At 38.8% G+C, this 288,358-nt stretch overlaps 9 protein-coding genes across 18 annotated transcripts in view; 3 read left to right on the top strand and 6 right to left on the bottom strand.

Annotated features, from left to right (window-relative positions):
• Positions 1-2,129, top strand: part of myt1b (myelin transcription factor 1b) — a 46,769-nt gene extending 44,640 nt beyond the window's left edge. For all 4 annotated transcript variants that reach the window (XM_067591347.1, XM_067591345.1, XM_067591346.1 and 1 more), the window contains one exon: positions 1-2,129. This exon is cut by the window's left edge. The gene's annotated coding sequence lies outside the window, so the exon portion shown is untranslated.
• A 4,202-nt stretch (positions 2,130-6,331) lies between these two features.
• LOC137184045 (protein-L-isoaspartate O-methyltransferase domain-containing protein 2) lies at positions 6,332-17,127 on the top strand. The gene is made up of 7 exons (XM_067591343.1): positions 6,332-6,476; positions 8,781-8,941; positions 9,135-9,285; positions 12,541-12,643; positions 12,727-12,898; positions 13,182-13,305; positions 14,276-17,127. Exons 2-7 carry the CDS (start codon positions 8,786-8,788, stop codon positions 14,833-14,835), a joined length of 1,266 nt encoding a protein of 421 aa, XP_067447444.1. The 5' UTR covers positions 6,332-6,476; positions 8,781-8,785; the 3' UTR covers positions 14,836-17,127.
• A 1,549-nt stretch (positions 17,128-18,676) lies between these two features.
• On the bottom strand, positions 18,677-33,931 carry kif3b (kinesin family member 3B). 4 transcript variants are annotated; one of them, XM_067591337.1, is made up of 9 exons: positions 33,787-33,931; positions 31,439-32,949; positions 31,163-31,264; positions 28,021-28,143; positions 27,486-27,604; positions 26,452-26,568; positions 23,282-23,387; positions 22,651-22,862; positions 18,677-22,423 (listed from the first exon to the last, which is right to left on the bottom strand). In XM_067591337.1, the coding sequence occupies exons 2-9, from the start codon at positions 32,840-32,842 to the stop codon at positions 22,318-22,320; spliced, it is 2,289 nt and encodes a 762-aa protein (XP_067447438.1). In that variant the 5' UTR covers positions 32,843-32,949; positions 33,787-33,931; the 3' UTR covers positions 18,677-22,317. The 4 variants fall into 4 exon arrangements, with proteins under 4 accessions (XP_067447438.1, XP_067447437.1, XP_067447440.1 ...); XM_067591336.1 differs by having other exon boundaries at positions 31,439-32,946; XM_067591339.1 differs by lacking the exon at positions 33,787-33,931 and adding an exon at positions 33,647-33,747 and having other exon boundaries at positions 31,439-32,946.
• Positions 33,932-34,172: 241 nt separating this feature from the next.
• On the bottom strand, positions 34,173-43,583 carry pofut1 (protein O-fucosyltransferase 1). 2 transcript variants are annotated; one of them, XM_067591341.1, is made up of 7 exons: positions 43,388-43,583; positions 42,788-42,909; positions 40,081-40,263; positions 39,229-39,341; positions 38,825-39,017; positions 37,139-37,381; positions 34,173-35,321 (listed from the first exon to the last, which is right to left on the bottom strand). In XM_067591341.1, exons 1-7 carry the CDS (start codon positions 43,524-43,526, stop codon positions 35,127-35,129), a joined length of 1,188 nt encoding a protein of 395 aa, XP_067447442.1. In that variant the 5' UTR covers positions 43,527-43,583; the 3' UTR covers positions 34,173-35,126. The 2 variants fall into 2 exon arrangements, with proteins under 2 accessions (XP_067447442.1, XP_067447443.1); XM_067591342.1 differs by having other exon boundaries at positions 43,351-43,479.
• A 13,265-nt stretch (positions 43,584-56,848) lies between these two features.
• Positions 56,849-109,580, top strand: plagl2 (pleiomorphic adenoma gene-like 2). 2 transcript variants are annotated; one of them, XM_067591334.1, is made up of 4 exons: positions 56,849-57,074; positions 101,105-101,276; positions 101,373-101,876; positions 102,891-109,580. In XM_067591334.1, the coding sequence occupies exons 3-4, from the start codon at positions 101,533-101,535 to the stop codon at positions 104,377-104,379; spliced, it is 1,833 nt and encodes a 610-aa protein (XP_067447435.1). In that variant the 5' UTR covers positions 56,849-57,074; positions 101,105-101,276; positions 101,373-101,532; the 3' UTR covers positions 104,380-109,580. The 2 variants fall into 2 exon arrangements, with proteins under 2 accessions (XP_067447435.1, XP_067447436.1); XM_067591335.1 differs by having other exon boundaries at positions 101,105-101,284.
• Positions 109,581-113,740: 4,160 nt separating this feature from the next.
• Positions 113,741-149,318, bottom strand: tm9sf4 (transmembrane 9 superfamily protein member 4). Its single transcript, XM_067591333.1, has 18 exons — positions 149,253-149,318; positions 142,057-142,167; positions 140,829-140,928; positions 140,491-140,647; positions 140,097-140,241; positions 138,066-138,189; positions 137,867-137,988; positions 136,769-136,880; positions 133,573-133,643; positions 132,811-132,943; positions 129,302-129,383; positions 129,105-129,180; positions 128,836-128,919; positions 123,448-123,623; positions 123,254-123,317; positions 120,787-120,906; positions 119,675-119,764; positions 113,741-117,481 (listed from the first exon to the last, which is right to left on the bottom strand). Exons 1-18 carry the CDS (start codon positions 149,268-149,270, stop codon positions 117,332-117,334), a joined length of 1,935 nt encoding a protein of 644 aa, XP_067447434.1. The 5' UTR covers positions 149,271-149,318; the 3' UTR covers positions 113,741-117,331.
• Positions 149,319-149,664: 346 nt separating this feature from the next.
• On the bottom strand, positions 149,665-177,871 carry hck (HCK proto-oncogene, Src family tyrosine kinase). The gene is made up of 13 exons (XM_067591332.1): positions 177,676-177,871; positions 166,774-166,913; positions 163,832-163,865; positions 163,269-163,362; positions 161,729-161,824; positions 161,294-161,397; positions 159,014-159,163; positions 158,483-158,635; positions 158,207-158,389; positions 156,966-157,042; positions 154,111-154,264; positions 153,650-153,781; positions 149,665-152,303 (listed from the first exon to the last, which is right to left on the bottom strand). The coding sequence occupies exons 2-13, from the start codon at positions 166,903-166,905 to the stop codon at positions 152,101-152,103; spliced, it is 1,512 nt and encodes a 503-aa protein (XP_067447433.1). The 5' UTR covers positions 166,906-166,913; positions 177,676-177,871; the 3' UTR covers positions 149,665-152,100.
• Positions 177,872-183,224: 5,353 nt separating this feature from the next.
• On the bottom strand, positions 183,225-202,195 carry rbbp8l (retinoblastoma binding protein 8-like). Its single transcript, XM_067593596.1, is given in 13 exon segments — positions 183,225-185,190; positions 186,807-186,986; positions 187,427-187,445; positions 190,763-190,827; positions 190,928-191,024; positions 191,139-191,881; positions 195,456-195,640; positions 196,050-196,125; positions 196,324-196,436; positions 197,776-197,871; positions 199,715-199,757; positions 199,897-199,990; positions 202,145-202,195. Coding segments are annotated over 13 exon segments (1,821 nt in total). The 3' UTR covers positions 183,225-185,131.
• Positions 202,196-286,320: 84,125 nt separating this feature from the next.
• The window catches only part of gata5 (GATA binding protein 5), an 11,429-nt gene continuing 9,391 nt past the window's right edge, over positions 286,321-288,358 (bottom strand). For both annotated transcript variants that reach the window (XM_067591329.1, XM_067591330.1), the window contains exon 7: positions 286,321-288,358. This exon is cut by the window's right edge and continues 356 nt beyond it. The gene's annotated coding sequence lies outside the window, so the exon portion shown is untranslated.

Here is a 288,358-nt window from a genome sequence, read left to right as displayed (position 1 = left end):
TGTAAGAACCCAATAGATCACGGGCAATAGCAAGTATTCCCCCCATCTGGAGGGCGCATTACAAAGCATTTTGTTGCTGTTTGTTGCTGTTCACATAGAAACAACCTATAGATTATGTCAGATAGATATTTCTCTTTGAGTCAGGGGATTCAGCCCGTGCTGTCAAAGCTCGGAAATGTACAAAAAGGAAGCAATGCTTTCTTTTCCAAAAACAAAAACCAAAAGAGATTGACAGGAAGCAGAGTTTGGTTCTCAGGTGACTGGAGTGAGCTGCTAAAGCAGAACAGAGCAATGCCATAGGTCAGCCAGTCAGCTGAGGCTAGAGGCGATAGCAGCGGCTGGATCAAGGACTTGTGTGAAACGAGATGAGTGTGTGGGAGTGGGAAATTGATTTGCCAGGCTTCACAATCTCCCCTTTGTTTTAGGAGGAGGCGTTTGTTGCATAAACATGTGTCCATCACTCAAAAGAATGTCAAAGCTTTTTATGACTTTTAAACCCCCCTCCCCATCCACCCCCCTCTCTCTCATGTCTTGTTTAACCTTTCCTCGGGAAAGATAGTTCTGATGCATTTGGTTAACAAAGTAGGATATTCTTCCTCTCTTGAAATGCACGAGAATACTACCCAAGAGTGTTAAGACTCCTAAGTGTGAATATTCTCCTAACTTATTTATATGGCATGACCAATTTTAAACTGCTTGATGACATTGTCTAGTGAGGTATGTAAATGAATAACACTGAGACCATGAAAGCATAACATTTTCAAAAAATGTCAGCTGTGAAAGCAAATTCAGCCTACAGTTGGTTCTGTGCCCACGTACTATATGTTTTCTTATTTACATAAAAGTACTGAGTGATGGAGTAAGGAGTTGTATTATTCTAAATAGCAAAGTAAATTAAAAACAACAAACTGGTCAGGGTCCAGTTTTTTTCCCTAAAGCACCCTTAGTAAAAATGAATTTAACATGATGACACTTTCAGGGAAACCAGCCCAGACCAAAATCCAGCTGTGTGTTTAAGAAGGGGAGGGGGTACACCTTTGCATCCTGGTTTCATTTTAGGTACAGGTGTGTGTAAAACGTCAAGTTGAGTGGCACTTTCCATCATGCTGAGCAAAACCAAAAGCCCCCTCCCCCATTTCTTCCCTTCCTCTTCCCTGCTGTATGCTGTGTGGTCTTATCGTGTGTGCCTTTCTCACTCAACTCATTTCAAGATATGGTGTGTTTACACTCGGCAAACCTGGTTCAAATACTGCTTAAAACATTTGGTCTGGATCTAGATCTCTTAACCAATACTTTTAGGGGAAGTGGGGGTTTTACTACAGTATGTATAGGGAAAAAAATAAATGTGTCTATTACATGCAGGTAGAGGCCATTTTGTGACAGAGATGCAAAACAACAAACTTTTTGTTAGAGTAAAGAAACTGTGATCTCATTCAGTTGATTCAGGTACCAAACTGCACGGACAGTTTCTGTGAAGGAATTTGAAGAACATCACCATCATCCCTAAATAATGCATCATTGTGCAGGGCATTATTTTAAAACAAGTGGAAGTCTCTGTACATATTTGTATTAAGAAGAAACAGTGTTATTGTTGTTGTATTGAAGTCAAGTTGAAAATGGTTAAAAAAAAAAAAAAAAAGAATAGTTTGCGACAAAAAAATAAATCCACAGCCAAGGGTTGTCCTGCTAGCACATTTTTACAGAGATGAGCTATTTTTACTGGTGATTTTCTAGGCATTGATATTGATATCCTTTTAAGAAAGTACAAAACTTCCAAAATTACAAGCACTTCCACAATGATAGATTGTATGGTAATTTTTGTTACTTTTGTAGATGTGGTTGTTCCTTTGGTACTGCACCATTTTGTAAAGTGGGACAGGCCTTGGCTGTGTGTCCTCGGGGTCTCATGTATTTTTTATTGTTTTTTTTATTTTTATTTATTGCGTTTCTTTGGGAAGTAAAACACTGTAGATGGGCTGAATTTGTGACTGTGTGTTTGTGTACTTGTGTACATGTTCCCCTGTTCCTGTGTCAGTGTTATAAACCAGAGAAGTGATGTCAGTTATTGTGGGGGTATGAACCATTTTAAATGTTCTCTATGAAAAACGCAAATAAAGAATCATAGACAAGGATGACTCCGTTGTGTCAGTGTGCGGGTGTATACTTGTGTGTTGTTGGGACATAAATCTGTTTACACAGTCACACTGTGAGGACTCGCCTCCCTTTTGGGGACAAAAACCAAGTTCCCATAACATAAATCAGCAGGGGTGGAGAGTAACTAAGTACATTTATTCACATACTGTACAATCTTGAGGTACCTGTACTTTACTTGACTATTTCCATTTTATGTTACTTTAGGCTTCCACTCTGCTACATTTTAGAGGGAAATATTATACTTTCTATTCCACTACATTTATTTGACAGCTTTAGTTACTTTTCAGATGAAGATCCAACGCCATGGATAAAATAACAAACTTTTAAAATACAACAGTTGTTAAAGATGAAACCAGTGGTTTCCAACCTTTTTGGCTTTTGACATCTTACAAAAAGCAGTGTGTAGTCGGGGTCACATTTCAGATGTCTATGCGTTGTTAATAGCTCCACCAAATAGTGATTTTTCCATCTAAACTTCTCACATGGTTTCATTTCAATAAAAAACTGAAAACAGATTTTTGTATCAGAACAACTTTCCTTTCCCATTAATCATCTCACGACCCCTCAGATTTGTCTGGTGACCCTTTGGAGGGTCCTGACCCCTAGGTTGGGAACCAATGGACTAAACAAGCTAACTCTAAAAAAAGTAGTTCAAACTAGCTCCACCCCCAGCAGCTACAACAGTAACATGCTGCTTACACACTAATGCTTCAGTATTAATAATCTAATGATATATAATAATATGTCAGTCAGAGGGACCAAACCGCTACTTTTACTTTAATACTTTAACTACATCAAGCTGATAATACTTTTACTTAAGTAAGACTTTTCATGCAGGACTTTTACTTGTAATGGAGTATTTTTACATTGCTGTATTGGTACTTTTACTTAAGTAAAGGAACTGAAGAATTCTTCCACCACTGTAAATAAGTACATTTTAGGTTAGGTTTAGGCAAGTTGTGGTTATGGTCAGGGGTTGGAGTAAGTCTCCAGGAACTGTGTGTGTCCATAAGAAAGAAACTATTTTTATTTGCTTATTATTTACTAATTTTACATTGCCATAACACCAGGTCTTGTGGATAAGTAAACTGGGATGCAAGATGTTTAAGTATATCTTATGCGCATTGATATACTGGCTGAGCAGATACACACACTGCTTGACTGGTGAACAAAATGGGTGACCTCTATGCTGTTAACATGCAGTTACATGTGTGTTATGTTGAACAACACTGACATCTGGTGGATCATTTTAGTGAACCTGTTGTTTAATGTCACCAACACTGACTACTTACCATGGTTTTTACTCAGTTGCAGTGTCAGATGAAACACTGTAATACGCAGACAGACAGGAGTATTTGGATAGCCATTGAGATGTGTACATTTTGTTTTCCATTTCTAAATAGTTCCCACTTTACATGAATTTCCACATTTTGTGCCTTCATTTTGTGTTTATGATACAGTCACATACAAGATTCTTACTTTGATTTGGAGACCTATCAGAAAGTTGACAGTGAGAAACCTGTGGATAGACTTTTCAGTTGGCCGTAGAAGATATTATGGTGGCCCTGAGAGCTTAATGCACTGCAACTTTGAAAACGCATGTAAATAGACAAAACAAAAACAAATGAAGAAAATATCTTCAGACTATGAATGAGCAGCATTTAGAAAGAAAATGCTGTAAAGTCAGAAAACACAGCCAAATACAAAAATTCTGCAAGTTGTACAGAACGCAATGGAAATTAGTAACAAGACAACAGTCGACAGGACTGAACCCTTTGGTTGTGTTTTCTGTTTTTGCAGAACATTTCTGTATTTGGTTGTGTTTTCTGTATTTGGTTGTTTTCTCACTTTGCAGGATATTTACAAAATTACTGTATGTAAGTACTTTAATACTGACACAGTTTGACATTTTTGACATTTTGACTATCTTCATAAAGTGACAAAAAAATCATTTTTGGTGGCGCTTAGTGCCACACAGTGTAAATTGGGAATGATAACAGTGTTTTAGAAAATTTGCTTAAGCAATTGAGCAAAACTGTAACTGTGTTGTAACTGTATTCTGCATAGGCAGAATCTCATGCTGTCTAGGGGGATCATCTTTAAAGGTAACTAAGACATTAATGTTGTGTGACATTACTTATTTTTTCAAACACAGTACTGATTGATATTTTTGTTTGGGAATATTGACCACTGTCATCACCAAACATCTTTCCAGAGGATCTACTTTTATAGGAAGTGATGCGTTTTTAAGGTAGGTATCCTGGCTACTACAGTGAGTATATTTGTGAGTATATTTGTACAGTGGAAACAGGTTTGTTACACAGGGAAAGGTTAACAGTTTCTCACAAAAAAATCCAATAAATATGATAAATATGAATTCTCAGTGAGAGGTGTAATTATGAGAAGTGGTATCCCTGTAAAGCCTCCTACGAGACACTGAACCAGAGATAGAACTACGGATGCTGCTATCACGGTGCATGCATCTAGGATAGGCAAGGATAGATTCACATTTTTCAAGTCTATCCTAAAGCAATACTGACTGTTCATGTGTATTGAAAGAGCAATCAGTCACTGCAAATATCCCGCCTAAGTAAAGTATCTTACAGTGGAAGTTTGTACAAAAAGAGGACTAACTTTGGAAGATGTGCACTTAATTCGGTTTACTCAGACTGTTGAAGCTACATATTAGCTTCAGCTTTATAATATATCTTTGCACAGAATGTAGACCACCATTACTTACACTGGAATTGTGTTGGAGAGGGATCACTTCATAGCCAGTATGGAGAGCAGGAATGATTACAACAAGCAGTGACTCTTTTAATGTACATATGGACATGTGAGTATTGTATTAAGATGGGCTTGAAAAATGTTCTGTTTTAATTTGAGGAATGGACATCAAGAAGTACGTTTTACCCATGCAGATAGCTGGTGAATAACATGGTTCAAATATCAAGGACTGAAACTGACTTGTTACAGGCAAGTGGTGTATTTACTCCCAAGTATGTACAAAATGTTAATTTGCCTTATAACTGTGACTGTGCACATTTTACATTGTTACAAACTGAAATGTACAGTCCATTTATACACTGGGCAAATATGCCCTCCTTTTTTCTTTTCTAATTCTTATATTTATTCTAATTATAATTCCTATTCACTGCTACACTTTAAGCCTTTTTTAGCAAAGCCTCAAGAGTGTGTCACCCTGCATTTCACTGCACATACTTATAGGCTGGATTGTAGGGCCCCTGGAGTTCTTGGGGTTGCAAGATCCAAGTTCACTGAATGTCAGTTGGTTTGTTCTGATGTGATTGAGAATTTGTTTTGGAATGTGCACCACTAAAGCACAATATCATCTAACATGATGGGAGTCTTGAGGTGGGTCCTGCTTTATTACCTTATGTCCCTGTGTCAATATCAAATGTTTTTTTTTTTTGTTTTTTTTTTGCTTGTAATATCTACTTGTGACTCTCTGTCACTGGTTACATGTCTACCAGTTGTGACCAGTTCAGCAAAGGACTTGAAAAGTCTGAAAAATACAGAATTTTTTTTGTGTGTGTGTATATATATTCTTGCTCTCATGTTGATAATCTTTAAACCTTCAAGTTTATTAGTCTACATGTGTTTCTATTTCTATTTCTATTTCACAGCAGACATTTGGACTTGTTGTAGTACACAGTTGTTACTAATAACATTAACATTCTATTATCTAAGTATACCATGACAGTGTGATAGTGAGCCAGCATGTGCAATACCAGGACCCTGAAATTGAAGCAGCTAAATGAAATTCAGCCATCATTTATTTTCATTATTTACACCTGTGCTTTTCCTACTGTGACTTGTGACATGTCAAAATGTCTTCTGTGAATAAGGTCTGTAGGGATTTGACTTAGTATAGGTATAACTTTTAATTAAAGCCCATTTAAAGCTCGCTATTTAAGCTAATTAGAGCACAGACAAGCTTAGAAGTAACTGAGACAGAAATAGCTTAGTATTGGCTGAGTCACGTGGTAAAAGTAACTCAATAATGGCAATCAAACTTGGTAAAATATTCATATTTTGTGGTCAATACCACTATTCAGTTTTGAATAACATTTTAACTATCACATTTGCCCTTTCTGTTCATGTTTAAACAGAGCTCCAGTGTCTATGCAGGCCATCCTCCTCTGGCCGTTATGCGCGCATTACGTATGACGTCAGAGCGTCAGCTGGCCAAATGTTTACATCGAGCAGTGCTGTGTCTCTGACTACATCCCCCCAAACAACAAAAGGCTGAACACAAGGAAAATCGTTAAGAGAGAGAATATCAGTCGGCATTTGACCAGGTATAACGTCATCTCCATCAGTGGGAGCACAGTGAAAGCTAGCATGTGCTCCTACACCGCTAGCAGTAGTTAGCTGTTATCATTCTTGTCTCGATCTCACTTCTCTTTCAGCGAAGACAAGACTGCGGTTGTTTCTGTTTGTGTTGACCTTGCCCGTGCCTGACAGTCTGTTACAGATGTAATCATGTGTTTTTGTATTTTATACTGGGTGGTTGTTAGACCAAGAGAGCTTGAATTCTATTGTTTTGTCGAAACTGGATCACCTGATTGGCGCAAACAGCAGCCGCAAGTAGGATTTGTATGGATGTTTGCGGTGAAATGAAACCTGCTGGAGTTACAGGTCGTGGTGTGACTTTTGACTCCCGTTAAAAACCTTGTAGATAAAGGAAAGGACGTTGTAGCTAATTCATTGAATTGCAAATGAATAGCGAGGCGCAGGAAGTGTGTACCCTACTAGCCTACTAAACCAAATAGTTAGTTAAAGACTTGTATTACAGCGCCCTCCTGTGGTAATCTCTGCTAAACACCCTGAAGAAGCACATCATAAAAATATTCACAGCGACAACATCTCATAGCTGGATTCTCTTCCCTGAAAATGAGTATTCATTTAAGGCAAGGGGTGCTGTTTGTTTTATATTGGCCTGACAACATCTACTTCAGCTCAGCCAAGTGGCATCAAAGACAAGAGGTGCAGTAATATTTAAATGCACATCACCCTTTGTTCTTGCCTCATGACTATGACCAGCATTTGGCAGCCCGTGCACCCTGTGATCTCTGTCCCTCCTGTCCTTTGGCATTGCTCTCTGGTGTTGTTTTTAACACGGCCCTGAATTGCATCCACAGCATTCACACCTACCATTGCATTCTGCTGCCAAAAGCTTCATTTAGGCTTAGTCATGTCAGGCTTGTGGTGCATATAGTTGAGACACAGACATTCAACTAAAAGTTGAAAGTTTCTCTGTCCTAAGAGCAGGATTTGTGATATCACAACTAGTTTTGAAGCCAATCCTGTGTGATGTGGAAACATGAAGCCTCCAGTGCACATACACTAAGAATGGACTTCACAGTGAAGTAGGAGACATCATGTGTCCAGCAGTAAAACTTTTGAAATAAAAAATATTTGCATAGTCATAGATTCTGGATTTTTCAATGATGGAGAAGGAGTAGATGTAATTTTAAGGATTTTAACAAGATAATTTAACTTTTTTGTGGTAAAACCCAGTCAGACACAAATCATTATTCAAAATAGAGTATGTTATATAAAGGGGTATTTTTAACAATAACCACATCTTGGTGCTATTAAATTAGACGTACTCACAGGCTGTGATTGTTATCCAAGTTGTGCAGATTTTAAGTCAACACAAAATGACAGACCTGGTCTCGTCCCAAAGCACTTCTTCAAATAAGAAGTTTTTTCAGCTTTCCACTTTCTTTAATAATTAACACATTGCTCAAGAGATGACATACACAGTATGATTTTAAGACTGTTTTTAAAGTTAAGCAGTTAAAGCAGCAGTTAAATGTTGAAATGCACAGGTACAGAAGTACTAAAGTTTCTAAACAAGTGTCCCACCATCTAAAGAAACTGAAGAAATTAAATGGTAATTTAAAAAAAAGATCTAGTGAGTCTGTAATTTGTCTGTAAAGAAAAGTGAACTGTTTGATGGATAAAAGTTGACATCCAGAGTTGGTTTACTATCTTTAGCAGTGGTGATGAAGTAAATGTGATAGTTTGCCAGAGTGAGGTTTCAGAATAGAGTTCTTTGGCAGTGTATATACAAAGGGTTAATCATGTTGTCAGCGTGAAAATGTCATCAGGTTAAGTCACTTGTGAGATTTTATTATAGCATGTAATGTTGGCTGAGCAAATGGAGTAAAATGAGCTTGAGAGATGTAAGAAATGCAGTCTTCATTTAGTTCTGAACACCATGAAATACTTATAATACTGTATGTATGGTACTGGTTGTCATTTCTGTACAGTTTATTCATTATCAGTGTTTTCATTAGTGCAAAGTAACAGAAAGTACAACTGAGGCTAATGGGAATGTCATTAATTTTTAATGGATGTGCTCATAAACAGTTTGTATTGGACAAACTGAAATTTTGACCTCCTGGTGGCATTAAAAGAAAAGTCATTAAGATTCATCCTCTTGGGACCATGAATGTCTGCACAAAGTTAAATGGTAATCCATCCTGTGGTTGTAGAAAAAAAATGCAACCTGATGGTATCTAATGTTTAGAGGTTAATTAGCTTCACACAAAGTGCTTTGTCATAGTAAACCACCTGTTTCCTTTTGTCTTCAGTCAACATGGGGGGAGCTGTGAGTGCTGGTGAGGACAATGACGACTTGATTGACAACCTGAAGGAGGCTTATTACATTCGCTCAGACCTGGTGGAGCAGGCTTTTCGAGCTATCGATCGTGCTGACTATTACCTAGATGAATACCGGGATAACGCCTACAAGGTGAGCAAAATGAAAGTCTGTCAAGTCACCCAGACAGGGTCCAAAGAGATGTACAGCAGACATGATTATGTTTTGATGTGAAATAATAGCTAATGATGTTGAATATTTCTTTTGTTATTAGTCACTGCATAATCACCATGTTAAGAGTTTGATAAGCTGAAAGATGTTGGGGTATATGAAATGTTATTGTCAGGACTTGGCTTGGCGGCATGGAAACATCCATCTGTCTGCTCCGTGTATCTACTCCGAGGTGATGGAGGCTTTGGATCTCCACCCTGGTCTCTCGTTCCTTAACCTTGGCAGTGGGACTGGCTACCTCAGCACCATGGTTGGCCTCATATTGGGTAGGTGGTTCCCTGCAATAATCCAGCATGTCTTTACTTTAAAGGACAGGTTCACAATTTTTCAAGTCTGTCTTAAAACAACAGTCAGGTGCCCAAATGAACATTGAAATAGGTTATTCTTACTGTAATCACTCCTCATGTTCATACTGATTATTCTGATCCTTTCATAAAGCACTTACAGTGTAAGTGATGGGACCAAAATCCACAAGCCTCCTTCTGTGCAAAAATGTATTTAAAAGTTATCTGAAGCTAATATGAATCTTCAGTCATCCAAATTAGTCAGATCAAGTAGATATCTTTCAACGTTACAGTCTTTTTTAGTGCCAACGTACCTCTTTTTGTTCCTATACTTCCACTGCAGCTCAACAGGGAAACACTGTCCTAGGAAACACAAAGAGGGAATTAGATGCTAAAAACACTGTAAATGTGGCAGATATCAACTTGATATGACTAACTCAGACTGCATATAAGCTTCAGATAAACTTTTATATGCATTTTGCACAAAATGACTGTGTGATACACTGTGGATTTTGGCCCCCATCACCTACATTGGAAGCACATTTGAAGGGATCTTTTAATAGCCAGTATGAACAGGAGGAATTACAGCGAGGAAGACCTCTTTTAATGTCCATATGGGTACCTGACTGTTGTTTTAAGATAGACTTGAAAAATTGTGAACCTATCCCTCAACTCTGACAATTGTGATCTTGTTCTGGTATCAAAGTGTAAACATATAGCATGAAGGTTACAGGTACATGCTAGAGCTAGACTGATGAATCAGTTGGTGAGATATATTGACCAATATTAGCCTTTTGCACTATATCTGTTTCAGTGCATATGTTGACCGATAATTAACATGAAATGTCAGAACAGAAATTATATGTTTTTGGTCTTGTGAAATGGCCTGCTCAAGACATATCTTAAAAAAACTCAAACTGTTGTGAGTGTTATGCGTTAATGTAAAAAGATGAATATTGACCAATATATTGTTTTCTGAATTTTGTAACTCACAAATATTGATATTGTTGTCAGAGTCAAAAATCCAATATCTGTCAGGCATGCTTGTTAAAAGAGTTGAAAGATGATTCACATTCTTTGAAGTGTCCATCAGCAATGTACTAATCCTTGAATTGTTCCAACGAAGCAATTCTGTGGCACTGATGGCTATTGTGGTACTCAAAACTGCTCAATTAGACTATTGCTGTGAAAAACAACTTGCTCTGTCAACTTGCCTGGATACATAATGCTTTTTTTAAGAGAAAAAAGTAAGGTTGGAGTTGCATTCAAACATTTATAGTCCTAATACAGTTGATTTTCCAATGGCAATATGACTGTTGCCAATAATGAAGCTAAGCCTGCAAGCCAGTTCATGCAGTGAACTCGAATCTGCTGCTTCACTCACATGGCATCCTCCTCTCATGGCAACATAGAGCAACACACATGTCAGTGCTCTGTTCACTCCTTTGCTGCCTGCTGTCTGCTGCCACCCCTGAAAGCTAGGTGTCATCTGCTGCTACTGCTGCTGCTCATATATCATTTCAAAACCCCCACCTCCACCTCAGTGTCCACCTGTAGGCTCTGAGTCTACCTAGGGGGAAGTTAGTATCATCATTCCCCACTCCCTGCTGTGCTGAGCTTAGTGTTTCCTTGTTGGGAGTGACAGGTCAGAGCCTAGATGCTAAATATCAACACTGTACACGGTCCGCAGTCACAGAATAATCCAATAATCCGCTAGTCGCTCGACAGAAAATGAACCGTAAACTATTTTGATTATTGATTAATCCTTTTGAGCTATTTTTTAAAGAAAAAAATTCCAAATTCTCTGATTTCAGCTTCTCAAATGTGAATATTTTCTGGTTTCTTTAGTCCTCTATGATAGTAAGAAAAATATCTTTGAGTTGTGGACTGTTAGTCGAGACAAAAGAAAACATTTGTGGACGTCATCTTGGGCTTTTAGAAACAGTGATTGATATTTTTCACAATTTTCTGACATTTTATGGACCAAACGTCTAAGTGATTAATTGAGAAAATACTCTACAGATTAATCAATAATCAAAGTTATCGTTAGTTGCAGCCCTAATCAGTTACTATTATATAGCCCAATTATTATTATAATACAGTGACATTCCAAACAATTGCAATCTTCATGTGTATTTGTGTAGAAATGACAAAGGCAGAGAAAACAGCAGTAACTATATGAATAGGTAAGTAATCAAAGATTTATTCATTCAACACTCTGGTTACCATGTACTTCACAGTAAAATCAATGAGCATCAAATATTAAACAGGCTTCATAGTAACAAACTCAAGAACAACAAAACAGAATTCACAAAACAGTAATAACATTTTTAAAAAGTAAAATGTCAGTAAAGGAAAGAGAAGTGAGGCAATACAATTTTTTTTTCAGTTGACTTGGAAGGTTTTTCAAAGTCAAGGGGAAAAGACCGCACATGCCTGGTCTCAGCTGAGCTCTGGGAACCAATGGACTCTGGATAACTGACCTGAGAGAGTTACTATAGTTACTACATGGACACAAAAATTCAGAAGCATACCCAAGGGATTCACAATTTAGAGCCTGAGAGGTAATAACTAGAATTTTATATTGAATTCTAAACTCCACTGGCAGAGCAGCTGTCACTGGAGTAATGTGCTGCCTGCGTGTTGTGTTTCTTAGAAAACGGGCTGCAATATTTTGAACCATCTGCAGATAGCCACAGCTCTTTGGCTGAGGCAAGAGCTGAATGAGTGAAGACACAAAAGCATGGAATCATTTAATTATTTTTACAATTCAATTGCACAAGTTTCTTAATTATCAGTGTAGAAAACACAGGTGTTGAGTCCCAAAAAACTGTAGGTGATTTCATGACACCCTTGTGCCTGAAGAGCCAATTTAGGATAAAAACATTGTACATTTTCTAAACTTAATTAAAAAAAAGTTTCAAAGGCAGCATTTTGCTGTATTGTGAATCATTGAGAAGCAGAAATTAATAAATTTTCTTAATATTAATAATAAGTCAAATGTGACACCCATATTCTCAGTACATGGCTATTCATTACTACAACTACTCGCTTTATAAAAATTGAAATATGTGTATTAAATTCTCACTGGCCTGTAACAATACAGGTTGTGTTTCTAATATGAGAATAATCACACACAACATTTGTAGTTGGGCATAATGCCCTATGGCATCACAAACAGTTTTGTGTCCATGTAAATGTGGTTAATTGAAAACAATGGTATGCTAACTGTTCCAGGACCATTTGGGGTGAATCATGGGATAGAGTTACACACAGATGTTATCGAGTACGCCTACCAGAAGCTCGACACCTTCATCAAAACCAGCGACAGCTTTGATAAGTAGGTATCCAAATGTGTCAGTGATGTTTTCTAGTTTTCCACATGTCTACAGTGTTTTCCATTGCTCTTGTGTCTCTCTTCAGATTTGAATTCTGTGAGCCATCCTTTGTTGTGGGCAACTGCCTGGAGATTCCTCCAGAGAGCCGTCAGTATGATAGGGTGTACTGTGGGGCCGGGGTGCAGAAGGACCATGAGGATTACATGAAGAACCTGCTCAAGCTGGGGGGCATCCTTGTGATGCCTCTTGAGGAAAAGGTTGGTGTTTTGCTTGAGAAAATCTGCCACCTTCTCCTCCATCTGTATTTTTGTTTTTATTGATTGTAATGTTGATATATCATTGGCTTTGATTTTTTGTATTATGTGCACAGCACCTTGCAACTTTCAAAATAGCTTTTCTAATCTTGAATATCTTCATTTGAAACAATTCTTGTGGGATGAATGGACTTGTTGTACCACAATCATCAGGATGCACCAGTACACACACACAAAGTACAAGGACAAGAGCACTTTTAAATTCTTCCTGCTGTATTTTCCACAGTTGACCAAGATCACCCGTACAGGGCTGAACAGCTGGGAGACCAAAAAGATCATCTCTGTGTCCTTCGCTCCTCTGGTGCTGCCTAAACACAGCACAAATGGCAAACCCAAGACTGCCCCGCTGCGTGAGTCTCATTTCAACCTTTTTAAAATCAAAAATACAAAAAAAACATATGTAATCTGTGTCTAAAGCCCCATTCAGGTGGGATTAACATTACAGGGGGAGGTAGGGAATGAAATACTCACTGTGCTTGGTAATTGAACTCATCATTTCGGACATCATGGGGAAATAACAGGATATAGTCTGTAATAGACATGACATCTGTAACAGACATGGACATTGAGGCAAAGATACTGCGTGAGGTGAATGTCATGATATCATTATCTCCCATGTCAATAAACCTCCATAAATCCATTTAGAAATCATAGAGAATAGAAGCTTCAGAACTTGCCTGAGAATCATCACATTTTTAATTTTTTTTCAGTATGAAAGTATTCTAGTGATAGTTGTCTGTACATCCATGGCTACACCGGAGCTGCTAATAGCTAACTCAGCGTACGTTTAATGGCGTCTATTTGCCAAAATGTAAACAAATATCTAAAAACTGAGCTCATTAAAGAATAGCAGTATCTACCTATAGCTGACATCACAACTGCCCAGTTGATGAGCTTTCATGGGGTCTTGTTTTTGCCAGTGGTCATATTGGTTCCCAAAATAGGCCCATATGTTGGTATGTTGTTGCATGTTTCCATCTATCAGATTAGCAAAAACATTTTGACTTAATTTTCACACAAAAGTTAAATTTCACTGAGTTTAAAAAATGTAGAAGGACAAGCAACTTGAAAAAACCTCAGACATCCATTTTAAAATGCAAGGACATCACTCTGGACAGGATTTAAATCCAGTGAGTTCACTGAAATACAGTGGGTAATTGTAGCTGTAATTATTACTTGGGTGTGGGTGAAAAATTACCCACTAATGATAACATCACCCACCTCCACCTCCACAATTGTTGAGTTTTGTTGTCTTCCTCCCATGTTTTGTACTAATATTTTCCTCTCTGCTCTGTTGTGTTGTGGTTTTCAATTTTGCAGCAAAGTATGAGGTACGGACATTACAGGAACTGGCTCGTATCTGTATCCGCCACACCCTCAGGGTGACCACAGATGGAGGAGACAGCCTATCACGTGGCAGGGGTTCCTCTTTCAGTGTGGGCAGAGGTCTGGCAGTGGCTGGGCTCCATAAGTATGGCCCTCGCTTCAAACGTCGGCGCGTCCACCGGCGCCATTGCAATGCCCTTGTCCTGGCCACCCGTCAAGTGGTGGCCAGCAGCGGTATTGGCCCCACTCCCCTGGACAGCAACAACAATCAGGGAGGGAGAGCAGAGGATGAGGAGGAGGCAGGAGAGAGGGAGGTGAGGCGGCAGATGAGGGGGAGCAGGAAGGTGGGGAGAGGAGCAGGAGGGGTGGTGGAAGAAGAGGAGATGATGGAAGAAGATGATGAAGAGGAGGAGCAGGAGGAGGAGGAGGAGGAGAAGGAGACCGGGGAGCTGCTCCGACCCCAGCCGGCCGTGAATGTCCTGAGAGAGAGGATACTGGGCCTGCCACTGCCTGAGCCTCTGAAGATGTACCTGCTGTACTACAGGGAGAAATGAGCTGGCTGGATTGATAGCCAGGTCCAGAGTCAACAACCCAGCAGAGGCTGAGGCCTATGTTACAACCCCACCACCACCTGTACAAGGCAGAACAACATGCCACCCACCTTACTCCACAGCTCCACTATGGGTCTCTTTCTCTCGCTCTCTCACCTGTCCTCATCCTCTCTCTCTCCAACTTCCTCTTTTTGCTCTGCCTCCCACTGTTCTTTACGTGATTAATTTCCTGGAACTGTAAGGAGTCAGTTCAGTTTGTCCAGTTTAGGGGGGAGGGAGGGTTACACTATGCTGAGAACAGAAACAATTCACTCCAATGTTTCAGACAACCAAACAGTCACTGATGTAAATTTTATGTCTCCTTTGAGGTGAAAAGAAATATAAATTGATACATAATATATACTCAGTTTTCTCTACAGCTCTGTATAACTAACATGCAAATCTAGCTTAACAGTGTACACTTATAGTATTTAAGCTTGCAAAAGGCAATTTAATGGTGCTGAGAAAGAGCACCATCATTGTTTAGTCTACAACAGCAGACTAGACATGGCAACAGAGTTCAAACACTGTAGCAACAAGCAGAAAGAGTAGCTTCAGCAGAGCAGCGACCAGAAAGCAGCAGGCTTCCTCAGCCCTCTTACATCCACTAATTACAATTGTTCCCCAGGTTAGAGAGTATAAGTTACTGGATAAGTGTGGAAGCTGCTATGCCCACAGAAGGGTGTGTGTGTGGGTGTGTGGGTGTGTGTGTGTGTGTGTGTGTTTAATATCAGATAATGGGGATGGTGCTGTTTTAGGAAGGAAGTTGTAGTCTGCTTATTGCTCAACTTTGTGAGTGAAGCGCGCAATGATGTGAGAAGCATATTTTCTCTTTCACTGTATCATATTTAATGATACTGCAGCTACCTGTACAGCTAGTGACCAAGATGGTGTCCTGTTTTGTGATTATTTCCATTGATTTCCAAAATCAAATGGGAGCTTTGCCTCAAGTCCCCAGTACATTAGATACTTTAACTTACATGATCTGCTTTTCCAAGGAGTTGACCAAGGTTTGGTCATAATTTCAAGTGTTTTTAGGCAACTCGTTGATTTAACAAAAAAGCTGAGTTTTCCCTTTTTCTATGCACATGTGTCATTACATGAGTTGTCTCCTGACTTTGTCATATGGAGATGAAACTGACCCTGAATCCTTACATGTGTATCCAAAGGGTGGTTTCACTGTTTTTCTCTATATCCAATAGTAATCTCTTAACCAAAACAGAAAGACCATAAAAAAATCACATACTTACTAATATTCCAATTTACAGAAATAAACCAGCATGATAAAAACAATAACTATTTCTGATGATTGACAGTGTGCAGGTTTTCTCTCACCGTGCTCTCATCTTTGTTTTTGTGTTTTTTTTTTGTTGTTGTAACATTTTGATTCTTGAATTTTATGAGACTTGAAGTGTTGTGTACATATGAATTTGTTGTTTGAATGAAAAAAAAGAAAAGAAAAAAAAAACAAAGATGCTTTATCAAGTGTCTTACATCTGACATTTTTTTCTGTTGTAGTTTCCAGTTAGATGGAGCTTTATTCCTTTTTACTTCTTGCTTTTGTACCAAACTTTCTGCTCCCCTTTGTGCCAAACTTAAGTTGCATGGACGAGATTCTTTAGAGGAAACAGCAGATCAACAGCAGCTCATTTGAAGAAAAAAAAGCTGACAATTGATGTTTTATCATTACAAAAACTGCTACCACTGAAATGACACTTCTGGTTGTTAATATATTTTTTATCATGTCTTAGATTCTTCTCATTTTAAAGGTTATATTTGCAGAGATTCTCTGATGAATAGCAAAGTGATCTTTGCTCAAGGCAACATGGAAGCACCCTTCATGAGGTCATTGGAGAAATAACGGATGTGATCACAACATGAGGAGGAATTTGAATATGTGCAGGTTTGAATGGGAGGATTGTGTCCAAAAAGCAGGTCCTTATCTGGCCAGGAGACTCACTTCCCTTCTGATTTCTGCTGACTGTAACATCATGCTTCACTGTTTGGCTGTTCCACCATTTCTACTGCTGCTGGATCTACCTTTTGAGTACTGTATGTAGACCATTCCTTTATCTGACATGAGTACCATCCATGTTTGGTTGTTGTGCAGTTGTGATTCTCTGCTGAATGTATATGATCATGATGGTTTGTTTTTTTTTTGCACTTAATATCAAGTTTTGGGGAGAATGACTTGCTTGTTTTTAAAATTGAGCTGTATTATGACTGCTGTTAATAAAGTCTGTTATACAAAAGAAAGTCCAGCTGTAAATGAGGGAAGTGTTGTTTTCGATTAGCTGAATACTAATGCCTTTTGTGTTTGAAATTTCCAAAGTAATCATGACTTATAAATCCAGGAAAAGACTTTTTAACCCTTTAATCGTATCACCTCGTGATACAAGCAAATCATTTTTTTTAAACTATTATTAAAATACCAACTCTACCAGATGGTTGACATTTATCAACATAAACATCTTTTTTCAATTATCTACATAGATATGTAGCTATTAAAGTAAAATAAAATACATTTTTAAATCGCACATCTCTTTTTATGGACAAGAGCAATGTCTAACACCTGAGAATAAAACAATGTAACATTTCCTTGTGGTACTCTACAAAGCATTGCCAACTTACATTCAAACAGAAGCCTACAACTCTTATAATGCCAAAATTAGCAGTTTCATTCTGGATTCACATAATTAGGGACTGTATTTTAATGTAAAATATCTACAAAATGTTGGAAAATTCATACTGGCATAGTATATTATGAATAAACATTAGATTTATCATGTTGACATTTTATAATCATAAAAACCTGTATTTGATGGTAATATTCAGTTTTGTCACAAATTGTTGCCAATGCTTCTTTTACTATGAATGGACATTTCAACGGTTAGAAAATTATCAAAAAAAACGACAGCATGTCTTTTTTGGGGGGGGTTTAGATTATTCTTTTCATTAAGTCCTCTGAAACAAAACAAACAAAAATTACCTTCAAAAATTCCACCAAAAACAGGCAACATACCATGAGTGAATTCTCTGCCATTAAAGCCCTCGAGAACCTGGCTTCCAATATTGAGTATTCCTCATTACATTAAATATTCATGACTGTATAAGCAACTAACAAATAATCAGAAAAATCTGATTCAAACATTGCTAAATCTTGACTGGAACCTTAAAGTGTGTGACATAATCTTTTTCTAAATGAGCCCCACTCACATGCTGAGAATACAGAGGAATAAAGAACTACAAAAATCTCTTACGGTAAATAACAAAAACTGTTCTAACCAGAAAATAGTCTGTTTCCAGGTGTTTGGGAGTACTACTGCATAGGTGAAAAAAGAAGTATAAAGCCTTTTGGTTCTTCAGAGGGAGCTTTGTGAAATCTGATAAATTGCCTCAAGTGATGTCACTTGAGTCAATGTGGGTTAGGGCTAGGGCTCTTCATGCATGCTGGAGGCTAGCAGCTCCAGGCTACATAAGCTGCTACAAGCATAACACCTGAATCTGCACAGCTGAGTGAATTGGAGTCGCATTGTGGGTGATGTAGGTACCAGGTTTGGACAAGAAAGACAAATGCGTAGAATAAAAAAAAGATATCTCTGGTTCTGCTACATGGATTTTTAACCTTTTTTTTAAAAAAAAACAAAAAAAAACTGCCCATTGTGAGCCTGACAGTGTTTTAGAAGTGCAATTCTAAATCTTTTTAATGTCCTGCAAGATGTTGGCATCACAGACTGGTTATGATGGTGTTATACATCATCAAATACCCTCCTTAAATAACCCCAAAAGAGACAGGACACACTACCACTGTGTAATCAGTAAATTGTCTTTAATAATCAAAAGAAATTTAACAAGTAAAAGACATAGCCAGCCACAGACAGAGGTGCACTAGCATAATCATCATTTGGCTATGAAAACAAATCCAGCACATAAAGGTTGGTCATAAAAGTCTTAGATATGAGTTTGGATCCAGTGATGAAGCTATGGGATACAGATGCAAAGATATTCAATTAAATTAAGACATTCACAATTTGCTCTCCAAATTCCTATGACTGATGAATACTCAAACAACCAAAAGTATTACTCAAGCATGCTAAAAATCATGCGACAGGTATACAGCATTGCAATGTTAGTTACAACAATCAGGCCTTATTCTAAAGATTATGTTTGTGTTTGTGACATTAAAATGTACATTGAACATGTAAATACTCAACTGTAGCGTTAATCAATCTCATATTTCTTTCTATCTCCACCTTTCCAAAATCAATGCCATGCAACAGTTGAGCTTTCATCTTCCAAATACAGAACTTAAAGACTAGAGACTTTAAGTGTAAACAAACAAGAAAATAACCTGTATGTTGCTGAATACAAAAGAAACATGTTACATGAAATAAAATTTCAACATTAAATTACAAAGCTCAAAAAATAAAACAATAATCTATTTTTAAAGATAAACAGAATAGAAAATTATATCTACATCTGTATATAAAAATGAAAGATTATAATAAATTAATTTTTTTCAATATGGAAACCCATTTTCGTTTTTTTCTTTTGGGTTTTTTTGTTTGTTTGTTTTTTTACATCTGCAAAAGTGACTGAGGATTGCCTATCAACAAGTCTATGTTCACTGTTACATATCTAAATTCATAAGGTATGCAGGCTTGGGTCAAACAGCAAGTGAGATCCCTTTAGTTAGACTACTTTAATGGTCTCTTTTTGGGGATACAGGCGTGATTAAACAGACACCATCAACTGCACACAACAAGTATTGAAGAGGATTTCATTTGCCATTTGAGCCAGGCTTGTTGAAATGTCACAGTGGGTTGTAAAACCCCTACACAGAAGCAGCGAGTGGACAGCACACCCCTCACAGTTAGAGTATGGGGAACAGAGAGCAGCAGAGAGGAAGGCTGAACTAGGGAGGTTAAAACTGCATATTATTCATCTGTAGGCATACAAATGGAATGGTTTGTGTATTTTGATCCATTCAAGTTCATTGTGTTTCAACTGCATTTTGTGGAACCACCGCAGTACTGTCAAGAACTCAGCACTCCCCTGGGGTTTTAGTGTTCTGTTATACCAATCAGTTCATTCCAAGGTCCACACTGACCAATAAAAAGGTAGATAAGGTAAAGTAAAACAGAAGGCAGAAGGACACCGCCCTTTGCCTGCTTTCCCTTCCTGTGGCTCTCACCTACACTTACAGGCAGTTGAATGCTGTGCCCAAATGCTCTACCTCTTCGTCTAATGAGTGATCTCCATTCTGACAGGAATGCCAGGATCATGCTTTAAAACAACTCCCTGCTGCTGGAATGAATGAGTAGATGAAGTGATTAAAAAATACTGGTTGAGACGAATATGTGTGTGCACTCCAAACGAAGGAGCAGAGATTAAGGACACAGGTTAAGGCACCTTGGAACCCTGATGAATCTGAGGCACATACCAGGATAGTAACTTTGGAGTGACCCAGGGTGTGGTTAGCATTGACCTCCAGCTAGGAGATCTGGTGTCAGACTTTAAAGTCATGCAACCTAGAGTGTGTCCTGGAAAGGTGTTGAGCTTTCTCTCATCATTCCCCACCTCTGTGTCGTGTGCCCCAGGAAGAACAGCATCTACTGATTACAGCAACTTGTGGCAGAGGCCAAGTGTACTTTACTTTCTGGTCCGTACATTTACAATCATACACATTCATTTAGTTAAAAGAATAGTTGACATTTTGGGAAATATGTTTATTCGCCGAGAATTAGACGAAAAGATCAATACCACTCTCATGTCTGTACACTAAATATGAAGCTGTGGCCAGCAGATTAGCTTAGCTTAGCATAAAGACTGGAAATGAGGGGAAACAGTTAGCCTGGCTCTGTCCAAAGTAAAAAAAAAAAAAAAAAATCTGCCTACCAATTAATAAATGACATTTCTTGGCTGGGAGCAGTGACTTCCTGGAGTCTTGTTGTCCCTATGACATTGCCGGGCAACCAGTGGAAACTACTTGGATAAGCTTATCACCTCTAGCTTCATTGGAGAATCTTGATAAACTTCTACGACCTGCAAAGTGAGGATCACATGACCAATGGAGACAGCCGAGGGTGTCAGTATTTTTCTATATTTTAATTTTAGGTAGCCCTTCTAGCTTGTCTACTTGTACTGTAGAAGGTAAACAATGACGTAGCATAACATAAATGTGCAAAGAGAAAAACAACAGTAAAGCTTACAGTTACTCAGATTTTGAAAGACACATTTATGGATTCTTTCAATATGTATTTGGCCTACTTTCCAATTTCTGTATCACAGTTCTATTATCACAGATTTTTCACTCAAATTCCTTAATGTGTGGGTCTATCGTCCAGCAAAAGTCTTCTACCTGCTCTGTTCAGAATGTCTATCTGGAAAAATGTCAAATAATGAAGAGGACACAGCTCAATGTATTAAATAGGCAACAAATGTCTTTTTCAAGAATCAATTTCTACTGAAATTTAAATATTCTTAAATCAACATCAAACTGACAGCCAGTGTGATCAATTAGATAACATAACTGGCAACAAACATGGCAGCAGATAAACTCGCTAGCTGTGGTGTAGCATTGCTACTCCCATCAGTCATGTGACACTTGCCTCATGTCATAGCAGTTCGTCAAGAGTCCCCCCTAGCTTCATATCTACTGTACAGACACAAGAGTGGTATTATCTTCTCATCCAACTCTTGTCAAGAAAGCCAATAAGCATACTTCCCACAATGTTGAACTATTCCTTTAAGATACAAAACAACACACACACACACACACACACACACACACACACACACACACACACACACACACACACACACACACACACACACACACACACACTTTAAGTTCCACTCTAACATTATCAGAACCCCAACCACGGGATGAAAAACAGTGCAGTATGACATAAATCGATACCTTCAATATTCAGAAACACACTGACCAACACTTAGACACACACACACAGCCTGTAGAGTCCCCACCGTGTCACTTATACTTACAGTAGGACAGAGCACTCACAAAGATCTGGGTAAATATTAAGTGCATTGAGGATACTGCAGTCCATCAATAGGTGTTCTAAGCCCACCTTCATTTTTTTCTGTACATTAAGAACATTGTGAATACATATAAGACATCACTGGCATTTTGCCAAATGCAGGAGAACGATAACAGCAGTGTAGAGTGATGTGAGGCTTCATGTCATGCATGGCTGCTGTCCTGGTGTTGTACTAACTCACACTCAGGGATGATGAAAAGCTCATGACAACAGTTAATAGTGGTGTGGTTACAGTTAAGTTAAAACCTACAAAGCAGCATTAGTCTTAAAGTTTTCTCTGTTGTCTGCAGAATCCAAGATTCTGCCAACCTGGACAAACAAACCCCATTCTCTCAAAGTTGAGTCCCAAAGTGGAAATGTGCGCAGTAAAGGTTGGTGGAAGTTGTCACTTAGGCACCAAGCCGCGGGATTGTGGGTAAAGAGAGGATCCTGAACTGGAAGGGCTGAATGGAGAGGTCGGAGTGCTCGACTTCTTGCCTGTTCTTGGTCGACTGAATGACAGAAAGCCATGACAGATGATTAAACATCAGATGCATTGTGTGATTGACAGCTAAAGGTTGGAGCACACATGTTCAAAGATTTCTTTGATTCCTGTCAAAGTTGATCAAATACAAATATTGCAAGTACCAGTCTAACCACAGCATGTGTCACTTAAAAATGAATATAACTGAAGTCTGAAGGTGGAAGAGAGCTACAGGTGACAGTGGTTTTGACTTACCCAGACTTTGGTTTCTTGAGGCTGCTGCTGGCACTGGCTGGCGGGGTTGGTCCCAAGCTGCTGTGAAAGCCAGAGGCATCTACCTGGATCTCATCCTCATCCCTAAGAGCGTCCTCCAGAGCTGCAGCCACCTTTGGGGCAATAACTGGCTCCTGATACTCTTTAGTGGTCCGAGCCGGCAGGTCCATGTCCAGCATCAGGATGTTTTCAGCCTGGGGGAACAGGACAGGAGACAAATGAGTCAATCCAGGTACCTTGTGTACGCAATGAAAGTTAACAAATATTTTTAAATGCGAGGGCTAGCATAAAAAATAAATGTGCTTATTGCATTTGATCATTTTGCACATTAATTGGGAAAATGTTTCACATGATATGTACATTCTGAATTTTTGTGCAGCTTGTCAACTTGATTTGATTTTGAATTTGATTGTCTTTGTAACAATCACTTATGATAGATTGCATTGTTTGGTTGTCTATACAGATCAATCTGCTGTATATGTGGCATCATCAGAGAAACAGGAAGAAGATGAGGAATGCAGAGGCATTTTTGTGGTTTTTATTGTATTGACTATGCGGTTTATATAAGTGAAAACATTAATCAAGAGAAAGGTGAGGAGGACGTGCAGCTTACTTTGTATCTCATGTCAGGCTTAATCATCATGGCCATGTGGGCGTGTTGACTTAGAGGCCTCCTGTAGCCAACTGCAGACAAAGGCCTGGTCATCATCTGATGGTCACTGAAGCATACAGTCACAGAGTTAGACAGTGTGTATTGCATCATAGGGAAATGCACTGTTCTACACCTGTCCTGTTTAACTGCACTATAAAATTGAACCCAAGTCAATCCTAAAGATTGATATCTGATATATTATAATGGATCTGAATCATATCAAATGCAGATCCTTTCTTTACTGTGCTCCACTTGGTTTTGTCCATCGCAGCCTACTAGTGGATAGGATAACAGAAACCATCAGTTTTCTTTATATTCATATTACAGTGGAAACCGCTTATAGTGGTCATTTCCATCCGGGTCAAATTGATCATTATAAGCGGATGATTATTATAACCGTTTTTTTTCTTTTTCTTAATTTCTCATACAGATTACCATCTTATTGACATTTGTATATTTATTACATGAATATAAAGTAATGAAACAGGCAGCTTTGCTATTTACTGAATTTTATGAAAGTTTCAAAATACAGCACAGCTGTTTCAAATGCTTGTTGTCTCACTGCTGCATCTCGTTGGCTCATTTTTGGCAGTTTGTCATAACCTTCAAGGAGACTATGTTTTTCATTGAGAGAAAATTACTTTTTTCTTTTCTTTTATCTTTTTTTAGGGTGCGGGGGTGGGGGCCGCAGCGACAAAGTTGAACCAGTATCAACTTTTGGAGAAAAACAACCTATAACGCTGTACTAGGAAGAGGGGAGGACATTTCTCTTCATTTGATAACATTAAAAGTAAAGTTAGGCTTTGCTAATGGCTTCCCGACTCATTTTTAAAAAAGACGAGAGAGAGAGGTCGAGCGAGCTAGAGAGTGGATGAGGAGAGTGAGAGTGGAAGCGAGAAAGCCAGTGACTGAGAGGAACAAAACATTATTTTCTGATTGTTTCACGGTGGTTACAAATAAACACGTCCACAACCACACCCCACGCCTCCACACAACCCTGCAGAGGTGCAATGCATTGCCTGATAATGGTGCCATGAAACATGAATAAGAGCCTGTTTTTAATTAGGTTTTCTTTTAGGGTAAAAAGAATGCCTTGTGATTGACTATGTTAAATATTGCTCTAGTTCATGATATATATATATATATCATGTATATATTATAATTACCTAAAAAGCAGACATTAGGAATTTTATCCATAAAATTTCTTAGAGACAAAATGAAATAAAGAATAAATTTCCCAGTTTTAGTCCTGTGTCAACTTATCTTTTGTATGTCAATAAAACATTTGAGTATTTTTATATCAAAATCCCTGGCTTTTCTGTTCCTGTAATACACTTTCATATATTCGATAACTCAACTTGAACTCAGGGGTATAAACAAAAATGTGTCCAATTAAATGTGATTTTGGCCAACTAGCTAACCACACCCATCATACAAAACCAGCACTTGAGCGCTTGTGGATCGTTGTAGCTAGCAGAGTAATATAGTGGGAGATAGGGACAGGGAGAGTTGTGTGTTTGGATATCATTAGGCAAAAACTTTGTTTTCATTTCCAAAGGAATGTGGCTGAGGTCTGATTTATTCATTTCTCCCTTGTCCTCCTGATCCAACAGCAGGTGAAGGAGTGAGGTGTGTGTGTGTGGAGTCCTCTACAGCTCCATATCACACTGTATTCACAAAACCATTCCCACCTTTAAGCGGTCCAATCAAATTTAAAGAATTTGAATGAAATCTTCATGTTTCCTACACAACCTCCACACTCAGTTTCCCTACTGATTTTCCAGAAAACGTATTATATAATAATATAATACAGTATATAGTGATATAATAACTTCTTTATATCACAATATACTTTTTATCAATACCGTGACAGAGGAATTCATTCATATAAAGAAGTTGTTTTTGATAACAAAAACATAACAGTTGTACTGATTGATCTATAAACAGCAGACATTTGATCAAGAATGCTCATAAAACTTGTAAAAGTCAGACGCCTCGCGGTTTGGAAATTAAACTGCTGCTACATAATAGGACATAATGCGTGTCACTGAACAGCATGCAGATAACCAAGGCAAACCGGAGCTCGGTGCTCCAGTTGGATCTACATGGAGAGCCTAGGGTAGCAGGCTAGCCTCTCAGCTAACGTTAGCCCATTAGCCCCAGCTCTCCATGTGGATCCAACCGGAGCACTGAGCCCCGGTTTGTTATTCAGGTTAAAGTGGGAAGAAGCAGTGAGTCTGACGGGCAGCTTGAGTGAAGTGGGTGGGGCCTGTGGAGGAAGCACTGGGACCGTCAGGGAGAAACAGTCTGGCGAGGAGCTGCTATGTTTGGCTGCACAGACAGGAAACACTTTGGCTGACAAGATGTACTACTCTGTTTGGAAAAACAACAACTTCTTTTTGGTTTATAAACGCGGTTGGCAACCTGCTTATTAGGTGCATTACCGCCACCTTCTGCTCCAGAGTTTGGACCAGAGATTAAATCCTACACATTAATCCTGTCTGTCTAATAAACTCAAAGAAAACTCTACTGCTCCACCCACTTGGCAGGTTCATTAAAGTTTTAACGCTGAGCTCCTGCACTCCAGTCTTCCTAAATTCTTCCTTCATATATTGTCTTTCTTGATCACACTTCACAATCTTCTACAATCTATGCTTGCATGCACAATAGTCTCCTCAGCCAGCTGGAAAAAAATATGTACATATATCGGTATCTGCATCACCAATCGACCACAATGCGTTGGAAATATCGGCATATCGGATATCGGCAAAAAATCCAATATCGTGCATCCCTTACTCGAACAATAATACATCAAAAAACATTGATATGTTTACATCTCTAAACAGTGAATGTAATGTCCATTGGCCCCCTGTGGTTACACCCCTCTGCACACAAACGGCCCTTCAGCTGGCATGCTGGCAGGGAAGAAGTGAGCAGAAATAAGGGAGTACAAGCTCTTTCAATGGCAGAAAATAGTGCAGGTTTGAATCCAGTGCTGCCCCTAATCTTTTAGAAAGATCCATCATACAAGCTGTTCACTTTAACACAACATATGTACTCAAGGTGGAGCACTAAATCTATTTAACCAGAGGAAGAATGCATAAGTATGGTGTAAATATGGTGTAACTTACTCCTCTATACGTGTGATAGGCCTCATCTTCCAGTATTCATCCTCCTCGTCGAAGAAAGCCCTGTTGACTATTTTGTTCTTCTCCTCTGAGGGAATGAAGTTCTCAATGATCAGATGCCTGGAAGGCAAACAGACGAGCCATTACACAGAGGTGGTTGCAGCACAAGCAGAGAAATGATCAGATGAGACCAAATGAATATAAACACATAGACAGTCTTGTGTCTCTTTCTCTAATATGTGTTAATTATTACAATGAGACAAGAAGTCTCCTGGTTTGAGGCAGTCGTTTAGAAATACAACACCTAATAAATTTCACATTAATTTATAATTACACATTAATATATTTAAGAGGAATCTGTCTGAACTAAAGTTGCAACAATTAGTTAATTAATTGGTGAGTCAATTGACAGAAAATTAAACCAGCAACTGTTTTGAAAATCATTAACAGTTTTAGTCTTTTTTTAAGGAAAAATGCAATGCAAAATGCGAGGATTTGATGCTTTTCTTTGTCATATATGAAAGTAAACTAGGTATCTTTGGGTTTTTAACTGATGGTTGAATAAAACAATCTGATTACCTTGGAACAGATTATTTATATTCATTATATTCTTACATTTTATAGACCAAACTGTTAATCAATTAACAGAGAAAATAAGTGGCAGATTAATCAAAAATGAAACTGATTGTTAGGTGCAGCCCTAGTACGAACTGGTCTGACTAGATCCTAAGAAAGTAACAGTACACCTAGAAAATAATTTCTTAGTCTTATCCATTATTTAAGCATCATGTTAGCATGTAAGATCAAGTGTGTGTTCGTAATGCACACAGATACTTTCCATTGCCAATCTCTTTGCAAGAATTATTCCATAGACTGAGTGTTTAAGTCTGACAAGAAACAGTGTGACAGCAGATCCAGTTTGGAGATGATCATCATTATCCTCCTCAGCCACTGCAGACTGTGTTCGTAATAGACAAAATACAGTTGGAATCCATGTCTCTCTGGCAAGCCGGTAGTGCGATAAGCAGGCTCCATACTTGAGTTTGAGATCCCTGGTGAGCTCGTTCTGGGTCTGTTCCAGCTCCTGGCGCTCGTTGATGTGTGCCTCCTGGATGTCGTGGATTTCTGCCTTTACTGCCTGCAGCTTGGCGAACAGCTAGAGGACAGAAAAGGAGAGTGGAATCCAGGGTTACATGATTAAAAGGACTTTTAGAATATTCTGCCTTAGAATTTGGCTCAGATATACACCTGATTGGACTGGGCCAATAATGTATTCTTACCTGATTTGAAATACCTGACCTACTCACTGAACTGAGCATTTCATTACCAGACACAAAAAGCCTCACAAGTGCTGTCCCTCAGACTTTCCAAATAAAACAGTCTTGCTGTACCTATGCTTTCAGAGGATCACATGCATATTTATGCTAACAGTGTATATTCATGTACTCAGAATATGTTCATTGTGTACAGCACCCGGACTAGAAACACATGCAGAAAACAGTTTTAAGCCGGTGTGGATGGGAGACAGGAAGGACAGCCATTAAGTACACCGGCTGAGGTTGCAGCCGCTACCTTTTTCAGCTTCTTGGTTTTGATGTCGACCTCCTGCTGCAGAGAACTGTAGGTCTCCTTCAGCTCCAGAGTCTCCTCGTCCCGACACTCCATCTGTTGCTGCATCTCTCGCTCTCTCCGTTTCTGGAAACACACACAAAATCATCCATTCACAACTTTAGACCACAAAAACTAATCACTTTGCAGCTCCCACACACTATGTTATCTTCACTCTTTATTATTATTATATATTTATTTTGCCGTTTTTCAGCATCTAACTAGTCCTACACGATTTGTTGATGAACTTCATTTCAGATGAGACCAAATGTCAAATTGTACATCCCCATAAGGAGATGCTATTACTTTTATCATCTCTAGCATATTCCGTTGATTTTATATAATTTTTTAAATCATTAAAATTTATAATGGAAAGTCAATGGGAGCAATGTTTGAAAGCTCATATCTCAAAAACTAAAAGTGCTAAAGTGTTAAAATTGATTGACAGGTGGCCTATGTGGAAATATGTAACATATTTCAAGATGGGATTTATAGCGCCACCATGTGGTCAGTTATTACGTTTTTACTTATAACTCATGAACCGTGAGGCCTATCCAAACAATTTTTGCAGTGTATTCCTTGGATGGTACTAAGTCGACTGATATAGGCCACGCCCATTTGCATCTTGAAAATGTTTCCGCCATTTAGAACACATTTTTTGCTTCTTTTGGCACATTTTTCATCCAATATTCACCAAACTTGGTACATACCATATTTAGATGATCCCGAACAGAGCTTATATCTTCATTTTTTGGTATCACTTACCACTTGTCTGTAATTGTTTATCAAACTTTTAAGGCGTGGCCTGATGCATTTAACAAGCCGTAATTTTTCAATGCTGATTCGAATCGACACTAAATTTGAGAATCTTGTGCATTTAATGACAGCCCACAAGGGGGCGCTACTGTAATATTATAACATGATATTTCTACACTTCTGCTGTCTTCAGTGAAATGAAACTTGGTACACAAATTCTCCATGTCAGTGTGAAAAACATAGTGAAAGATGGTGCCAATAGCTCGACCTTGTGGCCATTAGTGAAACACCACCATACTACTTATTCAGTTAAATATCTCTTAAATTCAACATTTCATGGTGACCAAATTCAGCAAAATTATACAGACGGTGATGTTGAACAAGTGTGTGGTATTTGATATATATATATATATATATATATATATATATATATATATATATATATATATATATATATATATATATATGTAGTGGATTTTTTAGTCATCCTCATTCTCTTCGTTCTTCAAAGGACATCTACGTGTTTTTGCAAGAGAAGCGTTGCTCCGTTAAGGAATAAGGCAGTGCGTGTGTGTGTGTAAATGTGCGTGTGCAGTTGCGCGAGCGCAGAGAGCGAGCGGTAGAAACATGACGTGAACATGAGCGGAGCTAAGTTGTCATTCTGGCAGTAAATGTACAGTACAGACTGTGTGTCAGTTAATAAATGCAGCAGCTCCTCAAGAAAATACTCATCTATCGAAGGGGGTTAACCCCGAAGTTAGCAGTAACGCGTCAGCTTAACTTGACCAGGCTCACTTAAGGTGGACTGACTTTTAAGGTGGACCAGCAATTCTCATTTTAGTGTCAATCTCAGCCGCTCTTTAACAGAGAACGGAGAAGTGTGTGGCTGATGAGTCTCTGTCATATAACCCGCCCCCCCACCCCACCGCTCCAAAGTAATAAAATATAAACAACAACAAGTACCAAGATGTGAAATCGAAGATGTGTGATAATGGCTGATAATGAATAGGGATACACAATGGATGGGAAATTGCTACAAACCAACAGACAAATGCTTAGATGGTGATTCGTAGTTTTATCTACTCTTCCAGCCACTTTATCAACTGATAAAAGACTGTCTGGAGGTGACTTTCAAAAGCTCCATGATACATCTATCAACAATAATGAAATTTAAAAAAAGAAAAAGAAAAAAAAAAAAAAAAGTCTGATCACATCACATACAGTTTTTGTTCCAGACTGTTGTCATGTTGATGTGGCGCTGCACATACCACAAACTACACTACTGATCTCAGACCAGGTGTGCTGATTACAAGATGGGAGAAATCAAAGACTGAATCGAATGATCACGATGTTCAACACAAGCATGCGAGAAGTTACTGTGGGGAAAATTCTTCAGATTTTCATGTGCAGATGTGAAGCATTCTGTTCCAGACACATACTGTACTTGTATCAAACATAATTGCAGACTAATAGCACTGCTGGGATTGACATGAGGCACAGGAAAGATTCTGGCAGAGAAGAGAATATGAATTAACCTTTAATCTACAGAAATGGACCTCCTGCTCTGCTCTGTATATTTTGTCTTTGATGCATCCTACTATGTCTTAATTTCCAATTAAACTCAAACAATTACTGTCAAAATAGTTTAATAACCCATTTACTCCAATGTGCATAATTCTAGCGCTTGAGTTCCACCCAGAATATTTTGGCAGTGCACCACTTAGCTGCAGCATGCCGGTAGCATGGTCACTGATGTATGCTCGTCGGCTTAGCCAAGGTACCCTGGTTACCCATGCTTATGTAGCGTCACTGCTGTCATTATTAAAATATATGCCTTTATCTATATTGTGTCTCCTGCATCCCCCTCCCCTCTCTGTGACGGTCAGCTTTGAGTGAAGCCGTTTGAACAACTATAAACACATTTGATTTCCGACAAATCAGCATAAAACAGTTGTCAGCAGGCGTCCTGACTGCTTTTTGACTATTTTCTTCTTTTCTTTTTTTTCTGCTGTACCGAAATCATACTGAATCGTGACCCCAAAACTAAGGTATGTACTGAACTATGCTGCGCTTGTGTACCGTTACACCCCTAGTGGATTCCATGTCAACTTCAGGGTTTTTGTCTCAGAAATTCATCTGGGGCAAGCAAATTGCAGTCAAGTCTTGCAGTCTTCACTAGACACTAACAAAATCTCAAAAATTTCACGTCTTCTCACTCCACCTTGTTCTTGCTACATTGAAAACAACTATTCTGTCAGCTGTGATCGCATTTTTGCTCACTTGTGACCTCCAATTAAGAGAAAATGGTTCATTTTTCAGATGTTTGTACAGCTTTAACCTGATATTATACCTGCTCAGCTATTTCCTGCCTCTTCAGTTCCAACATCCTCTGTTGTTCATTGGTGTGATCCACAATGTTCTTCCCCCCTACTAGGAGCTTACTCTCCATCGCCTGGAAAGAAAGAAAAGAAAGGATAAAACCAATTTTAATCACATGGGGCAAAAGGCAACTGACTTTCCACCAGCTGAGCTACATGAAAATTGCAAGAATTAGACCAGGAGCACATGGCAGGCAGCAGTTGCAGATGCATGCTGCATTTACAGTAACACTGGTAAGTCTGCTTACCTTAACTTTAGCTGAAAGCATCTCTCCAGCCTCGCGCTCTCTCTTCAAGTCTTCCATTTTCCTCTCCTTCTCTTTAAGCAACCGAACTTTCTCCTCAGCCACCAAACTGTGATCCTCCATGATAGCCTTCCTCTCTCTCTCCAGCTTCTCCTGCTGCTCCCGCCAGTAATCCCCTTTGTCCTCTCCATCTTCATCATCATCCTCCGTCTCTCCTTCTTCCAGGTCCTCACTGTCGCTCCCCTCCCCGGCCCTCCTCCTCTGCCTCCTCCTTTTCTTCTTTCCTGAGCGCTTTTGCAGCTGCTCCTTCAGCCTTGCAATCTCCTCCTGAAACTCCCTGAGCAGGGCATCCTTGGGGTCCTCGTTGATGCGTGGTTTATTCTTGATGTTCTTAGCCCTGTTGGAATAGCGCAGTGTTGTTAAGGTCTCCTCCACATTGTAGGATGCCGGGCCAATGTTGGCAACCATGACAGTGCGAGCGTTGCCCCCCAAAGAGTCCTGCAGCAGACGGGTGAGTTTTGAATCTCGGTAGGGGATGTGGCTGCTCCTGCCGTCCACCAGAGCTGATATGACATTCCCCAAAGCAGAAAGCGACAGATTGATCTTTGTGGCTTCTTTAAGTCTCTCCCCCTGAGCGCCAGTTTTGGTCTGCCTTTCGCTACCGGCTAAATCTACCAGGTTCAGTTTTCCTACTCTGATATGGTTCTCTCCATCCACACCCAACTCACTGCACTCAACTGTAATGACAAAGATGGCATGAGAACGGGAGCTGTGCTCATTCATGTTGGTGGCACCCACAGAACGATTCTGGTTGCCCACATTCATGACATGTTCAATCTCCCGCACACTCTTGGTGACAAATGACGAAAGGTCTTTAACATACACACCCGTATCAGGCCTCTCCCTGAGCTCCAGACGATGTGATTGGTCCTTGGAGAGCAAGTCTCTGATCTCTTCTTGATAAATTTCTAGATATGATGCTCTCACCAGGTACTGCTGATTCTGGGAGCGTGAAATGTGAGTGAAGATGTGCTCAAAGGAGTTGGGGATCACTCCTCTCCTCTCTGGATCATTTCTTACCCCCTCCATAGTGTACGTTTTCCCTGTACCTGTCTGTCCATAGGCAAAAATGGTCCCATTGAACCCCAGAAGAACAGAATCCACCAGGGGCCTGAAGGTTTCATCATACAGATCTATTTGTTTAGAGTTTGAGTCATAGACTGAATCAAAAGTAAAGACTTTGGGGAGTTCACTGGCTGAAGTCTCCCTGGGGTTCCTGACAATTATTTGGCCTAATTTGACATCAACAGAGACCACCCTCTCAAACTTGGCTGCCCGCTCCTTTTCATTCATGGGGCGACAACGGACCACCACCTTGACTGACTCAGAGCTCTTGCTCTTGGACATGTTGTGGTGTGGCTGCCAACCCACACGGCCTGGCACTTTGTATCCTTTGTCTTTCAAGAACAGCTTCAGGAACAATTCGCCAGTAGAAATGCTCACATCAGAACCTGCTGGGCAACACACAATCAATGATTATTACCAAACTTGAAATGGCAATTGTCATGATAACACATTGCTAACCTTGATGGTTAATGCATTACACACATTTTTACATGCAAACTGATATACTCATTCACGTTCAATACAATATAGAGTTATTGCTAGACTTTAAAAATGATATAACCTATCTATCCTGTCACTGGCACCTGTATGGCAGTTCTACGTTCCCTAGTCTTGTCAACTTCTTATACGTTGAAACACTAGATAAGCTTGGTAAGACATTTCATGCTATCGCATAACACCACAACAACACGCATGAGAACTAATGAGGTTAAATTTAGTGGGTCACAATGAAAAAACTCTTCCTAATTGACCAACAGTGGGAAGCGCATTTACACAGTTCTGACGATTAGGTAACATACCGGCCGGTGCTAACTAAATTTAACGTTAGCTAAATTTAACTGGCAGCTATAAACTGCTAGATCACTAACGTTCCTCAACGTTGGACCGTCAGGTGATGAAGTGACAGTCGTTGGGAGACCTCTGACAGCAGCAGCATGTTGATAAATGATTTGTCAAACTAGCGGGTCAGCTAACCAACATTAGCTGGTGCAAAATGTAGCCCGCAACTAGACCACAAAACCGGCCTAGCAACGGCAAACACACTGGTAACCTAAGCTACAAGTCTGGTAGCAGCATTAACGTTACCTGGCTAACGCGAGTAGCGAGGGCACAAATAAATTCACCATAACGCCATACAAAAATAAAAATAACAAATGAGACTTAACATCCGTGCAATACAAACATAGTTTTACATAAGACGCACTGAAACGTCGTTTAAAATTTACCAGTGGGCTAATCCAAAACTCCCAGTCAGCCATTAGCCGCTGCTCATCCCCGCAACGGTCACTGAGTTGCCAGATTCGAGCACAACCACCCGCAAAAGACGTACGTGAGAAAATACATTAACCCAAATAAAACATGTCATTCTGAGGTAGGTATGAACAGTTTGGCATACAGTCGCAACAAAAATCTTAATATTCATTCAGTTGTGAATAACGAGGTCGCCCACATAAATACATTATGGGGAATGTTCAAAGTATCCTCGCATATCTGGCAACCGAGTCTCTACACATAGCTTAGTATATCAGCTGATTCAACTGTACTCACAGCTGAGCTTCCAGTGAGGGAGGTTAACCATACATCCATGAGGTTAACAGGCAGAGTCTGTCGGTTCTTTAAAAATTAGTGTGCATCACTTTATTGGTGAAAAGCATTATAGTAAAACATTCAACTTCAAAATCGACACATTCACTGCTTTCACACAGAGGAATACTAATGACTTGCATTTAATCAGTTCAACCAGTGCAAATAGTCTCTTTAGTATCCCCAATCATCCTTGAAGCATTTGCGTACATTCACTGAATTAACAACACCATCTGCAAAACATTCAGACCAGGGTTCCACAGTTTGTCAGTTTTTGGTCCTGATAAATTGAGAGGTGGAAAGACTGTCTCCTTTTTCCTCCCTATAATTAGTATGAGGATCGGTTACTGCGCTCTCCTTGGAATGGAGGGCAAAGAGGAAAGGAAAGAACGAGCTGGAAAGAGATCGGAAAGGAAAGGTAGGGAGAGAAAGAGAGGAGGAAAAGGGCAAAAGACAGTGATAGGGAGAACATGATCGCTGACATTGTCTTTTCCCTGGTTCACTGAGGTCACCAGAGGTCTATCCAACATGGCAGCAGCTACAGAATATGACTGTAGCTGAAGGAAATGTTTGTGCTTCTCTGACGGAAAGGAAAACTGGCTTCAGTATGGTGAACAAAATCAGGTAGCAAAAACTCTGAAGAAGCCAAATCTTGAGAGGGAACATATACTTTTTGAATGTTGATGGATTTTCTAGTAGGGAACAGACAAAAATAAAAGTGTTTCTTGGTAGCAGCAGTGTTATAACATTTGACAAACATCTCACTACTGATCTGCTACATCCTCTCCTACAAGCCCTAGCCCCATTCACACAGATTGAAACCCATGCTAAAATTGGACCTGCCTGCGCCTTAACTCCTAGTCTTGCTTCAGACATTATAAACAATCACGTCACATATGATATTCTCTGCTTTCTACATGCTCTCCTGGCATGACAGTCATCCAGCATTAGTGTCCAGAGGGTGACCATGTGACATTTGTGCTTAGAGTTCTTCTTTGTGATTTACTTTCCCGGGCTTGTCCATGCCAAAAAAGGAGGATGGAAGGCTGTGGACATCCCGCTCTCTCTTTACAAATGCGGAAAAGGATGAGACACAGTTGCCGATGAAGTGGTCAGCTCGGCCTAAGATGTACAGGTCCATTTGGGCTGAGTCAGGTTGGAGACTAACCACTTTTACCTGTAGAAGCCAGAATAAAACACAAATAAACAACCAGGGAGGAAATGCAATATTTTAACAAATAAAAAGGTGAGTATTTCTCTGTGTCTTCAATCCATGACAGACAATTGTAAGGATTACCGATGTGGAAAACTTGCTCCTGAGAAATTAAATTTCCATATCAGACATATTACATGCGCTACATGAAGGGCTGAATTCAGACTCATGAGTTAGAGCATTAAAGTGCTTCTGAAAACTATGTAAAGAACTTGCTAACTGTGACAAAACCTGTTTTACAAATTGTGCTACAAACAAGCCAGTCAAAAATGTAACTGGTCAGTTTAGGTTACATTTAAGGTCAAACATTCCAGAAACAAAAAGGACTTAAAGAGGGCATATTGTGAAAAACTCACATTTCAGCACGCATATATATTTGGGTCTCTGATGTGCCTATGAACACACAAACTATGAAATGAGACAACCTGGCCAGTTTGGTGTGGGCTGGCTTGCTCTGTATTCTTGTGATTCAACAAGCCATTCAGATTTGATGCCCCTCTTACCTCACTTGGGGCTTCATTGAAATTGTACCATCCCCCATCCATGCCTCAATCTGAGTCTTCACCCAAAAATTTCCCAAGGCCCGCCATGTTTTTTTTTTTTGCAAGTGCCGGCTGGGACCCGGTTAAACTAAGTTAAGCTAAGCTAAGGGCAAAAAATTTGCACATATCTCGGGGCTAGACAGGGGGACAGAGCTGTGGCTTGCTGGCTGGCGCTTAGTAGCTGGCCAGCTTTAAAGGAGAGAGCTGGAGAGCAGAGGTGGAGAGTCCTGTGTTGCTGCTGCTGCTGTCTCATCTTTTGGAGGAATAAACACCCAATTGTGCTCTGATCCTGAGCAGTTTACTGGCAGGAGGAATTTATTTTGTAAACTTTTGGGATTAAATGGATTTATCTTCAAACTGGCTTCTCAACCTAGCCGGAACTAAGTTAACACCAGAGTCACACACCACCACCAATAATAAATATCTGAAATGCCAGTGAGTTTATATAATTTTAAAGTTACACAGTATGTAGATATTTATGTGCATAAACGATAATGTCGTTGCGGCATTAATGCCTTTAGATGATGTTATTTTGAGTGTGGATGGAGCAGCTGCAATGTTAGCATAGCCCTGATCAATCTGAATTCCATTCAGAAGAAAAGTATTTAAAAGTTATTTGCTTGTTGTCTTGTGGACAGACCTGACAAAGCATGAATTCAGACTTTTTAGAAATCAGCATCATGATGTAGTTATTTCAGCATCCATTTGATCCATTTATTGCAATTAAATGACAGCAAAATCTAAGTTTATTTTGGGTTCATTCAGGCTGAGCTTCAATAACATCACCATGCTGGTTGGGGACTAGTTGGTGCCTGCCGTTGCTCGCTGGCTGTTAGGGGCGAATAAATACAAATGATCCTGTGGTTAAACCCGTCTAAGTAACGTGAGGCGTTTGATGTGTTTCCTGCACCGCTATGTTTTCTACGGCAGCCATGTTTCTCTGGGGTTCATGCTCAACAGTTGGCATGGTAGCTGGCACACCCTGCAGAAGAGGGGCGTGAGGTGGACAGGACAGGCACTCAAACCGGTCGTTCTGAACAGGGCTGTTTCAACAGGATGAGAAGGCTGCTGTGGTGCTTGATCCTTGTGGTATTTTGACCAAAGCATGTCAGATACATTTTATTAAGACCTCAGGGAACTGTGTTAACTTGTGAGAAAAGGGGTATAATATGGCCCCTTTAGAGCTTAAGTAACTCATTACATACCTGGGAATGCAATACAGAGGCCAAACAAACCCACCTTGCCCTTGAAGAGCTTTTCAATATCCCTATTGTGGGATTCGGAATCAGTGGCGATGTAGACAGAGCGGGCAGAGGTCTTCTTCACCCACAGCTTGACAGCCCTGCGGATCTCTGACAGGTCCGGAAGGCACATGGTCATGGTGAGAGGCAGGGCCGTCTGGCGATTGTAGCCAACACACTGAGGAGAGGCCATGAAGTGAGGGCCTGCATCACCACTCTTCAGCAATTTGCAGGCATTTTGCTGTAAGGGTAGATTAGGCAAGGCAACATTATTTCTGTAGCACCTTTCAACAACAAGGCAATTCAAAGTGCTTTACATAAAACATAAATAGCATTAAGAAAAGAAACACAATGCCATATAAAAAGCATAAAAAGACACATAAATAGGATTTAAAAGAAATAAAATGAAACTTAAGATCAAATAAAATGGCAGATTAAACAGGACAATAAAAATTATAGTGCAGCTACAGTGCAGTGTGAGATATATAAATAGTGGCAAATTACATTTAATAAAAGGCAGTGGCAAACAGAAAAATCTTACACCTTGATTTAAAGGAGCTGGGAGTTAAAGCAGACTTCAAGTTTTCTGGTAGTTTGTTCCAGATAAGTGGTGCATAAAAACTGAATGGTGCTTTACCATGTTTATTTTTGACCGGGGACACAGAAAGCAGATCTGTCCCGGATGATCTGAGAGGTCTGGACACTTCATAACGTAGCAGCAGAGAGATCAAAAATGTATTTTGACCCTAAACCATTCAGTGCCTTATAAACCAACAGTAGTATTTTAAAGTATATTCTTTGACAGACAGGAAGCCAGTGCAAAAATCTAAGAACTGAAGTGATGTGATCTACTCTCCTTGTCTTAGTGAGGACTAAAGCTGCAGTGTTCTGAATCAGCTGCAGCTGTCTGATTGTTTTTAGAGAGACCTGTTAAGACACCATTACAGTAGTAAAGTGTACTGAAGATAAACACGTGGACAAGTGTTTCTCAATTCTGCTGAGACATAAGTCCTTTAATTCTTGATATATTCTTCAGGTGATAGTAGGCTAATTTTGTAATTGTGTTAATGTGGCTATTAAAATTTAGGTCTGAGTCCATTACTACAACAAGTTTGGTTTGTTGTTTTAATGTTGGCACGAAAAGAGCAAAACCAACAATAAACTGATCCCACAAGCAAGTATTCTGTGTGTATCCAAAGCCTGATTTATCTTATTCCTTGGTGCCACAGAGCTTCATTGTTGTCCGAATATTATTAGAAAAGCATCAGTGAGTCACCGCGTTGCACTGGGTGACATGTTCCTTCATTACCATGAACATACACTCTGTAGTTTATTTTGACTCAGTCCCACACACACCGTCCTCATACCTCTTGGTAAGCAGTTAATGTATGTGCAACAACAAAAATTAGATTTTCAAAGGTCAACCTTATAAATATTAGAGGAGGGTGGGTGCTATCTGTGCAAAAGTTAAAGATTTGTCACAGATACATGTTCATAATAAAATGATTTATAGTGAACATCATAAAATAGAAATAGTAGATGATTTTGTTTGATAACATGCAGAAAGACAGGTGTGAACTTTTATTTATTAATGAAAACAGAACTTTGATACCTGTGATATATATGTGTTAAGATGTGACTCTGTATTTGAGCATATGGATGAATGAGAAAATTACAGGCTCACCCAATCAATGCCAATCCTGAGGTGAATGCCAACGTACGGCCTGGTCAGCAGGGTAGAGATGTGCTCTTCTCCTTCCTTCACCATTTTGTGTGACCACACCACATAGCGCTGCAGGCCCACATGCTCCTCTATCACTGGGAACTGGGCAGGAGCTCCAGGCATGGCTAGGACAGGATGCTCAGAGGGAGAGAACCTATTTCATTAGGGGAAGCATAATAGAAATCTTCAGAGGAGGCACCAACTTTGTCATAAAAATGAATGTAAAATTAATTATTATGTTTCAGGCTTATGAAGTACAGACATAGAACACTGCGCAAATGTCATTTAATGGTAAAAGGTATTTTTCATGTTCTACGTCTGCTATGACAATCCTAAATGTATCTGACTCTCAAACAGGTACTCACTTCTTCATCCACTGAGGCTGATAATAGGCACTAAAGGAAATACCACCAAACAAGACAGACATGTCAAATTCCACACCAGCATAGTTCCAGAATGGACCAAATGGGTTCCCATCCTGAAAGTGGACCAGAACCGTCCCTCCATGTTAGAACAATAAAACAGAAGCCTGATCACTTTGAGCTTGTGGTTCATAACACTACGTAATACAACTTTTGTTCCTAAGTAGAAAGTGTTATTTCTTAATTGCTTATGCCTAAAAAGTATAGAAAATGGCTGTTTATTCCCTTCAAACTTTGCTTTTGTGACCTGGACAATGATATTTTGAAATGTACCTATTTCCGATGGTAAAATGAGCGAATTTGCAAATATTCATTCACATTACGTCAGAAAAACAACATATGAATCAAAATTAACATGTATTCATACTAAAGTTATGCAAAAATGACCACAAAAGAAAATAGGTAAATTTCAAAATATCACTGTTTATAGTTTTGAAGGGACTAACATACTTTTTAGACATGAGCAATTAGGAAATAACACTTAATACCAAGGAACAAAAAACAAATAAAAATTTGTTATACAGTGTAATCGGTGGTCCATAGGTCACCAGAGGGCAGCCTTTCACCCTCATGCTTGTCACTTGCATTCACCATCATTTATTAACAGACTGAGCAATACATTCAGTTCTTGCTTTCAAATAAAGCTCACTATATCAAATCTGTTAGGTAGGAGAGTTGATACGTTTGTATCCGAAAGCAGTGATCAATATAAGCAGATAATTACAATCTGTTGTAGTTACGACTCACATTTATCGAATAAGGTCTAGTCAAGGTTCTCCTTCACTGTACTCTCACCTTCATGGGGCAAGATTTCTTGTCTGCACTCCGCTGTGCAGCAGTCTCAAAGCAGTAGGCTCTCCTCTGTCCTGAGAGCCAGTGTTTGGGAGCCAGCTTCTCCATGAAGTCCTCCAAACTGACCACACGGTGGTAGGCAGACAAGGCCTCCAGCTGAAAGAACTCACTATAGGGAACATGGACCTGAATAGAATAGAAAAGATTGGAATAAAATAACACTGTCCAATTCAGGTTGAAAGGAGCCAACAACTACATTTTGAACAACAATGGGGCTTTATCCTTTTCCTTATCCTATTTTCCTTATCTTTCTCCAGGACTGTGTTGCAAATAAGAAAAATACAGAATATCATCAGATATATCCTTAACCTCTTAAAACTCTGCAAGCCAGCGTTCTCAGCTGACATTAGAGTCTTTCAGAGGCTGTAGCGGGCTCAGTTTGGATATGAAGATTCTGGTATATATTAAACTAGAAGACCTTTGGTACCAACCATGTCATGATAGCTTGTCAGGAAGGGGGCTAAATAACATTCTGAAGTCAGGCTAAATTTTGACCAGAGAAAAACTGGCATGGCCATTTTCAAAGGGGTCCCTTGACCTCTCACCTCAAGATACCTGAATGAAAATGGGTTCTATGGGCACCCACGAGTCTCCCCTTTACAGACATGCCCACTTTATGCTAATCTTATGCAGTTTTGGGAAAAAACCATGCCGTTTTTTTGCATGCAGTATAAATGTGTTATTTTCACCTATTCTAAAAATGATGTATTTGAATATTTCTGCATACTGGGGTCCCTAAACAATCTTGGAATTGCATAAATTTGGTATGACTGGAAAGCTGAGACTCTTGTGGATTCAATGATTCCAATTGTATTCATGTGTGTCATTTCATTGTAGTGAGACCATTTTTTTTTTAAAAACTTGACCTCAGTGTATAAAATTATCTATTGTGACCTCTAGGATAGTCACAGCCTTGTGAAACTTTACAACCATGAACTAGAGACCTAGAGCATCCAGAGGATGTATGGCTTTGGTATATTGAAATAAGGGGGTTTCTGAGAAATTTCCAGAACAGAAGTGCTTGCCATCCAGTCACAGAAAAATGCAATTCTTACAGAAATCTCCAAATATTTAAAGTTTTTGATACCAAATCACAGCATGAATTTATCTATGGTGTTCCTTAAGGTCTTTGTGTCTTAATGTGGTATTTTGTAGGGATTTTTGCCTTTTTTTTTAAATCAATTCTCGAGTGCTCAGAAATGATTAATTTTGCAACAAATTAATGTAACAAATGATATCAACTCAAAAAATCCTGCAACAACTTAATGCATGAGAATGGCCATCATATACTTCCATCATAATGTTCTAAGCCCTTACACACTTTAAAAATTTGAATAGGCACACAACCAAAACACAACTATCTTCGGTGTCCTAGCTTTCAGATGATGCATCTATGTGGCACCCCTTAAAAATGGCACGGTAGGAGGGGGGAGTAGAAGAGGTTAATTAAGAAAATACTAAAAATACAATAATAACAATATTATATTATTATTATTTTTAAAAGTGGAAGATGACCCTTGAAGAGTTCACCCAGCCCTGTGTACAGAACCCATATAGGACTTTTCTCAGCAGATACTTTGACAGGAAAACTGCAGGTAGAACAAATAATATTAATAATGGCTGCATTCCATTTAGATTTACCAGTTCCAGGATCTTGATACTGTGCACTGAGGCTCAGTGGGACACTTGATGAAACTGCACTAATGTCCTGTAAATTACTAATTTGCATTGTACAGTATATGTTCAACATTTATTAGAGTTAATGTTTTGGTCCTATCTTTAGTCTATTCTAAGTTATTATCTTATTAATTGTTACATTATATTTTTGCACTTATTGTATATATTTTGGCTTTTTAAATGTATATCTTTCTTACCTGTATGAACACTGAACTAGGTTTTCCTCACTGTCATTATTCCTCCTGTTCATGCTGCCTATTAAAAGATCCCCTTCACATGTGCTTTCAATGTGAGTGATGGGGGCCAAAATCCACAGTGTTTCCACACAGTCATTTTGTGCAGAAATGGATTTAAAAGTTTATCTTAAGCTCATATGAAGCTTCAGCAGTCTGAGTTAGTCATATCAAGTGGATATCTGCCACATTTACAGTCTTTTTAGCATCACATTTCCTCTTTGCGTTTCCCTGTTCAGCTGCAGTAGAAGTATAGTAACAAAAAGAGGGACGTTGGCACTAAAAAGACTGTAAAGTTGAAAGATATCTACTTGATTTGACTCATTTGGACAGCTGAAGCTTCATATTAACTTCAGATAAACTTTTAAATACATTTTTGCACAAAAGGAGGTGTGTGGATTTTGCACCCCATCACTTACATTGTAAGTGCATTATGAAAGGATCTTCTAATGGTCAGTATGAAGAGGAGGAATGATTATGGCAAGAGAAACATGTTTCAATGTTCATTTAGGCTCCTCTTGTTTTAAGACAGACTTGAAAAATTGTGAACCCGTCCTTTAATGTGATTTATGACTTGGCTACTGTAACACTGTCATTTTACTTTGAATTTAATATTAGTAAAATTATATTCTATTTCTTCTTTTCTTTCTTCTTCCATCTAATTTCTAAAAAGCCCTCTTGTGTGATCACCATAAAATGCAGTCAGTGGCAGTTGCTCATATCTCACTGACTGTACTTACATTGGTGTAAGGGGGGGTATGGTGGCGATACACAATCCAGGGAGGGACTGCCAGGGTTCGGTTCAACATCTTTGCAAAGGCCAGAGATCCCAGGAAGTGGTCTGCCTGGTTTCCAAAGCGACCTGAACAATAACATTGGGCACTTTACATTTAATTAAACCTTATGCTCCTACTCATGATGAGAAAATGGGAACTTGAGTGAAAGGCGGGTATGGAAACGTAGAGTAACTTCGAGTGAGATAACGAGTGATTTACTTACACAGTGTAGCAAATAGCTGAAGTTATTACACTTAATATATACCCCAGTTTTTCCCTAAACTCAACTAGCTGCTGTTGCATCCCCTCTCGAGTGACTGTTGAAATACTCTCAAAGTTTTTGTTGACAAGATTTTCATTGATGAATATGATCATATGCAGTATGCAGAAATGACGACTTGCTATCAGAGAAGTTTTGACTCACAAACAGACAATATGTACCCTCTGTCGATATAAATTCTCAACTTCTGAACGAGTGAAGTTTTGGATTCACTAGCTCGGTTCTTTTCATACGACATAATGCACACCATTAATGCCAGTATCAGCTGGTCACAGCTCATTTACCCATGCACGGGCAGTACAACACGTAGCCATTCTCGTCCCACTTCAGCTCTTCTGCAAGCGTCCGACAAGTCTGCAGTAGAAGCGCTGAAAATAAACATGTCAGTATGAGAGCAGAAACGGCTTGTTGCTTAGCTGCCATTGTGGTTCATGTCATATCCCAGCATGCATTGGCTGTCTTCTTCTTCTTTTTCTTCTTCTTCCTGTTCAATGGCAAATTTCCACCATTCGGAGCACTGTCGCCTCCAACTGTTGAAGTACATAGCTCTTAACTCCTTGTTATCAAACCCGTGCTTTGTAGATAAGTGAAGACATGTTTTAAAATAGAATTTCCAGAGTCATTTGTAAAGTGTTTTCAAGTCCATGCGTTCAATCCCTTTATGATCCAGTTCAGTCTTAACAGCTGTCTTTGTCTCATATATTTGAGACGATGAAAAAAGACATGATCCACAGTTTCCATATGACTGCAGCCATCACAAGTTCCGGTTTGATGCTTCCTGATAAGGTTAAATGATGAGGTTAGATGAGTTTAGTTTTGGGTGTCCCAATCTTATTCTGCTGACCAGGACTCCTCCTGCCTAATGCCTTCCTTTAGTATCCCTGTCCCACAGCCTTTGCCACTGTGCCTTAATCCTGTTCCATATAAAAGCTTTTGCCTCTACCTTGCTTACTGATATTGCAACTTCTACTTGGTTTCTATCTAATCCATTTTTGGCAAGACGATCCACAACCTCATTTCCCCGGATGCCCACATGAGCTGGTACCCACAAAAACTGTACATCAATGCCTAATCTAATAATTCTATATAAAGATTGCATAATGTCTTAAAGGATATCCTGTCTGCATCTTGAAGAGGTATGCTTGAGACTAGCCAGGGCTGCACTTGAGTCTGAGCAAAGCGTTATGCAAAGGTTTGACTTCCTCTGTCTATTGTAGGGCTAACAAGATTGCCATCATTTCAACTGCATATGGTCTATGTTCACCTTGACTTTTAACTATTGGACATAAAATGCACTGCTTGTTTTATGCAGTGGCTTTCCACCTTCTTCTTTTTCTTCTTCTTCTTCTTCTTCTTCTTCTTCTTCTTCTTCTTCTTCTTCTTCTTCTTCAGGTTTATTGATCATCAGTGGTGGAAGAGGTACTCAGATCCTTTACTTAAGTAAAAGTACTCCATTACTCCATTACACGTAAAAGTCTTGCATGAAAAATCCCACTTAAGTAAAAGTACATAAGTATTAGCATCAAAATGTATTCAAAGTATTACAGTAAAAGTACTCATTCTCCAATAACTCATATATTATTATTCTGTATATGAGATCATTACATCATTAATACTGAAGCATCAGTGTGTAAGCAGCATGTTACTGTTGTAGCTGCTGGAGGTGGAGCTAGTTTCAACTACTTTATATACAATTAGCTAGTTTAATCCAGTGGTTCCCAACATTGGGGTCTGGCCCCTTCTAAGGGTCACCAGATAAATCTGAGGAGTCCTGAGATGATTAATGTGAGAGGAAAGAACAAATTCTGATACACAAATCTATTTTCAGTTTTTGGATTTCTTCTCTAATCTTTGATTTTTGCTGAAATATTGGATCATTTGAACATTTATTTATTTAGAGGGAAAAATCACTATTTGGTGGAGCTCTTAATAACTCATAGACATCTGAAATGTGACCCCAACTACGCACTGCTTTTTGTAAGACGTCAAAAGCCACAAAGGTTGGAAACCACTGGTTTTATCTTTAATAATGTGTTGTATTTTAAAAGCTTGTTATATTATCCGTTATGTCAAATCTTCAACTGAAAAGTAAGTAACGCTCTAAAATAAATGTAGGGAGTAGAAAGTACAATATTTCCCTCTGAAATGTAGTGGAATGGAAGTATAACATATCAACAAATGGAAACACTCAAGTGGGGGGGCTGTGGCTCAGGAGGTAGAGCAGGTCGTCCACTAATCGGGAGATCAGTGGCTCGATTCCCAGCTCCTCCAGCCTACATGCTGATCGGTCCTTGGGCAAGATACTTAACCTCAAATTGCTCCTGATGGCTGTGCTATGGTTAGTTTTCTCTGATGGGCAGGCAGCCCCTGTACCCATTCAGCGTATGAGTGAGTGTGATTTGTAGTGTAAAAGCGCTTTGAGTGGTCGGAAGACTAGAAAGGTGCTATACAAGTACAGTCCATTTACCATTTACCACTTAAAGTACAAGTACCTCAAAATTGTATAGTACAGTACTTGAGTAAATGTACTTAGTTACTTTCCATCACTGTTGATCATTAAAGCCAGTGTTTAAACCATCCACTTGCCGGGGTCATGTGCTTGGTGCTGTGTAAAGGTATAGGCCACGTCACTAATTCAGTTTCTTTATTAAAACATTAAATATTGTATCTCTTAACTCTAAGCACTAAAGCCCACTTAATATTGCTTATTCACCTTTTGCTCACTTTTCCTACAACCAAAGCTGTCAAGTCCCTCTTGCTGTTATGTATCCTCAACCTCCATGACAAACACAGTATTTGTCATACAGTACATAAAAACTACATATAAATAGGTCTAACTACAGAAGATCATTTCTTGAAGACATGTTCAAGCATGTCACATGTTGTATATAGGCTCTTAATAGAAACAGATTGGACTTTATTTTAAAATTGCATCTACTCCTTCTCCCTCATTAAAAATCCTGGAATCTATAAATATGCAAATATTTCATTTCAAAAGTTTAACTATCTTACTTACTTCACTGTAAAGTCCATTCTCAGTGTATGTGCACTGGAGGCTTCAAGTTTCAACATCACACTTGTGTAAGCTGTATATTGGACCAGGATTGACTTCAAAACTAGTTGAAATGTCACAAATCATGCTCGTAGGCCCACCCCTTAAAATCTGATTTTTTAAAAATTTCTTTTTATTTATTTATTTTTTCTGCATTTTGCCTTTTTTGGGTGTTGGTGTGGCAGGGCAGTGAAGCTCAAACATTCAACTGTAGGAACAAGAAGAAAACACATTTTTGAGTGGAGGGGTCTTTAATTATTTAAAATAAATAGTAATAGTAATAAATAGTGACTAAATAAGCAGTGATGAAAGTTATAGTAAGGGTATTATTTATTGTTAGTTTACAGCAGCTATAATCAATATATGGAGAATTAGGTCAAGGACGTGTAAATAGTAGGGGTGTGCCTGAATAAATGGTAAATGGTAAATGGACTGTACTTGTATTACACCTTTCTAGTATTCTGACCACTCAAAGCGCTTTTACACTACGAGTCACATTCACCCATTCACACACATTCATACACTGAATGGGTACAGGGGCTACCACAGATGGTCCCAACCTGCCCATCAGAGTCTAATCATTCACACACATTCATACATTGATGGCACAGCCATCAGGAGCAATTTGGGGTTCAGTATCTTGCCCAAGGACACTTCGACATGCGGACTGGAGGAGGGAATTGAACCACTGATCTTCTGATTAGTGGACAACCCACTCTACCTCTAGAGCCACAGCTGCCCCATACATATATACAATACAAATACGTAATTCTGCAAAGCACAAATAGTGAGGTTTTTTTATGAATATTTGTTTCATGCAAATATTTGAAAAGTTATTTGTTTTCGGGAAGAAAAAAAATCAGTGTCAAATACCAGTGCACAGGTCTATTACATTGCTATCTCAGTCTCTCCTCTGCTCCACTGTTACATCTATCAGCAGGTCTCAACAAGGGGAGTAACATCCACCTGCTACACGACGTACATTTCCTAATTTTGACATCACTCTCAGAGTTGGGGGTATTCGCCAGAGATAAAGCTGAGCTATTGACACTCGTGAAGTGCTCTCAAGGGACTCTCTATAACCTGTTGTTCCGCTTCTCCTTTGCACAAAGTTAGGTTTTAAAAAATAGGCAATAAATGAAAGAATCGCCTTTGAAGTTCCTCCCTACACTTTACACAGTGTGCTGTCTCTGTGTTATGGGTGTATAAATAGGTAGACGTCTGTCTGCAATGAGGCGATGAGAAAGGTTTTAGCTCGGTAGTCGGCGCAGTCGTCTATGATCTGGGAGACTCCAGGTTGAGTCTCCCAGATGTAAGGTAGTTTATTCATGAACACTTGTTGTAATACTTTAATTTTCTAAAATTAAAAAACGTAATAAAAACACAAACAAGATTTGTAAGCCCCTTTCCACTTTTATTCGAATACAAGTACAAATAATTTTTCTGCTTCAACAAATATAAATACAAATACAAATACTGGGCTCTCTGCACATCCCTAGTTAATAGGCAACTTTTTGTTAACTTTGTCAACTTAAGTGGTGTTAATATGTCAGTGTTGTGTTCACGGCTGCCCCTGGTCAGTTATTACAGATTTAACACTCACACTCATCAGGACTATATGAGTGTGGTTTGATCAGTGGATCAGATTAGATTTCACTTCTTTCATTCAGCCCCACATTATGTTCATGTTAACCAATCATTATAGTAAGTGATAGGTCTGTCCTGCCGATGTAATTTTCACTTGACACAGAAACTGCAGATGTAATTGCTAGGGAGTTTCACATAAATCAGAGGAATATGTTGATATAAATTGATATAAATCAACTGACAATGACTTGTACAGCTGCATCAAACTCCTACACGCTTGTTGCCACTTTTCTTTTGCTATTTGTCAAGGATGTTGCAGGGTTGGTAGCTATGTAGGAGGATGATGTCTCGATTCATGAACTCTCCTACAAAGCTCTGATCAGTTGATTGTTCCTCTCTTCAATGATCACACACAGACATATTAGAATTTCTGAGAAAATCTTAGATGTAGGCTGTGATTCAGAGGCCTGGAATCAGTGAGAAAAAACACCACAACTATCACCTTTTTCTTACTGAGCCTTGCCCACTTTAAAGCAGTGAGAGGAGCACAGACAAAACAGCACTGACAGAGATCTCTCGACTAAAATAACCCAAACTGTTCAGAAAATGTTCATGTCGGACTTCATTGCTAATAGACAGACACTAATTAAGGACTTTGGTTTTCAGGGCCTTTCAGTTTTCACTTGCTCTGCTTTGAATAACCATAACTAAAATAATTGTAATAATCCTACAATAAATTGTACAGGGATACAAACGTTGCACTTAAATTCTAAACCTTCTATAAACAACATGCTCAATTCTTTGAGCATCATGTGAGTAATTTTGTGATTTTTCATCAGGGTGGGTGAAGTGTTTCAATCCAAACTGAGACAAGGACCATTGAAAACTTGACACAACTTTTATAAAATGAGGATGTCCAACAATCCAGATCTAACATTCCCCCATGAGCAAGCACTTGGCGACATTGGCAAGGACAAACTCCCCTTTACAGGGAAGAAACCTCAAGTAGAACAGGGCTAGGTGGGCAGCCATCTGCCTTGACTGGTTGGGTTGAGAGATGAAGAGGGATGGAGTGGGGGAGGGGGGAGAGAGACACAGAGAAGCATAACAACAATAATAACAATAACAACGATAATAACAATAGACATATGACTAGTAATAATAATAGCAATAATAGCCAGACAAGGTGTCAAGGCAGGACAGCCACAGGACCATGCCACCATCCCTGTACCAGCCAAGGCCCTAGTTTGGACTCTGGGGTTTCCTGCGAGACGAGAAAGCACAAAAACTCTGGGGAAGGCAGCCAAGTTAGTAACATACATTGATGTCAAACAAAGTTCACATTGCAAAAAAAAATTGTATTCAGACCTTTCTGCTTTTCCTCAGATTCCCTGGAAATGAGATGGAGCCAATCAGTGCTTTGTCCAGTGATACGAGGAGCAGTGTTCCCAGAGCTCTGTCATTATAGGTTTTTCATTAGATGTTCACATGTGTGCTCAACATGCCCAGACCCAGTGTGCTGGGTAGGCATGGCAACATATGGCCTGGGTGCGGTCTGAATCTTTGTTACTTTTATTTAAATCTGCGGACACTCTGCCAGTCTGCCTTGTTTGGCTGAATCAACTGATAATTACTTAAATATGTCACACTTAAGAGATCATTATCTACTGTTGAGAGGCTGAGTGACACAGCTGATGAGATCTGCACACAATTTGTTGTTCATTATTACTCCAAAGACAGCATGATCAACGGCGACAGTAAATTATTATGATCTAACAGATAACATATGTGGTCAAAACACCCAGGGAAGTTAATAAGGACATTTTTCAGTTTTAATTTCTATGTATTTAAATCAGAATCCAGGAACCCCCCCCCACCCCCCCACCACCACCACACACACACACACACACACCCCGAGATGTTTTCTACTTGGGCCTTTTTCTTTGAAGGATACTTAATCCTTCCACATCCTCCAGTTCAGCCAACCCAGTCTAACGCATTCTCTCTTTGTATTCAATCACTCTCGTTTTTCTTCTCGCTGATGCTCGACAGCTGGCTGTTCTTTCCCTCTTTTCCTGTGTCGTTCACTGTGTCTGCTCCTCCCCCATCCCTTGAACACACACTGTTTTTCATTGTTAGAGATGACAGCAATGATAACAATGCAAAGAACCACAACTCACAGCCTGGGTATGAGAAAACAAGAGTGAGAGACTTCAGGTATCAGATGACATGGATCACAATAACCAAATGAAACATAAAGTTGTACACATTTCATTAAAGAGATTTAATCAACAGTTGTTAATATATAGGATAAGATTCTACATTTTGGTTTTTATGTATCTCTGACTCACTGGCCCGTGCTCTAACAATTTCATTTCCCTTTTTGAAGCTATAAGTTCCTCAGACACAGAATACTTTACTTTGAGAAGCTGCAGAGGAAGACGTTGACGTTTGCAGATCATTATAACATCTACATATGCATGTATGTCACTCGCGTGTCCCCCTTTTTCCCTCTCTCTTAACCTCTGCCTCTTTCTTATTCACTGCTGATGCAGAATAACAGGCATATAAGGCTCTGCCTGTGGCCTTTCAGAAGAGGGAAATAAGGTAGTCAACCTCAAACAGCCCGCCTCCTGTTGACCTTTCTGTGTTGTTACTGACAACCTTGCTTTCAATTCAGGCTGTGACTAGAGTCTGCCTGGTGTTACTTAGATTCAGCATGCAGAGACCTAATATATTTACAACTAAGTTAATGCTAAATCCACCTTAGGTAGAATCATAACATAAAAATAACATAAAAATACTTTGTTTGGCGCAACAAGATTTTATCTCTTAAAATAAATTTGGTTTTAGGGGTCTTGAAGAAACTAGCCAAAACTAACTAAACTCTTTTGACAAAATGCCTTTTTTACTTTTAGTTGTCCTCCCAGCTAGTCCAGGATCCCCCTTTGGCAGAGGCATACCTTAGTGACATGGATAAAAACTGAATCTAACATAAATGTAACAAGTAGGTAACAAAACTCTTTTTGGCTGTGGACATTTATTTAGATTTAGTGGTGTTAATAAAACTGTCCCAAACCATAACAAAACTGTTGAGAAAATGCATCTTTTTATTTCTAGTTTTCCTCTCATGAAGGATCCCCCCATTTAGCAACAGTGTCTTGACATGGATAGTAACTGAATCTTACATAGATGTAACAAATCTCATTTCTGCTGAAAAAATGTATTTAGATTTAGAGGTGTTTAGAAAACTAGCCAAAACTAACTAAACTCTGTTGACAAAATACCTTTTTTGTTTTTAGTTGGCCTCCTCAGCTAGCCCAGGATCCCCCTTTGGCAGCGGCATGCCTTAGTGACACAGATAACAACTGGATCTAACCTAAAAGCAACAAATAGGTGACAAAACTCATTTTTGGCTGTGAATATATATTTGGATTTATAGGTGTTAATAGAACTATCCAAAACTATGACAAAACTTTTGAGAAAATGCTTCTTTTTATTTCTAGGATCCCCCATTTGGTAACAGTGTGTTGATGTGGATAACAACTGAATGTAAAATAAAAGTAACAAACGAATTAAATAATTCTATCTCTAAAAATATTTAGAAAGAACACTAGCCTAAACTAACAAAACTCTGTTGACAAAATGTTTTAGTTTTGGTTTTCCTCTCAGCTAGGATCCCCCTTTGGCAGCAATGTGCCTTTGTGACGTGGAAGTGTAGCAGGACAGGACACTCCATGTTCCACCCATCCACCTTATCAACCTGCTGCAGACCTCTAATGCCTGCTGGCTGTGACCTGATACCCCACCTCATCACAGCAAAGTCGGTCCCAGCTGAGATAGACTTCCCCACCTCGGACTCTGTGCTACCCAGAAATTATCACACACCAGATGCTCAATGGTTACATCATAAGCACAGGACATGATCATAAGCCATGAGCCACAACACTGTGTTTGACATCATCTACACAGTTATTTGCGTGCTGTGTAACATTGTGTTTTGAGCAATATTCACATTGTTTTTGAGGGTGTGAAAGTTGTATTTAAATAAACACTCACTCATGGATGAATAATTTCCAAATATTACCAAAAATCCCATATAAAAAGAATTTGGACATTTACACCCCAAAATAAACCTTTAACTCTTAAAGGTTGGGTTCACAATTGTTTAAGTCTGTTTAAAACAAATGAGCCAAATCAAGTAGATATCTATCTATCTAATTTTTAGTGCCAACTGCAGCGCAACAGGGAAACACTGTCCGAGCAAAAACACAAAGAGGGAATTTGATGCTAAAAAGACTGTAAATGTGGCAGATATCCACTTGATATGACTAAGTCAGACTGCTGAAGCCTCATATAAGCTTCAGATCAACTTTTAAATACATTTTACACAAAAGGAATATGTGGACATACAGTGGATTTTGACCCCCTCACTTACATTGAAAGCACATAGAAAGGGACCTTTGAATAGCCAGTATGAACTGGAGGAATGATTACAGTGAGGGAAACCTCTTTCACTGTTCATGTGGGCACCTGATTGTTTTTTTAGAAAAACTGAACCTATTCTTTCCCATCCCAGGAACCAAACAGAATAAATGTAGTCTCTCCCTGTGACCCAGGCTCATTAAAACATAACCTTTTTTACAAAGCTATAATTAAAGAAATGCTGGCCCAAACAAAATCCAATATGAAAATCATATATGTCCACACCAGGCATCAGTGCCGTGTCTGTGCAACTGGAGGGGATGGCGGTGTCTCTCTCTTTGTGTCCTTTCTAAGCTGTTTATCACCCAACTCTGCTAATGTAAACCGCCCATCTGTTTTAAACAAAACGCATAAAAACACACACATAGTTATTTCCCACCACGCTACACCCTGAAAGGAGGAATTGCTGGGTGTTCTTGTGGCAAGGAAATACACTCCAGATGTCAACAAATTATCCCTTTTACTAATTGCCATTGTGTTCGCTGATGCTGATTTTGGATCTCTTTGGTTTGTGTAGATGGGGTGGAGAGTGCTTGCCAGAATTTGATGAGTGCACTTGTGTGCCTTTGTGTAGAATCTTGAGTGTGTGTGATGATGAAGCTGATGGAGTTAAAAGAAGAGGTGTGAATAGTTAAAGGAAAAAGGTAAATTGGGATGATACTAGAGGAACTATCAGAGATCTAACTACTGTTAACCGCCCTAAACAGATACACATGTTTCTGCTCAATGCCTGATGAAGGCTTTATTTAAGGGAGCCCATCACTTTCTTCTGTCCTGTCATCATAACTTCTGAAAGGCTGGCTTCCTTTACCCTTACAGTGCATCTAATCAGAAGTGATTAGGTGTGTGGTAGCCAGAGACATGCAGGGGAGTGGCTGCTTTGGAGGCTACCCATGCTGTTCTGCTTGCAGGGCGGTTTCTGCATGTTCCTAGGCGTTTGGTGCCACGGCATGATGTGGCGTTTCATAAGATAGTTAAAAATCACTCCACTGCTCAAAATAACAGACCACCACACAACTGTAATCAACCTGACTGCGGTGGCACCAACCACACTGTAATCCAAATAAACAAACAATGGCATAATGAAAGAAGTCTCCCTCTTTATGCTGGGAAGTCACTGCACCTCATCCATCTTCAACCTTCTGTCTCGCTATCATCTATTCTAGTCCAGTTTCTGTTTATTTTACAGCATCCTCAGATAAAAAGTTGCAGGGGAAAATGTGCAAAACTACAGCCCATCTCGAGTGAGTATTTCCTAGTAAAACTTAATTTTTAAATACTTAACATAGCATTAAAACCATTCTGATATCCATCTGTTGATTGTTTTTTACTCGATTAAACACTTAGTCTATAAAATATCAGATAATAGTGAAAAATGTTAATCACAATTTTCAGTGTAAGGTGACATCTTTAAATGTCTTGTTTTGTTCAACCAACAGTCCAAAACCCAAAGATTTTCAGTTTACTATAATTAACAAAAAAAAAGACAGAAAATTCTCTGATTGAAGAAGCTGAAATCAGACAATACTTGGTGGATTTTGCCTGAATAATTACTTTTATAAACAATTAATTGACTATGAAAAAAGTTGTGACGAATGTCGATTGATCATCAACTGATTTTAGCAGCTCTAATGGCATTTGTATAACTCTATCAATGACACTGCAATAATGCAATATAGGCCTCAGACAATACCTCCAGTAAACTGACAGGATTGAGAAGAGTAGAAGCTTTTTCAATACTTTTACTATTATTAATAGGCTGATATAAAACTTAATGATGTTATCTCTTCTCATATGATCATTTCCCATGAGATACAAAACAAAGTGTATCAGGCACTTCATCTCTTTCTTTTGACTTTCTCTGAACTTCTTAATTTATTTCAGGATAAATAATTATTTCTCTTTGGTTTTCTAAGATTCAAAAACGTTTAAATTGTTAATTTGTTGCTTGTGATGTCATAACCTTAATATTTGTAGTTTTCAGAGATTGTTGGCTAAAAAAGATTACGGATTAGTCAGTAATGAACTTGTAATGTGTAAATATATGCATCAAACATTAATCCTACTTCTGACTGAAAATGCAATAAAATAATTGCAGCAGTTTAATCAAATGTTTGAGGAGCCTTCCTGTTGTACAGTATGTTCATGTGTATAAAGTCTCATATTTGGATGGCATTAACTTGAATGAGTAATGATGGTTTATTTCTTAAAAAATAGCATCATGATATCATTTTAACATTTTAACCTAGGCCTATTCATTAACCTGCACTTTCCCAGTTTAAATATTTCATTCTAAACTGTTGATCAATTGTCTTAATGATTAAGACTTGATATATAACCTTAAGAATGTGCCTTTACAAATCTGATTTTGTTGAATAAGCCACTTTTAATAGTTTAAAACAACAAACAAACAAACAAACAAACAAACATGTGTAAACAAACAATTAATCTAACTAGGGACAGGGACATTCATAATTTTCTATTTTTACTATTTTCAATCGTCAGTTATTGTTATTTTTCACTCAGGCTACTTTCAAACATAAATGTTTGCTCGAAGACAATCGAAAGCACAAACACCACCCTAGTCTTTAACATGAACCAATTCTAATTTCATGTAGCTTGAATGCTTTAACACTCGAGTAACTAAAGTTTCCTAATTTGCTCTGGATCATATTTTTCTCACAATTATTTTGCATTTAAACGGGACTGCGACTTCACAATAACCCCTCAGATAAAATCAAAAGTCCGACCACTGGAGGAACAAAATAATACCTGCAGATTTTAGCTCCCAAATGATGACTGCTCTCATACTTTTATGTGTGTTTTCGCACCCAACTCTTCTATGAAATAAAGTCTCTCTATCATCTCCACAAACTATGCCCACTACATTGCAGCAACAGGTAAGCCTACTGTGGTTTTGGAGGCATTTCCCGTGAACAACGGGTATTCTCTATCCCGCTTCTCAGTATTGAACATGCCAAAAGGCTTTTGATGCTTTCATGTTCGGTCGGAAAAGTCGCAATTATGAGGGAACGAGTGATTACCAAGCTAAATATTAATGAATATGACCGGAGTTCTGTATGATATACTGCTGAATGTTTATGTTGTGGTCAAACATCAGCTTAATCATTACTTTTTAAATGTGTTTAGATGATAATTCAATTAAAACACCCATCATCCTGGCACTCTGGCCACGCCTATATCATGTTTCGAGTAATTTGAACAATATATCAATATACATAGAAATATATATCTTTTGTTTATGTTCATCAAACTGTTAACTCCAGCATCCTTTGAATGCGCAGACATGTGTTCTTGACTCAATAATTACAAAATATGACGAGCAGCCCTTGAAGGCAGCATTATTGAAGACTCTTGCTCCCCCACCCCCCATACTCACTCTCTGTACGCAAACACGTTCACCCTGCCGCCTTGGTGGGGCTGTTTGGAGCTTGTGGAGGGGCTGGGAAGAGGTGCTGGGGGGTTAGGGTGATGAGGAAACGAGTTGATGTGCCCTGGAAGTAATTCTTTCACCCCACCCCACCCCCACCCCCACCCCCACCCCCCCAAAAAACAAAACAAAACAAAATAATAAAAAAAAACGCAAGGTGGGAGACACGGGACCACCACCACCAACGGCAGCCTTAGCACGTGGGGACCCGGGGCGAGCATCCACATTCCTACCGATGGCCTTCAAATCCTACTCTTTTGACATTAAAAAATAAACAATTCGAATGCATGATTCAAGTAAAAGTTTTAAATCGTGTTATTAAGACACTTTTTGATGATTTAAGGGTTGATATTTTATATTTATTTTTTCATTTTTAAGTATTTAGTATTTTTTATATGCACAGGAAAAAACGTCAACGCAACCCAAACTAATGTAAGAGTGTGAGTAAGTGATAAATGATATATGTTGTTGATATGAAACTTTTTCTCACACTTTTCCGTTTTTTAAAAAGGCTGTAAAGTTAGGGTGAGTCACTGATTCCTGTTGTGAGGACACGTTTCTTTTGTATAATTTTAGCCAAAGTTGTCTGTTAGAGGCTATTAAAAATTAAACACTCCTCATAATTATAACTAGAACAATTAATAGTTTACATAGTTGTTAATATGTGATTATGTGATGACTGACATTTTCTTTAATTTCCGTTCTGTTTCAACGGCAAAGGATAAGAGTACAAGTCCTATTAAAACAAAAAAATAAAAATAATCCAATACTAAATTAACAGAAGTGACGCGATTTTTTGTAGAGTTGAAATTATTTCATATTTAATAACTGCAATATACATTAAAAGTAGTTAGCAATATTTTAGTATTTTCAGATAAGGTTTGGCTGCAGGCAACAATATGAAATGTTTTCATATTGTATTAGATGTTAATAGGTCATAGCCTTAGCTCCTTTACAGCCAATATTTATTATTATCATTTTTAAATATTTTTTTATAAGCCGAATGAGAGAATATCTGGGTTTCACTGCAGGTGTATGAAGTGAATCAGTTGCTTGTGTCTGGGAGGACTGGTTGCAGGCTGCTGAAAAAAACAGTAAGCTGTCCCTGGTTGAAAAAAAAAAAGTTTGTGAAAGTGGCCTGACGTCACACTCCCACAATGCTTACCGCCCCATAACTCCGCTGCAGCCTGAGGAGAGCCAGACACACTCTCAGGCCCCGAATATAGAAAAATTATTGAAAAAAATCGGGAAAAATATTAAAACAACAGATCGAGGAAAGAAAAGAGCGGGGAGCGGTGGCGTGGGCTCTCCCACGGTGGGTTTCTGGTCTGGTCCGGGATGGAAGGTTACCGGAGCTCCATGTGAAATTGACTAATGCGGTGCTGGAAACTTTTTGGTGGGTAATCTGCTCGTTTTTTTCTGTAAGACCTCATAATGTGGCTGCATGTCCTGATGTGTGCATGTGTGCCTTTTAAACAGCTTTAGAAACTTTATATCAACTCTCAGCTCTTGCTGACTGACACATCGATGTGCGCAACAGTTGAATTGTTATGAACGTGTTGTTACTATCGTGCAATCGGACTTTGCGTAATTTTGCGTATTTTTGTGGCAGTGTGGAATGAGCTGGGTATTTAATTTTTAATTATGCGACCGCGTCCTCTGCCTCTCGAGGCTTTTTGGTCGATAAATATGTTGCAAATGCGAGTCTGTGAAGCTGTTAAACACGGTGCACTTTGTCCAGCGGCCCCTCGCTGTTGAGGTTTGATGTTCTTTGCAAGTTTTCGGCGATATGGCAAGTTTTAAGTAATTTCCGAATATTTATCAAGTGTGGCATGCATGAGAGGGAGATAGAGGAAACGTCCCATGATATGTGTTAGTCTGCGGGAGGAGAAAACGCTGATAAAAGTTGTAATAGTTGTAGTTGCTGTAATGTGGAAGCTGTGCATCATACAGTTACATTATTTAAATGAGACGTTTTGTCATTGATATTCATGGGTCCCTCAACACCTTGAAGCCTTTGCTGCTGACTATATGTATATTCGTCTCCTCCATTAGTTATCTACATGGTTTATGTCATGTTTGTGGCTGATCGGATGTGTTGTGTCTCTTGCCTTTTGCCTGCACGTGTGTGTATGTGTGTGTGTGTGTGTGTGTGTGTGTGTGAGAGAGAGAGAGAGAGAGAGAGAGAGAGAGAGAGAGAGAGAGAGAGTGTGCTTTTCCTTGGAAGCGGGTAAATAACAACCAAAACCTTACCAAAGGGTGGGTGGGGGGATGGGGGTGGGGGGCCTGACATTCAGTCCATGAGTGTGGAAATAGATAAAAACAATTGTTGAAGCTACTAAACCTAACAATCTGCAGAAGACAGCAAACTGAAAAAAAATACTGCTCCAACAGGGACTAATAATGAGTTTACAATGAGCTCACTGCATTGTGCTGTTTGTGTACTTTCACTATAATATTCCTGTGATAATGAGGTGTTATTGTTCCTGCAGTGATATTGTATAATTTATTTCAAACGTACTGTTGTTTGTTTTCCTGTTGAAGAGAGAGCATACACTCTGAATGCACTTTGTGATGTTTAGATGTTTTCATTACATCAGCTATAAGCTATAAGCGGACATCCTGTGGTTGTGCAGGAGTTACATATGTACATAGGTCTCCACAGCTTAACAGGGAAGACTCCACCTGCACTGGCCTGATAGGTTTCTTGTCACAGAAATGATGTCCAATATTAACATAACCTGTCATTTCACAGATAGTAATTTTAAGAGATAAATTAGGTAAATAAAAATGAGGTAAATTATTCCCTCATTGCAGCAGTTATATAGCTGCACCACTAACAAAACACAATACTACTAAAGCCTTTAAAGTTCCTCACTACCTCAAAAATATTGACGTTAAACTTGAGTAATCTGCAGGTGAAGTGAGTTTAGATGGGTTTTCCCTCCACTTCAACCCTGCAGACTAGACGAGCATGCTCCATCAAGGCCTCCAGCTACATAATAAGGAAATGGAAGTGAGTTTGTCACGAGACAATGCCTTTGTTGCTGCCAGTTGCTGTGCAAGTTGAGACCCATGTGTTGATGATGTGTTGATACTCTCTCACTATAACAGTACTGTGAGCGATGGGTCCACTCGACGGGCTTCAACAGATTTGATTTCCTCCAGAGATTTCTCAAAACATTTGGAACATTAAGTGAGGTTGTTATTGTGGTTCACCTGTTTTTAGATGCAGCGACAGACCTACATAGCTTGTGTAATTGGTATTTATAGTCCTGTCAAACTATAAAAGATCAAGGGTGAATTATGAACTGTGAGCTCTAAGTGGTGACTTTTAAAAAAATTAAACCATATGTATGATTTTTTTAAAAATGAACCCATTCTTTAAAAAGTTGCAATCACTCGCAAACTTAGATTTTCATAATTTGTCCTTTATCTGTTAGTGATTATGCACAGAATTAAAATTACAGTGTGCCCCCCTACTCATAAATATTTTTTTTCACAGTCATAAACTCCTGATGATTTGTGTTATTTTGGTGCCTGAGAATTCCTAGCTGTTCTGCTTTCCAAAATATTTTCTTCCAGCTCCACTGAATCAGCTTCTTCTCATTAACTTCCTTGCATTGCCTTACATTACTTCCATGCCCCTGTGGTTGGAGGCAGCACATTTCATGTTTGCCTTTGTGATTGAGTGAATGTGTTTGCCTGTGAGAGCTTGCACACATGACTGTTTGTGAGATGTGCGCTCTGATACGTGTGTGTTTTGGGGGTGTGTGTTTTAGATGTGTGCATGCACGTGTGTGCCTGGTGTGAAATTGTGTATGTGTGTGCAAGAGAGAGAGAGAGCTGTTTTTGAGCTGGAGGGAGGTCTTCTCTGAAAATCCCCCACAATTCTTTGCACCTCTGTGGGCAACAGCAGTGGTGGTAGTGGCAGCAGAGACGGTGGCGGCTGCAGCAACAGCAGGCTGATTTCCATGAGAAAAGAGCATCAGTCGGGTTACTGGGAGGGACAGCCCTCTGAGGGGACAAATGGTAGTTAATAACCAGGGAAGAATCGGAAAAGCTCTGTTCCCTTTCTTTGTACTTCTTCACCTTCTACAGACAGGGATGGGATGGGTTGGGGGAGTTGCAGAGGAGATGGGTGAGGGAACAAGGGACACTGGGTTCATGCTAGAATGGATGTTTTTTGCTGAAGGGATGCAAGAGATTGTACTATTTGTTATTTTCTCAAGACAGCGGGAGAAAAAAAACAGGTGAGCTGAGCGCCTAAGAACGAGAACAGAGTACGGGGCATCACAGAAGCAGCAAATATGTGTGTGCATGTGCAAGGAGTACAGTTTGTGTATCTGCACTTTCTGTGTACTCACAGGCACACTGGAGTGTTTACATGCATGTGTGCTCAGCATCATGGGATGCGCAGGCAAAGATTTATTTATTTGTATTATGTGAGGTTTCACACAGTAGTTGGTCATTCTGGTCGCCCCAAGAGAGGGCTGGCTTTAGATGCTTGATAAACTGTTTGTCTGCTATGGAAGAAGAGTGTGAGAAAAGTCTCATCCTTTATGAGTTTGGCTTCTTTTGTGAAATGAAAAAAGGGGTTCTGTGGACATTTTTTTTTATATTACTCAAAGCCAAGTATCAAAAAGTATTGTGTCAGTACCAAAACTCAGGTATTTAATATCAAAAAAAATCCCCTGATACCCAGCTCAGTTCCCTCAAAGCTTGGTGTATTAAATTGTGAGGCTGCATCTAGCTTAGGTGCTTAAGTGAATGGATGTTGATTCGTAATTGAAGTAGTTTTCATATATATTATATCTGGTTTACAGTATTTTGTACACTATGTTGTTAAAAACTTTGTTAAAAAAGCAAGACTATGTAACTTTTGAAAGACGAAATTACACGTTCTTCCACTAACAAATTAATTAATTGAATTCACACATCCTTGCTCAGTTCTGTACACCCAGGGTTTTTGCTACAGTCTCACTTGGTAGCTATGGTGGTTAATGTTAGCAAGCATGAAAAATTACTGCGTAACTGACTTTATTGAATCAGTGAGCTGACTTTATGACTTTTCTTAAGTTGTGCTACTGTCACAGTATGTTTAAGCATTTACAATTATCCCAACATTGCCAATTTAAAAAGTCCTTTCTCATTTAATACACAGGGATTTTGTTGCTACTTTCTGACTTGCTTTGGTATGACCACTAGCTTACGGTGGCTAATGTTAGCTAATGTTAGCAAACTTTAGATTGATGTTGCTGTGTAATTGGTTGTGTCTTGATGGTAACCCTAGATTTGTGTAACTTGATTCAGCACAGTTACACCTGACTCTGTATGCGCTAGCAATGGCAGATATGCTAGGGGCCACTTCAAAAATATTCCGAGTTTGAAGTGCATCTGTATTCATACAAGGAAAATGATGCGACAGCGCTGTGGTTAAGGTCTGGTTAGGTTTAGGCATAAAAACAATTTGGGTTAGGGAAAGATCATGGTTTGGTCATGGCAACAGTAAACACTACAACAATCCCAGTTATGGTTTTTAAAAAATGAGTGTCATGTTGGAAACATGGTTGGAAGCGGGAAGTGAATAGCAGTCTCCTGTAGCAAAGTCCATTAAGTCCACTTTTTGCAAGTTAGCTACAAATCTTGCGATAGTTTCGCAAATCTAGGGTTACCATCTAGACACAACCATGTAACTGACTGAGTCAGTTTGCTGATTTTAGGACTTGTTAGCTTGAAAGTTCATTCTTGACTTTGGAAATGGTAGTTTGATCAACAACTCAAGGTCTATTACTAGCTTTTTCAACCACATCTCAAGGTCTTCAACAACAGTTAGATTTTGATGGGTTTAGATTGGATTGATATTAAGTTGTCAGTTGCATAAAAGGCTCAAGAGAAACTCTAGCTCTACTTGTACTACTGATTCATTTTAAAGTAAACCATTAGCATGTGATTGCCACTTGCTTAAATGACTCAAATTGTAAGGATCCGGCATAAGGGAAATTAAAGGCAACACAGTTTCTTTGTTTCTATCTTTTACATTTTCATGTCACTCTTTCACATTAAATTAATTGGATTTTTTTGGATGAAGTGTGCTTGGTGCAAAAACATGTATAAAACATCACTCTTTACCTCTTTATAGTAAATACTGCACTGTATACATTTACTACATTTAGTTGGCAGCCGTGACAGAGAGAAGAATGATGCTTTACTGTGTAATAGACTGATTGAAAACAGACATACAAACGTGCAGTGCAGCATACATAGGCACACTCACATACACACAGATATTTACAAGGATAATTAAAGTAAAAAAAGAACCTTCACATTTTAATTTTTATTATGCATAGGCACAAAGTTTATAATACAGGCACACATGCTCTCATTTACTCACACTCTCGCAAAGGCTTTTTGGACCAGTATACATTCTGACGGGTCCTGCAGTATGCCGGTCAGAAATAGTAAGAGGATGCTAGATGCTTGAACCACATACTGCCACTTTTCCTTGTGGATCTTTTTCTAGGAAGAGCGGGGCAGCTGTGGCTTTTCAGAACCTAGATCCATCCATCAACCAGCACCCATGGTTTACACCACACAACACACACAACACACCCACCCTCTTTCCTCTCTCTCTTTTCGCTTCCCCTCCTCTCTCCTTTCTCCATTTCCATGTATCCTAATTTCTTTCCGACTTCACTTTTCTTCTTTTTCTTCGTCCCTTTTTCTCTCACACTCAGTCCATCCATCCCTCTCTGTTTTGCCCTACATCCATCCTTCTCTCCCAGACTGAGTTTACAGCCCCCAGGCCACTTCCGCCAGGCTGTCTGCAACAGATTTATTAATAGGCTTTTCTCTCTCTGCAGTAAACACAGCGTTGGTTTAGGGGGTCGTCTCTCAGACACTGATAGACTTGTACTTACCCTGAGGCACTGACTGACTTGGGAATAGAGGAAAGTCTGTTGGTTTCAAAGATGATCCACAGCTGATTAAGTCATAGCGGGACTGCTGGAAACAAACACAAGAAGGAAACAGAAATGATGGACTTGAAGAGCCCATAGGGTTTGCAAATTTGATGATTTTTCAGGTTGAACCTGGTGACATGAGAAGACAGGGTGGCAGAAGAGATGCCATGTCACAAAGGTCATTTGGTGGATTTGATTACATACACGATGTGCAGTGTACACCTCTTCCGTAATATAACTCAGTAATTGACAAAATAGTCTCACCGCATGACACTCAGTAGCTGCTTGGGAGCTTTTGATCATATCACAGGATTTTCATCAGCAGATGGATCTGCCTGGTTTTAATGGAATTATAGATGCTCAAATTTCCATTTTTCTGAGCACTTTAAGGACTTCTCAACTATGTTGGTTTACAAATTGAGATTGAAAAACTTTGGAAATTGACAAAACAATCATAATTGTCCCCTTTAGTTACTGTTGCTTTTAGTAAGACAAAAGCAGGCATCTTATTTGCCAGCTGAAATCTAAGACTGTTGTTAGCAGGTTTTATCAACTATTGCTAGGTAATTAAACTTTAACATTAGTTCAATGAATTGGTTGACAACACCGTCTTCAGCTGATTTAAAAAAAAAAAAAGAGCTGATTTGTGGCAATAGAAATGGGAATGCTATAAAATCTCTTAAATATGCACTTGATGGCTATGGCACTTTGCTAAAAGACTGAGTCTAAAGCTTCATGCTTAGGTTTGATTCATGCTATTGTTCATGTTTTCAAATAGTATGTTGAACTTGTAATGTTACAAGTGAAAAAGCTTTTAGGCTGAGCACTAACCAATGTGTTTGGCAAATGCCATCTCGGGTAACGTTGGTTGTGGTTGCTGGCGTGTAAACTTCCCCAAAGCCAATAAAAAACAGGACAGATCTTCTAATGTTATCGTAACTTATGATATAGTAGCATCCAGGACCAGCTTCCACACAGTGGAGAAATACTACATAGTGGATGTGCTATTGTGAAGTTTTTTTTGTAATGTAAACTCCACAAAATCATGTAATATGAAATGCTCTTTGGCCTTGGAAGTGTTAGCTTTAGCAGTAAGCTAGTTAGCTGGATATGCCAATATTTGAGGCATTAGATCAGATAAAAACACCGTCTAAGGTATTCCTCAAGCATCTGCTCAGATATATTTGGTTTTGGAAACGCTAATAAAACCCACCACCCTCCAAAGTCTTTATACACAGAGTATTGCTCTTAATACAGCTCCATGCACACTGCTTCAACATGTGGAGATATCCAAAGCTTTACAGGCCCGTTCAGTGTTATGGTTGCTAAACTATGATTGAAAATTCACTAATTTGAGGAGGGGTTTAGCAACAACTGGGCAAACATCATCTGCTGAGGAAGATTGTGTGATACAAAAGAAAACTCCAGAAATGCTGATAATACCTTGTGGTGAGACAATTTAATCAATTACTGTTTAGGTCAAGAATCGACTTTCAGTCTCTACCTCAGTAATAGCTATGACAGGTAAAGGAGAAACCATTTGAGGACTTTCCACACTCAATGTGATTAAGTCTAAAGTAAAACAAAATATTATTATTCAGTCCTTTTATAATTTCATGTAGCAATAAACTTGCTGTCATTCACTACACTGGAATTTTGTTACTGTCATGTTGACAGTAACAAAATCCCCTGTTCACATGAATCATTTTGAACGATGGAAATCCTTCAAATTCATTCAAGTCCAAGTAGGGGGAAAATTAAAACATTTTGAAATAGAGCCTCTTTATCAGTGTTTGCTCAGTTGATTTTTCCTAAGCCTTGTAAGAAGTAGTAGAGCAGTACTAGACCAACTGGTTAGGTATCTGTGCACCCACCAAATGAAACATGATCTCCTGCTCCACTGGCCTGTCACCATGCTGGATTGAATGGTGAGAAAAAAGACAGGACATACCTTGAACTATATACTGACATCCTCATGGTTTATTACAGATGAAGTGTGTATCAGGTCTTCTTTTCACTGCATGATGGATCTGATTGCACTTTTGAGGAATTACTATTTTTTGCCTAGTGACTGCAGAGATTGATGTTGCAGCCTGTTGAATTGAAGGGTTTTTGTTAACAATTGTGTGACAGGATTGGATTTACTGCTACAGAATAACCCTAACCCTAACCCTAACCCTAACAGGATAGATGTTTGATGAAATACTGCTAAGATAGCTATTGCTGAATTTAATTTTAAACCGGTCTGAAAAATAACTTCACGTCCCTGTTGTCAGTGCTGTTTTGTGCAAAGAACGGGATACTTTCTAAGTCATTCTTTATGCTTTAATACAGCTTCTTAGCTTTGTATGCATTTTTAGGGCTGTAACTTACGATTGTTTTCATTATTGATTAATCTGTTTATTGATTTTTCACTTATTGAAATGATCATTTAATCTATAAAATGTTAGAAAATAGTGAAAACACCCATCACAGCTCCTGGAGCCCACAGTGACCCAAAGATATCCAATTTACAGTGAAATAAAATGCTAAAAAGCAGCAAATCCTCAAATTGGAGAAGCTGGAACCTTAAAAAGATTTGGCATTTGTTCTTACATAATGACTTAAATGATTTATCTGTGGATTGAATAATCAGTTAATCAACTAATTGTTTCAGTTCTCATGTAGGGCTGAACGATTTTGAAAAAAATATCTAATTGTGATTTTGTTGACTGATATTGCAATTGAGATATGACTTGCGATATGATCGAATGATCATTTTTACATCATTATTCTCATTTTCATTGAAAAACATATTAAAATGATTATGGTGTGATTTTTGCAGGGATCTGGACCAAACAAAGACGTTTTCTTAATTCTGTAGAATATTATGTGTAGGCCAGGACGTCTCTGCAGCACAACAATATTTCATTTAAAATGGTATTTTGACACAAATATTGTGGCTCCTGCTATTTGAAAATTGCATTAGGCCATATTGCGATTTTGATAACATTTTCATGAATTGTTCGGCCTTACTCTCATGGATTATGTGTAATATTAACTACACACACTGTTTTAAAGCTTATAGGTTTTCATTGTTTTAGCCTTGTGTTTAACAGTCTTTTGATCTTATTTTCTGTTAATTGTGTGTGTATTTGTTGATCTGGGTATTGAAATGCTGCATATTATCACCCTCGCAGGAAGAAATAAAGCATTGAATTGAATTGAATTGAAAATGTATTCACCCTCTTATGTGATGCAAACGTTAGTAATTCATAAAGTAAAATAAAACACCAATTCTCAGAGAGCATTTTGAAGCATACGTGATATTGAACTAGTACACATGTGAGCAGATCTTTTGATGCTACTGTTTTCAGTAGAGCCAGTTTCACAGACAGCCAATCAGGAAGCGTCATACAGAGACTTACTTTGACTGATTCAAATGGCTTGTGGTCAGGTGACTAAGACTGAAACTAATGGTTATTTTCATTATTGATTAATCTGCTGATAATTTTCTTGATTAATGGATTAATCATTTTTTCTTTAAAATATGCGCATGTTTCTCAGAGCCCAAGTTGACATATTAAAATTGTTTTAAATAATTGTTAGGGCTGAAAAAAGAAACAGAAAAACAGTTAATTGTTTAGTCAGTCCATATAAAATTAATTGCTGACAATTATGATCCATTAATTGTTTAATTCAATTATCAAAATACCAAATGGTGTGGTTTTAGCTTCGTAATAATTAGTATTTACTTTTAAAAAAAAATGTTTTGACCCTTGTCTGGACAAAAAGCTATTTATACATGCCTTTAGACTCTCGTAATTAATAAAAATCTTCAGAATCTATAATAAAGATAATTATTAGTTGCAGCTTCAATTATTTTCATCTTAAAAAGGTGGGTTGGCAGGGTGGTAAATAACCTTTGCTGTGTTTTTTTTTTTTTTTACTATACATGAATCTTACTGGCATTTGGAGCTTAGCAGGTGACACTTTTGAACTCTTCTTCTAATGTTGGAAAGTCGTGATCAAGTACAAGGACTGAGATTCCCAAATCTCTGTACTCTAAAGTTGAAATTTCCTCCCGGTAACTATAAAACTGTATCCAGATTTATTCTCATTTTAGGGAGATCTTTTTTGCCATTAAGCAGCAATATTATGATTTCTTGTTTGTAAGTAGGGAAGAGGTGTGTAAAAACTGGGCAGGAAAAGAGCTAAACCCAGACCCAATCTGAAAAATAAAAATGTATTAGTGGAAGTGTTGTGGTATTATGCTGGTAGAATGTACCGGTACTAGACATTCTAATATGCATATGAAGAGAAAGGGCCGATGCATGTCAAAGTGTTGTTGAGATTTAACACGTGACTCAGCACAGAGCTATGTGTGTGTGTTTTACCAGTACAGTAATAGCTGGAATATGGACCCGGAGATGCCGATTTGTGAGTCAGTGAATGGGATGAAACCTGATCCATGTGGAGAGAAAGAGCGACTCACACACACGCACACACACACAAGTACAGTCGATGACTGTGGTGCTCCTTACTGAGGGCGAGTAAAAAGGGAGCAGGGAAAAAGCGGGAGAAAGCAGAGTGTAGCCTCAGTGTCTGATGACACATCCCTTCTTCCTTCCTCTGAAGTGATTTTTAATAACGCGTCCGCCACCCCACCCTGCTCAACAATCCTGTACTCACTAAATAATGCCAAGCAAAACCTCCAACTCTCTTCGTAGAAAAAGAAATTTCTCCACAGCTCATGCAGAGTGAAGTGCACTGAGATGCAGCCGGAATGATGGGGAGTGAAAATTATTCTTGGTTAATATATGGGAATGAATTTGAAATGATTTAGTTGATTGATGAATTGATTCAATGGCTGCTGCCTGAGATTTTCTTTTCTTTTTTCTTTTTTTTAGAAAAAATACACCAAATGTGAGAATAGTGGAAAAAGTTATCAGTCACCTACAAATTTAGAGAATAGCAATATTCACACTGATGCTGTCTAAGAGGACTTGTTAAACATTCATGCTGTCATTACTGTATGCATGGTTGGTTTCTTGTTACAGTCCAGTGAAACTGTGTAGTTTATACCAATCGATTCTCCTCCATGGATGTGTAATGGTCTTAGAACAGGCTCGTCAAGGTTATTTTGCTTTCTACTGAACACTTTTTTGGTCTTATGTGGATTGAAAAGTGACAACATAACATTTTGGTTTAGTTCATCCTTATTAAATTCCCCCTTCACTCAGAAGTGTGTTTGGCTTGTTAGTTCACATGAATGTTTGAGCTTAACTATGCAGAATGCTGTATGCGCAGAGTTTGTTTTCACATTCATCTGCTGAGGGGGGAAAGTTTTTCTGTGCTCACCTTAAATCTGAGTGCACCTTTGAGCAGGATTTGTGACATCACAACTAGTTTTGAGCCAATCATGGTCCAGTATGCAACTTATACAAGAGTGATGTGGAAACTTGAAGCCTCCAGTACACATACGCTGAGAATGGACTTTACAGTGAAATAGGAGACATCTTGTGCCCAGCAGTTAAACTTTTGAAATTAGCAATATTTGCATATTGATGTATTCTGGATTTCTCAGTGAGGTAGAAGGAGCAGATGTCATTTTAAGAATTTCTAACTAGTTAACTGAACTTTTTATGGGAAAAACCATATCAGAAATTGTGTTCTTCAAAGCAAAGTTTTTTTATATATTGTATGTTATATGTTTGGACTAGGTGGGGAGTGTATAACAAAGGACTGTACCTTACATATGAGGTATTCCTGCTTACAACATATCACATTATTCACAATCACTATCAATGATGGCTTTGGTTAGTCTTACCAAATTCTAAGTTGTTCTCTGTAGCTAACATCACAAATTTAAACCCATATTGCATTTCAACTTTCCCATGCGTATCAAAACCATTGAGCATCCTTAAAGCTATCTTGATACATACAATGTGCATGGTGAGCCATTTCATGTGTTAGTAAATTGAGAGAATATTGAATAATAGTATAACAATAATCGAGTCATTACAAGTGAAATATCCTTTGAAGTTTCTCTACAAAAAAAAAAGAAGTCATAAATGTGCCAAAAGGAACTTTTTGTCAGTCCACACTGACTTTGATTGGCATATATTCTCATTTATCATTCTGGCTAGTCCTAATGTATTTTAGATCCACTCGGTTATCGTTCTGACAAGTAATAAAATGCATTTGTAGATATCACATGTGTATGTTAGTTTTGCATCATATTCTAGGACATCATAATTTTAAGATCATCCACATTGTTGTTGAGTTCTTTATCTCAGAATATAATGACTGTTTAAATCTTTATACATACTTTGAACAAGGGAAGCCATAGATGCTTCAGTCAAAATCACCCTTGATAAGTGATAAGATAGTATGACATAGCTCTAATCGTTGGTCCACTTACTAGGTTTTTTTCCCTGGAGCTTTCAGCTGCATCTCCTGGCTTTCATCAGCCAATGGAGTTGCATTTTGTTTGTATTTTTAGTAAAAATTACTCAAATGAATTGATTTCAGCTTTCAGTGTGAGGATTTGCTGCTTTTCTCTGTTTTATATAATTGTACTTGATATATTTTGTATTTGGACTAGTACTTGGACAAAATATGAAATCTTAAGACACAGCTGTTTACTCTACATTTTTTACTATATACTGTACAAACTTAATACAACAAACATAATAGTTTATTTATATACAATTATTAGTTGCTTATATACTACTTATAAATGATAGGAGAGTTAAAATAAAGTGTAACTGTATTTTGTTTCCTGATTTCAGGAAAGCTATGTATGCACACCTCTGGCATCCAACCTAATTAGCACCATGCTCTTTTTATTTATCCATATCACCTGTTAGCTTCTCTTGTGTTGTCACTAACTTGTTTATCAACCTGCTTCCTCCTCTTTGCTCCTCTCCCCTCCTGGCTCACCCTTAAAGCTGTGTTTTGATCAGTTGCTGAGCTCCCTCTCCTCTCCCCCTCACAGCGCATTTCCCCTGTCTCCCTTCTTTTCTCGAGCATACTTCTCTTTCTCATTATTTCCTTCAAGTATACTCCTCTGTGCCATTCTTTTCTCTGAGCTTTGAATTTTCTCCCCCTCTCTCTTTTTCTCTATCTGTCTCTTTCTCTCTCTCTCTGTCTCCCCCTCCACAGCCACTTAGCAAATTTAACCCCTCACCCACTCGAATGCATTCCATCAGCTTCATAAACACACACGTGGTACCAAACATGTAATAGTACTGAGAGGAACTTCCTTTTCTCCCCTCCTCTTTCCTCACATCTCTGCATCTATTCTCTCTCTCTCCCAAACTCTCTCTTTCCCAAAGTCTTGGTGAACAACAACAACAAGTTGGAAAAATGAAAGTGGGGTGAAAACTGCGAGTCCCCTTACTGCGTCCCCTGCCAGTGTGAAGTTTTCAGTTTGATTGAAGGCCTCTTTTCTGTGGTGTGCGGTGTGAAAGCTGTCCTAATTGAATGATAAAGTGCCCCGAGATGGAGTCCAGTGAATAGCCAACAATGGCCAGCCTGTGTGTGGTAGAGGGATTTTGGTTCACATCCAGCCTCTGCCTCTCTACTCCGAGAGGGGGCCTATTATAACACTCTCTGCTGGACTCGGTCACGTGACTGCCTCGCTCCCTGCAACTCACCCCCCCCACCTCCTCTCCTCCCCTCCTGTCTCCCCTGCCCCTGTGTGGCCTGGCCAATCCCATCACATCATAGGCCTCCTCTTCTCTCTGCTGGTTTGGTTGGCTGGTCTCGTTCTGCCAGCGAGTGACTTTTAGTAGCAACTACTGTGTGTGTGTGTGTGTGTGTGTGTGTGTGTGTGTGTGTGTGCGCACGCGTACATATCTATTAGGTCAAAGTGCCCGCACTGTTGAGTCCATCCACTGCTCTCTGGACACCACAGTGACATGGAAAGATGTACAAAAAGTACAAGAAAAGATAGTTTTCTGAAGTTTCAAAGGTAAAAGAATTCAGCAGATTTCAAATCAAATTTTGAGTCTCTGGTTGCCTTTTTAGCTTGTGACCAATAAAAATCAATCATTGTGCACTTACTGGGTACAGGCTCTGAGCAGTGTTTTTTTTTCTTTGCAGGTTGTCTTGTCTCAAGTTTTTACAGGTATGAAGAAGTCAAAGTATCCAATACTTAGTAAGAAAAAAAGCTAAAATTTGAGAAAATTTCTCATACTAAGTAAGACACATTTACTAGGTCTGTTGATGTCGCTGGCTCCAGTGCTGCTCCCCCAGCAGACTACAGCAAAGTACAGACTGGTGGAAGATTTCCAACATCTTTCTGTACATGTTGAAGGATCTCATCTTCCTCAGGAAATATAGTCTGCTCATCCCTTTCTTATATACAGCCTCAATGTTGGTTCCAGTTAAGTCTGTTGTCGATGTGGACACCCAGGTACTTGTAGTCCTGCACCACACCAACATCCTCTCCCAGAATACACAGGAGTTGTGTAGCTGTCCTCTTCTTCTGAAGTCCATCACCATCTCCCTGGTCTTGGCCACATTCAGAAGCAGATGACTGTACTCTGTACTCCTCCTTCTGCCCATCACTTATATACCCAACCAATACAGAGTCATTGGAACTTGCCACTTGCAAGTGGCATGACCCGAAGTTGTACTGAGGTCTTAGGTGTACAAAGTGAAAAGGAAGAGAGACAGCACAGTTCCCTGTGGAGCTCCTGTACTACTCTCCATCATTTCAGACAGAGCACTGCCCAGTCGGACAAACGGTGGTCTGCCTGCCAGGTAGTCGGTAATCCAGGAGATGGTGGATATGTCTACCCTCATCTCTTGCAGCTTCTCCCTCAGTTGCAGTGGCTGGATGGTGTTGAATGCACTAGAGAAATCAAAGAATGTCATTCTCACAGTCCAAGTGGTTCCATCCAGATGCGAGTGAGCTTGCAGCAGATGATGGCACCGTCCACACCCAGATGAGGTTGATAGGCAAACTGCAGAGGGTCTAGTGATGATTTTGCCCGCGGTCTAAGGTGGGCCAAGAACAGCCTCCCCAGCACCTTTATCACATGAGATGTGAGGGCAACAGGTCGATAGTTGTTGAGGCCAGATGGAGTCATCTCCCTGGGAACAGGAACCAGGCAGGGCATCTTCAACAGCACCGGTATCTTCTCCTGGTTCTGGCTTAGGTTGAAGAGTTGTCGTAGAATAGCAGATAGTTGGCTGGCACAGGACCTCAGAACCCTGGGCCTGATACTGTCAGGGCCTGCAGCCTTGCCTTGGTGGAGTCTCTCCAGCTGTCTCCTTACCTGGCTAGTAGTCAATGTCAGGTGGGGGACTGTGCTCGTTGTCACAGTGGAGGAAAGTCACTTCAAAGGTGGGGGGTTTGGGACCAAGGAGCTCACCAGGGGGGATTAAGAAGGATAGGATGAAAGCATTGTGGACAGTGGGGGTGTGTGGAGCTCTGGGTGTGAGGTGGTGTGGTGTGTGGTGGAGGAAACAGCTGAGGGCTGTGAACTAAACCTGTTTAAGAAATAGTTTAGCTCATTTGCCCTCTCCAGGCTGCCCACTGGTTGTCTGTCTCTCACCTTGAACCTTCATTCCAGTCCACACATCCCTCATGTTGTTCTGCTGGATTTTGGCCTCAAGCTTCCTCAGTTCTTCCCTGTCCCCAGACCTGAAGGCTTTCTTCTTATTATTAAGAAGTACTTTCAGGTCACTGGTGATCCAGGGCTTGTTGTTAGGGAAGCAGTGTACAGTCTGGGCTGGCAAGGTGGTGTGTTCACAGAATTTGTTGTATTCTGTGATGCAGTCTGTCATGCTGTTGATGTCCTCCCCATGTGGCTCACAAAGCACATCCCAGTCTGTAGACTCAAAGCAGTCCTGCAGTGCCTCATTAGCCTCCTGAGTACACCTCCTCACAGTCCTTGTGGATACAGGCTACTGTTGGACAAGAGGGACATAAGCCCCATTTCCACCAAAAGATCCACATACTTTGGACCTAGAGGAACTAATCTCAGGGACTATACTTTAAAGTCCCTGTAGTGCGGTCCTGTTTGTGCTTCCACCACATCTGAGGAATCAGGTAGATCATACAACTTAGACACATGAGGAATTTAAAAATGATGGCAGCATTTAGAGATGCAATATTAACACATGAGGAAACAACAACACAGATTTGTCCTGTTCTTTGTATTTACTGCTGCATGAATTGGATGTAATGAATGATTGAAAAGGAGAAATGCAGAGGAGGAAAATGAAACAGAAACTAGGAGTGTCTGTCTTCTCAGTAAATCATCTGTTGAGTGTTTGATGGTTATTTATTTATGATAAAATAACATTTTATTTCTCTCATTCACTGGCTTTGTTCTCTCTACTGCCGCTCCCTCTCCTTGCTCGACCATGTACTCACAACCACCGCCATGCTGTCTCTCTCTCTCTCTCTCGTTCTTTCAGCTTGCTCGCACTATCTCTTTTTTTCTCTCACTCTTTTTTAAAAATGACTCAGGAAGCTGACAACAATGCCTTACTTTATTTTTAATGTGAACAAATGAAGAGAAATGTCCTCCCATTGTCCTAAACTGGTCCTAAATTGATACAAGAGCATTTTCTTGTTTTATGAATGAAGCGGCACATAAATTGAAGCAGCCGTGCAGTGTGTTTGACTAATGATGTGATGTGATGATCAACCCTGCAAACCCCACCACCAAAGTTCCTGTACTTTTGGAAAGTACTACCTGAGCAGGGACTTCTTGGGGGTTGAAACAATCTCCATGGAACTTCATTTAGACCCTGTTCTCTCCAGTGGAAACGCAGGTAGAGGAACTGAGTTCCTAAAAGGTTCTTAGTACCTTGTACAATTTCTGCTGTCAAAATGTGGCTATACTTTTGTGGCAACAGGACCAGGTTGCGATCAGTTCTGCTAAGGTGGGGCAGGGCGGTGGCACTGAGTGTATCCTTAACATTTGCATATAGGAGGTACTGTGTTTTATTGTCTCTAGTGAGGCAGTTAACATTCTGCAGCAAATGTTGGTCATGTTTTGTCCAGTGTGATATGATTGAATTCCCCAGTAATGGCTACAAAAGCATTAGGATGCTGAGTTTGAAGGCTTGCAATAGTGGAGTGAATGGTGTTGCATGCTACATCCGCATCAGCTGATAGAGGAATGCAAAGCAAAAGATGTATTATAAAACTTTACTGGAGCTCACCACTCAGCAACACAACACAAGACAAAAGTGCTGCAGTGATGGAACAGCCTCTTACATTTCAGAACGTTTACCTTGCTTTTTCCTGCAGTGTTCTCCTTCTTGAATGTATATTTTTCCTGACTTGTACTGGTCCTCAGCAGCTCCAGTCCAGTGTGATAGGAATGAAGCAGCCTGTAAAATCTACTTATTGAATAGGCCATTCTCTTGTTTTTAAAATTGTTTTTAAAAATTTAAAAGTTTTACCATAAATCTCCCACATTAATTTTTATAAATCATTCAATCACTGATCTGTTGAGCTGACAACATCTGGATATTTAACTATTCTCTCACATCGAGCCTTCTTCTTGGGGATGAATACATGCTTGCATTTACAAAAATGTTTTCTTTTCAACCAATATTACAAGTTCAGCTACAGAAAACTTTAGTCCACAAACTTTTCCAGATGTGTGCAACACACGTCAAAACAGCCCAGTATTGATGTTGCATATTTAGACAATATTCTGTAAAGTTTGATGTGACCAGTTTCTTCCAAAAGATTATCAGGCATTTCATGAACTCTTTTTATGTTTTAGTTAGTCAGGGCTGCTTTGAAGTGATTCACCTGTTGCTTGGTTGTCGTTCTGAGGATGTGAAGATGGCTATTTTATCTCCCGTTCTTCCCAGCTAGATGGCAGCATGGCCACCAAGAATCCAATCAATACTTGTACTGATTCATGTCAATGGTCATTCTTACAGTATGTTTATTATAACAGTGGTTTACAGAGTAATGGAGTCGGTGGATTTTTGTCTTGACAGGGAGTGGTGCTAGTAGGCACAGAGGGGCCGAGGATGGGTGTGTAACAAGGAGCCCATGGTATGGATGCTGGGCAATCTGTTAACTATTTTACCCTCCATCTGAAACCTAAACCTTTCTCCAAGAAAGACAGCTTCTAACAGAGCTCCTTACATTCCCCCCACCCGCACACACTCTTTCTACATGCATACATTTAAAGTGTTGGAGAGGTGAAAGACCACCCTCTGGCATCCCAGAGTGTGTTTTTATCTCTGCAGGCTGGAAGAAAAGAGAAGGAAAGTGCTGTGTTAAAATGTGTTAATGAATAACTCCTGAGTTCAGCACTCCTGCTGCAGGGACTCTCTGTCAATTGTTCCTCACTCCCTCCCAACAAAACCTCCTTTCTTTCTTTCTTTCTTTCTTTCTTTCTTTCTTACTCTCTTTTTCTTTCTTTCTTTCTTTCTTTCTTTCTTTCTTTCTTTCTTTCTTTCTTTCTTTCTTTCTTTCCACAGTACATGTTACAGCTGTCAGGTTTGCTCTCAGCTTAATCGCTTTCTTGTTGAGAATTAAGTGAGAGGATCAATACCACACATGTCTGTTCATTAAATATGAAGCTACAGCCAGCAGCTGTTTAGCTTAGCTTAGCATAAAGGTTGGGAGCAAGGGGGAACACCTAAACTCTGTCCAAAGGTTAAATCAAAGGTCAAAAAGCTCACTGGCTGTAGCTTCATATTTATTGATCTTCTCATCTGACATCTAACTACTAAGTATTAAAGCAGTGATACATTTTTTATCATATCGGCTTTGTACTCCAGCATATTGGATTTGCAATATCCCAATAACTCTGAGATTAGAAATGAAAGTGCAGATGTTTAGCTTTAATTTGACAGTGTTTACATCCACATCAGATGCACCTTGGAGGAATTATAACCCTTTTTATACATTGTCCCCCATTTTTACGGGTCCTGACAAGTTCAAAGAAACTTCAATAATCATCATCGACAGTTGTTAAGTGATTTACTCATCTGTCATCCCTAACACCGGTCCTCCATGGTCATTTCAATGTTTCTGATTTATTCTGGTTATTCAGACACATAATGGTCTGCTTTACTGACCTTGAAATTTTTTTTTTGCCCCTACAATGAGAAATATTAACACACTCAACATGAAATTCAAATGTCACATCAAGAACACACACACACACACACACACACACACACACACACACACACACACACACACACACACACACACACACACACACTATATAGTTAATTTTGACTCAATCCCACACACATCAGCCTGCTGCCAGAAATACTCACTTGAGCTCTTATGTGTATTGATCCATGCCTGAAATTAGTCCCCAACAAATGCACTATTTCCTTCTTTTCTTTTTCCTTTTCTTGAATGATGTTTGCTAAAAACTACAGTGCCCAGCTGTTTTAGGAATTTACTGAGCCTTTTTAAAAAATGAAATTATGTATTTGTGTGTATTCAGTAGGAACCAATGGCTTGGTGCTGAGCGCAACATAGTAGAGAAGTCAGAAAGTATTGAGAGACAGAGTAACACATCGTTGGTTGAGGTCTTTTCATTGGATTTGTTGAAAGGTAAGAAAACTATAGAATATCCTCAGCCTTATCCTTTAAAACTAAGAGTTTGCACTGTAGCCTTCATTGTCATGTGCTGACACATAAAACCAAAACAAAAAAACTGTGACTGTCAAATAATTAGAGACTGTCCAAAAGAAACAGGTATGACATTCCTTCTTGACCATGAGAAAACTGTATACAGACAAGTGGAGGTGACATGTTGAATCTTTGTCTCTTTTGCAAGTTCTTACTGCCTAGCATAGCATAATTTATTAGTAAATAATTAAATCTTAAGCCATTTTATCACTCGTTCCCTTTTTATCATCCAAAATTCTACCTAATAGTCACAACGTAATTATACACAAATTATAATACAAGATTCAATATCTACAAAACAAAATTTCTTTACTTAAATTTTGATGTTGGCAAATCATGTGGTAGTTGATTTATAGAGGTATTAACTATACTAGAGCAACTATTTTGAAAATCCATTAATCATTTCAGTAATCTTTCAAGCAAAAATGCCAAACATTTGTTGATTTTAACTTCTGTAATGTGATGATTTACTGCTTTTACTGTCTTTTGTGATAGTAAATTGAGTATGTTCAAGTTTTGAACTTTTGGTCTGACAAAACAAACATATATGATTATGTAACTATTTGGGCTCTGGGAAATTATAATGGGCATATATTTCACTCTTTTCTGACATTTTACAGAAAAAAGGGTTGATCAGGAAGATAATGGGCAGATTAATTGGTAATAAAAATAATTGTTAGTTGCAGCCTTTACAGACACCTGTACAACTGCCTCAGGACTAGGTATTGTATACCTACTGTAGGCCATTCTTTAGGTGCTTCCCTTTCCCTTGTGTCCCAGACCGAGCAACAGCAACATAAAAGAGTAGTTCCAGACAAGTTGTAAGTTGCTGTAAGTTGCTGATTCAAAAGTAACAAGAGAGGCTGAAAGATGAGATTTTCCTCTTTAGGCTTCTTCTCAAATGCACAAACTGTCACACTGCTACTTTGAACTGAAATGCCCCCACATGTACACCAGCGGCTGCTGTTTTGAACATCTTCTCAGTTTTCTGCTTCTTTCATTCTGTTCCTGTCAGCTGGTTGCCAACTCTTCTCTTTTCACCCCTGTTATGTTGTTATGTTCAAGCTCTCCTGCTTGCTTGTCGCATGGCTGTCATCTGCCTGAAGGTGCCTACAGACTCCAATTCTCAGAATGTGATCAAGTTTCAAAAAAATTCAAGGAATGCAAGCTGCCCACTGCCCATTTTTCAAGGCCCTGTTTATGCAAGAATGTTATTTTTACAAGTCTCTACCTTTAACCCCCCCCCCCCCCCCCCCCCAGACACACACACACACACACACACACACACACACACACACACACACTACTTTCCTCCATTCCACTAACATTACTCCGAACATCCTTTAAAAATACACATGGAAAATGGCTAGGAAGGGAGTGGTGTTGGGTGTGGGGGCATTCACCAAACAAGAAACAAAACAGAGGGAAATTTGCAGTAGAATGCAAGGGGGTAAGGAAAGAAAAAAAAGTGGAAAAGGCTTTGTGGATCTATTGAAACCTGTAGATTTCTGTAAACAAAAGCCTGTTGAACAATGCCTGTTGTTTTAAGCAGAGCTGACGTTGCCAAACTTAGAGATTGTTTGTTGCTGACCCCATCTGAATCAGAGAGAGCCAGTGGCAGCCCGGGGAAACAAAAGTGTCCGAGTCCCAGCGGCTGGATGGAATGGCTCAGACCACAGACTGCATGTGTTTCAGTTAGAGCAACAAAATTATCTCTGTGGTGAAAGTTGTGTATCAGTCCTATTATAGATACATTGTTTTTATAGCTTTAAGACACTCAGTGTATGGCACACGCTTGAATTTGACAATCTCAGTTCATGTCCAGTATGCTACGAAATGCCGAAGAATGGAACGATTCCGCATATCCTGATTTACGTAAAGTGCCAACGTTCACTGATAGTGCAGGAAGTAGAGCAGAAATGATTAGTTGATTAATCACTAAGTCAACAGACAGAAAATGAATTGCCAACAATTCAAATAATTTATTACCTGTTTCAGTAATTTTTCAAGAAAATGCTGAACATTAGCTGCTTACAGTTTCTCTAATGTGTCGATATGCCACTTTCTTTGTTTTATGTGATGGTAAACTGAATATATATATATAAGACAGAACAAGCAATGGAAATAAGTCACATTGGCTCTTGATTGATCAATAAATTGAGAAAATATAAAATTAATAAATAATGAAATTAATCTTTAGAAGTTAGTGGTGGACAGGTGTGAAGCACAGACTTCTGTGCAGGAGACCAGAGTTTACATCCCATCACAGACCTCCAATACACAATAAACAACAACAACAACAATAAAGCCTCAACCATGACAAATGTGAACCGCCTGACTTAAACCTGATATTATTCTGCATGGAAACAAATATGCTGACAAGACCACACACTGGCCTGATAATCAGACTGAATAGCCATTTTGTTTCACCACGTTATCTTGATCATATTACTGTCATATCTATCATACAGTAATCGCTGAAAGAAAAAGAAAAAAACAGAGTAGTGGGTAGCAATGAAGAAATCTGGAACCAGGCTAGATGTAAAGTATGTACAGTTTAATGGCACCAACCTAGATGTGCAGCTAGTACAAACAGGAAAACGGAGGTTTGGTCCTCCAGTAACCTGGACTGAAGCTCTAATTTAACATATTCATTGAGTTATATACTAGGGGTGCACCTGAATACAAATACATTATTTGGCAAAGCACAAATAGTGTTTTGAATAAAAAATATGAATATTTGTTTCATACAAATATTTTTAAAATTTGATGTTTTCAGGAAGAAAAAAAAGGCAACGTACCAGATGCACATTTCCTAATTTGGACATCACTCCCGGAGTTGGGGGTGTTCCCCAGAGATAAAGCTGAGCTACTGACATGTGAAGTGCTCCCAAGGGTCTCCATAATCTGTTGTTCCCCTTTGGCAATAAATGAAAAGTGCAAAGCAATAATCACCTTTGAAGTTCTTCCCTACATTTTACACAGTGTGCTGTTTCTGTGTTATGGGTGTATAAATAGGTAGAGGTCTGTCTGCATTGAGGTGATGAATAAAGTTTTAGCTCAGTAGACAGCGCAGTTGTCTATGATCTGGGAGACTCCAGTTCGAGACCCGGTGTGGGTCACTTTAATTTTCTACTATTAAAAGTGTAATAAAAATAAAAACAGGATTTTTATGTCTCTTTCCACTTTTATTCGAATACAAATATAAACACAAATAATTTTGCTGTCTCAACAAATACAGATACAAATGCAAATACTGGGCCCTCTGCACATTCCTATAGTTATTTTGGCATCCTTTTAATCCGTTTATTGCAATTAAACAAAATCTAAGTTTATTTACACTCAAACTGGCTGTTCTGAGCGGAGCTGTTTAGACAGGATGAGAAGGCTGCAATGGCACTTGATCCTTGTGGTATATTGACCAAAGCATGTCAAATACATTTCTTTAAATAGGCCTTGTTTGTAGGTGTAAGGCAAGCAACATGGATGATAATTTAAAAATAAAGTAACGTTAGGAGCCACTGTTTAATTTGGCACATATTTTGTAGGTAAATGTGGACTTATTTCAGTAAAATTGTAACCTAAATAAATAATTAACAATTGATCCATCACCAATCATCGTTATGTTAAATTGTCCTTTTTTTCAAAGGAGTTTGGTGCACTTAATGTTACTCACTTCTCTGCTGAAAAGTCCTTGGCGACTTCATTGTGGCCATCACCCTTGGAGCAATTGCCTCTTACGCCGTGCTTTTTGGTGAAGTGCTGCCTGGCAAATGCTCTCTTCTCCCAGCTGCATAGCCGGTGCCGAAGCTGAAGTTTCTGGCGGCAGCCGGTGTTGGTATGCTGCCGGTGTGGCGTTCATTTACCCGTCCTCCCAGTTGCACAGCTGGTGCTGAACCTGAAGTCACTGGCGGCTCCACCCGTCAAGGGATGCTTCAGCTGGGTTTAAAAAAATTCCTTGAGTGCTAACATTGACTGAAAATGGCCCCATTCACCAGTAACAGTGGATTATCCGAATTATCTGAATCTCAGTTGTCTCTGATGAAAGTTTGCAAAACTACTGGTGTAAAAATAGTAATTATGAGTAGTGTTTATATAGTGGGGGAGGGGTCATGCCAGTAACCCCTCTACGTCATTGAGCCATGATTTCAGGCCAGGCCAAAAAATCCTGAACACATAAATGGTGAAAAATAGTTTAACACTCTAACTCCACTACATAGTTCACAGTCATTTCACGTTTTCAGTAGTAATTTTCTAACGTGTATCATGTGTTCAAAAAGAAATCTCTGATTTTCCTTTATAACAACTTAAAATAGAATGTCCTCAAAAGGTCCTGGCATCAGATCATACTGTAAATCGAAATTTTCTGTGATCCAGTTTTTCAGCTGTAAATTCTTGATTTGTCAATGTGAATTTATTCTGCAGTTCTGTAAGGGATTGAACCTTATGAGGCATTATTTTATCTGATAAATGTTAAATTCCCCTTGTACTCCAAGTGCCCCCGTTGAGCTCCATATTTTGGATTTTATTGATGGATTATTCCAAATCTGTGTGTTCCTAGGGATACTAAGTTGCACTCGTAGTATTTTTTGAATTTTGCTCCATGATTTTAATGTGCTATTTATAAGTTAGATAGGTATCTAACTTATAAATAGCACATTAAAATCATGTTATGTTTTGTAAACAAAGATGTAAATAGTGAGGCTTTAATTGTTTGCTTTCAATATTTATCCAGGGTTCTTCAGCTGTATTATTGATTATATGTTCTATATATATCTGTGAGGCATAATAATACAGTTGGAAATTTAAGACCTCCTTCTGTTCTTGCATTTTGAAGAAGACCTCTACTCTACTGATGTGCTTTATTAGACTAGACAAAGGAGGTGAGTAAGGCATTAAGTAATTTTTTTTTGAAGGGATTAAAGGTAAAGTTTGGAAAATAAAGAGAAATTTACAATTTTAAACAGATTTATCCTTCCAAATTAAAAATTTTAATTACATTTATGGACATAAATTAGAGAAAGAAAGTTGTCTTTGTGTAATTTTGTTTTTCAGAATGTATATTGCGGCCTAAGTATTTTATCTTTTTTTTCCATTGAAAATTATTAAAGTCTTCTGGAATGCTACAAGATCCTTTATTAATTTGCATCAATTCAGTTGTTTCAATGTTTATCTTATATCCTGATATTTTTGAGAAACCCTCTATGATCTCCATTGCCTTTGGAAGAGATGTTTTAATATTATTTAGATATAATATGAAATCATCAGCAAATAAACTTAATTTATCTTTTTCTTTATCCTCATTTATGCCACTCACTTCTTCTGTCTGTTTAATCTTCAAAGCCAAAGATTCAATTGCCAACGCAAATAAGGAGGGAGATGATGGGCAGTCTTGTCTAGTGCCTCTGTTTAATCTAAATATCTCAGATAAAGTTCCATTAACATAAACCTGTGCTGTTGATGACTTATAAATTGTCTTTATCATGGTAGTTATTTTTCCAGGAAATTCATAATACTAATACTTTAAAAAGATAGGCCCATTCCAATCGATCAAAAGCTTTCTCTGCATCCACCGCTATCACTGTCAAGTATAATTTTTGCTGTGTGGCATATTGTACTAATGATATACAGGTTCTAATATTGGTTTTAAGACTTCTATTGTGTATAAAGCTAGTTTGCCAGTTTATATCTGGGAGTATCTTGGCTATTCGATTATTTAGGACTTTGGTAATAATTCTATTGTCACTATTACTGTAATTAAACTTATAGGTCAATACTCAGATGGAGTATTGTCATCTCGTCCTGGTTTTGGTATCACATTGATAATTGCTTGGTACATTGTTGTGGGAGAACATGGTGCCTCCATGCATTATCAATAACATTTAAAAGTAATGAGTTAATCTGTGTCCAAAATATAGAATAAAATTCTATCTATATTCTACTCTAATCCATCCATACCTGGCGCCTCTTTTTGAAGGAAGCCATTTATTGAGCTTTTAACTTCTGATATTGTAATTTCCTTTCTTAGATCCTCTTTTTGTTCAGAAGGTATACATTTAGGGCCCTATCTTACACTCAGCACAAAGCGGCACAAAGCAGTGCCAAACGTGACGCAAAGCAGCGCCAAGCGTGACGCAAATGTCTTTGCTAGTTTAAGACCAACACAGTTGTCATTTTCCCCTCCAGCGCCCAGGTTGTTTAAATTGCTTGCACCCATCTGAGAGCCCAGGGGCATGCTGGTCTTAAAATGAGGTGTGGTTAGGCGATTGTTGGCGTATTGCTATCTTGAGGCAGCGGAAAGCGATCGCACTATTGACCAACAAAAACCTGGTCTGAAGTCAATGGCGCAGTACTTCACTGTTATTTTAAGGGCATATTATCAAGATAGTAATATGTGCCTACATAGGTGGGTGCACAACGCACGTAACTCTGCTTGTTACACACACACGGACGTGCAAGATTACAAACAAAAGGATTACAGTGTGAAGGATTATTATTGTGTACATCAACATATTTTAAAAAATGCATGTCATAATGGTTAGTCATAATATTTATCAGAATTAACTAATTGCAGTTATGACAGATGAAATTGTGAAATTATTTGACCAAATCATGGCAATACACGAAGGTATTGCCACGACCCGTCAGGTTGAGGGTGTCTGTCAAGACCCAGCAAATGGATATCAACAAGGGATCAGACACGGATCGACTTCCCTGCTTCATCAATACATGAGGACATGAGGAACACATGGGGAAATAAATGAGGTGAAAACAATGATTAAACTAAAGAAGGAAATAAATCTGGACAGCTCCTAGTTGCTGCTAACAGCAGGATCAGCACCTTGGAGAGCTGATCAAGTCCTGACAACTGTGTATGATGATTTTTTACATGATGAAATTAATGATTTAATTTATGAACAATATTTAACAAATATTCTTTGACATTTTTGAGATTACAATGATCAGGTTTCCATACTTTCAGCAATTAAAACCCTGTTGATTTTTACCTGTTACTCCATGACTAACCAAATGATTTTAAAGAGAACCAAAACTGTAATTAAGTAATAAACTTTCTCAGAATACAAACAAAAAGAAATTTGCAACAAATGAATGAACAGGATCTTAAACTGGTGGTCTTGGGCTGGCCTTGAGAGGGTCCAAGAGGGAGGAGCCAGTGTGCCCGTAATAGATCATGCACTTTCACTTCACATACGAGCAGATCCATTTCCTCTGCAGAGAAGTGTTCCTTCTTACTACTTGGCAAATGCGCCATTATAATAGCAATCCGCCAAGATGCCAGCGCACCTGGCTTTTAAATGGAATGGGAGATGACACTCTGATTGGTTCATTGCATGTTACACCCAAAACACACCCATGATTAATTGAGAGTTAACCATGCGCCTGGCGCTGCGACTGTTAAACTAGCAAAAGTGGATTTGGACACACCCAAAATGCACTTGCACCATGCACTTCAGTCCGTGTGCTTTGGATCATTAAAATAGGGCCCTTAAACTTGACTGATTTTAGAAAGGGCACTGGGTCAAAATTCTTTATTATATCAGATTTATATAAATTTTTATAGTATGCTGCAAACATTTGATGAATTATTTAATTGTCTGTTATTGGCATGTGGGAAACTGTCCTTTCGGTGCTACAGCGTGCCTTTTTACTTCTCTTTTGACTAAAGAGCTTAGTCGTTTACCTGTTTTATTTGCTGATATATAAAATATTTTATTTGAATTATGCTTAATAACTTGAATTTTTTTGTAGAAGATTATCATATTGTAATTTTTTTAATTTTTGCAATCTTTCTAACTCATCCTTGGCATTAGTTTGTTTATGAATATTTCAAAGATAATTAATTGATTTTTCTACTCTGTCAATCGCTTTATCTAATTCTTGCTTCTTTTAACTGAAAATAATATCATTATCCCTCATATATATGCCTTTTATCGTCCCATATAATATCCATTGGAGGTCTATTGGTAGGTGTTGTATTTCCAATAATTGTACTTGTAAATATCTCAATAATGACCTGTTACAATGCAAATGTTGTCTGAGCACACTATCAAAAACTTTCTTAAAAAGTGACTCAACAAATACAGTTTTATGAATTAAATGGACACAAACAGGAATGATCCCAATTAGATTTATTTTACAGTTTTTCGCGATTGCTAAGACACATTTGTGCATACTGCATACTCATCTTCACAAACTTCAAACTTCCATGACAAAACCAAACTTTCCACTCAAAACCATGTGATCTTACATCTAAACCAAACTTTGCCTTCAGACATCACACAAAACCCATTAAATACACTTACACACTGGTGAGATCAATTCAAACAGTACTGTAAAAACCTCTTACTGCAATCAAAAATGGCACTTATGGTTTTCTCCCAGAAAACTTTTTATTATGAACACAATGTAAAGACACAACAAATTTTCAAAATTTTTAATTCTTCAATGTACTGTAGTAAAATAAACTGAAATTGAGTGAAAAAGTAAATGTACTGTAAAAATATGCAACTGATAGAGATAGAAGAATACAGTAAAATAATTTCATGTATTTACCAATATAAACCAATGGGAAAAAAACAGTTTGTACACAAAGAAATCACATTTATTCTGCCTTAGGTCTTTGTGGATCTGTTGTTCCAAAACAAGTGAACTGACCCATGGCCCTTTTATCTATCTATCCTGATTGGTGTGTGAACAATTTTGACTCTTATTGTTTCCACCTGGGGAATTGTGTGTTAATGGGGTTCCAGCTGTGATAACTTGAGTTAATGATATTGAATGCCAGTGTTTATAGTTTTGGGAAATGGGTCTGTCTTTTGGTAGATGGTGTCATGGTTTTGGATGTTTCCTTAATAGGCCCAGTTATAGTGTGTAAGCGATTGAGAAAAAGTATAACAGATTTCTTTATTTTTTACAGTTTAGGTGCCAGTATTCAGTGACATCTACTGTAGTTTGTTGCTGGTGAAGAGAAATGTTCATAAGAACAGGTTTTCTGACTTTGGACTCACTATTGCATGGGAAATAAATCTATCATGGGTATAAGCGAGAAAGCAGTGGTTGAAAAAGAGTGCATGTTTGTAGTGTCCGCAAAAGTTCTGCTCTTTTCACGAGAGAGAGAGAGAGAGAGAGAGAGGGAGGGAGGGAGGGAGGGCAATTGGCGTGACGCCCACTGGCACTGTGCCCACATCTCTGGCTGCTGTGGAGCTCCATGTCATGGCCAGGACTCCCTGCCAGAAGGGCTTTCCCCAGAATCACCCTTGCACACACACACACACACACACACACACACACACTCAAACACACATACACACACAAACGCACACATGCACTCACTGACTCCTTCACACACGAAAACACATGCACACACTTGCCATACACCCAGTCATGCTGCACATGTATTTAGTGTCAACATTTTGATAAAGCTCTGCCAAGCAAACAGTATATCCTGTGCTAATAGTCTTAATAGTGACTGAGCAGTTTGTTTTTTTTGCTGCTTATCAATAAAAAGAATGAAGTATTGCTTTAACTGGTTTTAATGTAAATATAATAAATATCATTATTGTTGTGTACATGAAAATGCTAAAGGCCTACAGGCATTTTAATGAATAGATACACTGCAATAATGTGACCAGTTAAAATGTCATTTATCTAAAAAAAAGTGAAAAATTCAGTCAATTGAAAGAAATTTTGAGAATTTTACATATGAAGACTTCAAGTTAGAATAATTTGTATCTTAAAGGTGAGTAGTTTCTTATGTGTATGCTCTACCCACAATGGTGAAAAGTAACTGGGTACTGTACTTAAAGGTGCATGGTAAGTGCAGTGTAAATCCACTGCAGTGCATTGGATTTAGTGGCATCTAGCGGTGACGTTTCAGATTGCATCTGAATACCCCCCACCCCAGCATGTAGGAGAGCCTATGGTGTCTGCGAAACTTGCGAAAAACTCCAGAGCCAGTGTTTTGGTTTGTCCGTTCTGGACTGCTGTAGAAACATGGTGATCCATGGCGGAGAACCTGCTCCCTGTATAGATATAAGGTAATGAAAAGACGATTCTTATTTTCAGGTGAGATTATACACTAATAAAACATACTTATGCATATTATTTTCTATTTCTGCCAAGTCTGTTCCGCTTGATAGCACTAATTCTAAACATTGCACCTTTTAAAGGTCCCCTCCAGTCATGTTTTATATCAAATACTCTACTTGAATGATAATTTGTGTCTAATATGGTTTTTCCACAAAAGAAAGTCAATTATCTCATGAAAATCCTTAAAATTACATCCACTTCCTCATTAAATATTCTAGAATCTATGAATATGCAAATATTTTAAATTTCAAATGTTAAACTACTGGATACAAGATGTCTCCTAGTTCACTGTGTATGAGCATCGGAGGCTTCAGGTTCCCACATGACATTTATATAAGTTAAGGTGCCCTGTTTTCACGATCTAAAGCACATGGTCTGAAGCGCATGGCGCAAGTGCATTTAGGGTGTGTCCAAATCCACAACGTTTGCTAGTTTAACAGCAGAAAAAATGGTCGATGTGCCAGGCGCATGGTTCAAAGGGGTTGTCCATAGTCTCCTAATTAATCATGGGTGTGTTTTGGGCGTAACATGCAATAAAACAATCAGAGTGTCATCTCCCATTCCCTTTAAAAGCCAGGTGCACTTGCACCTTGGCGGACTGCTATTATGATGGCGCATTTGTCAAGTAGTAAGAAGGAACGCTTCTCTGCAGAGGAAATGGATCTGCTCATGCACAAAGTGAAAGCGCACGATCCATAAGGAGCACACTGGCCTCTGCTGCTCCTGGACCTTCCTGTGGCCAGCCCCAGACTACCAGTTTAAGATCCTGTTCATTAATTTGTTATTTTCGTTTGGTTTTGAAAAGGTTTATTTTTAATTACAGCTTTGGTCATGGAGTAACAGGTCTAATCAGCAGGGTTTTAATTGCTGAAAGTATGGAAATCTGATCACTGTACTCTCAAAAATGTTAGAATATTTGTTAAATATTGTTCAAAAATTTAATCATTAATTTTAATCATGTAAAGAATCATCAACACAGTTATCAGGACTTGATCAGCTCTCCAAGGTGCTGATCCTGCTGCTGGCAGCAGCTAGAAGCTGTGCAGATTTATTTTCTTCTTAAGTTTAATCATTGTTTTCACCTAATTTATTTCCTCATGTGTTCCTCATGTCATCATGTATTGATGCAGCAGGAAATCTGCAATCTGTGTCTGATCCGTTGTTGTCCGTCTGTTTAAATACCTACGTGTATTGCCACGATTTGGTCAAATAATTACACAATTTTATCTGTCATGACTGCAATTAATTAATTCTGATAAATATTATGACGAAGCATTATGACGTATTTTTTAAAATATGATGTACACAATAATAATCGTTCACATTGTAATCCTTTTATTTGTAATCTTTTACATATCTGTACGCTGCTGTGCGTCCTGTACCTGCGCCATTGACTTTAGACCAGGTTTTTGTTGGTCAATAGGGTTGTTGGGCGGCTGTGGCTCAGGAGGTAGAGCGGGTCAGAAGATCGGCGGTTCGATTCCTGGCTCCTCCAGTCCACATGCCGATGTGTCCTTGGGCAAGACACTTAACCCAAAATTGCGTATGAATGTGTATGAATGTGTGTGAATGGTTAGCTTCCTCTGATGGGCAGGTTGGGACCTTGGATGGTAGCCCCTGTACCATTCAGTGTATGAATTTGTGTGAATGGGTGAATGTGATTCGTAGTGTAAAAAGCGCTTTGAGTGGTCGGAGGACTAGAAAGGCGCTATACAACTACAGTCCATTTACCATTTACCAATAGCGTAATTGCTCTCTGCTGAGGCAAGATAGCAATGCGCCAACAATGCACCTGACCACACCTCACTTTAAGACCACATGCCCATGGGCACTCTGATGGTCGCAAGTGCATTTGCTATTTGAACAATGTGGGTGCTGGACGGGAAAGTGACAACTGTGATGGTCTTAAACTAACAAAGACACTTGCGTTGTGCTTGGCGCCGCTTTGTGCCACTTTGCGCCACTTTGCGCCGCTTTGCACCAGGCATAAGATAGGGCCCTAATACTGGTCCATGATTGGCTCCAAACTAGTTGTGATGTCACAAATCATGCTCGTGGGTACACACCTGAAACTGTAAATTTTCGGTGAGCACAGTCCTTCAGCAGATGAACTTGAAAACAGTCTTCTAGTGCCAAACTCTGCACATACATCATTCTGCACAGTGAAGCTCAAACATCCAACTGTAGGAACAAAAAGAAAAACATATTTTTGAGTGGAGGGGGACTTTAAATAGAGTTTTAAGGTACTTGTACCTTTACCCAAGTAAAATTTTGAATGCAGGACTTTCACTCATAACAGAATATTTTCTACCCATACACTTACATCCTCAAAAAGATCATTTCACATGTGGATTGAAACATTTCACATTTGTACATGACGTATCTTACAATTAACATGTGATCAAAGACATATTTTTAAAAATGTGATAAAATCATGTCGTCAGCTTTACATGTACATTATGTACATGTTTAGTATGTACAATTTCACATGTGAACTGAAACATCTTGCATATGACATTTTGATTTAATATGTAACAGTTTAACATTCTTAGAACTTAAAATTCATATGTGACAAAAGACAAAATGTTTCCATCTTTACTTGTGACTCGGTATGTTTGTGAATAATTTAATATTATAGAAAATGGTGTGAAAAATACATTTGTAAGATAAAAACGTCCAAGCAGAACAAATGCATAAATGAGTGAGTGTGCAGATAGATAAATGAATAAACAAATACAAAATACTATGGGTACTTCATCATTTCTCAGAGAATGCCCAAGTCTACGTGTTGATGATAGGTGGTTGGTGAGAGAGATTCTTCTAAGTACAACCACCCTCAACTGTTTTCTTCGCAAAGTAGCCTTGAGAAATACATCCAGCCTTGTTGGTCTTTGTTTGTGGAGCCAGTTAATTTTCTAATTAGTCTCCAACAAACCCCAACCATCGTTGACTCATGCATGTGTGTTACCCAGATGTCTCTCGCAATCCGATGGCACCAGCCTGGGCTTGGAGAGAGAGAAAGAGAGAGGATGAGGGCGGAGGATGATATTGATGATAATAATGACAGTTGTGCCATTGGCGATGATGATGATTATACTATTATCTGCTAACCTAACATTACATTTGATGTGGGAGATGTGTTAGAGTGTGTGCCAGCTTTATGCACAGACTGGAAGACTTGAAACGACTGCTTATTTTGATAGGTGCTTCCCAAAGTGGTGACCACAGCAGTAGATGGAGGAAGGGAAACGACTAGAGAAAAGAGGGAAAGATGAGGCTCCTAACGAGCGCAGGCTGATTTCAGGGTGTTTGGACTGGCAAGCGGGGCAGAGAATTGGGGAGGAACAAGGGATGGAGGGTAGAGGAGATGAAAGAGGAGAAGGAGGATAGGATGAAGAAATAGAGGAGGAGGTCAGAACAAATGTAAGATGAAAGAGGAACACTGATTCATTAAAACAATAAGATATTATATATGTTTTTAGGTAGTTATTTGTTGTATTTTTAGGACTAATTATCAAAAGCAGAAATTAATGGGGTTTGAGACAATTTGTCAATACTTTCCTCTTTGAAGAGTTTATCCTCTCCTTGAAATTTGAATTCTGCTCACTTTTTGTGTAAAAACAACAATAATTTTGCAGTTGTTGTGCATATTTTTCAATTTTTCAAAAGAGAATAAAACCATTTTTGTGGACATACAAACACCTAGAGTTAGTTGTGTACAGTTAGCGATTTAAGACGTCCATCCCCACATTCAGCATTGTGAGGCCCTATCAGGCTGTTATGTTTGTATTCCACTTGGAAAGTGGAAACTAGGCTAATTGCTAGTTTGCCTAGCTTGCTAATGTTTGCACTGACTCCCACTAGAAGTTACTTTTTGTTCATGTAAATTCAACAGCATCTGAGTCATCAGCAGCTCTTGCACACTCACTGTTTGTTACTCGGAAATTCACCCCAGCTGTAGGGGGCGCTATCTCTGCAGAAAAGTAAATACACAAGTCAAAAACAAACACCGTAATTTCAGTCCAACTTGAGGTTTTCGTCTGTTGTTCCATGTGTGCATGTTTTTAAATGTTAGATTTGACTTTGTGAAGACCCGTGCATTCATGTAGGAAGTATAGGCAAGGACTTGTATACGTGTGTGTGTGTGTGTGGCCTGCAGTCTCACTAACAGACAGTGTCAAATAGGTAGCATGGACTCAGTGTCACCCTCAACAACCTAGTTGACCCCTGCATCCTCCTCACCAGCTCCACACAGCACAGACACAACGTGCGCGCACACACACACACACACACACACACACACACACACACACACACACACACACACACACACACACACTGGAGTGGATATGTTAATAGACGTTTAAGATGGAAAGATGGAATACAGTTGTTAATGTGTTTCCAGCATACCTTTGGTGTAACTTTTTCTGTTCATGTTTTTGTGTCTCACAGTACAAATATTTGTGTGTTGAGGCATTTTACAAGACTAACAAGTGACACCATGGCTGAGGCTCTCAGCTACACCATCAATGTGTTCCTCTGCTGTGCCGCAGATGAATTATTGATGCTTATTGACTGTGACTTTAAAATCTCTGTAGATCATCTTGTTTTGGCGATATGAAGAAGTGTTTGCAGTTCAGCCTGAAGCATTATGGCGTCCTATTCACTGGATTTTCTGTTGATAAAATTTTTATTTTTTGTATATTCAGCTGCTGTCTTTGTTCATGAAAACTACACAGTTATTATTAGTCAGGTAGTCAGTTATGGTATTTATTGTATCATGCACATATTAGTGCTCAGCAACTCATGATAGAAATACAATTGACACATTTGTCACTCTTGAACATAACTGCTAACATAAAGCATTACATTAGGTGGGTTTCCATCCACCTATTTTATGTGCACTTTCAATTTGTGCATAAAAAAAATCTTAGCGGAGACAGTGGGAAAATTGAAAAAGATATCGAAATATTCAAATACAGTTTTCATACTTGGCTAAGGGAGAAAAGTTTGCTTATTGATAAAAGCAAATGCAACACAGTGCAATGATAACAGACTTAAACAGACGTATGTCCAAAATGTGTTTTTCACAGTTTGAGATATGACTGGCGCTCTTTATTTGTTACCTTGTCATTCTTCTGCAATGGTTTATTGACCCCCAACTGGAGAGTTAGAGCAACCATCTGTTTATCTCGATGAACCAATAGCTATTATTTGCATAACAGTAGTTGATAAAAACACACATTCATTCTCATTTTCTTTATTGAATTTTATGTAAATTCAGTTAAAATTTGCACTACATTTGAATGGAAACCTGGCTATAGCAAAAAAGAACTTTGTCCTCTGTCCCAAACTCTCTGCCAGTTTTTATAATATTCCAACCAGAAGAACTCTTACTAAATGAAGGACATCTCGCTAAAAGATGTACCCTTAAATCATCATATAATTAACAACAAAACATGGAATGGACTTCAATCTCACCTAAATTACATAACAACATAACAGCTAACCTTTTCTCTTCAGGAAGACCATTAACCCTACCTGTTTCTGTAGCTACCGGTAGTGTACCTGAACGTAACTTTTGGTTCGGTTCTGTTTCACACAAAATGTCCCAGTAAAAGATCTCTCGTGAGCCGCTGTTAAGACATATTCACAAGTCTGTTCCAAAGTCAAATCATTTCATATTTATGTCTGATGTTCACACAACCTCAAATATGAGAGACATAAACTTGTTTTATTTATGTATTCCAAACAAACTGTTGTTGCTGCATCTTGAAATGTCACACATGCATCACTACTTGTGCAGTAGGTGTTTAGGTTGTAGGTTAAATCACTATTGTGTTTCATCAGCAGAAAAATGATTGTCAGTACAAAACAATGTCAGTTAAAGGAGGCTGAGGTCTTTTTCACTGGTTCACTGGAGGCATTGCAGTAGTGAAGGTGTTCCTTGCTGACAGTTAGATGAGCCCTGCCTTCTTCCCCCCAGTTAGACCACAGCCTGGGCTATCTTTAGCCAGGACACCAGGGCAACGGTGCTGGCTTTATGGCCACATCCCAGCCCAATGTGGCCGGGACTAACTGCCGGGATGGGTGAGGGTTTGGCATGGCAGGGCTGAGCTCTGGCGGGGGAGGACTTTACCCTGGGTCAGAAAACACAAGCAGGAGAGGAACTGAAACCTGGGCGAGGAGGGGGGAGGAAGGATGGAGTGAGAGGGAGAGAGAGAGAGGGGGAACACTGTTGAAATAGATGTGGGGTTTGAGCTGTGTTTTTACTGCAGGTTAGTGTACAGACCTCTCACTCTGCACCAGGTATAATGCTGTCTTTCCAGGTTTAACAATAATTCTCTTTCAAATCATTTAATAATTAAGATAAACCATGAAATTGCATTATCTTGACAGAGCCTTCACTCATTCACTCTATCATATCTGTTAACATTTGTTACAACAATCTACAACTGCACAGTTGTGGAAACAGTGATATTTATTTTGTTCAATGTTAAGATTGTGATTTTCACCAATCTTTGGGAACAAAGAGTTTTATTAGACTTGAACATTTTTATTTCAAAATTGTACTCAGCTAATAAATTAATAATAATAAATAAATAACAAGTGCTTCAAATTTGTACTTCAGGACAGTACTTGAGTAAATGTACTTAGTTACTTTCCACCACTGCGGTCTGGTTTATCTACTCATTGTTTCAGCCTTGCTGTAAATGCTTTGCTCTCCAAAAAATGGTGCTCACAATTAATATACAGCTTTTTGCGCAGGTTATTTTCTCTCTCTCTCTCTCTGTCTCTCTCTGTCTCTCTCTCTCTCTCTCTCTCTCTATATATATATATATACACACACACACACACACACACACACACACACACACATATATATATATATAGAGAGAGTATATACAGTATATATATATCATTAATTGTTAATATACTGTATTTTTGTACTTAAATCTGAAGTTGTTTTAATATATGTCATGTCTTTGCTCTCCTATTAGTATTCCTGATGATGTGAACACAGTTAAAAAAACAATGCAATGTGTAGTTGTTATCCTCATCCATGTCTACTCTCTGTGTCCATAATGACCCCACATTCCCACAGAGGTTTGTAAAAAAATTTACTGGAAATGTTTTCTGACTTGTTGCATAGAAGTGAGCCGAAGGCGGCCATGCTGCCTTCATCCTCCTGGTCAATGTGGTTAGTAAAGCATGACCTGCCAGCCACCCCTCCACCCCCTGCCCTCCTCTCTCTGGAGTCACTTGACTGGTGCAAAGACCCCTGACTCCACCACTGCAAATGACTCCCATTTTCCCTCCCTTTTTCATCATCCTTTTATCCTTCATTCCTCTCTGGTTTACCTCGTTTCTGCTCCACACTAAACCCCCACCCCCCCTTCACTCTCCGTTCTGTGGTTCCCTATCTTTGACTTGCTGGTTTACTGAAGCTTTCTCCCACACTCTCATTCCTTATCTAGCTGCTTCTATCTGTCCATTTGAAAAGTCCCTGATTTGGTACACTCCCTCTCCAGGTCCATCTTAAATTTGCACATATTTATGTTTGACATGCTAGTAATGAGTTCTTTGTTATATTGTTTTAAGTAATGTTAAAATTTGAAATAATGCTGTTGCTTTATTTTGCTTTCATGTTGTGCTCTAAATATACTGTATATGTATTTTTTTGTTTACCTTTTTGAGAAAATCCTGTCAGGTTTCTTGCTGACTATTTATTTTATTATTTTTTTCTGTTAAATTGATTAACTAAATAGATTAATTAAATAGAAGCCTCATCGAGATTAAAAATCCGATTTTCAAGAAAGTCCTGGCTAAGATAGACATTAATAACAAGGATTTACAGACAGATGTCACAAAACGCACCACAAAATCAGAATTAAATGAAAATGTGACTATAAAGTAATGAATAAAATTTCTTATACAATCATGTAAAACATTTGATGCCAAAAACAACCTAAATGGCACCTTACATAAGAACTAAGAAAAAATCACCACACTTGGCAGTAAAGCTGGTTTCATTTCAAACATATTTGTCTATTAGAGAGTAGGCAACATGTATTCTGATATGTAACCTTTACGGTTTTCATACATGACACTGAATATCTCTTGTGCCATCAATAGTAATTTTCTATGTTTTAGCTCATATGTTTGTGCAACATGTTCATCTCCTCAGATCACTTCACAACCCCCACCACTCCCCCTGCCCCCTCCCCATGAGTGCGGCTGTTGTCACTTAAGCTCTGGACAGTGAACTCACTTTCTATATTTAGGGTGTTCGTATAGTTTAGTCAAGCAGCTTCTGTTGCCGCAGGGTCCTGCTACACCAACGGTTCTGCAGCTGATGCCATTTAACTCGCTCTGGTTGGGCCTGGTTTGGCCCTGTGCACTGCCATCAGCACCACAAAGCATCTGACAAGCATTTTACCTTGAAACCCCTCTCACATGTTACTCTGTGTGGCTGCAGCAGGCAATGAAGGGGTTAATACCAGTCACTCAGCATGCGGGAGCCGTAGCAGGCGGGCAGGCAGTGCAGAGGCTGACCTCTGACCCCACAGGAAAGGAATGTGGAAACTCTTTCATCCAGGACAGAAACCAAAGACACCCAGGCGGTTGGAAAGTGGCGGTTCAATTCTGCTTTCACCGTTTTTGATTAGGGGAAGTAAGCAGAGGTTCCATGTGAATGTGCTGTGGAGTATTTGTTGTAGAGGCGTCTGCCATTTTGGAATGAAGTTCCATCCTGCAGTTGCATCTTTGTTACTTTGTGATCACTACAGTGAGGGTGAAGTGTGATTAGCGGTTGGAAATGGCTGCAGTTGTGCTGTTTGTGCTGGTGGAAAACCCTGGTTATAGGGCACTATGTGCTGTGATCTGTAATCTACTACTACCTATGTACTGTATGTCTAATTAGGTGGTCGATGATCAACACCATTACTTACATAAAGATTCCATCTATGTTTAATTCTTTTGATTTCAATTGATCTTTTAACCCACTATAGACCTTTCAAATTAAAGAACATAAAGTACCATTAATTGTACAATTACTTTTTTAAAATATTAAATCTGAATCTAACTCCATGTTATAGTTCATTTCTGTTTTTTATGTAATTTAGAAATGAAGCAGGGTCAGTGTTGGTGTTGTTCATTGTCTGTGGATGACCAGTAAACAAACAGGCCTGTAATCTAATAGGATATGCTACAACTTTGATGATGTTTTTGAAGCAACAGTAGATATTCAAAGGGCTTCCATGCAAAGAGTAAAATTCACAGAAATAAGAATTCTGTCCTATTCTGTCATCTCAAGTTTACCATGAGTGGAAAACATGGGAATCTGATCAACACCTTCAGATGATAGTTTGTCTGCTAGAAGCTGAGCAAAACATCACTGAAACTAACAGCAAGCATTTGTTGTCCCATATCACCTGATTTAGACAGAAATTCCAAGCATGTGTAGCCAGCATCCAATTTCTCTTCTTCCTCTCTTCAAAGCAGTGAGGAGAAGAATGTGGAAACTTTTACTTGTTATGCAGACCACTGGGAATGACTTGACAGAGAAAGAGAGCCCACTTTCACTTAACAAGTGCTCAAACATGAGTACTAATTGCAAATTGAAGATTTTCAAGGTTAGGTGGAATTAAAAGCTGATTTAATAGAAACATAACAACTACATTTGGCCTTTGTAACAGAAGGAAATTTTAATGACTGACTACCAATCGTTTAAGTGTAGCAGAAACATGTTTTGAATATTGTGCCTTTAACCCTGTTGTTAAGATTTATTAGCAATGCATAGGGGGCTTTCATCACAATATGTAACTGTATATCTGTATTTATGACACTTAGGTCCTATATGACTTTTTACACTTTGGAGGAATGTCAGGTTCCTTATGTTGACTGCAAGGAAAATATGAAAAATTGAATAGATAATTACAATAGTATGATATGTCAATTACATATTAAAGATGTGCCCTGTTTACCATGTGCACACATAAGTGATGGGTATTCTTTCTGTGAGACCAGTGTTTGAACATCTGGAGCTTGTACTGTATATCACAGTTGATCTAAGCTGCAGACTGATGGTGATGGATTTACTATACAAACAACAGAGAGGGTTGACAGTGAGTGAGTGAGTGAGTGAGTGAGTGAGTGAGTGAGTGAGTGAGTGAGTGAGTGAACGAACCATGTGGAGTAGGAGCATGTGAGAGAAAGCTCAGCCAGATTGGTTGATTGATACATAATGTGGAACATGCAGAAGTGTATGAAGTGTTTCTTCAAGTAGAGAGGCACATGAGAAAGGCCCTAATGCACAGGTTGGTCAGTCCTTTGACATAATGAGCTTGTTGAGTTGTGGAAACATGAGAGAGGGTGTCAATTTATTGGCTGATAGAAAATCAATAACCACAGGGGTTGGCTGAGAAAATATACTTGGTGATATATAGGAGTCAGGGAAGTGTAGACTTCAAATGACAGTTCAGTCTACATATCTCCATTGTAAAAGTACTAACTTACTAACAGTGGTGGAAGAAGTATTAAGATCCTTTACTTCAGTAAAAGTACCAATACAGCAATGTGAAAATATTGTATTGGGAGCAAAATGTACTGAAAGTATAAAAGTAGTAGTGGTTGTGGTCGTGGTTTGGTCCCTCTGATTGATGTATTAATATACATGACATCATTAGATTGTTGATACTGAAGCATCAGTGTCTAAGCAGCATGCTACTGTTGTAGCTCCTGGAGGTGGAGCTAGTTTGAACTACTGTATTTACAGTTAGCTAGTTTAGTTCAGTGGTTCCCAATCTAGCGGTCGGATAGGACTTGTCTCTAATCTTTGATTTTTGGTGAAATATTGGATCATTTGAACATTTATTGAAAGAAAACCATATGAGAACTTTAGAGGGAAAAATCACTATTTGGTGGAGCTGTTAACAACTCATAGATATCTGAAATGTGACCCTGACTACACACTGCTTTTTGTAGGACATCAAAAGCCAAAAAGATTGGAAACCACTGGTTTCATCTTTAACAATGTGTGGTATTTTGAAAGCTTGTTATATTATCCATTGTGTCAAATCTTCATCTGAAAAGTAACTAAAGCTGTCAAATAAATGTGTTGTAGAAAGTAAAATATTTCTCTCTGAGATGCAGCGGAAGTATAAAATCTCATAAAATGGAAATGCTCAAGTAAAGTACAAATACTTGAAAATTGGAGCGACTTAAGTACAGTACTTGAGTAAATGTACCAAGTTACTTTTCTACTATCTAATCATACTAAGGTAGTGTGCTCTAAAAAGGCAAAAAGTAGTAACTACAGAAATGGTGAAGTTAAGAGATATGTAACAAACAGAAAGGTTATAATGCCATTATTTGACCTTTTGAGGCAGATAATTTTACCCCAAAAATCACTGGCATAGATTTAACATGATATTTAAAAGAAATGTAGATACTGCACTCTGGATCCTCTTGCCTGAAAATGTAGGACCTACAAACAAAGGGTGTTCTTCCATCTTTCTTGGCTGTTCCATCTTATCGATTCTAACTAGTTTGTTCAAGAAATTATTTACTTTGATTATTTATAGTTCTTAACTTATCTTATTCTATCCTAAGTGGCTATCCTAAGTGGCTAAGGCTAGTGACCTTTTAGCCAGCCCCATTTATGACTAACGGGACTCTGTACCTCACAGTGATTCAGTCACATAGCATTCCCCCAAGCAAACTTTGGTGGAATAATGAACACATTTTTTCCCCTATTATCCAGGTATTTTCATGATCTCACAGATATCTACGTGACCAGAAAAATAAAATATTTTCTTGGAGCAAGACAAACTTTTAAATCCAATATTTCCATACTGCTATTGTTACAACCTTTGCAGCGGACTTTTACTCTTGTGAAGTACTTTGTGACCTTGCTCTGTGAAAGGTGCTGTACCAAATAAACTTAACTTAATTACTTACTTACTTAATGTACATTACAAGAAGAGGGAGATATTGGAAATGTTGGATTTAAATGTTGATTTTGCTTTAAGCTATCATTTTATCATTATGGGTAGAAAATTGTCATCTGTTAGATCACAAAAGTACCTTTGTTGATGCAACCCACTGCCAAATAACAGGTCAAAATCTAGTTTTGACTTTTGGAATTTGGAAAAAGGGAATACTATCTGACTTAATAATGTACAGAATGCTGAGATCACAAATGGGGCTAACTTTTAGTAGGACTATTTAAGCTGTTTTTTCTTTTCTTCACCATAATTGGATTTAACTACTGCCTTATTTAGTTATGCTGGAAATCAACTTAAGATGTTGGTTAATTAAAAAATTATGAACCAACAGAGAAAGTTAGGGAGAAAATACTTTCACTTGATCAACTCAATTTGGACCAAATACCTAGTTAACTTACTGCTTTCTGGCTTTGTTGATTTTTGTTTGGTGGATTGGTTGTCATGTCTAATGACTATTTTATTATTACTGCTATATTTCGTTTCAGCATTGATAAAAGCAAGATTTTGGAGAGGAAAAACTGCTCTTAGCAGGTACTGGTGACGTATAAGAAATGTATAAGAAACATTTAAATTGTAGTGATCAGAAAAATGTATGTATATGTATGTTATATATATGTGTGTGTGTGTGTATATGTGTGTGTATATATATATATATATATATATATATATATATATATATACTATACTTTTTTATGACATTTTGACATGACGCTGAAAAGCACAGGTGTAAATAATGAAAATAATGAAATCAATTATGACTGAATTCCATTTAGTTGCTTCAGTTTCCGGGTTCACTGTCACATTTTCGTGACTTACTGTGAGACTGGAGAACAGACAACTCAAAATGAACACCACTCTCAAACATACAACATGAGACATAACAACATATTTAAAAGTTATTAGCATTAAAAAATGCATATCAAGCACAGCAACATTGCTGGGCCAAAGTTGGTATTTGTTGTTAAATCAAATTAGATTTAATATGTATTTTGGAAATTAAAATTTGTACTGTGTTAAATCTAAATAAAGAGGAATTTAGGAGTGTGGTGTGACGGTCAGAGATGGAAGGTAACTAAAACATTTTAATTGAAAAGAAAGAGTTCATAAGGGTATGTATACATAATGCAGGCATAAAGCTATTGCATAGGTCACTTAGGTTTGACTGTTCAGAACTTAGAGCATCCATGTGCGAACTCACCGCTCCACACGGTCTGTCATGGTGTGTCCTTTGTGTTCAAGCTCTATTTGGTTTATTTCTATAACTTGACGGTGTGGATTCTCTTCATTGTACTGTATCTGGCTGTCTGTGTGTGCGCCTTTGTGAGTGTGTTTGAGCATGCCGGGAGGGTGTGTACATGATGTTGCATTCGGCGTGACCAGAACTGTGTGTGTTGTATGTGCTGTTGTGTGCGGAGGAGAGAGGCAGGGCGACACGGCATGGTTCAGGCCAGGAATGTGCGATGTGGGTAGGCTGTACAATAGAGCCGGGCTCCCTGAGGGTGGTCAATGGGACGGGTGTCACCCTCCTGCACCCTCCCCACTGGGTGATGACCACCACACAACGCTACAGCTGTCAGGTCCTTTTAACCACCACTGTAAACACACATACATTATGAGAACAAACACACATGTATGCACATGTACACACTTACACATCAATGGGCAAGTATATCTTGTGTAGAAGAAATTACATGAACACACACACAACGCTCATATGTAGATGTTTAAGCCACACTTACCAACCAGTGGATATTTGTATGTGTACCTACAGTATATGTCTGCATGTAAACATGTAAATATAATAAGCATCTGTGTGTGTGTGCATTCTGTTACATATACCCACATGTGTTTACGGTACTTATATGCACTCTCGGTTCATGTGACTGACTCTCAGAGCCTGGCTGACATTGCCATCAGTGCTGTGTCCGTTCAACCTTGGACTTAGCTGGTATGTTAGCGATGAGGGGTCACAGAGGTCACTGAGGGTAAATAAGGGAAGACAGTGTGTCCAACACAAGTTAATATAGTTTGTGGTATATATTGATGAACAGATTTTAAAACCAGTAGGTCATTTTTCACTTACAGTTTAGTTTTTTTGTGACAATTTTAAGCTGTTGTTGTCAGGAGTTTGTTGAATTTAGGGTGACAGGTAATTCTAGGAAGCCTGAGTTTTGGTGTAAACACTGCCCACCCCCACCCTCTCCCACCTGCCACAACCCTCCTCCCTCCACCTTGGGGGTTGTGTGTGTTTCTGTGTTTTCCTAAGGATTACAGGAGCATTATCCAGTTTCATAACAAGTACATACATGTACACATGTCCACATACACAAGGCTGGCTTTGTGCAACATGCTGTCATCTGAAGACACACATGAAAAGGGATGTGGTTGGATAATTATGCTTAGTCTTCACATATGGTTTTACAAGTAAAGATACTATGCTGTGTATGTGACTGAGAATCATCATTCACAAAAATGTGTTTTTGCTAATCCTTGACCTGTCATGTCAGTCAGACTTGTCATTCAGCTCCCCCTAGTGACCTCAAAGGAAACTTGCTTTTGAAGTGGAATTTGCAAACAAAACATCATTTTTCAAGTCAAATCAGTTGAATATAGATGTTTCATTTTCAACTTGCTTTCACTGTGGGATTTTGTCAAAGCTTTCAAATTGAAGCACACTGGACTTACCTTCATGTTTGTTATGTTTGCTCTCTCCTTGCAGGACAGTAAAGATGCAGAGCAGTATTTCCCACTCACCGCCAACCATAGCTGTTGGGACTGGGTGAGGAGGAGGAGAAATAAAGAGAGAGAAGGAGAGGAACAACTGAAGCAGAGAGTTATAAAAGGAAAGTGCAACATATGTGAAGAAGGACAAATAGGATTTTAACAAACAGGTAAAAAAGTAAGTTTTATGAGAAAAATGTGTTCAATGTTCAATGCCCAAAAACTTTCCAACAGTTTGAAATCATATACCTTGCATCTCACCACAGATTTGGGCTCACCTCGATGTGTCCGCTAGACCATTGGCCCCTCCTGTGAGTTGTTGGTCACGTTCTTTTTTCGACGAAGCCCCCACAACTTTCCACGTTGAGCCTGCAAGGCAGGGGAGCCATAAGTGGATTTTCATGGCAGCGGCACTCTAGGGCTGCCATGGCAGCTACTGCCGCCGATGCCTCACACCGTATTACCGCACTGACGCCGGAGGAAGAGGGACGACGGACTGCCGCCAAGCTGTTTGGGAGCACCGCCCCGCTGCCACGGACAGAGAGAGAGAGAGAGAGAGAGAAGTGGAAAGAGAGAGAGAGGGAGAGGGAGGAAGAAGGAACAGAAGAGGTAGGGAGAGTGAGCGGGAACGAGTGTTTGGTGTGCGGGGCCCTGTTCGGTTCACAGGAGAAGCTCCGGCTCCACGCCTTGAGTCACACAGGAGAGAAACCCTTCCACTGCTCGCAGCCACACTGTCCCAAGGCCTTCAGCTCCAAATACAAACTCTTCAGGTACTGAGCATTAGTCATGTTACTCAGTTCACATCCTTTTAAATATAACAGGCTATGTGGCTTCTTTAGCTTTCTCACAATTCTCTTTTTAAAGCATCTCTAATCAGTATTTTTATAATGGATCATATGATGACATGACATATGTGAAAGGTGTCATTTGTAGTGATGAACCCACAAAGAATATTCACCCATCTCTGCATTTCCCCTCAGCTTTATGGCAACTTTACTGTTTTGGTTCAGTTTCACCACTCTGTTATTACTGTTATTTTCAGCCACAACAGGCAGCAGTTTTCAGCCAAAAGACTCTGATAAACCCACTGTACATTACCTGCTCAGCAACAGACAGCAGTTAGTGAGTAGCTGGTGAACATAGTGCAGCATTTAGCAGCTATAAAGAGCCAGATATTTCCCCTCAGGAGTTGGTAGAGAGCAAAAACAGAACTACAAGGAGAGGGAATATTATTATTATATATTGTTATTACTATAGATTTGCTTCCATCAAGTGTCCAAAAACACAACTCCAAATGTGCTCCAAGTTTCCCTGTGTCGGCTCTATGTGTAAATAAATCTATCAGCCATATCAACTTTTTAAGTTGCACTGGCTGTAAGTGGCAAAAATGAATGCTAATGTGTTGCTGTAAATAAGCAACTGCTTGCTAACACATTAACCAATGTTATAAAGTGATAAAATGTCAGTGTTGTTTTTGTAGCTTGTTTCTCCCAAGTGGTCAAAAAAAAAAAGAAGTGACTCAGACTCATTAACATATGAGGATGTTTGGTGAATCACAGAAAGTGGTTCCAAACCCCAAAACCCATTTTTGGTTACTGACTGTAAACCACTCTTACTCATTTATGTATATATAGACACAAGGAGTTTGACTGAAAGGAATTCATGCCTCCCTTTATCATGCACTGTACTGACAGACAGCACAACAAACATGACAATAAGACAAGGAATGTGTCCTAAAAACCCCTACCATTCACACTCTCTTTGTTTCATATGTTCCTTTGCAGGCATATGGCCACACACTCTCCACAGAAGACCCATCAGTGCTCATTCTGTGAGAAAATGTTCCACCGCAAAGACCACCTAAAGAACCACCTGCAGACCCATGACCCCAACAAGGAGGCCTTCAAGTGTGAGGAGTGTGGGAAGCACTACAACACCAAGCTGGGATATAAGCGCCATGTGGCCATGCACTCTGCCACAGCAGGGGATCTCACCTGTAAAGTGTGCATGCAAAGTTATGAGAGCACACCTGTTCTCCTGGAGCACCTCAAGAGCCACTCAGGAAAGTCCTCTGGTGGAGCCAAGGAGAAAAAGCACCCGTGCGACCACTGCGACCGCCGTTTCTACACGCGGAAGGATGTGAGACGGCACATGGTGGTCCACACGGGCCGAAAGGACTTCCTGTGCCAGTACTGTGCCCAGCGCTTTGGCAGGAAGGACCACTTGACCCGTCACGTGAAGAAGAGCCACTCGCAGGAGCTGCTGAAGATCAAGACGGAGCCTCCTGATATGTTAGGTCTTCTGGCTTCGGCGTCACCGCCTTGCTCTGTAAAGGAGGAGCTTAGCCCCTTGATGTGCGGCATGGGTCCTAACAAAGACCCCATGATGGGCAAACCGTTCCCCAGTGGTGCCCCTTTTACGATGGGCATGTACAACCCCCACCACCTCCAGGCCATGTCTAATTCTGGGGTGGGTCATCCACACCCGTCCCTGATGCCCAGCTCCCTGTCTGCAGCTATGGGCATGGGCTGTCATATGGAATCCCCTGGACCTCTCCACCCACACTCCCATCACCACCACCATCATCACCACCATCACCACCACCACCATTCCCCTCCGCTGCCCCCGCACCACCAGCCTCCGGCTCCCCAGCAGCAGCACCAGTCCCAGCCAGCCCCCAAATACCAGCTGGGATCTACCTCATACCTGCTGGACAAGCCCTTGAAAGTGGAGATGGAGAGCTTCCTCATGGATCTGCAGAGTGGCTTGCCAGGCCCAGTTCTCTCTGTGGAGCCCCACGCTGCTGCCTCACCCCCCAAGGACGGACTGGAGCCCACCTCGGGCCTGGCAGATGAGCTTTGCGGGGATCCCCTCCTGTCCAAGAGCCCTGCGGTGATCGCTGAGTCTCTGTGTGCTGCTAACATGGACTTCTCCCACCTGCTGGGCTTCCTCCCCCTCAATCTGCCTCCCTACAGCACCCCCATGAGCACGGGAGGGCTGGTGATGGGCTACACCTCATCTGCGACCCCTTCCTCTTCTTCCTCCTCCTCGTCTTCCTCATCTCTCCACGCTGCCGAGCCCCATGCTGCAGCAGTCGCCGCGGCAGCAGCCGCCGTTGCCACGGCACCTCTTACCTCTTTGCAACCGCAACCTCAGGAGCAGCAGAGCTCCAGCGGGGGTCTAAGCCTCGGACCCCTGCACCCCCTCCCACCAGTGTTCAGCTCCAGCCTTAGTACCACCACACTGCCTCGCTTCCACCAGGCCTTCCAGTGAGAGAGCCAACCCTCAGCCCAGCCTCAGCTCAGCCTAGATGTTTCGGGCTGCGGTTCTTTACAGGGCCTGATCAAACAGTTGGAGAATTAGAATAAATAAATACACAAATGAACATGTAGAAGCCTTAAATAAAAGCCCACAAAAGCTTTTGATTGAGCCTTAAAAGGAAGTGAAACCCCTTTGAGCAAAAAGGAAAAGGTGAGAAAAGAAGTTGAAGCAGCTTTTATTTGGGCTTTTGTTCCTTATCCTATAGTTATAATGATGTATTAACCCATCTTTTTTAAAATTTCCATTTACTTCCCCCTTTATCCCCCTTCCATCCCCTATTTAGTAGTATAGAGGGCAGGATCAGTAGGCCAAAAGGCGTGGTACTGCATACTTTCTAAAGTAATAATATTAAAAAAAAAAAAATCAAAGTTAAATTTTTAGTGAAGATTATCTGTCTTGTTGTGACCCAGAAAAAATATAGTTTGAAGTGGATATTTTGTTTTACTTTATTTTTCTTTTCCAAATGTAAGAAAGTGGTAGAATGTGTCTCATCTTGAGTTTCGAACCACCCACCTCTGATAACCGAACCTGTCATGATTAGTATGGAGAGGAGAGAGACCAGTGAAGGAATGAAGAGATATTGAGTTAACTCTAAAATCCTCCATTAGGTGGCTATGCTAGAGCCACAAAAGTGACCCCTGCCTCTAAAAAAGTGCTCTTTTGCTCATATAAGAAAAGAAAAAAATTAGTTGGATGTCCCCTTTTATTTTATTTTCAACTATAACTGATGTGCTCCTAGAGACAGGTCAGTTTGAATGAAAATAAGTGATAAAATACTCTTATCAAGACTGATTAGAGTCACAAACATGGCCACGCATTTTTTTAAAAGACAGAAAAAAATAAATGTGTAAACGATGTAATATCGTGCTGGCTTTTTAAACTTTTCCTCAAGAGAAGCACTTTTTGGGGTTTTTTTAGCAGAAGGCACTTCAACTTAAGAATCTCCTTGGGAAACCTTTTGTTTTCTTCCTTGTGACTTCGAGGTTTTCACTGATTCAGACAATGACTTTCTCCTCACTCATAGCTCCTCCTAAGACCCAGAATCCACCTGGTTTACTTTGTGAGGACTCTCCTTCCTTCAACTGTCTTCCCTTCTAACAGTTATCCTTACAAAGTTCCCGTGAGAATTATATTTTGCAGCTGCTTCTAAGCTGCCTGACATATCTAAAATATATATTTTTGGAATGAAATACAAACACATCTTTAGGCAGTCTTTTAAAAAGATGTATCATCATGGTAATGATGAACCCTGACATATGTGAATGGCAAAAACAAAAGAATTACAGTGACAGATGAGGAAAAAATGTGTTAAAGAATGTTATTGCAGTGTACGAAATATCTCAAAATGAATATTATAATTGCTTTTATCTCAGTAAGGTGTATTTTAGGTAGACGTATTAAAACTAAGTGATGATGTTTTTTTTTTTATGTCTGGCAGGTTTACATTTTTGTGTATCTTGCATTTTTGATCAAACAATGGATGAAGTATTAGCTTTTTCCCTTAAGCTTTCTCTGTCATATCCAATCTTTACCTTTACATGTACTTGAGTTAGTATAGAGGAATCAGAACTGTGGATGGGAAATATCTACAGAAGGCTGTTAGTGGCTTAATAATCAATTAGGATTTGAACTAGATAGATTGTGTCATAGGAATGCTGACATGGATGACCATTATTCAGCTAAATAACCCCTGCGCTGTGATGAAATTCCCGCCGATTTCACTCCGAGCTCAGAGGTTTTCGACGTCTTGGAGTTTAGATCCTTTCGAAACCATTCACCACCAGCCTCTAAAAAACCTGAGCCCAAAGTTAACCCTAAGCCTCAAAATGAAATAGGTGCTCTTATCTAATGTTCTGTCTGTGGCACGACCAACACAACTGGCATATCCATGACTTCATAGAGGGCTGAGCTCCTGCAACATCTGTCATAATTCATTTTGTGTGTAAGTGTTGTTCTGGTCATCAGAGCTCACTTTAGCCGAGCGAGCCCCCAGCCATGTTGATTAAAAATGAACAAAAAAGAAAAAACATAGCACATAAAAATGAAAAATAAAATACATGCTGCTTTTAGCTACGGTTGCGGATGGATGACAACTGTAGACCACTAGAAGATTTCGATTTTTAAATTTTTTTTTTTTTTGGCAAGATGGACAGTGAGCTGAAAACATGCATAACCGAACCGACAAAGTGCTGCAGCTCCGGCCCCCAGCCCCCTCTGTCCTCCTCCTCCTCCTCCGCCTCTCTCAGCTGCTTCGTAGTCAAAGGAAAAGGGTCTGAAAATACAGCGATATCCAGAAGAACGCAGTCACTGAATTTCCCAGGCTTTGACATTCAAAGCACGAGGGACACATGACTGATTGCATGACTTGGGGTGTTGCTTTTAGTCATATATTTGTTTTGTTTGTTGTCATATGATATATTATTTTCTGTTTGTATAAAACAGGACCTCGAAAAACAACACAACACATCACCTCATTTTTATTTTTTTATTTTTCTTACCAAAACCTGGGGAGAAGAAACTACATTTTTGCACAATTGCTTGTTACAAAATGCTACAAGTGCCATATGCTTTTTGATACTGTAGGATATGAACCCCCCCCCCCCCATGACGAGCAGCTGTTGGTGCCTGCGTGTTCAACAGGGGAATATTCCCCCTGGCAGGTAGGAGCAGCTGAAAATTCAGCATCAGTAAGCAATGATGTAGAAAAAGCTTCCCTACAGTCTGACTGTATAATCACAACGTCATTGCTAAAATCTTAGATTTTATAATCCAAGTTCTGAAATAATTTGAAACTTATTTTACTCCTATTAGTCTTTTCCCTCTGGGGAGTCATTATTTTGATGATGACTCTTACAAAGTGATTTATATGATCAACCTTTTTATTGATCCTAAATGAATTAGCTGTCAGCACCTTTTTGAGTATTTACATGATATATTAAAAAAAAGCAAGATTCAAATTTGATCTTTATTATGAGCTTAAAAAAGGTAGTTTTTAAGAAAAACCCTTTTGGCTTAAGCCAAATTTGTAGCAATCAAATTGAGCTTATATTTTTGGAACAAATATTCATTTAGTCCTTTAAAAAAAAGTTAAGGAAAAGCTTTTGGCATATATTCAGTTTGTCCTCCCTGGGTTTCTGTGAGCTAATCTGAATTCTAGCACTTTCAACCTTTAAAAAAAAAGAGTATTTTTTTCTTTTAAAATTTCAGCTTATATGTTCATATGTTTTTAATTTTGTACTGATCCTGTATATGTATGTGCCATTAGTTTGATGTGTAGACTTTATCAACCTTTGTGTATTTCTCTTCTCCAAAAGAATAACAGTATTTTGATAGACTTTTCACTAATATCCTTCGACATAAGAGCCCCTTGCCCCTTCTCCTTCATAAATTTAACTAATCAAACTCTATAGCCGAGTGCTTGAAGAGAACAGCAACAGCATATCTGTTATTGTGAGGCGGTGAGAAACGAGACGTTTGTCAGTAGTGTCAAAGCCACAACCTGCCATTGAAATGCTGTTGCAACAGGGATCCATCTGCAGGCCACTGTAATATGGCCATGTAACTAAACAAAAATGAAGTCAGGAGTGACCCCAAAATATAGCACTTAAAGCTCATTGAACTTGTCCCCGCCAAAAGGAATAACTTTATGCTGATATGAGTCAAACGTGTGAATAGTGCCATTGTGTTGCAAGAATGACAGTTTCTGTTTTCCATTGCTACTTGTTTAATTGACTATCAAATGTGGCTTTAAATTTATGTTACTAAACAGAAATCTGAAGTGAAAAAGTCTCAGTTGAACATGGAAGTGTGGTCAGGTGGTACTTGTGGCCGTCAAACACTGACAACAACAGATCTCATGCCAGTTGTACCAAAATAAAAATCTCATGGTTAGTCAAAATGTTGACTTACTAACATCAAAATTATAAGATAGTAAGTCAGAATTATGACTCAATTTGTCAAAAAATTTTGAGATAGTAAGTAGAAATGATGGTTTACTAAGTTAGAATTATGATGCAATAAGTCAAAATTATGAGATACTAAGTTGAAATGTTGAATTACTATTTCTTAATTCTTACTTTATGTCATAACTTGACTATCTAATATTTACTCAGTTTTTCATAATTTTGACTTACTAAGTGAAAATGTTTACTATCATAATTTTGTCAGTATTTCATAATTTAGATTTAGTAAGTGAAAATTTTTACCCGCTCATTATTCTGATTTACGTTAAGTCTACATTTTGACTTAAGATTGTGACTTCTTATCCCATACTTTTTATTTAATACAGTATCTCAAAATCTAAATTTATTTTACTGTTAGTATTTTTATTTTTATCATGCATTATTTTTCATCTATTTTTTTCTTTTCCTGGCATAAATGAGCTTCCGTAGTCCTGAGATGATACAAACTGCTGATACCAAATCAGCACAACTCTGAAACACTTAATATAAAATGGATCCTCCCTTACCTCTGACAGTGATGTTGTTCTGTTCTTTGGCTCAGCTATAGCTCCATTACCTCGACCTGCACCTACTAGGGATGCACTTGTCCTCACTTTTTCCTCTTTACTAGTAGGTGCAGAACACAAACATTTTAAGGGAATTTGCTCATCAGTTTAAGCCTGAGAAAAACTGATTTGATTTTAATAATGCTCTCTTTCTCTCCCTCTCTTTTTTGCTTTTACTAAGAAACTGGGTACTGTCTGATGACAGACAACATCCATATGTAGTTTTATATATTTCTAGCTTAATGTAAGTCTTGCATTCCAATCTCTTTGTGTATCTCGTTTAGTGACATAGCCCATTTTATTTTTATCACTTGCTATTACAGCCACATCTGGAATAAAAAAGGTGAACGAAAATAGAATATTTGCATTCACTTACACTATTTTATATAGCATGGAGTTTATCAACTACAGGGAGAATTATATAAACGATGTGCTTCGGAGAAAGAAAGAAAATGAATGCTTTTTTGTTACATATCTCACATGCAATCAGTTGCTGCAATGTAAAAGTGACAGATTTGTATATTGGTTGATCCAAAGAGATGATGAACACAACAACAGAACTATCGACTTATTGTACAGTACAGTGTATCTTTGAGTTGTCATGTGTTATGTTGAAATGATTAAAAGACAAACCAGCGGTTTCATACCTTCCTTGCATTCTTTTTTATTATTTTGAAGTTTTCCTTCTTTCTATTTTTGCAAAATGCAGAATCCAAAATCCATTACAAAAGAATACAAGGGGAGTTTTTTGTTCAGCTGAAAATGTTTTTTTTTTAGGTGTATTCTAGTATTTTGGGCCCTGTGTTTTTCCATCAGAATTTGACTCCTGACAGCATGGCTTTTGAAGGTTTTGAAATAGCGTTTAGACTCATGTTGAATGAAACAGTGACGCTTCATTTTATGGGTCTGTAATTTCCTAATCATTTCCTGAGACGTTTCCTGAAGAGAACTATTTTATCTGGTAGAAATTATAGAGAAAATAGAGACGACATTCGGAGACAGTTATTTTAGGCGGAGTTAGTTGTGCTATGTGTAGTTGTTGATTTTCAGAGGAATTTTTTCTTTAATTTCTGCTCAATATAAATGGAACTTGCAAAGAATATAATTGCAATTTCTGTGTGCCAAGGATTTGCAACGGTCCCTTTAAAAATTTCTATTACATTACATCAGAAAAAATAGAACATTTCTAACTCATATTGGCTGTTCGTCAGGCACAACAAGACTAAGTCTACAGCCATGCTAGCAGCTCTGTGAGGCTGTACTATATAGCTAAATGACAATGCTAATAGTGATGTTTAGCAGGTATAGTATTTACCATATTCATCATCATATTTATTAGTGGTGCAAACATTTGGTAATTAGTAATTAGTTCATAAAATAACTTGGAGAAATACTGGAGAAATACAATTTTGACCTGATAGTGTTGCTAGGTGAAAATGATCATATTATATGGATCAACAAAATTATTACAATTCATCCTGAGGGAGACGTGAATGTCTAAACTGAATTTCATGGCAATCCATCAAATAGTTTTCAGATATTTCACTTAAAATCACAAATGTCATCCTCATGGTGACACTAGATGAAAATTCAGGTGATCACCAAAGTCATTACGACTCATACCCAAATGGTATGGCTATCATTAAATAGTTGTCTAGATGTATGACCTCAGTATTCAGTATAAGATCTTATCCGTGGCCCTGCTTACACACTAGGGGTATGCCCAAATACAAATACATTATTTGGCAAAGCACAAATTTTTTTTTTTTTTGTTTTTTTTTTTACAAATATTTGTTTCATACAAATATTTTAAAAATGATTTGTTTTCAGGAAGAAACATCACTATTTCAGTCTCTCTCTTCTGCTCCACTGTTATGTCTTAACGAGGGGAGTCACGTCCACCTGGTACATGACGCACATTTCCTAATTTGAACATCACTCCTGGAGTTGGGGGTGTTCACTAGAGATAAAGCTGAGCTACTGACACACGCCAAGTGCTCCCAAAGGACTCTCCATAACCTGTTGTTCCCTTTCTCCTTTCCACAAAGTTAGGTTGTAAAAAAATAGATAATAAATGAAAAGTGCAAAGCAATAATCGCCTTTGAAGTTCTTCCCTACACATTACATGATGTGCTGTCTCTATGTTATGGGTGAATAAATAGGTAGAGATAAGTTTTAGCTCAGTAGTCAGCACAGTTGTCTATGATCCGGGAGACTCCAGTTCGACAACTGGTGAGGGGACCCCCTTTGTAAGGTAATTTATTCAGGAACACATATTTTCTAAAATTAAAAGTGTAATAAAAACAAAAACAGGACTTTTAAGCCTCTTTCAACTTTTGTTTGAATATAAATACAAATAATTTTGCTGCCTCAACAAATACAGATACAAATACACATCCCTATTACACATCCCTGCACATCCCTATTACACACTAAATGTAAAAAGGCTTGTTTCCCCAAAATTGGTTTTCATAGACTATTTGAGGTCTGACATCTGAGCTGGTTGAAAAAAAACAATCTATGTGTCATTTCCCTGCAGTCTATACATCTATCACATTCAGTTTAGGAAAGTTGAATTTCTCTTCTTCTGGGGACTGATCAACTTGCTCTGAGTCAGAATGGTTTCACCAGACTTCACAGCTGAAGCATTGTTCTCAGTCTCCCTCCATAGGCAGTCACCACATGACAGGATACATGATTAGAAAGAATGAGATTGAGCAGTAGTATGTGTGCTACAGAATGTCTGCTACAGTAGGGGTAGATTATTATATGCTATTTAGCAAATGTCCATGATTCTCACAAAATATAGACTTGATTTTGTGAATTACCATACTAACAAATAGTTTAAATTTCCATCCCAAAATATCTTGGGACTATGGTGGTTTGTGTCTCGCAGTTCTAACCCTCATATTGAACCAGGGACTGGATTATGTCTCTGAGAGCTGCACCATTAGGCCCACATGCATAACTGAGTGTCAAGACTGCCCTAATTATAGCACTATGGAGCTAAACCTGTACTTACATCGACTAAGCTGACTCTGACACATACATTTACGGGATAACAACTGTGCCATAACTTCAGAATGGAAACTCTTTTGGTTTTGTAGAGTTTTATTTGGAGGAACCTGAGGTGCTTGTAAAAAAGATTTGAGAGGACCGAGACACCACAACACAGACTTTGTAAATTGATAATAGCCTTCCAGACACTGAACATTTCAGAAACACAGAGGGACAAACCAGGAGTTAACACCTTCACACACATACACACACACACACACACACACACACACACACACACACAAACATACATGCAAAAGACATGTCATTTAAAGAGGTACTCCTGTGATTAAATACAGCATATCCACAAATTTGGGAGGCTTGCAAAAGACACATGGATGTACCAGAACTCCAGATATCCCGACTTTTAGTCCTGTATGTATGGGTCACACTCCAAAAATGCTGGATCCTACATTTCCCATAATGCAACTTAATAGCATGTTTTTTCTAAATTGGTAAATGCCTGTCCATCAAACTCCAAGCCCGACACAGGCTTTCTGGAACAACAGTCTACACCCACGCTATAGCAGTTCATATCAGCTGTAATAACATGCTGATATTTAGCTGGTATAATGTTTACCATAACATTTGCAAATTAGCACTTAACACCAAGACCAGTGAACAAATCCAAGGATTGTTTTGACACCTAATTTAATGACAATCCATCAAGTAGATGTTGAGACATTCACTCAAAACCACAATGTGAATCTCATGGTGGCTCCAGAGGAAAAGTCAGGTGATCACCAGAGTCAGTAGGATTCATCCTCTGAGGACCATGAATGTAAATGCAAAATTTCATGGCAATCCATCCATCCATGGCTGGATCTACCGATCAATATTGCTATCCCCAGTGCTTGCTACCCCGTTGCTAAAAATGTGTCATCTCCAAGTCCAAGACATGACATCATCATGGTTATTTGATTAGACTTAAAGGATGGGTTCACAATTTTTCAAGTCTGTCTTAAAACAACAGTCAGGTGCCCAAATGAACACTTAAAAAGGTTTTTTTCTTGCCATAATCATTCCTCCTGTTCATACTGACCTTTAGAAGATCCCCTCTGCATTTACAATGCAAGTGATAGGGGACAAAATCCACAGTCCTCCCTCTGAGCAAAAATGTATTTAAAAGTTTATCCTAAGCTAATATGAAACTTATGCCATCCAAATGAGTCAAATCAAGTAGATATCTTTCAACATTACAGTCTTTTTAGTGCAAGTGGCTTTTTAGTGCAGTGGAATTATAGTTGTCACTATAATGACAACAACAATTATAGTTGTCACTATAATTCCACTGAAGCTCAACAGGGAAACACTGTCCAAGAAAACAGAAAGAGATAGAATTTGTTGCTAAAAAGACTATAAATGTGGCAGATATCCACTTGATATGGCTAACTGACAGACTGCTGAAGGCTCACATAAGCTTCAGACAAGCTGCATTTTTGCACAAAATGATTATGTGGACACACTGTGGACTTTGGCCCCCCATCACTTTCATTTAAACTACATTTAAAAGGGATCTTTTAATAGCCAGTATAAACAGGAGGAATGATTACAGCGAAGAAAACCTTTCAGTGTTCGTATGGGCAACTGACTGTTGTTTTAAGATACACTTGAAAAACTTGAACTTGAACCTTTCCTTTCATAAAGCCCTGAAAGCTGAGTAGTGCTCACCAAGTAAACTGAACAGGATGTGTAAAATTGGCAGACTACCCCATAACGAGTATTTCACAAACACAGTGAAAGCAAATCTTCATATTCAACTTGTCATCACTTTATTATTTTGTTATTGTACATTTTGTAATTGCACATTCTGTAAAAGAAACAAAGACAAAGTAACAGAAACAAGCTCCTTGGAAAGTCATCATGAGCATCATGCTTTCAGCTAAAACGATGAGGGGAATCATTACAGAGAGCGCCACAAACAGTGAAACGCAACAATACAAAGCTGTTTTCTTTTATTTACATTGTAAACCTCTCGTTCATACATACACACATGACTCGGGCCACTTAAAAGTCTATCTGTAAAAAAATCTCCCCTGGCATATGTGCATTTTAACAGCAGGAGAGGAGTGTTGTTCTGTCTTCACGTGTCAGGGCTCAGTAACTCTTTGACGTAGCCTAATACAGAGAGGGCAGAGGGTTACACAGTAAATAGTATCTGATGGAATGAAGTCAATGAAAGAGTAATGGTCAGTACATGAAGACACATTTGAATTGAGGCAACCTCTTAAAGCAGCTTGTCAGGGTTTTGGTGGCAGGAGAAAGAAGGAGTATTTTTGCTTGTCTTGCTCTCTTATTAACAGCTTAAACAAGCCTTGGGTTGACTTGATTATGAGGGAAGCCATGATGAAGTGGGCACAGGAGGATAAGTCATTCATTTTGCCCCTGGAAAATCAGAGTTGATCTACTCTAGGCCCCTCCTCTGCACAGCCCTGCTAAAGACGGATGGAGTGAAGCACCTCAATCTGTCACAAAAATCAGTTTGATGATAACCATAAAGCCTGCGATGAATGCAACTCCAAAAAACATGTACACAGAGAGCTCCGAGTGCGCTTTAAATGGTGTGTGGGATTAATTATGTGGTTCAAAAAGCTCCTTTAATCATATAAGAGCTTGTGATACTTGATGAAAATGTCTTTTCAGGTCTGTGCTGCTTGTTAGAATTTGCTCCTTAGAATATTCACTTTGTGTGCGGACTAAAATCTGGGGCCCTAACATCCACCATTAACTATACTGCATTATTTTATTTGGTACTGCCTTATAGATCTTGCTAGCCCAGTTTTCTGCCGAACTTCTCTAATCTAACAGCAGCAGAGAGTGAGAACTGCTCTGTACTTAAGATGTATAGTAGTGTTAGGCTGTTGTGGATCCACCTACTGTGTTGTTTTTAAAGGAATAGTTTGGCATTTTGCTTATTTTGTCTGTATGCTACATATGATGCTACCATTAGCCTGGCTGTCAAAAAGGTCATAAATTCCTCCTACGACCACCTCTAAAGCTCACTACTGAACACCTTATATATTGTTTTTTTAATCAGTATGAGAAGAAAAATGGCACTTTGTTGATTCATTGGGAGTTATGTGCCTGACTGTTTCTTAAACAAGACTCAAGAAAGTTACTAAAAAAAACCTGCTGTTAAACCACAAGCCATCTTTTTTACACTTTGGTTTTTGTAGGGATTCATAAAAAGAGATATGTTAGAGATGTGTTAATTAGTGAGTTTTAGAGGTGCTTGTAGGGGGATTTTGTTACCTTTGGACAGAGCTAGACTAGCTGTCATCTTTATGCTAAGCTAATCTAAATGGCTGCTGGTGGTAGCTTCATATTTAGTATACAGACATAAGTGGTATCAATCTTCTTGTCTAACTGTCCCAAAATGTTAAACTATTCCTTTAATGTCATTATTATCATGTTATGTGATGAATACATATTCTGGAATTTGGGTAAACTACACTGGTTGTCTATGGGAAGCCCTTAAAGGACCAGTGTGAAGGATTTAGAGGCATCTAGCGGTGAGGTTGCAGATTGCAACCAACTGAATACACCTCCCCCTCCCCTTCCAAGCATGTAGGAGAACCTACGGTGGCTGCAAAACTTGCGAAAAACTTGAAGAGCCCCCTCTAGAGCCAGTGTTTGATTTGTCCATTCTGGACTACTGTAGAAACATGGCGGTGGAACATGGCAGGCTCTGTTGAAGAGGACACGCTCCCTATGTAGATATAAAGGGCTCATTCTAAGGTAATGAAAACACAATAATTCTTATTTTCAGGTGATTATACATTAATTAAAACATACTTATGAATATTATATTCAATTTCTGCCAAGTCCATTCCACTAGATGCCACTAAATTCTACACACTGCACCTTTAACTCAAGCTGCTTCTCAAGCCACAATTATATCAGGCTCCAGCCATGTTCTAAATGCATTTACAAAATGTTCAGCTGATAAATCTAATGAAATACCAGAAAAACGCAACCCCAAAAATGTCAACTGAAAGGGGGGGGAAAAAACGTGAGCAAGAATACGGATATCAGTACACAAAAACATATCGACTGTACAGATCTAATAAGAACACTGTGGATTACATTTCAATGCTCTGCATCCTGTGAGACCCAAGCACTATCAAAATGACATCTACCACTACCGGTAGACACACATAGGTGAGCTTGCTGGCTTTCAATAATTTTTCATACTGTACACAAAAATGTTTCGTACATTAATTTCAAACTTTCAACAAACAACCAAAAATGGTCCTTTGATATGACCTTCACAAACCGTTATTTTGCACTTCTTTCCATAACTGCATAGTTCAGCAGGCACCCAGCACTGCTAAGGCTACACTGACGGTGTGGTTAATAAGTGGAATAATAAGTTATTACTGGAAAAGCTTCAGACACACACTTGTGCTGTAGAATTTCAAATACATTGTCATTTCTGTATTGGCTGTATAGAGCTTTTCCTTCTCTCTAACTCCAGTGGCTTCACCAACAGTCCACCACTTCAGGGTAATGGGTTCACATAATTAATCAGAGCCGTTCTGTATCATTTAGAGCTAATGGACCAGTATTTTGACATAAACAAAGACCATTGTCTTGGAAGGAGAAACTAATATTTAGACTACAGTTGTGGTCAACATGGTCACACCATGACATGGGAAACTGAAGTAAAAAATCATAGAACATTTAATTTATCCTTTCTTGTGTTACAATGTAGAGCTTTCCAGCATAATTTCACCCATATCAGTTAACAAAACAAACTTAACACCATAGCCACAGTTAGACTCCCCAGTTCTTCCCTGATCTGTAAAGTCTCTGAAATGAAACAAAAGTGACATTTGAAAACAGAGACAATGAAAAGAGTAAAGGCAAAATTTCTGAAAGGAAATAAGATGAAAAAAAAAATCTCCCAAGAAGTGTGATCAAGAGAAATTAAGTCCGAAATAAATCTTGTGATGACAAAAATGAAAACCTGGATAAGTTAGACTCAAAACATAAATGAAAAGACAAAATGTGCAGAAACCGTTGTTTGACAAGCTTTGGCCCACTGTGTTGTGTGCAAGATGAAACAGCAGAAGACATAAACTGTCCCATCAGAGGAAAACTACCCCTGTGTCTCTGTCCTGGTAAGAGGAGGGGGGGGAGAGGCGAGGGGGAGGGGGAGAAAGACACTTGCTGTTCGTCCTCATGAGGCCAGTGGGTGGGCTGTTGCACTGTAAAAATCCCCCCCGACACTCAAGCCAGTGCTTGTTGGACATAAAGAGTAAAAAATATATATATTAAAAAAAAAAAAAAAAAAAAAAGAATGTGATGAAAAACAACAAGAACAGCAGCGACAATGACTCAGTCGATCTTGACTGCGGCGTAGATTTTCCTGATGAACATGTAGGCTGCATAGAAACCAATTGTGCCTGTTAGCAGCCAGAACGACAGGACCATCAGAGTCGTGTAGCCGAAGTACAAGAGGGAGGGGATGAACTCAACAATGTCCAGCTGCAGAGAAATAAACAGACGAGGAATCAGTGTTGTAATTTGTTTTACACACACACTCATCAAGAGTTTTCAATTTAGTAATTGAAATTCAAGTGAATGGGCCCAAAACTTGCTTAATTTTGATGCCACAGATGTGAGTGAGACAGACATCTCACCCTGCAGAAAATTCTCATCCTCACACTGATGAGATTTGATGTTTTGCCATGACAGAGGAAGTTGCTATAACTTTATTGTACATGCTCTAGTCTGCACCAAACTTTACATGTTTGATAAGAGTCCTTCTTGCACTGTCTGAAAACAGCATGGGTCTGAAGACATCTACATGCCCGTGACAGAAGCCCTTCGACTGCGCCGCGGCCCGACGTGCGCAAAGGCGCGAGGGCCCGTTCAACGCTGCTTGCAGCTTTAATTCTTTCTTTCTTATTATGCCACTCTAACCCTAAATTTGACCCCCTAAACATGCTCAAAAACTCACCAAATTTGGCACGCACATCAGGTCTGGTGAAAAATTTGATAAAATGTAAAAATTAACCCTCAAAGTGCCAAAATGTGCTCGAGAGTGCCACCTATGTATCTAATATGAAAAGTTATCAAAATCATGAGTTTTCGTGGAACGCCCCTGACGTGGCGTGTGCATGTCTCACCATGAAACAGGAAATTGTTGTAACTCCACTGGACTTTGTCCATTCTGCCCCAAATTTCACAAGCTTGATTGGAGTCCAGAGCTGAACACATCTACATGTCAATATTGAGTCATAGTCATAGCACCACCTACTGGCAACAGGAAGTCAACGTTATGTGACAACCAACCTTCTTATCTACATGGAATTTACAAGGTGTGGTCTACACATGATATATGGCAAATTGACATATAGCCTAATTAGTGGGAGTTCCCTAGCACCACATAGTGGACAAAGGAAGTGGTATTTAACTCCTTTGTGCAACATCAGTTATTCATGACAATGCACATGCATGTCAGGCGACCTTCACTCATTGTATTGCTGTATTAATGACTGACTTGTGTACAGGGCTCAAAGCAAAAAAAAAATCTTTTGACTGGCTGCAGCCAGGTCATATTCCCCATCTGCAACTTGTAAAACATGTTACACGTTACATTATTTGATGGCTGCTTAACAAATAACACAGTTTAATTTAATAATTTTCTTACTAACCCAGCTGATTCTAATTAGCACAGGTAAGAGGACTAATTGGTGTAGTCACCTGGTTCAGTGCTTTTTCTTACTATGTGTTCAATACTTTTGTCCTGTGTCATTCCAATTTAATGTACATAACTTAGTACATGTTTTTCTAGCACCACATAGTGGACAAAGGGAATGATAGTTTTCTCCTAAATGCAATGCCCAATATTCAGGAAAATTTATATCCATGTCTGTTGCTCTCTGGTAAATGCTGCATCATGTTGTGCACCCTAACATGCACAAAGGTGCGAGGGCCCGATGATCACTGCTTGCAGCTTTAATTTTACTTGTTTTGCTCCTCACTGCAAGGGATTTTTTTTCAAAAGTGTTTTTTTCTTCTTGTTCCATCAGTTGGATGTTGTTCTCATCCATCTGCTGAAAGGGGAAAGTTTCTCTGTGTTCAACTTACATCTGAATTAGAAGGCATGTACCTATGAGCAGGATTTGTGACATCACAACTAGTTTGGAGCAAATCGTGGTCCAGTGTGCAACTTACACAAGTTGATGATAAGTAAGGGACACAGTTATTACAGCACTATTGATAATTATAATAATACCAAAACATGAATTACTATAACATTTATGTAACGAGGTACATGTCTGAAAGGGGCTCATGAGTCAATCTTCAAAACCACTGTATCCTACATTTCCCATAATGCATCCTTTATTAGAACTCCCCTGTCTATCAAATGCCCTCATCTATCAGAATCCACACCCAAGTCTCAAACCCAACTCAACTCTCAGACAGGAAAGCTCCTCACAAGCCAAGTCAAACTCTCCACGGAGTGCCCATTTCAAACTGTTTTTACTGCCATCACTAATTATTTCATTCAATGAGTGCTATAAAGAGAATGCATGTATCATTGAAACATGTATCATCCCCAAAGATCTGTAATGATGTCTAATTAAAAAATTTTAATTCTGTAGCTGCAAACTTTTGGCTGCAGTGAAACCAAAGTTTGTTATGGATATCTGAGACAGCCTCAAGGCTTACCTTATTGACAAAATAGAAGATAGCGTAAATAAGGACGTAGAATGCTGAGCCTCCTGACACCAGGAAAGTTCTCCACCACCACCTGTAGTCCTGTTGGTGAGGAGAGGCAGGGAAAACACAGAGAATGGGTGTGTGTATAGTGACAGTCCAGATAAGCTTCAGGTAGGACCAGTAGGGCTGTATACTGCAAGACAATGTTTGCACTCACTAAATGTGTTTCTAGTTCAAAACACACAATACTTCAGAGGTAGCAAATTCTACTTTCTAATCTACTACTCATCTCTAAGCCTGTTATGTGATACAGCATATTGTTATTTTAAGATACAATGGACTACTCAGAAATATTATCAGTTTGCATGTGAGTTACATTCTGAGCCTTAATATTGTCAAAAAAATTATTCTTAGTGCAAAATGGTTGCATGGATGCAAGCAGGAGCTATTGACCCTATGTGTTTCAGCAACAAGAAACTTCCTTATTTTGTCTTGTAACATCCTGTGTACACAGGAGGCGACAAACACTGTAGCATTACTAATTAGATCAGTTCTCCCACACAGCACCAGGATCAGCTGCTCATGTTATCGTTATAATAGTCATTGTGATTGCTCACGATGTGTCGATATTTGTGTTTTATCATATATATCAAATGTTATGAGAGTGTTGCTGCTCAAAACATGCAAATACAATACTGATTCCTTCAGAGGGCACAGTGCAGGTGGTATGCATGTAGCTGTAAAAAGGTCAACTGGGTTATTTTTACTGAAGGAAAAGTCATAAATTTGATGATCATAAAAAGATCTCAAGTTATAAGGAGTGTCTTTTTTTCTATGATTTCAAAATGATATGAATCTCCTTAACAGCAGAGAAAACAGACATCTTTGTTGTACAGTCTATGTATGACATCTGTGCATTCTGGTTTGACAGAATTATGATTTTGAGATTAATGGGCACAAATTTAGTCACACAGATACATTACAGCTATTATAGATCTAGTTACAGTACTGTGCAAAAGTTTTTGGCACTTCAGATGTTTAAATTCTTATCCATTATGCAACATCATGAGGGAGGCGTCTGATTGCTCCCAAATTTATTCTTCTAGCCTAAACACACTTACCTCTGCACAGAGCTGGAAATAAACCATGACGATGCTGATCTGAGAGCAGGAGACCACCAAGATGATGAAGACCAGAAACAGGAAGCCAAAGAGGTAATAGAACTGATTCTCCCAGATGGCCTGTGGGTGGTGACACACACTTAAAGGGTTAGTTTGTATTTTTTGAAGTGGGGTTGTATGAGGTAGTTATCCATAGTCAGTGCAGGGATAGATGCAAATATTTTTAAGCACATCAAGCCCCCGAATTTGGTGGCTAAAGTATATTTTTGGTGGCCCAAATGTAATCTTTTGTAAAAACAGCCTTCCTTAACTGTGACACTTCAATAGATGAAAATAAATATGCCATATAAATAAAAGTTGAAAAAGAAAAAGTTTAGTAGAGACCATATTTATTTATATTCATATTTTAAAGCCAGTTATATCTTGTGAACACTGGCTGCAAGTTGAGTTACTTGAAGTAGCCTCTGGTGAGTAGATCAAATCCAGTGTCCAGTATCATCTGAACGCATGCTTTAATGAAAGGGATACAACTCAAGGAAATCTGACCTTTTGTACAAATGAGTTAAGTTGGTCAATGCCACAAATTTGCTGACCTAGAAATAGTTCAGAATCTTAAGTATTTCTTCTTCATTTTACATTACTTCTTGTGTTTTTAAATGTTACTGAACTCTCAAACTTTCCGATTATTTCCAGGTTTACATGAAAATATTAGAGATTTTCAATGTGGGCTCAGACTTTTGGATCCAACTGTATATTATTGGTTTTCTAAGGATATAATGTTAAAGGATAATTGATCACAAATGCACACGAGCTGCTGCTGATAATATTTTACTTGTTAGACTGAGACAATATATTGTATGTGAGTCTATAATAATACGTTTCATTCTGATATAAGAACAACATTTATTTTGTCCCTATTCAACTGTGGTGCCTGGCCTTAAAACACATCCACCCTCACCCACGTTTAGGTTATTAAGAAATTTCACATAGACTTGGCTGTGTTGCAAATTGGGCCTACTGGTACAGAAAAAATACATGATCTAAATTAGGGATGTCAATGATTCATCGATTATGGGTTAACTGTCATTAGTAATTCAACTGATTGAAAATATATTAACCGATGATGCAGAGGATGAAGGATACCCCACCAGGTGGAGCCTCTAATTCTTTTAATGAGATTGAGTTACAGGTGTTTTTAGTAACCGCCCGTAAGGGCTGCACAAGCTGGAAAACAAACGCACCTCCCTGCCTTCTGACGAAGAAAAAAAGTTGCAAACTCGCAGCGTGCCTCAATCTGCTCACTATGTCGTCTGGTTGAACTCTGAAGCATAAAGCTGTGAAAACTCCACGGAGTTGTTGTCTGGCGGCTGTGCGGTTCAGCTATCTGAGGCTCATGGTAACGCTAAACTAGCAACTTGAACAGAAGCAGCTGCTCAGTTAATGCAGGCTGAGAGCTGACTGTCAGACAGCAGGACTCTAATTACGTTACATGTTTCCAACATCATCAACACAAAAGTGATGAACTGTATAAGCAACACGCCCCTGATCTGAGTATAAATGCATTTTAACGGTGGCAGTAAATGAACTGATACAGTCGGAGCGACGGTATGGTTCGTCCCTGGGACATCCATCCAGTTGAGCAGCTGGACTAACGTTAGCACACATCATTCCATCATGTAGATCAGGTCTGCAGATTATTTTATATAAACCCATAGAGTGTATATAAAGATGGACGTCATGACAGCTCCCCAAAAGTGAAGCCAAAACATCTCGATTGCCCTCTGATGGCGGGCTGCAGGAGATCTTTTGGCTTCACTTTTGCATAGCGGTCATGGATGTATAAAGAGAACTGGATACAGCGTCGGAGGCGGGGCCCCGTTCATTCCTATGAAAGTTGCTCAGTGGCGCATGAAGCAATAAAAAATACACTTCCTGGTATGAAAGTACCCGGATCTTCCGCATTGTGCAGCCCATCGAGCATATGCACTAGTGACTTTCACAAATGAAAGGGCTGTCTGACGGCAAGGTGATACGGTGAAAATATTCTAAATATAGCATACACCTAACCTGATATAGATTTTTTTTTAGGTGGGCCTTTTTTTTTAGGTGGCTAGAATGAGTTTTGCTGCTGGCCCCGTCCACAGCAGTACAGTGCTTACATTCCATGCTAGTACTCCTATCTGGTTCTCCAAACTGGGGAGGTGGGGGGTGCCGACCCAAATCTATTGCAGGTAATACACTGGCTATGGATAACTACCTCATACAACCCCACTTCAAAAAATATGAACTATCCCTTTAATGTTACATGAGTAATTTATCTAAATGTAAGTAACTGACCTTTTGGGCAATCGGTGTGTATAAAATTACAGACAGATGAAAGAAAATACACACACAAATGATTGTGTGTGACACTGGCAGAATAGGTGGTTTGACATAGAATTGATAAAAAAAATTTAATTGTACTCACGCTAAAAATGAAGAAGAGCTCAATGAACATGGCACCAAATGGCAGGATCCCAGCCATCAGGATTCTGATGGAAAGAAAAGAAAATGTTTGAATGCATGCTTCAATTTGTGGTCAAATCCTCCATCACAACTATCAGCCAGCCAAGTAACTGTCAGAAGATTAAAAGCAGATTGTTCAATTGGTTGGACACTCACCCTACAAACTTGTTCATGTACCAGCGCTGCTCGGGGACCTGCCGAGGGATCTGGTTGGTGCGTACGGGGTTGTCATATGGCTGCTTGCGGAAACCAAAGTAGTAGCCCAGGTAGACCAAGGGCATGGAGATACCGAACCACATACACAGCAGGGCCAACATTGTTGTGAAGGGAACCTTTAGTGGTAACAGTAAAAAGCAAGGACAAAGGGAGAATTGTCAAGAGATGAAGGCAAGATATTTAACAATCCCTTTTTGTTATGTCACTTGTTAAAAACATGTTAGCTTTACATATTTTTTATTGTCAACATACAGTGAAAAGTAGCAGCGCACACAGCACCATGTCTTAAACAAAGTATCAGGTGCATGGTTGTGGCAAGAATCAAACAAACAAAACACACCAGCACTCACAGATCCATCATCTTATTACTTTTAGTCTGCAATAAAAAATAAGACAATAGATCTGCCAGTGCTGGTGTTTTGTTTGTTAGTGTCAACATTAGGCTTGCCACGGTAGTCAATGTTACATGGTGTTGGGGCATACACATTTTTCATTTAGGTCATTTTTTCATATCAATATTTAGTATGATGACAGACACTACAATTATAAACTGAAAGTGTCTGCTCCGTTCACAGCAGCAGCAGCAGAGTCACAGCGCAGAGGTGCGGAGTCAAATTTCACTTACCATGTGACGAGAGTAAGGAGAGTTGACCGACAAGACGATGGCAGAGGATTTGGTGCCAAAGCGAAGAGCAAAAGTGCCTATTTGGCAATATTTCAGCTTCAAACCCAATGCTAATAAGGAGCCTGATAATGTTAATGAGGCAATCTGTAAACTTTGCCTGATGAAGGTGGCAGCATCTGGAGGAAACACTTCTAATCTACATACTCACCTTCAAGTGCACAAAAAGAGTGAGGCTGGGCCCCGCAGCGAAATCTCAACCAGAGCGGCCAGACACACAGCCACCTATAGGTGGTGCGTTTGTGCAATGCACAAAATATAAGGAGGACAGTGAGAGGTGGAAAGGATGCACTGACACAGTGACCAAATACATCTGCAAAGAAATGGTGTCTTTCAACACTGTTGAAAAGAAGTCGTTCAGAGACCTTGTTCAGAGTGGGCTGCAACAGGCCATCTCAGCTATCAAACACTTTTCCCTCACAACAGACATGTGGTCCAGCACAAAAATGACCCCATACATGTCACTGACATTATATTTCATTGACATAGAGTGGTCCCTGGTATCCAAATGCCTGCAAACAAGCTTTCTGCTAAAGGACCACACCGCCGCTAATGTAGGCTCCGCAAGAATGGGGATTAGAAGAGGGTAAAGTGTCTAAAAGCTGCTGTTCGCAACTTAGGCTGGCCCTGGCTGAGCTGCTTTGGACATAACCTGAACCTTGCTGTATCCAACACCGTCAACAAGACGGAGACAAGACGTTTTGTCGCACAATCAACAGCATGTTGTCTCACGGTTGAAGAAGGAGACAGGAGTTGCAGAAAGCCGAGGGCGAGTTTGGCCTCCCAAAGCACCCATTGGCGGTAAGTTTATTATTAAGTAATAGCTTATAGTTTAGGGACAAAACAGTGACATATTAATAAAATAAAATGAAAAATAATAATGAATAAAATAAGTAGTCTGTATAATGATAAAACCATACAATTATAAAACACTACATAAATGCCAGACTAAATATGGGTTTTTAGTTTACGTTTAAAAATATGAATATTTTCAGCACCTCTCAGATCCTCTGGAAGGCTGTTCCAGCTGCTTGGAACGTAAAAAAAGCAGCATCACCAAATGTTTTTGTACTGCTCAGTGGAATAGCTAAAAGAGAAGTACTTTAGACATACTTCAGTTCTTGTTTGACACATTTAAATGATTTAAAATAATTTACTAAATCAACCCTAAACAACATAGGGGTTGGGGCTTTCTTCCATGTATGAATATGGTATTTATAATTGTAAATTGAGGTAAAAAATATTCATTTTCACCCAACAGGACTGCGCAATTCGCTGGGGCTCTAAGCAGAAAATGATTGAGAGGATGCTAGAGCAGAGGCAGGCCATCAATCAAGTTCTTCCAGATGATCTTAAAGCCAATGTGAAAGCATCAAAGGCAAGATGAGGATGTGTTGCATTCGGTGAACAACGCGCTGAAGCCAGTGGGAGTTCACAGACATTCTGTCTGGTGAGAATTACATCACTGCATCATCTCTACTCCCCGTGCTGCATCTGAACAAAGTGGACACATTGGCCCCATCAAATGAATACAAGGAACTGACAGCTGGCCTGAAAACGGCATCATATCTACGTTGGACGACAAATATGAAACTCTGCCAGAGGCAAGCTGGGACCTTATGTTCGAGGCAACATTCATGGACCTGCGCTACCGGGGTGACTACGATCCGGATGTTGAGGAAACCAAGAGGATCACAGAGGAGGAAGTGGTCATCATTGGGCAGGCAGCGCAGCCAGTGAGAGAGGAGGGAGATGAAGAGGAGGGGGCAACCACTGCCAAGCCACAGCAAAAAAGAAAAAAACTTTAGCAAGTCCATTAAAAAGAAAAGCAGGCACTGCCACAGGAACACCAACTCTTCCTGAAAAGGCAGCCGCAGAGATTGCCACCTATGCTCAAGAGTCCTCAATCAACTCTTGCCTGGTGGAAAGAGAATCAAACGAGGCTTCCCCTGCTAGCAAAAGTAGCCAAAAAATACCTTTGCATGTATGCAACAAGCTGCCCATCCGAGAGGGTGTTCAGCATGACAGGAAACATACCCCACAAGATCCCTTCTTAAGCCAGTAAAAGGTGAATATGTTGGTTTTCCTGGCAAAGAACATGTAAACAACTGTCAGCAATTGCCAATTTAGTTTTGATTTTCTTTTTTTTTTTTTTTTAATTTGAAGAGCCTGTTGACTTTTGCCATTAATCTTAGACATTATGCTAAAATGTGGAAGGCTTTTCTTTTCGTTTCTTATTTATTTGGTTCCACTGTGTTGCTAATTTCACTTTTTTATTTATCTTTTATGTATATTATTTAAAACTGTAATTTATTTGTGTTATTTCATATTATAGCAGTACAGGACAGAAATGAAAAACAAGCCCTCATCGGTCTTATTCATTTTGTTAATAAAAGTTCTATATCTATGTTTAGTATAAGAGAGTTTGTCATTGCACTGTTTTATTCTTGCTGTGTTTCTCATTAAAAATAATAATGAACCAACCTTCTAAGCATTCGATTTGAAAAGCCTGTTGACTTTTGACATTTATCTTACATTACGCTACAATGTTTCATTTGTTTCTTATTTATCCGATTCCTTTCTGAATAATTTCTTATTTGGTTCTTATTTAGTTTTAGCTAATTTCACTTGTATATTATTTAAAACTGTAATTTATACGTGTTATTTTATTTTGCAGCAGCATGGGATGGCTATGCAGGCCAAGCCGCCATCCGTCTTTTTCGTCTTGTTAATAAAAGTTCTATTTATGTGTTTAATAACTACAAGAGAGTTTGTAATTGCGCTGTTTTATTGTTGTGTTTTACAATAAAAAAATAATAATGAACCAACCTTCTAAGCATTCTTGTTGTTAAAAAAGTAAGGGGAAGATCTAAAGATCTGACTTTAAAGCAAGCGCTCTAAAAGATATCTTTTTTCATACTTTTACTGCAAATAATTCATAAATCAACAATACAACCACAAAATGTTCAGTATATTTACGTGTCCTTGCAATTATTATTAATTTTTGTATTTTATACACATGGTGACACAAACAGAAGGGAAAAAAACATACTGAGTCGACAAATATCTTAACTTGTAAAATGTCCAGTGACTGATAATATCGGTGTTGTCACAAGTTTATTATCCTGTGGGAAAATTTCCTCACCGTGGCATCCCTAGTCAACATACACTATGAAATTATCGGGACAGAATCATTCCTATACAAATGCTATTTAAATAATTTGCTTATGGTAATCAAGTAGTCTACTTACAGTGTTCATTTTGGGTCTTTTCAAGCATGACAACATATGGAATTTTTTTTTAAAACTACAGTAATTCTATTTTACTCTCATGATTCATGTATGATATGCAATTAGCAGCTGTGGCAACATTATCAAGCTTTGCGGCCCTCCGCAGGTTTGTGTGGAGGTGCAGGTTGTGGTTGTGGGCATGTTAATTTGTCATGAAACAATGAGAAAACTATGTTTTATTCCTCTCATTCACCAGCTTTCTCACTAACACTGCTTGCTCTCCTCATCCACTCTCTAGCTTGCTCGATCACTGCTTCTCCCTCTCTCTCTCTCCTTCTCTCGTCTCTTTTAAAATGAGTCAAAAGCCGTCAGCAAAGCCTATCTTCACTTTTAATGTTATCAATCAAAGAGAAATGTCCTCTCCTCTTCCCTCCCTCATGGCTGGGTTACAGCTCTAATCAGTCTGATCGCCAGCTGTGATTGGCCACCGCAACGTTACAGGTTGCTTTTCTCCAAAAGTTGATTCTGGTTTAACTTTCTCCCTGTGGGCTGCTGCGGCCTCCACCCCCGCAGCCTAAATGCACAACCTGTCTTCTGTCAGCTGGTTACCTGAGGCTGGTGCTGCATGCACATTGAAATAATGACAGGAAAAAGAAAGTCATTTTCTCTCAATGAAAAACATAGTCTCCTTGAAGCTTATGACAAACTGCCAAAAATGAGCCGACGACATGCAGCAACGAAACAGCAAGCATTTGAAACAGCTGTTCTGTATTTTGAAACGGTAAATAGCGAAGCTGCCTGTTTCATTATTTTATATTAATGTAATAAATATACAAATATCAATTAGATGGTGATCTGCATAAGAAATAAAGAAAAAGAAAAAAATTTGGTTATAATAGTCATCTGCTTATAGTGATCAATTTGACCCGACAGACGTGATCACTATAAGTGGTTTCCATTGTACTATTTTAAGTACATTAATTTATATCACATTTTTGTCAGCACTTCCCAGCTGTATACCAACAATTGCTAGTATTGCTAAAATTGAAATGTATTCATTATGTGCTGATGAGCTCCTAGCTACTGTAGCAGCTGTAGTGACATTACAGGTGTGACTACAGGTCTGATGGTGCTCACTGAAACACAAAAACGGATTAAACAGCTTCCTACAGCACAGTCCACTGTGCTGTAGCAATCTCATGTGTAGTTTATACTGTCTCCCGACAGCAACCACATGCACAAAAAAAAATTAAAAATGTATAACTTATACAGCAGTGAAAATATTCAAGACCTTATAAATTATATTTAACACTCTTTAATGCCTTCTTTTTTGAGGGAACTGAATTTGATGCTTTTTAAGACTTTTCAAGACCTGCAGATACCTTGGTCTACATGCATGTGTGTCATGACACTTACCGCCCCAGAGGAGTGTTCCCCCCAGATGAAACAGTTGAGGATGAAGCAGATTCCAAAAACCACTGCAGGATACAAAGTTGCTGTCTGCAGGGGAGACAAAACAAACACCACCTAAAGCTTGCTGTTCAAAGCAACACTAATTTACAAATACAGTAGACGCCTTTACATATAAAAAGTGTCTCCAAACAGACATTGGATGTGCAGTGTTGAATATACTAACTCTGAAGTGATAAGAAGTATCATTTATACAGAACTTATTACTGACTCACACAAAATGCTCCTTTCCTCCACCGATGGCCTTTCAGCGTGCGGTACAGTCTGCCAGCAAAGTAGCCACCAAATACACTGGAGGGGAAAAACACAGAGAGAGGAATAAGCAGTGTAACATTAAAGAAAACAGTACAACACAGTATTTAAACATATGTTACCTCTTAGTGAGGATCAGAGAAATGAGTATGGATCTTACCCCATGAACATGAACAGGAAGCATGCAGTAGTCATCAAGGCTCCTCTACTGGACGGAGACAACATGCCCAACATGGCAACAACTACATACACACACAGAGAGAAACCATAGCACTATTAGATGATTCCTATGTCTCAACTGAAAGCCACATGAACAATCCTTGGAGCTGATGCAGTATAAGGTAATGGATATTCACTTAAGTGCAATGCAACAGTATAAATGTCAAAGTAATGTTACTGTGCCCCAAATGCAGAAAATGTGAGACTGAGAACAAACCTAAACTTAATTTTATTATAATTTTGTAGTCTAACTTGATCAGCAATGCACACAGGAGGCGCAGTGGAGGCAATCTGAACCAGATGCTTCAACTAAGTAGATCACAGATGTTCAGTGTAATAATCAGCTGGAGCTGTCGCAGTTACCGCGGTAACACATTCACGTCACACCCTCCACAGAGTCAAGTTGATCACTGCTTCACTGCTGAGTGAGTGGCTCAAGTAATAGTGATTATTCTTTCAGGCTTGACATAAAGAATGATGTGCCTGCCAAATGCCAACCAATAATCCTGCTGCAAAGTTGGTCCCTTAATGACAAAACTGGAGTAAAGATAGACATTCAGACTATAGAGGCTATAAAGAATAGACTACTACAGGAACAAATGCAATCGAAAAATTTACTGTATTGGTCTGAATATAAGACCTGTTTCATGGAAATACATCTGAAAGAGTGGGGTCATCTTACATTTAGGGTCTAGACAATTATGTGTTCACAACATCAGATATTCTTTTTGAATGGATAAAGTAGCTGTGTAAAACCGACTCCAACACTGAGTGTTGCATTATGAGTTGTTTGTAGTGTCTTAAAGTCTGTTTATAGTGAGTGTGTTAGAGTCAGTCAGCATTAAAAGTGTTTCATTATTCCAGTTTAACCTGCAGGAGTTTCTGAAGGCTTGTGTAACATGTTTTTCTGCCACGGAGGAAATAAATTCATGATAAGTGAGAACAAGTCCAAAGTATCTTCCACCATCTCTACTGTAGAAAAAAAATATGTCAAGCAAAATACCCCTGTCACAGATGATAAGAAGCTCAAAAATATAAACAGACAAACAGTCTTATAAATGCTAACTGCTGGAGAAAATCGTTTCTGACCATTTCAAAGAGCCTGGTAGGAGATTGGGTAAGTATGTAACTATACTATGATGTAAATTATATTCAGAAAGTATTTTTCCAAAAACAAGTGTTATTATCTAGTCTTATAGTCAGAGTCACTTATAATCGGGCCAATACGGTATATTGGAACCAATTAATACAATTACCAATTAATAGTGGTTACCGCAATGGTTTGAATGGCCTTGATAATTTGTGCAGAAAAGAGAAAAATCAATAACCAGATAAAACAGAAAAATCCACTAATTGATCTGCTGCTGTTTGTGTTTCTTGACAAGACATCAGTCTAATGTTTGAAGACTGCTCCCGACTGGCATAAGGTAACCAGTAGGTGACACAAACTGTACAATGTAGAATCTGGAAACTGTTCAGTCAATCCCAGCACTTCAACTCTAGTTACCAGAAATGATCAACAAACACAAACCGATAGCACAGATCAGTGTGAAGTCATTCTGCCACATAGATGTGACCATTAAATTCACTACAAAATAGCCAGAGCAGCTAGCCACTTTTGCTTTACCTTTTTGACAAAAATTATAAAATAAATAAAAATATATATTTTTGTGTATATTGTAATAACTCAATGTTCACTATTTAGACTTAATACACATCATGAAAAAACAAAAATTCAAATTATTCCAAGCTGATCATAGGAATCTATTGAGCTAATCCTTTCTTTACTGCGTTATTGTGGATCCCACTGCTTTTCTTGGCAAGACATGCCCTGTATAGCATTCAAGTGCTAGGATTGGCCAGGCATCCATGCTCATACTAGTCTGCTATTTCCTAACTGTGTGTTCAGTGGATGTCTGGTGCTGAGTAATGTCAAATGTTAATTCTGAAGAACTACGAGTCAACAGTTAGAGTCAAGTCCAGAGACTGTATTATGTGCAGTGTTTTCCCCTAGGCTGACTGCTTTGGCCTGGCGGCGGCGGCTGCACGGGGGGTCTGAGTAAAAGGTTGCGGGAGACTCAGCAGCCACATATTTCCCCGTTCTCCATTTCTGATTAGCGCCTGAAGGTTAGGCTAACCCATTGTTGCTAACTTTGGAGCTAAACCCCTTCACTTTTCCAAGAGGAGCTGCAGCATTTTTTAACTGACACACTGTAGTTTGTACTGTATATTTACTACCAGACTGACAACTTACTGCTAACCTTTTCATCTGCTCCACTCACATTCACTGTCACTTCTCTGCCACTCGCTCTCTCACTTAACCACTCACTCACCTGCTAGGCCACATTTTATGTACTGCCATATTCCTTAAAAGGAGCTATGCTACCAAGAGTTTCCTAGGCAACGACACAGAGGTTCACTCACGTTCCAGAGCAGCGGTGTTTAGAGGCTCCCAACACTATTGATTTCATAATGAACGGATATTTGGTGTTATTTTTGGCATTAAAAAAAAGGGATTTTTGGCCTGGCGGCGGTTCTTGGTGGCCTGGCAGCCCGCCAGGCCTGTACAATTAAGGGGGAAACACTGATGTGTGGCTTGGAAAATAGCTATATGGGGCACTGAATTTTTCTTTCCTTCTTGTCAGATTTCTTTTCCCAGGACTGCTGCTGCTGTACCGGCCACAGTGCACCACAGGACAGATGGACATGTTACTATGGTCCACCATCAGCGGGCGGTGGCGCGGCTCCTCGGTACAGCAGCAGTCCCAAGAAAAGAGTTCTGACAAAGAAAGAAAAGGGCAACACTTAGAACTAATGTTTGCCATTACACAACACCAGACACCCACTGAACATACAGTTAGGAAACAGCAGGTTAGCGGCACAAACATGGACCCCTGGCCAATCATAGTGCTTGAATGGTATGCAGGGCGTGTCTTGCCAAGAAAAGCAGTGGGATCCATAATCTCTTCTTTACTGTACTCAGACCTAGATTGCTAAACACACAGATTTGACCAAGTTGCGAAACACACAAATCTGTTATTGAAACTGCTATCTTTCTTTTTTCTTTCTTATTAGCAAAGTGCAGAGTACAAAACAATCGAGCAGCAGCTTCTCAAACATCTCCAGTAGCAGGTCATATAAGCTGTCTTTAATCAACATTAATTCCCTGGTCAAAAATTGTGAGGAAGGATACTCCACTCTATAACTCATGTCTATTTCAGAGTGCACTTTTTCCCAGATACACTTCAAAGTCTTAAGCCAGCACCTGCAGTATTTGGATCAAAAAGATTATGAAATATAAGGTGTGCCAAATTTTGTAGGCTACATCTGCTATTTCAATGTGTCAGATACATATTTTATCAACATTTAAATATAAATATCAGATTAAAGAACTCAGGTGGGGGCCAAAAAACATCCCTACTGATGATACAACAAGAAAAACAAACTCACAGATGACAATGAGGATCATGCAAAAGAGCTGAATCCCTGAGCCCAGCAGGGAGCTGAGGATCATGGGATACTGAGGCGGCCTGAAGACGTCACCATGGACGTTTTTCCATCCCGATTCCTCCATGGTGTCCTCCTGGTTAAGTGGGAGAAAAATCTGGTCAAGTGCCTGGAGTATATTGATCTATTAAGCATCAAGAAGCTAAAGGTGATTAAGGTAAGACTAAAATCAGTACTCTAAACCAGCTGATTTGTTGTTAGGTATAGAGAGAAAGGGCTCTCCTAAGTTCTTATTTGGGTTTGGGTAAATCTGATAAGTTTGTCTGTTCTGTGGACAGTGGTGGAATTTACTACTGTCTAAGCATGGATGTCTGAGGTATGTGATTTGTTACCTGAATTATAAGGTTTTTGATAAAAATCCTGGAAGGTTCTGTATATGTCTTCTGAGCTATAGCATAATTTTCCCTGGGAGTTTTTAATAGCTGTGATTAGTGTTTCATTTCTTTTTCATTATTTTGTTTCAACTGGTTGGCAGCAAATTCAGTCTCATCTTTAGGATGTGAAATTGCATATTTTGATGCATAATATTTTTATTTCATTTTCTGCATCTCATTTTTTCCTCAGTGGGGGAATCAGAAGTTATCCTAAATTCAACTGTATTCAAATCTATACAATGAAGATTTGTACTAAGACATTATATGCAACCTTTCCCCTAAGATTTTCTGAGACCAAGTAAATTGTCTTATCAGGTGTGTATTTTCTTACTATGTCATCCTCTCTGTTGTAGTTAGCGATGTCCTTCCGTAAGGTCCTGATAATGATCATACTGAGAATACCTGAGAGAAAAAGGGCAGGAAAAGAGAAGGATGTCAGTCAACTAGAAAGACAGAAATGTCTGTCATATAGAACAAAATGTGCAGTTGCTCCATGTATGGTAATCTTTATTTAACTTCAACTTTATCATTATCCTGAAGGAAATTTGGTCTACAGCAAGCATCAAACACATCAAGTTACACAGAGACATATAAACATTGACAGTAACAAGCATAATAAATAAAAATCATGGAGTAAACCATCAGCTCCAGTAAAAACAAAGACTGAAAAACGAAAGATGGTCACAGTACAAGATTTAATATTATGTACTGTGAGTTAAGTGCAAAATAAATTACAAAATCAATTGAGTAAAATGCTGGGCTCAGTACGTAAAACATAATAAATACAATACAAACATATATATGGATGTGCCAAAAGTTAAAAGTCCTTGTTTTAGGCATTCTGAAACGGTGGCCAGAGGGAAACTGCCTTCCCTGTACGCATACTGAAGTGGGTCTAACCTTCCACCTGCTTCAGTATCTCCTGCTTGACCAGCTCCTCAAAGTTTTTCATCACCAGGGAGGTGAGAGCTACTGTTCTAAAATCATTCAGGACTTTGGGGCTTTTACTTTTTTGCCACAGGGACAATAATGGCATGTTTCCATACTTTAGGAACTGTTTCAATCAGCCCTGTCCTGTGATTCAAATGTCACTCACTTGAGCAGCACAGGACTTGAGCACTCAGCCACTAATGTTGTCTGGTTCCAAGCTTACTGACCTTAGTTTGTTTAAAAAGCTTTGCAACAATAGATACATCAATTTTAAGAACAGAAGTGTCTCTAACTCTAAATCTAATTCTACCAAAGCAAAACACAAACAGCTATGTACAGGGTTGAGCACATGCAGGGGAATGCGTGTGTGTGTGCGTGTGTGTGTGTGTGTGTGTGTGTGTGTGTGTGTGTGTCAAGATGGTGACAGGGCCTGATGTAATGACGTCATCGGTCTGTGATGCGGATGTGACTATGGGAGGAAGTCACGTCACGCGAGACCCGAGAGAAGCAGTTCCTTTGTCCACAGACAGTATGTGTACTGACGGCAGTCTGTAACGCACGTTATCTGGTTTCTGATCGACAAAGCAACTTACTTACTCACTCACGGTGGCACAAACACAGCAGTAGTCCCGAGCAGGACAAACACAAAACAGTCTAGTGTGGTGAACACAACTAAACAGGCAGCAAACTTAAAATACTCCTAAGAGTAAAGCAGGAAAAATGGACTCCGCAGTCCGTCAACTCACACAAGAGAACACACAACTAACACTGCCTCTGCCCAGACGTATGCCTTTTACTTGGTCACTTCAGAAAGCGAGCAGGGTGTGTGAGAAGTCCGTCTTTCTGTCTGGTTCTGTCCGGCTCTGTCCTCGGCTCAGATGCAGACGGTGGCCATTCTCGCACAGTCGGCAAATGTTTAACGGCAGCTGGCTGATTCTCAGCGGCGTGGAGGAGAAAACAGCAGAGTCAACTAAGTGAAGAAGAGCGGGACAGAGAAGTTCCACGTCTTCCTAAAGAAACTTAGTTTCTTATTCCTGCAGGGGATTTGAGGGTGCTGGTTGCAGCAGCGGTCTCTCTTGGATCCAGGAATGTGATCGGGTGAACACGGGCGAAGTCTCGTCTCATCCAGCGAGGGGAGTCTTCGGTGACGGAAAAACGTGCGTGGGGTACCTACGTTAGCGAAGCTGTCTCACAGGAGGGCGATGTTCCTCCTTGCCCAGTTCACAATGAAGGCGTATTTTTCAGGGCGTGCTCTGATTTGAAAGGGGCGGTGATGTCATGGCTGTGTCATCAGGACGCTCTGCTGTGCAGGAGCGTCTCCGCCAATGAGAGACTGTATGTTGACTGTTCCTTGCTGAGGTGTGAAAATTGCAAAGCATCACTGGAAATGGAGTTTGCAATGGACTCCCATTGTCTGTAAGCAGCATTTTGGCACTATTCTTTTGTCTCTGGGGAAACAAAGGAAAAAGCACCTCGTGGTCAGGCTTCAGTGGGTGTATGTAGGCCTTCTCTGTGTGACCTCGTGGTTTGAGGCCCAACAATTAGTTTGTTCATAAAATTTGTCTGAATAAAATCTCAAATAAAAACTATTTAATTCATCAGCCAGCTGCACATTAGCAGTATAACCATTCAAAGAGACTGTTTTGTTGTATTTATGCAGACCTGTCACTGATTTCATGCCATTCCAAACAGACTTAAGGTCATAGACATTGAATTTGGATTTGATCTTTTCCTTATATGCAAGTTTTGCCTTTGCAATTTCACTCCACACTACTTTTCTAATTTCAGCATAAGCAATTTTATCCCCACTTCTGAAAACAGCATTTTTTTCCTGACGCAGTTTCAGCTCCTTGGTGATCCACGGCTTGTTGTTTGGATAGAAGACAACTGCTTTTATTGGCATCACACTCTACACAAAAAGAGATATAGCTGCACACTAAATCTGTCAGTTCATCAATGTTATTAGATGATTTCTGAAAGATGGACCAGTCTGTGCAGTGAAAGCACCCCTGTGGGACCAGAGTGCTATCCTCACTCCACACCTGTACTTCAAGTGTCTGCACTTTATCCCTATGTAGCACAGTCCTGTATGTAGGGGGCAGGTGCATCACATTGTGGTGCACCTGCCTTTATTCATTATTGCAGTTAAAAACATTAGGCTCACCACAGGGTGAATAAAGGTTTGCAAATTGATCCACTGAGAGAATATGCTATTGAAATCCAGGGAGAAAGTCCCTGATTGTAGTGGATCCTGTTTGTATGAGATTTGACAAACAATCCTAAGGCGAGGTTCAGCATGGTTGTCAGGAAAAGTGGGAATAATATCTCCATCTTTGACTTGGTCACGGTAAACTCATTGTAAAAAAGCATTCACAAAAAACGGTACAACAGGAGAACACTAGTTTAAAGCCTAGTGAACACTGGTTAACTAAACAATAATTTATAAGACACAGACAGACATGTGGACGCCTGCTGCCAGTCGCCACAGGAGCAGCGCCTTTTTCTTGTGGTATATGGGTGCCCAATACTACTTCATTATGTTGATATGCACCTATAAGAGATTGAGCTGAGCAGGATCCGTCAACAATCGGACATACCAGACAGGAAGAAGACAACTACCACAGAGTTGACGATGGAGAACCAGTGAATCTGGACATCGCTCATGGTCAGGTACGTGTCCCATCGAGACGCCCACTTCACCTCGCTCTCCTGCACACATGACACAAGGGGCTCAGCATCTTTTATATAGCTTTAGTCATCCTGACAAACTGAAACAGCTGGAAAATATTAAATGCAACCAAGTTTCACATCAGTCTTGGGTGACTTGGTTAGGAATAGCTAGACCGATAAATTGGTCAAGCCAATATTTCGGCTCATATTAGCTTGTTGCAGATATATCTGAATCTGTGTGTATATCAGCTGATACCTAACAAGAAATTACAGAAATGGCAAACTAGGTTTGAAGAAATTTAGAAACACTGCTACCATTACATAGTTTTTTCACCACAAAGCCCTGACAAGTTGATTTAAAAAATGTCCTGCTTTATGTCACTTTATTTCTTTATTTAATTCTTTAAAAAAAAAAATCTAAGGGAGTCATACCAAGATTGTTTATATTATTTTTTATTTTACTATTGGCCAATATATTGTTATCAGATTTTTTAAACTCCCAAATATTGATATCAGTATCAGCTTCAAAACTTCAGTATCAGTCAAGCTATAGCATGAATCAAAGTGAGCAAGGCATGAGATAATCAATGGATAAAAATGAATCAAATCAAACTTTAATACTGTATTGGCAAAATATAAGACAAGGGGTCTTTAGGGCTGAAACGATTAGTTGATTGGCTGATTGACAGAAAACTTAGTTATTTGATTATAATTCCATGAACAAAAATTCACTAGTTCCAGCTTCTCAAAAGTGAATATTTTCTAGTTTTCTTTTTCTTCCATGACAGTAAACTGAATATCTTTGGGTTTTAGACTGTTGGTTAGACTAGACAAGACATTTGAAGATGTCACCATAGGCTCTGGGAACTTCTGATGGACACTTTCTGATATTTGCTGACATTCTGTAGATCAAACAATTTATCGATAATTGAAAATAATACAGCCATTTTGGTTGTTATATAAAATGGTCTGACTCCTGGTCACAAGATGTTTCAAATAACAGAATCCGCAGAGCAGTCACTGACCTCCCAGTGAACAGAGTAGGTGAAGAGGACCTCATTCTCCTTGTTTGGATCGATCTCCTGAGGGGCAGAGCCGCTGGCCTCAGGCAAGGTGCAAGTCTTGTCTTTTTCCACAGCCTTCAGATCTGAGAATGAATACAGAGTGAGTAACAGTAGACATAGACAACCTCCAGCTCCTCAAAGAGAGTGTGTTGACACCTACCATCTACTTTTACACTTTGGGGTACGACCTCAAATCGCACCACCCTGTAGTCGTGGATTTCTCCCTGCTCCAGCTTCTCCCTGTGAAAGTACAGGATGAAGGACAAGTGGTTGTGCAGATAAAACTGGGAGGGAGGGAGAGAAGAGAAAGACAAAGGTCAGTACACTTCATGTGGAAACACCTCAAACATAAATGGTTTCATGTTTTTCTGCATTTCAATTTTTAAAATGTAAAAATAAAATCCAAAAACATGTTTTTGCCTGTTACTGAGTTATAATCCTCACATTTTTACACATGCATACACACACATACAAACACACACCCCTGCAGAGGGCCAGTAGTCAAGTGTACAAATCTGAGCTACGTTACATTAAAAACGTTTAATCTGTGATGTTGGTCAGTAAATGACAATATATTCTCATATAGGCAAAGAACTGTAAAATGCTTACAAATACAGTTTACTTTTTTAAATCAAAAAGCTGTGTACTCTCATACACTTTTCTCTGCTTTTATTCTGTTCATCAGACCATCTACCCATTTATGTTTCATGTTGCATTTCAGTGGACTAAGGACACAAGTAAATGGTTTGGTACTCAGTGCACTGGATCAAAAAAAATAGTGCCACCTATCTATTTCAACCATGACTTGGTTGAATATTGACTCTGAATCGAATAGTGACATTGAGAATCTGAATTAAATAGAGAGATTCCTGAAGATTCCCAGCCCTTGCTGTAGGGATACACACTGTTCTCTGCAAATTAAAAGCATGAGAATGTGGAGATTAATTTGAAGAAAGAAAACATTTTTCAAGACAATCAATGAAGCGTGTATTTGCAGAGGCAAGGCACAGTGGAGCTGTCTCGTCCTCAGACAGATTTCATGAGGTGATAATATGGGCATTCAAAGTCAGCCCTGCAGTAAAACAACAGAGGTGGCTGTATTGGTGGGAGCATAGGAGGCTGGGAGTTACTAGTGAGACATGAAATACCATCAAGCAAGTCCAGTTTGAGTCTTAATCTGTGAATCTGAAGGCTTTTCAAACGCCAAAACACCTAACAGTTGTTTATATTACAATATACTCACAGACAGGATTTTACAACTTAAAACTACCAAGTCATATATATTTAAACAGCAGAAATACCATAAAAAGTAAAAGTAAAGTCATCCACCAGGAATGTGCTCTTGCACATATGTGATTGGACAACATAGTGCGCCTTGCTAGGTAATATTGCATTTTGTTGCAAAAACTGAACCTGGTTAAACTTTTTTTGCCTGACAATCCTCAGTTTTTTTGCTGGAGTCATCTGCACTGGGACTCTCACCACACCGTCCAGTGTGTTTTTTCACACAGAGCTAATGTCTAAATGGGCCTTTATTGCCAGGACAGCTACTGTAGGTGACGACAGTATCATAAATATGTCTTCATATGATATGTACATGAGTCTACCACTGTGTTGTTACCTAGGAAACTATTGATAGCGTAACTCTGTTAAGGAATACGGCATTGCATAGTATGTTTGCGTAGTGAGTGGGAAAGAGCGAGCGGCAGGAAAGTGACGGTGGATGCGAGCTGAGCAGAGGAAAAGGTTAGTAGTAAGTTGTCAGTCTGGCAGTAAATGTACAGTACAGACTACAGTGTGTCAGTTAATAAATACTAAAAGGTCACGTCTGTTGTTTCCCCAAGTGCTTGAAAAGTGAAGGGGGTTAGCTCCAAAGTTAGCAACAATGGGTTAGCCTAACCCGAAGACACAAAACAGAAATAGAGAACAAAGAAATGTGTGACTGCTGAGCTCACTGTGCACTCTGTCCCGTTACAGCTCCACGCGCGACTAATCGATTAGTTGAAGATTATGTACGATTTCAGTCGACCAAGATTTTCTTTGGTTGACTACAGCCCTAATTTTTCCAAGACCTGATTTGTTTTGTATGCAACATTTCTAATTCCACTCTTCTGACCATCTGTGTACCTATATTCTCCACTTCTTTCCACCTCTAAACAATATATTGAGGATAGAGAAATTTAATCCTTACCTTGTTGTTGTCAACAAAGCCCAGTCTGTAGCCATGTTCAAACTGTATATCTTTCACAACGTCTTTCCTCTGCTCCTCTTCTCCTCCTGCCTCTCTGTTGGGGTAAAACTCTAATCTGGTGGCAACTGGCAGGTTATCTGCAATACTGAGAGGCACAGGGAGGTGTTCAATTAATTTTGGTTTACATATTGAACATTAAGAAAAATCTAAGTATTAGAGACCTAGGTTATATCAAAGACATGTTTGGGAACAGGAAAAAAAACTATAATCTTCCAACTGCATTATTAGCTGCTACAAAATATTACTTAAAAGTAAATGAATGCATGATGATGTACATAGCAACAGGTCAAGATAAGGATTTTAAAGTATACAACAGCAAGGAAGGGATGCTCACAGGTGAACATAATACTCCTCCTGTATTCGCTCAGCAACCAGTTTGCTCTCTTCTATGCTGAGCTTTTTCTTGTTGCACACCATCTCACATTTCTTGTCCTTATTCATCTCTACATTGTAGAGGGTATTCACAATACGGTCCCCACGTAACACCTCACCTACAAAAAAGAATTACAAAAATTAAAATATATATCAAAAAACACACTTTTTAAAGTAGTATCATGTAAGATTACATTTCATGATTAGGATGATGTCAAATTAAGAGAAACATTTAGAGAAATTTCTCAGACCACATTCTGCAAATGTAAGGAGTAGAGAAGGCGGTGACAGTCCACTTACCCAGGTTCTCTCCCTTGTAGAAAACAGAATCTGGCATACAGTAAGGCAGGGAGTAGTATTCATAAGGAAGTTGGGTTCGGGAGCTGGTCAGCTTCACTGCCTGAAAAACAAATGATGTTACTGACTGACTAATTTAGAGTGATATGCAAAACTGTCTTGACAACTTGGTCTAGTTAACACTGGACACGGCACTTTGTTTGTGGGCTTTCTAACCATGATCAGTAGGACCAATGTTTATAACAGAGTCACTTCCTGCCAGCCACCTCCATGAGACAAGCTCTACAGCCCACAAAAATATTAGGTGCATGGTTCAACCCATGGCTGCCCAAAGGCAACTACAGTCTCTAAAAGTGTTTCACATATAACCTGTTTGGTTTGTTTGAGCTTTGAGCCTCTGTAACTCAGTGCAATCTCTTATTCAGCATTTATTTCATTGGTCTTTAGGAGAAATTTAAACATGTTCCTGGGGACCAATCGGCTCCACTACAGCACTTGCTATCAGAAGCTGTCAAGCTTAGATGTTTAATCCAAAATGGGCTTATAGGACATTCTGTTCGTCAGTCCACAAAAAACTGAAATATTGAACAAACAAGAATACACAAATGTGTCTAAACATATGGCATGAACAACACATACTACTGAGAAAAAGTTCCAAGGTTGGATTTGTAGTTTTTTATGTTACTAAAAATGTTAATGGGATTTTGAATGAGGTTTTCTTACTCCTGGAACAGAACCTGGAAGTTCCGGTTTCACTTGGGCTCTCTATTAAATCCATCATCTGATCATGGGAACTGTATAAGTGAGCTATAAGTGAGCTACATAGCTATGCAAGATCATTTGGTAGACATGGTGAAATCAAGTATGTGAGTGCAGAGATTTTCCCTTATCTATTAGAAAGAGTTCAAACAGAAGTGTGTTGTGCTGACCCACACAGATCCGTGTAGCATTGATGATGCAAGACGGCATTCACCAAAACTATCCAATCACTTGCCAACTTTGTACTAAGCTCTTGGTTTGTTTGTAATAAATCAGAGTGAACATGAAACAGACCAAAACTAAAAGGCAACAATGTCTCAATTTTCTTTCCTTTGTCTAAAAGAAACTACATGTGTGAAAGCAACCTGACACCCATGTTTTGTTGTGCAAGGTGGACACCTACATAAATATGGGAGGAAAAAGTCCACACAAAGCCAAAGACATTCATGGTGTAAGGTAACCGTGTTCTTACCTTAATATCTACTGTTTCACCCTCATGGAAGTCTCGGGGAGCGACTCCGGGAACATAGAAGGGCCGCACTATAGGCAACAAGGACAGCAGCAGCAAGGCCCACCACGTCTCCTGCAACACAGACATAGCAAAATATTTTAACATACAGACACACACACACACACACACACACAGAATAGGCACATCTATTTACTTTAGACTGATAACAAATGCACATGATTTGTAACAGTGGTACTGACCTGCAAGCTATAAAAGAAAGAGAAGAAGGAAAGTTGCTGCGCACTGACTGCCGAGTGTGCGGTTCAGTTTCATGAGATGCCTTCAGGCGAAAACCTAAAACTACTTCCTAACAATTTCCTTCCATACCATAACTCCATACACACAACCATGTCAAAGCTTATAAATAACAGGTTTTTGCCTCACCTGTAGTGTCCTTTTGTGAGGAAGGTTAAGATGCCTGGCTGTCCTCTAGCATTAAACCAAAAGTAACATTACAGTGACTTTCACAGGAACATTATCAGGGCTTTCACATTTTGGGATGTACTTTGCATTGCAAATGGATACATTTTTAGTACAATACTACAGAAATGAAGGGGGATCCTTTCAAGCCAATAAACATCAGCAAACTATCTTAAAGATGGCCGCTTGATACTGTCGCCCCTGCCCTCTCCCCCTTTTTTTTTGCAAAAACTACCTACCAACTATTTGTAATACAAAATTTTGGTCCTTCATAAGTACCTCAGCATCCTGATGTCTAAAAATGCTGCATACTAGATATACTAAATCAACAAATATCCACCTAAACAGCGACAACGAGCCTCCCTGTGGTGGACCTGAAGACACTAGCAGTGAGTTAGCAGTCATGATTGCAGCAGCTATAGAGAAACAACGCTTCTTCATTGAATCCCAGTTCTCCAGCCTGAACGAAAAGCTTGATGACATCAAGGCCAACCTGGCCACCTGTACTAAGGATATACAGAAACTCCATGTGGAGTGCAATGACCTCTCCAAAAGGATGACAGTAGCTGAAAAAGATACAAAGCTTAACAGTGCTAACTTGCAGAGCTTTGAGGCCAAGCTAGCAGACCTAGAAGATCGGAGCCGACGAGATAATCTACGTATTCCGGGGATACCTGAGGGAGCCGAAGGTGCTAATGCTATTAAGTTCATCTCTTCTAATCTTCCTAAATGGTTCCCCTGTCTGTGTGAGCAAACTGTTGAGATTATGAGATCACATCGTATCCCCCAATCCAGTAAGGTCAACTCTGATGGCCCTCGCGCTATCATATGCAAGCTCCTGCGTTTCACAGACTGAGACAGGATCCTCACAGCAGCAAGATGTACTCCACTCATTCTTGGTCGTTAAGACATTCGCTTTATGCGACTACAGCCGCCACACCATTGACCAGCGCCGATGTTTCGCTCCTGCAATTGGTAACGCTAAGAAGATGGGTTTTCAAACCGTTCTCCTCTATCCAGCTAGGCTCAGAACTGATCCGCGGCTCCTTACATTGCATCTTTGATTCTCACACAGATGCAGAAGACTTTCTCAGAGCTCAGGATTCTTCAATGGTGGGCGTTTATAAATGGCCCTTGGCAAAAACAATCAGTACCGGACCTTTTGACATCTATGGTCAATCTTGACTGCTTATGTTGGAGGATCGCATAATAGCCGGTCCACAGAACTACGCCAGTGAGGTAACCCATTGACTGGTATCAGTTATTTTCATTTAATTAATTACAAGTTCTTTTTATGGGAAGATGTTCTATATTTGTATAGGCAATTTGCTATTTTTTGAGATGCTATTAATATTGTAGCTTACCTCTTATCACATTTTTTCCCCTCTTTCTTTTTTCATGTGCTTTTCATTTATAGCAATTTGCCTATGCAAAACAACCGCACTAATATTTGTTAGGTAGTTATCCATCACTGCCTGTTTAGCAGCTGTACATTCTTCTTCTTTTTTGTTTTTTCTTTTTTTCTGTCCTTTTTGCTATGGGGATGGGGATAAGGTCTGTTTATTATGTTTTTGATTTTCTTTTTAGGTACTCCCCACTGATGGACTTTTTTGGGCACTGTGGCGCCCAGTGCTTAGAGGGTTATAGTTCTTACCTTTCTTATTATTACAACGATGCTCAGGTGACTGGACTTTTGTGTTTATTACTTATTTGTACAGAATGGGAATGTCTTACATCATCCTTTACTTTTGTTCAACTTAACTTAGTATCCCCATGACTACTTTACAGTTAGCCAGCTGGAATATAAGAGGTTTGAATAGCCCTATCAAACATTCCGCTTGTTTAGACCTCCTCCATAGGAAGCATATTGATATAGCTTTCATACAGGAGTCTCATCTGATCGCAGCCTACATACATCGGTTTGCAGATAGATTTTATTATGTGGCTTCCTCAGCCTCTTTTGTTTCTAAGACCCCTGGTTCTTTCATTGTTCTGAAACGCTCCCTATCTATAAATATTCTAGAGAAAATTGGTAGTATTTATGTGCGAATTGCAGTGATTAAAACTATTATCTCTGGTTGTAAATTAGCCTTTATTTCTGTTTACGCCCCTAACAAATTTGACCAAGAATTTTTTTATAACCTATGTGGGATACTTTCAGAACTCCAGGATTTTACTTTAATCTTAGGAGGGGATATGAATGCTGCCTTAGACCCTAAATTAGATCGCTCAGTCTTATAGGATCATCGTTCTCATTCTCAAATATCAGCTTCAACCTCTTTGTCACATATGATATCAGAATTTAATTTACTAGATGCATATAGAGTGGTTAACCCTTCAGCTAGGCAGTATAGCTTTTTCTCCGATAGACATAGATCCTACTCACGCATTGACTAGCCTATATTTTTATCCTCAGGAGTCTCTGAAATATATGATGCAACAATGCTTCCCTCTCCTTTGTCTGACCACTCTATCCTATAGGTTAAACTTATTTTATTAAATCCACCCGCTAAAGCATCGCACTGGTGATTCATCACCACTCTTTTGAAAAATACTGATTATTGTAAATATTTCAGGTGTGAACTTGACAAATTTGTGTCTGAGAACACTGGTACTGTGGATGATCCTCAGATATTTGAATTGGAATCAAAGCTTTTTGAATTGGAAAAGCAACAACTGTTAACATTATGTGAGATTGGCCACCAAGATATTCAGGTAACGCGCATAGAATTAGATTCTCTTCTTAGACGTAGAGCCAAATTTCTCATTCATAAAACTAGAAGAAATTATTATTTTAACGGCTCCAGACCTAGTCATCTTCTTGCTCAGAGATTGAGATATGATGACAAATTCTCCACTATTTCCGCTATCAAGTCCAATCACTTGTACAATATTGTTTCTAAACCCGAGGAAATAAATAGTGAATTTAGAAATTTTCAGCAAGACAACGATCCCTAACATAAAGCCAAAGCAACACACAAAGTGGCTTGATCACAATAATGTTAATGTTCTGCAGTGGCTGAGTCAGAGTCCAATCCAGACTTTAAATGGACTTGTACATGGTTAAATGTCTCTGATCCAAAGCACTTTACTATTTGCAATTTTACACACACACACACACACACACACACACACACACACACACACACACACACACACACACACACACACACACACACACACACACACACACACACCTACTTATCATGGAAAGGATTGGCATAACATAAATTGGTGTGTCTTCAGTGTCTTGACTTCATCATGTGGACAGGATGAGCCAACCCTTGACCACCTGCTCTACCTGTTGCCACAATTTGTGGCAGGATTGACATATTATGATGCAAATGAGCCAAATACAGGTCTGTCTTATGGATTTCAAAAACTGTTTATCTCACACCTTCCTTCAGTTTAACTCAAAAAAATCAGAAGTTATTATCATAGGCTCAGCAGCTCCTCCAGGGTCTGACATGACCAATGGCCCGGGGCCAGTAAAAGTTACTGCAGGGCAAGTTGATTGGCCACTCACTGGCCCAGCCAATCAGAGTCATGGGTATACAGTTTAGGACTAGGAGGGGACATTTCTCCTCGTTTGAGAACTTTAAATGGCATTAATGGAGTTAAAAGAGGAAATAACTAGCTGTATTAATAACAATAAGTATGTGGTGGGAGTATTTATAAATAAAAAAAACATTTTATACAATTGATCACAAAATATTACTTAATAAAATGTAAAGGTATGGTATCAGAGTGGTGTGCTGAATTAGCTGATAAGTTATGGGACACAGACAACAATTTGTGCAGATTGGTGACTACATATTAACATATTTGGAGATTATTTGTGTAGTCCCAAAGGGGTCAGTATAAGGCCCTAAACTGTTTGTTCTGTATATTAATGACAGATGTAAGGTATCAAGTCTATTGAAATTCATTTTATTTGCAGACAACACAAATATTTTTTGTTCTGGGAAGAATTTACAGTAGCTTTTGGAGTTGATCACAGAATTTAAGACTGCACAAAAATTATACAAAGCAAGAAATAATCTACTTCCTGGCAACAAACAAACTAATAAACAAACATACAAACATATAAACTATTCTCCAACAGAGAGGGTGGGTACAATTTAAGAGGAAAATTTAATTTTAAAACATTGTGTTCATACCAATCTCAAAAGTATATTTATTTCAAATTGTGGGATGAATTTGTGGAATGAGTTATAGGAAGAACTTAAGGGATGCAGAAGTATGAATCAATTCAAAAAGAGGTAACAAAAATTTGTTTTTGAGAGATATAGGGATGAGGAGGGTGCATTGCTTCTCTCATGACTGAGACATTCGTGGTGGATGCTGTTATTGTTGTTTTTGTTGTTGCTGATCATCAGATAAATGTATGTGGGTGTGTGATAAAGACAAAGTATAAGTATAAAGAAATTATTAACTTCCTCCTGCTCCTTGTCGGACGTGGTATTTTTTGGTTTGTTTACTAAGAGTTTGTTGCTTATGTTAAATTCAATTGGTTATTATTGTTTATTTTTTGTTTTTATTCGTGTTTGTTTTTTATACGCTTCAAAATAAAGTTTAGCTATCAAATCAAAAATTAATAGTAAAGTTAGGCTTTGCTATCAGCTTCCTGACTCATTTTAAAAAAGAAGAGAAAAAGAGAGTGAGAGGGCATGAGCAAGAGAGAGAAAGAAAAAAGACAGAGAGAGAGAGAGAGAGAGAGAGAGAGAGAGAGAGATAGCCTAGGTGTTTGAGCGAGGAGAGGGAGCAGTGGTAGAGAAAACAAAGCTGTTATTTTCTGATTGTTTTACAGCGGTTACCTTCTCAAGCAAAAATAACCATCAACACTCAACAGATGATTTACCGTGGAGACAGACGCTCTTAGTTTGTTTCATTTTCCTCCTCTGCATTTCTCCTTTTCATTCGTTCATCAATTAAAGTTCAACTCCATGTCTTTAGTGGACAGGTGGCTTGCGGAAGCAGACAGAAGGAGCTTTGAATGAACATGTGCACACAAACAAATGCCATTATGTTCTTTCTCCCGCTGTTCTATCTTAACGAGTACATTTCTGCAGATCTCTCAGCATCGTCTCAGTTCTTGACACAAGAGTTCATTATAAATGTCATCCATACTCGCTGAAATGTTATTATCATAAATTCTGTTCTCCCTATGTATTCTATACTCTTTGGCTTTCCACAAAATGTTGAGAAACCATACACCATTCATTTACTGATCCAATGTGCGCCTAATTTTATATTTTGAATATTTTTCTAATATATCAACATAACATATCCATAACTAACCCAAAACAACCAAATCTGAAAGGGAACTTCACTGTCATATGTATATACAATGAATAAATCACCAAAATTATGGAAAAGTTTTGGCTGTGAGGCCAGTGAAAATATACAAGGGGCCAGTAAAACGCTGATCTACTGGCCAAGTGGGCCTGTATGGAAAAATGTTACATTGGACACTGTCCTCATTTAGTCACACCTAAGGTGTGCATTTGGATTACATCCCAATTGGATTACTGTAACTCTCTGCATTCCTGTTTGAGTCAGTACAGCTGATCAAAACTTCAGCTGGTTCAGAATGCCACAGAAGATTACAAATAATCTCAATTTTAGCATCTCTACATTGGTTGCCTGTACATTTAGGATGTTAATGCTCAACTATACGGTATGCATGGTTCCTGACTTCATATCAGGCAAGTTAGCTTTTTATCTTCATTTAAACCTCTCCTAAAAACATATTTTTTTCATTGCATTTTCTTAAAATGTTTTATTTGTTGTCTTTACTGCATCTGTTGTATTTATTTAATTTGTTTAATTGCTCCTTATTTTAATCTTAATTACTTGTATTTTGCTGCGCTTTACATCTTTCGATTTTATGTCTTTAGTAAAGCACACAGTGACTGGACTGTGCTATATAAATAAAGTTATTATTATTATCATCATTACTATTATTTTTTATTATTATTATTATTATTATTATTATTATTATATGAGACAACCAGGGTGTATTTACTAATACTGACTCGAAGAACATTATAGAGTCATTTTCTGTTGTTCATTGTCAAACGCCTCAGTATGATTATGAGATCCAATACTGGGAAACAATAAATAATAATGAAGTCCCAGGTGAGAGTTATGGTATGGCAGTGACGGAAGTTACCGAGCATGGCTTCTGACTTACACGCCACACAGTACTTAATCAGACAGCACCAGCACAGGCAGAGAAACTACAATGACAATTTTTAAGTAAGTTACGTTGTGTTTATGTCTTGTGCTGCGGTCATCCTGACATCTTAGAGAGCTGTTAACTGACGCTGCCTGACAGAGGTGCTAACTGCTAATGCTACGCCAAAGTTCTGCTAGCTGATTTCCCTTAGCGGTACAGCAAATGTCAGTCTAACAACGGAGTACGTGGCTATTTGTACTCCGCCAGCACAGTCTTATAAACCAGAAAAACGACACAAATCAGTTTTATGAGAAACAGCTCACTACCAATCAAGCTAGGTATAGGTTAGCTACCTACTAGGTAGTTAGCCAGATCGTCAACATTCAAAAAGCAGCGAACTCCTCTAAAACCGGAGCTGGTTACCGTTAAAATGCTGTTTATCGAATAAGGTAGACATCTACCCTGCTGCAGTTACAGCATTGTGCCTGACTTATCTTGGAAAGGACAATATGGGCGATGTGTAGTTTGAAGAAAAAGAGTTCGTTTCTCCACTTACCATAACCGCGGCCGCCATTTTGAATACGTGTCATTCGTGACGTCAGGAAAGTACTGTGTGTTTTTCAATTAATCAATTTCTTTTTTATTCGACACACCCAGCAATGTTGCACTATTGAACAGCTGAGTAAATGATGACTTCCACCATGATAAACGACTGCTAATATAAACAAACATTAAGAGGTTTAAGAAAGGGTTTGTGGTATTTTATCCCATCTGCCTTTTGCGTAGTGTGAATTTTGTAAGCCCACTTGTTTAACCATCATATACCATCGTTTTAAATCATTAGGATTGCCTCCACCTTCATTCATAAAAGTTGGTTTACCTTAATTAACCTATATACAAGCAAACTAATGAAATTAATGTTTTCCAAAATATTAAATATTTCGTGCTCTTATGTACACAGTCGGTAATCGTTTTTAAAACATTTTATTGAAAATTTTTCACCACACTTGCATTTAACCAAGCAGCTAACACAACATGCAATGGGTTTTATATTGATAAAGAAAAACACAAAAAGATTTGTAACCCTGTGAATATACAGTGCTGGGCATTGATTCTATATCATATATCACTTCTCTATATAAGCGTTTCATAGCAAAATATTTGGGATATTGTTGCTCACAGTTCTCTCTAAATGGATGATACCAAGTCTGCCACATAAAATCTTAAATGACAATATTTCCATTGAAAATTTGAAATTTTGGTCAATAACACACATTGCAACCATGTGAGTCAAAATAGTGAACATGAAATTATTATCATATGATTAATGAATAATTCAGTGAAAATCATAACATACCAATATGGACATAATGCGGTGATAATTATTGCATCATTCATTTTCTCCATATCACCCACACTATGATTTCAGCATTCACCGATTGTGCAAGAAATGTTTTGCTATTCCCAACAATGTAAGAAACACATTTTTCAAACAATGTAGAATAAAAATAGAATCTTGAGTCCTTCACTAAAAAACGATAGAAAAAGCTTTTACTTTCAAAGATGATTATATTTGAAATACAATGATGTCAGAGCAGTACTATTTGCACAAATAAATTAATTTTCCAAACAGAAAAATGAAGGCCAAAAGATGTGAAAATCTCTATGTATTGCTTTTCCCAAATAAAGGCTAAATATTTAATGGGGCAAAATAATCAACAAGCACTAATAGTTAATATGATTTCACATCAAAGACCCTCTTCCTAAATACTTGCATTTCATTGTGTACACCTGTGTATATATACAGAGCATACTGAATGTTCTGAAAGCAAAAGAAAACAACCACTGCATAAGGCACAAAGACTGGGTAATGCTCAAACAAGCCACAGCGTAATGGAAAACATCTATGAAATATAAATAGAAGATTTAAGCATAATCCACCATATATCTTGCACTTTCCATTTCCACAGTACCTGCTTACTTTTCACAACAGAAAACACTTTGTCAGAAGGGGAATGGACAATTTGCTTGCTGAACTGATGACAGTAACACAGTATTATCAGAGCCAAACACTGCACATATTTCACTGTGAACATCTGTGTTGTGGTTATACCCTCCTTTGATGGATGCACAATGTGTGCTGGAGCATAACCGCTAAACCCATTCTTTTCCATGTCACTGCTTTCAGGTGGCCTTCAATTGTTTGTTTGTGAATATGGCCATCTATGTTTTTACTTGCATAAAATTTTATTTTTGTGTGTGAGACAGTCATGCTTCAATGTACAGTATTGCCTGCTACATACATATCATCTAGAAGACCTTCAAATGTTTTAGGGACTGTACAAAAGTTATAGTGTGGATCAGGGCAGAAAAATGGGGGGGGGATTATTTTTCTTTTTGTTTAGGATAGGGTAGTCAGATTTTTTTTACAGCACTAGGAAGGGCTTGATATTTTCCAAAATTTGTGTTTTATTTCAGCCTTCCCCTGTAAATTCATTAGTAGCATCACAGTCTTGCTGTCCTTGGTCTTGGCAGCATAAGGGTTTATCCAAGCACACTTGATTTTCCATCACATGTACACAGAAGAGTTCTGCACAGGTCCAGTTTTGCAAACCCTTACACATCTGCACCTACAAGGCACAGTAATGCAGCTGACCTGTTACCCACAATTACTTTCAGATGGAGATACTTTTAGGAAGTCAAGTCACATGTTTCTGTGTAAAATGATGTGAAGCATTCTTTTGTGTGTCACTTTTAGAGACTGCTGATACTAACACACATACAGTATCTGTCTGCACATATCATGCTCTGGTCATTACTTTGTACGTCTAGTGATTTGCAAGACTACTGCTGATGTGCATCCCAATGATTTATGGTGACTGTTGTGATGATAAATGTTGAGTACAGCTAATGCAGCTGTAGTCATAGTAGTCTATGACTAAACCTTCAGAAAATCATCAGACATCAATCAACATCTATTTTGCTGAGCTGCTGACCTAAGTATGAGGTAGGATTGTGTTGTAATAATATCAAAAATAGTAATAATAATTATTTTATTGTATTTGCATATTGCTTTTCTTAATCTCAACTGTGGTTATAAACGTTCTAATTCAAAGGGCCTAGCTTCTTAAAAAAAAAAAAAAAGGTTCACCCATTCCCAATAATTTGTGTACAGTCCCTTGTTAGTATACAGTATGTGTGTTTGGATGAGCAAGAGAGAAAGAGAGACAGATAGACAAAGAGAGAGCGTGTGTGTGTGTGTGTGTGTGTGTGTGTGTTCTGAACTGCACTACTGTTTGCAGAAATTGGACTTTCTGTTATATATGAAAGGAACCGAATTGTTATTCTACTGTGTAGAAAAATGTGTAAAAACTGTGTGAAAATCTGTCTGTGGATGTTAAGTCTCATGGCTGCTGCTGATACTGGCTCTCTGTGGCTGTGTAGAAATCCTCCAGGACACTCTGCAGGTAATCGAAGGTAGGGCGGTCTTCTGGCTTGTTCTTCCAGCACTCCAACATGATTTCATAGAGTTCCGTGGGACAGCTGTCCAAGCGCTGCATTCGGTAGCCCTTCTCCAGGGAACGGATCACTTCTGGGTTGGTCATACCTGAAAACAAGAGCATGTCATTGGGTTAACGAAGGCTGTTGAGCCACAACCTCTTAATAGCTCATGTGGTGGAATGAGATGACTTCTGCTGGGATGCCAGTGCTGTGACATGGTAATGTCTGTCGGTTCATCACCTTGGTCCAGATTAAAATATCTCAACAACTATTGAATAGATTGCTTTAAAGCTTTGTACAGACACTCATGGTCCCTAGAAGATGAAGCCTATTGACTTTGGTGAGCCTATGACATTTCCTCTAGTCACCAGTAGATTGACATTCTTGTTTTTTAGTTAAATGTCTCAACAGCTACTATATGGATTGACATTAAATTTGGTCCAGATATTCATTGTGCCAGCAGGATGAATGCTACTGACTCTGGTGATCCCCTTACTTTTCATTTAGCATCATAAGCAGGTAAAAGTATTCATTTATCATTTAACATCTACTTGATCGATTGGCATGCAAAATTTCATACAGACATTGGTTCGCAGACTGTGGTACTATGGTGATCATCTGACCTTTCCTCTAGTGCCATCATGAGGTTGACATTTGTGGTTTTGAATAAAATGGCTCAACAACTTATATGACATCTGGTAGAGATATTCATGTTCCCCTTAGAATTTTGTCCAGTTCTTTGGTTTATAACCAAATACCTGCAACACTAATAACATTCCCATCAGCTGTGCATTGTGTTAAGTGCTAATCAGCCAATTTGCATGCTAACACTCTACAACTGAGAGTAAGAAAAAAGTGTGGCACACTCTGGCTCCATGTGCATTTCTTCTTTTATTTAGATCAAAGTTCGTCCCTCTGGCTTTCTTCAAGATCAACAATAATAGTAGGACACAGGCACTGAAACACACATGCTACACATAATAAACACATGCTAAAACTAACATGGGAAACAATAATGTGCTAAACACCAGCATGTTATCATTCTCATTGTGAGTGTGTTACCATGCAGCATTTAGGTGCTACCCATAATACCTTGAGAAAAGCTCAGATGATAAAAAATTCTAAACGGTAGAGGGCAATGGTGATGTGTTGTTAAACAACACAAGAAGAAAACTTAGGATGGCCATCCACACCCACAATGTTAGTCTTTGTAACTTGTTTACATACTGCCTCTAACCTCCAGTGATGTCTAAAATTCACAAGTGTTATACCATTCCAAAGTGGAGCTGTCTTTCCACTTTTTTTGGAAGGCCACTTTAAACTGGGGGCAAGAGAATTGGACGGAGTGCATAGGAATTGAGGTGTAGAAATAGTGCAAAAGTGCAAAATCATTCCCCTTCAGAGAGAATGTGACTAATATTGTATGAACTTTGAAATTAGAGTATCCCTTACCTGGGTATGGTGTGCGTCCATAGCTGATAATCTCTGTCAGCAAGATGCCAAAGGACCAGACGTCTGATTTAATGGTGAAAGAGCCGTAGTTGATGGCCTCAGGGGCGGTCCACTTGATAGGGAATTTGGCCCCTGGTTATTGGAAGATATTGAAAACAGTCAGAAATGAATGTTAACATTGTTACTGAGACATTAGTTGGCTCCTAATGACACTGCTGCAAAGTTTCCTGCTGGTCACACATCCTCTCAAATTCTTACATCAGCCATACAGCAAGTCACTTTCTACTGTTTTTGTCACTCATGTTGTAACTTGACATCTCACTGACATAAAGTAATTTCCCGTGAACTGATGAAATCTTGACTGCTCCCATTTCAGTACTTCTTGGGCATCAGTTCCCCAGTAATCACTTCTGCTGATGACACCTGGCTACACATGTGACAGTAAATATATTGGGTCGTACCTTCCCTGGCTGTGTACTCGTTGTCTTCAATGATGCGAGCAAGACCAAAGTCAGCAATTTTGCACACTAAAGCCTTATTGACCAAGATGTTGGCAGCTCTCAGGTCTCTGTGGATGTAGTTCCTCTGCTCAATGTAGGCCATGCCCTCTGCAATCTAGAAACAAACAAGTCATTGTAAAAGAGTGAAAACATAGTTCCAAATAGTAATTGTCAATGGCAACAAAACTGTACAAAACAGCCTGAAACAGGATGCTTCCATGCTAACAATATTTCCGTATTATGCTCTTAGAAATACTATATGTACAATAGACTTTATATAAGCTGTTCTGTTTCTTTTAATAAATGGATTGATTTACCTTATTTATCCACTGGTTTTGTGTACCATTTACAAATGCCATTGTATACATATTACCTGGTATAATCCTTATTGTTTCGGATAAAGACATAAAGACAGACTGTACTATGCATGAGGATTTATTCACACGTGCACTTTCTCCCTTTAGTTCCTTTGTAGTGGCACCAGATAAAACCAATCTCTCTCACTATCTGATGAATAATTTAACATGACAAAATCTGACATAGTAGGGTTGAATCAAAACAGGCAGATCTAACCTTCTTCCTCTTCCCTGTCTGTTGTTTGTATTAGATTTGAAGCAACTCTTTCAGCAGGGTGCTAACTCCCCCTCTCTCTCACACACAAACATGTTCATATTAAGCAAACTTTCTACAGGGGGGAGCTGTTTTGTCATTATCAGAGCAGCTCTACACAAGCCAACCTGTGCCACCCATATGTATAAGATAGGAAAGTTACTGGTGGGAGTTTAAATTTGCAGATATAGATATGTTGATGGATGGTGTTGCAAATTTAAAAAGTGCACCACCCACAGGCAATGAGTGTTACAACTTTTTTAAGCTGCCATGAAAAGCAAGATTTTTTTCATTTTATAGCAGTTGTTCTTTCTGTGTTTTTGTGGGTTTTTTTTAAGTCACATTAGTGGTGTGAGATTCATCCTTTTGGGCCATTCTTGGTCCCCCTGGATTGAATCCAGCTGAATGTGATGATCCCTTGACTTTTCCTCCATGTTAGTTTTCATTTATCCAGTAATATCAAGAAATATCAAGAAATCCACACCATGGATTGGCAAAAAAAAAGGAAAAAAAAGAAAAAAAAGTATAAAACCTGACCCTGACTTTTTCCAACATAAGGTTGACATTTGTGGTTTTGAGTCTCAATAATTATTGTATGGATTGGCATGAAATTTGGTACATTCATGCCCCCCTCAGGATAACTCGTAAAAACTTGGTGATCCTGTAACTTTTCAAAATTTGTCATTGTCAAAATTTCAATTTGTCCAATACTTTTATGATCGAATGCCTACAAAACTTCTGTCATACTCATCAGCCTCAGCTGCACTTTATGTTAAGTACTAAGTAGACAATGTTAGCATGCTAACACACTAAACTGAAACACCATAAATTTTATACCTGCTAAACACCGGTTAGCATAGTTATGTAAGCATGTTTGTCACTGTGAATATTTAGCTCAAAGTATAGCCTCACAAAGCTGTAAGCACAACATTTTTTGACATTTTGCATTTGCAACTTGTACTCCCTGTAATGTTAAAGTCCCCCCCCATTCAAAAATATGTTTTTCTTCTTGTTGCTACAGTTGGAGATGCTATTTTCACATTCATCTGGTGAAAGTGGAAAGTTTATCTGTGCTCTGTGCTTGAAAATCTGTGCTCAAGGGTCGGGCCTATGAGCATGATTTGTGACATCTTATTTAGTTTTGAAGCCAATCCTGGTCCTGGTTCCACTTACACAAGTGTGATGTGGAAACTTGAAGCCTCCAGCGCACATACACTGAGAATGGACTTTACAGTGAAGAAGGAGACATCTTGTCTCCACCAGTTAAACATTTGAAATTAAAAATATTTGCATATCCACAGATTCTAGATTTTTAAATGATACATGATAAATGTTTAAATTAAATACCATTCCAAGCAGAGTATTTTTATACCTCTTCATACATGTCTGGAGAGGATCTTTAAAATACAATTATTAATAATAAAATAATTAATGAAAACATGACATTGTTGTACCACACCAACATCTAACAGAAAATTAATGCTCAAAGAGAAATACAACTCAGCTTGTTCCTGTAAAACACCAAATGACGGCTTTTGAAGATTTTGTATATATATATATATATACACACACACATATATATACATATGCATCTTTTACTTCCCTTCTTAAACATCTATGACCCAGTCTGAATAGCCTTTTCAGGCAACTGATCATAAGACAAGTGAGCCTAAGTGTTAACTGTTAGGAGAAATAGTCACTTGTCAAGAGCGAACTATTCTACAAATAAACTACAATAAATTTAGTTCAAATATTCAGTCAACATAATTGGTTCCTTTCTTCTCTTATTTTTTTTTCAATTAAAATTGTCCATTATTCTCTGAACCACCATACACACAAATAATTCAGTTCTTGGTTTGCTGGTGTAGACAGTCAGGCATGAAAGAACAAAGATATAATATAGTAACATACTAAACTGTCTATTATGTCACAGAATAGAATCTTCATTTCAAATGTTCTAAACTAGATATAATATAATTCACTTTGAAAACACTACCCAATAAGTAGAACAACAGACTAGTGATCTCAAGAAATGTGAATGTGAAAATTATGTGTAATTATGAAAATATGGCCTGTATACGCTGGAGGCAAACAAAAGATTCATTGATATAAAACACAAAACAGCCAAACAACCAGATGATCTGGTCTGGTAGGCTGTCATGTGTGGAATGGAGGACTGACACTAACTGTGATTGAATGAAATTCACCTGGGCAGAGAAGTCGATGAGCTTGGGGAGCTGGACACGGTTGCCCTCATCACTCTTTAGGAAGTCTAATAAACTACCTGTAGGCACATACACACAAACGCGTTAACAAACACACACTACATACAGTACATACTGAGCATATGCTGTAAAATATTTGTGACCTGGTAGTGCAAAAACACAAACATAGCATTTACAAACGTGTATTGACAGAGGTTCGACCAATATTTTTTATAGTATAACAAATAAATTTGAAGTTCATTGCCAATAGGGAGGTATCTAAGTGACCACTGCTATGTGCAAGTGTAGGTGGATGCCCTGCAACTTCCTTAAATTTTATTTTCCTTGTCTATTGAATTTATTGGTTAAATTTACAGCAGTGGTTCTCAACATTTTTTGTCTCGATACCCCCACAGCCCTGTCAGATGAACTCAAGTACCCTTCATAAACACCATGTTTTGTGTTCATTTGAATTGATTTCAAATTGGATGTTAACAAGTTGATATTGTTGCAATATTTCGTTTATACAGTTGAATTGTCATTGTCAGTGTTATGGTTGGTTTAATCAAGTTTGCATTTGTACTTCAACCACTTGCAGTGATCAAACTTTTAGCTATTTCAACTATTTAGACATTACCTGTAGCAATAATAACAACATAATTCCCGTTATTTCAACCATTACCATTAACCTAACTGTCTACGTATATCAACTATTCATCTGTTACTTTTAGAAAACTATTTGAACAGTATATTCATTTCTTCAGCCATTTATCCATTACTTTTTGCTTTCTATTCCAATCATTTATCCGTTACTTTCAGCTGTTTAAACTTCTCTGCTTGCTTTCTGCCTAGTTTTCATGGACTCTCAATTGTAACACATAAAATTATGTTGTAATCAAATTGTAATTTCACTTTTTTTCAAATTAGTTGAGCTACTCCACAATCTTTCCATACCTTTCCATACACCATGGTAACTGCAAAAGTACCCCCTGGGGCACAAGTACCCCTGGTTGAGAACCACTGACTTACAGTATGTTAGTTTCTCTTAAGATAAATAGGGTTTTAGTGTAATATGATGTAGATAAATAATGTTGGGATAAATGGACAAATTCAAAGCCACTGATGTGCAGGTGTCACTGAATTAATTCAAAAGGGCACAAAAACTGAGCTAGTGAACTGAGTGAATTTTACATGTACTTCATTTGCATACACATACACATTCAGGAATGCACACAAACACATACCTTTCTCCATGAACTCAGTGATAATATAGATAGGCTCCTCCTTGGTGACCACAGCGTTGAGTCGAACCAGTTTGTCATGCTGTAGAGTCTTCATCAGGTTGGCCTCAGCCATGAAGGCTTCAACTGACATGCTGCCAGGCTTCATGGTCTTCACTGCTACCTTTGTGTGCTTATTGTATGTAGCTTCAAACAAAACAATAATTACAATTAGAAAATGAATTGCTAGCTTCCTATCCATCAATAATTGAATGCAAAACTGGCTCAGATCTATCTTACCCATCCAGACTTCTCCAAATTGCCCAGCACCGAGCCTCCTCTCCAGTTTGAGTGATGATCTTGGGATTTCCCAAGCGTCTTTCTCCCATGGCTTCTCAGGTTTGGGACTCAGGCACGGGTTGGTCAGGGTTTGGCAGAGGCCATCTCCCTGCTCTGGAATTAAACAAAGGAAATTTCATGATTTGACTTTTTTATGGATTGATGTCTATAAATTTGAGTTTCTATAATTTAGCCGTACAATTGATTACTTTGGTAATGGCCCTGATAATGTTCCACAGAGGCTGAGGCATTAAAGTTGGCCAGCAGAGTGTGCTGTGCATCAGTACAAGCTGCATGATTAATGGTGGAGCACAGACTGAGCTGAAGGCACTACACTATTTTGCATTTTTTCACAATTAAATGAGTTCAAACTTGAGAAAACAAATTAAACTTATATCATCATGTCAATGAAGAAATACACTAACTCAGCTAGACAACTACAGAGCACAGCTGAGAGCAGGTACAATCATTCAGTAATAGTAGTGAACTCACTTTTGTAATGGCTGACCAGCTCCTGCAGGGTGCTGAAGGTGATGCGGGGAGAGATGTAGAATCCTCCGTTGTCCAAGGTACGGATCTTATAATGTTTAACTGTGTCACCAGACTGAACATCGCTATCCCTGACAGACAGAGAGTAGCTGCCTGTGGTGAAAGAGAAAGAAAGCACTACTTACCATGTGACCTATAGGGGATTTTTGAAATGCTGATGCAAATTCTTCTTTCAGGGGACAATGCTGATTGCTGGTATTTTAATCTGATATTCATCATTTTAAAATCTTTTATCTTTGTGAATAATATGTTATTGTTTTTATTCTCATTTGTCACAATAACTTAGATTGTAAACAAAAATATATATTAGAAGAAAAAAGAAAAAAATCATATATGTACATGTACACATACACGCTCACATATACAAAAAGTGAAAGTATGTAAAGTAAAAAACAAAGCTTTTTGAATAGATTTATTGATCTCTACTTTTCTGACTGCTTGAGCTTCAAAGCAAGTAATTCTCATGGCCTGTCATTATTTTCATATTGTGTCCTTTGATATACAAATTCAGCCTTTGAAAAGAGCCTTTACTTTATACTCTGATTTAATTGCCATTAATTACCTCAGTCACCAAAGATATTCCTTGTAACTGATTTGGAACTGAAGCAGTCTCATCCACAGTGGGAGGGGGTGAGCTATCTTTGTAAGGACGCTCAGAAATAAAAACTTCTCTTTTTGTTCTCACTTTTGTATCTTCTTGAAATGAAGAGGCCAAAGGAGTTGTCATTTAATTTTTTCCACTGAGTAGCTTTGATAAAAGTTTGACAGCATGAGTGTGAGCGACATCTTGGAAACCTTCTAAAAATGTGAACATTTTTATGCCAGGAAATGACAGGTATTCAGTATTTTGTCAAGACATTAATTCTTGTGAGGGTAGAAAAGTTTCTGGGACTGCTTGAAGAACAGCATGGGACACTTAAAGGAGTATTCCAGTATTGCACTTGCATAAATTTGGGAGAATCACAAAAGACAGATTTAAAGAATGGTCAAAATCGATGAAAAAGAGGACGAGATTTCTTGACTTTTAGTCTTTAATATGAGTCTATCTCCAGAACACATTTCACACAATGCAACTCAATAGCATCTTTCATTAAATCCTCTCACACCTTCTAAATGTCAAGCCCAATCTGAGATGTCATCAGGATTACTTTTTCATACTGAAAAGCTCCCTCTAGTGAGTGGTACTCTTGATTAGAAGTAAACTGGAATTCCTCTGTAAAATTGATGGCATGCCCCCTTAAACAACCCACAGTATCTATTCAGCTGGAAGAAAATCAGATTTTTTGGCCACTTGGGGGCTCATGGAAACAAGCTGTAAACACGACACAGATATTGGTATTATATTGTCATTGTTTTAAGTTGATATGGCAAACTTGTTAGCAAGCAGTTGCCTATTTATACATCCGGCAGACATGGAGCAACAATAGCATTCATTTGGAGTCCTGTGTCTGGTCACTTGATTCTTTATATCATGTAATATCTGACTCTTTAGTTGCTAAATGCCCCACAATGTTCACCAGCTAGCTGCTAACTTAGTATGTCTGCTGTTTTGTGCGGGGCAGGTAGTGTGCAGTGGGTTCATCAGAGCTTTTTTTGTTGAAAACAGTTGCTTGCTGCATCTGGAAACTATGTTGATGAGAGTAGTGAGGGTGAACCAAACCAATAAAGTTGTGGGCTGTAAAAACCTTAACAATAAGTTAAAAGTTAAAAGATGCTAAAAAGCTGCTAGAGCTCAGGGTAGCTGCAGAGTTGGGAGATAATTATCTGTGGGTTCATCAGTACCAGTGACCGGTTTCACATTACACACTGACATATCTTCTATTGTTAATCTAAAAATTTTGACTAGAGCAGCTTTAAAGACAAATTATTAACATTATATTAATGTTAGTTTGTTAACCCAAGTATGTAATACTGTGCTACAGATGTGCTACAGGACTTTATTAACACCATAGCACAGCTTGGTCTAAAGCATGTTTTTTATGGTACATTTCAAAAAGACAATTATGTTACCATTTATGTTATAGCAGCCACTGCCAAGATCATTTTTCCTCTAATGCATGGTTCTATTTTAAAATAGATTGCTTGATTTGTCAGTTGGGATTTTTGTTGTGAATATTTTCTCTTTATGACTACAGTAATTACTGTACATCGCTCCACTGAGGCCTTGTCTAAAACATTCTTGCAAAAGGACAAATAATCAGTTTTTGAATGTGCTTTACTCACCCTTGGTGGTTTCACTGTCTCGGATCATGTAGGATCCCACTTTGTTCCCAGGGGCCAGCAGCTGCCGCTCAGCATCTTTCCTGCTCACACCCTTGAAGAACCACCTCAACAACAGGAAACATCAGTTAGTACAGAAACCTCTTAACGGATCTTCTAGCATAAGCCATTCATGTTGTGTGCTGTGTTTCCTTACTATTTTACCGCTTTGTAAAAAAAAACTACAAAAAGTGCTGTTCAAATACAGTACCTGATACTATGACTATTGATAGTAATGCAAATCATACTGTTATAGTTACTACAACTGGGAATAATAGTATGTATGAGTATGTGGACTCGTGGTAGTCAATTAAACTATTTCATATTCAGGAAAAAAAGGTTTTCACAAGTGAGATAATGCATATTACAATAATGTGTTTTCAGTGTGAGTACACTTACTCCTCTGCCTCCAAAGTGTCTTTGGCTACATAATTACTGGGAATGAAGCCTTCCTGACCTGTACTGATTAACATAGCTCTCCACCACTCCCCCGATCTACAGAGAGACAGAGAGAGAGTATGACAAAACAACCAAGACAAACAAGAAGGGTGAATATTTCTTATCAACAAAGACATGACAAACCACATGCTTTACACGTCCAAAAACTAAATGTAGAGCATACAATTCCCTTTTTTACTCCTGTAACTGAAGCAAACAAACAAGTAGGGGAGAACTAGGTAAATAGAGCCAGTGGGTAAAATGAGCCACCCCCTTTATCTAGGTAACCATAAACAAAAGTAATCATGTGACCACAAATTAAGAAAGTATAGTTCACATTACTCAATCCATCTTGGACTCAAGCACATGGAGAGAGTGGTCAGCAAAACAGAGCAAAAAAAAAAGATTTTTGTCATGCCAAGTGAATTCATCATGTTACTAAAGTTATCAGTCTTGTATCTTAATTAAAAAGATATGTTTTGGACAATATTACATGTTAATTTAAGCCAGTGTCAGCTACAAAACAAGGTCATAAACTTAGCATAATTGTGGCTCTGAGCCACTGTGTGAAACAGTTTTGTCAAAATGGAGGTTGTGGGGTAAAATGTGCCGGTGATGTTGGGGCAAGTTGAGTCAATGGTTCAATTTACCCCCTAAAATGATTTTCTGATATTCTAGAGACTAGAGACACTGTTCATGTTTGATCCCTGTTACAAGTGCAATGGGGGCATTGTCATCCTGGAAGAGACCACTCCCATCAGGATAGAAATGTTTCATCATAGGATAAAGCTGATCACTCACAACTACTTTGTATTGATTAGCAGTGACCATTCCCTCTAAGGGGACAAGTGGACCCAAACCATGCCAGCAAAATGCCCCCCACGCATAACAGAGCCACCAGATCCCCTCACTGTAGGGGTCAAGCATTCAGACCTGGACCAGTTTTTCCTTTACAAAAGCACATTTACACACACATTCTTTCTGTAGCTAACACACACAGTTTAATCACAGTTTAATCTTTACTGAAAATGTTTAGGTAACATGTCGAACAACAAGACACAAACATATGGTTTTACTTAAATGTACAAGTTTTTGCCTTTGTTAAATTGATGACATGAATAAAGTTCAAAATTATTTTTAATTTTATACTTAATTTGTTTGATTTTGTGTAATTTTTATATCAGTATTTAATGGTAGCACTATTTACCCATAGAGCGCTCAATTTACCCCATCCCCATGCTCATTTTACCCCTTCCTTGGGGCAAATTGTGCCATAGGACTAACTTTTTTTGATGGCTCATTGTTCTAAAACCATAATAATTAGATAACTTGTTTTAATTTCCATGGGTACACAACAACCTGAGATATATATAGTAACTATTATTTGAAACAAATACACTTTTATTTTGCAGTAAAATCATCAAATGTAAAAAGTGGCTCATGTTACCCCGTTCTCCCCTATGGCTAATGCATCTAATGTCGCTGTTGATGCTCTACTCACTCCTCTAAGATTCGGAGTTTATCTCCCTTCTTGAAGCCGAGGTCTCCATCATGAATGGCCTCATAGTCGTACAGTGCCATGGCAATGCTCTCTCCTAGAAAAGAACAAAGAGCAAAATGCCTTACGGAAAGTTTTCACATTCTTGTCTTTATGTGCACATGACTGAATATCTGTGCATGTTGTTTTTTTAGTGCACACAACACACTGCATTTAGGTCTGAAATGTGTCTATCTTTGTTACTAACATGAGGTTCTCCACACTCATTTGACAAACTGACTTCCTTCTCTGCTTGATAATAATAGCAGTGGTTTTCTTTGTACTGGAGGCCTGTGTGGTGAGGCAGTGAGAGGGGCTATCACTCTGTACCCACACACAGACTCTCCTTCCTCTCTCTCACATGTTGTGTCAAGTTTTAGACAGGTGTTAACATAACAAGGTTGCTAGCAATCAACTGACGTTGGTGGTTCGTCAGCGAGTGACTTTAATATGAAATGTAGCATCAAGCACATGTGCTTAGAGTTACAATAAATACTGTTTAAGTGTAAGGAAAGATTGTGACTCACCATCTGGTGCATTGGCATTGGAAGGCATTTTGCTCTGTGGATAAGACAAAGAGAAATATGGTGGTATGAGGCTAAAATAGGAAGTCATTTCCATCAAAAACTAATTACCCCATATTTGTTGACTTTAAGTAAGAAAAACAACATTCTTAAAGCTACAATAGTTGATTTTGGCCACTTGGGGACAGCACAACAACCTAAATAAATAAAGACATTATCACCATATAAAGTTATTATGGTGAATGTAAACTGTTGCTTATATACACCATCAGCACACACAGATCAACATTAGCATTCGTTTGGAGTCATGTTTCTGTTCACCTGATAAATTTAAGTCCTATATTCACCCCCTTTTTGCTCTGTTTTGGTTCCCACCAACTCCTGAGAGAAATATCTGTCTCTTTAGTGTTAAATTTTCTTCACTAGCTAGTCGCTAACTTTGTCTGTCTGCTGTTTGGTGCTTGGAAGGTAGTGTACAGTAGGTTTATCATTAATACCTACTGCGTCTGGATACAGGGTTGATTAGAGAGGTGAGAGTGAAACAAAACAGCAAAGTTGGAGCACCGTACAAACCAAAATAATTAATTGAAAGATGCTAAAACGCTCCTTAAAGCTGAGCTGCAGAGTTTGTGGGTTGATCACTATGAGCACCCCCTTTCACATTACACGTTTGTTTTTTACATTGTTAATATACAAATATTGAGTAGTGCAGCTTTAAACGGGTTGCCCAGCCTTAGTAAAGCAGGATTATCTCGCATTCTCTTGAAATGTTGTATTTCTTGTGAATAGAAGCAAAACAAGATTATATTTCAACAATACAATCTATTATATTTCAATAATTTTCACATTTTAAAGCAAAGATGATACAAGCAAGAGCACTTTATAGCTCAAGTTTAGACTAAAATTCAACTACAATGCACCAACAAACAGATAACAAACTTGTAACATTGAAAGGAAGGGAGGAAGGAAGGACTTAGTCATATCAACTTTGAAAATCAGGATGTTGTTGACAGTTATCTTTACTTTAAGTGTTTGGGTCTGCAGTGGGTTTGCTCTATTTACTGCCTGGTCGCTACACAGCTGAGCTGTGTAGCGACCAGGCAGTCAGAAAGACTGTCTGTAAATTTAGACATCTGTGAGATAGTATAATACAGCGTACATGGGTTGAAGAATGACTAGGTGTTGCCTAATATTCAAGTTTTGATCACACATATCCTGCCTCAGCACTCTGGCTATGCTGCTTCTGTCACTTCCTCTTTCTTCATTGAGGGTGAAAGACGCATTACAGTCAGCACACAGGAAGCAGTGGCCAGAGGAACCACACAAGCAGCAGCACTGCTATTTTACCCATGGCACAGATCAAAGTTTGGCCAGTATGCAAATACACAATTAGCCACAGGAACATTTTCAGAGTGAACATCAGTCACACATCTATCATCTCTGAAAAGCACAGGGAAACTAACTCCCACTGTGTCTTCTCTCTTTTGTAACTATTAGCACTTTCACTGTCTCTTCATTTTACACTATTTCTCTTCCTTGTTCTTTACTTAAAGCCAGGGCAATTTTGCAGGTGTGCATGCCCATGTTGTCAGATACAATCTGATTAAAGATCTAAATTCATGTCCAGTGATCTAAAATAAATAAGAGCATTTACTCAAGTGCTTTACTTAAATGCACAATATGTAATTTCTGCTGCTAAGTTTTTACCAGGAGCTGAATTATCCGCAGAGGTCTCCTCGTCTCCAGAACAAACAGACCCGGTGATTAAAACAGGTAAAAACACAAAATGAAGCAGTTTCACATAAAAAAGTTTCTCTGACAATGTTCGGTGGGCACAGAATGTCTGGGAGAAACATTTTGGATAATGTAAGTACACAACTCAACAAAATATATAACATAGATCTAGTCGTTTTTAGACAATTTAATGCAGAATAGTTACATTTTATAACTTTCAAGTTAAACTAAAATCATATTTAGTCATCGCTTTTTGCAGTCTAAAATAACATCAACATGTTTTTAAAATTCATTATTAATAGTTGTTTATAATTAGTATCAGGTTTGTCAGGGTGTGTCGGTGTATACTGTTGAGAACAAGAATAAGAGACAAATTTGCACTGTAGCCTATATGTCATGGGAAGATAGTGTTTTATTGGCAGTGGTATTGAATGCAACATCTAAATGTGCAAAGAGAAATTTACAGGTACATGACATGCTGCAGCGGAGCAGCTAATTAGCTAACTAGCTTTTAAACTGACATTAGCAGTGCACTTTTCTCTGTTGAATGTTTGTTTGGTAGCTTGTTCATCAAGCTAAGGTGTGTGTTCATGATTTTAAGGTAGATAGGAAGGACAATTTATCAGGACAGCTAATGTCAGTTGCTGTTGTTTGATTGGCTGTATGGAAACGAGTTCTCTATCTACGTAGACAGAGAACTAACGGTATTCCAAAGATTAAATGTAAAGACATGGTGCCATCGTGAAACAGAAAAATATAAATCTCTCAAAGGAGAACATATGACACATGATTGCATGTGAACATGCAATTTGTTCTGTTGGATTTTTTGTTACCTTGTTCTTTACTTGACTATGTCCATTTCATGCAACTTTATAGTTCTACTCCACTACTGTGTATGTCAGTGGAAATTATTATACTTTTTACTCCCCTAAATTTATCTGACAGCTATATTTACTTGTTACTTTTACGATTTTACTGGTTTTATATTAAAAAAACATATAATAAGCTTATACAATATAATATACTTTTAAAGATGGAACCAGTGGTTTCCTACCCCTTGCACAAAAGCTATGTCTAGTTGGTGAACCTTGTCACATTTCAGACCCAAAGGGCTGAAATTATGCAATATCGCCAAGAGCATTTTTTAAGAGGAAACGTGTGAATTAATAGTTATCTATGTGATTTTTTTCTGTCACTTCATTACTACTTACAGCTTTATTTCCGGAGTTTCCTGCAGTGGGGTCTTTGACATAGTGGGCCGTCTGTGTGCGGTTCTGCAGATCGTCGTTACCCATCCCTTTGCCGAGAGGTTCCTGTTCCTTCTTTGAGCCCACACAGCCCATGGTGCCTTCTATAGAAGGACAACAGAGGAGAAATAGCAGGCATGAAGGCTATGGAAGCCACCCAGAAACTGCCATTGAGATATATAAATGAAATAGTCAGGCCTAGTTGTCCTAGCCATACAGTGACTTAATATGTATCTACATTAGTCAGAGAAAAGCAGAATGTAATTAAGGTCACACCCATGTTTAGTACTGAACATAAACTACATATACAGTATAAGAAGAGGAGATTTTAAAGTAAAAAATATACATATAGCTTTTAATGATATGGATATTTCATAATTAGTCATTTTCAAACCTTTGTCACACAAACACTATTGTTGTATTTCTAGCACACATCCTGCACTTCAAGGCTCAAGGCTGGGATGGTACGATGCATGCTCACAATAAGTACACGAACAGGTTATGAACTAGTGCTGGATGCACATGTATACTTAATAGCTCAACAAGCAGTGGTTCTCAACTGGTGGGTCATGACCCAGAGGACTTTTTGAGTGGGATACGGATGTGTGTGTGAAAAAAAAATTGAGGGAAAAAAAGTCAAACTTTTATTTTGAAGTCTACAGAATCTCTGATGCTGCATGTTTATTTTGAAGGACACACATTTCCCGTTGTTAATTATGGGTTTTCTTACATTGAGGACCAAAACCTAAGTGTGTTGTATGCAACAAAGTGCTGGCACATGAAAGCATGAAGCCATCAAAAATGAAAAGCCATTTAGATACGAAACACTGCACTTAAAGACAAACCTGTTGAGTACTTTCAAAGACGACTCCAGGAGTTGAGGGCATTGCAAAAGTGCCTAACGCCCTCTTGTTCAAAGCAAGAGCAGGCACTTTGTGCATCTTATCACGTAGCTCACCGTATTGCAAAGTCGAAGAAATCCTACACAAGTGCAGTAGACCTTATCTTACCTGCAGCCATTTACATGGTCAGAGAGGTGCTGAATCAATTTGCAGTGCATAAACTGAAGACTATACCACTGTAGGCAGATTGAATAAATGTCCGATGACATCAAACAACAGACCGCAGCTTGCATCAAGGCAGGTGCTCACTATGCATTACAGATGGATGAATCCACAAACATTACGAACCATGCAATTTTTTTGTTTTATTTATGTGAGACATGGGTGGGAAGGGGACTTACAACAGCAATTTCTCTGCAGTAGAGATCCTCCCACCACTACAACTGTAGAAGACATTTTCAGTACTGTGGATTTGTACTGGGGTTCGGTGGGCTACACCTGGTGCTTTCAAAAGCTGTGCAAAGAGTAGTGAGGCGGTGAGCATGCTCGCGTGCTGTACCATGTGGAAGTTTGCTGGTTTTTGAGAGCAAAGGTCTCACACAACCTTCCTTTTGACCTGTTTAGTGACGATGTGTGACTTGCACAAGTTGCTTATCTGGCTGATGTGTTTAAACAGTTAAACACATTAAATGTGTCTATGCAAGAGAGGGGACACAGTATGTGTGAAAAGTCTGAAAAAATCGAGGCATTCAAAAAGAAAATTGCATTGTGGGCTAATCATGCTTCCAAAAATAGGCATGACGGAGTGACCGGTAGGTGAATGGTTATTGTGCATGCCACATTACTGTGACATCCCTGGTTTGATTACAGTCAGGGACCTTTGTTGCATGTCATACCCATCTCTCTCTCCCCTTGTCTCTTGTCTGCCTCTTCACTGCCCACTTCAAAAATAAAGGCAAAACTGCCAAAACAGTAATCTTAAAAAAGGGGGCTTGACATGTTTTCCAATGCTCAACCTCAGAATTACTTTGTCTACCATTACCCCAGACTCTTGTAAGGAGCAAAAAAGCATCCTCAGTTATCCCATTAGTTCCCCCAAACTTAGGTCTGTTTTGTCAGCCATATGATGAAGGGTTCACGTAAAGTGCTAGCTATATATACCTCTAATTCAAGATACGTCCTTTTTGGTATTGCAAAATACATAACAGGTCACTATTGAAGTATTCAAGGCATTAGAAGGTTTGTGATGACCCTCACTTTAATACCTAAAAGTAATTTAAGATTCATGTTTATTGTAAATTTAGGTGCAACAGCCATAATCTGCCAATCTTGACAGGAGATCAAGATGACAGGTATCATTACATATTAGTTTGTTCTTGCTTTGATGATGAGAGAAACATATTAATTAAATAATACTATAGGATAAATCCAAGCATTGGTAAAGAGTAATTTTATGTCCCCTGAAAATCTTGTTTCCACTAACCTCTCTTTGCTTCAGTGATGTACACTGTGACATCACTGTTGGGTGTGGTTACAGGAGCACACTTCTGACCAGTTTGATCAAACAGTAATGGTTACCTTTAAATGTGCTTCTCTCTTCATTTGCGTGTTTGTTTATAATGTATTTATTTACTTAGACTTTTAATTGTAACACTTTAAGTCCTGGTATTTAGTATTTATGTACAGAGCAGTTAATGACGGGGCTAGTGTAAATAAATACACAACATACATCACATAATACAGAATGTGATTCACTCTGTTTGTAATATCTTAGTAATAAGCTAGCAACACATCTACACACAACTACCTTCTGCCACAGCTTGACAAGTAACAAAAAGACTGAATTTCATTACTAAATTTACTGTAATGTTGGAAGATACCGACTCGATTCAGCTATCTCAGACTGCTACAGTCTCATATTAGCTTCAGCTGAACTTCTAGTGGAATAGCTTCAGGGCGAGTATAGAGAGTAGGAATTGTAACAGTGACCAAGACCCATTTACAAGTACATGTAGGAACGTCAGTATTGTATTAAGACAGACTTCCTACACTACCTTAAAGTTTAAAGTGTTACCTTTTTGTTCTTTTACATGTGAAATTATATCCATGAGGGGTCACCATTGAATAGAGGAAAGTCAAAAGTCAAAAGATCTGGTAGTCATTTTTAAATGAATGTACTGTTAACTATTTTGGAAAGAAGGTCTTCATATATTTTCACATTTGCAGTCCATCAGGTTCCACTCCTGCTGATGTGATCACCAGCTTTGGTTGGGCATTGTGCTCTGATCCAAGGGCACCAGACGTAGGGATTCCAAGGGGCCATTGCCCCCATTCTTTTAAAGTTGTGAATCATTGTATCCCCGCAAATACCCCAATATTGCAACACTTAAGGTAAAAAAATGTTTCAATCATTCCTGTCTACTCTAGGACATTAGCTAGGAAAGTAATCTTTTTTTCTGATTTATCATTAAATATAGATTTCGGGCATGGCTGCTTACAACACAAGGACAACGTTAACATTCCTATTGCACATATACACACTCTAACACACACAAACACACACACACACACACACACACACACACTCACAAACATTTTGGTCCCCGCACTTCTGAAATTAATCCAGTGCCCCTGCTTAGATCAATACCATGCTTATTCTACTCTGACCTCTAAGAGCCTCAGAACTGGCAGCCTCTAGTCTCTACTGTGAATCTGTTTGAAAGCTGTAACACATGTTAAGTGCTGTGGCACAGAGCTGAGACATTCTCTCTCCCAGCCGACTGTTTCTGTAAATGTACTGTATGTCTCTAATATTGGGTGGAGAAGGCGTGAAAATGGCATATCACATGAAGCTGTTAGATACTCACTAAAGGGGGAAGACTGAAAAAACAAAGATGCCTTATAGCTTACAGTTTACCGGATGACCCAGACGGTATAATTTTTGGGATGCTGTATGCTTCTTCAAGCTCTCTCCCTCCACATTGTTGATGATTTCTCCTAACTTGATGTTGGCAACACAAAAGCTTAGTCACTTAAAGGTCTTTCTCTCTACTGTGGCAGTAAAAACATTTCTGCACAAGCCCTCTTATTCATCTGTAACATCGAGGGAATACTTTGTTTTCTTTGAGTATCATACTGTATCTCTGTGTGTATTTACATGTAAATGTGTATGCAGTTATATGGAACAAAGTTTAACAGAAATGAGAACAAAGAGGGAGTCTGTGATGGGAGATAGAAGCTGTGTTTTGTTGCTTATCACATCGAGAGAGAGTTACACTGTGTAACCTATCTCTCTTCAGCTCAGAGAAGCAGATCATTGCACACACACTGAATGAAGGAAGTAATCTTTATCAGCAGTGCTAAACAGCAGGACCTTGTCATCATGCAAACAGATCTACTATGATTTTGGAGGTCATGTCACCTTGGAATGACCCAAAGCATCACAAAAGAGGACACTGATATTCTCAGTAGATAAACTTTTGAATTAGTGGTGACAGGAAACACCAACACTCACAAAACGTTAAATGTTTCTTGGTTTATTCTACATCCACATTCTTTACCATATATAATCATTACTGTACTGCACTGGTGCTACTTATGTACAGCGGTAAGCCATGGAAAATGTTTCATTTGAGCATTTAGACACAGGAAGTTTCGGTGTTCTTGAGGTCAAAATTAGTGGCGTTGAAGTATTTGCTTCCTTTTTTTCTTTGTTCCAAACCTTGTTCCTCTTTCAATGTCTAATCAAAGAAGGGTCTGGTTTCTTTGGACAGTTTTGACCTTTATTTAAAACGCTTTAGTACAATGCCTCTTCCAAATAAAAACAGTGAACAGATGGGGCTTCCGGTCATATTTTTACTGAAACAAAATGGAGGTTCGCACTAGGCTGATGATAGATAACACATTGCTCCAGTCTGGCTCTGTAAAAATGCAGCTGCCATTGACTCATCTCTGTTATGTGTAAAGTAGTTAAATATATGTTGAAGTCAATCCACTCAGCTCTTAGTGAAGTAAGAGTAACTGAAGAAACCAAAATGAACTGGTATGCTCCAGCTATTAAACCTCCTTAATGAGACAGGAGAAAAGAGCAGTTAACCATACTCCATGAACCTGTCTGTAGAATAGACCAGGATACAGTAGGTCAGCAGAACAAACACCTATTATTGCTTGTAGTTAAGGTGAAAGAAACTTACTTGTCTCAATACTTCTCCTACACCCACAGGCTCAGAACTGAGGACAGACCTGCTGTCAAGTGCAATCCGCCTCACTATACTTAAGGTGGCTGGGGCGGTAAACTTTGAATAGGACAGTTCTCACACCCACAACCCTCCTCTGAGCGTAAAGTGGAAATGCAGCTAGCTCGTTACACATTTGTCATGCTAAACAGCTGATAGGGAATGGGGGCATAAACCAACATAAGCAGGTCTAGTCTGTGTTTGCTGGAGTAGCATAAAGAGGTCACACATGGGTCTCTGGGGAAAACACACACAGAACACCACCACTATAGACTGAGCTGATGCTCCTTGCTGCATGTCTCTGCTCTGGACAAAAGGATCTCATAGCATCTCACCACTGTCACCTCTTAGTGAGTAGGAACAGGACAAAAACATGTCTTATCAAACTTGTGGCAGTGATACGTATTTGGACTCAATCATGGGGACTAGCAAGCCAAAACTATGAGCTGAAGGCAGATGAAAAGCTTCATGAAGCTGCATGCTACTGTCCTGATGCAACATACATACAATTAGTAGATCTTTGTTTATTTACTGTAAAATGAATGCACATGTAGTATCAACACAATTATCACATAAACTAAACTTGATTTTCAAGTTATCAGCTTCATGTAGTCTACAGCTTCATGTTTTTGGAGAATAATGAAGCATAAATTGCTTTACTTCCACTTGATACCTGCATATCTTGATACTGTGTCCTGTATTCTTTTGGTCTGAAAGATGTACTGCACCTAATACTTGAAAACTCAAAGTACTTGTAAAATTTGATATAATTTGATGTATTTAGAGGTCTAGATACACGTACACTGAGGCAACATAACATATAAAACTTCCTGGCCCTAGTGCAGACTGGGCCATATGTACTGGAAGTACTAACAACCCTGTCTTATTACAGCAAGTAATTTAATTCAGTAATATCAAAACTAGAGATTAAAGGTACTTGTGTATAATTCTTATGTTACCACAGTATCACTAAATTGTGGTTTTACAGAGGGTTATGCACAGGACTAGTTCTCTCCACTGTGACTCAAAGAAGTGACTAAGTACCTCTTAAGAAGTCAGATAAGATTTTGACATGCTAGTAGGCAGATTTTTTTGTCAGCCAGGCTAGCTTTTTCCCCAGCTTCCAGTCATAACGCTAAACTAAGCTAAGCTAAGCTAAGCTAAGCTAAGCTAATTGCCTCTGGGCTGTAGCTTGCTATTTAGCATATGGACATGGCAGAGGTATCAATTTTCTCATCTAACTATTGGCAAGAAAGCAAACAGAGTATTTCATACAATGTCTGAATTGAAAACTTAATCCTCTATCCCAGTAACTCCACTTCTGCTGTTTCACATAATAACAAAAGGTGTAACTGAAGAAACCAAAATGAACTGGTATGCTCCAGCTATTAAACCTCCTTAATGAGACAGGAGAAAAGAGCAGTTAACCATACTCCATGAACCTGTCTGTAGAATAGACCAGGATACAGTAGGTCAGCAGAACAAACACCTATTATTGCTTGTAGTTAAGGTGAAAGGAACTTACTGGTCTCGATACTTCTCCTACACCCACAGGCTCAGAACTGAGGACAGACCTGCTGTCAAGTGCAATCCGCCTCACTATACTTAAGGTGGCTGGGGCGGTAAACTTTGAATAGGACAGTTCTCACACCCACAACCCTCCTCTGAGCGTAAAGTGGAAATGGAGCTAGCTCGTTACACATTTGTCATGCTAAACAGCTGATAGGGAATGGGGGCATAAACCAACATAAGCAGGTCTAGTCTGTGTTTGCTGGAGTAGCATAAAGAGGTCACACATGGGTCTCTGGGGAAAACATACACAGAACACCACCACTATAGACTGAGCTGATGCTCCTTGCTGCATGTCTCTGCTCTGGACAAAAGGATTTCATAGCATCTCACCACTGTCACCTAAGACAAGTGGATGATCAGAAGGGTTGATGCTGATCTTTTACTGAGGCAGCCACCTTTAAATGATACACAAAAATGTATGCTTAAGTGAACAGAAACGCATTAGAGCATATGTCCTGTGTGAAATTTAAAAAAAAAAGATGAAGCTGGTTTCACAGACAGTGGTTTTTAAAAAATGGATAGAAGTTGGTAAAATAAAGTTTTTATGCCAACTTCAGCATTCTCCTCCCTGTGCTAAAACACTTGTTGGGGGATATGAAAGATAAATCTGTGAGAAAATGCGTATGCTTTGTCTACGCTGACAGTTTCAGTTCTGTTCTGTTTTTCCACATTCATATTTGTTATCTGCCTCATTGAGACTTTCAACCTTGAAAAAAAGAACTTTTATCAAATTAATAAAGGTTATGTTGGTAACACTTTATCTTAGGTTCCCCTGTTTAGCATTCATGAGCAGTACACAAACATTAAATTAATGGTTTAACACACTATGATATAGTAGTATTATGAAAAGTTATAACTGACAAATACTGTGCATTAATAAACAATTAAAATGTCCTTATATCTGCTTATAACTAAATCATAGGGTTATACACCATTATTAAATGTTTATAAATGATAAATAGGGTAAAGTAAAGGGTTACCATGATAGCAAATTTAAATAAATTGATGTTCAACTACTTTCATCTTGATTTCTTGCCTCTTGATCCATACCATTAGTCTTCGGAATCAAGTTTGTGTTAGTTTCACAATAATGTCCAGAGAAAGATGATGTCTAATGGTGGAATTCTCAGTTTCATATCATCACCAACTCTATCAGTGGTCAGAATCTGCCCACCAAATATCTACTCTGTTCTGAAACCATTCAAGTCAACAGACTAGCCAACACATATTAAAAGACAAACTCCCTGGGATCGCAATACGATTAAAGTTGTAACCAGCTGAATGTATTTTTATAATCTCTCTCACTCTGGGACTGGATGCATCAGTGTATTGTATTTGTTCAGATCATAAGAATAATGACAGAATCAGATGACCTCCAGTGCCACACTAAGCTTTAACATGGCTCCAAAGAACCCAATTATGGATAGTTTCTTGCCACTGTGACCACAGGTAATAATTACAAGATATAGTACAGTCTGAATTTGCCTTCATTTCCCAAGATTCTCTGCTTTAAAGACATCAGAATTGATCTGTGACATTTTAGCATGTCACAGATAAACATCACAGATAGTTTAACAGGTGCACAAGTAGAAAATTAGTCATAAAGTCAGTGAACATACTCATTAATGTCAGTTACACATCATCTATCTAAAGTTTGCTATAGTTAGCCTTAGCCACTGTAAACTACATACCAGACCAAGTTAGGCTGTAGCAGCAAATATCCTGAGTGCACTGACTTAAGTAATGGTGGATTTTATTGCTTATGAATTCAACTTTTTAATTTGAAAGAAGGACTGTGTTATTTCTTCTTTGAAAAGTCACATAGACATGCTTTAACTGTAAGAGCAGTGCTAACAGGAAAGCAGTTTTAGTGAGCCACAGTTAAAAGGACAGCATGTCACTATCACCTCTGAGGGGGAAGTGGTAGGTCTGTTTTTTTTAAGAAAGTGATAGCACATTGTCAGTCTAAATATAAGTCATTTTTTTGATTATATCAAATTTTTACAAGTAAAAATATGCAGAATTTGACACAGAATTTCAATTTAAGAAGAGTTAACAGAATTTACATACACCCCAAAAACAATATTCAAGATATGATGTTGCTGTCACTCATGTAATAATCTAATGTCAGCGCTTGTATAAAGGCCCTGTTCAGAATGATCAAATTATATCCTACCATGCAAATGAGTACCACTGCAAACATCAGGCTGAGTAGTCGTTAATCTACCAGACCATAGATAGGTAGCCACATTCAGCACAAGCTTGATTTGGCCCCACAACACCACAAGAGGGCACAAACAAAAGTGCCCTGACATAACTTCTGTTGTGATTTGGCGCTATATAAATAGAAATGAATTAAAATTGAAATGAAACATGTCTAAGCTGCATGTTTCATATTTATCCAAGTAATAAAAGTTGCACACTATGTACATTTGCTTCCTGTGGCTGTCCATGCAGCAAGCAGATCAAGGCCAGTTTGGCAGTCAATATGTCCACACTGCATACCTGTCATCCCTATAAGCTAAGTGAAGTTCGACTGGCAGTTCAACAGAATGCCACACTTTCAATGTGGACCTCTTTATGCAGGATTCCATGTACTGTATTCTACCACCACAGGAAGATAGCAATAATTCATGTGTGCTCTGTTATGAGGAATGATTTTTTTTCCCCAGATGTAAATTTTGTGGGCTGTGAAAGGCTGCCAGGGTGTGTGTGTACCTGTTTGGGACTGCCTCAGGCCATAACAACATCACCTGGCAGCCTGGCACGCGACCAACAGGACATTAGAGAGGGAAGAAGACAGAAAGAGAGACAAAGAAGAAAGAAAGCTTGCCACTTTATTGTTATTAAATGACTTATCAACAAGAAATGACAGGAGACTGGACTGCAGGGTGACTCCATTTCATTACTTTTTACATGTAGCTATTGCATGACATGACTGAATTTAATTCCATACACACACTTGTTGGTCATAACAAAAAAGCATATTGTGGGTTGTATGAATTTCTTTTTGAAATTCAGTAATTACATAACAGTTACTTATCCCAATAATCCTCTGTTACCTTGACAATTTTGGGGTTGACTTGTTTGCCATATTACTTGTAGTTTGTTGGGGGGTTGATATCAGTTCGGCCTTTGTGCGTTCACTGGACAGACTGGTCCAGTACATGCTAGCTTGATGGGGTTAGCCACCACCAAAAGAGGAGAAATTAAATGCTGAATGAATTTTTAATGACTAATTACAGAAAAATTGCACATATTACAGAATATAATGTATTATTTTTTTATAGTTTCTCATACAGGTGGTTTTGACTATAAAAATTCTTATACTCCTTTTCCTTCAAAGCAAGAAACACTCCACCAACCAACCGTGTCATTCAAAACCCCCAAAATTTTGGGTTGCAATTTTCAGTTTACAAAATATGAGGGAAAAGTGGCTGAAGTGGCTGCAATAATGCAAGCAAGATAGATGTTAGTAATGGGGAATGGTATACAATGAGCACCAGTATGATGCAATATCGGCATTTCTCTCTAAAGGATGTGTAAAAGGTGTTTACACATATACATGTCTTCATACTACATAAATATACACTTATATTTGATGTAACATTTTTGTGAGCATGTTGACAAATGACCAGGGCATGATCTGAAGCTCACTGAACATCTAAAAATGAAAGTTAATGTAATGTGCAGACACTGGAAGATGACAGAAGAGAACAGAAACTAGTCTACTGGTTTCTGGTTTAGTCGAGATGGACAGTCTAAAAATAACTGACACACACACACACACACACACACACACACACACACACACACACACACACACACATATATGCATACATGCAGAATTGAGCAAATATGAAGCACTTTGGGCCAAATTAAGATAATTAATATACCATTGTGTTTATCAGTGTCAATTACATCACATCTGACAACTTTCACACTTTACACGTGTTCTGCTGTCTGATTTTGTCGATAATATAAATGACATATGATTTCTGTACAGCAACTTTTGTAGGCGGTGGTTGTTTCAACTCTTGAAGGTGAACTTCTTCTTTTTTGAAGTCACCCTGAGCATCCTTGTTGAAAAATGTCGTTATTGTTATTCTTCCCTTAACTTAATTCACTTTACAACATACCATTTGTTCTGTATATAATTTTTCAGAGCGTTTGGCTTCTTTTATTCACAAGCAACATCAGATCAAGAAGACACTTACCGCGTTTCAACCAATCACTTCTTCAGTTTTTTCTGCGGTTGTAAATGATCTTCTAGAGTCGGATGACGGTGAAAAGAATATTCCTCATTTCTTTCGTGTAGCTTCCATCCCCTTGTAGTCGCTTTTGTCTTGTGAGTGAGGCTGAAGATGTGGACGGGGCGGCACAGCGCTGCGCAATGGACTCGGACAAGGAAGTTTGAGCTGTGCGCATCTGACTGAGTTGATGAAAAGAGGAACAAGCTGTCAGCTGCCTCCACACCAATCGTACTCTTAGTTTCACTGGCTGAAATAGCCGGCTTATCATTGTTCCCCCCCTCCCAGCTGCCTCTTCAGTGATAATTCATTTGAATAGGGGAAAGAGAGCTGTTGTGTGCCAAAATGCAGAAAAAAAATCATATATTTTATTTATTTTTTCAGTAAAGATAATTGTCTGAAGATTGTGGTTCAAATTAAGGCCTATACTCTTTCATCAAGTCATTAAGGGTTTTAAATTTGACATTTATCATTCCAAAAAGCCAAACATGTGAGGGTGAGGCCTAAACTGCTGGTAGCATGTTAGACGGAGGAGAAGATGGATGGAGTGGAAAGAATGGGTAAATGGATGGATGCCATGGATGGATGGACAGATGTGAGGGACACATTTGCATGGTGTGCAGGACAGCTCATGTATTCAAATGATGGTTTGACAGCTATCATGCTCAGTGCATCCTCTGGGCGGAGGCAGGCAGCAGAGGTGAGGCAAGGCGTGGGTGGTTCATCCCCAGGGCCCACAGCAGCAGCTCAGTAATAACACATGAGAGAAAGCTCCTGGCTCTTCAACCATAATCCTTAATCAACAGTCAGGATTAGACACTGAGTTCCCCTGAAACCACTACAGTGATGGAGAGAGGAAGGGAGGGAGAGGGAGGAGTGCGGGTGTCAGGGGGACCAGGATAAGAATGAAATGAATGAGATGAGAAAGAGAGCAGAAAAAAACAGAAAGGTATAATGGAAGAGTTTTAAAAATGCTGAGGGATAATACAAGATAAAAAAAATCCAGCACCAGGGACAAATTGGTGTTAAGCAGCTGCAGATGACCTGACATTGCCTGGTGTGGGTGCAGCCACAATGAGTCTTTTACTCTGACATACAGGCCACAGTTTGTGGCCCTCTGTATTCAAACTTCAGGGGGAAATGAGTTCCTCATTTACCAGGCTGAAGATCCACAGATTATTTATTACACAGGGAATTGCAGCACACGTGACTGACAAACTACATACAAATACATTGACAGGTGTACTTACAAATTCATTCAGCTTCTACTATTATTACACTGTCAAAGTGCTTTAAATGGTTGAGCCAGGATTAAAACATTTCAGGACTGCAATAAGGCAAATAAAATAAAATCAGATAAAATCAGATAATGAAAAATAACCAAACAAATTGAATAAAATACCCTACAATAATACAAGATAAAAACAATAATACTAGTGTAGGGCTGCAACGAACAATTATTTCCACGATCTATTAATCCACTGACTATTTTCTCGATTATCATTTGGTTTACAGAAAGATGGCAAATATCAAAAAATGCTCATCAGAAGTTCCCAGAGCCCATGGTGACATCCTGAAATGTCTTGTTTAGTCTAAAACCCAAACATATTCAGTTTACTATCATAGACAAATTACACAACCAGAAAATATTCACTTTTGAGAAGCTGGAACAAATTGTTTGCCATTTTTGCCTAAAAACGATCTAAATGATTAATCAGATATCAAAATAGTTGCAGATTAATTTTCTGTTTATCAACTAATTGATTAATCAACTAACTGTTTCATCTCCAAAACAGTGTGCTAGCATTATTGAAAAGCTTTTCTAACAAAAGATATGTTTTAAGAAGTGATTTAAAAGATGACACTGATACTGCTAGAGTCAGGTCTGTTGGTATCTTATTCTGGACTACCTATTACTGAATTAGAAATGGTTGTGGTCTGTGTTGATCAGAAGTGAGTGGAATCAAATGCACATATGGGCTTTGGCAGAGCTGACCAGAAAAAGGAAGCAAATAGTCAGTTCACTCTAAAATAATTTAAATTTCCATCTGTCACTTCCTGAGGGCTGAGATGTGACCACCACCAAAATTTCATCCGAGCAACCAGATGAAATTTGAATTTTCAGTAGAAATGATCAAATGCTCTTCTGTGTTACAAACATGTGTACATGAATTCAAATCTGTTATAGGTATTGGATTGTTATGCTACAAGGTGCTGACCATGGAGCTGATTTCCTGTAACAGTAAAACTGTATCATAGGACTCTACTACATGACAAACTTTTGATGGTTTCCACAGATTTCTACATCCCTGATCATCTCACCACAACTGCTTTGCATAATGTCCTGCACAAAACGTCAGACATAATGTTACTTCTGTTTCCCAGAACACTCACCATTATTCACTGAGGGTTATTCCTGTGTGTATATGTGGTAGCTCTTACATTTGTATTGAATATAAGAGCCACAGAATCATTTAAGAGGCAACATTCAAGAAAGGAAATTTATATCAGCATTAGAAGTAGTGCATTCATACAACAGTGTCTAAAAGTGTGTGTTATATAAAAAGCAAAATATCTTTTCAGACCATTTAACAACACAGCATTTAGCATGATAGATTAGCATACTGTAAAAGCCAGAGAATGGTACACTTACATTAGCACAGTCAATCACACTTTAATTAACAGAGAGATGCGAATGGCAGGGAAAAGCTACTTTGTCCACTGACCATTGACTCAGTACTGTACATAATGGACTCAAATGGCATTAGAGAGACATGATTGAAAACAGTAGAAATCAATATTACAGCATTAGGGCTGCACACAGCGGGGTTGTCATGCAAAGAATAATAAAAAGTACATGCTTTGGAAAATAAGGAAAAATAAACATAAAACAATCAAACAAAATCAAATTTGACTTTTCATATTGATTGGGTTTCCTCATTAAAAAAAAAGTTTAATAAATTTACACAAAATGAACAAACTGACTTTACAACGCTAAATTATTAAACTAATTGTGTCGTCTTTGTCTACCCAACTTAATACAAGTGTCACAGCCGTGAGTGGAAAGTTAATACTTGCAAAATAAGTGCATTCTGAAAATGAAAAAGAGGAAGAGGAACATGTTTTTCTCTTCTATTTTTTTCTTTGTTGGTCATTTAAGACAGGGTGAGAGAAGGGGGGGACTTTGTGACAAAAATAGCAGTGCAGTGACACCAATGCCAGGAAAGTGAAATGTTACATGATACTATACAGAGTGTGATGATTACTGGAGAGGGAGAGTAAAAATTTGGCATATAGGTGACATCCAAACATTGTTTGGTCTGGTTTGTTTGGTGGGATAGTTATTTTAACAACGCAGTGATTCTTAATCAGAAATATGAGATCAAAATCAAAAGTTAGTTACTGGCCTTGAAATTGAAACAGAACACTATCTGAAACAGATAGTGCTGTGACAGTAGTGGATGACAGTAGTGATGGTTGTACTACTAACTGCATTGGCAATAGTTGTGAAGATCTGTTTTGACCTATCAATAGCTGAGAGGAGACTCAACAGAGATCACGCTATCATTTATTGGCCCGAAAATAAGACAATAATTTATTCCGGAAATAATCTTTAAAAAATGGGGGTTGTCTTATATTTGAGGACTAGACTATTCTATGTTCACAAGATCAGATATTCTTTTTGAAAGGAGAGTGTACCTGCATAACAAAGACAGTGTTTCATTATGGACAGTCTGTAGCCTTAAAGGACCAGTGTGTAGGATTTAGTGGCATCAAGCGGTGAGGTTGCAGATTGCAACCAACTGAATATCTTCAGTTTTCACTTCTCTCACTTTTACAAGACAAAAGGCATAAAGGGGACTTATTATGCTTTTCCTTATTTTCAGTCATATATAATATTACAATGTCAGATGTTCATGTCAAAATAATGAGGTAAACGTACGTGGAAGTAATCTCTGTGAGCGCTGGCTTAAAACTGCTTGGTTTCAGTTTTTTCTACTTTCAACCCAAGCTGATGTTGGCTCGTGATGTATTTCTTTATATGGTCATTTGCTCCACACACAGCCCAAGTTCACTGCTCTGCTCTGCTAATTTTATGGCATTTTTCCATTTTTTAGAGGTTAGTCACGCTGAGCCATGACTTGAGTTGAGCTGGCACACTGTGAGTGTTTTTCCATCACACAGCACAGCAAAGTTGGTTACCTGTTGGAGGTGTGCTGGTCGTCTGCATCTCTTCATCAAACATCTCATTTTCTAACTGATCCACTAAACAAAGAGTTCCAAATTTCTCCATATCTTGTGTTGACCAGTTTTTAGAGCTGCTAATGAAGCTCTGCTAATTCTGTGAGGAACACATTTCACTTCCTGTAAATTCTTAAAAATAAAAGTCTCCCATTACATAGTCATTTAAAAGCTTTTAATATGAAGCAGTAATGCAGGAAATGTTAGGTTTGCATTGGCAGTAACATAACATGACTGATATGGCTGCGCCTTGGCAGGCTTCTGGAAAGCTGGCCAATCAGAACAGAGTGGGCTCATCAGGAAGGGGGCCTTAAAGAGACAGGAGCTAAGACTGCCTGTTAAGAGACAGAGGCTGAACTGAAGGGCTATATAAAGGGTCAGTATAAGCTAACTGAGGAGTTTTTTGAATTATCCAAAGCTGCTCTAATGGAGTCCCAGAATAAAAATACAGAGCTGAAATGAGCATAACAGGTCCCCTTTAAGAATGAGAAGGCTCTTCTACTTGGATTAACAGTATCTCAAGGAAACTTTCCCAACAGGACTAGTGTGAAAGTGTTGTATCTTAAACGCACAATATGTAATTTCAGCCGCTAGGGGTCTCTCAATCAAAACAATAACAAAAGACGGAGTGTGATGACGGTGTGAAGTAGCAAGGGATCATGGGAGTTGTTGTCTTCACTGTTAAACAACTGGCTTCTTCAGGATAGGATTACTCCAGTATTCATTGTTCAGGGTGTTTTTACCGGGAGCCGAATTACCCGCAGAGGTCTCCTCCTCTCCAAAACAAACGGACCTGGTGATTACAGGTAAAAGCACTGAATGAAGCAGTTTCACCTAAAAAATCAGTGAATTATCCGCATAGGTCTCCTCCTCTTCAAAGACAAATGTACACGCACATTAAAATCAGTAAAAATACTAATTAAAGCAGTTTGACCTAAAAAAATCTGTGTTTCTCCAACGATGTACAGCACTGGACATCTGGTATGGGCTGTTAGCCGAGCTGCTGCTAGCGTTTGCCCTGTTTATTTCTCTTATAATTTAAGATCCAGATGTATGGCAAGTTTCTACCGGGAGCTGCATTATCCACAGAGACCAATGTATTATCTTGTATGTGTGCAAGTTACTCTTTGGTAAACGCAATTGTAGCGGACAAACACAACGCTGAGGCATGCATCTTGTGCACTATACTCTTTGGTAGAGGGGTATGACGCTATTGATAAGTGACCAAATGAAACGGTCTGTTAACTTGATTAAAATTACAGATTTCTCTGGGTTTGAAAATTGTTGGAAACATTTGGGATAATGTAAGTACACAACTCAACAAAATATATAACATAAGTCTAGTTGTTTTTATACATTTTAATGCGGAATAATTACATATTATAGCTTTAAAGTTCCATCACTTCTTGGAAGTCTGTGCTTCAGAGCTATTATATTTAGAGTGGCTGTTAAAGTTGCACATTTAGAAAATGGGCTGTTATGTGTTGCAAAATGTGTGACTTTCAAGGCATGAGTGTTCCTCCGTTCTCCACCAAACATCTGAAAGCTGCTAAATAGAGTGCTAATGTGAGTTAACATGCACATTCATTTTTAAGTTTTCCTCTCATTTTATTGTCAGTGTTATTATTGTTAAATTGGTTTTAATGACTCTATGGAGATGGGCATAGGGTCCTGGTTAATACTGGAATGATCCAGGGAGCATATTTAGATTTTACTTATCAGGCACTCTGATAACATTCATCTACAATTTAAGAACCACTCGAGCTGAATTAGATGTTACCATTGGGACCACTAAAACAAAACAAAACAAAACAAAAAACAAAACAAAACAAAACAAAACAAAACAAAACAAAACAAAACAAAACAAAACAAAACAAAACAAAAAACAACACAACACAACACAAATGCCTCCAAAAATAACTGCTGTTGACTAAGAAGCTTGAGTCTACAGAATGTCAAGTTTTTAGACTACAATAACAGCGTTTTCTCATCTTGATGTCCATGCATTTTAGAGGTTCTGTTTGTAGCATTTCAACATCAATAAACAATTACATTTATTTTAAGATGTTTGTACAATGCTCTAGGCAAGTAAGAAGCCTCTACTGACTTCTGCATTGTGTAACATATGGTATCTGTCTCTATTTGGTCTTGAAACAACTAAATTATAAAAATGATATTAAAGTAATGAAGCAGATACTTGTTTTTTGGCTTAAAGGTCTAGTGTGTAAAATTTAGTGGCATTCAGCAGAATGGACATGGCAGAAATGAATATAATATTCATAAGCATGTTTTAATTAGTGTATAATCCCATGTAACTAAGAATGTTTGTGTTTTTGTTATTTTAGAATGAGCCCTTTATATCTACATAGGGAGCGGGTCCCCTTCCAAGGAGCCCGCCATGTTGCACTGCCATGTTTCTACAGTAGCCCAGAACAGACAAACCAAACACTGGCTCTAGAGACGGCCTTTCGCATTTTACTCGAGTTTCGTGGCCACCGTAGGTTCTCCTACATATTTAGAAGGGGAAAGGGAGCAGCTGGGTATTCTGTTGGTTGCAATCTCAATGATAGATGCCACTAAATTCTACACACTGAACCTTTAAAGAGAGACTGCTTTATGGCAACAGATAGAGGGTATTGTGCTCTCCTTTTCAGTAGCAGAGAGAGGAAGTAGTGACAAGCACAGAAGAAACAGAAATAAATAACTTCCAACCTATAAATACTCATCATTGTCTCAACCATGTATGAATTTGAAACAGATATAATCTATTCCCATCCTCTATCTTCTACATTCACATACTCCTATGAGTGCACAGGGCTAAGGCAGGGAAAACACTGATGTTTAAAAATGCCACGTGGAAACATTAAAGCTGATCTAATTAGTAATTTTATGTTGAAGCTGCTACTCTACTATACTCTACTATAGTATACTATTATACTACTATATATAGTATACTATTATACTCATTTTTTTATACTAACAATGATCAAATGACTACATATAATGTGGAAGGTGTTGCTCATAGTGACGAACCCACAGAGAGTTATTGCCAACACTGCAGTTCCTGTCAGCTATATGGAGGTTTTTTACAGCTGTTGTGTTGCCCCAGGTGAAAAAAAAAATCAATGAATGTAGGTTTAAGTGAGATCACAGAGTCAATATAATATCATCCGTGTCCTCTTTAGCTGGGGCTCTTCTCAGTTCTCATTGTGATCTCTACCTTCCTCTCCTGCTGGATGTCTGTGAGGAATGAGTAGGAAAATTGTGCCAAACGGTTACTTTTGGGGAGTAGGCAGCGCCCAGAAAGAACAACGTTTTCATGATAGCTGCTTCATACGTATAAATAAACATCAAAAAGAAGGAAGTAGGGAGAGGGACGATAATTGAGATCACATCAGTTGAGTGGTAGTTTTCAAGACCTAATTGCACTCTTCAACATTCATTTGATTTATAATCAGCTTATCAATGCAATATTATTATAATATAATATTTCTTGACCGGGTGGAGTGACACACAGCCTCCTGTAAAACAACACATTGTTCAATTCACTTTTATACAGACTAAACAAAGAGAATATAATATGTGAATATCAGTGAGCTTTAGAGGTGCTGGTAGGTGGATTCTGTTATTCTTGGACAGAACCAGGATTGCTGCTTCTCCCTGTTTCCAGTCTTTATACTAAGCTAAGCTAACCGTCTGCTGGCTGTAACTAGGGTGACCATATTTTCAAACCCCCAAACCGGGACCCTTAAGTATACTGCACATTCATGCACATGCATGTGTATGCGCTTATGTACGCACCATAGGTGTTTTCATCTGGATGGGGGACAATTATTTCAGCCCTTAGCACACCTACCAAGCGCAACTTTTAACATGGACAGTGCCTAAGCAGACGAGAAATTATGTTTTGTCTTCCAAAATCCACCAAGGTATTTGTTGGTAGTTCCCGGGTACCTTACAAAGGAAGGAGTAAGCCTCCTGGAGCTCTTTAGAAAAGACTGACTCTCTCTTCGGCATGATCGCTAACCATTAGCATACTGACAGGTTCTGTCAGAAAATGTCATAGGGTAGTAACAGCCTTGACAATGACATTGATTGACTGACACACATACAGACAAATCAGTGTTGAGTTCAGACACGTGGTGCATTGTTTATCTTTTTATATTGGGTTAGGTAATAATGAGTGGGACAGAACATGATAAATGTCTGTGTAAGCACTGAAAACAAGTATAATATTATAATTATTACTTTAATTGTGGTGAAAACTAGGACAATTTGGTAGTAAATGTTGAAAACTGGGACATTTTAGTGTTTTACAGATATTTGTCAGGACTTGGGACACTCAGCTTGAAACCAGGACAATCCCGGACACACAGAGACATCTTGTCACCGTAACTCTAGCATCGTTTTTAACAGACAAACATGAGTGTGGTATCGATCTTTTCATCTAGAGTCCTTTTCAGACATGGAATATGAAACACTACAGGCTTCATCTATCTGTTAAAGTGATGGCTTTTTGTCATTAAGACAGAAGTGACTTTTACATTAATGTTCCTTGTGGCTTTATTCAGACATGACATGTTCAACCTAGTAAGATTACTGTCATGACTTTTACATAAAAGTGAGTCGCGCACTTACTTAGGCATGAAAATGACATGTTAAAGTGCCATCAGATTAATGTAAATTTCTGAGAGCGGCTTAACTCTCATCAAGAAAGCAAAAAAGTGGATGTCAAACTGTCCCTTAAATAGTATATGTGTGTCACACCATCCATAAAACTTTTGGAATGTGATTTGATTTGAAGACCACACCCAAGAGAGAAAGAAAGAGGACTGGAAACATGAGCTGATGCCTACTGTTTGTGTCGGAGTCTCTGTCAGTTTCTGTCTCCACAAATGCCCTCTTCCTCTTGCAGCCCCGGTTGCTCTTCTGTCCCGATACACTCTCCTCGTCCTGCTCCTCTGAGCTGCTTACTGGCTCAGCTGCTGGTGATGATGTCTGTTATGAGGCAGAAAAAGAGGCAGAAAGCATTTTTACTTAAAGACTTAAAACTCACCTGTTCTCTCTGTCCTACAATGTAAAATTAACTCAGGGTTTCTGTGGGATTCACCAGGTGAAATTCAAGACTTTTAAAGACCTTTTTATTACCTCATAGTATGCAATTTAATATCTCTTTCACCATCATTTTCAGACAGAGTATGAACGTATGATGTAGAACCAGTACAGACAATATGGTCTCTTTGTCATGGCAACGCCGGAGCTCCCTAGTAGCTCCCTAAAACTTTGCTACATTTTTGTTTTAATTTGTTATTTTTTCGCCTTTATTACTTATAAACGTATCACTTATGACAGAAATACACTCATCAACGTTGGAAAAGGAAGTGCAGAGATTGGATTAAGTGAAGCAGACCTTGAAACGATCACTGTTAATGGCATCTCCCGAACACCCAGCCAAATCAGCCGGACCAAATGTCACCGCAAGCGGTGCGATCACCCTAGGAAGAGGGGGAAGAGACCCGGGATAAGGGCCAAGCTAATACAGCTTGGACCTAAGGCTATTCCTCTACCCAGTCTACTTCTAGCTAATGTCCGGTCACAGGAAAATAAAATGGATGAAATAAGACTGAGGCTAACTCAGCAACGGGAGATCAGAGACTGTTGTGTCCACATCTTTACAGAGACCTGGCTCCATTCCAACATCCCAGATCAAGCTATTGCACTTGATGGGTGGATGATGTTTTGCGCCAACAGAACACAAGACTCAAGTAAGAGGAGAGGAGGAGGACTCTGTGTTTACATCAATGATGCTTGGTGCTCAAACGCAGTCAAAGTGGATGGACAATGTTTACCAGATGTCGAGTTAATGTTACTATATTGACCATATTATCTGCCCAGAGAATTCACCAGTGTGTTTGTTGTTGCTGTTTACAATCCTCCAGATGCAAATTCAAAAAATGAACTACAGGAATTGTATGAGGTCATCAGCATTCACATTACAAAACAACTGGATGGTATTTTTATTGTCGCTGGTGATTTTAATCAAACAGACCTCAGAACTGTTTTACCTAAATTCCACCAACATGTCCACAGCTCCACCAGGGGAAGTAATACCCTGGATCATGTTTACACAAACATTACTGGCAGCTACAAAGCCCTCCCTTGTTTCCACTTTGGTCTATCAGACCATATTTCCCTGCTTCTCCTGCCTACTTACTCTCAAAAAGGGTCAAACCATCAGTAAAAACTGTTTAAGTGTGGACAGATGAAGCTATAGCAGCTCTACAGGACTGTTTTGAGTGCATAGACTGGCACATGTTCAGAGATGCTGCCAACCAGTAGAACCACATCAATCTTGAGGAATATACATAAACAGGTGACATCATATGCATATAAGCTATAGCAGCTTCAACTTTTACAGAGGAGCAATAGAAAAAATCCTGACTGGAAACATCACAAATTGGCATGGGATGTGCATGGCCCAAGACAGGAAGGCTCTGCAGCGGGTGATTAAAACTGCTCAGAACATCATAGGTACCCATCTACTGAGCATCAGTGATATTGGGGAGGTGAGGAGCCTGAACAGAGCCCAAAGGATAATAAAAGAGAATACCCACCCCAACCACAGCCTGTTCACCCTGCTGCCATCTGGCAAGAGATACAGAAGTATCCACTGTCGTACCATCAGACTACAGAGCAGCTTCTTTCCTGAGGCTGTGAGACTTCTAAATTCATCCTCTGCACTACAACATAAAAAATAGTTTTGTTTTTTTACAATCTGGTAAATATATGATATAATCTGGTAAATAAGTTACAAAAGGGGTGTCACAGGGCTCAATACTAGGTCCTATTCTGTTCACATTTACATAAATGACCTGGTCTCATTGATTAGTAATAGCTCTATTCATTATTATGCAGACGACACAGTAATTTACTCATCAACACCCTCTATTGACAAAGCTTTGTCTAATTTAAGGGCAGATTTTTTTGGCTATTCAAAAGGCCCTGATTAAACTTAAGCTTTTACTAAATCCAGTTAAGACTAATTACATGTTCTTCACCAGATCCCAAATAAAAGATCCCATTAAGTTGTACTATTAGTAAAATATCTGAGGCTCAAATTAAAAATGTTGTTACGAGTTATAGGTACATGGATATCTGGTTAGATTAAAAATTATCTTTTAAAATTCATGTTGAGGAACTACCAAAGATGCTTTTATTTAAATTTGGTTTCTTTTTTAGAAATAAGCTTTGCCTCTCTTTTAGCAACCTAGCAATAGGTTGCAGATTGTACAGGCAACATTTTTATCAGTGCTTGACTATGCAGATGTAATTTACATGCATGCCACTGCTCATACCCTCAAGCCCCTTAGATTTATAACAGGTGACAGTTTTAGAACCCATCACTGTATCCTCTATGAGAAAGTGGGGTGGACATCACTTACCACTTGAAGGGAACCTTCTTGAACTTGAAGCCATCCTAAATAAGCTACCATTTTATTTATCATCACTTTTAGGACTTAGAAATATAGGATATCATACCTGTTCACAAGAATGCTTTACCTTGGATATCCTTTATATGAATACAGAACTGGGGAAAACTGCATTCACCTACTAAGCTTCTAAAAGGTGGAATAAGTTTCAGGCCTCCCTTAAGTTAGAAAACTTTTTAATCCTAGAACATTTTAAGATTCTGTCGGATCATGTCATTATCACTATTATCATATCGTATACAGCAGCATTATACTGCTTTATTCGTTACTGCACTAATATTATCATTCCCATTTTATTATCATTATTATCATAATATGCACAGCTTAATTTTACTTTTATGCATTTTTAAATGTTCCTGTATTGTGTGCCTCTGTGTGTAATTGTACTTATATTAGTCTTTTTCTTCAAGTCATTTGTCTTGTGTTTGTGTTGTATTTATGTGTGGTATAAGACTGTTGGTTTTACACGTTTTACACATTTTAATATGACCTGTTTTGGTTGTGTATTTGCAGAGCACCATTGTAAATGAGGGCGTTGCTCTCAATTGGTTTCCCCCGAGTAAATAAAGGTTATCTATCTAAATTTGTGCGACCTGGACCCAGATAACAGGTGGAAAAAATGGATAGATGGATTGAGTGACAAACTAAACGAAAAATTCAGTATTCATTTTGATAAAACCAACACTTGCCTATGAGTGGATGAGCTTTCTAGCTGCTAGCTAGCAGTAGTGATCATGTTTGCTACAAGTCTGATGGCGCTGACTGAAACTCCACGAAAAAGAACAGCTTCCTGCATGCATGAGAAAAGGTTGTTCCTCTTCCTTTTCACTAGGCCCTGGTTCCCAACAATACCAGTGTATTTTTTGTGTAAAATCATTAATTTTATTCCAGTTTTTCAGTTGTATTTTACAAGATTACAGTATGTTTTGTTGAAGGGCTTTCAGTCCAGCTGTGATAATAGGTGACAGCTTGAGGCTGTGGATTTTAGCTGTTTTTTCTCTTTTTTCCTTAGTTTTAAGTAATATTTGTTGCATTGCCCTCATTAATATATTTTTTAAATAAATTCCACCTCTTTTGCACATACTCTTTCTTACTGACCTGCTTTTTCAACATCCCCTTTACAGGTTTTCCAGTGCCAAATAACATATGCTATACATTTTATATAATTTTTCTGAGGACACTGAATTTAATGCTTTTTAAGAACTTTCAAGACATTTCATTCACTTTCATCTTTTTGTTAAGTGTGAGACACTTGTGTGTTAATGCACTTTAAATAAATGTTGACTTGAGTGTCTGTGTTTTGTTGTCTTGAATCGCCTTACCTTGGCATTTGTTGATGAGGATTCTTGCTTTTGCAGAGCAGAATTGAGAGTCTCCAGTACTACCACTGTTAGAGAAACATGACACAAGTGAGTGTAATTCACCTGCTCGCAGTAAATGTATAGATTTCAACACACACAAGACACGTATGAGTCTAAGCTGTTTACCTGGACGTAATGATATGGTGAGGACAGGCACCTTCTTCCCATTGCTTTGGTCTGTCTTTCCATTCATCTCCTCTTTCTTCTCCTGCTCTTTGATGACCTGTTTTGATGAGACCACCGCACCATGACCATTGATTCATTCATATAACTGAATCCTGTTTGTCCCCTCTTTACTCACACCCCCATGTTTTATTGCCAAATGACCTAAAATTACCTTGTGGTTTTGATCATTGGAAGGCTCTTTCTCTTGTTTGACTGGCGGTGTAGAGGAGGATGAGCGAGGGATGGCAGGTGAAGTTGATGATACTGGTACGTGTGCGGCAGGATTTGTCTTCACATCCTTGTCAGGGCTCTTCTGTAGACTCTCTTCACCTTGTAAGACTAAGGGTGAATCACCTCTTGGTGGATGGCTGGATTTGGACTTTCCTTGATCTGACAGGTCCAGAGGCCCCTCGTACGCCTCTCTAAGCCCTTCTCCAGAGACCCTCTCAGCCTTGGATGGCGGGATTTCCTTTTTCTCCTTGGGTTTAGTTTGACTCCCTGCATGCTCTGACATACTCCTCAACCTGAACACCACAGTTGGCTCTTTAGCATGGGGCTGAGAGTTGCTCTGCTTGTGCCAGTGAGACCCTGACACCTGCCCTCGAGGACTGGAATGGCTGGCGTGTTGGCTAGTCGGGATCAGGTTGGGAAAACATGTCCGATTCAGTTTGGGAGAAGGTTGCACTGACAGGCCGGTGCCTCCAGCAGCCATAGACATCCAGTCAGAGGTTTCAGATAAGGGCCAGGGGATAGTAACAGAGCTGCTCTTGACTGGGTGAGGACGGCAGGGGACGGGGGCATGGAGCACATGTCTGCTGGGATTAATTTCTCCACTGGCTGAGGAAGAAGAGTTCTTAAGAAGGAGAGCTTGAGGAGGGATGGAGGATCGCTGGTCCAGTCCTTCCACACTTTGAGCTCTAAGTTTGGAGAGACAATAGCCAGACAGATAGAGAAATGTTAAAATGTCCACACAGGTCATGAGGCAAAGCAAGGCAAGTCTGTTTGTATAAAACCTTTCAGCAGGGCAACACAAAGCGCTCAACATAAGACATAAATATAGATACAGTTGAAACCACCTATAGTGATCACAGTTACAATGATCAGCTGCTTATATGGATCAAAATGCTCGGGACAAAATCATTCCTGCACAAATGCTGTTTAAACAATCCGCTTATAGTGATCAAGTTGTCCGCTTACAGTGTTCATTTTGGGTCTTTTCATACATGAAAACATATGGAAAAAAACATTTTAAACTATGGTAATTCTATTTTCTTTTTACCTTTCTCCCATAATGCATGTATGATGTGTATTTAGCAGGTGCGGCACCATTATCAGGCATTGCAGCGCACCTCCGCAAGGTTGTGTGGAGGTGCGGGGTGTGGGTGTTTATTTGTAACTGCTGTGAAACAATCAGAAAGTAATGTTTTCTTCCTCTCATTCACCACCTTTCTCGCTACCACTGCTTGCTCTCCTCATCAAATTTCTTCTTCTTTCTAGCTTGCTTGACCACTGCTTTGCTCTCTCTCGTCTTTTTTAAAATGGTAAATGGACTGTATTTGTATAGCGCCTTTCTAGTCGTCCGACCACTCAAAGCTTGTAGCTTTTACACTATGAATCACATTCACCCATTCACACGCTGAATGGGCACAGGGGCTACCATGCAAGGTCCCAGAGAAACTCTAATCATTCACACACATTCTCACACTGATGGCACAGCCATCAGGACCAATTAGGGGTATCTTGCTCAAGGACACATCGACATGTGGATTGGAGGAGCTGGGAATCGAACCGCTGATCTTCCGATTAGTGGAAAACCCACTCTACCTCCTGAGCCACAGCCGCCCCTAAAATGAATCAGGAAGCGGTCAGCAAAGCCTAACTTTACTTTTAACGTTATCAAACAAAGAGAAATGTCCCTCCCTCTTCCTAGTAATGTTTTTGTCTGCCCTCATGACAGGGTTGTACAGAGTTACAAGTTGTGCTTCTCCAAAAGTTGATTCTGGTTCAACTTTCTTGTTGTGGCACCCATGTGGCTCCCACCACCCTCTGGATGAGGCCAGACTATCCAACCTCACTGTAATGGACCACACTAAACTACAGGCTGAGCTGGGACAATAATTGGTGAGTGTAATTTTTGTACTAGATCTTGTACTGGGAATTGACAAGCCAGCTGAGGCTTTGAATAAGGTGAATTTTCCCCAGTTTTGCATTTGTAAGTGGTTCAGTCACCTGTTGACTGTGTGTTATTTGAGAATGAGCCTGTGCAGAAGCTCTGTCTACTTGCTGCCTGTGAGAATTCATTCATGGATATAGAAAACAAGAGTAAGTCATGTATTTGATACATGCAGTGATACTTTTTGACATGAACAAAAACTATGTTATATATATAAATATGTGTAAGTCATGTATCTACAGTATGATATGTGCATTGTTTCTTTTTGATGAGACCATAAATATACTATCCAAATGCATCCTAGAGTTTTTCTAATTGAATGTAATGCAGTGTAACCTTATTTCTGTATAATGACCTGTCTGACCACTCTGCTATTATAAGTGCTTAGTTTCAGACTTAATTTGGCTAACCTTGATAAATGTGTGGAGTCACAAGATGATAAAAAGTATAAAACACAAATAAGAGCAACTTCTGTTCATTTTTTTTTTTTTTTTTTTAGATTTTTCTCTGATTGCACTGCTCTTGGGAAATACTGTGCATTCTCACCTTTTCAGGGCTCAACAAAGATAGAAACATCCATAATTAGTCTTTATTAACTCAAATTTTGGTTATGAGGATATCAGTCAGAATGTTAATCTGTTGTTTAACTCCATGCTTACCACATCTCGGCACCTGTCTGTGTCACTGCCTTTGGTGTTGTGAACCGCTGAATCTATTTTATGTTTGAATAGGCCTTGCAGTGTTGTAGACTGCTGTGTCTAATTCATGTTTATGTTATTTCTGTGTAAGAAATACATGGTACTGAGACAGTGCACCTGGCCTGTTGCTGTATATCAGCGGTGGTGCTGAACTGTTCGTTAATTGATGCACATAGGGCACCATGTGCTGTCCTTGGTGCTGAAACATTTGAATGCAACTGGCAACCTGCCTTCACTGTATGTTTTCTTAGCCATGGGCTTGCTTTGCTCAATAAGTTATAATTTGTGTTTATGGACAGGATATATCAGCTTTTTTACAATTGTGAATTTTAAAATGACTTTATCAGAAGGGCCCCTCATGAATGCTCTGCCCCTTCTGTGCTGAGAGTCTAGCTCCGCCCCTGTGTTCATATTCTGACCATTCAGAGTAATATAATAATAATAATAATAATAATACACACAGACGGGTGACAAATTAAAGGAAAACTGGTACGGGTCTGAATGCTTCACTGAATGGTTTGATGAGTATGAAAACACACACAGTCACCAGATCTCAACCCAGTTGAACACCTGTGGGAGATTTTGGACTGATGTGTTTGACAGCACCCTCCACCAACATTATCAAAACACCAAATGAGGGAATATCTTTTTGAAGAATGGTGTTCCTCAGTCTTGGCATTGATTCTACAAATCTCTGGAACTCCTCTGGAGGGATGAACTGGAGGGTGTATTATGGGAGTAAGGTAAAAAAGAAAATAGAATTTCCGTAGTTTTAATTTTCCCCCCATATATTTTCATGTATGAAAAGACCCAAAATGAACACTGTAAGCGGACTACTTGATTACTATAAGCAAATTATTTAAACAGCTTTTGTATAGGAATGATTCTGTCCCAAGCTTTTTGATCCATGTAAGCGGTTGATCACTGCAACTGTGATCACTATAAGCAGTTTCCACTGTATATATATGTTACTGATAGTCCCATATAGTGACACAACACCCTACTTCCTCTGTCTCACCTCCTCTCTCCAGCACAGGCTACATTATGTTCAGTCTTCCACAATGGTGGCATGGAAGTTGACAGAGACTCCTGTGAGAGTGGAGAAGGGCAGTAAGCTAAAGAAATGACCATACTTGCATCATCATAAATGAAAGTAATGGCTACTTTTTCGCTTTCTTGTTGAGAGTTAGATTGAAGATTGATACCACTTACTTTTTTGTACACTAAAAATGAAACTACAGACAGGTGGCAGTTCATATTTAATGGATGACCATTAATCTAATCTGAATCTCGGCAAGAAAGCGAATAAGAGTATCCCCCAGCTATTATACTATATACACATGCACCAGAGGAAATGTTAAAAACTGGATTGAAATGTTTATGCATGTGACACTGTATCATCATATCATATCAAAAAGTAATTTTTCTGCTCATTTGTGAGCTGATTTAGAAACTTACAAAGTGACTTATGTTCATTCCTCTTGGTTGTCTGTGTTCAGACAGCGTTTCTGTTTGGTCAAAAGCAGAAAAACATGCATTTATGTTAGAATAAGAGTGTGATAATCGACAAACAAACAAAAGCAAAAACTTTTTCTCCCAGTTCCTTTTTCTTCCTCACCTTCGGCCTTTTGGTCCACCTCAGTTTTCACTGCAACATCGCCATCTGCTGGCTGCCTGGTGGCCCAGCTGGTTGCTGCGGTGATGAGAGCCACAGGTCCAGAAGAGGGAGAAATGTCAGGGGAGCTGTTTGGTTTGACCTCTGTGGTGATGCTGCTGTTAGGGGAGTGGTCACTGTGACCTCTGCTACACACACACACACACACACACACACACACACACACACACACACACACACATATGAATAAGAACAATATTGCTTTCACATGGACTGCAATCAACTCCTGGGAGTTCACTGGATCATCCTTTTTGAATGATATATATAATGATATTGTCATACACAATAATTGTGTTGTTTTTTAAGGTATCTATAGTTTGGAAACTGTTATAGTAAAAGATATTGATCAAACAAAAATATCAATAGTAGTTATTTGCTGCATTCAGCAGGATTGGCTTCACAATTGTAATATCACTCTGAAGTACTTTCACTAATAGCAAAAACGATTATTAAAAATTATGACTCCTCCTAAAACTACACATAAACCCACTATATCATCCTCTCACACACCTTTATAATCAAACACCATATACTCACTCCAGTGCTGCTCTTAAATTCCCAATCTCATTTCTCAGTCTCCTGTTCTCCTTTTTCAGGTTGTTCATCTCTCCCGCTACAACACAGATTAGTCATGATCAGAGCACCAAACTACAATGTTGTTTTTGGTGGAAAGAATGATAAAAAAAGAGGAATGGGTGGTTGAAAGAAAGTTGTGGAAAGCATATGCCAGATGCCGGTGTGCAAGGCAGAGATGGAAGAGAGAGAGAGAGAGAGAGAGAGATGATTACAAAGACAGACATAAACAGAATACCCAGAAGAGAGATGTGCTGGAGGCTCTGCATCTGTGAGACTTCAAATTCCTGCTGCCTTCTCTTGGCCACCTCCTGAGTTACTGTACATCTGTCACACAGCCCCGCCCTCAGCCTGCACAGACAGCAGAAAGCCGCACAACATCAGAAACAGACCTTTTAACTAGACTGACCAAAAAATATTCTGTGATACTCATAACCTTAATGCGTGGTATGGCCAGTAGCTTCTTGTAGCTAATGTTAAAGGACAGGGTCACAGCTTTTTATGTCTATGTTAAAACAACAGTCAGTTGCCCATATGAACAGTGAAAGAGGTTTTCCTCACTGTAATTGTTCCTCCTGTTCACACTGGCTATTAATAGATCCCCTTCAAACGTGCTTTCAATGTAGGTGATGGAGTCCAAAATCCACAGTTGTTTTGTGCAAAAATGTATTTAAAAGTTGATGTGAAGCTTATATGAGGCTTCAGCAGTATGAGTTAGTCTTTTTAGCATCAAATTCCCCCCTTTGTGTTTCCTCTGACAGTGTTGACTGTTGAGCTGCAGTGGAAGTATAGTAACAAAAAGAGGGAGTTTGGCACTAAAAAGATGGTAACATTGAAAGGTATCAACTTGATTTGACTCATTTAAACTTTTAAATACATTTTTGCATTTTAAATACATTTTGCACAGAAGAAGAATGGTGGATTGTCCCGCATCCCTTACACTGTAAGTGCATTATGACGAGATCTTCTATTAGCCAGTATGAACAGAAGGAATGATTATGGTAGGAAACTTCACACATGAACATTGCACTTCCTTGTTTCCCCAGCAATCCACGTATGAAATAGATCTGATGAATGGTTCTCGAGATATGCAAAGGACATACATACATACATAGAGACAGAGATTCCTTGCTTTAAATAGAGAGATTAACCATAATCCTGTAATAGTTTTAGTAATAGTTTTCTTCTGTCATGTTTATTTTGAAATAAAAGTGTATCTGTGCTTTAAATGTTGTCTTGCCTTGGTGATTGTGTAGTGATAACTGAATTATACATTTTTCATGATATGGGGTGGCAGTGGCTCAGGAGGTAGAACGGGTCGTCCACTAATTGGAAGATCGGCGGTTCAGTTCCCGACTCCTCCAGTCTGCATGTCGAAGTGTCCTTGGGCAAGATACCGAACCCCAAATTGCTCCTGATGGCTGTGCCATCAGTGTATGAATGTGTGAATGGTTAGTTCCCCATGATGGGCAGGCTGGGACCTTGCATGGTAGCCCCTGTACCCATTCAGTGTATGAATGTGTGTATGAATGGGTTAATGTGACACATAGTGTAAAAGTGCTTTTAGTGGCTGGAAGACTAGAAAGGCACTATACAAGTACAGTCCATTTACCATGATGAGGCCCCACACACTTATTTACTTCAAATGCGAAACAAACTGTGAAACAAAAGTAGAATGTAACATCAGCACCTATTTTCCAGTGTTTTGATGTTCTCTGTGAGTAATCTCTGCTGTTCCTTCATCTGCTGGTTTCTGGTGAACAGCTCCTCCATTCGCTTTGTATCACTGTTTACACACAGGCACGCGTGCGCGCGCACACACACATACACATACACACACATACGCACACACACACGCACAAAGAATTATTCTTTTGTCAAAACATTATACCAATCAGATAGCATGTCATTGATATGATGATATGATAACAGAGGAATATGTCTTCGCTGGAACATTAATTTCTAAAGAACATGTGGTGTGACTGAAGAATCAGACACAATTGTATTCCAACACTGGAAACATCTGCTTTACATAACTTTTATTTCCTTTTACTCTCAAGGCTGTTACAGCATTTTCATACCATCTTTCACTATGAATCTCTTCTGTTCATTGAAATAAAAGCATTTTGAGTTACCACTGACATTATAAACCAGCAGCAAAAACGTCTTAGATGATGTACTTTTTCCCAAGGACTTCACGCCCACCGTAGATTCAAGCTGATCACTGCGTAACTGCAGTGACAGTTTGAATGGCTTCACTAATTTGTGTGGTAAGGAAAGAATCAATACTGTGGCAGCTCTACTTGAACACACTAATAATGAGAGTTGTCTTGGCCTTTTGTTGTGTGACTGGCTGTTTCCAACACTTACCTTCAGTATGAGACCGATAAATCGACTAGGCTGATATTTCTAATGATAATAGCTTATTGCTGTCATATTAGTATTGACGTATATGTTGGCCGATAGTGCAGAAATGCCAAAATATTTACTTTGTGTTTCGAGATAATTCGCAAATGCTAACATGCTAAACTAAGATGGTTAACATGGTAAACATTATTATCTGTGTGTTAGCATTGTCATTGTGAGCATGAGCATGTGTGTATATATATATATATATATATATATATATATACACACACACACACACACACACACATATATATATATATATATATATATATATATATATGTATATATATATGTATATATTTATATATTCATATACACACACACACCCACATACATATAGAGTTAAATCAAGTAGATATCTTTCAACGTTAGTCTTAGTCTTTTTAGTGCTGTCAAAGTTCCTCTTTTTGTTACTATACTTCTACCAAGGCTCAACAGAGAAACACTATCTGAGGAAACACAAAGAGGGAATTTGGTGCTAAAAAGACTCAGACTGCTGAAGCCTCACAGCTTCAGATAAACTTTTGAATGCATTTTTGCACAAAATGTGACATACTGTGGATTTTGGCCCCCATCACTTACTATGAAAGTACATTTTAGGGGGATCTTTTAATAGCCAGTGTGAATAGGAGAAGTGATTACAGTGAGGAAAACCTCTTTCAATGTTCATATGGGCACCTGACTGTTGTTTTAAGACACACTTTGTAGTTGTAAATGTATCCTTTAATAAGGTAACTGATCTGGTACTGAGCTAGAGCAAGTGGAACAATGTTTCGGTGTGATGAGATTTTTGAACCGGCTCCTGAAGAAATTGAGATTGACTCATGGACTGTCTTGAATGAAATGACAGTATCTTGAAACAAATAATTTGCTTTATTCCATGATACCTGTAGTTATAGCAAAACCCAAAATGAACCCACTCAGTTGCAAGTCTTTTTTTTTTTTTTACCACTGCTTCTAGGGGGAAACAAAACAAAGATTCTGTGACTCAGGACTTGACTGAATGACCTGTTACAACATGAGCTTCCCTACTTACAAGCTAAACACAACATGATTGAACACAGGGCCAGATGCAGGACCAGCATGCCTGATGAGAGACGTCAGGCCTGAGCACGGCTCACACAGTGGCTGAACTTGTGTATAGCTAAACCTGAATATCTTGTCAGCGTTGTCTAAACATGATTATCTGGAGACATCGGGTAGTTGAAGACTCCACTCACCAGCCCTTCTTGTTGGACAGCTCTTGGACTTTTGCCTGCCACCCTGGAAGGTGAAAACACAACACACCTATTTATGAGGATTTGTGGTGAAATCTTTCCTGCAAATTCTCTTAAAAACATCTTGTATCACACCTGCATTACTCTTTTATCAATTACTATTACTTTCATTATTTCTTACTTACCATCCACTTCTCGCTCATGGACCTCCCTCAGTTTAAGGAGAAGCTCGTTGAAACTCTCCATTGTTATGGTGATCACCTGTGACCTTGACAGATTCTGAATGCACAACAAAGAGAGATACAAAGAGAATGTTTTCTTTACTTTTGATGGATAAAATGAATGCTTTCAAATGGAAATATAATAGTTTTAGATAAACAGTCAGTTTAATGCACAATTCAGGAAGTCCTGATGATCTACAGTGCATTGAATTTATTGCTTGTTTTGTGTTGCTTCCTTAACTGGGACTCTCTGTATATGTGTGAATTTGCTGCAAAATGAGAAGACATTGGCAAAAAATATACTACACCTTTCAACTAGGTAAAAGAAAAGAGCAGAATAAAGCTCTCTCCCTAATATTTCTCTAACTCTTGATTGCAGTTGTTTTGTTCTTTTTGAACTTCAAAGGCAACATATTCTGCACAGAGTTTATAATTTAATTTTGGGGGGCTACTAGAAAATGCTTTAATGTTCAAAAAACACATTGTGTCACTCATACTGTCAGTTGCTACAGCACCTCTATTCACCCTCTGTCTCAAACGTTCCATTTAAGCTTCTGTCTCTTTAAGACTCCCCTCCGGCAAAGCCCAGTCTGCTCTGATTGGTCAGCTCCTATGGGCCTGTGCAGATGCCACCATCTCCAAAACAAAGAGACTGATGTTTCCAAGCATGGGTGAATTAAGAAAGCTGGATACAGCACCACTCAGCCATGCTGCCGTGCCACCTTCCTGCCAGATTTGTCCCAATTAAGGGCAAAATCAGTCAGACATTTGGGTGTAGGGCGTGGAGGTGTTGTTTTAGGAGTTGTATCAAGATATAACCTATCTTATTTAAGGTAATGTAAGGAACATCAGACATCTTTCTAGACGTGTTAATCAACTATAGTAGTACCGTACTGGTTTATATTAAACATGTGCATCAGTGATGCTGTGATTTGCTTATGTGGACATGTGAGTGATCAACTTGTGTTGATCACAGATCTGTGCATGACGTGTGGAGAAAACAGGACAGACCCAAAACTTTGGTAGGTGTGCACAGCCGTCGTGTTCACTGTTATTGGTTGAAATGAACACTAACAAGATGCAAGAGGTTTTCTGCAAATGTTACACTTCCAGTGCGTTTGGAGTCAGTTTAACACTGGATTATGAGGGGAACAAGTTAGCTTTCTTAGCTTTTGGAGAGATCTGATGATGTGTCAGTTATAAATATTGGGTGGACAGTATTCCATATGTCATATATTGCGGGAGATGTGACGCCCGCCCTGTGCCCCATGGCAATTACGTACCTGGTCCCAGTGGCCACTCTCTGTACTGCAACAAAAAAATTCCCCTGTGGGCCAAAGAGCATTCTCCCCATAGACCAATTTGATTTCCTCTTAATGCGTCATTCATCAATTCTATCCTTCTCAGGGCAAAAACATTTCCAATTGGCCATTCATCATCTGTCAGACAAAACACTCTCCTATGTTTTGTAATTGTTTCAGCGGGACAACCAGATAGAGTAGATGGAGCGTCTTTCTTTTGTTTTTCTTTTGTTCTCTTTGCTGTAGTGTGTTTTCATCTTTTTGGACCTTTAAATTCTTCCTGCTTCTGATTCTTAGAACTGTTGGATGCTATAATGACGTTTCTTTCTTACTGATCAGCAGCAACAGATGAGTCAAAATGTATCAAAATGTATAATAGCTATGTTGGTCCACAGTGCAAAACATATTAGTTTCACAATAAAAGCTCTAAAATTGTGAGATGCCTCACAATTCCACATCACATGACTGTCAAGTTTCTGTCTGCTCAAACAAATAAACAAACAAACCAACAAACAAAAATGGCTGCCATTCCTTTTATTCTCAGTGGAAAATGCAATATTTTAAGATAGTTTTGGCATTAAAATGCGTTCAGATAACATTTCTGGGTGAAATGTGCATTTTATTTTCATAATCTTCATTCAGTGAATGTATATCATGTTTAGTTTGTCAGTTATTACAGAGATTTTATCAGGCTTTCTATCATTGCTATGGCAGTTGCTATGGACGCTGCTATCCCTGAAATCACGTAGTTCTATGTTTGAATCATTGCCTTTGTGTTGTGTAGTTATCTGAGCTTTTATGTTATTGGTGTTATTTTATGTAACTGTTTGATGATGTTCTTTCAATAAAAAAGTAGATTTTAGAGTGCCCAAGGATGAACTGAATTTGAAATCCAGAATCTGAAGCTTTACGATTGGCTGACTGGAGGAACTGCCCGGAAATGTTTTCTTCACTGTCACCATGTTAACGTTTTCCTTTAATGATATCTTTTTATCATTTCATCAAAACCAAAACATGAAAGTGTCCCTGATAACTCAACAATACAACAGGTTAATGTTAAGGCCATCACTTTTAATGATTTCCTCTTCGATTCTGATAAAGTTAATTTAGTCGGTTTTTGATCGGTGGGCTTCATTCCATTTCAAATTGCCACCAGTCTGCTGCAACCCAAATCCAAACACTACAATGTCTGTTAAGAAAAGGCGTTTTATAGCCTGTGACTGTAAAATGTGAAGTTGCTCCTTTAATTTTGTATTTCCAAGAATACGTGGCTGAGGATATTTAATATGAAATCATCTTTCTTAAAACATAGAGTCTTCCTCAATTCATATTAAGCCACGTCATCCAATAAAGCGCTCTGATGTTGTGTGTGTGTGTGTGTGTGTGTGTGTGTGTTTGTGTGTATGTGCATCAAATTTTGTACCATGATCAAATAAATGGGATGAAAACAGGGTTGTCAAGCTGGACGTTACATGCGCCCGCCACTCCGTCCCTGCCTCTCCATCTTTCCAGACCAGAGTGTTTCTCCGGAGACTCAGGTGACTGCAGAACTTTTCTAACCCAGTGTGATTTGCGTTTTGAGCTGCTGCCTTTCCCTCTAACTGCTCGAAGATTGCATATATTATTTCTCACCTGACTGGGAGAGTGGAGGCCTGGGCGACGGCAGAGTGGAGCCGGAAATCACCTGTCTGAAATTCAGTGTTGCTGTTCTCCAAAACCTTCACCCAGATCTTCCAGCAGACAGCCCCTGGATGGGAGGCAGCCCGAGCCCTGGTTAGACTGTGGCAGGGTAAGAAGAGGGTCTGTGATTACGCCATAGAGTTCTGCACTCTAGCAGCAGAGAGTGATTGGGACCAGCCAGCCTTGTTTGATGCTTTTCTTGATGGACTTTCTGACTCTCTCAAAGACCAATTAGCCCCTCTGGACTTAGGTTAGTGCAGTCCCACTAGCTGTAAGGAGGTTCAACGATTCCTGGGGTATGCAAATTTTTACAGAAAGTTCATCAGAAATTTTAGTTCTGTTGCTGCCCCCCTTCATGCACTGATCTCTTCTAAGTCTAACTTCCAGTGGAACCCCCAGGCTGAGCTTGCCTTCCAGAAGCTGAGGACTGGCTTCACCTCAGCTCCCATCCTCATGTAGCCTGATCCCAACCTGCAGTTTGTGGTGTAGGTGGATGCCTCCGATGTGGGGGTGGGAGCTGTTCTCTCAGAGGTCGGCTAAGGACAATAAGTTACGCCCCTGTGCCTTTCTTTCCCGCAAGCTGTCAGCCTCTGAGAGGAGCTATGAAGTTGGCAACCATGAGCTGCTTGCCATTAAGGTGGCATCGGAGGAGTGGAGGCACTGGTTGGAGGGGGCTGAACAGCCTTTTCTCATCTGGACAGATCATAAGAACCTCGAGTATTTGAGGATGGCAAAGAGGCTCAACTCTTGGCAGGCAAGGTGGACTCTCTTTTTCAACCAGTTCCATTTCACCCTGTCCTATCGACCTGGCTCCAAGAACTTAAAACCTCATGCTCTCTCTTCCCTCTGAGAATTCTTGTAAGGATCCTACTCCCATTCTTGCCTTTTCGTGCATTGTGGGCTCTGTCACTTGGAACATTGAGAGAAGGGTCAACAAGACCAATGTGAACTGTCAACCTCCGTCCGGCTGCCCGCCAGACCAGCTGTTTGTGCTTCCTGTCTTGCGTTCCCAGGTCATCCACTGGACCCACTCTTCCGGAGCACGCAGGACCCTGATCGTCATACGACAGCGGTTCTGGTGGCCGGCCATGGAGAGGAGGTGACAGAGTATGTGGCAGCCTGTCCTGTGCGTGCTCGCTGTAAGGTCTCCCGACGCCCAGCTTCTGGTCTGCTCCACCCACTCCCTGTGCCACATCAACCCTGGTCAGACATCTCCGTGGACTTTGTGACTGGTCTCCCCCCTTCCAAAGGTAACACCACTGTCCTCACGGTGAATAGGTTTTCTAAGATGGTCCACTTTGTTCCCCTGTTCAAGTTGCCCTCGGCCAAGGCCGAGGTAATGTTGCATCATGTTTTTTGCCTCCATGGTTTCCCCAGGGACATTGTGTCTGACCGGGGCCGCAGTTTGTGGCACAGTTCTGGTGGGTTTTCTGCTCACTCCTGGGAGCATCTGTCAGCCTCTCATCGGGCCACCATAATTGCACACAATTCTCCCCCATGTTCCTCATCTGTACGAAACCTCTCGTTTCTCCTAGCGTTCTTTGTCTTGTGCTTCTTATTTTATTTTGATACTCACCTCTTGTCTTGTTTCAGGTCCTTCACTTCCTGCCCTTGTGTGTCTCCTTCTTGTGTGATTACCTGCCCTGATGTGTTGCACCTGTGTCTCATTGTCTCCCCTACCCCAGAGTATATAGTCTCAGTGTTCCCTTCCTTCTGTGCCAGTTCATCTTGTTTCCTGTGTGACATCATTCCAGCCTTTTTTCCTTGTGAGACTTATAGTTTCCTGACCTGTTTTTGCCTTCGACCGTGCCTTTAGCCTACTGATTTGGAAATCTTGTTTTGCTGACTGATCACCTGTGTACTGACCCAGCTGTGATTAAAGGACTGATTTTTTTGAACTTGCCAACTGAGTCTGTCTGCATTTGAGTCCAAGCCATTGTTCAGTTCTTGACACATTTAATCTCTGCACTTGTCACTTTTATATATTTCATCAAACTGACTTTAGACTGTGCATTGTACACTTTATTTCTTTGTCCATAGCACAGTCCATATTTCCTTTGTACAGTCAATATTTCATTCCAAGATTTATATCTCATTTCAAAAAAATTAGTATTCCATTCTGTAAATGAATTTTCAAATTTCAATTTCATTTTAAAATTACTTTGTTTATTTTATTACCTTTTGTCTATTATTATTCTGTGTTACAGTTTTTAGGAGCAAACGCCAAGACACATTCTTTGTATGCTTGCATTGGCTAATAAAACAGACTCTGATTGAATGGGCTATGTCATGCTGACATAAAATTCCAAAACCAAGAATCATAAAGATACAAAAATCTCCAGGGTTGTGTAAATAGTAGCCTATGCATGAATGAGAATGGTTTGGTCTTTTCAGCCCTAACCTTAACCCTAACCTTAACCCAAGCACTTCAGGCCTTCCTCCAAGCCTGTAGTAATGCTGTAGATCGCCTGCAGAATTGTAATCTCTGAAGGTGACTCATTTTAGTCACTATTTCCACTAAAAAAGAAAAAACAAGCAAAATACTTCATTTTATACATTGGGCCTTCAAAGTGCTCTCTGAAACTAGGCCTGGGATGGCTTTTTTTGTCCTTTAATTTGTCATAGAGCTAAACCAAATACACCATTGGAAAGATCTTGGCCTGGAGAGTAAAAGTCAGTATGAAGTATGAAGATTCTACATGGTTCCTGCTTTGAAATACTGACCTTTGAACCTTGACCTCCCTGCGTGTTTGAAGGCTTATAATTCAGCAGAAAAAAGGGCTGCAGATATGAGACCAACTGTTATAGAGAACTCTTGACTTCAGCTATCAGGTAAGGTATAATAAATGAGAAAGTGTGCGTTTATTTTAAAGGCACGACGTGGAGGCGAAGAACCACCCATGTGCATTAAAACCATTTAACGCACACCTACAAGTTACTTATCCTGCTTATACTATGGTCATTTGCCAAAATAAAAGCATTCACAAATTTTTGGTAAAAGTTATACACTCAAAATCGTTATAAAGCAAGAGCTTACCATTGTCATACCACACTGTACTCACCTCCAGCCTGAGCCCAGGCATAAAATTTGTAAGGTGCCATTAGGCATAACTGTAGAGTATGTCTCCAAATCAGTGTTCTTTTGTTTTTGGTAGACAATATTAACTATATATGTGAATCTATTAATAGGATAGCCCCTTGAGATATAGCATCTCATTTTCAAGGGGGTCCTAAAAACACAAAATACAGAATGTAACACATACTTACAACAACAACGTTACATAACATAGACTACAAATACACAGATACGGACAGCTCTCTCACCATCTCCCACCCACACCCCCACCCCCAGCAGTTGTACATGAAGCTAGATACAAGAAATGAGAAATGACCCGTAGAATCAGATCAGTTTCATCATTACCGAGAGCACTTGAAACAATTCAACTTCTAATTGCAAATACACACAAATTAAAAGCATGAACAGGTTGTTTTAAGATGACAGAATAAAGATGTCCTGAAGCAGCGAATATGATTATATATATATACAATCTCCAATTATTTTTTCTCTGCTGCGTCCCATTCTTCAAAACTTCATTACAAGTAAGCTTTGACAGCTGTACTCTTTAATGTTGCTATGGTTACAGGTTGGGTAGCGAATTAATTTAGAATGGCGATTAAACTTGATCTTAACTATGTGTGCAATACGTGGTTTAAACGCACACCTGCCAGCCAATCAGAAAGAGTATTCACCCAGACCATGGTATAAGCAAGTATAATCAACAACTGGGAGTGCTGTCAAATATGGGTAAAATATATTTAAACTTATTTTTCACCCATTTAACAATTCAATATTTAAAATTTGACTACACAGATGTTTTAACAATCCCCTTAAACTCTTCAGTGTACTCTCAATTCAGTATTTACAACTTCCAATTCTAGGAAAAACACTAATATTTTTTAAAAACTATAATCCCTAGAGCAGCTTGCACTCCCATGCAGCTTGATACAACACAGCATCACAGTTGTGGTTCTTCCAGTTTGCAAAGTAGGGTTGTAAATAGGGTCATAAAAAGGTATATCTACTGAATATATCAAATATCTAGTACAGCCAAACAAGTAATTGCACTGCATCATGATAAGAAAAAGTTGGTTGTTTTATTTCAGACATAACTTTATTTCTCAGAATTGAAGGAGAAATCATTAAAAGTGATGCCCTTAACATTAACCTGTCGTATGGTTGAGTTATCAAGGACACTTTCATGTTTTTTGTGAAATATTAAAGATATCATTAAAAGAAAACGTTAACACAGTGATAGTAAGGAAAATACTTCTGGGCGGGTCCTCCAGTCAGCCAATCGCAAAGCTTCAAATTCTGGATTTCAAATTCAATTCATCCCTGGGGTGCTCTAAAATGTATGTTTTTTATTGAAAGATAATTATCAAACATTTACATAAAATAACACAAATAACATAACAGCTCAGATAACTACACACAAAGACAATGATTCAAACAATATGCAACTACGTGGTTTCAGTGATAGCAACATCCATAGCAATGATAGAAAGCCTGAAAAAATCTTTGTAATAACTAACAAATATTATATACATTCACTGAACGAAGATTATGAAAATAAAATGCACATTTCTCTGGTAAATGGACTGTACTTGTATAGTGCCTTTCTAGTCTTTGGACCACATAAAGCACTTTTACACTACGAATCACATTCACCCATTCACACACATTCGTATGCTGAATGGGTACAGGGGCTACCATGCAAGGTCCCAACCTGCCCATCAGAGGCAACCTAATCATTCACACACTTATGGCAAAGCCATTTGTCATTTGGGGTGAAGTATCTTGCCCAAGGACACATCAACATGCGGACTGGAGGAGCTGGGAATTGAACCGCCAATCTTCCGATTAGTGGACAACCTGCTCTACCTCCTGAGCCACTGCCGCCCCATATCATGAAAAATGTATAATTCAGTTATCACTACACAATCACCAAGGCAAGACAACACTTGCCCCATGTTATCACATGTTATCAAAACACATTTCAATGCCAAAACTATCTTAAAATATTACATTTTCCACTGAGAATAAAGGAATGGCAGCCATTTTTTTTGTTTGAGCAGACAGAAACTTGACAGAAATGTGATGTGGATGCAGGCCAGTAGGAAAGAATAGGCCAAAAAACATAGGCATCTCTCAATTTTAGAGCCGTTATAGTGAAACTAATACGTTTTGCACTGTGGACCAACATAGCTATTACACATTTTGATGTGAGACTGGGTTGGAAAATAACACATGTAACAGATGCAATAGATGTACTCTTGAGCTATGTCTAGATTCAGGGGCTGCAACTGTTGAAGGACGCAGTCTAAGCGATCTATGAAGGACAAAGCCTTCGTAGAAGGCCGGAACCGAGCATTGTTAAATGAGATGGTCTGGTCCACGGAGGATATCCAGCTGCATCACTAGCTGTTCCTGCCCCTACCCAAAGCACTGCTCCTGTCGCCTAGCAACCTTGACAGTTGCAGTTGAAAATCGGGACACAGCTAGTAGAAATGGAGCCAGAACTTCTAATGTTATTTTAATGTTATTTTCTAAGGCCTTATATTTATAAAATTGAATTTAAGGACCTGCAGACACCCTGTTATTCCACTTCTTATGTACTTTATTTATGTTGTAAATAGTTGTAAAGACTGTAGGCTAAATGAAATAAACAAAGTATAAAAACAATTACTTTATTTTAAGTCATTCAATATTTATATATATATAGACTGATCTGTTCATTTTAATACATTTATATTTAAGTAAATGTGATGGCATCTGTACATATAGAGCCCCAGAGGCAGTGCTGTTGTTCTGTCCAGTAAAACATGAAACTTCACTTTACATTCAGACAAACTAATGTAGCAGCTACAATTATTAGATTTCATCTGTGAGACCAACATTTATCTTCCAAAATGAATTATATCATATATCAAAATGCTGTGGAGACATTAGAGTCAGTGGTAAATAATCAAAGAGCTGCACAGATCAGTTCATCGGATCATTTTCTCCCCGTTGGGATGACGGATGTTGACTGGTTGATCATCTCAGGAGTCGGGCTGCTAACAGCTGAGATGACCGGCTGGTCTCACCTGATTAGAGGCTCCTTACATGTCAGAAAACGTCCAGATTTACAAACAGGCGTTATTTGGATAAACTAACCATTTAGTGGGAATCTAAATTGTTACTTTCTCGCTTGAAAAAAATCTTAAAATTGATAAAGTGACATATTAACTGTCCTACAGCGAAAATTAAAACAGCTTAGCCTGGAAATGAATTAGATTAAGGCAGCATTGATTCTACAAAGCAACACAGGATGGGCAATACATTGAGTGCAATTGGAGACACCCAGGGGTTGCTGAATTGTGAATAAAACTGTGGCAAAAAAAGAATCCTCTTTCTATTTACCTGTGTCCAGCTGTATTTCAATGCCAAACTGATGAACAAGGAATCACTCCCTGGTAGTTAACATATACACCCTTCCCTTAACGCTCCTTCAGAAGCTCAGAAGCTCCGCCTTCCAAATTCATGGATGTGCATTGCCAAGGCAACGACCAAATATGGCAGAATCCAGAGTGATGCGTCAGCTGTAGAGTGTATCAGCAGCCGAAAAAAAAAAATTGTCTCATGTGAGCACAACAGTCCATCCACACTCTCTGCCTCTCTGTGGCCTCCCCACTTCTCACTCAACCTCCATTCAGCATCTCTATCCACAGAAGCAGCCGTCTGTCAGCTGCAACTCCAGGGGAGCCAAGAGAACAGTGACTGGCCAAACTGCTGTCACCAGGCTGACTGAAATTTGCTGAACCAGGTTGCATGTTGGCTCCATGGGAAGAAATTGACAGTGTGATAAGTTGAAAACACAGCAGGATATTGGTGTGATTTAAACTGCCTGCTTAGATTATGCTTCACTAAATGCAACAGAAACAGACTGTCTTAGATTCAATGTGGATTGATACATTCAATAAAATGGAAGTGTATCTATACCGTGAGAAAACGCTTTCTATTTGAATTGGCTACGGCCTCTCTCTCCCCAGTTCACCGGCCCTCCCCCACCGGCCCTCCAGTCATCTCCAGAGACTGGAGATGGAAGACTGTCCTCAACCAGACACCTGCTCTGATGACTTCCCCCTGTCCTGTGCACAAGCACGAACGCACCCTGCCGATTGACTGGAGTAGTGTTGTGTGGCTTGCTGTGAGCCACTGTGGGGTGTGGCTGAATACAAATATGTTATTTGGCAAAGCACAAATAGTGGGTTTTTTATGAATATTTGTTTCATACAAATATTTTAAAAAATTATTTGTTTTTGGGAAGAAAAAAAAACATGTCAAATACCAGCGTGCAGGTAGGTTACATCGCTATCTCAGTCTCTGTCCTCTGCTCCACTGTTAAGTTTATCTGCAGGTCTCAACGAGGGGAGTCACATCCTCCTGCTACATCACGCACATTTCCTAATTTCAACATCACTCTCGGAGTTAGGGTTATTCCCCGGAGATAAAGCTGAACTACTGACACACACAAAGTGCTCCAAAGGGACTCTCCATAACTTTTGTTTCCCTTCTCCTTTTCACAAAGTTAGGTCATAAAAAAATAGGCAATAAATGAAAAGTGCAAAGCAATAATCACAATGAGGCGATGAATAAAGTTTTAGCTCAGTAGTCAGCGCAGTCGTCTATGATCTGGAAGACTCCAATTCGAGACCCAGTGTGGGGACCTCCTTCGTAAGGTAATTTATTCATGAACACTTATTGTAACACTTAAATTTTCTAAAATTAAAAGTGTAATAAAAACAAAAATAGGATTTTTAAGCCTCTTTCCACTTTTATTTGAACACAAATACAAATATAAATAATTTTGTTGCCTCAACAAATACAGATATAAATACAAATACTGGGCCCTCTGCACATCCCTAGTTTACATGCCCATTTACAGGGCCAATGCTGTGTATGGATACCAGATTTGTTTTCAGCGCACAAACAGAAGGGACAGCTTGTAGACCATGAGGACATATTCGCTGAATTTGACAAAAAGTGTATTGGATTACAATCACCAACTCTACCTTTAATGCCAGTTTTTGACGTGTTCAACAGGTGATCTGAACAATGATTCAGCAGTTTTACATACAAATTTTCTACTGCAAGCAGCACACAACTTCAAACTAAAAATTGAGTGGAAACAGTAAATCAGCCAGAGTCATTAAGTGCACAGGCATTGTAGCCTGAAGACTGAGTTATGCATCTGAGGACATACAGCACATCGCACTTTGCTGGTGCTGCACTTTCATAAGCTGTCTCTGTTACTCAAATGTGAGAGCAAATTTGGTTGTCAGATCGAGGATGATTGAAACTGGCTAGACTGGTCCTGCCAGTGTGGGACTTAAGTCTGCAGTTTATGATTCAAGTACATGAAAAACAGCTTTTACATTATGCACATGAGTGCACTTCTATGAGTATATATGCATTACAGGATATCAATTTTAAAAATGTGTATAAATTAATATAAAACAACAATATAAAATAATTTATTGATTGAAAGTCTCGATGTAAACAGGTGATTTTGTTGCCCTGCAAGCTGAACTTTTACAGGGGACCTATTATGCTCATTTTCAGCTCTATATTTTTATTCTGGGACTCCACTAGAGCAGCTTTGCATGATTCACATTTCAAAAAAGTCCTTGTTTGTCTTATACTGGCCCTTTATGCAGCCCCTCAGTTCAGCCTCTGTCTTTAAACAGGCAGTCTTAGCTCCTGTCTCTTTAAGGCCCAGATGAGCCCACTCTGTTCTGATTGGCCAGCTTTCCCGAAGCCTGCCGAGGGGCAGCCATATCAGAGTCATGTTATGTTACTGCTGATGCCCCAATATTTCCTGCTTCATATTAAAAGCTTTTAAATTACTAAATAACGGGACACTTTTATTGTGAAGAATTTACAGAAAATTAAATGTTTTCCTCACTGAATTAGCAGAGCTTTGTTAGCAGTACTAAAAACTGGTCAACACAACAAGATATGGAGAAATTTGGGGCTCTTTGTTCAGCAGATCAGTTGGAAATAATGCAGGGAGGAATAGTACAAGCAGAGACAGCCACAGTGATGATGTTTGATGAAGAGCTGCAGACAACCAGCACACCTCCAACAGGTAAACAACTTATTTTACTTTGCTGTGCTGTGTAATGGAAAAACACTCGACAGCTTGACTCGAATCATGGCTCAGCGTGAATACCCCCAAAACAATGGAAAAATGCCATAATGTTAGCAGAGTGGAGCAGTGAACTCATGCACTGTGTATGGAGCAAATGACCATATAAAGAATCTGTCACGAGCTGAAGCTGGTGCTTTTTGCTCACAGGGATTACCTCTACATACGTTTACCTCAGTATTTGTCACTTTGGCCACGTTTAATATGAATATCCGACATTGTAACATTATCACTTAAAATGAGGATATATAATAGGTCCCCTTTAATGTATATCACCTCTGTTCTCTGTTGCAATCTGAAAGAACTGTTCTCTGATCAGTCTGGTATCAAGACACTCTCCTCACACTACAGGCAGTGTAGAGCCCTTTTCATTCAGACAAGGCAGGACATTACTGTATGGAAAGAGCTGCCTTGCATGCAGCAATAAGTTAAAAATGTTACTACACAGGATGTGTTCAGGCACAGTATTGAGTCTAGGTCTCGGACCCCAAAATACAATCATTGTAGTTACACACACACCGTAGGAAAATAGACTTGAAACATAAAAAACACGTTCAGGACCTCATTTCACCAAATTTGCAACATTAAAGCTGCAATTTGCAAAATGAAATTATTTACATTTCTCTCATTTTGACACCAATCTACCACCATCTGTGTGTAAGCAATGCTCCCACATCGCTTTTGTGAAATGGTCCCCTGGTTCCAGTTATGCATGTAAAGCACAAACCGATAAGCATATTGTGTAGACAGCTGTATTGATTAAAATAGAAGCGTATCTCTTATGTTGGATGCATGTGAGACAGACGAATGAAATGCTTTCTGTGGAAGACACAAGTCTTGATAAAGGAAAAAACGATGAGGACAAGGTCATAAAGAGGGGCATTTGTGGCTCTGCTTAGCTATCTTGTCCCAGAACCAGTTTTCAACAAGCATATGTCAACTCCAAGGTCTTCTAATCTTTATTACCGGTTTTACATTTAAATATCAGTAATTTCTACCACACAACACACACACACACACACGCACGCACGCACACACACACACAGACACACACACACATTTGAAAGCACAAATGCATGCACATAATACTATTTTCCATTCTGATTCTTCATCAGAGTGGATCACGCTCTCTCGACATGTTAGGATATGTCAGGCAAGTGGCTGTTCGGATCACCTTGGCAGTGCAAGAAAAGACCTGTCTCCCTTTATGTGCCTGCTCTGCTATCTCTAGATCATTTTTTACACACACACACACACACACACACACACACACACACACACACACACACACACACACACACACACGCACACACACACACACACACACAAACTATTATTTCTGTGTCATTACTCTGTATTCTTGCTTAAACTCTATCACTACTGACACGACTGTATCACACTATGGACAGAGGCATTACCACATAACGTGCAAATATGTAAGCCTGGATACCAAACACCTATAGAGAGAGAGACACACATTCTGTGTAGATAACAAACTGGCTGCATGTCTCACTGCTCCAGCCTTAAATGTAAGCCTTTCTCAAACACCTCCCATCCGCCGGGATGTTTGTAGTTAGATTGAAACCAGACTTTTATGTTCATGTTCTATGTTCAAACCTCATTCATAATATGAGCTGCTTTAGCCAGGGTCACTGTTAGAGTTACACTGCTTTCAAAACTCCCCTGGCTTCTCATTGACAACATGTCTGATGGATAATGTGACTGTCAAGTAGACTGGAATGACCATCACTGAGTAAATTACTCCTTTTGTCTTGTCACTCATTCATGTTGTCACTTATGCCATGTTAACTGTGACTGAATATTGAGACATTTAAGATTAAGACCTTCAGTCTGTTACACTTGTGTGTGAGCTCCACCCTACACAAACACATGCACATACACACACACACATACACACACACAACACACAACACACACACATAAACAAGCTTATAAATACATCTCTAATGTCATCAATTTGAACCTCTGGGCATATATAAAAGTGGTTTGAAAGTTTTTATTGCACATTGTGTTCACTTAATTAAAGGCCTTCATTTATCTAAATGTTGACAAACAGCTTTCATTTGACTGTGTGGCTCACATTTATATAGACTTCATGTTGTATATGTATTGTAAATGTATGCCTGAGTGTGTTTTATAATAAAACAGTATAAAGAAAGTGTGGCAACAGACCCTAAAACTCTCTCACACCCTTCCCACACACAGACACACACACACACACTCCATGAGCACATGAGCGCAATAAGGTCTGATAAGGCCATGAACGTTTCCTGTATGCCAGCGCAGCCTTGCCCTCACTTCCAGCACCTACTTGACCCACCTGTCAGCCAATCTACTGTGGCCCACAGGCAACAACTCAGCATTTAATCAATGGTAACTCACCTCATACAGCCGGGGGACTATTTCAGCTGCTCACTGCCGGGCACCGTTGTCTCCCTCAGACTTCAGAGATGGACTGAGTGATACAGTGACAGAGGGAGAGAGAGAGAGCACGATAAAGGAGAGTAAGAGAAGAGAACAAGGTGAGGGAGAACGCCCCACACCCTCCCATCTCTCATCTCTCCACCCCAGAAAACCGGTCCGAGCGGTTGTCCCCTTGAGGAACACAAACACTGAGGCTTGGGCAAGTTCTCCCTTGATATTCCTGTTCTGCTGAAATCCCACATAACTGGCTAAACCGGCTCCATAAAGCCCTGTGGGGATAGAGGAACAAAACCAATTGGGAAACAGAAACAGTCCAATGCAGAGCCCTGCAATGGTACATTTAACATTTAATAATGGTACATTCCAACTGATCATAAATTAGAAGGGCAGGTGTTAAATGAAGCTTATCTGATTAAGCGATATTTATAAATTAACTTAAAATACTGTTATCATAAACCTTTTGAGCATGACAATGTCTCAAACAGTAATAAAGACTCACGATGCCATAAGCTTTAACCCATTCACTGAACAACTGTATGGATGTGTGACACAGAGGTGGAGTGTGTCCATTGCTCCAATTTGTAATAAAGAAATTAAATCTTGTGTGTAGGTGGCTGTGTGTGTGAAACGAACCATAAAGCAGCGACAGAGTCTGTTGGACCCACTGACTATGGTAATTCGATGGCAAACAACAGACAATAGCACATGGCACATGTATTGTCTCTGAAACTTAATGTGATACACTGTTGATGCGGAAAAGACTATTTCCTGATTCCTGAACCAGATTCCTCATGACCGGCTTGAGCAGGCTAAGGCAGCATCTTCGTCGTCATCCTCTTCTCCTCCTCTTTCAAACTGCCACTCCCTGCTGTGATAGGTACCATGAATATCCTCACCTATGGGAGTATGAACATATGATAAGATTATATATTTCTATTTCCCAAAGCCTGTCACAGTTTTCAAAAATCCATAATGCTCATCTAATCGTGCAATTTTACCTTTTAAACAAAGTGGCCATGAAGAAACAAATACAAATCTAAACTTTAATCCATCATATGAATTCATATCCCAGCTTCAATTCCACCTCTACAAAGCTGCCATATTTAAAACAAGCCCTACAAACCATGAGGACCTTAAAGGACGGGTTCACAATTTTTCAAGTCTGTCTTAAAAACAACAGTCAGGTGCCAAAATGAACATTGAAGCAGGTTTTTCTTGCCATAATCATTCCTCCTGTTCATACTGACCATTAGAAGATCTCCTCATAATACACTTACAATGTAAATTATGGAGACCAAGATCCACAGTCCTCCTTCTGTGCAAAAATGTATTTAAAAGATTATTTGACGCTCATTTGAAGCTTCACTCATAAAAATGAGTCAAATCAGGTAGAATTCCTCATATAAGCATCAGATAAACTTTTAAATGCATTTTTGCACAAAAACACTGTGTGACACATTGTGGATTTTAACCCCCATCACTTCCATTGAAGGGGATCTTTTAATAGCCACAATGAACAAGAGGAATGATTACAGTGCTCTTGTGCTTGTGTGAATGAGCTTCTACATTCAAATCACAGAACTGGAAAGAGAACAGACTACACAGATACACAAGAGGCAAACCTCAAGCACACTGTTCATACATTTAGGAACAGAGAGACAAAAGGTGAGGTTGAGTCTCCGGGAGGATGGAGAACCAGATCCAAGATGTCTGGAATGAGGTACTAACAGCAAAAGGGAGAGAGGGGGAGATCTCTGGACAGCTGAAAAGAGAGGGCGAGGCAGAGGAAAACAGAGAGAAAGGGAGGAAGAAGGTAGGCACACAGCTTGGATGAACATGTTCTTATGGCTGTTGGACAGCAAACAAACTGGGGGTTGGAGAGCTGCCGTGTTTTTCAGACAATTTACAACATTCTTGTCAGCAGGACAGACATGGAGTTTAATTACTAAGGCTTAATAGATACACTGAGACTGAGACCAAACTTTTAGAAGGATAATTGTAACAGGTAAGAGGACCCAAAGTAATCAAAGAATTGACAGCTAATTGAAGTTAAAATAACATACATTTTGAATGAAAATAAATAAAAAAATAAAAGAAATTAAATCGGTGCATTTAGCCTTTGATTGAACAAGACTAGGTCAAAACCTAGTATTGTGGCCAAAGTGTTACAGGGATAATCAGTGGTAGTGTCTATAATGTGAATTCTTGGATATTAAATGTTCATCTGCAATTTTCTGTAGTGGTCCCAATAATATTTGTTGTTAAAGTATACTGAAATAGCACATCACATGACATGTGATATAGGGGGCAGCTGTGTCTCAGGAGGTAGTGTCATCCACTAATCGGAAAATCGGCGATTTGATTCCAGGCTCCTCCAGTCCACAAGTCGAAGTGTCCTTGGGCAAGATACTGAACCCCAAATTGCCTCTGATGGCTATGCCACTGGTGTGTCAATGTGTGTGTGAATGATTAGATCCTCCTGATGAGCAGGTTGGCACCTTGCATGGCAGCCCCTGCCATCAGTGTATGAAAGTGTGTGTGAATGGGTGAATGTGGCTTGTAGTGTAAAAGCACTTAAAGTGGTCAGAAGACTAGAAAGTTGCAATATAAGTGCAGTCCATTTACCATTTACATGGTTAAGCAACATTTGAGTCCAAAGTTGCAAGAATGATACTTTCAATTCATATCTTGGGATGTTTGATTCGAAAGAGAACTTATTTTAATTTTAAATATAACTATTCTAATTATCTGATAACTCCCTCTGCTTCATCTCTTTCAATCTGTGGATGTTTGTAAAATATGGTCTCATCCATATGTTTATGTGGGATTAGCATGCTAGTCTAACAGTCCGTCAGCTATGTGACTTTATGTCCAGAAACAGCATGGTTATGGGCTACACAGAGCACAGCACAGCTATGCTAATGATGCAAGCCATGCTAACTAGCCACTAGCTGCTGTGCAGGCTGATAAATGGATCAGTCACATCTTTGTTTCCATGGGTTGGTGCTCCTGTCAATGTCAGAGCCTCCGTGTGAGATGCTTTAAAGCTCATTTCTGCTCTGAGGAGCGAGGAGCATTACCCTCCGAGGCAGCTGGATTCACAAGATCACAACATCACAGGATCACATGAGAATCCATCTTATCAGGCTTCAAGTTATGCGCTTGTGTCCAAACTAGTGTTGGTTCAGATCAAAGTAAGACAGTGATAGACAGATGGTTCACTCAATCACCTGCCAAGTATTTTGTTAAAGTGCCCTTTTCCAAACACAAGATGGATTACTTCTCAGATGGTTCTGTGTAACCATCTGGTGTGTCAGGTTGCGAGGAGTGAGGAGGGATTCCTGAGAAGCCATGAATGAGGGTATATATGAGCAGCTTTCATGGAAGTCTTTTACTGGCTTTCACCCGCTTATTGGATATCAGTTATTGATTGGACACTGCAGCTGATCGGACTGATCTGATACATTAGAACATCATTGACTAGAGACAGACTACGGATCAAACTCAAGTGTATCACTCTCCATATTTTATTTGTTTTCTGATTCACCATCTAGTTAAACATCTGTTAATTGTAGGTCAATAAAAGAACCATACACAACTTTCTTCATTTATTAGAAACATTTTTCTTTTCATGATCTGTTTTTTCCTCCATTAACTTTTATTATGTGTAAAATTAAACTCAGGGAGAGTCTGCCTGTTACCAAGAAACACATTTTAAACACATTTCTATTTCACATAATTTATCATTTATCATTTTTCATTTCCATTCAGACACATGTGAGGCTGATATCCCTGAGCCTCAGTTTTTCCCTGAAACATTTAGCCTAATAATTTCCAGTGTTCAAAAGACATGTGACGGAAAGCCATCTCATTTCTCTAAAAACATATTTCCTCATTTCTTCTCCCCTTGCATGGTTTCCTTGCGTCTCTCCATGCATCCTCGGTGGGAGGGACTAGGGAGCTGGTTGGTGGCCGGTCCAGCCAAACAATTAGAGAGATGATATTGATAAAGCTACATACAATATGTACTATAGGCTACTACCTTAGACTATATAAGTGAATTGTGCAAATATTTTTGTGAACTATATTATGTATATATATATCAGTGGTGGCTGGTGACTCAAAAAATTGGGGAGGACAGGAGGAAAACCAACATGGAATCTTACAACAAACCGCATCATACTATACATTGTCCCCCACCCGATGAAATTGGAGGGGTGGTGGGCAATTTTATATGCCAATAAAACAATTTGCTTTCAAAAACAAGTGGTGAAAAGGCTGCTTCTTTAAAGACATTTAGCTTATACATAAGAAGTGCTCATTTTAGCCGTGTAGTAGTAAATTTATGGTATTGTTCTATTGTGACAACAGATGTTCTACAAAGCTGACATGTTAACACTTGTTATTCTAGTTACTTTAAGCTTATTACTGAATATACGGTTCAACTTAAAAACGAATTGAAGAAATTGTCACAAACGAGCAGCCAGACCTCCTCCACACTCATTCACTAATCACACAACATCAACAGGTGACTGAACAACCACTCAATTAAAAACTGGATCAATTCCAAATGAATGAGTGAGTCCAGACAGCTCACTGTAACTTCAACAAGCAAACTACCCACAGCACATTATATGATCTCTGTTGCATTCTTGTTAAGGAGATAAATTCACACAACAGCCACAGAAAGACATTTAACCATCAGAGAAGAAATTATCAGAGAAGCGACCAAAGAGACAGAGAGAAGCTGTATCTTACTCACGTTATTTGATGTCTTCTTTCTTTCATGGACATGAAGTATCCATGTCATAACGTCCATTTGTGGCTGTTGGTAATCTTGTTTGTTAGTTAACAGAACTTTGTGGCTGCTGGTTAACCAGTCTGATATCATTAGCAACAATGACAAACAAGCTAACTCTCCTGTAGGGCTGTGCGATATGACGATATATGTAGTGTGATGAGAGAAAAATGTATATCGTTTCATATAATGCTCTATTGTCTATCTCGTTGTGATACAAATCACACTCTTTACGGCAATATTTTTCATCATTTGTCTGTCGATCTTTTGCGCGGATTACATTGATAAATTACTCTTCTTGGCTTTTTACTGCCGAAGCTTTTTTTTGCACTTACAGTAACATAACGAATTTAGTTGTCGTCAACTCTCCACCGCTGTCTGTCTCTACTCTGCTGCGCTGCACACATGCGGAGCCCCACCTGCGCTGAGAAAGAGCAGAGAAGCAACAAGACAGTGACCATAAATGACAGCAAAACGCAGTAGAGACTGTCTTTATTTGTGTTATTTACCAAATTTATGTGCACTCTTTTAATTTCAGCGCAGTGTGTGTGAGAGTCTCCGCTAGAGCCGCAGTGTTGAGGGTTGTGTGGGGGTGTAGGCGTGTTGGTGCTTTAGAACGTAACCGCTGTGAAACAATCAGAAAATAACGTTTTGTTGATCTGATTCACCGGCTTTCTCACTACCAACGCTCCCTCTCTTGATTCACTCTCTAGCTCACTTGCCCACAGCTGTTCTCTCTCTCTCTCTCTCTCTTTTTCTCTCTTCGTTTTTTAAAAAATTAGTCGGGAAGCCGGCAGAAAAGTCTAACTTAACTTTTAATGTTATCAAACGAAGAGATATGTCCTCCCGTCATTCTAGTAATGTCTTTGTACTCCCTTATGGCAGAGTTTACAGCTCTGATCAGTCTGATCTCCGTCACGCCTCTGAATCTTCATCCCTGCATGCTGTGTAAAAGCGCACACGGAGGTGGCTTTTATGCTGGCCGGGAAGACGGAGGGTACGGACCATCTAATGTATAACTATTTATACATTGAATTAAAATGTGCTATATCGGGATAGGTATCGTTATTGAGATATAAAATTACCTATATTGGGATATGAGATTTTGGTCATATCGCCCAGCCCTACTCTCCTGGTTGTTTCTCCGGTTGGTTCTCTCTCCAGCTGCTCCCCGGCGGCGTCCCATCACTGCTGCACTGCGCAGTCCAGATCCATTCTCCGGTTAGCTTAACAACAGTCCTTAACAGTCCTTCCATGGATCTATAAAAAGTCCTTCGGGGCTACAACAAAGTATCTTTTGCGTTGGCTAATGGAAGAAGCTATCTACTGCTCGATAAAAGAAGTGAAACGTAATTTATCTATATCTTACGGTCTTCTTCTCTTACCAGTTTGTCACACTCACGTAAGTTACAGTGGTAGAGAATTGAAGATGAAATCTGGAAACTATCATTGGACCAACGCAATGTCAATATTACATTCTGGTTGTTGATTGGTTAGGGAGGATGTCCTCCCTTGGAGCATCATTTTACGTGTCTTGGCCAATCATAGATTAGCAAGAAAAATTAAGTATATTAAATTGATGTAGGAGATCCCGCCCTGTGGAGGACAGCAGGGGCCTGTCCTCTTCTGCCCCCCACTCCCCACCACCACTTCACACACTGATATATATATATTAGGGATGTGCAGTCATGTGCAGGGCCCAGTATTTGTATTTGTATCTGTATTTGTTGAGGCAGAAAAAATATTTGCATTGTATTCAAATAAAAGTGGAAAGAGGCTTAAAAATCCTGTTTGTTTTTATTACACTTTTAATTTTAGAAAATTAAAATAAGTGCTCATGAATAAACTACTTTACAAAGGAGGTCCCCACACCAGGTCTCAAACTGGAGTCTCCCAGATCATAGAGGACTGCACTGATTACTGAGCTAAAACTTTACTCATTGCCTCATTGCAGACAGACCTATTTATACACACAAAACACAGAGACAGCACAACGTGTAACGTGTAGGGGAACTTCAAAGGCAATTACTGCTTTGCACTTTTTATTATTATTATTATTATTATTATTATTATTATTATTATTTATTGCCTATTTTTTACAACCTAACTCTGTGGAAAGGAGCAGGGGAACAACAGGTTACAGATAATCCCTTGAGAGCACTTCGCTTGTGTCAGTAGCTCAGCTTTATCTCCGGGGAACATCCCAACTCCGGGAGTGATGTCCAAATAAGGAAATGTGCATCATGTAGCAGGTGGATGTGACTCCCCTTGTTGAGACCTGCTGATAGATGTAACAGTGGAGCAGAGGACAGAGATTGACATAGCGATGTGACTGACCTGCGTGCTGGTATTTGACATGTTTGGGTTTTTTTTTTCCTTCCCGAAAACAAATAATTTTAAAAATATTTGTATGAAATAAATATTCATAAAAAAACCCACTATTTGTGCTTTGCCGAATAATGTATCTGTATTTGGGCCCACCCCTAATAGAGCAGCGGTAGAAAGTATAACTAAGCACATTTACTCAAGTGTTGTACTTGAGTACAGTTTTGAGGTACTTGAATATTTCTATTATATGCTACTTGATACTTTTACTCTACATTTTGCACTACATTTCAGAGGTAAATATCTTACTTTTTACTGCACTACATTTATTTGACAGCTTTAGTTACAAATTACTTTTTAATATAAATTTTACGTGCAATAATATAATGATACACTTGTGAATTACACTACATTGTTAAAGTTTAAACCAGTGGATCCCAAACTTTGTGTGTGTGAGCTTTTTGAAAGCAGTCTAGTCAGGACTCCTGACATTTCAGCTATCTATGAGTTGTTGCAGTTAATCCACAGAGACCTTTCCCTCTAAATGGTTTCAAATAAAATCAGTGTTTAAGGCCCAAAGAGTATAAACTCCAGTATTTACAGAAAAGTACAACCTCTCAGATTTATCCTGTGACCCTTTGGAGGGGCCCGACAATGGATTTAACTACCAAACTGTATATGAAGTAGTTCAAACTAGCTCTTCATTGAGCAGTTGCAACAGCAAAATGCTGCTGACACATTGATGCTTCAGTACTGATAATGTACTTCATTAAAATGCCACAGATGCTGATTTTCTGCAAAATGAGTACTCTTAGTTTCATTATAAATTTTAGTTGGTAAGACTTCTGTACTTTTACTTTTAAATGCTGGACTTTTACTTGTAACAGAGTATTTTTACATTGTGGGATCTGAATACTTTAGAACCCAGAGCTCTGGAGGTTAGAGAAGATGAAAGTCGGTGGGGGTTCAACATTACTCCCTTGGGTGGCAAAAAGCTGAAAATATGAGTTTTAAGCATTCAACTGAGTCAGATGTCAGCTGGGAGTTTATTCCAGGGAAAGGGGCATGACAGCAGCGTGCTGACTGCTGGGCTGATTGGAGCCCTGTATGAAGATATGAAGGAGGACGCCCATTTAGAAGTCATTACTAGCACCTAAAACTCTTACCAAGTGTGGATTTCGAATCAATGAAGGGAAGCTAAAATCAGTGTAATATGGTTGAATTTTCTTGTTTAAGTTAAAGTCCTGCCCCCACCCAAAAATGTGTTGAAGTTGAAGCTTCACTGTGCAGAATGATGTATATGTGCAGAATTTGTTTTCATCTGCAGAAGGAGAAAGTATCTCTGTGCTCACAGATCTTGTGAAAGGCAGATCAACTTTTAAATTGAAAAATATTTGCAGATTCATGGATTCTGGATTCGTCAGTGGGGACAAATCAGTAGATTTAATTTAAATAATTTTAAAGCAGGTAATTAATCTTTTTTGTGGAGGTCTTTAAAATTCTAGCAATTCTCAACCTCTCATCCACTTAATCTAATAAAGGTGACTTAACTTGAATATCCTCATGTAATAGTGTAATGTTTATTTTCATCCACAAGAGGGACCAGTTGAACCTTGAACCACAGAGAGGTGGGAGCAGAATATCTTTGAGGCCTTTAGATTTGCCAGACTTCACTAAGACAGTGGTGGTAATGAGCAACTCCCAACTGAGAAAAGTCACATGTAGAAGGGTGAAGCAGTTTTTGTTGTTTGGGAGGTTGAACAGGCGACCATGAGTGTAGTGTGTACAGGGGGATCCTGCAATTTATCGCTGTTTTCCTCTTCTGCAAATACTCCTTCCTCCTTAGCTTATTTCTCAGTGTTCAAGCTGAACAAATTTAAGTAAGAAATTTCAGGAAGAATGGACAAATTGCATTACCACTTGCACATAGTTCTGTTTCCAAGTAAATGGAAAGTGCAATATTTATTTTCCATTCAGTTTTAGGTTGTGCAGTCATGAACTGATAGTGGACAAGTGCAGTGTAGTTCAGTGCGGCTGGTCCTCTGTTCAACACAGCCAACCCAAGAGAGACATGAGTAACATGAACAAACAGAAAAGCTACAACTTCACAATCATATCAGAATATGTGTGTATTTTACAGGGTGAGTCTGTCTCAAGGGCTTTTGGGTACTATAACAGACCTGTCTGTGAGTGTATGAATGTGGGTGTGATGGCGTGTAAGTGTATTTGCCTGTCTGAGCTGACATATTCAGTTAAATCTGTTTTGGAATCACAGGGTTTTTACGCTGACTGAGACATTTAACTGACTATAAGGGCCAAAACATGAGAATGAAATTCTGTCCATAGAAAACATTACAATGCTTACAATCATTAGCACTAGCTATTTGTAAATCCATTACTAAGTCAGTGTGTGAAGTCCTTTTTAAGTTTTTAGTAACAGCTCGCTGGTTTCAAGCTAAACATAGTGGATGTTTTAGCTAATAGCTAAATAGTTTTGTATCTACAATTTGTAAATGGGTTGCCAGGAAACAAGTGCTGTCCAATCAAAAGTAATTTGTAAACAGCTAGCTATTACTAGCATCAAAAGATGTAACATCATTTCCAAAACTATCACTTTTAGAAGGCCAAACAATATATTAAACCTAAGGGCCAAGCTTTTGTAAATGGAAATGGAACATATGTGTATTAAAGTTGAGGTACTGATATAAATTATATAAATTAAGCTGCATTAGTGTTCATACAGTTTAGAGAAACTGTAAAAACTAACTAACTGTGTCATGAAAGTGGCAGAAATGGACCCAAATGCAGAGACCAAAGGCAAAGCAGGTCTGAACAAAACTTCTTTATTTGAAATGTACAGGCAAAACCAAAGGCTGGAGGGTAGAAAAACAAAACTGAATGCTGAGCCTAAGCGGAACCAATGGAACACGACTGAACAGGACAGACCAGAACAGGTGACTAGACACAAGGGCAGGCTGAGAGTGATTGGCTGAGGGAAACACAGGGAGCAGGGCAGGGCTGACGAGACTGATACAGGGCAGGTGTGGGGAAGACAGAGAGCAGGGCAGGGCTAACAAGGGTAATGTAGGGCAAGTGAGAGGAGGAGCACATGAACACAGGGGGAGTGAAGGAACACACAAGGGAAACACAGAGCAACAGAAAACCAAAACCCAGACAACACAATACTCTTAATACCCAACATATCAACGTATATCAATGAGCAAAACTCACATAACCAAAAAGCAATCAAACATACATCAGATAGTCCTTCAAAAAGTCCAACCCAAAATAAGCCCTCTCCCACACAGTCCAATACACACAAAACAGAAGACATCTGAGGGCATCTGGTGAATAATGGCAACCCCGGAATTCAAAGAGACTCACAAGAATCAAGTCGAGTCAATGACAGAACCATGACAAACTGATGTTATTATGTACTTCATGTGTTACTAGCATGTTTTTTATTATTTTAGGTATTTTGGATATTTTTTGTAAAATGTAATTACAAGACTTCCTAGAGTAAATTGCATTGTGTTATGTCTAAATGTGTGGACCATCCTATTAGATCTTCCACTCTACAGAGGTAATATACAGTGAAAACCGCTTATTGTGATCACGTCCGTCCAGGTCAAGTTGATCTCTATAAGTGGATGATTATTATATTATATATTTTTATCTTTTTCTTAATTTCTCATGCAGATTACCATCTAATTGACATTTGTATATTTATTACATGAATATAAAGTAATGAAATGGGAAGCTTCGCTATTTACTGAATTTTATTGACCGTTTCAAAATGCAGTACAGCTGTTTCAAATGTTTGTTTTTGCTGCTGCATCTCGCTGGCTTGTTTTTGGCAATTTGTCATATGCTTCAAAGAGACTATGTTTTTTATTGAAGGAAAATTACTTTCCTTTTCTTTTTCCCGTCATGATTTCAATGTGCACACAGCCTCCCAGCCCGAAGCAGATGGGTTGTGCGTTGTGCATTTAGGCTGCGGGGGTGGGTGCTGCAGTGAGAAAGTTGAACCAGAATCAACTTTTGGAGAAACGCAACCTGTTACGCTGTACAACCCTGCCATGAGGGAAGACAAAAACATTACTAGGAAGAGGGGAGGATATTACTCTTTCTTTGATATCGTCAAAAGTAAAGTTAGGCTTTGCTGACGGCTTCCCGACTCATTTTAAAAAAGATGAGAGAAAGACAGAGTGAGAGAGAGAGAGAGAGAGAAGCAGTGGTCGAGCGAGCTAGAGAGTGGATTAGGAGAGCGAGCAGTGGAAGTGAGAAAGCTGGTGAATGAGAGGAATAAAACATTATTTTTTGATTGTTTCACTGTGGTTAGAAATAAACATGCACACCCCACACCTCCACACAACCCTGCGGAGGCGTGCCACAATGCCTGATAATGCTGTGGAAGCTGCTATATACACATCATACATGAACTTAAGGATGTGTAGAGGTCTCAGTGTTTGTATTTGTATCTGTATTTGTTGAGGCAGAAAAAGTATTTGTATTCGAATAAAAGTGGAAAGAGGCTAAAAAATCGTTTTTGTTTTTATTACACTTTTAATTTCAGAAAATTAAAGTGTTACAATAAGTGTTTATGAATAAACTATACCTTATGAAGGAGGTCCCCACACCTGGTCTTGAACTGGAGTCTCCCAGATCATAGACAACTGTACTGACTACTGAGCTAAAACTTTAATCATTGCCTCATTGCAGACAGACCTCTACCTTTTTATACACCCATAACACAGAGACAGCACACTGGAATGTGTAGGCAAGAACTTCAAAAGTGATTATTGCTTTGCACTTTTCATTTATTGCCTATTTTTTACAACCTAATTTTGTGGAAAGGAGAAGGTGAACAACAGGTTATGGAGAGTCCCTTGGGAGCACTTTGTGTGTCAGTAGCTCAGCTTTATCTCTGGGGAACACCCCCAACTCTGGGAGTGATGTTAAAATTAGGAAATGTGTGTCATGTAGCAGGTGGATGTGACTCCCCTCGTTGAGACCTGCTGATAGACAACAGTGGAGCAGAGGACAGAGACTGAGATAGCAATGTGACCGACCAGCGCACTGGTATTTGGCTTTTTTTCTTCCCGAAAACAAATAATTTTTAAAACATTTGTATGAAACAAATATTCCCCAATTCCCCCACTATTTGTGCTTTTCCAAATAACGTATTTAAATTGTAAAATGAACACTATTTGGTAACTATTTGGTTAAGATAAGCAAATTATTTAAACAGCATTTGTATAGGAATGATTCTGTCCCGAGCTTTTTGATCCATATAAGCGGTTGTTCACTGTAACCGTGATCACTATAAGCGGTTTCCACTGTATTAGCAAGCTAACATTAGCATGTCAATTAGGTTCAGTTAGCTACGTAACAACCTACACATATTTATTGTATTTATTATACAATTAATCTCTACCTAAGAATTATAGTATGTTTTATTTTTATTTTATTTTATTTAACCTTTATTTAACCAGGCAATTCTCATTGAGATTAAAAATCTCTTTTATAAGTGTCCTGGCCAAGACAGGCAGCAGCACAATTAACAGCGTTGCAGACATTAAAAACATACAACAATTTACAATGAAAATAAAGAATAAATTACAGAATCATAAAATAAAAAAATATTCATCACACGTCATCAACATCAGGGATCAAACAGGGGCAATATGAATAAGTCAGAACATCTACAGTTAGATGTGCCTGCCTCTAAGTCATTTTGAGTAGCTTTAAATGCAACCAGAGACCAGCCCAAAGATCCAGGTAATTTTGCAACTGATTCCAAGCAGAGGGAGCAGCATACTTAAACACCCCTTTTCCCTATTCAGTACGGGCTTTAGGGACAGAGAGTAGGAATAAGTTCTAGGAGCGAAGACAATAACTTCCCATACTTTTCTGAAGGTATATCCATAGGTAAGATGAAGGCAGACCAAGAATAGCCTCATAAATATGCCAGTGGTTAAGTCTATGGATGGACAAGGCAGACCATCCAACCCGAGCATACAAAAAGCAATGGTGAGTAAGGGCTTTAAAAGTTTGTAATAAACCTCAGTGGTCCATGGCAGACAGTATCCAAAGTGTGTAGGCATTGCAAAGATGCATGCATGTATGTGACATCACCATAGTCCAGCACAGACATAAAAGTGGCAGCAACAAGTCTCCTTTTGGCCTTGAAGGAAAATGGTAAATAGACTGTACTTGTATACCACCTTTCTAGTCTTCCAACCACTCAAAGCACTTTTAGATTACATGTCACATTCACCCATTTACACACACATTCATACACTGAATGGGTACAGGGGCTACTATGCAAGGTCCCTACCTGCCCATCAGGGAGAACTAACCATTCACACACATTCATACACTGATGGCGCAGCCATCAGGAGCAATTTGGGGTTCAGTATCTTGCCCAAGGTCACTTCGACATGCAGACTAGAGCAGCTGAGAATCGAACCGCTGGTCTTCCGATTAGTGGACGACGGCTCCTCCAGTCCGTATATCAAAGTGTCCTTGGGCAAGATACTGAATCCCAAAATGCCCCTGGTGGCTGTGCCATCAGTGTGTGAATGTGCATGAATGATTAGATCCCCTCTGATGGGCAGTACCTATTCAGCGTATGAATGTATGTGAATGGGTGAATGTGACTTGTAGTGTAAAACGCACTTTGAGTGGTTGGAAGACTTGAGAGGCACTATACAAGTACAGTCCATTTACCATTTACCATGATTTAGTGAGAAGTACATTCATGTGAAACTTACTTTTAATAAGGATTGTAATACCCCCGCACTTTTTGAGTCGGTTAGTCTTGTATACATTATAACCATCAATGCTAATATCCTTGTTCAGAACAGACTTGCTAAGCCAGGTTTCAGATAAAACAGTTACATCAGCATTAGTTGAGTATGCCCAAATATGAATATATAAATTTTAGCAATCAAACTGTGTACATTGAAATGGATGAAACCAACCAGTCATTGATTTAAAATTGGCAGGAGTGTTGAAAATTATAGCAGAATCTGGGCCTGGATTAGGTTGCACGTTCCCTAAAATTAGCAACAACAGAACAATTAGACACCTCTGCTTAAGTTTACTGGAGGATTCTATTCTTAGTATTGACTTCTATTGTAAAATCACAAAGACCGCTTATAGAAATGATAAAATTGTCTTGTAGAGCCATGACAATGACGATGACGACAATGTCTAAAATTAGAGATGTGTAAGTCTCTACTTAGTAAACACTAAGGTTATGGCTAAGCTAAGTTTTAATTTACTGCTGGTGTAACATGATCTAACAGAGCTCAGCCTTGTATTGGGTGGAGGAATCATGATGGTAGGCTTTTGTCTTCCTGTTTTATGTCTTTTGTAGATTTTAGATAATGTTACATTAAACTAAAAAGTTGTACTGGTATGGACAGACTTTACAAGCATTTTATCACAGAACAATGGCAGAATAATAACTGGAATAGGAAAACATTTAAATTTAGTTTTAATAAACTGAAATAAAATTATGAAATTATGAAATATGTCAAAAGGTTTTGAAGGTCATCAGATAACTTATTTGTCATTGTGTGTTGAGCTGATGCCACGTTCATGTGATGGATGGTAGAGATGGAAAGATTCCCATGTTAATGACTTGCGAGTGTGTCATCAAGATAGTTTTATGATAACAGAGTTGGTCAAGATTAAAACGCTGTGCATTAAGACCATATCATTTAAATTTGGGTTTGATTACAGCGAATCAGTCAGTCAGTCTTTGGCTGATATGAGGCCTACATATTTGTTTGCATATTTGTACATTTTTGAGCTTTCTGAAAAATCTGATTTTCCCAGTCATAATTGCAACTTGGATGTTAAAAACTATTAATTATGATAACTCGATATGACATACATGCAACATGAGTTTACTGAACTCAGTGCAATCTCAATCTAATCAGATGAGAAGTGGGTTTGATTTTTTGGAATATATGCAAACGTTTTGTGTGTGGAAACTATCCAAATGGTACAAAAAGCAGCACAAATGATCACAAATTCACCCAAAATCATTTTTACCTGCCCAATTAAATTAAAAAAAAAAAAATAGCCCAGTTGGGTGGAAAACTGCCCAATCTGGCAACACTGTGCACAGATACCAGTGGCATTTACCTGCTGAGAGAGGGCGCCTGTGAGCCACTAAAACCACACTACTGGATGTGTGGCTGTACAGGCTCCTGGTTTACATATCAAAATGAGCACTAAATATTGGGTAAAGTTGTATGTTGCTACAGATGATTCCATCATGTCGGAAAAAGATGTGCTATATTAGTATTTGCAGAGGCTTCTAATGTAGGGTCAACGATTTCTAAATTTCCATGAAGCCCACCAGCTACTTTCACAGCTCTCTTTTTGGGTCTACACACGGTGCTGTAAGTTACGACATCCATGAGCTGTAGGAATTTGAACCTGTCCTTAGACTTGTTATGATTTTCATCCACCCTCTCTCACATGTTCTTTCTACCCCCACCCTCCTCCTCCTCTCCTCCCCCTCTCTTGCACCTCTTATTTATGATCATTACCTTGACCTGCACCAGCCATCACTAAAACACTCACAGGCTTGTAAATCATTGGAGTCGCTCTTCTCTGTCCATTACATAAACAGCATTTAACAAATCTGTTGAGGAGGCGATAGGCCTAAGGGGAGCTAATCAGAAAGACACTGTCACTGTCTCTGTGGGAATATTAAGAAAATGTTTGGATATTTTATTTGGTTTGACTACTCAATCTATTTCCCACCCATGAGGGAAGGATTGTAAGAGCAATACTTTGATTATCTGTGTTTTTTAGAGGAAACATTCCCAAAGGGACAATGTGTGTCACTAAAATCTTCAGTTAATGTATTGACTCTGGGCCCCAACACAATTGGCTTATTTTTACTCTGTAGGCCAAAGTTTAAATCACTGTTAAGCTTGTCCAGAGTATCATGCAAGGCAGCACCATAAATCACACCCTGAGACTAAATCACTGTTAGCAGGTAGGAGATTCAGTGTTTTGCTAAAGGGAACTCCAACAGTGTGAGCTTTGTTAGATAAACTGACCAAACAAATATGATTAAACTTGCATTTTTTCCACTTGTTACATGTATAACAAGGTGTACTGAATGGGATGTATGAGGTCAATTTTATACAAAAATACGTCAAATGTTTGGTGATTTTTATTTCCATAAATTTCTTCAGTGATTACATTGAAGATGAGCATTAACAAAAGCGTACATGTGTGGCTAAAAATACAACAGTTACACACACACACACACACACACACACACACACACACACACACACACACACACACACCCTCCAGATAAGACATCAAAGCAGCGGGCAGATTTACAAGACACTGCAGAGGGCCTTTAAAAAATTACTGCTGCATAAATGTTTATGCAGCTCTCTTCATGTCAGGCACTAGGAGGAGGAGAGCATGGCCATGCAGCACATGACCAGACATTTCGGAAATTAATGGCTGCCTATGAATCTGATGAACTGTTTGGGTTTCTGCATTGTTATAGCTTTAAATGGCTAACAGCATCATGCTTAGCAAGGCAGCTTTGACAGGTGCACTCTGGAAATCTTTGACCGAGAATGTGTGGTGTGCAGGCTTTGTGTGAGCCATATTCTGAAAGAAAAAAATATGCACTGCTTCAATCAAACATCCAAGAGGCAATGCAGGTGGCTTTTGTAGGAATGTCCATCAAATAGCATTCATGGTTACACAGTGGCTCTTACGAGGCTTTGTTTCTGTTATACTGTACTACATATACTGTGTGTGTACATATACTGTCACATGTGCATTTAGCCTTTACTGCATAAGTACAGTTAACACCATAGCACACAAATCAGCTACATTCAGCTAACACACTATTCTTGAATATAAATGACCCACCAACACGAACATCAGCCAGCTCCATCTCTGGCTGTAGTGAATGACCTCATCAAACAAGGGTGCGAAGACTTACTCTGCCAACTAGCCAGTCCTCACAGACAGACTGTTGATCTCTAGATAAGGTTTTGTGAGTGTGTGCGCATGGAAATGCTTGCAGTATTGAAACCTCTCCATTCCACCACCCTCGTACCTCCCCCCTTGTGTGTGCCTGCGTACCTGGTGCATGTGTGAGCAGGTGTGCACGTGTCATTTAACCTCAGCCATTGGACTGAGACATGGCATGGGTGTGGGGGACTTAAGTTTTGATGAGAGGGTGGAGCGTAGGTATTGCGTGGCTACTTCAGTGTGTCTGCTGGAATGATGCCCATGTTTAGATACAGACTGTAGAGTAGCAAAGGAGACACACACACACACTCACACACACACAAACACACACACACACACACACACACACACACACACACACACACACACATGCAAGTACACTATAAGAAACAAAGGTGCAATATTTCACCTTTGAACACTGAAAATGAACTATTAAAGTGGCTCTTTTTTGTCTCTTTTGGTCTTCTGAATAAATGCTTTTTTTGTTTAACTTAAATTATGAGATATGTAGGACCACTTAACATAAAATTAAACTGATTTTTTTGGCCACTTTGAGTCGGTGAAAACAAGCCGTGAACAAGATCCTGACATACTATCACTTTCTTATGAAGCTGAAATGGCTAATTTGTTAGCAAACAGTTGCCTATTTACACATCCAGTTGTTACAGAGCAATATCATCATTTATTTGGAGTCGTGTTTCTGTCCACCTGGTGAATGTAAGTCCAATATTCACTCTCCTTTTAGCTCTGTTCGGGCTCTGCTGACACCTGAGAAAAATATTTGACTCTTTAGCTGCTAAATGCTCCACTATGTTCACCAGCTAGTCCCTGAGAGGGACCCCCTTCAAATATGTTGTCATTAGATCCACTGTTAATATAAAATATTGATTATTGAAGCTTTAATTGTCATTATTTTTTAATGTTAACACTGAAATGGTTGCCCATGCTGCCATTCTCATCGACAATCAAAATCGCAGGCTGCAGTGGGGCTGATTGCTTCCTTGGGGAAATACCTGCAAGACCTGCTGTTGTGGCTGAGTGTTTGCATACTTAAGACTATATGCACTGAAACAAAGACTTCATCTCAAAACACCATTTGCACCACTACTGTATGCAGCTGTCATGGCCATTACTGCTAGCTTGAAATATTGTTATTTCAGTAATATTACTATGTAAACGTTTAAGCTGCTGTGGTTTCTCCCAATTACTTTTCATGCTAAAATGACTGCTTACAATTTATTTATGCTCCTGTTCCTCACACACTGAAATAACACTAACTATAATAACTTTACATTAATAATAATAACTTTATTTATATACCACTGTCAAAAAATAAGTTACAAATTGCTTTACCTAAGGCACAAAACCAACAGATGAATCATGGAATACTGTAAATATGGCATGATATGGTTGCATACAACGGATTTCTCTTACATTCCATACAGTATCAGGTCAGCATTAAGATGGTCCTACTGTACTCTCTACTCAGACCTATTCAAACTTCTAACATTAAGATAATGTTCTTTAAAATATAGGATGTGGTTGCTCTACAACCCCTTAATTTAATGATTATGAAAGAATAACCTCAGACAATTAGAATGAAAAATCATTTTATGATCAATGCAGGTCTGGATTTAAACAGATATTTTATTTAAGGTGAGACATCAGTGGAGTCCCAGAAAAAGTGCCACATAGTCCTAAGAAATCAAATTCTATACAGTTCTGTAGGTCTACACAGCTTTAGCTCACCATTTTTGCTTGTGTGGCTGAGTCCTAATGACCCCTGCAGCTCAACCCCAAAAACTAATGTGAGCCAACTGTGCCAGAACTAGCCAATGAAGCAATGGCAAACAGCCGTGAATGAGTAACTGATGAAGACATTCATAATATAGTGGACCCAAATTTTCTTCAGAGTTTGCATCAAGAATAAAAGCCATGTGAATTTTTCCTGATATATTATTATAAGTGGTTATTCCAGATAAAATTAGATAATAGTTCATTCCACCATTGAAAAGATGCTGTAGGAATTGGAATTGGTAATGTCTGAAATAGGAAGAAAAACTGTAGGAGGATCATCATTTTAATTGTATCAACTTAGCACAAAATGGAGTCTGGTATCATTTTCCTCCTATACAGTTCATGTTTAATTTTGTCTTCTAAAGGGTGATAATTAATTTCATACATTTTGTTCAAGTTCTTGTGAATAAAAATTCCCAAATATTTATTTTGTTCTGATTTCATTTTAACTTGAAATTATTCTTAGCTGTCTGTGTCCACTCCCTACCATTGGTGATTAATTCACATGTAGTTTAATTTAATTTATATCCTGACAATTCACTGTATTCTTTTATTGTTTCCTTTAAAGCTGGTAGTGAAGTTTCAGGTGATGTTATGTACATAATCACATCATCGGTGTACATTGCCTACTTATGATTAAAGGAGTAAACAGATGGGTAGATAACACACTAAAAAGTTGGAAATATATATGTGACACTCACAAAATAAATAATAACTTGGTATATTTCCAAGAAATGGCATGGAAGCCCCAATTTGAACCGGATAGGACAGATAACATACTACAAGTATAGGCATCAAAAGTTTTAAAAATATATTCACAAATGCTGATAAATAATACCGTAGACTCATTTCAGTCATTAGTCTCTAGGTACGAACTGGTACAAAATAATTTTTATAAATATCTGCAAGTAAGGACCTATTTTTGGAGGAATAGAACAGAAATAGTAATAAAGCGTTTCATTAATTAATAATTAATTGTATAATTAAAAAGAGGAATTATAAAAACAATTTACAAATAAAATAATTATCCATCAATAAATTGTTGTAATTAAAAAGGGATTTACAAAAACATTTAAAATAGTCAATAAAAACATAATTTAAAGAAACATTAATGAATTCCTAAATAAAAAATTGAATTTCAAAATCTATTTGAAAACGCAGTTTTAAAAAGGAAAATAAAGAACTGAATGTGTAAACTGAATTAAGAATAAAGCTTTAAATCAGACATTTAAAAGGGCAATTCCCTTTTCCATTTGCATTTCCATTCCCTTGCTGTTTTTCCTTTTCCTATTCGCTACTGGATTTACTGAGTCATTTAGCCTCTCCAATTTGCCTTTCTGTGACACTTTTAGTCCCTACTCTGTTAAAACAATGCAAATCAGTCTCCCCTGGAAGCCCCTCCTCCTGTCAGTGGCTCCTGGTCTTCATAATAAAAGCTCTGTTGAGTCTCATCAGTACAGACTGTAAAGTTATATTGGTGGTTTGATTGTTTGTAGTGATACTTAGGTTTTATTCTAACAAATGTGAGCTGGTTATGTTGTATCTATGTAAGTAACATATGTCTAATTGATGATTAGCACCAATCACAAACTCGTAATCTGAAACAGAGAAATGGAGACGTTAGCTAGCTAATGCTAGTTCTCCTGAATCTGCTGGTGTCAAAAATCAACTGGTTTTCCTGTTAACTGGTTACCTTTGTTTCTTATGGTGACAGCAGATGTGCCAGTCATGGAGAGGAAACATAGCTGAGCTTATTGATGGTTTATGGAGTTCAATGAAACTGTGGGATCAGAAATATTCTTAACCATATTTTGATGTATTTTCTTCAAAATAAAAACTCCCCACCCAGGTTTTGATAGCAGGTGTTAAATTTAAAGAAAAACTTATGGTGTATCGTGCTACACCATAGGGATGTGCCCGGATACAAATACATTATTCGGCAAAGCACAAGTAGTAGTTTTTTATACGAATATTTGTTTCATACAAATATTTTAAAAATGATTTGTTTTCAGGAAGAAAAAAAAACCCATGTCAAATACCAGCGCGCAGGTCGGTTACATCACAATCTCAGTCTCTCTCCTCTGCTCTGCTGTTACGTCTATCAGAAGGTCTCAACAAGGGGAGTCACATCCACCTGCTGCATGATGCATATTTCCTAATTTGGACATCACTCCTGGGGATGTTCCCTACAGATAAAGCTGAGCTACTGACACATGCAAAGTGCTCCCAAGGGACTCTCCATAACTTGATGTTTCCCTTCTCCTTTCCACAAAGTTAGATTGTAAAACATATCCAATAAATGAAAAGCGCAAAGCAGTAATCACCTTTGAAGTTCTTCCCTACACGTTACATGGTTTGCTGTTTCTATTTTATGGGTGTATAAATAGGTAGAGTCTGTCTGCGATGAGTTGATATATTAAGTTTTAGCTCAGTAGTCAGCACAGTTGTCTATGATCTGAGAGACTCCAATTCGAGACCCGGCGAGGGGACCTTTATTCATGAACACTTATTGTAACACTTTAATTTTCTAAAATTAAAAGCCTAATATAATCAAAAACTGGATTTTTAAGCTTCTGTCCACTTTTATTTGAATACAAATACAAATACAAATAATTTTCCTGCTTCAACAAATACAGATTCAAATACAAATACTGGGCCCTCTGCACATCCCTACTACACCACTGAGCCATGCGGCTTTGAGAACTACCCATCCACCCAAACATATAATCTATTTTGAAGCTAAAGCAACCGTATATTATCTTTGGCTTTAAAAATACCTCTGCTAGATTAACTTGTGACCACTGTTATTGCAATGATAGCGGCCACACAAGCCCAGTTTGTTGCACCTCTAAAATTTAACATTTTTCAAAGATCCATAAACCATTAATAAACTGGATTAATCAGATGGATAGCCTGGTCTACAAAATCATAAGGGATAAAAAATCATAATGAGGCATTTGCAAGGTCAGCTGTGTATCCTCTCCTTGATTGGAACATCTGCTGTCGCAATGAGAAACGCTTGACTTTTACAAACGAAGGTAACAAGTTAACAGGAAAACCAGTTGATTTGTAAGACCGGTTCATCTCAGTAACTCACAGAACAAACACTAACGTGATGTCAAATACCAGCATCATAACTCTTTGGAAGGCCACGGAAAATTTGCCAAGTGCTGCAGTAACAAGTGCAAATCTACCAGCTGCTGCTGTTTGTCAACAGTATCATAAGCATGAACTCATTCAAAGATCATACACTGAGGTATTATGAAACTGAAGCAGGTTATGTTTAATTTTTTATTGTTGTCATTGTGTGTGTTTGAGTCACCACAGTGGTAGTCTGTGTGATCAACTCAGAGTTAGTTAAATGTCATATATGATTTAATTTTTCTTTTATATCATGAACACTTTTTATTATTACACTTATACTTGTTTGTCTCTTGCCTCAGGTCATGCATCCGTGGTTAGTCACTGCCTCAGACTTCAACATGCATGTTGCCCCCTTACTGTACATCACCTGAAGTCCTGCTGAGGTTCATCTCCTGTGGCAGAGTGTCTGACAGAAAGTGGGCTTCACAAGACAAACACAACACCATCCAGGAGGCTTGTATAGACTGGGACAGCAAGTTCTACTTTGAGCCCAAACTAGAGCCAGGATCGACATGTGTTCGCCTGAACACAACTGTCGGATCTGCAAGAGACTACTGTTTGCAATCCAGCGCTCTCACTGAGTCTGCAGAAGGAAGAAAGATTTTCTTCACGGAGACACGGATAACTTCTATGCCCCGATGTCTACCGACTGAGTTGACTACCCTGAGTTTCTTTGCTGCCCCACAGAGAAACCAGCCGCCATCAGCCTCAAGGAAATAAAGACAGCACCACTAGAACAACGCACTGGAGGACCCGTGCTGGACTTTACTGATGTACTGAAACACACACCGGTTCGCTTCTAAGAGTGACAAAAGTAAGAGATTGTCTGGGCAGATATTGAATTAGATTTTGCGTGTTTTATAAGCTTAGTGCTTCTGTCTTTCATTGTGTGATTTTTTGTTGTCCTTTTTTCTGCTACACTCTGAGGAGTATTTGAAGTTGCTGCCTATTTAGTTTGTGTTCACCACTGTAGACTATTTGTGTTGTCCCACTTGAGACTGCTGTGTTTGTTCCCAGTGAGGGAAAAGTAAGTTGCTTTGTCAGTTAACAACCAGAAAGTGTGCATCCAGACTACACACTGCGTCCGTATGCACGCTCTCTGTTGATAAAGAAACCGCTGCTTTCCCCCCATGGTCGCGCGACCAAGAGTCGGCTTTTCCTCCTTCTCCTTCCCTCTCTTGTTACTAACACACACACACACACATATTCACATACACACACACACCTACATAACCATGCACCTACATAACCACGCATCTGACAGTCAGATAGTATGGGACACAGTGCCACTCTGCCCCTGTTTATCTATGAGACACGCGTGTTTGATAAACCGAATTGGGTGAGTGTGGACACCATCTTGCTATTGTTTAACCAAAATGCCATGGCAACATCGGGCAGTTGGTTCTCGCGTGACATGATTTCCTCCCAAAGTCACACCAGCCATCCTATATCTCGTCAACATCATCTCGCCAGATCAGGTCCACCATTGTAAGGTTGTGTGACACAAGCTGGCCAGATTGACCATTTTGTCACCCATGCACACACTCATACACACACACACACACACACACACACAGACACACACACACACACACACACACACACACACACACACACGCACACACGCTTCTGCTTACATGTTGTGACCATACACAGCTGCTGTTTGGTGTGCTTGTGTTTTATTAGTATTCGTTGGTAGTATAGTGTTTGTTAATTGAAACATTTGTTGACCTTGTTGATTCTTGTGGAGATTAATACATACTGTTATAGCTTTAAAGAGAAGTCTTTTTGTCATTATTGGGCATGTTATTGTGATAAGTGGTTGACTGAGAGAGTCAGAGCTCAGACTTACTGTTCACGTGGTGCTGATATCCCAGATATTTGCTCTCCTAAGTGAGCTATTTTGTATTATTGGTTCTGGTTTCTAGGTGGTGCCCCATATTATTAATTAATATGAATAATTTCTTGATTTTATAATTTATAATTATCTCTGATAATTATTAATTATTACTAATAACCAAACGCACTCCTGCCAAATCCAACAATTAGACACGTTATTTACATACCTACAACATAGCCAGCCCACATTTGTTAGAAAAAAACCTGAGTATCACTACAAACAATCAAACCACCGACATAACGTAACAGCCTCTACTGATGAGACTCAACAGAGCTTTGCAAACCAGAAGTGTCATGGAAAGGCAAAATGGAGAGGCTAAATGACTCAGTAAATCCAGTAGCGAATAGGAAAAGGAAAAACAGCAAGGGAATGGAAATGCAAATGGAAAAGGGAATTGCCCTTTTAAATGCCTGATTTAAAGCTCTATTCTTAATTCATTTACAAATTCAATTCCTTATTTCTCTTTTTAAAACTGCATTTTCAAATCGATTTTGAATTCAATTTCTTAATTTAGGAATTCATTAATGTTTTTTTAAATTATGTTTTTATTGACTATTTTAAATGTTTTTGTAAATCCCTTTTTAATTGCAACAATTTATTGATGGATAATTATTTTATTTGTAAATTGTTTTTATAATTCCTCTTTTTAATTATACAATTAACTATTAATTAATGAAATGCTTTATTAATATTTCTGTTCTATTCCTCCAAACATAGGTCCTTACTTGCAGATATTTATAAAAATTATTTTGTACCAGTTCATACCTAGAGACTAATGACTGAAATGAGTCTATGGTATTATTTATCAGCATTTGTGAATATATTTTTAAAACCTTTGATGCCTATACTTGTAGTATAAAGCTCTATTCTTAACTCAGTTTACAAATATAGTTCTTTATTTCTCTTTTTAAAACTGCATTTTCAAATAGATTTTGAATTCAATTTCTTAATTTAGGAATTCATTAATGTATTTTTATTGATGGATAATTATTTCATTTGTAAATTGTTTTTATAGTTCCTCATTTGAATTGTACATTTAATTATTAATTAATGAAATGCTTTATTACTATTTCTATTACTATTTCTATTACTATTTTTAAAAAAAAAAAAAACAGACTATTGAAGAAATGCACCCTTTAATTAGCTATCTGATTAAAAAACAGGTAATCAAAAACATTCACATCTCTTGGGAACAATATGGACACCAATAACAGCTTACAACAAAAATGGATTTCTGAAATAGGGTATCAGCTGAATGAAGAAGAATGGAAGCAAGTGTGCAGAGAAATTCATAAAACAACAAATTCTGAATATTGGAGGGAATTCGTGTGGAAATTATGTACAAGATTTATTACTCCACTTGTACTTTCTAAGATTAACACATCAATGAAATCAGACTGCTGGAGAAAATGTGGTGAGACAAAGGCAAACCACTTGCACATTTTCTTTTTCTGTGCTATTTCAAAATCAATTTGGCATTCAGTCATAGCAGGTATCACGGGTATTCTCAATATGAAAAAAACAATTAATTGACACATATTCTTCTTGGAAAATCTTTACCAGAGCTAATGCAGTCAATGGATCAGTACCTATATAGAATACTCAGAATCTCAACCCTGAAGCAAATAACCAGGAATTGACTAAAACCCTTAAGTCCATCAGTTCAAAGATGGAAAGTAACAATACAAGAATTCTCATGACATGGAGAGAATAACCTATAGAGTTAGAAATGAAGAGACAGAGTATAAAAGACATTGGTTTAAGTGGATGAGATATGAGGCCACCAATTAACTTATGAAATTACTTAAACTCAGACTAACAAAAGAACTTATAAAAGGACAGAGGCAGATCTTGGCAAAACAGATAATGATATAGACATGATCAGTGCACACATCTTAGAAGAGGAGTAGACACATATGCACACACACTGGATGTATTTATGCATGTATGTATTAAATGTATGTATCCAAAGATAAATACTTGTGTATATCTATGTATAATGGTAGGGATGTGCATAGGGCCCTGTATTTGTATTTGTATCTGTATTTGTTGAGGCAGCAAAATTATTTGTATTTTTATTTGAATAAAAGTAGAGAGAGGCTTAAAATCCTGTTTTTGTTTTTATTACGCTTTTAATTTTACAAAATTTAGTTACAATAAGTGTTCATGAATAAACTGCCTTACGAAGGAGGTCCCCACACCAAGTCTCAAACTGGAGTCTCCCAGATCATAGATGACTGCGCTGACTACTGAGCTAAAACTTTACTCATCGCCTCATTGCAAACAGACCTCTACCTATTTATACACCCATAAAATAGAGACAGCAAACCATGTAACGTGTAGGGAAGAACTTCAAAGGTGATTATTGCTTTGCACTTTTCATTTATTGGATATTTTTTACAATCTAACTTTGTGGAAAGGAGAAGGGGAACAACAGGTTATGGAGAGTCCCTTGGGAGCACTTCGCCAGAGATAAAGCTGAGCTACTGACACACGCGAACACCCCCATCTGCGGGAGTGATGTTCAAATTAGGAAATGTGCATCATGTAGCAGGTGAATGTGACTCACTTAGTTGAGACCTGCTGATAGACGTAACAGCAGAGCAGAGGAGAGACTGAGATAGCGATGTAACTGACCTGCATGCTGGTATTTGACATGTTTTTTTTTTTTCTTTCTGAAAACAAATAATTTTTTAAAATATTTGTATCAAACAAATATTCGTAGCACACACATCATGGCACAGACTCAGACCACAGACAAATTAGTGCTCCTGACTTACCCTATCCAATGTGATGGTGTGTGTGTGTGTGTGTGCATGTGTGTTTTTTAATTTAGTCTTAATGAATCTTAACCATTCACCGTGATGACAATTGCAATGTGATTACTTGACAGAACACTAAATTTCTGAACAAAATACAAACATCACAAATAATTTCAATCCTCTTGCATTGCTTGCTGAGCTGTAAAAAACACTGTTGTAGGCATACATATTAGGGTGACTGAGAATAACTTTGTGTCCTATCTATAGCTGAGCCAGAGAGCATCAAGAGCTGGCAAGCACGATCCAGGCCACCCAGAGCGATGAATAAACCTGGGACGTCAAACAAGCAGAGCGGTAGGATAAATATTTCAAACACTAGCAAGACAGAAGAGAAAAGCGAACAGGCTGTGGTGAGAGGAGATGTATGGCAGGTGGCAATGAGATGGAAGAATCAAGTCAAAAAGAGGATGAAAGTGTCAATTACTGAGTTTGTGTGTGGTGTGAATGTGTGCTTGTGTGTACACAGGAATGTGTGTGTGTGATGTGTGTGTTTTATAGGGTGAGTCTGTCTGCAGGGCTTTATCAAATCTTGACGTACAGTTTAGTAAGAATGTGCATGTGTGTGTGGGTGTGTGTGTGCGTGAGGGTGATTTTTGCTTTTATCATATGTAGTTATCAAATTAAGAGTCTGTGTATACAGTAAAAATACACGTAAGAACCAAAGAGTTTGGGGCTGTCTCGTGGTCCTTCTTTGTGTGCCCTCTACAGTACTTAAAACACACACACACACACACACCACATAGAGTCACTTATGTGGTGATTTGGTTGTTAAATGATGCCAACAAACACAATGAGACTCACTGATGTACTCACTTGATTAAAAAAAGAAATTTATAAGATGTATTAGCTCTAAAACAAAAAAAACAAACAACCCCCCCCAAAAAAACTCACTAGCGAAGACCCTAGAGAGCATGGCAGTTTTATATTTAGTTCACTAGGACAAAGTGTTGAATGGAGTGATGAATGAGGGTTGAGGAAAGAGATAAGGTTGAGAATGAGGGGATGAATCTGAGGTTGCATGGAAACAGAAAGGGTTTGGTAGATGGACGTGAGAAGTGAGACAGAGAGAAAAGGGTTACCTAAATATGTTGGTCATGCCAAAATTTTATTACTGTAATCTCCAGTGTGTCAGTTTTAATTATGTAGTGTATTCTTCTCAAATCTTGAAAAACTTCACTGACACACGGTTAAATGTGAATTCAGTGAATGTGCTAAAACTATTTAATATCCTATGTATTTGTATGATCTCTGACCTAACTGAGAGATTTACATTTGGTAAAGTGCTCCAGCCCCCCTCTCACATCCTACTCCACTTCTCTAGTGTTAACACACTCGAGTGCCCTGTCACTGCAACCTGCTACCTCCATACTGTATGTACTGTATATACACACACTTACACTATATAGACAGACTGCTAGAAAGACACACAGACATACATACTGTCTTCAGTTGATTTGTTAATGTGTATTGGTAGCTTACAATAAGCAGGCGTTGTGAGAGTCCTGTTGTTGTGTTGCCACTGGCTTCCTGTCTGCACTAGCCTGTTTCCTGTGTGCGTTTGCCTCCATGACAGGATGCCTACAGGTTTCCTTTCCTGAATTGGTGTGTGGTTTTACTGATAAAAGAGTAGTGGTGCTGTGTTTTTTTCTCTCTCTCACTCTACTTCTGTTTTACATTCTCTCTTCCTCATCACTACCTAACTCCCTTTTTAGACTTGATTTGATTTGATTTATTGATTGGGACAGTGTGCAGTTTTAAACATTAAACATGCACTGCACCGGAGTTAGCTCAAACCTAATTTGCATCCATAGGCAACAAACAACAAACAGTACAAAGCAAAAAAACAAAAAAACAACAAAAAAACCCCAAAACAAAACAAACAAAAAAACCCCACACAGAACAAACCATACAAAATACAAAGCTACACACAACAGCACAGCGAGTGTTCACAAAGTACCATTTAAAATTTTATAAACTAGGGACAAATTTGAGAAAATTCTAAAATTGTCAAAGCTCAGTAAATTGTTTTTAGAGTTTGTTTGTATAAGGACTCAAGAGGCTTTATGGCTGTTTCCCCAGCCTGCCCCCAACATGTGATGCAATAAGACATATAGGAAAGAATCATAGCATGCATAAATATCTTGGCTGTGTCCAAAGAGAGACAGTTTCTAATATGTCTAAAATTTGCTAAGTTGTACTTTATGATTTTAACTGTTTTTTTAACATGTTTCTTAAAGTTCAAATTTGGATCCAGTGTCACACCAAGATATTTAAAATCAGTAACTATGTCAATTTTTTCACCTTTGATGAAAATATCAGCATTATGAGGTTGTACCATAGTTTTAGAGAAAAACATACCTTTTGTCTTGTTTACATGTAGACTCAGACATGATTGATCAAGCCAATGTGTGATCCTTTCCAATGCAATTGTTAGCTTAGCAGCAGCTAACTCAGCTGTTTTTGCATGTGTGTACACAACGGTGTCATCTGCATACATTTGTAGGTCTACATCATGACACTGTTGAGGGAGATCATTAATATATAGGCTAAATAATAGGGTACCTAACACTGACCCTTGTGGAACACCCATTGTGCACTTCATGTTACTGGACAGTGTGTCACCAACTTTAACACATTGTATCTTATCGGATAAATATTAAGACATCCATGCCAGTGCTCTAGATGAGAAGTTAAATTTAGAGAGTTTCGATATTAAAACATCATGATTGACTGTATCGAATGCTTTACCCAGATCTAAAAATACAGCAGCAACTACTCCTCCTTTGTCAAGTCTTGATTCAGTTTGCTCTATTAAGTGCAAGGCAGCAGTTTTGGTGGAATGATTTGCTCTAAAGCCAAATTGTATACAATGTAGACCAAAATTGCTTGTATAAAGAAATGCTGTCAGTTGTTTAATGACAACTTTCTCAGCAACCTTTGAGAGTACTGGCAGTATACTTATTGGTCTGTAGTTACTGACCTCAAGGCGGTCTCCAGATTTAAAATAGGCATGACAATGGCACATTTCCAGTAATCAGGAAAGGAGCTGTGTTTAAAAGACAAGTTCAGTAAATGAGCAATAGGGGGAGTTAAAATATCTTTGTGTGATTTGACAAACATAGTGTCAAATTGGAAAACATCTCTACCTTTGGAGCTTTTTAAGGAGCTGATGATTTTGTTTGCTTGTAACTCATTAGTCTCTACCAGCTTGAAAACCTGACCTGTAGCATCTATAGGAACAATATTCTTTTTCGTAATTTTTTTTCCTAACTCATATACAGACTCAAGAAAAAAATTATTAAAGACAGAAGCAACAGTAAAAGTTTAAAATCTCCTAAAAATTTTGGGTCCCTCCTTGTGAGATTATCGATGTTTTTCCAGATCAATTTACTGTTGCCTTTTACTTCATTCAAAATATTGAGATAAATATGAGATTTAGCTTCTCTTAGCTCTTGGATAACTTTGTTCCTTAAACCTTTATAAATCAGCATGTCAGTGTCCTTTCTAGTTTTAATTGCCTTCCTTAGTGCAGCATCTCCATATTTCATTAGTTTCCACAAATTTAGGTAAATTGTTTTTATTTTTTAGATTTTATGTGTATCCTCACATTAAATCTTTCCCTCACAGAGTTGATTCTGTGAGAAAAAGTATCACAGCCATAGTCCAGATCATCAGAGGACAGTACATCATCCCAGTTCAAGCTGTTAATTTCACTGATAAATTCTTCTTGCATAGCTCTGGGTATGCATTGAAGGATCATTGGCTTAATTGTCGTGGTCTTAAACTAATTAGTTGTCTTGCACATTGGTTATGATCTGATAAGCCAGTGATTAAATTACAACTTTTAGTTATTCATTCTGGTTTGTTAGTAAATATCAGATCAATTTGTGTACTGGAGCATTTTGCAATCCTAGTTGGGCATTTTACTAGTTGTTCTAGTTGGAATTTCTCTGTGATCATTTTTAGTTTTTTCCTCTTAGTTTTATCCTCCCAGTTCACATTAAAATCACCCATAAGTAATAATTCTTTGTTGAAATTGCACTCTTTCAAGACTTTTGCATGCCATATCAGAAGAAATGGTCTGAAATTGATGGTCACTGAGCATACAATGTCCACATCTATCTTCATTCAAGGTAATAGAGATGGATAGAGGACAGGGTCTGAGAGAGGCACAGAGAATCTATCACATGGGGGTTTCCAGCCAGACTGATGAGCTGAAGACAGACTGAGAGAGATGGGTAAAGGATGGTTTTAGGATGGCCAATATTAGACGTTCTTCTCTCAAATTGTTTTTCCTCTTGGTACAGCTAGCTTCTCTCTCACTCAGCGCTTTCTGCCTCAGCAGACAGACTGATTGGCCTTGGATAGAGTGAGAGTTCACGAGTAGAGGGAGCATTGGAGGAGGGAGAGAGAAACAGAATCTTTGCCCTGATTTATGCCCTGTTTCTAGGCCACGGCCTTCATGTTACACCCTACAACTTCAAATCTCCCTGTCTTCTGTAAAGTTTAAGGTGTACTTGTCATTTACTAGTTACAGTTTTCCCAATCGTTTAACCACGTTTCCTGAAACTATAGCTCAATTTCTCGAAACTCTAAACACAAAACTGAAAAGAGTTAACTATTATATCAAAACCCCACAAACCTCTTGCAAAATGAAATACTGCACTCAAAACCATGTTCTCTCTTCTCAGAAATGATTCTTTCCACCAAAACGATACACAAAGCTATCCTATGAATATCTCTTATAGAGCATAAATTAAACACTGGTGTGATAAATTTAAAACATTACCATCAAAATACTGTTTATATATGTTTTGACTCATGTTTGACATCAACATTAGCTGTGGTCTTCTCCCTGGCCAAGCAGTGGAGGAAAAAGCGCCTGGCGTGGCGGATCCATCCCTGGCATGCGTCTACGTGGACGCCATCACACAACTCTTTCATTGCCTGGAGTAAGGCTACACACTCATGGGGTTTGTGGTCATATACCTTCCACCACCATGCTGAAAAGAATTCTTTGATAGGATTTAGAAATGGTGAAGATGATGAGAGGTACACAACTAAAAAATGTGTGTTGTTAGCAAACCAGTTATGGACCAGAGCAACCCGGTGGAAACATACATTTATCCCAAATGACAACACAGCTTGGCTGCTCTGGTCCCTCTTCCTGTGCGGGGATGAGGATATTGTTGAGTGTATCAATGAAGGTTAGCAGAGGGGCCAAGTTGGGAATGGTCACGCAGGCCAGGGACATTGACAATGGCACGGTTGCCAATGATGTTCCTCCCCTGCTGCCTGGTCCTGGTCAGACTGAACCCTGACACGTTGCAGCAATGGCATCAAGTTCAAGCACTCTCTGAAAAAGAGAAAATGACCATATCAGACAATAGGCCTACATACAGGATCAGCTATAGCCCTACATTCAGGAACACTGGGGTGTGTAGTGACATGTCTATATAGAGTAGTGAAAGGGTGTGGTAGTTACTCACATATCAGTAACATAGCTCCTTCACTCTATCAGGGTTGCACTCAAACGATACGTGATATACCTCTTACATTCGAAGCCTGCGTTTTGGCTTGTGTTCCAGGCTGACCTGGTGAATGTTTGGGAAGAGGACATTGTCTTGTATGACACTGTCTTTAATTTCCCTTAGTGTAATGGCATTACAGTATGAGCCATCACCATGTTGATTATGGTGGCCTCTTGCTCATCAGTAAATTTCCAGCGTCAGCCACCTGATCATCTTTCTATTCTGTGAAAAGTATAAACAGTATATGTATATGTATATGTATATATATGTATATGTTTTGTCTTACGTTTCATAAATGTAAGACAAAACGTTACACTATACATTTCTCTATGCACTGTAGATATCCATAGGAACCATGAAGTTACATTACCGTAAATACTGTAGAGAGTACAGAAGACAACTGAAATGGTTATTTACCTATTCTCATTTCTAAATGCCTGGATAACTGAGGCTACCCTGAAGCAGCTCAAATTCAGCTGGACTCATTCCCCAGCTTCGGTCATTGTTAGGCCATGATTGAGTACATGGTTAACCAAAGTTGCACAGATTTCATTAGAAATATTAGCTTGCCTTCCTCTTCCTCCTCCTCCCTCTCCTCCTCTTGCTCTCACTCTTCCTCTTCCTCTATGTTCTCCGTGTTGCTCCATTTTTTCCCCCAACATAGTAGAGGTCACCTGAGGCCTCTTTTATACTCTGACATGTGATTGAAGTGTTTTGCCACTTGAGTTTGAACAGGTGATAAGTGAATGAGACCAATTGGTAGGGTGTGGCATTTTGAAGACCAGTGTTTTTCAGTGAACAAAGTGTGCTAAATGATGTTATTTGTGCTTAGAATTTTGCAAAAATGTGTGTGGAAATGTGCTTAGAGTTTAGCAGTCTGGAGTGTTGTTGTTAATACACAAACTTCATATTTTCAGAATTGTGTGCATAGTTTTTTTTTTCCATTTTTTGTATATGTATTCAGTGGAGAAGAACTGTAAACTGGTTAACGATCATATTATACAGTTACAATTTTTTAAGGCCTTTGACTCTCCTGGGAAGCAAAACTGAAAACATTACTTGGAATTCCCAACAAAGGGAGCCCTGCATGTCCCTGACTTCAGAAAAATGCTGTTTACTCTCTCGTTCACCCTACTCACCCTGCTGTGGCCCCATTGGCTGTCAGCGGGGCCATTCATCCTGGGAGGAGCCAATGAGCGATAGGCCCTGGCTCTGAGTTAAGCCAATCAAACTGCACAAAACAGTGACATTGAGGGAGATGCTGGGAATAGCTGGCCGGTGTTTATGGGCTCCTGCCTGCCTGATAGAAAGCAGAACCCCCTGATGGGAGAAAAAAAGCAATTAGGCAATTACACCATCAAGTCCTATAAGGATCCCACATCACAGTGTTTTCTTAGCCTCTTTGTGGGCCGATAAGGGACAGCCGCCACCACGACAGAGGCAGAGCTGAAAAATGATCGCTGGAAGGACCTTGAGGAGGATGGCAGAGAAGAAGAATGGGGAGGGAAGAGGGATGGATGGCGGAGAAAGATAGAGGAGGAAGAGGAGGAGAAGGGTAGAAAGCAAAGGAGAAGAAAGAAGTTTAAAGAATAGGGGAAAAGTGAGGGATAGAGGTCAGAGAGGGGATGGAAGGAGAAAGTCAAGGAAGAGTTTCAGGGAAGATGGATGAGTAAAATAAGGGGTTTCCAAATAGGAGCAGTTAGCATCCATTGAACTGCATTTAACTTTGAACTTTGACTGTATAGGTTTCATGGTGGACCACAGATGATTGGATCATCATGATGCTAGATTGATCAGATGACAACAGTGGCATTATCAATTTACCACGATATTCCAGCTCCTCTGCTTATTTTAGGGTGAAGTCCACTGATTACACACATCAGCGTGTGTTTCCAGGTGTGGGGTTCTACTGCATATGGGAAAAAGTAGTATAGAGCCTTTTGTGTCTTCAGAGGGAGCCGTGTGAAATCTGTTAAATTAACTCAAGTGATCACTTGAGGGTTGGTTGGAACTGAAGACCACAAGTCTGAAAATGAAAAAAACCGGGGATGTGGAGTTAGAAAGAAGTGAGGTTACCAGACCTCTGTAGCCTATTCCTCATCTCTGCTGGAGGCTAGCAGCTCCAGGCTAAATTAGCCACTACTAGCATAACACACCTGCATCTGTACAGTTGAGTGAATCTAGTCATGTTGCATTGTGGGTAATGTAGACACCAGGTTTTGAAAGGTATAGAGTAAAAAAGACGATATCTCTGGTGCAACTTTTTTTCATCATTTTTTCAAACTGTCCATCGTGAGTCACACAATGTTTTAGGTGTATAATGTTGAATTGGTGGAATACACTTTTAGAAATTAATGCTTATTAAAGAAATAAGGTTGCTTAGAGCATCAATCAAAGTAAATACAGTAAATGATGTATGTAAATAAGTCTCTGTCAAGGAAATTAAGCATGAGTATTTGGTTAGTGCACCAATAATGCATACATTTACATACATTTCTCATATTTTTTAACCAATTTCATTATAATTTGGTATTTGCCAGATTGATATACATGCAAATAAATTCAGCAAATAGCACTGACTTTTATTTATTTATATATTTCTGTTGAAGAGCCTCTGACTTCATTGTGTCCACACCCCTCTGAAGCCCAACCTGCATCCTTGGGAGTACCCCTTTAAAAATGGTCTCTGTTTCTGTGGCAATACTCTGCATTTGAAAGGTAACAAATAAACCCCAAAACATTATATTGTTTCACTGAGGTGTGAGCCCCAATGTACAGATGCAACACAAACATTCAAATTCAAGTGTTACTTTTTGCACGGTTCCTGCTCCATGTTTACTCAGGCAGAGGAGGGAGGAGAGAAAGATAAAACTGCACATTTTCATTGGCGGTCAGATAGTTGGGACCCTCTTTCTCTTATGTTAAATATAGTGACTCTACCGAACTTCCTTAACTTTTCACTGCACATTGCTGTACAAGACTGTGCATGTTTATGAGTGACAACAATGAAAAGAAAAGATGCAGGCACTGGACTTAAATCCAGTGTACAGGCCCTGTGATCCAGGCCAGCGTGGAGTTTAGATATGCTGAGTCATGCTATGCTGTGGATGCTGAGTCACAGGATCAAACCTCAAGCTGGCAAAAGACCCACCACAAACCATTTGTCTAAAATTGCAGAGAGGAGCAGGACACCTGGGTGGTCTGCAGGCATCTCTCTTTTCCTATTCTCTCTCTCTATCTCTCTCTCTCTCTCCTTGTATGTCTTTCTTTCCCTCCTCTGCTGTTCATTGCTCCCTCTCTCCTTTGCACTCCTACACTTGTTTCTCTTCATTCTTTCTTCTCTTGCTCTCTATCCAGCACGTCTTTCCAACTTACAAACTGCACCATAATAACCCAGATAAAACCCATAAACAGTTTTCTACTGCGTTCCTTCATTTTTTTTGCCTCTCCTCCACTTCCTATCATCTGACTCTCTCTGTTTCAAAGCCAGTTATTCTCTCTTTAAGTGTGCCATTGAGAGACACATACGGTCCTCTAAGACCATTTCAAAACTAATAAACAATTGTCAAGTGAGAAGGAAAGCAGAGAGAGCATGGGCCACTTTAAAAGCACATCAAAGGCCAGAGGAAGGAGAGGCATGACGATGGGTAATGTGGGGGGATGAGGACATGCACACACACGCTTGCACGCATGGGCTCACATCATAAGGGTGAATAAGAAATCATTTCAAAGCTTGTGTTGTACAGTAAATCACCCTTTGTAAACCTGTGAAAAACTGTGAGAACTGCAACTTTGTGAAAGTGTAGAAATTATTTGTAGTTGTAGAAAAAAATGTTTCAAACAAATTTGTGCACTAATTAAATCAAGAGTAAGGTTACACAAAGACATTTACAAAATTTGTACTTGTAGCTTAAATGTGTGAGCGCATGTGTAACTTTGAATATCAAATTTCATAACTATGACAGTTTTTATGTAACCTTGCCTTTGATATAATTTGTTCACAAATTTTATTTAGATATGCTTAATTTTTTTTTACAACAATAATTTTCAGGTTCTGACACCTGGATTGGAAAATACACGGATTAGCTAAACTCCAACATTAACAAATCTGTTTTTGAATCCCTTATCTCTCCTCCCTTTTTCTTATTAGCAAAGAGCAGTGTACGAAACATTCAGCTATTAGCTTCTCACTTTTAGCTGGCACTGACCATCATTTTTGTTGGTTAAAATGACAAATGTCAATGACGGCAGGTCATATAAGCTGTCAGTAATGAATGTTAATTCCATGGGTACCTTAATGACAGGCCAAAAAGAAACTTTGCTGTTGTCTGGTTAAAGTGCTCTCCACCGCTGGTGTCTGTATTCAGCCAAAGATCATTTTTGAGGGAAGAGTGTTTTTGTAGTCCCAATAACTCCAGCAGAGTGATGTGTCTTCTCTTTAGTGGATCATGTCACTTTAATTTCAGGAGTCATTCTCACAGTTTAACTTTTATTCATATCATATCAATATTTTAAGCTAATCATCTTTTATTTTTGACCCAGGACTTCCCGTATTTGGATTAATGTGAGTAGCTTGAAAAATAAAGTACGCTAAATTAAGACTACAGTTATTTTAATGTGCCAGATACATTAACTCTATCCGCTGCGGCTCTGTATATAATTATTCACAATTATTTTTACTATGTATATTGAGCATCTTTGTGAAATATTGTTGTGTTTTATGAAATGTTGTTTCCTGTAATGTTGTTGTGTTTCCTGAAATGTTGTGTTGTGGCCTCAGGGCCACCTAAATATCGGGAGATACCCATTAGTAACAGACTCAGGATCAGCATTGAGGCTGAAAAAACTTGATTGGAACATCCCTACTCAAAATCTTATTGGTCCTTAATTGAGCCCATATTCATACACACTTAAAGCCAATAACTTGTGCTGAGGGTCAGTATAATGCTCATAATGTCATGGGACAGGTGGATGCCTGGAACTTTCCTCTCACACCTCCATTGTCTCCCTCCCTCCCTCGCCCCACCCAAACTTCTCCTCCCTGTCCCTGCTGGAGGAGCCAGGCTGGCTGAGACAGAGGGAGCCAACCCTCTGTAGGGTGGATGGAGGTGTGGGGAAGGTGGTGGGGGAAGAGAATTAGGAGAGGAGGGAGATAAGTTGACTTCACAGCCTGTGACATAAATCACATCAAGACATTGACAGTAGAACACTGACCAGGACCACTGATAAAGCTCAGCAGGGAGGGAGAGATGAGAGTGTGAGCAAAGTAAAAGAGAGAGGTGGAGGGAGGAGGAGGAGAGGCCCTTTCAGGTTATTATTACCCCTACTATCTCCAGCGATCATTGGTCACTAATGAGTGAGTCCATAGAGGTTCCAAAGTGAGTGGGTGGCATTGTTTAATACAGCTGTCTGCTTCTGCTGCTCTCCATTGTAACAAGGAGGCTGATTGTGTTATTATGAAAGGCTGGGAGACCTCATGAGCTCATAGTCTAAGAAGAAATATTATCTGTGAGGTGATTAGATGGTCTTGGGAACTGGGTGTCGATTGATGCAGATGCTTTGTGTATTTGGGTAGGACAACTGAGGCCGCCTCTGCAACAATGTTTTAACAATAATTTATAGGACATTTGTCATCTGTGCTCACATTTTGGCACACTTCATTTTCAAAGCCATCATCGGTTTCAGTAGCACTTTAAACATACACAAGTACATATGGGTCAGTAACTCTATTAGCATTCCAGCTCAGAAGCCTGGTCACACTAGAAAGTGGCAGAGCAAAATTCATTCATACGCATTTGTGAAATATTTGAAGCTTGGTGATGTAGTTACTACTCGCAGGGCTAGCTTGTGAACATTTGTAGCTAGTGAGCTAACTGCCAGCATGCTAGTCATCTGAGAGCATGCTAGCACTAGTCATTCACAGTAACTCCCTGGCTTCTTATTTTCTCTGTACTAGGCCATTTATATATACATCATTTCATTCAAAAATAGTTTTATTTGAAGAAGGAAAGTGCCACCATTGTCAAGACGGCTTGCTATAAGTCAAGGGCATAAATTTAAGGGTCAAAGTTCACCAAAGTTGAAAAAATTTGCATGGATTTACTTTGTCCACTAATCTTGGAGATGCCTTTGGAATTAATTGATTTAGATGCAAAATGTCACCGTTTTAAAAGCTGGTGTGACCAAGCCTTTAATCCAAATGGCTGGTACCGCATCAGACAATAAGATAACCACCATAAAGAACACACAATCTCAAGTTGAAAATTTTAACGTCAACTTTATATACAATACTGGCAGAATTGTCTTTGACTATCTGATAACTCAAGCAAGTTTAAACACATCTTAAGAGTTATTTGGCTCAGTTCTGTTCAGGCACTCACCGAACCGACAAAGAGCTATTTTTTCAGTGTTTTGTAAAGGCCATGAGGATTTTCTCCCTCAGCTTCTGTACTCTCATGCTGGCACAGTGAAAGAATGGGGATTCATAAACTGTTTGACGGTTCTACGTTTCTGCTGCAGGGCTTAAATGAACTGTTTACCCAAACGACTAATTTGTTAGAAAAACCAAATGTCTCTTTGTATACTGAAATGCCCTCCATGGCTGCAGAGGGCCCGTACATCACTGCAACAGCCACTAAAAGCCAAGCAAAGCATGACGATGATAAATTAACAGTCCATCATTCTCAAACCTTGTAGCTCCTACATTCAGGCAATGATTCCATAGTTTTGGTTTCCAATTCCGTGGAAGCCCATTTCCTCCAAGAGCACAAAAGTTTAAAAAGTTGGGTCTGATGAAAATAAAAATTTTGACTTGGAATCTCATAATTTTGATTGACCATGAATATTTTTATTTTTTATCATGCATAACTGTTTATGTATTTTTTCTTCTCTTGGCAGAAATGGTCTTGTATATTATTCAGTGACAACAGAATTATGAGATAAACACCTCCTGCCTTCAGTAATAAGTCATCAAACCATCAAATCAATTGGTTTGTGTATTTTTGTATTCTCAAACTCTCACCTGAAATGATTTCAGTTGAAGAATCATGATTGGAATGGCTTTGAAACTCATCAGAATTTTTAATGTACTGACATTGATGGGTCATTTTCACACATAAAGGAGACACACCCTGCATGTGAGAGACATAAAAGCTGGAAAGTGGGAGAAGTGACTTGGAGCCAAAGAGCACTTACAAAGCTTGGATGGGTGTGAAACTCTTCCAATCAAATAGTCAACACAAACAATGAGCAACTGCAATGGAATAATCTGGTTTAAAGACGGAAGTAAATAAGCCGTCATTACTGCGGCGGCATCTCAGTTGTAAATCTACAGAATAACACTGTAATGTATGTTAAGAAATTTGACTTTTTAACTTTTTAACCATTCACATAGTCATTGAAATGTCACTTGAGTCAGTCTTTTGGAGACTAAAAGTTTGAAAATGAAAAAAATCTGGGGGTATGGAGTTAGAAAGAAGTGAGGCTATAGCCTGCTTCTCATCTGTGCTTGAGGCTACATTAGCTTCTACCAAAACAACACACCCTCATTGCATTGTGAGTAGTGTAGGCACCAGGTTTTGACAAGGAATAAGAATGCATGGGATAAAAAAGACAACATTTCTGGTTCTGCTACATTGACTTTGATCCTTATAGGAGTGCAAAGCTAAATTGGTACAATTTTAAATCAGTTGTACTTGAGTGGCCTGCCTACTCTGGACCGATGGTGACCTGTAAAGTCTGCCTGCAATGTGGCCAAATTCCTGGCCAAAATTCCACTTTAAGAATTTCATGTGTTTCAGATTTTTATTATGTGTTTCATGTCTTTAGAATGCAAGAAATCATGGGTTGCAAGTTTACTGATTAATTCCAGTTAGTAAGTAATACCAGCTGGGGCTTAGTTTGTACACAGCACTTTCACATCCAGACTGTGGAAGTCATACAAAAGTTGTACGTTAATGTTTTTTTTTCCAAAGCTTGCATCAGAACCATTTCATACTAGTGTAGCATTTCTCAATGGGGGTGGTACTGCCCCCCAGGGGGTGTTCAGAGTACATCGGGGGGTGCTGGAAGCAATATTTTGAAAGGGGGCATTGAGGTGTTCTTGGCATTTGTGTGTGTCTATTTTTAATACCAGTTTGGTCCTACATTCCAATGCAAATTTTCACAATTTTATCATTAGACTTCAGGGTTTTCCTATATTTTTTCACAGCCCTGTCAAGTTTTCCTTCGTTTAACGTGAGTAACCACAGTCAAATTTGTGTACTGGGCAAGCAGGTAGTTCTGGGTCTGAAAAGTGAAGCCAATGTGGAAGTGCCTTAAACCTACGTCCATTATTTTTGTAGGGTCTATGGTATTGGGCTCTGAGCACATCCGAGACGTGGGTGTCCTACGCTCAACACTGTACATGAACACCACCTTTGTAGACACAGGGAGCTATTGCTGATGCTACTCTGCTAAACGTGCTCTGCTTTCTGTGTAGACATGGAGAGACTATGCTGAGTCTTCATCAAGCAGGTAGTTCCAGGTCTGAAAAGAGAAGCCAATGCAGAGGTGCCTTAAACCTGCATTCTCTCTAATGGCCATCAGGGGTTGACTCCACTGGCTCCAAAAAGAAGTCTGATTGTATAGAAGTCTGTGGGAAAATTACCCAACTTCTCACTTAATTTATTACCTCAATAAACACTATCCTAATGAGTTTATGGTCTTAATCCCTATTTTCAAGTATTCTTCAATACAGCATGATCATTTTGTAAATTGTGGGCCCATTTAATTAAAATTTCATGAGAAAACAGGGTATGCTTTGGGGCATGGCTACGGTGTGATTGACAAGTCTCTACCATGGTGACAATGTTGGTTAGTTAATGTAAACATACCGGAACTCAAGATTCACAGAGTATAGGCATAGCTGTAGCCGTCGTTATTTCAGTTAGTTTTCAGTATAACATTTTGGTTGCCTAAAAAGTCTTGTTCTGCATTTGGTTGTACTAAAAGACCCTCTAAGGAGTCGGATTTTCAGTGTTGCTAGCAAGTAAATTTTGCTTAAATGGTCTTAAGCCCATTTTTCACTAGCGAAACCAAGCTACCAGCTAGCATTAGGGTCAGCTCCACCATCCAAATTCATTCATCCAAATATGGTTATATATATATATATATATATATATATATATATATATGGTCATCACTTCTGGCTCCAAAAATCCAAGATGGCAATGGTCAAAATGCCAAACTTGAGGTTTCCAAACAAGTCCACAAACCAATGGGTGATGTCACAGTGGCTACGTCCATTATATTTATACAGTCTATGGTCTCTACAGTGTTTTGCTGTCATTTATGGCCATGCTAGCTTCTCTGTCCTCTCCTCTGCTCTATTTGTCAGTGTCTGTGTTTAGCTTAGTTTGTAATGTATATTAAAATTTGGCAAATTCTTGTAAACTTAGCTACTGACTCTAACCAGCCCCTCCTCTCAACCAGCAGCAGAGGGAGGAGGACAGGAGGAATGCCTGATAGTGACTGATGTCTGTGTTCTTCGTTCTTTCTTAACTTCACTCAGTATTTTGATGTCAGGAATATTATTGATTTTACTGACATTTTTGATTTCTCTCCAGTGAGATATTATTGGATTAATATAGTGACTTTGCTGATAGAAACATTACTGTTGCTACTGTAGAAACAATATTTTGTCAAATTTAATATAGAAATCTATTCTAATCCTGTTCTGAATGTTTTGTTTTTTTTTTTCAAAAAAAAGGTAATTAAAAAAACAAACAAACAATTCTTTAACAATTAAAAAGAACTGATAAGCATATTGACAAAGAACTGGAGAAGGCGATAAGAGTAAGAGTAGGCCTATGGATAAGAGAGATAACAGATAAAATATAGATACAATTTTAACCATACCTGTCCTGCTGGCTAGTAGCTACAGCCTGCCTATGGGAGGATGAGAGAATCACTGTTCAAATCCATTCACTATAAGCCTGTTTTACCAATGTTTTGTGATTCTTATTTTATGACACACAGTGTGTTTCTTTAATAAACATTGTAATGATAATAGTCCAAAATTATGTGAAAATGTATGACTTTAGTCGAAAACCATCAAATTTTCTTGGGGGAGGACCCCCAAACCCCCTAACCAAAACCCCTGTGGGTGTAGCCCTTGAACTGAGTTATTTTATTTGATGTTCTCTGCCAGACTACTTTTAATGATATAACACAGAATAATAATAAACATTAATATTGAAGAAAGACAATTACCCTACATTTAACATTTTTGAGGGGGGGCAGTAAGGGACCTGGACAATGGATAGGGAGGTGCTGGCCCAAAAAAGGTTGAGAACCACTGTACTTGTGCTTTGAGACTGAATAACTTCCACATTTAAACAGGCTACCTTTATCTATCACAGGAGGCAATTCTAATCTTTCACTGTCAGTGAAAATGCATTCATTTCCACTTTGCCACATCAGTAATGACATAAATCACTCAGTGGATTAGTTAGCTTAAAAGCTTAAATTCTGCTGTGTGCGTAAAGACTAAACCATGTAAAAAATCTGGTTCATTTTGGGTCGATGCTTGGTAAAGTCAACTATCATGACACAGTATTTTGTTCATAAATACAATAATGTGGTGTTTGCTTCAGTATAAACCTATAGTATTGTGAAATTATCTAGAAGACTCTTGTGTTTCACATTAAAGATGTTATTAAAAGAAATTTGAATTTGCAGTAGGGTAAAATACTCCTCCTCCCAACTTTACTGCCTTCTGATATACAGAAGAAATGCAGCAATGATGTTAGCTTAAATGGTTTATACCAGTTGCGGCTGGTGACTCAAAAAGGGGAGGACAGGAGGAAAACAAACATGGAATCTTACAACAAACCGCATCAAACTATATCATTGTACCCCACCTGATGAAATCAGGGGGGGTGGGAGTAATTTCATATGCCAATAAAACAATTTGCTTTCAAAAACAAAAACCCCTGAGTGGTGAAAAGGTTGCTTATTTAAAGACATTTAACATATACATATTGTTTGAAATTCAAAATTATATTATTGTTCTATTGTGACAACAGATTTATGTTCTCATCAAAAACAGACAACATATAACATGATTTACACATGTTTCCTATGTATTTTCTTAGTATACAGAAATATATAAAGTACCACAAAGCTTAGAATCTGATACAGGTACAGATCAGTGCTGAATACTAGAAAGATTGAACACTAAAAACATTCACAGATCTAAAGGTGTAGGTTCACATCAGAAAGTATTAATGCATGTATCAAATACATGACTTACACACTATTATCTATATGCACGACATACAAAATATAGTCTACAAAGCTGACATGTTAACACTTGTTATTCTAGTTACTTTAAGCTTATTACTCAATATACGACTCAGCTTAAAAACAAACTGAAGAAATTGTCACAAGCAAGCAGCCAGACCTCCTCCACACTCATTCACTAATCACACAACATCAACAGGTGACTGAACAACCACTCAATTAAAAACTGGATCAATTCCAAATGAATGAGTGAGTCCAGACAGCTCACTGTAACTTCAACAAGCAAACTACCCACAGCACATTATATGATCTCTGCTGCATTCTTGTTAAGGAGATAAATTCACACAACAGCCACAGAGACATTTAACCATAAGAGATTAAATTAGCGATCAAAGAGACAGAGAGAGAGAAGCTGTATGTGACTCACGATATCTGACATCTTCTTTCCATCATGGAGATGAAGTATTCATGTCATAACATCCATTTGTGGCTGTTGGTCATCTTGTTTGTTAGTTAACCGAACTTTATGGCTGCTGCTTAACCAGTCTGATATCATTAGCAACAATGACAAACAAGCTAACCCTCCTGGTTGTTTCTCCGGTTGCTTCTCTCTCCAGCCTCCCCGGCGGCATCCTGCCACTGCTGCACTACACAGTCCAGATCCATTCTCCTGTTAGCTTAACAACAGTCCTTAACAGTCCTTCCATGAATGTAAAAAGAGTCCTTCAGGCTGCTATAACAAGCTAACTGTGTGTTGGCTAATGCAAGGAGCTATCTACTGTTGCTACTCTGCCTTACAATGGAGAGAATTGAAGATGAAATCTGGAAACTATCATTGGACCAACGTGATGTCAATATTGCATTCTGGTTGTTGATTGGTTAGGGAGGACGTCCTCCCTTGGAGCATCATTTTACGTGTCTTGACCAATCATAGATTAGCATGAAAAAAATGAAGTACATTAAATTGATGTAGGAGATCCCACCCTGCGGAGGACAGCAGGCACCTGTCCTCCTCTGTCCCCCACTCCCCCTCCACTGCTCCCCACCACCACTTCACACAGACTGCTCTTTCTCCTCCTGCCCTGCAGGTGTCACTGTTGAAACATTTTAACCAGAATTTCAATGATGGATTTTTTCCAAAGAAGAGAGAAAAATATTTTTATAAATAATACTAAGATTTGGTAATGGTTTATTTCAACCAAATATTCTTTTTTATATTTTGATCTCCCTCTTGCCTCTCAAAAATAGAGGAGGAGCAACCTCCTCTGCCTCTATGGACCAGCCTCCTGGTTTATACTGCATGCTTGGGACAAAACTGAGCCAGACAAAGACTGGACATTTGTCAAACTGGGTCAAGACATAACAGTCAGCTATCAGTGAATTAAAGCCCACAACCGCTTGTAGACCTTATCAGAGAGCTGTGATGTAAGGCTGAGCTCACTCTCTGAATACTAAAACCCTCACAGTGGGACATGAAAAGCAGGAATGAGTGTGTTGTGTTTGCCAGACCTGACACGGGAGACAGAAAAAACTGGCTTATACAGTATTTGCCCAACACTTTGACACAAGTTCAAACCTGGACCTGCTGGCTCGTACACTGCTGCATGTCCAACGTGGAACACTCACCAGGTGACTTACAAGGTGACAAGACAACAGTAATTCCGGGAGTCAGATATAAATAAGTGCATGAAAGACAGAGAAAAGAAGGGATGGAGTATTGTAATAGAGAATGTGTGTGTGTGTGTATGTGTGTGTGAGTGTGTGTGTGTGTGTGTGTATGTGTGTGATGTATTTGGGTCTGGGTCCCCCTGGGCAGTGGGGCCTGCTGCCTGTCAGTGTGAGTGGCCTTATCTTCCCCAAACATTTACTTAACCCTTTGTCTTACAGGACCCAGGACAATGAGACACACACAAACACACACACACAAACACACACACACACACACACACACACACACAGACAGACAGGCTGCTTTTTTTTTGATACCCGACCTCCCTGATTACATGGATTGTCTCCACCCTGACCTGCACACGTTCTGGTCATCCTTCAACCCATATAGAAAATAAATCCCAATCAATCATCACATTGTATCTTACAGTCTATGTATGTTATCTCTATAACATAATCACATACAGTTGCCTACATGCTGCACTACAGTCATACTTCCATTTCAGGAAAAGAGTTTTCATGCGTATTCTCTTTTCTATAAAGGGATGATGTCTCTTACTATAGTAGTTCTCTTATTTGTAATAATCTTTGGCGGGATCTCTGTTATATTTCTTATGAATCTTTATGTTTTTAACATTCAAACTGTTTTAATGACACAAATCAAGTGTGATGATTCCACTTGCTTCTCACATGCATGCTGGTGAAAGAATAAACCTGAATAAGCTGAATAAAAAATTAGTGGAGAAACATAATAAATGGAAATGCTTCCATACAAGGACATGAGAGGTCACTGAAGGGTTTGATGAGCATCAAAATGATATGAATCATAGGCCAAATTGAAAATCCATTGCAGATTTTGGGTCTGTGTTAGACAGCCTTCTCCATCACCATCATTAAAACACTGAATGAGGGAAAGTCTTTTGGAAGACTGGTGACTTCAGTAGACCCTTCAGTATAGTTCCACACACTTATACAATCTATGACAAGGAGCTCTGAAGCTGTTCGGGCAGATTATGGTTACTTAGTATGACACTTTATGATGATATTTTTGCTTAACAGTCATCAGTCAGCCATTTGCAGCATTTTTTGTTCAGATAGGTTTTTCAGGAAACAGTAAACACTGAAATTTAGTAAATTAGACCATATCTAAATTAAACCGGCTAAATTCTAAAACATAGCTTTCGGGAAAAAACAACATACCTCCACGGCAGGAGTTTCAGCTTGTGTCTGCAAATACCTCTGTCCACATTAAAACACCAAAACTACTTGGCATGTGCGGAGGATGGACGAGCAAGTCAGCCACAAGAAAACCAGGGAAGAAAAACCTATTTCCGTCTCTGCGGTGGCTTCCTGACATTTTGTTTATTGCAAGCACATTACAACAATTTCAGCAAGAGAAAGGTGGTAGTTAACTATGTTTAACTCTAAACAAGTATCAAAGTAGACAATAAAGAGAACAACACTCACATGAAGCCATCCACCATTGTTATTGTCATTGGGTTTCTTCTTCGTCCTGCTACTGCCATCATCTGTTTTATCAGCGATATGACATTTCTACAAAACTCTGTTTTCCCCGTACACATTACAATGCCAAGCCTGCTATTTTCACTATTACACAGTCTTTGAAACAAAGTGGAATTGTTTTCAGTTTTTTGGTTAATACTGTTAACCAAATGCTGTTCATGCTGCTCATGGACAGCATGAACAGCTGTGATGACTGTACATATATAAGGAAGAGCTCATAATTGCCACATGTCTGAGGGGAGTTCAGATATAATTCCGTTCCATCTTTGATCAAGCATCTGAAGGATAAAATGTGTGTTACATGCTTTTTTAATAATCTATGTATAACTTTGAACTGTATTAGCCCGTGCCTGGTGTTTACTGAAAGTGTGGATTCTGGTTAGTGTGGACCTCCATATCATCTTAGACACAACATCCTTAAGTTATCTTTCCTTGCCTTCTCAGACATGGTTATCAGAAGCAGAGCAAAGCATTACAAACTATTTACAAAATTAAAAGTCCTCATTTTTGTTGGGTGGAAAACACCCAACAAAAATGAGGAATATTTTATCTTACCAAGTGTCTTATTTTCAAACAATTGCAGTTGGAAAATGTATGACCAATATGAAATAAGTGAGATTTATTAAAAGGTATTCTCTTGTGTGGGATTGCGGAGGAGCACTGTTTCAGGCATGTACCCAACTTGATGATTATAAGACACCGTTTCACATGATTGGGCAATTGGTTTGATTGCCCCATCACTTGTTCTGGATGAGCTGACTTGAACTATTTATTTTGTCTTTGCATTTAAACCACTTTCAAGGCTGCTGTAAAGACGCTTATCTGTATGTTTAGCTGATGTATAAAAAGAATGCAGCAATCAGCCTTTGTTTCTTTGTCAGCTGAGAGGTGGTGGGATGCAGGGTTTAACCCTCATCCTACCAACAAGGACTACTGACTGGTGTCCTTAAGGGCCCCAAGAATAAACTACTGTAAGAAACAACCATCATAGCAAAATGTTAACTTATTTCTTCTCAAAACATCATTAGGGGCCGAGCACCAAGCGGTGTGAAGGCCCTATTGGATCTGAAGGAATTCTTCTTCTTCTTTTTCTTCTTCCCAAACATGGAACGCATTTTTAGGGCCTAAATGTGCACGGAAAGTTGTTAAACTTTGCACATTGATATTTTATAGGTCCCGAATATGGGTGTGGCAAAATGGCTCAACAGTGCCCCCTAAACCGTATCCCCTGCGGCATGTTTCATTGACATGCACAGAAATACGTACGCACATGTATCATGCCCAGATGCACAAAAAAGTCTGTTGGAGCAAAACTGTAAACCCAACAGGAAGTCAGCCATTTTGAATTAAGCGACCATTTTTGCCAATTGCTTGCTTTGTATTTTAACGAACTCCTCCTACAGATTTCATCAGATTGACTTCAAAATTTGTGTGTGTCATCCAGACTAGTTTGTGATCAAAAGTTATCAAAATCATGAGTTTTCACTGAACGCCCTTGCCGTGGCAATGCAGTGAATTTCGATGTTTCGCCATAAAAGAGGAAGTCCTTATAACTACATTGTCCAATCTGCCCCAAATTTCTCATACTTCACGAGGGCTCCATCCTGAATACATCTATGTGCCAGGAGACATACTCATAGCGCCACCTACTGGCAACAGGAAGTTACATGTTTTGTACTTTTATGAGCTGTACCAAGCAGGATGAACAGATCCATCTGAAATTTGGTCAGAAAAGCCTCAAGTCTTTGATGTTTCCATATTGTGAAAATGGTGAGTTTTCACTAGACGCCTTTGCTGTGGTGGTGTGGCGAATTTCGGTGTTTCGCCATGAACAAACAAAGTGTTATAACTTCACTCTGCATGATCTGATCTTTTCCAAATTTCCCATGATTCATAAGGGTCTTGGTCTGAAGGCAAGTACAGGCTAATATTGAGTCATTGTCATAGCGCCACCTACTGGCAACAGGAAGTCTTAAGCGCCACTTTTTTGCTAACTACTCCCAGCAGGTTAGCCAGAAACATATAAAGAGGTGTAAGACCTTGATGATGATATCTCCTGAAGCTTTTGAGTTTTCATCAAAAGCCGTTGCCATGATAACACATCGTTCGCCACAAAATAGGAAGCTGTTTTTAAGGGGCTAGACATGCTTGAAAACTCACAAAACTTTGAACACACGTTAGTCCTCCCCATAGTTTAAACCCAACCAGAAGTCGGCCATTTTGAATTTAGTGGTCAATTTTGGTGATTTTGCATGCCTTGTATTTTAACGAACTCCTACAGAATTCATCATAATGGCTTCAAAATCAGTGTGTGTCATAGACTACTTTGTGATCAAAAGTTATTAAAAGATTTAGCTATTGAAGCGTGTGGCTGTGGCGTGGCATTGAGTTTTGATGTTTTGCCATGACAGAGGAAATTGCTGTAACTTTAGTGTAAATGCTCCAATCTGCCACAAACTTCACATGTTTGATAAGAGTCCCGTCCTGAACACATCTGCATGACAATATTCTGTCAGAGATGCAAACTGGCTCAATAGCGCCCCCTACGAAATTACAACGAATCAGCCCCAGCAGCAGGCAAAATAGTGGACAGAGGAAGTGATGTGTATCTCCTTCTTGCAATGTTTGAAAACAGCCTGGGTCTGAAGACATCTACATGCCTGTGACAGAAGCCTTTTGATTGTGCCGCAGCCCGACATGCGCGGAGGTACGAGGGCTCGTTCATCGCTGCTTGCAGCTTTAATTAGGGCAGCTGTGGCTCAGGAGGTGGACAGTTAATTTGCATTTATATAAAACGAAAATGTATACTTTCTTTCATACAAATTGCAGCTTTTATTGCAAGCACAATCTTTTCACAAAGCCTTCAAAATGACCTCCACCCTGATAGCATGTGATACTTTAAATCAGGAACCATGGCAAACATGAACTCAATTAATAGTTCCATCTATTAAAACTGCATAGGCGGAATTGGTTGCTTTTGACTGACAGTACATTGGTATTTATTAAAAACAGTAATTAAAATAGAAACAGAAAACAGTGATATAAAGTCATTGGGAACAAATTGATTGACAAAGTCATAAAAAATTGGGATGATAGAATAAACACCTGTGAGATATGACAAAAAGTAGCCTATAACTCTGGGGTCTACAGGTACCCCAGTCGGTAGTATTGACGTTAAGTGTGTGTGTCTTTAGATGTAACTGTGTTTAACACAGACACGCACTTTAGATTAACATGTGTTTATTCGTGTTAAGTTGAGGTGAAGGACCATAAAGCGAACACAAAAGAATCAACCCAAGTTTGACTTTGTTTCATGACCAGCTTCCACAAGGAAACACAAACTTTGCACTCATATACAACTCATATATCAACGAGTCAAGTCATTGAGTGGGTCATCATCTCTGCTTTCTCTGAATGTGTGTATATGTGTGTGCATGTATGTGTCTTGAGGTATTGTAGTGCAATCAAGCGAAGCTGCATTTATGCTTGAAGCAAGTTGCATTTTCTAATTTGATGCCAATATCAGCAGTAATTGGCAGGATGACATAATTTGCCAGTTACAAAGACCGTTACAAATCACTGTTTAAAAATAATGATGTTTAATGATGTGACAATGTTAAAGATAGAGTCAGTTATTCTGGAGAAAGATTGTTCAGTACACTTTTTGTCAAATTCAACGAATATCTCCTCATGGTCCGCTAGCTGTCAGTTCTGTGTATGAGCTGAAAAAAAATCTGGTGTTCATACACAGCACTGGCTCTGTAAATGGGCATGTAAATACAGTGGCTTGGAGTGAGCCACACAACGCTATTCCAGCCAATCAGCTGGGGGTGTTCGGGCCTAAGCACAAGGCAGGGGGAAGTCATCAGAGCAGCTGTCTGTGTGAGGACATGACAGTCTCCCGTCTCCACCACCCGCTGAATGGTGAGGCTGCCGAACTAGAGAGAGAGGCCATGGCCAATTCACATAGACAGTGTTTTCTCACGGAACAGATTTGCTTCCATTTTATTAAATGTATCAATCCACACTGAAACTGAGACAGTCTCACAGAGACCACTCATGTTTTTTTATGCTCTGAATCTGTTTCTGTCGCGTTTAGTGAGGCCTAATCTAAGCAGGCAGCTGTTTAGATCACACAAATATCCTGCTGTATATCTGTTTTGAACTGTATCAATGAATCAATAAATACAAACACTGTCAATTTCTTCCTGTGGAACCAACATGCAAACTATTTTGGTTCAGTAAATTTCTGCTGTCAGTCAGCGAAGGCGAAGGCAATTTGGCCAGCCACTGTCCTCTCAGCTTCACAGGAGCTGCTGCTCTGCAGGTCGAGTGAGAAGTGGGGAGGCCACAGAAAGGTGGAGAGTGTGGATGGTCTGTTGTTCTCACATGAGACGAAATTCTTTTTCCACATGTGATAATGTGTGAAAGGAACAGAAGTGATGCATCGCTCGGAATTCTGCCATATTTCTCTTTTGGTTGTTGCCTTAGCAATGAGTGTCCATGAATTTAGGGGACGGAGCTTCTGAAGGAACACGAAGGGAGGGGTGTTTGGGTGTTTAGTTCAAATATCAACAATCTTTCTCCAGAATGACTGACTCTACCTTTAAGGTCTGGTTAGTTTTGGTTTAAGGAAAGATCATGGTTTGGGTTAAAATGATCATTTGGTATGGTTGGAGAACATGTGGTGTGGGTTACTACCTCCTTAAAGTTTTGATGTCATGACTACAATAATAACCATGGAGTTAGGGTTAGGGGAGTTACGTTTTTTTTTTTTTAAACTGTCCCGATTTGCTGTTGGAAACAGGAAATGAACAGTGGGCTCCTGCCCACTCCACTGTTGGGTTAATGCCTCCATCCACTCCTCCTCTTAATAAGAAAAATGGTCAACTTTTATATATGTCATCTGCACCGCTGCTCCAGGTCATAATTACTATAGCCCCTTGATGGCATCTGTCACTGACTGTCACATCCAGTATATGTCATTTTTTGGGCAACCGACATTTTTCTTTTACAGTCTCTGCTGCAGATACGTATGGTGAATAGGTCTGGATATATGCAGCATTGGATTTCTGCTTTTGATAGCACCACTGCAACAATAAGCAGATGCACTGTGTGTGATCAGACCATTTTGTGCTTTAATTATATTTCCCAAAATCACCAGTGACTACCACTGAGGTCCCATTGGTCTACCACAGGCTTGTTTGGCAGAAAATTGGCCTCTGTGACTGATATATTAGTATATGATACAGTATGTTGTAGCTTGTCAAGGTGGAGCTAGATCAGGGTCACAAGATCAGTCTGAAGGGTGATGAGATGATTATTCTGGTAGCATAGGGAAAAAATTAAAAGAAAAGTTCTGCAACACAAATTTGGATTTTTGTCTAATCCTTGACTTTTTGTGAAATATTGGAGATTTTTACTGCTTTGGGCCTCAACCAGTTATTATAATGAAACCATCTAGGAAGTTTAGAGGGAAAATCTCTTTTTGGAACTGCTAACAACTCATTACGTCTGAAATATGACAACACATCCCTGACTTCACACAGATTTTTTGCAAGAGGTCACAAGCCAAAAAAAGGTTTGGAACTACAGGTTTTATCTTTAACAATGCAGTGCAGTTTATGTTATATGTTATTTCATGTACAGCAGTTTTAATCTGAAATGTAACCAGCTGTCAAATAGATGTAATGGAGTAAAAAGTACACCAGTACAATATTTCCTTCTGAAATGTAGAAGTAGAAGTACCAAGTAGCATAAAATGGAAATACTCAAGTAAAGTACAAGTACCTCAAAATTCCACTTAAATACAGTACTTGAGTAAATCTAACAAACAACGACGACAACAACAAAAAAAAAGGTCAACCTTTGCCAGGACCACAACATGTTGTGGCCAATAAAACACATGAAAGCGCACATTCCTGGTACATTGTGAATCCCTTACTACTACTGTTTACTGTCTACTGTTTACCTTGCCATCGTCACTGTGCAAGATATAATGATTGTGACCCTGATAACGTTCCAGAGTTGTAAAATCTTGTCTCAAAGTATTATGAGCAGTGTTTGGGCATCTGATGAGCCCCCTTTTCTTAAATGCAGGGTTGTTTTTGGTGCGGAAGTCCACTAAAGCATTTCTGTGAACTCTTGATCTCAAATGGAAGATGAGTATATTGAGAAAAAAAGAAGTAGAGGAGAAAAGAAAAAGCCATCATAAAATACTTCCCTCTGTGTGCTCACCCCTCAGTCTAATCAAACAAATCATGATTAAGAATATGTTACAGAAGAGAAGGTTCTCGGGTGGATATATAAATCAACCCTCCCTTTTTTTGTTTACTTTTCAATTCATTCTGTCTTTCTTGTGTTCTGTTTCTCTTTTATTTTAAACAAACAGTTGCCAAAAAAACATGTTTACAACCTGCACATTTTGAACAGCTCTGAACAGTGAGTTTGTGGATTCAGTCTATATTCAAACTGTCTCTCTCTCTCCCTCCCTGAGTAACTCAGCGGCTCTACTTGGCTAAACCCACTGCAGCCAGTCAGTCTTTGGTCTGCGCATTCTTTCCCTGACGAAAATCAATGAAATAAATAGGGTGCATCTTGGCACAGGAAACAGAGGGGAGGCTGCGCTGTGGGTTATCCAGAGTGCACATTCAGAAGCTCAGACAGAAACAGATGAGCCAGAAAGACAGATGAAGGCAGAGAGAGGGAGAGAGATGGAGGAAACAAGGGAGCTGACAAAGGGCGGGGGAGAGAGAAACAGATGAAGGTGAAACGAATGGAGAAACAGAGACAAGGGGAACGGGCTTGAGATGACAACAGGGAGAAGCTTGTTTTGTCTGAAGTGTGCAGTGGAGAATTGGGGAAAATGGTCAAAACAAGCAACAAATCCTGATTAAGACACAAGCAGAGAGAGATGCAAATCAGAAGATGAAATCATTAGAATGACATGAGATTCACATACTCATGGCAGCAGACAGTAAAGAGACAGAGAGAGGAAAGTTGGGGATAGATCGAGAGAGAGAGAAGAAACTAAAGGGAGAGATAATGGCGAGGGATGAGAGAGAAGTCCCCATGCAGTGCTTTACGATGGCCATAATGATCATTATTTAGTGCAGCGCTTAGGTGCAGGGGCGGCGGCAGCGGGGATGACTTCACCGACTGGAGCTTCATCAGAAGATCAAACACAGTGCCTGTCCAGGCCGCTGGCAACACACTGTGCACAGCTTAACTCCACTGATGTATCTTCAAAGTGTAAGTGGAGCAGGGAATATACACAAGGTAATACCACTGCCTTGTGTATTCTGGTGCAGACAAAGAAAAGAGCATTGCTGACAGAAAAGAGTTAGCGCAGCATTTGTGATCTATGGAAAGTGCAGTTACAGCTCAGCAATATGTCGCAAAAATGATTACAAAGGAAAATGTAATGGAACAATTCACACTTCATGATGCATGATGTTTCTGTGTCTGAATCACGCAGAAAGTTGAAAACAGGCACCAAAACAACAGAAGAATAGTTTGAAAAGGCAAGGCAAGTTTACTCAAACCTGTCACCTGAAATGGAAATGAAAATGAGTCTTAACTGGCCAAAAATTCTCAGAGTGACACATTTTTGGTCCTACTTGTAAAAGCATTTTATCAACTTTCTACATTCCTACATCAGTTAGTATTTAGGAGAGCTCCAGAGGTGTCCTAACCTGTTAGGAGTAGCCAGAAGATGACATTTTAGCAGAGATATTCTTAGAGAGATGATTTAGGAATGCATGATGACAATAAGCTTATTGAAAGATTGTTTTGACCAAAAACAAATCCTTTTTGAGCCTGACTTTGTACAGGATGTAGAGGAGAACACATGTCACTGCAGAAAACACTGTCCTCACACTTTTTTGCAACAGGGAAAATGCAACCTTGCAACAGTGATGATTCTGTTACAGTGAACTATTTCAGCAGTCATAAATCAGTCACAGTTTAATTGCATTTATGCGCATCATAAAGATAATGCACATGGCGAGGGTCCTCAGTGAGAGTGGTCTCAAACTCAAATTAACACAATCATATCCCTCTGGCTGGATGTCAGCTTCAACTTCATTACTGCAGGTAAAATCTCATTCTTCAGCTGAGCAAGATCAATATTTGAGAGATATGTTCATATTGTTACAGTGCATTTCCCAAGACTGTGACATTACAGAAATAATGTCCCTCATGTAGGGAGCATATGTTAACAAGCGAGGGGTGTAGTTAAAATAGTTGACAGTGGAAGACAAGAGTCCATGTTCTTCATATAGCGATGCTCCACAGTGCACAGAGTGTTTGTATCATGTGTCTATGCAAAGCTGCAGCAATATTAGAGGAAGCGTAAAACAATGTGGTTGGATGGGGCTGATTTCACACAGTGTAGTCGAATTGCCCTCTATTATAATTTACTTAATAGGCTACATGTATTTTTTTAACAACTTGAGTGGCTTTTCTTTTACCATGTAGATCATTTTATGATATAGTTTTGGCATAATATTTTTTTCATCTATAACTTTGGTAGGCTATTTACTTATCATACTATATCAAACCTACAATTAATAAATTTGTGCTATTTTCCACATTTTAAATTTCACCACTTTAATATTCAAACCGGGACTTTCAGAAACCTACAGCACATCATCATACTTTCTAAGTGTCATCAAACAGTAATCATCAAACAGTCATTATACTGTCTCCAAGGAGTAAACAGTTCTTCCTACTGACAGTCAGTGTAGGATGATTCATAAAAGTGATTCTGAGAGGCTTGATAAATACTTTCCCAGATCAAATTTGTTTTTCACCAGCAGTTTAACTACAAATATGACTTTACTTAAGTCTGCTGAACCCAGTGAGGTAGTCTCTGCTTGCCACTGGAGTGACTGCTGGCACAAACAGCAAGCAGAAACTGAAGCTGTTAAATATTGGACTTTTGGAGCTTTTGTGAAATTGTTTGGCTTCACCATTTTGGGTGACCTATTCCTTTTAGGATTTACAGTCTTGCTTTAGTAATGCAATTAAATTATGAGTGTGCTGTCAGATGTACAGTCTGGACCATGTCACTTTTAATTTCAAGAAATTCAAGTTTTCATATCACAGAAGTATTTTTCAGATTAACCTTTACATGCAACCACACTTCCCAGTGGAGAAATAATGGCAGACATAGGAGTGTAGTTCTAATTTTATGGTGGGTCAAATGACTGTTGATATGACAAGCCAAGATGGGGAGGAATAAAACATAAATTCTGGCATATACTCAAAATGGAGAAGATTTTGAGCCGCTTGCCAGTAAAACTTTCTCCAGTTAGTATCAGCGTCACACTTCCATTTTGTTACATAAGTACAAGAACATATGTATTTTTTCATTTGGGTGTCTCAGGTTTTCCTGGTCTTATCACCTTTTTCATGAGACATACTGTGCATGATTGGTCTGGTGAGGAGCAGGTGAAGAGTTTTATTCCAAATTTTATTCCTATATTAGATACTGTGGACTGTTTAAAAATATGTCAGCTATTTTGATGACAGTGTTTCACAGTTGTTCCAAAATATTGAGAAATAAACATGAGGCAACCATCTTGTTCGATTCATAGTGTTTTAGAATGAAATTGTGTTGTAATGTTGATAGCTTCCTGGAATTAATGTGTTTTGCAATGTGGGGGAACCCATCATACATGGGCTTGAAGCCCATATGGACCCCAGGCCTCAGTTTAAGAAACACAGTTCTGGAGTTCCAGTTTGAAAAAAAAGACTTGTTGATCTGTCTGAGGGAGATCCAAGCAGGAGTCCATCTCTGATGAGTCAGTGACCTGCAGGCCAAACAGGAGGTGATGTGTGTGTGTGTGTGTGTGTGTGTGTGTATTTGTTAAAAATACCAGCAGACCCTTGGAGCCTCTGTGCTGGCCATTGCTGACGCCACCCTGACATCGACTCCGAGGTGGTGCTCTGAGAACCATGTTGACGCCCATTTTGGAGGGCTGTACCTGGCACACATCACTCTACACCTCTCTCTCTCTCTCTCTCTCTTTCTCTCTCTCTCCCATCTCTCTCACACACACACACGCACACACACACCCTTTCTTGGCTTTTACCTTCTTTCTGTCTCCTCTGTATCTTACTCATTTATCCATTTATCCAATATACCTGTTTTTCTCTCCTTCAACCCTTTTGCGCCATTCTCCAATTTTTACCCCCTCTATCTTTATTTTTTTTTTGGTTGTGTAACATTTTCCAAAAAGTTCCTCAGTTTTTCAGAGAAAGCTTGATTAAGTGTTTTACTGTTCTGTCTCTAAAAACAAAGAACCAACCACATTTATGTATTTAAGAAGTAAAAGATTCATTCAAACTCTTTTCAAATATATTACTGGTACTTAAAATATGTTAAAGTTGACATTGCTAAAATAATCAGCTGCTGACCAAGATACAAAATAGATTTCTAGGTAGCACTTTATTTTACAGTACACTAACAAAACGTAATAAGCCATACTTTCTATCAAATTAGACAAAAACTAGAAATAATGTTTTTTATTAGATAGTAAACAAACACAGTTATATCTTAATTTAACCGTACACCTTAATTATGCCGTAATGAGAAACATAGAATGCTGTATTATACCCAAAATATAGGCTACTATACTTAGACACTATTATACCAAATTATGCTCTAATTAGAAACCTAATACACTAGACACCATTTTACAAGATCATAATCTAATTAGAAATCAAATACAATTCCATATAAGACCCAAAATATGCTACAGTTATACGCTATTCTACCCTTACTAATGATTAATTAGTAATTAGACAAATTGAATGCCACAGCCTATTGCACATTTGTCTAATAGTCAGACAAAACACTGAGACTTCAGAGGACAATACATTTATTTGGCCTTTATGTAACATTGCTTCACTATCTTACAGGGCCATTTGTTGCTCATTGAAAGAAAATCATATCATGAATTAGAGTCAAACTACATCTGGTCACTACTTCACACGTCTCTCATAGCCTAGATGTTCTCTGGAGTCCTGTGGAGTTTGTTGGTAGTAATACAGAGCCTAATACATGCTTTCTCGACGTTCTACTCCCATACTAGGCTATGGAAGCTAACACAACATTGCATCTTTATTTCAAACTGTTAGACCCTTGTTGGACTTTCTTAGAGGGTAATTAGCAACACATTACAAGAGAACTGTACTGTAAACTAAAATTAAAGCCATCCTTATTTCCCACTGCTAGACCCCTATTAGACTTTCTTAGAGGGTTGTTAGCAACACATTACAATAGAACTGTACTGTAAATTAAAGTGAAATCACATATCTGCTACTTGAGACATACCTACACCTTCTTCAGCTGGTCCCATGCTGGACGTCTTTCCTGGGTTTACCAGCAAAGTCAAAATATGTTGTTAACATCATCAATGTGCCTTTTCAGCTATTCTGCTAAAGTTTATGAACACAGTGTACATTCTGTAGCTTCCCATATATCCAGATTAACAATTTAATATGCTTTACATTCTGAAATTGTCTGACCAACGTAACAACAACATGCCACTTTCAAGATAATCCTGATAATAAATAACCACAAACACATAAGTATGTTAGTTAATACAAGACATGTACATAATTTCTACAGAAACACAAAGTCAATATTGACATGCAACAGTATTTTATTTGGATAAACAAAGGATGATCATCAAAAGTACAGCTTCTTGTAGATAATCTGCCAATTTGAATTCTTAACTCTTTTAATTCCATCTGATGCACTTTTCTCCAGTTTCCATCGAGGTGCTAAAGCCAGCTAATGCTAATGCTAATGCTCACTGCCGGGCATAAACAGCTGCCAACAGTCCTCGTCAGAACTCTGTGAGGAAAACAGAGGCTCTAAATCAATGAACACTTAATCATCATGAGTGTTAAAGAGCATACATGCCAACATAAAAGCAAACTTACCCAACAGCGTTATTTCTGCTCCATTTCTGTCCTCTTGGTCCTGATGTGAGCAGCATGTACATCCTCAGTTCTCAACTCTCATGGTGAACTACATGTATTCTCACAAGACATGGATGTGTCTCTGCTACATCAAACATGAATTATGTCAAAAGTATGAAGATAATACATCCATGATGAAGATATATGGCTCAATGATAAACCATTCATAACTTTTATTAACCCAGATAAAGCTCACATCATTGCTAAACTGTTAAAAACATATAATTATTATTTGGTATAATAGTGTCTAAGTATAGTATATTTTTGGTCTAATGTGGCATTGTAAGCGGTTTCTAATTACAACATAATTTAGATGTATGGTGTCTAATTAGATTATGATTGTGTTTGTTTACTGCCTAATAAAGAATGTTTTATTCCTAGTTTTTGTCTAATTTGATACAAAGTACGGCTTATAACGTCTTATTAATGTACTGTAAAATAAAGTGTGACTGATTTATAAACATCTATAATGTAAAGGCAAGAGTAACAGTGTTTTCAAACTGATAAGTGGTTTGTTCTGGTCTGAATCAGTGGATGAGTTGATAAACTTGTTGCCTTTTCCTCTTGGTTCAGTTTGAAGCCAAGTCAAACATTAAAGCTAACCAAAATGCATCCTATATAAAATGGTCCTATATCTGCCCAAATATCAAGAGGGCAATGTATTTCATTGCTAGTAAAGATCAAACCTCGATTTATTCTCTGTCTAGCATTGTTGGTTCAGATCGAGTCTGGATCATGTTCTAGCACCTGAGTATGATTGCTGTATAACCAAGGACCATGAATGTGCTGAGCAAGTTTAATTAGGCTAATATCCATACCGAATTTCATGTCAAACTGGACAATAGTGACTAAAATGATTGTGTACAACTCCAACTGGTTTCATTTGATACGTTGTTGATTTAGACACGGAAAAACATGGCTGGGTGCTCAGAAAACACCCGTGTCTTTTTCTGTGACCTCCTGTTGCAAGATGAAGCTCTGGAGAGGTAAAGGTGAGTGTCAGAAACAGATTAGCAAGTATTGTTATTCTGTGTGAGGAGGGTGTCAGCAAACATATTCAACTATGACCCTACTGCAGAGGGTAAACTAACTAACTGAACCACACACATTCATAGCTACATGTAATAAATTAGCTAATGGCTTGTCTTGATTATTATCACAATGGTATTAAGATTTTTCATTACATCGGTATTAGGTTTTGACGCCCGTCATAGTCTTTTGACAAAAAAATATATATACGTTTTTGTCACATTTGAGTCATTCCACTGTTAGCTTTAATCTAGTTTTTATCAACAAAAACTGAAGACCTTTTAGTTTAGCTTTCATTGGTGATATTTTAGTTCCATTTGTGAGAAATGCACCCAAAATGTTGAAAAACAGTAATAGTATTAATAGTAATATTCCTTTAGTGAACATGTAGGGGAAGCTTCACTAATCCTGCACTCATTCCCACCAATATAGTCTATAAACATGAAATATAGACAACTGAAAGTAATATTTACGTTCACATCCACAACCCTGGATCAGCTTACTTTTTTATACATGCTGTTGTGCTGTTCTGCATGTTTTCATGGTTTGTCCTAGCTGTTTTAATGGGATTGAGGATAAAAGACATAATGTTGCTTAAATGCAAGATGCTGATTATTTAGTGCAACAGGTCAAACTGCTAAATCAACATTAAGGAGAGGATCTTTTTGGGCAAGGGAGGATACTGTTATACCAATCAGTAGCATAGAATGTATGATATATGTAGCTTGTTGAATTAGACTGTATAAATAGAAGTCACTAAATTCATTGTTCCATTCGTCCATCTTCCACATAATTGTTTCGTTTTTATTCATTAGTAAAAACTGTACTATTTTTTGTCATAGTTTTTGTTTTCAAAGGTTATATTTCATCCAGTTTAAGTCTTGTCTTCACTGTGGAAAAACTGTTGATTCATACATTTGTGAATCCATTTTGTGACAAAATTACATTTCCCTTCTTTTCATTGCATACAAGGTGACTTTAAATACTGTATGATGGGTTGAAGATTTTCCTTCTCATATTACTCAGGACTACTCCATGTAAATTTGCCATTTTTATCCATGCCAGCAGAATGGCTCTAGGGATGGCAGTATCGGTGTGTCAACTTTGGTCCAGACTGAAATATTTCAACAACTTCTTTGATCCATTACCATGAAATTGTGTACACACATTCATGGACCTCAGATGATGAATCCTGCTGACATTTCCTCTTGCGCCATCATGAGGTTCACATTTGTGGTTTTCACTGAAACGTCTGGACAACTGCTGGACGGATTGCTAGTAAAATTTGGTATACACTATGGATGTGCAGAGGGCCCAGTATTTGTACTTGTATTTGTATCTGTATTGGTTGAGGCGGCAAAATTATTTGTATTTGTATTAAAATAAAAGTGAAGGCTTGAAAATCCTGTTTTTGTTTTTATCTCCTTTTTAATTTTAGAAAATTAAAGTGTTACAATAACTGTTTATGAATAAACTACCTCATGAAGGAGGTCCCCAGACCAGGTCTCTAACCAGAGTCTCCCTGAGATGACTGCGCTGACTACTGAGCTAAAACTTTACTCGTCACCTCATTGCAAACAGACCTCTACCTATTTATACACCCATAGCACAGAGACAGCACACTGTGTAATGTGTAGGGAAGAACTTCAAAGGTGATTATTGCTTTGCACTTTTCATTTATTGCCTATTATTTACAACCTAACTTTGTGGAAAGTGGAAGGGGAACAAGCCGAACACCCCCAACTCTGGGAGTGATGTCCAAATTAGGAAATGTGTGTCATGTAGCAGGTGGATGTGACTCCCCTAGTTGAGACCTGCTGATAGACGTAACAGCAGAGCAGAGGATAGAGACTGAGATAGCAATGTAACTGACCTGCGCGCTGGTATTTGACATACTTTTTTTCTTTCCAAAAACAAATCATTTTTAAAATATTTGTATGAAACAAATAAACCAACTATTTGTGCTTTGCTGAATAACGTATTTGTATTCGGGCATACCCCTAGTACACACATTCTTGTCCTCCTCAGGATGAATTGTAAGGTCAATTTTTTAATTTGTCCACTATTGAATAAGAACTAAATAATAAGAACTAAAATGGTTTATGACTAATTACCTGCAAAGCTTCTTTAGGTGTACTGCTAATTAGCAACATACTTAACATGCCAAACTACAATGGTGAACATAGTAAATATTATCTACCTGCTAAACATAAGCATGTTAGCATTTAGCTCAAAGCACTGCTGTGCCCAAGTACAGCCTCAAAGAGCCACTAGCATTACTGTAAACTCTTAGTCTTGTTTGAAACTAAATAACATGACAGTGCCATGCTATGTCCTTTAAAAAACACAAAACTGCAACCATCATGACCTTCTCTCTATAATACCTCAACTTTACTGTTCACTCATCCTGTCTTCTCCTCTGTGATGCAAAAAGCTCCCAGCTCATCTTATTGTGGCTTCCCCCTAGATTGTGAGGAACCAATAAAACCCCATAATCACATTAAATTATACAAATAAATGGGTTCAGTTTGCACTCCATTGTGTTCAGGTTTCAACATTAGTGCTGATTCCTATAATAGTTACCATTCCAATATCACGGTGGTTACCTGATTTAATAAAACAAGTCTCAGACATTTTGCTCTCTTTTTCTCAAAATTCCTCATCTATTCTCCATTCTCCACATCTATCTGTATTTCTCTCACCCTGCCTCTCACTCCATATATCTGCTCCTTTCATCAAGAGTAATGCTCAAACCTTTCATTTCTCAGTCCTCCCCTCTCTCTCCTTTCTTTATTGCTCTTGCTCTGTTCATAGATCTCCACCTCCTCTCATCAGCTCTTCTCCTCACCCATTCCATTCCCTGTCTCCTCCCCCTCCTTCGTAAACTCAACTAGTCCCCCTCTCCTTGGCCTTTCGTCCCTCATCTGAGGGTGATGGAAAGAGGACAGAAAAAACAGGGCAAGGGGAGGTTGAGAAGGGAGGGGGAGGGCCTGTGGGGGCTGTGTAAGTCTGGACTTGACCCCTGCTTTCTGGGCTCCGAGTAGTCTCCTCTCCACCCTAGGCCAATGACGGATTGAGAGACAGCTAGGCACACACACACACACACACACACACACACACACACACACACACACAGACACACACACACACACACATTCACAGAGTGACCTCCTTTTACTATGCTACACTCCCACGTGTAAAATACAGATAGCACCCATCCTTGTATTAAGTCTGAAACACATACACACACACACATATGCATGCACACAGAGTTTCTGTCTTGGAAATGGGAGACATGAAATCATGTTATGGATGTCCATTTGGGCGCCTACTAACAAATGCACAGTGTGTTCATGTGAATCTGACTAATGACTCCTACAGTGCAGCATTTACACTGCTTTGTATAGATGTGCATTTTTTTTCTCTACGCCTGCCTTCCCCATGACTAATGCCTGATACATCACAGCTATCACCCTAGGTTTAGACCACTGAGATGAGCTACAGCTCGGCTTGGCCGCTTTCAACAACCTTAAACCCTGTCTTAATAAAGAGGCAGAGAGGATGGAGGGTCACAATAAAGAGAATATCACTCGTGTCATTTTTTACACACATCAGAAATCCCATACACCTCAGAAATCTGGATGAGGAATCAAGCGGAGAACATGAATGTAGCTCACAGGTACTTTCACTGTGTATCCCACTAAGCAGCTGGTGCCAACTGACAATAAATATTACCTCAATGTGTATAGTATACACACATTCTTAAGCTGGCGATGGATGCTGCTGCCAAATGCTTTTGTTATTACTGTTAGGGGCTGATCTGTGCCATGGAGTGCTGTGAAGTGCTATGGGGTGCTACAGAGCTATGAGGCTGGGTGTGAGGCAGATGTTTCTGAGGGATAATAAACCAGCTGTGTGGGATTGAGTGTAGACAACATGACGTAAAGAATTGTGTGTGTTTTTGAAAAATTACATATCATTCATGATAACAATATACAGTAAGAGAGCATGTGTGCATGTGCTGTATGTAAGTGTACAAATGGAGGAAGGTTTCTCTATTGATTTTCCCCTCAAGGGTAGAGTTTGCACCCCCTCCCCTCCCTTCCTGTAACTTTTTGTTTTCAAGGAAACAATCAAACTCATGGACACGGAAGTCATCGTTCTCGGGTGTCTCCGAGCAATCCATCACCCCCTTGTTTTCTGTCTTATTTTAGGCCTTGCTCGGCCTCTCCTGTTGTTGTGTTTTGTGTTTTTCTACCTAAAAATGGAAGAATAAGTCTGCGAATAGACCCAGTCTGGGTTAAGAGCTAATAATATCAGTAGATTGTGTGACTCATGGTCTTTGTACAGTGAAAATAAATGCATGTGCATGTCTGCCTGCCTGCCTGTGCAGTAAGTCTTCCTTTCTCTCTCTGCACAAATACTCAGTGAACAAGGTCATCAGACACATGATGAAACATCTACCAGTATGTTAACTCCCTGCTGCTGAGTCTGTGCAGTATTACTGTTGTGCAAGGTGAGTATTGTTGACTCTAGATAAAAGTATGAATGAATGAATGAAACTATGCCCCTCAAATAACCTCTTGTATTAGCTTGTCTGGGTTGGGCTTTTGAGTGATATAGGTCGGGCCAGGCTGTATGGTTAGTGTTTGTTTTTCCTTCCATGGTTCATGTGAGCCTTAGCTGTTTTCATAAATGTTGATCCAATTAAACAGAACAGTTTCTAGTTCTGGTGTTAGTCTATGTTTACATGTTCTTTCGAGGAACTTGTCCTTACATCAAGTGTGGATGGTATTAACTTGACAGAACTGGAGCTTCATTTATTAACCACGTAAAAACAAATCACCATTTCACCATTTCTCATTATCTATTTCTACATGACCATGTGTTCCAACAAGATCCCCTCAAAATCAAAATCAAAATCAAAATCAAAATCAAAATCAAAAGAATGATGATGGGAGAAGGAGTACATGTCACTTGAAGGATTTCTATGAATATTCAAATATTATTCACTTCAACAGTTTAACTGCTGGACACAAGACATAGAATGTCTTCTACTTCACTGTGAAGTCCGTCCGACAAGTTCTGCAACTTTCCAAAACCAACATCACACCGATTTCACACCATGATTGGCCAGCTGTGCAGAGGTTCACAAGTTCAGAAATTCAGAACAACTATAAACATTTTCCATTTCCAACATGCTTGGACAAACTGTCAAATGAACTAATTCTTTTTTAGCATAATCCAGCTCTAAATCAGGTTAGGTTAGTGAACTGAGTAATGGAGGGATGGGGAGTGTGTTGCAGAACAATGCTCATCTCACCTCAGAGCAGAGCAGAACAATGGTGACAAATCAGACACCTCCATGACCCCAGAGCAGAGGTCAGACTGACCTACAGTACGATAGCCATTGTTGAACACCAACAAATACCAAAAAGATAGTTCTATTGCTTGAGATGAAACAATTTCCATTCCTGATTACATCATCATCTCTAAACTCTGGCTTTTATCATTTTTGTCCACCTGCACATTAAGGGACATATTATTCAAAGAGGTTCTATAATTGTTTTTTTTTTTTTTTTTGTCATCACTGCTCTCGTAGTATTTTTTACTTTTTTATTTGAATGAACAATATCTCCATTCATAATGTAAAAAATACTTTTTATCTCCATAAGTCTGTGTAGACATTAGGGGTGTGCCCGAATACAAATACATTATTTGGCAATGCACAAATAGTGGGTTTTATGAATATTTGTTTCATACAAATATTTTAAAAATTTGTTTTCAGAAAGAAAAAAAAGGCATGTCAAATATCAGTGCACAGGTCAGTTACGTTGCTATCTCAGTCTCCCTCCTCTGCTCTGCTGTTAGGTCTATCAGCAGGTCAGAGTCACATCCACCTGCTACATGACGCACATTTCCTATTTTGGACATCACTCCCAGAGTTGGGGATGTTCGCCAGAGACACGCGAAGTGCTCCCAAGGGACTCTCCATAACCCGTTGTTCCCCTTCTCCTTTCTACAAAGTTAGGTTGTAAAAAATAGGCAATAAATGAAAAGTGCAAAGCAAGGTGTGCTGTCTTTGTGCTATGGGTGTATAAATAGGTAGAGGTCTGTTTGCAATGAGGTGATGAGTAAAGTTTTGGCTCAGTAGTCAGCGCAGTCATCTATGACTCCAGTTTGAGACCCAGTGTGGGGACCTCCTTTGTAAGGTAGTTTATTCATAGACACTTTGTAACACTTTAATTTTCTGAAATTAAAAGCGCAATAAAAACAAAAACAAAAACAGGATTTTCAAGCCTCTTTTCACATTTATTTGAATACAAATACAAATACAAATATTTTTTCTGCCTCAACAAATACAATACCGGGTCCTCTGCACATCCCTAGTAGACATAGGTCGACAGTACATTAGTGTGTGGCACCTGTTGAATGAGGTAGCCAATGTGTGTGTTTGTGTGTGATACCTCCCCCAGGCTAAGATGTGCTTTGGTTTATGGAGCCCTTGCTGTAATACAACCTTTGCCCTGCTTGTTCTGTAACCTTTAGACTGCTGAGGACGTGTTCCCTTGTACACAATAGTCTTTATTCAACTTTATATGCAGTTATAGTTATTGATTAATAATAATATGTAAAAATGAAAAACTCAGTTTGAAGTTGCAAGATGTATTGACTTCCCTTTTTTAATGAATTATATATTTTTTGGTTTTCATAAATTATATTATCACAAAATAACTAAATAAATAAATACACATAAGAAAAGAAAAAAATAAGATAGAGAAAAATAAACAAAAATGAAACATAAAAAAGCAAACTATTTGCCCAATTACTTTTTCAACATTTAAGAGTCCCAGTAATTAAATGAAAAGGACACGTACTGAAAACTGTGTATTTACAAGGGGTACTGTGCTATTGTACATATACCACATTAATTATAATGTGACTCCCAATTTTTAAATAGTTAATATTTGGTCATGAATGTTGAACACTTATATTTCCTATGACTAGAAATAGGTGTACCTCTGCAAAGGAGTTCATCAAGGAACACAATAGTAAATCAGAATAGAGTGGGGTTCCTGGGGTGAAACTTATCATGTACTGTACTGACATACAGCCAACCAGCCACCACAGAGTCTACTACCATCCAGCATGACCACATAGAATGCTGTGATATAAAGCTTGAAATAGTATAAATGCATATATGATATAAGTTCAGTGTCTCATTAAGCATCCACAAAAATCTGAGTGAAAATAAACATTCATAACTATTTGGAAACCTAGTTCAAAAAACAGCTCATTTTGCTGTTTAGACCATTTCTCAAGACTAAGTAGGCATGGCAGATCATGTTTTGATTTACACCCACACCAGCTACTGGGAGCTGGCTAACTACAGTAGCTAACGACTGGGTTTCCATGGTGCAGAGTTATGCTTCTAACTCACTGAGCCTCGCCTTCAACATGGTAAATATACTACATTTATTACATATACCATATACATGCTAACTGCTAAGCTAAAGTAACTAGCAGATCTGAAAAGTGTGTAAACAACTGTGTGACTTGTGAAAAAGAAGGAGACAGCTAAGAGTGCTTGAGCAGAACTTGTGTACATTTAAATGTGCAGCGGATAATTAGCCGCAATAATGAAGAATATAGCAAAATTAACCAGGTTAAGATGCAGAAACACTACCAATGACACAGAAACTTCCACCATCAGTGGCTCAATATTTTTCCTTTTTTCTTCTTACTTTCTTTTTATTGTAGAAATGCACAGTACAAGAAATGCTGGCTCTCTCTCTTTTTTTCAAAAGCGTTGAGGACAAGGTTGTCTCGTTTGAATAAACTTTATTGGACTTGTCACTGGACAAAACCGTCGTGGGGTTACATGGATACATTCAGGGTTAACACAACTGTACTATATGAGTGTAAAAGTCACAGGTTCTGGCTGTGCAGAAAGGTCTATCTATTAAAACATGAAGTGTGAGCGCTACAATGTACCAAATTAACAAAAACTCCGTGTCTAAATATGATTCCATTCACTCATCCATTTTCTGAACTACTATTAGAACTAGCTACATTTACAGTCACAGAATACAGTCAACATTTGCCTTTAGCAGAAATGACGATATGGATGAATAATGTGAACTATACAGACAATAGACAAAATTGAAATAATGTAGGAATTAGCTTCCATCTGTTGTGTTTTTTTCTTATGGTGGCCATTAATGAGGGTCCAAATACATCAGTCAGTCAAGGGGGCACTTTCCATTTCAAGTGAAATGTGCCAGCCCAGTATCCTTCAAATTACGTCCACACTGGATTATTCCACACCTCACAATTTATATCCAATGCCAATACATTTTTATTAACTGCAACCACAATCTTTCCCTAACCATAACCATGCAGTAGTTACCATGTGAGGATTTTGTAGAAAGTGAGAACTTAAAAAACTTTGGCATTGGACATAAAAAAAAGTCACTGAATTTATCTCAGGGTTTTCCAGAATTGTCCAAAAATAATGATATTGCTGTCTGGCATCTGCAACAGGGTGCTTAGCAGAAAAGAGTTGGAACATTGCTGTCATGCTGCTGGAACAGAGCTGATAGTTGCTGGAAACTGCAGTTGCTATAGGCCTACAGTCTGAATGAACATTTGAATAACTTTATAAGGGGAATATAAAATGATTTTATGACACTTACTGTATTTCAGTTTGCCATTCACACTATGTAAATTCTGAGAGTGTGATCTGTCTGGTGTTAAAGTAAACAGCACTTGCAGTCAGTATTTATTGAAAAACTGCAGCAAAAAAGCTTTAGATACTCAGTCTGCTAATGGTATACAGTGACATAATGCTAGGTAGGTCGATCACTCTAAATTGCTGAGCAACAGCTTTAAAAATTTTTTTTCATTTATTTATTTTATAATATAGTTGCATGTTCCACACCAGTCAAAAATTTGGACACACTTTCACATTCACTTGAATAAGAAAGTGCGTCTGGTACTGTATTCCTCTGACTTCATGACAGGATTTTGTCAGTTTTAGAGCTCTGAGTTTGAGTGACAGGTCTCCTGAGACTATTTTTGTTTTATCTCTGTTGTCCTGAGGAAACAGTGGACTGAAGCCCAGAGACGCCACAACACACAGTCAGTGATTAGAGCTGCATGGAACAATACATCCCAGAAGGCGCATGTAAGAATTTGGCAAGGAAAAAACACTCTCACAGCATATTTACGTGTAACACACAGACACAATTCTGTTCCTGTCACACAGAATGAGGAATAGGACCTCAGGGCGAATTACTGCGCCGACAGCTGGCGGAAGTTTTGATTTAAAGGCTGAATATTAGTTGAATAAATGCGTGTCTACAACATCCCATACACTCCTTCTCAGTCTCTCTCTCTCTCACACACATACACATACACAAAAGGCAGTAACCCTAAAGGACCACATTACAGAATATCCTGTCTGGTTGGAGGCAGTAATTGAATAAAGCAGTCAAGGAGCAGAGCCCTGGGAAAGACTGTCTGCAGCTGTACACAAAGATGCAAAAAGCCATTTCTCATTATCAGTTGCTCATATTATTGCTGGACTGTGGCCCTTTCCCCCCATGCCTGTCCCGCAATTGAGCTGTCTCCACTGCTGTAACATTGCACACACACTCAAACTGCACACACATCTAGCTGTCGTGCAGCCATTCAAGAAGACAGAATTCTGCCGAGAACATGAAGGAAGGGGAAATGTAGGGCCCTCAGGAGCTGAATCTCTTTTTCTCTAACACAGAAAAACACATAAGCATACACACAGTGAAAGAGAAACCTCTCTCGAAGGATGGGTCTGGGCATGGGGAACTGTGACAGAGAGACACAGCAGACATCGTGGCCTTCTTTTCTTTGTCAGCGCTCTCTGTCAGAGGAAATAAATGTACTGTATTAGCCTACTTAACCTAACGATAGTAAATAACATTGTATGACAGGAAAAGCAAAGATGGCAGAGAGAGACAGAGAAAGAGTAGATTGGTGGCTGCGTATGTACCCCTCATTTTATGGTTTCTTAGAGTATTTTAGGGAGTGTACAAAAATTATTCAGGCGGGAAGGGGTTGCTGAACCTCTCTTTTTAAAAAAGCAAAAAGCAAGGCCCTCCCAAAGTTATTATTTTCTTTGGACCCTCTCTTCGACTTAGAAAACCCCCCGACTACAACACCACCAACATTATATTATTATATCATATATATATTTATATTATAAAATAGTATATTTATTTTCACAATGTTCGTCACCAATGCTCACATTAGAAGTGAAATGATCAAATTAGCCAAATTTGTCGCAAACAAATGATGGGTCCAGTTTACCAAATTTTCCAGCAACTCTATTTTTGAACCAAGAGCTGCTACTGAGGGGGTCATTCACTCTAATGTTGTGCCTTACCCCCCCATTTCTAATGAATGAAAATAAATATGAATTACATGTGATAATGTTGCCATATATAAAATTAGTTGTTTCAATCATAATTAAACCATACACCATACATGACTCTAATCCGCATTACCTGCCAGGTTAACCCAATGTGTAATCATTTCCACATAGTTCCTTAGAGTTTGAAAACAATATTTGCAACAAGTTGTCTTCAGTAAAGACAAAGTCACTTCATCCTTCACTTGCTCAAAAACAATAAAACAACACAAGGAACCTGAAGGAATAGAGCAGGAACTGAGGAAGTTTTTCACAGCCTGTGTTCAGAATCCAAAAGAAGGTCATGGGAAGGTTGGAAGTGGTACCCTAAAATACTTGGACAAGTTTTACCATTTTGTAACACCTCTTTTAATGTTATACTGCTCAATTTTTTTTTTCAAAAAACAAACATACAGAAAGTCTTACCAGCCTAGAGCCAAGTCAGGGGCGGTTGATATAACTCAGGCAGTCCTCAAGCATCCCCACCCCTCATCCCACAGTCACACTCCAGAGGTTTTACTGTGGCATGGCTGTAATGAAGCCACTCATGTCAGAGACAATTGAGTGTCAATGCAGCTGTAAGGATTGTTTGTGAGGGGAGGAGCTGTCTCTTTAGTACTTAGCCCTTACTGAAAGAAAGGATCTAGGGCTGGTAGCTGTGTGTGTTTGTTTAAGGATGGAATGGGTTGGGGGTACAGGCACTGACTTTGAGATTACAACTGTTCTAAAAAGTTACCTTCTTTTCTGTTTCAATATCACTGCCCAAATATCCACTTTGCAGTGGGAAATCCTCCAATTTTACAAATAAAAGTGAGCTTTCTACCTTTAGTGATGTAGTACTACACAGCCTGTTAAAACAGTTGTATACCATTTTCTGTGGCTCTGGGAGGAGCTTTAAAGTCTGAGGAAACAACCCTGATGATGTCATCAGCTTGGAGACTACACATTTATAACAGAAATAATTGAACTGTGAAAGACATGGGCATTTACCAAGCAGAAACAGACTAACAAAAATATGCCATTGGTTGCATCATGGGAAATGTATGATCCAGGGTTTTTGGAGTGTGACCCATACTACAGTCAGGATATTTCTGCTTCTCCTGCTTCAATTTTGACCATTTTTTTTTTAAATTAAAAGGTTTCTTATGAGTTCCCCAACTTGAAAAGAGCAATACTAAATTGCTGGAATACACCTTTAATGAGTCACACAGTCTGGTTTTGAAAATGTAATGTCTTACCAGAGGTTTAAAAACATTTGTCAGGAGAATAATATAACTGCACTAGAGCTAATTTGTTCCTTTAACATTTGTAGAGGTGAAAATGCAAATGTCATCCATTTTAAAAACAAATCAAAATAAAGCAGATCAGTGCATGAAACAAGTTGATTCGAATCTTGTGCTCCATACTTAAAAAATATTTTTTAATATGCTTTGAATGGTGTTCTAAGATGTTCAGCGAAGCACCTGCAGTGCACTCCCATCCCATCCTGCAAACCTCCTGTAATTTCACGCACCCACTCTGCTCCCTGCTAGACTAAAAATTCAAGTGTCTGCATCTTTACATCGCACTGCAACAGGCCTCTACCAGCAACAGATAAGACGGCAGCATCTTGTCATAAAGCTGGCCATAGTTGTTGGGGCAGTGGTGCCTGTATGTCGCCATAGCGGCAGTAAAACAGCAGCCTTGTTGCTGACAGGCTTGTATTTTCCTCGACAGTATGATCAACTTGACCTGGCTGCCATAAAGCAGAGTTGGAACACAACCTTTGGTCGACACTGTTTAAGCAACTGGCAGGAGCACACACCCTCCTTGCACACAGATACATACATATGAATTCACACACGTACACATGACTGTGTGTATTGAAGCTTAAATCAGCATGTGCAAATAATGCCTAATAGAGCATCAATGTCAGGATGTGAATCAGAAAACACTGTTAACAGAGCACAGGGTGTGTAAAATAATGTTACATGGTAGTTTAAACTTTAGAGCATTTTGTTCCATCATTTATGACAGAGATTGCAGTTGCCAAGGGTTATGTGAAATCTGAACTAATTGCCTCAACTTAACTAAATTTGACTAACTAAACTAAAAAATAGAAACTTGTGAAATATATGTGAAATTTCCACATATTTATGAAACGGATGAAAATAATCAGACAAAACATCAGTGTGATGCTGATCTTTAGTAAATTTACAATAACCAGTAAGTTGCCCATCAACTACTTGTCATCAGATGCTGCAATTGAAAGTCTGTGAAGACTGGTTAGCAAGTGAGCAGAGAAGTTTAAATTGTTTGCTAAATGTGATGGATAAATAGTTCAAATAGCTTGGACCTCTCCTTGGAGTGGTAGAAGTATGAATGCAAACTTGACCAAAACAAACTCAATACCAATTATATGATTTATGGCATTAAAATCCATCTCTGAACACAAGCTTAAGGAGTGCAATCATTATTTGAAGTACACTGAAGGTATTTGTGAGGTTTTTATAAATCAAATGAATAAAATGTGAATCAGTTTATTAACCTTAACAGATTCCAAAGAGCATTGAATAAAGAGAGGAAACAGAGAGAGTCAGAGAGTCCTATAGAATTCCCTTACATATTGACAAAATTCAGACAATAAAATTAGATTATATTTAGAATAATTTCACACTTTTTTGTTTTGCCTTCAATTTTTGACAAGAAAAACTGAGTCATTGCACTTTCATTAATGTCAAATGTTAAAGCAGTAAAATGATAAACTTCTGATATGTAGTCATGATGTCTGAATCAAAACAACTGGTCCTGATTTTAAAATTAATTAAACAAGATGAAATTTATATCCATTGTATTTTGTAAAACAAATGATTCATATAATCTAAGCATCATAGCTTAGAGGCCATACAACAAGCCAACCATTCTGCATGGGGAAGCAGTGACCAGTGGGCTATAACTGGCTGGTATTAGTGTCAACCATGACTTTTAACTGTCCTTATCTCAACATAAACAATTTGTCTCTAAAAGTTAATCATCTACACATTGGTAATGAGCCATGCTAAGAGCCATAAAAAAGGTATTTTCGGTCTATTTTCTGTTTTCTTTCTGAGATGACAATAACATGTTGAAATTATGTTTTCTTTTTGCTCATTATGTTCTTGAAAGCACCAGCAACAGCAATGAAAACTTAATGAAACTAACAAGCAAATCAGTTATAAAAAGGAGTTACTGTATCCATGTCCTTTTACATTCCACTTGATTGTCTTTGCATTGGTATATTTGGTTTCTCCAAAAATAGGCATCTTTTTTTGCAATAGGTAGTTCTTATCATCCCATTGAAGAGGTGTGGCTAGTTGAATGTGAGTTCAGGAAAGCCAGGGTCAGCATTTAGTCCTGATTCAACTGTTTTCACTCTGGCTGAGCTGTCATGTTGCTGTGAATAATACACACTCATCCATTTGTAAAACTGAAGT

This window comes from Thunnus thynnus, chromosome 6, assembly GCF_963924715.1.
Source record: "Thunnus thynnus chromosome 6, fThuThy2.1, whole genome shotgun sequence".
NCBI lineage: Eukaryota > Metazoa > Chordata > Actinopteri > Scombriformes > Scombridae > Thunnus > Thunnus thynnus.
Note: the sequence above shows the minus strand (reverse complement) of the source record. Positions and strands in the feature narration are given on the sequence as shown.

Excerpts from the sequence above, each read along its gene's own strand:
- LOC137184045 (XM_067591343.1), top strand. The coding sequence starts at position 8,786 with ATGGGGGGAGCTGTGAGTGCTGGTGAGGACAATGACGACTTGATTGAC. Across the intron at positions 9,286-12,540 it reads CATGGTTGGCCTCATATTGG|GACCATTTGGGGTGAATCAT; the intron begins GTAGGTGGTTCC and ends TAACTGTTCCAG. Across the intron at positions 12,899-13,181 it reads TGATGCCTCTTGAGGAAAAG|TTGACCAAGATCACCCGTAC; the intron begins GTTGGTGTTTTG and ends TATTTTCCACAG.
- kif3b (XM_067591337.1), bottom strand. The coding sequence starts at position 32,842 with ATGTCCAAGAGCAAGAGCTCTGAGTCAGTCAAGGTGGTGGTCCGTTGT. Across the intron at positions 31,265-31,438 it reads TGCTTTCAGCTAAAGTTAAG|GCGATGGAGAGTAAGCTCCT; the intron begins GTAAGCAGACTT and ends CTTTCTTTCCAG. Across the intron at positions 27,605-28,020 it reads AAACCAAGAAGCTGAAAAAG|CTGTTCGCCAAGCTGCAGGC; the intron begins GTAGCGGCTGCA and ends TCTGTCCTCTAG.
- pofut1 (XM_067591341.1), bottom strand. The coding sequence starts at position 43,526 with ATGGCAGCTAAGCAACAAGCCGTTTCTGCTCTCATACTGACATGTTTA. Across the intron at positions 42,910-43,387 it reads GTTGTACTGCCCGTGCATGG|GTCGCTTTGGAAACCAGGCA; the intron begins GTAAATGAGCTG and ends GTTATTGTTCAG. Across the intron at positions 39,018-39,228 it reads CAGCCTCAGTGGATGAAGAA|GTTCTCTCCCTCTGAGCATC; the intron begins GTGAGTACCTGT and ends CTAATGAAATAG.
- plagl2 (XM_067591334.1), top strand. The coding sequence starts at position 101,533 with ATGGCAGCTACTGCCGCCGATGCCTCACACCGTATTACCGCACTGACG. Across the intron at positions 101,877-102,890 it reads TCCAAATACAAACTCTTCAG|GCATATGGCCACACACTCTC; the intron begins GTACTGAGCATT and ends GTTCCTTTGCAG.
- tm9sf4 (XM_067591333.1), bottom strand. Across the intron at positions 140,242-140,490 it reads GAGGAGTATTATGTTCACCT|TATTGCAGATAACCTGCCAG; the intron begins GTGAGCATCCCT and ends TGTGCCTCTCAG. Across the intron at positions 129,384-132,810 it reads CATGATCCTCATTGTCATCT|TTGTTGCCATGTTGGGCATG; the intron begins GTGAGTTTGTTT and ends GTGTGTATGTAG.
- hck (XM_067591332.1), bottom strand. The coding sequence starts at position 166,905 with ATGGGCTGTGTGGGCTCAAAGAAGGAACAGGAACCTCTCGGCAAAGGG. Across the intron at positions 163,363-163,831 it reads CAATGCCAATGCACCAGATG|GAGAGAGCATTGCCATGGCA; the intron begins GTGAGTCACAAT and ends GTTCTTTTCTAG. Across the intron at positions 161,398-161,728 it reads GACACTTTGGAGGCAGAGGA|GTGGTTCTTCAAGGGTGTGA; the intron begins GTAAGTGTACTC and ends CCTGTTGTTGAG.